We start from the raw sequence: 288358 nt of genomic DNA on the forward strand, positions 1-288358 counted from the left end.
TTGAAGGGCATCATCTTTGGACCACCTCCAAACTAAAGTAACATTGATTTCCCTTTTTGTTTTGACCCCGCACCTATCTAAACTGTGGTCAAGCATGCTCAGAGGAGCAACTGAGTCGGTCTGAAGATTTCAAAACACTGACCTTGAAATGTGATTAAGTTCTGAGTTTACAGGTTTCATGTTGGTTCGGCAGATGGTTTACAGAAGTGTATTTAAGCTGTTGGGGACGTAGAGAGAGAGAGAGAGAGCGAGAGCGAGAGCGAGAGAGAGAGAGAGAGAGAGAGAGAGAGCGAGAGAGAGAGAGAGAGAGAGAGAGAGAGAGAGAGAGAGAGAGAGAGACCTACATACTAGCTAATACAGATTTATAGAACACACATAGCATAACAAATAGCCAGGGTCACATGAAACTAGATTGGGTGTTTCTTTGCCCAGCAACATGCTGAATGCTCACTGAAAACAGTTGCAACTCAAACATTTTAGTCCAAGCTCAACGGTCGTTAGCGTGCTAGCATTAGTCTTAAGCAGAGCGAGTGTAGTGCTAACCTGCTCAAACCTTCACATGTTGGGGAGGAGAGAGAGAGACCAACATATGAAATGGGAAAAACAACCGAGGAGCAGAGGGCTGAAGAGCGAAAAACAATAAAACATCTCTCGTCTTCAAGTGCCTAATATGGCGCTGGCAAAGAAGTACGTATTACATCTTTGGGACATTTTGGACATTGTAAAATATATTCATAGGATGTTTAGCGCTCATGAAGAAACAATATACTTTCATTCTTATGTTATGCTATGCTCTATTGAGGAATGACTTAGGACTTCTCTAATATTTGTCCCAGCAGGCCTCAGAAGCTTCTTGCAATATGACCTTAGACTAAGAGAATGTGCCCATTGAGCACTCAGGATTAGTGCCAACAGTCCTCAACACAACACACACACACACACACACACACACACACACACACACACACACACACACACACACACACACACACACACACACACACACACACACACACACACACACACACCACACCACACCACACCACACACACACACACACACACACACACACACACACACACACACACACACACACACACAGTCTTAAAGAGGCTTAGGGATTATAGTCTGGCCTGTACAGTACAGAGAGTCATGTGACACACACATTCAAAACAAACACACACACACACACAACATGGACTACAGGGTGAACAGTGTACACCAGAGTTTAGTTGTGCCAACAGGTATGTGTGTGTGTACATGGTATTGTAAAAACACACACATAAGGTATCGTGCCTGTGAGTCTGTACAGTAGTAGTTTATTGTTGCATTTGTGTGTATGTGTTGGCAATTGTGGGTTTATCTGTAAAAGTGCACATACAGTACATGTTTGAGTGTAAGTGAGCATGTGTGTTACGAGTAGTGCTCAGAAGTGTGTGTGTGTGTGTGTGTGTGTGTGTGTGTGTGTGTGTGTGTGTGTGTGTGTGTGTGTGTGTGTGTGTGTGTGTGTGTGTGTGTGTGTGTGTGTGTGTGTGTGTGTGTGTGTGTGTGTGTGTGAGCATGTGTGTCAGGACAGGCTTATTTCTGCACTGTAGGGGGCAGCCCATTAGGGCCTGGATTTCAGTAAGCAGATAAGGAAAGGTGAGTGAGGTTGTGAGTGAGTAATGAGTGTGTGTGTGTGTGTGTGTGTGTGTGTGTGTGTGTGTGTGTGTGTGTGTGTGTGTGTGTGTGTGTGTGTGTGTGTGTGTGTGTGTGTGTGTGTGTGTGTGTGTGTGTGTGTGTGTGTGTGTGTGTGCGCGTGTGTGTGTGTGTGTGTGTGTGTGCGCACGTGTGTGTGTGTGTGTTTGTGTGTGTGTGTGTTTGTGTGTGTGTGTGCACTGAGGCCAGGTCTTCAGACAGCACAACTTTACCCTCATTTCCATGGATCAGAGATGAGTGAGGAGGTGGATCCTTTTAAAAGGACAGGTTGACCCTTACCGTGACACATATAGAGAAAACAATAGAGAAAACACAGCGTCCAAGAATGACCTCGTGGGACCAACAACTTCTCCCTCAACGTGAGCAAGACAAAGGGGCTGATCGTAGACTACAGGAAAAGGAGGGCCCAACACACACCCATTAACATCGACGGGGCTGTAGTGGAGCGGGTCGAGAGTTTCCACATCACCAACATGGTCCAAACACACCAAGACAGTTGTGAAGAGGGCACGACAAAACCTATTCCCACTCAGGAGACTGAAAAGATTTGGCATGGGTCCCCAGATCCTCAAAAGTTATACAGCTGCACCATCGAGAGCATCCTGGCCGGCTGCATCACCGCCTGGTATGGCAACTGCTCAGCATCCGACCGTAAGGTACTACAGAGGGTAGTGCGTACGACCAGTACATCACAGGGGCCAAGCTTCCTGCCATTCAGGACCTCTATACCAGGCGGTGTCAGAGGAAGGCCCAAATAATTGTCAAGGACTCCAGTCACCCAAGTCATAGACTGTTCTCTCTGCTACCGCACGGCAAGCGGTACCGGAGCACCAAGTCTAGGTCCAAAAGGCTCCTTAACAGTTTCTACCCCCAAGCTGAACAATTAATCAAATGGCCACCCGGACTAGTTACATTGACAACCGCTCCCCCCAACCCACTCCCTTGTTTTACACTGCTGCTACTCGCTGTTTATTATCCATGCATAGTCACTTTACTCCTACCTACATGTACCTCGACTAACCTGTACCCCCTCACATTGACTCGGTACCGGTACCCCATGTATATAGCCTTGTTATTGTTATTGTATTGTGTTACTTTTTATTACATTTTTTACCTCAGTATATTTAGTAAATATTTTCTTAACTCTATTTCTTGAACTGCATTGTTGGTTAAGGGCTTGTAAGTAAGAATTTCATGGTAAGGCGCATGTGACAAATAACATTTGATTTGATTTGATCCTCCATCCTGCTACACTCACTAATGAATGTGGGGGTGGTTTGTTAATTGAGTCATAGTGTGTGTGTGTGTGTGTGTGTGTGTGTGTGTGTGTGTGTGTGTGTGTGTGTGTGTGTGTGTGTGTGTGTGTGTGTGTGTGTGTGTGTGTGTGTGTGTGTGTGTGTGTGTGTGTGTGTGTGTGTGTGTGTGTGTGTGTGTGTGTGTGTGTGTGTGTGCATGGAGGATGAAAATGACTAAAACCTAGGACTCTAGGTTGCCAGGGCAACAGCACAACAAAGTAAAGGGCTGTCATGCCTCCATGGTGACCACTCTGAGGGGGTCACCTTAATGAACAAAGAGCTGACCCCCTCCATCTTCAGTCCACTCCCCCTCCTTTACCCTCCTTCTGTCCTTCTGTCTCTATGTTCCAGGGTTACATAACAGCCTAGCAAACAGAGCAGTGGCAGTACTGCCTCACAGTTCACACCATCATCCCCCATCGCTATCTAACTCCTGGGTGGGAGAATACACACCATCATCCCCCATCACTATCTAACTCCTGGGTGGGAGAATACACACCATCATCCCCCATCACTATCTAACTCCTGGGTGCTAGAATTAACACCATCGTCCCCCTTCACTATCTAACTCATCATGGTCACCTAATAATCCCCAGTTTACAATTGGCTCATTCATCCCCCTCCTCTCCCCTGTAACTATTCCCCAGGTCGTTGCTGCAAATGAGAACGTGTTCTCAGTCAACTTACCTGGTAAAATAACGGTAAAATAAAATTAAAAAAATAAACTCCTGGGTGGTAGAATTCACACCATCATCCCCCATCACTATCTAACTCCTGGGTGGGAGAATACACACCATCATCCCCCATCACTATCTAACTCCTGGGTGCTAGAATTCACACCATCATCCCCCATCACTATCTAACTCCTGGGTGCTAGAATACACACCGAACCACTATAACAGTGAAATCTAATACACTCTCATATATAGCTAGAGTAAGGAATAGATGGTATTCAGCAATAAGGGTTGATCATGACAATATGACCTTAGACTAAGAGAATGTTCCCATTGAGCACTCAGGATTAGGCACACACACACCTCAGCCTGCAGGGATTCACTAGCTCATCTTGAGGCAGCAAATCACGTCTACACAACGTCGGCCACGTCACGTCTAGCATTCCAAGGACAAGTGTCACCCAGACCTTGCCAAAACCACCCTCAAGGGAACCAAATGTTGTCTGGGAAGAACCAAGGGAGGTTTCAGCTCCTGTGTCTTTGTGTAGCCTTGAGGCAGACAACTGGACCATTACAGGGAGAAACCTGTCAATATTCCCAATACAACATGATAAATAAATCATGAAGGACTATGGAAAAAGCAAGGCAAACTAGCTGCCGTTCGACTCTGTTGTTTATTAACAGCCTTCGCCTGTTTATCTATGCTCCGGGTCACCGTAAGATAAAAAGACAAAGACTGACTTATGAATTTATACCACGGCGTGACTGAATACACCTTTCTGATTAATGTGTTCTAAGAGTGCATTTACTTCACATAACCGGACAGTTGGGGAAATGATTGTAGTTCCAACAGAAGTCACCATTCTAAATCACCATTCTAAATCACCATTCTAAATCACCATTCTAAATCACCATTCTAAATCACCATTCTAAATCACCATTCTAAATCACCATTCTAAATCACCATTCTAAATCTCCATTCTAAATCACCATTCTAAATCACCATTCTAAATCACCATTCTAAATCACCATTCTAAATCACCATTCTAAATCACCATTCTAAATCACCATTCTAAATCACCATTCTAAATCACCATTCTAAATCTCCATTCTAAATCACCATTCTAAATCACCATTCTAAATCACCATTCTAAATCACCATTCTAAATCTCCATTCTAAATCTCCATTCTAAATCACCATTCTAAATCACCATTCTAAATCACCATTCTAAATCACCATTCTAAATCTCCATTCTAAATCTCCATTCTAAATCTCCATTCTAAATCACCATTCTAAATCACCATTCTAAATCACCATTCTAAATCACCATTCTAAATCACCATTCTAAATCACTGCACCAAACAAACAAAAGTTACAGAAAGACTAAAGCAATAACTGGACAAGACAACAGTGGATACATTATAGATGGTCCGACGAGGGAGAAACTTAGCTAGCATGGATTTGTTTTTGCAGAGCTCTTTTTTTGTTTGTTGCAGAATCTGATGACTTACTGTTTTAAATGATGAACATGAATTTCTCCAGGAATCTGTTTGTCGCAGTCAACATAAGTAGAGAAAACTACAAGTGCTGTCAAATACTCCCACATCTTCCTCGTTTGACCAGCGGTTGGAAGATGGATCATTTTGATACAGCTATTGCTAGCTATTTTAGCAGGTTGAAAGAATATGACCAAAACAAGATGACAATACAAGCCTTACAAAAATATCAAGTGTTTCACGCTGCAAACGAATTGCCCTTCAGGAACAATACAGATTTATTGAATTTAAACTAGGGATCAAATCTCCATTAGGTCAGGTACGGCTAACACCCAAATGCTACCCCAATCTGTCTTGGGTAGTAGAGGGTAGCTCAGTAATGGAAAAATGGAGAGAATAAACACTGAAGCTGCCCCTCTTCTCCCAGAGCTAAGTAGGCCATCATTTAACTTCCGCTCCCCATTGTGAGAGCTGGTTTTTTAATCGTGCTGTGCTCTCCATGCTAATGAGCAGAAATCCAATCACAACAAACAAAATTGGGTTGTAGAGCATGGAATGCTAATGCTTAGTGGTTGCCAGCACCAACAACAGCACATTGCATTTATAGAGGATTGTCTTGTGAGGTAATATACCCCAGAATGCCAGCTTGAGACCTGATAGGGGTTGTTGTTTGTGTGGAGGCTAGGGGTTGTTGTCTGTGTAGAGACTAGGGATTGTTGTCTGTATAGAGACTTGAGGTTGTTGTCTGTATAGAGGCTATGGGTTGTTGTCTGTAGAGATGCTAGGGGTTGTTGTCTGTGTAGAGACTAGGGGATGTTATCTGTATAGAGGCTAGGGGTTGTTGTCTGTGTAGAGACTAGGGGTTGTTGTCTGTGTAGAGGCGAGGGGTTGTTGTCTGTGTAGAGACTAGGGGTTGTTGTCTGTGTAGAGACTAGGGGTTGTTGTCTGTATAGAGGCTAGGGGTTATTGTCTATGTAGAGGCTTGGGGTTGTTGTCTGTGTAGAGACTAGGGATTGTTGTCTATGTAGAGTTTAGGAATTGTTGTCTGTATAGAGGCTAGGAGTTGTTGTCTGTATAGATGCTCGGAGTTGTTGTCTGTATAGAGGCTCGGAGTTGTTGTCTGTATAGAGGCTAGGGATTGTTGTCTGTGTAGAGACTAGGGGTTGTTGTCTGTATAGAGGCTAGAGGTTGTTGTCTGTGTAGAGGCGAGGGGTTGTTGTCTGTGTAGAGACTAGGGGTTGTTGTCTGTGTAGAGGCTAGGAGTTGTTGTCTGTGTAGAGACTAGGAGTTGTTGTCTGTATAGAGACTAGGGGTTGTTGTCTGTATAGAGGCTAGGGATTGTTGTCTGTGTAGAGACTAGAGGTTGTTGTCTGTGTAGAGACTAGGGGTTGTTGTCTGTGTAGAGACTAGGGGTTGTTGTCTGTGTAGAGACTAGGGGTTGTTGTCTGTGTAGAGTCTAGGGGTTGTTGTCTGTGTAGAGGCGAGGGGTTGTTGTCTGTGTAGAGGCTAGGGGTTGTTGTCTGTATAGAGACTAGGGATTGTTGTCTGTGTAGAGACTAGAGGTTGTTGTCTGTGTAGAGACTAGGGGTTGTTGTCTGTGTAGAGACTAGGGGTTGTTGTCTGTGTAGAGGCTAGGGGTTGTTGTCTGTGTAGAGGCTAGGGGTTGTTGTCTGTATAGAGACTAGGGATTGTTGTCTGTGTAGAGACTAGAGGTTGTTGTCTGTGTAGAGACTAGGGGTTGTTGTCTGTGTAGAGGCTAGGGGTTGTTGTCTGTATAGAGGCTAGGGGTTGTTGTCTGTGTAGATACAAGGGGTTGTTGTCTGTATAGAGACTAGGGGTTGTTGTCTGTGTAGAGGGTAGGGGCTGTTGTCTATGTAGAGGCTTGACATATCGTACCAGTCAAAAGTTTGGACACACCTACTCATTCAAGGGTTTTTCTTTTCTACATTGTAGAATAATAGTGAGGACATCAAAACTGCGAAATAACACATATGGAATCATCTTTTAACTAAAAAAGTGTTAAAAAAATCAAAATATATTCTATATTTGAGATTCTTCAAAGTAGCCACCCTTTGCCCTGATAACAGCTTTGCAGGCACTTGGCATTCTCTCAACCATCTTCATGATGTGCCTTGTTAAAAGTTCATTTGTGGAATTTCTTTCCTTCTTAATGCGTTTGAGCCAATCAGTTGTCTTGTGACAAGGTAGGGGTGGTATACAGAAGATAGCCTATTTGGTAAAAGACCAATTCCATATTATGGCAAGAACAGCTCAAATAAGTATAGAGAAATGACAGTCCATCATCACTTTAAGACATGAAGGGCTGTCAATGCGGAAAATTTCAAGAACTTGAAAGTTTCTTCAAGTGCAGTCGCAAAAACCATCAAGAGCTATGATGAAACTGGCTCTCATGAGGACCGCCACAGAAAAGGAAGACCCAGAGTTACCTCTGCTGCAGAGGATAAGTTCATTCGAGTTAACTGCACCTCAGATTGTAGCCCAAATAAATGCTTCACAGAGTTCAAGTAACAGACACATGTCAACATCAACTGTTCAGAGGAGACTGCATGAATCACGCCTTCATGGTCAAAGTGCTGCAAAGAAACCACTACTAAGGGACACCAATAATAAGAAGAGAATTGGTTGAGCCAAGAAACACAAGCAATGGATATTAGACCGGTGGAAATTTGTCGTTTGGTCTGATTAGTCCAAATTTCAGATTTTTGGTTCCTACTGCCATGTCTTTGTGAGACGCAGAGTAGGTGAACGGATGATCTCCGCATGTGTGGTTCCCACCGTGAAGCATGGAGGAGGAGGTGTGAGGGTGTGAGGGTGCTTTGCTGGTGACACTGTCAGTGAATTATTTAGAATTCAAGGCACACTTAACCAGCATGGCTACCACAGCATTCGACAGCGATTTGTTTAACACTTTTTTTGGTTACTACATGATTCCATATGTGTTATTTCATTGTTTTGATTTCTTCACTATTATTCTACAATGTAGAAAATAGTAAAAAATAAAGCAAAACCCTTGAAGTAGTAGGTGTGTCCAAACTTTTGACTGGTGCTGTATTTGGATGGCTGAATCAACGTTGTTTCCAGCAGTGTAAATAACTTAAGGAAAAATACTTTAAAGTACCACTTAATTGTTGTGGAATCTGTACTTTACTATTAACATTTTTGACTACTTTTACCTTTACTACCCTACATTCTTACAGAAAATAATGTACTTTTTACTCCCTGACACCCAAAAGTGCATTTTGAATAGTTAGTAGGCCAGGAAAACAGTCCAATTCAAGCACTTATCAAGAGAACATCCCTGGTCATCCCTACTGCCTCTGATCAGGTGGATTCACTAAACACACACTGAGTGTTGGAGTGTGCCCCTGGCTATCCATAAATAAATAAATAAACAAGAAATTGGTACCGGCAGGTTTGGTTAATATAAGGAATTTTAAACGATTTACACTTTTACTTTTGATACTTAAGTATACTGAACAAAAATATAAACACAATGTGCAACAATTTCAAAGATTTGACTGAGTTACAGTTCACAGAAAGAAATCAGTCAATCGAAATAAGTGATATAGGCCCTAATCTATGGATTTCACATGATGGGTAGGAGGGCACCCATAGTTGGGCATGGGAGGGCATAGGCCCACCCACTTGGGAGCCAGGCCCAGCCAATCAGAATGAGTTTTTCCCCACAAAAGAGCTTTATTACAGACAGAAATACTCCCCAGCACCCCCACTCCCCTCAGACAATACGGCAGATGAAGAAGCCAGATGCGGAGGTCCTGGCCTGGCGTGGTTACACGTAGTCTGCAGTTGTGAGGCCGGTTGGACATACTTCCAAATTCTCTAAAACTACATTGGAGACGGCTTATGATAGAGAAATTAACGTTACATTCTCTGGCAACAGCTCTGGTGAATATTCCTGCAGTCAGCATGCCAATTGCAAGCTCCCTCTGTGGCATTGTGTTGTGTGACATAACTGCACATTTTATAGTGGCCTTTTAATGTCCCTTGCACAAGTTGCACGTGTGTAATGATCATGCTGTTTAATCAGCTTCTCGATATGCCACACCTGTCAGATGGATGGATTATCTTGGCAAAGGACAAATGCTCCCTAACAGGGATGTAAACAAATTTGTGTACAACGTTTTAGAGAAATAATATTTTTGTGCGTATGGAACATTTCTGGGATCTTTTATTTCAGCTCATGAAACATGGGACCAATACTTTACATGATGCATTTATATTTTTAGTTCAGTGTATATTTATTAAAACCAAATACCTTTAGACTTTTACTCAAGTTGTACTTTACTGGGTGACTTTCACTTGAATGAATATGCAGGGATATGCTAGCTATGTGTAACAGGAGCCCAGGGATAATACGAAGGGCAACGTCAGGCCCACAGAGATGTCCAGAGCTCCAATGCTGAGGAATGCAGAGCAAGGGGAAAAAATGCTGAATTATAAAGAAACAAAAGCTTCTCTGAAATGTAGGGAATAAAATATTGATAATGAAGTGTTTACCATTTTGTACCATCCTGACTAGTGGCATGATGGGATATGTGTCTCCTGCTATGCTAGTGGCTCAATAATCAATCATATCAATTTACCCAGTTCACCTCCATTATTCCATAATGGCTCTATTTCAATCCCACTAAAAGCAAGCCTAGAGGCACAATGACATGGGCAGACAGCAGAGTGGACAAGGGGAAAGCCTCCATTGCATTGTGGTAGTAGTATCATTGTGTGCAGCAAAGTCTATAGGCACATACTGTAGAAACATACTGTAGAAACATACTGTAGAAACATACTGTAGAGACATACTGTACAAACATACTGTAGAGACATACTGTAGAGACATACTGTAGAGACATACTGTACAAACATACTGTAGAAACATACTGTAGAAACATACTGTAGAGACATACTGTACAAACATACTGTAGAAACATACTGTAGAGACATACTGTAGAGACATACTGTAGAGACATACTGTAGAGACATACTGTAGAGACATACTGTAGAAACATACTGTAGAAACATACTGTAGAGACATACTGTAGAGACATACTGTAGAGACATACTGTAGAGACATACTGTACAAACATACTGTAGAGACATACTGTACAAACATACTGTAGAGACATACTGTACAAACATACTGTAGAGACATACTGTACAAACATACTGTACAAACATACTGTAGAAACATACTGTAGAAACATACTGTAGAAACATACTGTAGAGACATACTGTAGAGACATACTGTAGAAACATACTGTAGAAACATACTGTAGAAACATACTGTAGAGACATACTGTACAAACATACTGTAGGGGACATTTTAATATAAACTGGTAAAACAATTTAATGTCTTTTTGATTAAATCTATCTTTTTGATCGGTGTTTGTAATTTTTTATTTTCTGACATCTTCAGGACACTTCCTCAACTATACATCTATAGCTACACACACACACACACACACACACACACACACACACACACACACACACACACACACACACACACACACACACACACAAACACACACACACAAACGCACAAACACACACACACACACACACACACACACACACACACACACACACAGACACACACACACACATAGACACACACACACAAACACACACACAAACACACACAAACACACACACACACACACACACACACAAACAAACACACACACACACAAACACACACACACACACACAAACACACACACGCACCACACGCTCCACTTCAGCTTCACAACTGAAATAATAAGGACACTGTCTGTTATCCCGTCACCCCCTCCTTAATCTTTCCCTTCCACGACGGCGGCGTAAGATCGTCGCAGGTGAAACCTGTCATGGTGACTTACACAGCGGGAGCACGGGGCAAAGACGATGGTGACCGACACGCTCCTTCGAGGCCCCGACAGCCGGGAGGAAGTAGAACGTTTATATTTAATCCGTCTCCTGGCATCCTGTCGCCGGCTTGTTCGTCTTAACGCCTAATCTCATTTGGACTCACTGATGAGGGAGAGATGTCTCAAAGGCAGTAGAGCTGCCCTAAGTATGTTAGCTAGCTAGCTTGCTCTGATGGGAATAGTAATGTCATTAGCCTTGATGTTGAAACTTTGGGGAAAGTTGCCCCTTATATGCACACACCTAGGATCAGCCTCCCCATCCCAAATAGAAACCATAACCATTCAGGAGAAAAATAAAAAAGTGACTTTAGATCAGTATTCAATGCAACTTTAACCCACTCCATCTCTGTGGAAGTGGTATAGCTGTCACGTCCTGACCATAGTGCTTATGTGTTTTGCTTGTTTTAGTGTTGGTCAGGACGTGAGCTGGGTGGACATTCTATGTTGTGTGTCTAGTTTGTCTGTTTCTGTGTTCAGCCTAATATGGTTCTCAATCAGAGGCAGCTGTCAATCGTTGTCCCTGATTGAGAATCATATATAGGTGGCTTGTTTTGTGTTGGGATTTGGTGGGTGGTTGTTTCCTGTGTCTGTGTTTGTGCCACACGGGACTGTTTCGGTTAGTACGTTTGTTGTTTGTATTTTGTCTAGTTTTCATGTTCATTAAATCATGGAAACTTACCACGCTGCACATTGGTCCTCTGATCCTTCTCGCCTGGAGTGGAGGAAGAGCTAGACTGCCGTTACAATAGCCTCTTCTAAGGTATGTGTCTTGATGGTACATGAGGTAGTGTACTTCGTGGCAAAAACTTAGCAAGGCATTGGTGGGGTAACTGTACCTCAATGTGTTCCTCCAGGGTTTCCGGTCAATGGTTATGAAACCTTGACTGGTAGTGACAACTGAGCAGTAATGATAGTGGTTCGTCGTTGCCTTATTAACAGGCCCGTCCATTGACAAATAAGACGTCTGGTTAGCGTGGTGAATGCAGGCATGACCACCGGCAGTCGGTCGCCTGGCAATAAAGCCTGGGAGAAGACTGGCAATGCCAGGACCCTCTGGCCGGCCAAACTCTGCCTCTCAAAACTCTAAGAACTAGATACACGCTAGGAAAAAACACACCAAAAAAGTTGGTTACCTACGAATAGAGAATAGAGAATAGAGAAAATGGCACCGTTCACAACAAAACACTCTCCTACAAGTACGCCTGTGCTGTGCACACATAGAACTATTTATAAACGCACGCAAAGTCAATCAGAGACAGTGTCCTTCACTCCAAAGTAGTGTTTTTTCCTAATTCCTTGCCTTTCCCCTCAGCAAAGTGCTCCGACCACAAGTCCACGTTTAAAAATGCAACATCTTTCCTTACTCTCAGTATAGTTGTCAGCATGACGTGGTGTTGTGAGCAAGTACAACACACGATCACCCATACAGTGTATAGTTGTCAGTACGTGGTGTTGTGAGCAAGTACAACACACGATCACCCATACAGTGTATAGTTGTCAGTACGTGGTGTTGTGAGCAAATACAACACATGATCACACATACAGTGTATAGTTGTCAGTACGTGGTGTTGTGAGCAAATACAACACATGAGGATACATGCAGTATCCGTATATGAGGTGATGATGACGAAGACCCCAGTCTGTGAACATGGACATGCAGCCTATCGGAAGAGGGGAGAGGTAGAGGCTGAGAGGCAGCTGATTGGAGGGTTGAGATAGCATGCGAGTGTGCATCTCACTCCCCTCCCTCCATTTCGCCCCTGCACTTCATGAATAAATTAGAGTTGCTGTGCTGTGTGAAGCAGACCTGGTTTGAGGTCTATCTGCACTGCAACAACGTAGCGTTAGTTTAATCCCCTGTGCTGAAAGGATGTGGCTTCAGATAGCAATGTAGCTTTAGCCACTGTGCTAAATTAATGTCTTGCGCTACAGGAATGTAGCATTAGTCATTGTGCTAAATGAATGTGTTGCGCTACAGGAATGTAGCATTAGCCATTGTGCTAAATGAATGTGTTGCGCTACAGGGATGTAGCATTAGCCATTGTGCTAAATGAATGTGTTGCGCTACAGGAATGTAGCATTAGCCATTGTGCTAAATGAATGTGTTGCGCTACAGGAATGTAGCATTAGCCATTGTGCTAAATGAATGTGTTGCGCTACAGGAATGTAGCATTAGCCATTGTGCTAAATGAATGTGTTGCGCTACAGGAATGTAGCATTAGCCATTGTGCTAAATGAATGTGTTGCGCTACAGGAATGTAGCATTAGCCATTGTGCTAAATGAATGTGTTGCGCTACAGGAATGTAGCATTAGCCATTGTGTTGAATTGGATTGTGTTTGTAGCCTTGAATCTGCAATGTTCATTATAGTTTTGGTCATAGGGAATGTGGAGGCATCGGGGGGCTCAATGTAGCGTTGAACAGATAATACTGTGCTATACTGTGGTAAAATGGTTCACTAGGGCCAAGCAACAGTATTGTAAAAGAAGAGATGGAATGAAGGGGAATGCATGTGTCATGGTGACAAACATGATAGAGCAGGAGGAAAGCGAGAGAAAACGAGAGAGCAAACAGAGAGGTTGGAAGAGGAAATGCAGGAGAGGAGGATGAGAGGAGGCAGGAACACAGTAGATGAGAGGAGGATGAGAGGAGGCAGGAACACAGTGGATGAGAGGAGGATGAGAGGAAGCAGGAACACAGTGGATGAGAGGAGGATGAGAGGAGGCAGGAACACAGTAGATGAGAGGAGGATGAGAGGAGGATGAGAGGAAGCAGGAACACAGTGGATGAGAGGAGGATGAGAGGAGGCAGGCACACAGTAGATGAGAGGAGGATGAGAGGAGGCAGGAACACAGTGGATGAGAGGAGGATGAGAGGAGGCAGGAACACAGTAGATGAGAGGAGGATGAGGGGAGGCAGGAACACAGTGGATGAGAGGAGGATGAGAGGAAGCAGGAACACAGTGGATGAGAGGAGGCAGGAACACAGTGGATGAGTGGAGCGTAACGGGGGCAAAGAGAGCGAGTGGGATGGGCTGAGGAAGAAAAATGCAGAGGGAAGAAGAGAGAGTGCAGGAGAGAGCAAGAGAGAGAGGGAGAGAGCAAAAGAGAGACAGAGACAGAGACAGAGACAGAGAGAGAGAGAGAGAGAGAGAGAGAGAGAGAGAGAGAGAGAGAGAGAGAGAGAGAGAGAGAGAGAGAGAGAGAGAGAGAGAGAGAGAGAGAGAGAGAGAGAGAGAGAGAGAGAGATTAAAGGGGAATAACGGCAAATGTAGAAAATGTGTCTATGTTCCTAAACCCCTCTGACTTGTCGGACTGTCTGTCAGTGAGCACCTCTCTCACTCATGAAGAGCGAGCCAGAGCCTGAGCGAGAGCTCCTTCACAGGCCACAAGACACATTTCTGTTGAATGCATTCAGTTGTGCAACTGACTAGGTATCCCCCTTTCCCTTCCCTTTCCGATTGGACTTCACAAATGTAGTATTTTGGGCGTGACAAAACGTTTATATTCTATCTAGCGCTACAGTGAGACTGTATAACCCTGTGACGTAGCTTTCACCCTATTCCCCTTTAAATTCTTAAAAGTCTAAGCCGTTTGAGGGGGGGGGGGGTTCTATGCTGACATGGAATTGTTTTAAGAAGTTCATACCATGGATCATTTATCTATTTCATTTCTAATTTTAGTAACATATGTCAAGGTCTCTTACTTTTTTCAACCTTTACTAACGCCATGCCACTGGCTTTGAGTAAAGTCTATGTAATGTATGCGGATGACTCAACACTGTACACGTCAGTTACCACAGCGACTGAAATGACTGCAGCACTTAACAAAGAGCTGCAGTTAGTTTCAGAAAGGGTGGCAATGAATATGTTTGTCCTAAATATTTCAAACACTAAAAGCATTGTATTTGGGATAAATCATTCACTAAACCCTAAACCTCATCTAAATCTTGTAAAGAATAATGAGGTAATCGAGCAAGTTGAGGAGACTAAACTGCTTGGAGTAACCCTGGATTATTTTGACCAACTGTCATGGTCAAAATATATATATGAACAGTAGCGCGGATGGGGAGAAGTCTGTCCATAATAAAGCCCTGCTCTGCCTTCTTCACTTTATTTCAATTTTAGCCTAAAATGACATACCCAAATCTAACTGCCTGTAGCTCAGGCCCTGAAGCAAAGATATGCATTTTCTTGGTACCATTTGAAAGGAAACACGTTGAAGTTTGAGGAACTGTGAAAGGAATGTAGGAGAATATAACACATTAGATTTTTTTGTACCATCATCTTTGAAATGGAAGAGAAAAGCCATAATGTATTAGTCCAGCCCTGGAATTTAGATTCTGGCCACTAGTTAGCAGCAGTGTTTTAGACTGATGCAATGAACCATTGCATTTCTGTTCAAAATGTTGTATCAAGACTGCCCAAATGTGCCTAATTTATTAAATAATAACTTTTCATGTCACTGTGCACTCTCCTCAAACAATAGCATGGTATTATTTCACTGTAACAGCTACTGTAAATTGGACAGTGCAGTTAGATTAGCAAGAATTTAAGCTTTCTGACAATATCAGATATGTCTATGTCCTGGTAAATTTTCTTGTTACTTACAACCTCATGTTAAGGTTGAGGTTAAGGGAAGGGTTAGCTAAAACAGTTAGGGTTAGAGGAAGGGTTGGCTAACAGGCTAAGTATTTGCAAAGTAGCTAAAAAGTAGTTGAAAGATTGATAATTAGCTTAAATGCTAAAGTTGTCCGTGATGAGATTCAAACTCGGAACCTTTGGATCGCTAGACATTCACATTATACGCCTATCCATCCACCCTGACGAACTACCCTACTTTCATTTTTTCCTCACGTAACCTTCTGTCTTATGTAACCATACCAAAAGTCCCAGATTTACATCTACTATGTTACGTCTAGTCTATGAGTCCAGGCTGGGTTGTAAAGAGGACAGTAAACTGCAACACTGTCTGTCAAAGAGCACAAGCACAAATGGGCCAGGCAACGTGTCTGGGTGACGGGCAAGTAAGAGAAAGATAACCCCGTCGGCTTGCACATTGTCTACTCATAACGTGTGTTCTGTGTTCCGTTTAATGCGGACGCTCAAGGTAAGCCTGGCATCCGTCTTGGAGTACTGTCCGATTCAAGGGTTCTGTGACGAGCTTATGTTTTCATATCGATTTCACAGGCGTAGTGAGGTTATCAGATTTCACGTGGAAGTTACCCACTTGCCACCCTGGTTGCTGGGTTAGTTTAAAATGTTGTGTATGTGTTTAGTATGTGCTTATATTGGTCATTGTGCTGTCTCCAGGAGATCGTTCCCTGTAAAACTGTCCTTGATAGGAGCATCTGGTAATCAATAACTCAAAACTACAGTAAGTAGAGGTTAGAGCCGTTATGGCTGACCTGTTCAGTAATTCAAATATGTAAAGACATTGTTGGCAATGCCCACCAGCCACCACCCCTCTCCGCCAATACTACCACTGGCTAGTACCCAGGCTGCTGATCCACTCACATGCTGACACTGCCCACTAGACTCGCCCGCTAGACTGCCCTTGGAGGGAAATGTCCATTCAATGTGTATGGTGCTGACATTTAATCAGTGCAACCCAGGTTGTGTCAGTCTGTGTGTGTGTCTGTGTGTGTGTGTGTCTGTGTGTGTGTGTGTGTGTGTGTGTGTGTGTGTGTGTGTGTGTGTGTGTGTGTGTGTGTGTGTGTGTGTGTGTGTGTGTGTGTGTGTGTGTGTGTGTGTGTGTGTGTGTGTGTGTGTGTGTGTGTGTGCACGTATGTTTCTGAAGGGAAGACTGTTATCGTACGTTCCGTGCATAGAGGAGAGGACAGGGGAAGGATGAGAGCGTCAGGGAGAGAGGAGAGGACAGAGGAAGGATGAGAGCGTCAGGGAGAGAGGAGAGGACAGATGAAGGATGAGAGCGTCAGGGAGAGAGGAGAGGACAGAGGAAGGATGAGAGCGTCAGGGAGAGAGGAGAGGAGGGAGGAAGGATGAGAGCGTCAGGGAGAGAGGAGCGGACAGAGGAAGGATGAGAGTGTCAGGGAGAGAGGAGAGGACAGAGGAAGGATGAGAGCGTCAGGGAGAGAGGAGAGGACAGAGGAAGGATGAGAGCGTCAGGGAGATAGGAGAGGACAGAGGAAGGATGAGAGTGTCAAGGAGAGAGGAGAGGACAGAGGAAGGATGAGAGCGTCAGGGAGAGAGGAGAGGACAGAGGAAGGATGAGAGCGTCAGGGAGAGAGGAGAGGAGGGAGGAAGGATGAGAGCGTCAGGGAGAGAGGAGCGGACAGAGGAAGGATGAGAGTGTCAGGGAGAGAGGAGAGGACAGAGGAAGGATGAGAGCGTCAGGGAGAGAGGAGAGGACAGAGGAAGGATGAGAGCGTCAGGGAGAGAGGAGAGGACAGAGGAAGGATGAGAGCGTCAGGGAGATAGGAGAGGACAGAGGAAGGATGAGAGTGTCAAGGAGAGAGGAGAGGACAGAGGAAGGATGAGAGCGTCAGGGAGAGAGGAGAGGACAGAGGAAGGATGAGAGCGTCAGGGAGAGAGGAGAGGAGGGAGGAAGGATGAGAGCGTCATGGAGAGAGGAGCGGACAGAGGAAGGATGAGAGTGTCAGGGAGAGAGGAGAGGACAGAGGAAGGATGAGAGCGTCAGGGAGAGAGGAGAGGAGGGAGGAAGGATGAGAGCGTCAGGGAGAGAGGAGAGGACAGAGGAAGGATGAGAGTGTCAGGGAGAGAGGAGAGGACAGAGGAAGGATGAGAGCGTCAGGGAGAGAGGAGAGGACAGAGGAACGATGAGAGCTTCAGGGAGAGAGGAGAGGACAGAGGAAGGATGAGAGTGTCAGGGAGAGAAAAGAGGACAGAGGAAGGATGAGAGCGTCAGGGAGAGAGGAGAGGACAGAGGAAGGATGAGAGCGTCAGGGAGAGAGAAGAGGACAGAGGAAGGATGAGAGCGTCAGGGAGAGAGAAGAGGACAGAGGAAGGATGAGAGCGTCAGGGAGAGAGGAGAGGACAGACGAAGGATAAGAGCGTCAGGGAGAGAGGAGAGGACAGAGGAAGGATGAGAGCGTCAGGGAGAGAGAAGAGGACAGAGGAAGGATAAGAGCATCAGGGAGAGAGAAGAGGACAGAGGAAGGATGAGCGCGTCAGGGAGAGAGAAGAGGACAGAGGAAGGATGAGCGCGTCAGGGAGAGAGGAGAGGACAGAGGAAGGATGAGAGTGTCAGGGAGAGAGGAGAGGACAGAGGAAGGATAAGAGCGTCAGGGAGAGAGGAGAGGACAGAGGAAGGATGAGAGCGTCAGGGAGAGAGAAGAGGACAGAGGAAGGATGAGCGCGTCAGGGAGAGAGGAGAGGACAGAGGAAGGATGAGAGTGTCAGGGAGAGAGGAGAGGACAGAGGAAGGATAAGAGCGTCAGGGAGAGAGGAGAGGACAGAGAAAGGATGAGAGCGTCAGGGAGAGAGGAGAGGACAGAGGAAGGATGAGCGCGTCAAGGAGAGAGGAGAGGACAGAGGAAGGATGAGAGCGTCAGGGAGAGAGGAGAGGACAGAGGAAGGATGAGAGCATCAGGGAGAGAGGAGAGGACAGAGGAAGGATGAGAGCGTCAGGGAGAGAGGAGAGGACAGAGGAAGGATGAGAGCATCAGGTAGAGAGGAGAGGACAGAGGAAGGATGAGAGCGTCAGGGAGAGAGGAGAAAAAAAGCTGGGCACAGTCCCAAACACACACACACATACAGGCCTGACCAGGTGCACTCTGGGAGATTGCAGCACTGCAGCAGTAACTGCAGTGGTTGACCCCTCCTCCTTCTCCTCAATCCATCCAATAGCTCCTCCCCCTATCCTCTCGCCTCCATTCTCCTCTCAGTTCCTCCCTCCTCTATCCACCCGACTCGAGTACTATCCCGACTAGATTTATAAAGATGTTGCACGGGTCAGAGAGTGCAAGGCTGGGCGTAAAATGAGCCGAGCTGGGGGGGTGGGGTGTGGGAGGTGGACATATTGTTCCCAGAGCACAGCCTTATCTGTGCACTAATAATCATTCATACAGTACGGCTAGGCCTGGGAGCTCACAGGGTCTGTGGCGAAGCTGCCTAATCTGATCCAATACTGTAGAAGACATCTGTGTCCTCTAGCACTACAAGAGAATTATATAACAGGCAAGGCCACAGAATGAGACAGAAAGAGAGAGGGAGAAAGAGAGGGAAATGTAAAGGGATAGAGAGAGAAAGTGGGAAAAGAGGGAGAGAGATGGAACTACAGAGGGAGAGAGATGGAACTACAGAGGGAGAGAGATGGAACTACAGAGGGAAGGAGATGGAACTACAGAGGGAGGGAGATGGAACTACAGAGGGAGGGAGATGGAACTACAGAGGGAGGGAGATGGAACTACAGAGGGAGAAAGATGGAACTACAGAGGGAGGGAGATGGAACTACAGAGGGAGAAAGATGGAACTACAGAGGGAGGGAGATGGAACTACAGAGGGAGGGAGATGGAACTACAGAGGGAGAAAGATGGAACTACAGAGGGAGGGAGATGGAACTACAGAGGGAGAGAGATGGAACTACAGAGGGAGGGAGATGGAACTACAGAGGGAGGGAGATGGAACTACAGAGGGAGGGAGATGGGGTAACGAGACGGGGTAACGAGACGGGGTAACGAGACAGGGTAACGAGACAGGGTAACGAGAGGGGGTAACGAGACAGGGTAACGAGACAGGGTAACGAGAGGGGGTAACGAGACGGGGTAATGAGACGGGGTAACGAGACGGGGTAACGAGACGGGGTAACGAGACGGGGTACTGAGACAGGGTATTTTGAAATAGAGACAGGCGATCTGTGAATACTAAGAGATGTACAGATTGAAGGGGAGAGAGGGAGAAGTAGCCTTCATCGAGGGGTGGCTTGAAATAAGAAAGAGACCGAAATAGTGAGAGGAAGAGAGATGGAGAGAGAATCTGTTCACACTGACCCACTCAACCCTTCTCCATCCTAACAACCTTACATAAGAAAAAGTGATCAATAACTTGTGACAGCCCTTGACCAGGCCCCCCTCCCCCCCTCCCTCCCACCGTCTCCCATTCGATCTCTCCTCCCCTCTTCCTTTGCTAGTGTTCTCCAGCCTCGCAGTGTGTGTGTGTATGTGTGTGTATGCAACCTCCTGCACTGGCACGGGACTCCTGTCATTCAATAGTAATGAAGAGAGCCGAGTCAAGGAGAGTCATAAATTATACAACGCCCATTACTCAGGCACTACAACATTTTAGAGTGCATGCACTGCGATTCCCCATAAAACAGCTAGCTAGCTGCTAGCCTCCCTGAGCAAGGCAGTTAACCCACTGTTCCCCGGGTGCCGAAGACGTGGATGCCGATTAAGGCAGCCCCCTGCACCTCTCTGATTCAGAGGGCACAAGACACATTTCAGTTGAATACATTCAGTTGGAATAACTGACTAGGTATCCCCGTTTCCCTTCCCTTTTCCCTAGCTGCAGCATTTGTTCATTGACATCAATGGACCTTTGAAATCCTTCTAGGAGTTTTCTCTGCCGCTGCTGCTTTGTTACGTAGACAGAGCGGAGAGGATAGGGGGAGGAGGGGGAGGGTGGGTGGGAGACTGTGGCAGCGGGGGGGGGGAGGTTTTTTACTGTGTTCTGTCTTCGCTTTGAAGAGTGAACAAAATGGCATTGAGAGAAGTGCTGACGCTCCCGGTTCCCATAGCGAGGGGCCAACGGGGATGCCAGGATTCGTTTGGGGGCTCATCTGGCACGTCTGATGTTGTTGATGTTCTGAGGTTGGAAATGAGAACTTTGAGGCCATGAAGGACAGAGAGGCTATGGAGGACAGAGAGACCATGGAGGACAGAGAGGCTATGGAGGACAGAGAGGCCATGGAGGACAGAGAGGCTATGGAGGACAGAGAGGCTATGGAGGACAGAGAGGCTATGGAGGACAGAGAGGCTATGGAGGACAGAGAGGCTATGGAGGACAGAGAGGCTATGAAGGACAGAGAGGCCATGGAGGACAGAGAGGCTATGGAGGACAGAGAGGCTATGGAGGACAGAGAGGCTATGAAGGACAGAGAGGCCATGGAGGACAGAGAGGCTATGGAGGACAGAGAGGCTATGGAGGACAGAGAGGCTATGGGAAGTGAGTGATGTAACAGTGCGTAAACGTAAATGTAAATGTAACAGTGCAAAATGTAGCAACGCTCCAATCAATGAGGTGCAAAGCGTTGTCCTTGATTCAATAGCAGTTGTTCTGGGACTCCATAACCACACGACTAGGGATCCAGGTACAGAGTCCCATTGTATATTGAAGCCCCAGCAAGGCTGCAAGACCGCTTTGCATCTCTTTTAAGCACTCTGCCCAGTTTACCCTCAACCCTCTCTGAATGCTTGGGCTTACAGCACAGTGACTCAGCATAATACAAGACGCCCACTTCGGCAAGGGAGGGAGCCAGTGCTCAGTGTGGATGATTGACATGCAGCAGGAGAAAATAGGGGGTGCTGGGAGATGTACAGTGGAGGTGTTGGTGAGGCTGACATTTTGAAGAAGGAAAACAAACGTGAATAATAGCACTTTCGAAATGATAGACCTTAAAGATTTGTTTGACATGCACAGATGAAATCCATTGGCATGCTTTCTTCACACTGCAATAGAATTCCATAATCTCAATGAAATTATATTCTTTAGTATTACAAGCCAGTACATAAATGCAACAGCAAGTCCCCAGGCTGTACACGAGATGCCGAGGGACCACGAGACGGTGCTGCCCGTCGGCGGTGACGGATGTTGTGATAAGTGGGCGGAGAGTCGGGTTGACCTGAGGCCACAACGATCCCCAGTCACCACGGTGGATCTTTCAAACACCTCCACATCAGCAATCAACTGCACATTTCACATCCGCTAGGATGCAGCCTCTGCTCCTGCTCATACAAGACAGATGATACTGCCTTTAGAGATGGCCATTGCAAAATGTACATTTTGTGCTCAATTGACCGTTTCTTTGTGGGTTTTGATTTGTACTTGAGGTGTACGAGTGGCGCAGTGGTCTAAGACACTGCATCTCAGTGCAAGAGGCGTCACTGCAGTACCTGGTTTGAATTCAGGCTGCATCACATCTGGCCGTGATTGTGAGTCCTGTAGGGTGGCGCACGTTTGGCTGGGGACGGCTGTCATTGTAAATAAGAATTTGTTCTTATTAACTGACTTGCCGAGTTAAAGAAAGCAAATGGTCTTACTGGAAGATCCACTTGAGGCCAAGTTTCAGCCTCTTAGCAGAGGCAACCAGGTTTTGGGCTAACATGTCCTGGTATTGGGTGAATTTCATGATGCCATTGACCTTAACAAGGGCCTCAGGACCAGTGGATAGTACAAAATAGCCCCATAACATCAAAGATCCACCACCATATTTTACAGTAGGTACGGATTAGTTTAGACGCAAAACTCACCACTGGTGTTCATGGCCATTGAGCTCTATTTTCATGTCATCTGACTATAGCATCGGTGACGATCCAAGATGAATGTTAACTGCATAACCAAAATGGATGACTACTTAAAGAGAAATCAAGGCCTAGAGACACAACGAGTGATGCTGTTCTACTGCACACATGCATTTGTTGATGGTTTTGTCATAGAAACTCTAGTTCATGAAGGGTTTTGACATACTGTACATGCCGTCCATTTGTTTATACTTACATTTTAGTCATTTAGCAGATGCTCTTATCCAGAGCCACTTACAGTAGCGAGTACATACATTTTCATTCGTATTGGTCCCCCGTGGGAATCGAACCCACAACCCTAGCGTTGCAAGTGCCATGCTCTACCAACTGAGTCACGTGACCATATCAAGGGCTTCACTATGAATATGCATCTCATGCTTCTACACAATTTGAATTAGGAGATCCTCCCATTTGCTATGAGACAGACACAAGTAAGGCCCAGATTTCATCATCCCATGCCATTAATCTTCCAATCTACTTCCCCTCTGAAAGCGATTACATTTGAATCATGGCACCATACATTCGAAGGGAATGGAAGGTGAAATGCAGAGTGAAACGATGAATGACTCCACTCAGCAATGTTGCCCTTTCCCAAAAGCACTCATGGCTAGCCCACATAACACACTGTGTGGGCACATGCTCTTCAGAGTACTCGCCTGGTAGACAACCTTTCAGCTCCAACCTCTCTCACATCCAAAGGACCCCAACACAGCCATTCGATCTCTGTGGGATTTACATTTTTTATAGTTATGGTTAATAAAATCTGAAAGGTTTTTTAAAAAGTTTTTAGGAAAGGAAGAATAATAGAACTAGGGACCATGGCAACAGATATCGCTATCAACCATATATCACTAGGGACCATGGCAACAGATATCACTAGCAGTCATGGCAACATATATCACTAGAGACCATGGCAACAGATATCACTAGGGACTATGGTAACAGATATCACTAGGGACCATGGCAACAGGTATCACTTGGGACCATAGCAACAGATATCACTAGGGACCACGGCAACAGATATCACTAGGGACCATGGCAACATATATCACTGGGGACCATGGCAACATATATCACTAGGGACCATGACAACAGATATCACTAGGCACCATCAAATCAAATCAAATGTATTTATATAGCCCTTCTTACATCAGCTGATATATCAAAGTGTTGTACAGAAACCCAGCCTAAAACCCCAAACAGCAGGCAATGCAGGTGTAGAAGCACGGTGGTTAGGAAAAACTCCCTAAAAAGGCCAAAACCTAGGAAGAAACCCAGAGAGGAACCAGGCTAGAGGGGTGGCCGGTCCTCTTCTGGCTGTGCCGGGTGGAGATTATAACAGAACATGGCCAAGATGTTCAAATGTTCATAAATGACCAGCATGGCAACATTTTTCACAAATGGTCATGGAAACAGATATCACTAGGGACCATGGCAACAGATATCACTAGGGACCATGACAACAGATATCACTCGGGACCATTGCAACAGATATCACTAGGGACCATGACAACCGATATCACAAAGCACCATGGCAACAGATATCACTAGGGGCATGGCAATAGATACCACTAGGGATCATGGCAACAGATATCACTATGGACCATGGCACAGACATCAATGTTGGTTCAGGAATTTGGATGCTAGGGAAAGTCTGATTGTGGCACCAAATCCTGTTTGTAACTCTGGGAGAACACAAACCCTTCAAATGACGTCAAATAGGGTTATTTATTCCTGAGATACGCTCACAGCTCTTGCTGCCTACCTGTCATGCCAAGAAACTGAGTGATGTGTGTGTGCTCCTTAAGACACGACCACAGAGAAGATAACATTTGAATACCCAAAAGTGTCTGGATGTGACTAGCAAACCCTCTTGGCAGCATTTTCCCAAAGCAGGCAGGCAGGGGAGGGGGTTAGAGGCAAAGAGGGAACGCCAAGAGAGAAGGCATTACGTCACCGCTGTTTTTTATTGTTCTCATAGCAACAATGGAGCCAATGTTTCATTTAATACAGTGGCTAGAAGTTTATATTATGCAAATGATGGAGTGATGAATGGGAGTGGAGAGAGAGAGAAATAAATAGAAAAAAGAAAGAGAAAGAGAGAGAGAGATAGAGAGAGAGGAGGGGAGGGGAGGGGAGGAGGGGGTGATGATGAAGCAGGGAAGGACAGCTGGAGCTTGAGCTGTCCATCTAGTCTGTAGTGAGTCTGTCTGGGGTATACTCAAACAGACATACATTGTTGTCCATAATGATTGACACCCTTGATAAAGATGAGTAATAATGACTATATCAACAACAACAATTAAATACTGAGCTATTTTGTACGCTCCCCAAAAAATGTGGGAACTTATATTATTTTATACTAATACAATTGCTCAAGGAATGAGATATTGTTGAATGTATTATGTCATTTTGGAGTCCCTTTTATGGTAAATAAGAATGGAATATGTTTCTAAACATTTCTGCATTAATGTGGATGCTACCATCTTTACGGATAATCCTGAATGAATTGTAAATAATGATGAGTGAGAAAGTTACAGAGGGTCAAAGATCATACCCTCACTCTACATAGGCTCTGAAAATAGACTGTCATAACTGACAGACAGCCATATTAGACATCCATGAATTCAGACAGACAGAAAGCGACAGACAGACATACATACATACACGGAGTCAGAAAGTCAGACAGACAGACAGTCAGACAAACAGACAGACTAGTGCCATGCTGACATGTATGATGGACAAGAGCTCCATTTACCTCCACTGAGCTTTTTCAACCTCGGAGTACCGCAAGGCTTGTAGGAACTGAGTAGCAGACTTTGAAGGTGACCGAAGGAGGAAGTGAATGCTGCTCTGTGGAGAGGAGGAGGGGAGGAGGAAAGGAGAGGAAAGGAGAGGAGGGGAGGAGGAGAGTGGAGGCAGAGATGAAGATGAAAGAATAGGCTCCTGCATGGCTGCAGGAAGATGTTTTTTGGGGTGGGGTGCTATCTTTTTTATATTTATAATCTTTTCTTTGTGATTTATCAGGGGGTGCTGCAGCACCCTCAGCATCCCTACCTCCTGTGGCTGTGTGCTCCTGCGTTTAAATACTTGAGCATTTTAGCTCGCTTTTCTGCCCATATCAAGTCACATGATGCTTTATTATCCCATGCGATGTCTTTGGTTGCTGAAACACGTCACAAAAGCACATCAACAAAACAAACGTAGCATGTCGAGCCAGCCCATGAAGCAAATGAGAATGAGACTGAGGCCAATTGTACACCATCGGTCAAAAAACGCAGTTGAAGGTTCCTATGCTCATGACCTGACAATGGATCAAACTACTATCCACTTTCTACACCACCAGTGTGTCATGCATTGTATTCAGCTGCTAAATACATAATGGAACCTCACTGCTTTTTTAGAATAATGAGCATCCCGAAAAGTGTCCCAGTGTGCAGCTGAAGGAACACTTTGGCCAAATGATCACCATCATGGGAACACAAATGTGTCCTTGACTAATTGCGTACTGTATAAAGTGCAATTGCTAGCAGTTATAACAGGTGATATGGGGGCTGAAAGTAGGAGGATATCTTTTGATAATGCCTTCTATATTAGTCAAAACGTGTACTGTACTTGGCATGGATAGCTTCTGAATGTGCTTTGGACAAGAATGGGCAATTAGCCGGCACACTTTCACTACAGGAGACCTATCAGAGAGGACACCCTCACTGCAGGACACCTACAGTATCAGAGAGGACACCCTCACTGCAGGGCACCTACAGTGTCAGAGAGGACACCCTCACTGCAGGGCACCTACAGTGTCAGAGAGGACACCCTCACTGCAGGACACCTACAGTATCAGAGAGGACACCCTCACTGCAGGACACCTACAGTATCAGAGAGGACACCCTCACTGCAGGACACCTACAGTGTCAGAGAGGACACCCTCACTGCAGGACACCTACAGTGTCAGAGAGGACACCCTCACTGCAGGACACCTACAGTGTCAGAGAGGACACCCTCACTGCAGGACACCTACAGTATCAGAGAGGACACCCTCACTGCAGGACACCTACAGTGTCAGAGAGGACACCCTCACTGCAGGACACCTACAGTGTCAGAGAGGACACTCTCACTGCAGGACACCTACGGTATCAGAGAGGACACCCTCACTGCAGGACACCTACAGTGTCAGAGAGGACACCCTCACTGCAGGACACCTACAGTGTCAGAGAGGACACCCTCACTGCAGGACACCTACAGTATCAGAGAGGACACCCTCACTGCAGGACACCTATCAGAGAGCCACATCATTCTCCGTCACAGAGAATCTAGTCTACATGTACATGTTTTCCATGTTAGTCATTTAGCAGATGCACTTTTCCAGCGCGACTTACAGTAGTGATTGCAGACATTTTCATACTTTTCCCCCCCCAGTCTATATTGTCTGTCTGCAATCTCTCCTCCACTGTTAAACAGTTCCACCGTTGAATTGTCTGCTGACATAGTCCACTCGCTGTTAAACGGTAGAGGGAAAAGTCACAGTGCAGATAGAGGCTCTTGTGTCAAACTCAAGGTTAAGGCCATTGCTTTCCATTGTAACAGAAGCAGGAAAAGGACGTAATTATACAATCTCTCTGAAATGAGTACCGGAATTGGCTAAATAAAACGTCCAACTTTTCGTGGATGGCCGGGAGGCCAGTGGGTTCTGTGAAGCAGCTAAAAAGGTTGACTTAGATGTGCTCTAGCACATCTGCTGGCCCGTGATAAGAGCACCATCTGTGTGTAAGGTCATGTGATGGGTGGGAGACACCAGCCAAGGGTGGAGGTAGAGAAGGAGGAGGCTGAATCAGAGTAGAGACCAAACAGAATCTCTCCACAGGATGGAACGTGTTCAATGGTATCACTCGTACATTCCACACACACACACACACACACACACACACACACACACACACACACACACACACACACACACACACACACACACACACACACACACACACACACACACACACACACACACACACACACACACAAACTAAGGCTGATGGGTGGGTGGCATGGCGTGGGCCAGGATGCTGGATGGTGTAAGGATTAGAGTGAATCCCTTACCTCACTGTGAATCCCTTTTCTCACAGCGAATCCTTTACCTCACAGTGAATGCCTTACCTCACAGTGACTCTTTTACCTCACAGTGAATCCATTAACTCACAGTGAATCTCTTACCTCACAGTGAATCCCTTACCCCACAGTGAATCTCTTACCTCACAGTGAATCCCTTATCTCACAGTGAATCCCTTACCTCACAGTGAATCCCTTACCTCACAGTGAATCCTTTACCTCACAGTGCGGGATCGCGATGGAACTACTGACTGGAATTACCTCAGGTCATTTCCCTATTATAGCACACCAATCAAATGTCCTCTACCAACACGCCCCACCCCCATCGAGCTCTGCAGTGGGCCATAGCGTGTGTGTTTATTGTGTGTGTGTGTGTGTGTGTGAGAGAGAGAGAGAGATGGAGTATTATGCAATAGGAAATCTGTTCATCCGCCGACTTTCATTTCTGCCTCTGAGGATCCTGTTATCGACGCGATGAGCTGAACACACCATTTTAGCGTTGTGTAAAAATGGGGATGTTTTAATGCAAAGCTAGAGTAGTACATAATACGTAGCCCAACAGATAAAGGAGCACACCATTTAGCTTATGAGAGGCACTCTAACCTGGGGGCAAAAATACTGTTTTAATTACAACGTACGGAGAGAGAGGCGTTACGTAATCCCATGCATAGCGCTTCTATCAGATATACTGTAGCCTACACGGAGGCAGCTTCAATTAAGGTTTCAGTTCGGCCTTCCTTCATAAGAAGGACCCTTCACCTCATGTTTATCATGGGTCACATGAACAACTAACACCAATCACTGTAATTGGAGCCACCTTAAACCCCTCCCTGCTAATAAAGCCCCCGCGGCAGCAGATTGTGTGGGGGATGGGAAGTGAATGAAAAAGGGAAATGGAGGGTGAGAAGCTTCGGCCTCTTCCAATCGCTGTGTTGTTTAACAGGAAACACTGTTTTGCATCGCTGCCTCATAACTTCTTCCTCCTCCCTCTCTCCTCATTGCTTTACATCACTCAATGTCATGCAGTCGAGGCCCCACACAAATACACAAGCACACCTATTGAAAGCATCTCTGCTAGCCCTCACAAATCCATCGCCAGACATAGTTTATTTGGATAGTGATAGGTCACAAACACATTGACACATTTAATAAACTCATCTCATATGTATACACTGTTTTCTATATTATTCTACGGTATCTTAGTCACTTAATAATCTTTACATATCTTGCATTACTCATCTCACCTGTAAACTCTCAGCAAACTTAACATGTGTAAATATGTGTATGAACATAACAAGATTCAACAACTGAGACATAAACTGAACAAGTTCCACAGACATGTGACTAACAGAAATGGAAAAATGTGTCCCTGAACAAAGGGGGGGTCAAAATCAAAAGTAACTGTCAGTATCTGGTGTGGCCACCAGCTGCATAAAGTACTACAGTGCATTTCCTCCTCATGGACTCCACCAGATTTGCCAATTATTGCTGTGAGATGTTACCCCACTCTTCCACCAAGGTACCTGCAAGTTCCCAGACATTTCTGGGGGGAATGGCCCTAGCCCTCACCCTCCGATCCAACAGGAGCCCAGACGTGCTCAATGGGATTGAGATCCGAGCTCTTCGCTGGCCATGGCAGAACACTGACATTCCTGTCTTGCGGGAAATCACGCACAGAACAAGCAGTATGGCTGGTGGCATTGTCATGCTGGAGGGTCATGTCAGGATGAGCCTGCATGAAGGGTACCACATGAGGGAGGAGGATGTCGTCCCTGTAACGCACAGCGTTGAGATTGACTGCAATGACAACAAGCTCAGTCCGATGATGCTGTGAAACACCGCCCCAGACCTTGACGGACCCTCCACCTCCAAATCGATCCCACTCCAGAATTTAGGCCTTGGTGTAACGCTCATTCCTTCGACGATAAATGCGAATCCGACCATCAACCCTGGTGAGACAAAACCGCGACTCGTCAGTGAAGAGCACTTTTTGCCAGTCCTGTCTGGTCCAGCGACGGAGGGTTTGTTCCCATAGGCGACGTTGTTGCCGGTGATGTCTGGTGAGGACCTGCCTTACAACAGGCCTACAAGCCCTCAGTCCAGGCTCTCTCAGCCTATTGCGGACAGTCTGAGCACTGATGGAGGGATTGTGCGTTGCTGGTGTAACTGACAGTTGTTGTTGCCATCCTGTACCTGTCCCGCAGGTGTGATGTTTGGATTTATCGATCCTGTGCAGATGTTGTTACACGTGGTTTACCACTGCGAGGACGATCAGCTGTCCATTCTGTCTCCCTGTAGCGCTGTCTTAGGCGTCTCACAGTACGGCCATTGCAATGTATTGCCCTGGCCACATCTCCAGTCCTCATGCCTCCTTGCAGCATGCCTAAGGCACGTTCACGCAGATGAGCAGGGATCCTGGGCATCTTTATTTTGGTGTTTTTCAGAGTCAGTAGAAAGGCCTCTGTAGTGTCCAAAGTTTTCATAACTGTGACCTTAATTACCTATCGTCTGTAAGCTGTTAGTGTCTTAATGACCACTCCACAGGTGCATGTTCATTAACTGTTTATGGTTCATTGAACAAGCATGGGAAACAGTGTTTAAAACCTTTTCTCAATAGGGGGGCGCTGTTTTCACTTTGTAAAAATTTGTTCCCAAATTAAACTGCCTCGTACTCAATTCTTGCTCGTACAATATGCATATTATTATTACTATTGGATAGAAAACACTCTCTAGTTTCTAAAACCGTTTGAATTATATCTGTGAGTAAAACAGAACTCAAGTTGCAGCAAACTTTCTGTCAGGAAGTGAGAAATCTGAAATCGGGCACTCTGTTCCAGGGTCAGTTTATTAATTTGCATGTAGTCTATGAGTCGACATGCACTGCATACGATTTCCCCTAGATGTCAGTAAGCAGTGAGAATTGGAATGGGGTTGCTAGGTAGATCTGAGGCCGTATAAAGGCTCTTGGAACCGGGGGTGCACTCTTTTCAACGTTCGTCATGACGCAAGACAGACCTCAGGAATGCATTCTGAAAAGCTCTCGTTATAGGAGTTAGATTTATCCGGCTCTGATTTTATTCGATATAGGTGTTAAAAACATCATAACGTAGTTAATTTAAACCAAGTTATATCAGTTTATATTTGTATATTGCGATTTTCTGTATTTTGTTTGTGCTGCGTTATGGTGAGTTGGACACGTTTTCGCCACATGGCTAATGTTATGCTGCTAATTCCAAAGTTGAAGACGACAATCTACAACCGAGCAACGATTATTTTGGACAAAGGACAACTTGCACAAGATTGTGATGGAAGCTCATCAAACAGTAAGAACTATTTATGATGTTAATTCGTTGTTCTGTTGAAAAATGTCAAACTATTATTCCGCCATTAATTTCGGTGCGGTCTCGCTTTAACGCACCTGTATGTCGTAGTAACGTTAATTTTAAAAATCTAACACAGCGGTTGCATTAAGAACTAATGTATCTTTCATTTGCTGTCCAACCTGTATTTTTTAGTCAAGTTTATGATTAGTTATTGATTAGATTAGGTGCCTCTCCCAAGATTTTTCCCGACATTTTGTTTGCATTTTGGCTACTATTCATATTGTATAACCACGATTTGTGCCGCTAAATATGCAAATTTTTGAACAAACCATATATGTATTGTGTAATTTGATGTTATAGGACTGTCATCTGAAGAAGTTTGAGAAGGCTAGTGAAAAAATGTATATCTTTTGCTGGTTTATTTGCTATCGCTACTGTTGGCTTGAATCAATGCTGTTGTGTGGTTGGCTATTGTAGTAAGCTAATATAATGCTATATTGTGTTTTCGCTGTAAAACACTTAAAAAATATGAAAAATTGGCTGGATTCACAAGATCTTTGTCTTTCATTTGCTGTACACTGTGTATTTTTCATAAATGTTTTATGATGAGTATTTAGGTAATTCACGTTGCTCTCTGTAGTTATTCTAGTTGCTTTGGTGAGAGTTGTGATGGTGGCTGCTATGTAAATCTATGATTTATACCTGAAATATGCACATTTTTCGAACAAAACATATGCTATACAATAAATATGTTATCAGACTGTCATCTGATGAAGTTGTTTCTTGGTTAGTGACTATTTATATCTTTATTTGGTCGAATTTGTGATAGCTACCTATGCAGTAAAAAAATGGTGGGAAAAAAAGTGGTGTCTTTTGCTATCGTGGTTAGCTAATATAAATACAGATTGTGTCTTCCCTGTAAAACATTTTAAAAATCAGAAATGATGGCTGGATTCACAAGATGTGTATCTTTCATCTGGTGTCTTGGACTTGTGATTTCATGATATTTAGATGCTAGTATTTACTTGTGGCGCTATGCTAGGCTATGCTAGGCTATGCTAGCCAGCTTTTTTACTGATGAGGGTGCTCCCGGATCCGGGATTGGGACCAATTAGAAGTTAAACCCTTTACAATGAAGATCTGTGAAGTTATTTGGATTTTTACGAATTATCTTTGAAAGACGGGAGTTTACATACACCTTAGCCAAATACATTTAAACTCAGTTTTTCACAATTCCTGACATTTAATCTGAGTAAAATTCCCTGTCTTTGGTCAGTTAGGATCAACACATATCACATAAGAATATGAAATGTCAGAAAAATAGTAGAGAGATTGATTTTTTCAGCTTTTATTTCTTTCATCGCATTCCCAGTGGGTCAGAAGTTTACATACACTCAATTAGTATTTGGTAGCATTGCCTTAAAATTGTTTAACTTGGGCCAAATGTTTTGGTTAGCCTTCCACAAGCTTCCCACAATAAGTTGGGTGAATTTTGACCCATTCCTCCTGACAGAGCTGCTGTAACTGAGTCAGGTTTGTAGGCCTCCTTGCTCGCACACACTTTTTCATTTCTGCCCACAAATTTTCTAGAGTATTGAGGTATGAGCTTTGTGGTGGTCACTCCAATACCTTGACTTTGCTGTCCTTAAGCCATTTTGCCACAACTTTGGAAGTATGCTTGGGGTCATTGTTCATTTGGAAGACCCATTTGCGACCAAGCTTTAATTTCGTGACTGCTGTCTTGAGATGCTGCTACAATACATCCACATAATTTTCCATCCTCATGATGCCATCTATTTTGTGAAGTGCACCAGTCCCTCTTGCAGCAAAGCACCCTCACAACATGATGCTTCCACCCCCATGTGTCATGGTTGGGATGGTATTCTTCAGCTTGCAATCATCTCCCTTTTTCCTCCAAACATAACGATGGTCATTATGGCCAAACAGTTCTATTTTTGTTTCATCAGACCAGAGGACATTTCTTCAAATAGTACGATCTTCGTCCATGTGCAGTTGCAAATCGTAGTCTGGCTTTTTTATGGCGGTTTTGGAGCAGTAGCTTCTTCCTTACTGCGCGGCCTTTCAGGTTATGTCGATATAGAACTCGTTTTACAGTTGATATAGATACTTTTGTACCTGTTTCCTCCAGCATCTTCACAAGGTCTTTTGCTGTTGTTCTGTGATTGATTTGCACTTTCGCCCAAAGTATGTTCATCTCTAGGAGACAGAATGTGTCTCCTTCCTGAGCGTTATGACGGCTGCGTGGTCCCATGGTGTTTATACTTGTGTACTATAGTTTGTACAGATGAACGTGGTACCTTCAGGAGTTTGGAAATTGGTCCCAAAGATGAACCAGATTTGTAGAGGTCTACAATTTTTTTCGGAGGTCTTGGCTGATCTCTTTGGATTTTGATGTCAAGCAACGATGTCAAGCAAAGAGGCACTGAGTTTGAAGGTAGGCCTTGAACTACATCCACAGGTACACCTCCAATTGACTCCAATTATGTCAATTAGCCTATCAGAAGCTTCTAAAGCCATGACATCATTTTCTGGAATTTTCCAAGCTGTTTAAAGGCACAGTCAACTTAGTGTATGTAAACTTCTGACCCACTGGAAATGTGATACAGTGAATTATAAGTGAAATAATCTGTCTGTAAACAATTGTTGGAAAAATGACTTGTGTCATGCACAAAGTAGATGTCCTAACCGACTTGCCTCAAACTATAGTTTGTTAACAAGAAATTTGTGGAGTGGTTGAAAAACGAGTTTTAATGACTCCAACCTATGTGTATGTAAACTTCCGACTTCAACTGTATATAGTATTAATTCATTCCTACTATTTGTGTGTATTTGGAATACGTTGTGTAATTTGTTTGATATTGCTTGTTATATTAACGGACTGTTGGAGCTAGAAGCACAAGCATTTCGCTACACCAGCAATAACATCTGCTAATCACGTGTATGTGACCAATACAATGTTATTTGATAAACAATCAGCCCTTGTACCATAATATGTACAGTGCCTTCGGAAAGTATTCATACCACTAGACTTTTTCCACATTGTTACGCTACAGCCTTATTTTAAAATGTATTAAATCATTTTATTCCTCATCAATCTACACGCAATACCCCATAATGACAAATCAAAATGCAGTTTTTAGAAAATTGTACATATTTAATGCAAATAAAAAACTGTAATATTACATTTACGTAAGTATTCAAACCCTTTACTCAGTACTTTGTTGAAGCACCTTTGGTAGCGATTATATCATCGAGTCTTCTTGGGTATGACGCTACAAGCTTGGCACACCTGTATTTGGGGAGTTTCTCCCATTCTTCTCTGCATATCTTCTCAAGCTCTTTCAGGTTGGATGGGGAGCGTTGCTGCACAGCTATTTTCAGGTCTCGCCAGAGATGTTCGATCGGGTTCAAATCCGGGCTCTGGCTCAAGGACATTCAGAGACTTGTCCCGAAGTCCCTCCTGCGTTGTCTTGGCTGTGTGCTTAGGGTCTTTGTCCTGATGGAATGTGAACCTTCGTCCCAGTCTGAGGTCCTGGGCACTATGAAGTAGGTTTCAATCAAGGAACTCTCTGTACTTTGCTCCATTCATCTTTGCCTCGATCCTGACTAGTCTCCCATTCACTGCCACTGAAAAACATCACCACAGCATAATGCTGCCACCACCAAGCTTCACCGTAGGGATGGTGCCAGATTTCATCCAGACGTGACACTTTGCATTCAGGCCAAAGAGTTCAATCTTGGTTTCATCAGACCAGAGAATCTTGTTCCTCATGGTCTGAGAGTCCTTTAGGTGCCTTTTGACAAACTTCAAGCACACTGTCAATGTGCCTTTTACTGAGGAGTGGGTTCCATCTGGCCACTCCACCGTGAAGGCCTGATTGGTGGAGTGCTGCAGAGATGATTGTCCTTCCGAAAGTTTCTCCCATCTCCACAGAGGAACTTTAGAGCTCTGTCAGAGTGACCATTGGGATCTTGGTTGTCTCCCTGACCAAGGCCCTTCTCTCCCGATTTCTCAGTTTGGCCGGGCTGCCAGCTCTAGGAAGAGCCTTGGTGGTTCCAGACTTCTTCCATTTAAGATTGATGGAGGCCACTGTGTTCTTGGGGACCTTCAATGCTGCAGACATTTTTTGGTACCATTCCCCAGATCTGTGCCTCGACACAATCCTGTCTCCGAGCACTACAGACAATTCCTTCAACCTCATGGATTGGTTTTTGCTCTGACATGCACTGTCAACTGTGGGACCTTATATAGACAGGTGTGTGCCTTTCCAAATCATGTCCAATCAATTGAATTGACCACAGGTGGACTCCAACCAAGTTGTAGAAACATCTCAAGGATGATCAGGATGCACCTGACCTCAATGTTGGGGCTCATAGCAAAGGGTCTGAATACTTATGTAAATAAGGTATTTCTGTTTATTATTTTTAATACATTTGCTAAAAAACTGTTTTGACTTTGTCATTATGAGGTATTATGTGTAGATTGCTGAGGATTTTTTTTGTTGAATCCATTTTAGAGTAAGTCTATAACATAACAAAATATGGAAAAGGTCAAGCGGTCTGAATACTTTCCGAAGGCACTGTATAGCTCATGCTAAAGTTCAACACCGGTTCCTAGACGGGACAGACTCAGATAGGCTACATAGACTCAGACAGGTTCATAGATACAGACAGGCTACATAGACACAGACAAGCAATATAGACACAGACAGGCTACATAGACACAGAAAGGCTACATTGACACAGACAGGCTACATAGACTCAGACAGGCAATATAGACACAGACAGGCTACATAGACACAGAAAGGCTACATTGACACAGACAGGCTACATACCTCAAAGACAGGCTGCATAGATTCAGACAGGCTACATAGACACAGACAGGCTACATAGACACAGGCAGGCTAGAATAGACTTAGACAGGCTACATAGACTTAGACAGGCTACATAGACACAGACAGGCTACATAGACACAGACAGGCTAGAATAGACTCAGACAGGCTACATAGACACAGACAGGCTACATAGACTCAGACAGGCTACATAGACACAGACAGGCTACATAGACTCAGACAGGTTACATAGACTTAGACAGGTTACATAGACTTAGACAGGCTACATCAACACAGACAGGTTACATAGACTTAGACAGGCTACATAGACACAGACAGGCTACATAGACTCAGACAGGCTACATAGACTCAGACAGGCTAAATAGACACAGACAGGCTACATAGACACAGACAGGCTACATAGACTCAGACAGGCTACATAGACACAGACAGGCTACATAGACTCAGACAGGCTACATAGACTCAGACAGGCTAAATATAAACAGACAGGCTAAATATACACAGACAGGCTACATAGACACAGACAGGCTACATAGACACAGACAGGCTAAATCTACACAGACAGGCTACATAGACACAGACAGGCTACATAGACACAGAAAGGCTAAATCTACACAGACAGGCTACATAGACTCAGACAGGCTACATAGACTCAGACAGGCTACATAGACTCAGACAGGCTACATAGACACAGACAGGCAACATAGACTCAGACAGGCTACATAGACTCAGACAGGCTACATAGACTCAGACAGGCTACATAGACTCAGGCAGGCTACATAGACTCAGACAGGCTACATAGACTACAGGCTACATAGACACAGACAGGCTACACATAAGTAAACACACTGACAGTGAGCATGGTGTACCATACTTCACTGAAACCTCCCCCCACCATGAAACAGAACCGTCCCAGCTTTATCCTGCCAATAGAAGAATAGGAACACTTTCTATGCACTACAGGGAACACTACTGGCCCCTCTCACTTGCAGAGGGAGGGGGGGGGGAAGATTCATTATTCAAGATAATTGCGGTCTTATAAAACAGTGCCGGTGACCTAAATTCACATGGCTGGTTAAAAATGCAAGAGATGCCAATATTGACTGCCATGCGGGCTACTTTGATGGACGGGGACAAATCGAGGCTGGTATTGGAGTTGGGGCTTTATACGTCAATTCTACAATAGCCATACAGTAGCTGATGGTGTTTTGTTTGGTATTTTGTCCCAACATTTTATGGTAGCAAGCATTGTTGAAGGACATTGTTGCTCAGAACTAGGTGATGATTTCCTGTACCCAGATTAAACTCCTGGACTAAAAAGAGTGCTCAACAGAGAATCTCCATTAAGAGCGCCTTAAGTCCAGGACTTTACCTGTGTCTGGGAAACCAGCCCGAGAGGTTGTAAATGGTTATGCGACGGGAACTGTCTTAAATTATATGAATTCTCTTGTGACCCAACTGTCACACAATGTACCTACCCAGACTAGTTTTAAACCGGGGCCCAATCGAAATAGGCTGTGACCTACTATAATTTTGTTAAAAACTTCTCTGAATTTACAGTAGATTACCAGCTCTGGGTATCCCTTGCCAGAAATGTCAAGTCATTGTCCGGTGCCTTTCTTCAGCCTTCTGCTCCTACTTGCCAAATCTCTGTCTAATTAAAAACCCAGTCAGGCAGCCCTGCCAGGAGCAGATCGGCATCAATAATAAAGCAATTTTGGTCTGCTGACTGGCCCAGAGCCCGCCTCCTTCAAGCTGTTAACCAACGCATGGGGCTGCCCACTCTAGCACGGATCATTACCATTGGCTCAAAACGCGGTTTGGCCTCTTGACCGATCCAATGTGATTCAGCTGTTGAATGGTTGTTGTGCTTTTCCTCGCAAATCTTGACCGCGTTGAAAGGAGAGGTTGGAGACAATAAGACCTTTTTAGTCAACTGGTGGACTGCTCAGTTAAAAACGTAGGGAAAAAGACAATCTGTCCTTTTTTTCAACAAGGTTTACGACCTTCAGCACAAGTCGTCAGCACAAGGTATACCATGACAAGCTAATGAAACAGACAAGTACTGCCCACCTGCATTGACCTGTCCTCCTCAGAATATTGTTTGATTCCAATCATATCTTCTTAATGATTCATATCTCTTTAAACACTACAGACTGCAGGAAGGTAACGCGTAGAACATAAATTCAGAGATAAGGCAATCCGGACAACTCTATACATTACATTTGCTATCGGCAACATTCAAAGCATTTCACTGTTCTGAACACACCCCTGAGAACATCCCTGGTCATCCCTACTGCCTCTGATCTGGAGGACTCACTAACAGAGAACATCCCTGGTCGTCCCTACTGCCTCTGATCTGGAGGACTCACTAAACAGAGAACATCCCTGGTCATCCCTACTGCCTCTGATCTGGAGGACTCACTAAACAGAGAACATCCCTGGTCATCCCTACTGCCTCTGATCTGGAGGACTCACTAAACACGACATGCTTTGTTTGTAAATTATGTCTGAGTTGGAGTGTCCCTGGCATTCCGGGGGGGGAAAAACTGAAAATGGTGCCCTCTGGTTATCTTATTATAAGGAATTTGAAATAATTGATATGTTTACTTTTGATACTTAAGTATGTTTTAAACCAAATATTTTTAGACTTTTACTTAAGTAGTATTTTACTGGGTGACTTTCACTTTTACTTGAGTAATTTTCTTTTAAGGTGTCTACTTTTACTCAAGTATGACAGTTGGATACTTTTTCCACCTGTCACGTTCTGACCATAGTTCGTGTGTTTTGCTTGTTTTAGTGTTGGTCAGGACGTGAGCTGGGTGGGCATTCTATGTTGTGTGTCTAGTTTGTCTGTTTGTTTGGCCTAATATGGTTCTCAATCAGAGGCATGTGTTTTGTGTTGTCTCTGATTGGGAATCATATATAGGTGGCTTGTTTTGTGTTGGGTTTTGTGGGTGGTTGTTTCCTGTCTCTGTGTTTTCTCTGCACCAGCTAGGACTGTATCATTTTGTAATTGTTAAGTGTTCACTGTTTATCATTATTAAATATGTTGAGCACCAACTACGCTGCGTCTTGGTCCGATCCCTGTTACACCCTCTCTTCTCGTGAAGAGAGGGAAGGATGCAGTTACACCACCACTGCTTGTTGCAAACATGATGCATGTTTTGGAATATTTTTATTCTGTACGGGCTTTCTTCTTTTTCCTCTGTCAATTAGGTTAGTATTGTGGAGTAACTACAATGTCGTTGATTGATAATGTTGTTGACCATCGTCAGTTTTCCCCTATCACAGCCATTAAACTGTTTTTAAGTCACCAATGGCCTCGAGGTGAATTCCCGGAGTGGTTTCCTTCCTCTCCTGCAACTGACTTAGGGCGCCTGTATCTTTGTAATGACTGCGCGTAATTAATAACTTCACCATGCTCAAAGGGATATTCAATGTCAATTTTATTTTTTATGTTTAACCATCAACCAATAGACCAATTCTTTGTGAGGCATTGGAAAACCTCCCTGGCCTTTGAAGCTGAATCTGTGTTTAAAATTCCCTGATCGACTGAGTGACCATACAGATAACTATGTGTGGGGTACAGAGATAAGGCAGTCATTCAAAAACCATGTTAAACACTATTCTTGCAACTTATTATGTGACTTGTGAAACACATTTTTATTCCTGAACTTATTTAAGCTTGCCATAACACAGGGGTTGAACACTTGACTCAAGCCATTTCAACTTTTCACTTTTTATTCATTTGTAAAATTTTAAAAAACATAATTCCACTTTGACATTATGGGGTATTGTGGGTAGGCCAGTGAAGAAAAATCTAAATGTTACCAATTTTAAATTCAGGCAGTAAAAACAACAAAATGTGAAAAAGTCAAGAGGTGTAAATACTTACTGAAGACACAGTATCCTAACCATTGCAAAAATAAATTCCTTACCTTTTCTGGCAATGAGTTCATATTCCCGAAGCAGTCATACAACAAATTACCATGCGCATCTCTTTATTGTGCCTATTAGATATTATAATTTGTAGTTTGTGCATTCGAAAGAGAGAGATTTACATACAGTAGAATTTAACAGGTGAACAGACAGTTGATATTTTGTATTGAAGTGTGTAGGCTACCACTGGTAAGTGTAGCCTACTGAGGTTGTCACGGCTTTCTTCCTGGGATGAAGGAGAGGACCAAAACGCAGAGCGGCTAGTGTTCAACATGATTTAATAAAGAATAAAACGTGAACACTACAAGCAACCAAACAATAAATGTGAAAACCGAAAACAGTCCTATCTGGTGCAGAACACAAAGACAGGAAACAATCACCCACGCAAACAGGCTACCTTAATATGGTTCCCAATCAGAGACAATGACAAACACCTGCCTCTGATTGAGAACCATATTAGGCCAAACAACAAACGCAACATAGAAACACAAAACATAGAATGCCCACCCAACTCACGTCCTGACCAACTAAACAAAGACTAAACAAAGGAAATAAGGTCAGGAACGTGACAGATGTAAAATGTTTTTATCAGAGTAGATAATGTTTCAGAATTTGCGGGCAGTGCAGCATATTTAGGTTTGGGAAAAAGTTAATGCAAAACATGATTGAATTCAAACAATCTGGTCCACAACAATGTACAATTGTTTTTGTCTTTAAGATATGGTCAGATGCAGCGAATGCCACTGCAAAAGAAAACCTTCTGCCAAACTCTCAAGTTTGCCCTGCATTGCTATTTCCTTAGATACTGTCTTGGCCTAATTTTAATACTTCCAAAGTATTCAGCAAATAAAGGCATAATTGTCACCATAAAAGGTGAATGATGGGAATTGTTCTAATGCTCGTTAACGTGCGCACAGTTTCATGACAGGTCTGACTTATAACGGAAAACGTGTATTTATGGCGTGCGCCAAAGTTAATACATCTCTATTGTTGAGTGGGCTCAGTCTTTTCAGAACTGGCACACGCAGATATTTAGTGTTAAATTTACACAACAGTTAGAAATGAGGCCCCAGGTGTGCATGGTCAATGGAGAGTGTGACATTGCGCCAGATGTAAGGTCCCATGGGATGGCGTGACAGGAAGTAGCATGGTGCAACATGGTCATGCTTTTTTTTGTGGCGTGAGCCTGAGGTACTGTGACATTGGTGACAGGCAATGACAGCTTCCTGCTCTGTGTCCTACACCACTTGGTGTTAGATTACACAGAGAATCCTGGGATAGGCTTTATACTGTACAGGCCAATCCTTTCCTTTCTGTATCCATGTAGACTAAGTGGAGGAGATGAGATAACTTACCTTGAAAGGTGTCACGCCCTGACCGTAGAGATCTTTTTATTCTCTATGTTTGGTTGGTCAGGGTGTGACTCGGGTGGGAAACTCTATGTTCTTTATTTCTATGTTTTGGCTGGGTAGGGTTCTCAATCAGGGACAGCTGTCTATCGTTGTCTCTGATTGGGAATCATACTTAGGCAGCCTGTTTTGCCACCTTAGTTTTGTGGGATGTTGTTTTTTGTTAGCTCTGTTAGTTTGTTATTATATTTGTTGTTTTGTTTGGTGTTCTGAGTAAATAAAGAATCGTGAACACGTACCACACTGCACCTTGGTCCACTTCTTCTGACGGGCGATACAAAAGGATAGTAGTCATTAGTGAAAAGAAGCCCTTGAGTTTTTTAATACCTCTTTGCTGGGACACTCTTAATGCAACCTTTCACTGTATTGCAGGCTGAGAAAGTGTATTCCTCTCTTAGCGTTAGAGTGGCAGCAATTCCACTAAGGTTGCTCTGGCACATTGTTTAGACGACAAACATGACTGGGGGCAGGGAATGTAGGCAGTGATCATTTTGGTAGAGGTGAATATGGGGTTATAAGAGTGCATCTAAAATAAATGCACCTGGGTCAGACACACATTTGTTTCTGGAAATATGCACAGTCTTTCACAGATGATCAGATGGGAGTGAGGTACTGCAAGGTAGTACAGGGTCACCCAGATCAGTACGGAAAATAATACCTCACACCACCCCACATTGAGGTAAGCACAATGACACACCTCAATTTGGGAACATCGCATCCCCCTTTCTGCAAAGTAATTCCCATTTGAACAACCAAAGGGAACTCCTGCAATCACAGTCTTCTGGGATTGTGCAAAATCAAATACTGACAGCCATCTCTTAATCTCCTAAGAAACATAATTTCCTTCCCTTCTTCAGCTGTTTGAAGAGAGCACTCCTCCGTTCCAGACCAAACTGGAGTGATACTTAAGGGAGTTTGGTATCTCTTTACATTACAGCATGTCGGCTGAGCTTCCGCCACCTTTCTTCTCGCCTCCGCTCGCTCCCGCTGTGCCGTTGTCCAATGTCCGTCCTTCTCATGAATATTCAGAACTACACGTCCGTCTGTAAGAGACAGGGAGCCAAGGGCAACTCTGGGCCTGCGAAGTAGCAAAATGCCCGCGCTGCTGACGTTTTCCCATGTCACCTCTGACAGAACTGCAACAAAATGGTGTTTAGTGAGTCTTCCTTTTTATTTAACCTGGCAGGTCAGTTAAGAACAAATCCTTAATTACAATGACGGCCTACCCCAGCCAAACCTGGACGACACTGGGCCAATTGTGCACTGCCCTATGGGACTCCCAAACATCGCCAGATGTGATACAGCCTGGATTCGAACCAGGAACTGTAGTGACGCCTCTTGCACTGAGATGCAGTGCCTTAGACCGCCATGCCACTCGGGAGTCTTTCTTCTCATATGTCTGATGAGAAAGCTGGACAAGTAAATGACAGGGATTTATGTGCAGTGACAGGGTAGTACTACGAAAATGCTCCAGCAATAACCAAGCTTAGGTTTCCAGAATATTCCTTGGTTGGTTAAGATTAGCATTTTTAGAATGTTCCTTCTAGAGACAGAAAAGTGACGTCTTCACAACAGCACTGAAACATTTCTGGAACACTGACATAATGCCACGAGGAAAACGTTTTGCCTTTTGAACCTGTCTGAATGTTTTCACAACGCCATGCTTGACTGTACACGTTCTAATAACGTTCAGGAAACACTGTCTTGTAATGTCATCTCACAACCAAATGGAAATGTTAATACAACCCCCCTATGCTAATTTCTCCTTAACCGGACACACACCCCCCCCCCCAACCCTAGCCTTCTATGTATGCACCAAAGCATTCAGGGTTTGACCCAGGGTTCAATTGGGGTGATCGATGCATACTTTGAACTAGAGGCCAGTTCTGTTCCATCCTCTGCTGCAGCAGTGTGATCTGATGTCCTCTGTCTGCAGTTTCCTGGTCTAGCAGCATTGCGAGACGTGAAGCCACGTTGGTCCTGAGATCATATCCATCCCACTGTTATTGCAGACACAGGCAGCGCAACACTGCAGTGTGTAAAACAGGACTGTGGTGTTAGGGACTGAATAGAGGAGGCCTGTGTGCTGCTTAGGACAGTCAGGCTAGGGAGGTGTACACAGCACTGATTAGCAGACGCAACACTATAGTAGCCTGTAGAATTTGGGAATAGAGTGTGTATTGTCAAGGACACAGGAATAGGAGAGTGGGTGTGTGTATGTACCCCCCCCCCCCCCCCCTTCACACACACATACGCGCTTCCATCTCCAATGAATAATTCAGAGGCCTGCAGCGGGAAAGTGCACAGTCACCGGTGGGGGCCACTCGCCTCACACAACCCCTCCCCCACCGCTCCCCATAATAACCTAGCACTAATTCTGTACTGAGAAACACACAACATCTCATCTGAGTTGAGAAACATGCAAACAATCATATACAGTCGTCCAGAAATACACATATACAGTCACCCAAAAATACACATATACAGTCACCCAAAAATACACATATACAGTCGCCCAGAAATACACATATACAGTCACATACACTGAAATGCAGAAACACAAGCAAAGACACAACACAACATACCCCTCCCCCTCCCCCCAAAATAAAACTGGGTAGTTGATATGTGGAAAGCTCTGTCAGCTCTCTGATGGCTGCAGCCGTGCTCTGTCATCAAACTGCTTCCTGTGAAGCGCCAGAGCGAGGACGATAACGCTACATCTAGTTAACACTTTCACTCAGGATCTTTGACGCAAAAACAAAAGCTGTTCAGTGAGCATCTTAGCATCTGCCACAAACAGTAGTGGCAACCCGCTGGGCACAGACGTCGTTTCAACGTCTAGTTTTGATTAACATTTGGTTAATCAATGTGAATTCAATCTGAAATCAACATGCACCATGTAATTGGATTTATTAAAAAAAATAAGAAATCAGTTTCTTACATTGATTCAACATTGTCACATTGATTTCTTTATTTTGTATTACAACATAAACTCAACATTGATTTAACCAGTTTGTGCCCAGTGGGTTATATATGTACGGGCTACAACACCAATCAAGAGATTAGCTTTGGTTAAAGGGAAACTTCACCGCTAGATAGTATTTGGGGTGATTTTTCAGTCTCCCTACATGAAAATGAATGGGTGTTTCAGAGATAATTCTGAGGAACGAGAGGGTGTTTCAGAGATAATTCTGAGGGATGAGAGGGTGTTTCAGAGATAATTCTGAGGGACGAGAGGGTGTTTCAGAGATAATTCTGAGGGACAAGAGGGTGTTTCAGAGATAATTCTGAGGGACGAGAGGGTGTTTCAGAGATAATTCTGAGGGACGAGAGTGTGTTTCAGAGATAATTCTGAGGGACGAGAGGGTGTTTCAGAGATAATTCTGAGGGACGAGAGGGTGTTTCAGAGATAATTCTGAGGGACGAGAGGGTGTTTCAGAGATAATTCTGAGGGACGAGAAGGTGTTTCAGAGATAATTCTGAGGGACGAGAGTGTATTTCAGAGATAATTCTGAGGGACGAGAGTGTGTTTCAGAGATAATTCTGAGGGACGAGAGGGTGTTTCAGAGATAATTCTGAGGGACGAGAGGGTGTTTCAGAGATAATTCTGAGGGATGAGAGGGTGTTTCAGAGATAATTATGCAATATAGCTGTATTTTTTATTTTGGCACTGGGAGAGTTCAACCAATGACATCATCGGTTGATTGAGCCTGTTGTCTGATCTAAAAATGAATGGAGTCATGTTTTGTAGTAATTATTGTGGCCTTTGTGTTTCGCTGATTGCATGATCATGTCCTTGTTCAATAGAGGCGTTAGTAGTATATTTTTATTCTACTGAATATATGTCATACATTGTCATAACTCTTCCTGCATAATACTGTGTAAAGTCAGAGCCAATACACTTTGCCTTGAATACAAGTCATGTCTACTTATTTGCTATATTGACAGACTAATATACTGTTTAATTGAAACATGTTTACTTGCCAACATATGAAAGTTGAAATGATACATCAACTCCCTGCATAATTTTGTATTAGCAGTAAGATTGTAGCTAGTTTAGGAAAATACATTTAATGAATATCACAATCATTTCAAGTTGAAGTCAACAGTTTATTGGTTTCTGATGCAGCTGGAATCATTTAGTCACTTGTCAGTACACTTGTAAAAATGATATAAAACATTTTTATTAAACACCATTATATACTGTACATACTTTATGTACAACAGCTAGCAATATCTAGACCACAATGCAGTTGTGAGCATACTATGTATTATACAACATCAGTCTAACTGAATAAGGATTTTGTGTTGGTTGAATGTTCCAGGCAGGTTCCAGAATGTTCTTCAGCTGGTGAACCTCTTCTTGTGTTGGGTAATGGCAGCTGGTTTAGCAGGCTTTGGCGCTGTAGCGATGTTGGGTTAGATTACTTGTTGTTATTACTGCATTGTCGGAACTAGAAGCACAAGCATTTCGCTACACTCGCATTAACATCTGCTAACCATGTGTATGTGACTAATAAATTTGATTTGATTTGATTTGTTGGGTTAGGGGAGCTGTGACTCCGGCCGCTTGTAGACCACCGTCTGGTCCTTTCTGTGCTCTTCAGTCAGGTGGACAAGCCTCTTCCTGAAATGGTGAGTTCTGGACTTGTACACTTTCTTCACCACCCACTGCTTCGACCTCTTGCAGAATATTTGTTTCTACTGCTAGTCTCCTAGAAAGACAAAAAGACTAATCATGAGGATGTGTAAAACGTGAAGACTGTTCATGAGGATGTGTAATTATACAAGAAACCATGTTAATCTGTAAACAAAAAAGGGTACAGTAGACTGGTATGTCTTGTTATACTCAGAGTCAATGATGGGGCATTGAGATGGGCTGTTAGCAAAGATGTGAAAAGTTTGAGGGGGGCTTGACTTGTAGACAGTCTAGTGTATTGTCTTGAGTAGACAAGCACTGCCAACTATTGAGTGAATAGGCTAGAGGAGTATACTAACAGCCTCTCTTGTCCATGCCGAAGAACTGACTGCAAGGGCGTGAAACATTTGAGGAGCGCTTGGTTTGTAGACAGTTTAGAATATTGGTGATTTTGTTTTCTCAAGAGGGTTTTGTGCTTTCATAAATACCTTAGGCTCTCCTGGCTTGTTTCCGAGTCAGATGATGTTGAGCTTGAGCTTGTTCCAGGCGGAAAGCTTTCATCCAATGGGTCTACAGGCTCTGTACTACTAAAGCTGGTGTCAAGGTCATCGTCCTCAGCAGCAGCAGAAGGATTAATCGGCAGGACACACAGTAGCGGTGTCCAAATACCTATATTGGCGTACTACACACTTAAACGGCATACTTTGTATTCATCGTCACGTACTATTGAGCATGTACTGTTTAGTAAAAGTATGCAGCAGGCCACGGCCGCAACGCAGAGGCTCCTGACTGGCTGAGTAGGTGGGGCGGGGCTGAGTGCGGGTGGATTTTTACAAATTCAACAGACATGCATCACATTAACCAGCCTGATAATAGCTCATTTACCATTTGATGCATTTCTCTAAACTGAATAGAATAGGAATGGAGTTATTGGCCTATTCAGGCTGGTTATAGTCAGACTATCACATTCAACCTAATGGAGTTATAGGCCTACCCAGGCTGGTTATAGGCAGACCATCATATTCAACCTAATGGAGTTATAGGCCTACTCAGGCTGGTTATAGGCAGACCATCATATTCAACCTAATGGAGTTATAGGTCTACTCAGGCTGGTTATAGGCAGACCATCATATTCAACCTAATGGAGTTATAGGCCTACTCAGGCTGGTTGTAGGCAGACTCTCACATTCAACCTAATGGAGTTATAGACCTACTCAGGCTGGTTATAGTCAGACTATCACATTCAACCTAATGGAGTTATAGGCCTACCCAGGCTGGTTATAGTCAGACTATCACATTCAACCTAATGGAGTTATAGACCTACTCAGGCTGGTTATAGGCAAACTATCACATTCAACCTATACTGTAGCCCATATAGCCCATCGATCCTATTTAAAAAGGACCTTCACATAGAAACAGATCATTTGGTTCCATTTCAACATATGTATTAGTGAAACCAAAGTGCTGTAACATATATAAAATCAATCAAATAGGCTAGTACACACACTAAAACTTTTTCAAATCAAATCAGACGGCTATTGCTCCACAAAAATGTGGACAGTTGTGCGCATGGCAAATTCAGAAACGCAGGACAGCAACATAAACTAAAGCACTGATCATTGGGAACGAGATCAGAATGACTGCTAAGGCTTGATCCGTAAATTCAATAATTAAATAGGTAGCCTACAAAACTAAAACAATCCACATGTTAAAATCAAAAGGCTAGAGTTACCACGACATTAATAATGCAGCACCATCCTGAATCCCAGGTGCTGACACATTCATAAATCAAAAGATGGTTTAGTATTTAGTTTAAAAGCTCAGACGAACGCCAGGAGAACTACAAACACGTTTCAATGAGAAAACAGAAATCAACTTTGGGTAAAAAAAAAATCTGTTTTCAAACACGTAGTCTACCATGCTATATTCATGATAATTTTAACACCAGCTGAGAAGCTTTGCTATTCGATTCGAAATCTTCCCAATTAAGTAGCCTCATTGTGTTGTTTGGCTACTTACAGAGAACTAGGGCCTATCACTCACAGCCCACCTCTTCCAATGCATTGTGGAAACGTGTGCATTTAATTCTACTAGATGAAGAGCTGAGATGAGTACAACATCCTGGCATTTAAACCACTCTCGATTTGAGAAAATGCACATACTATAAAACATATTTTCGCATACTGAGTATGCGTCCTGCGCGATTGCGTTGTTTCCCGCTATTTATTGATTTTGGCAGCACATCCCCATACCTAATTGAACAGCTGTTGTCAAAGCTGAAATGAGTGTGACATGCGGGCATTTAAAGTATACTCGATTTTCCAAATGTTGCATGCTATTTTTTTTTTTTTTTTGCATACGCAAAAGGCCTACTCTTTAGGACGCAAGTATACGTATTCGGACACAACCAGTATTCAGTGATTAGCCAACATTTTACTACTTTGTCTCCATCAATACACACTCAAACAAGATACTATATCCACCCATCCTCTCATGCCAATACATCATGCATACTAACCTTCACACACAATAGCCACTCCCAACAGACAACAGTCAATCACCTATACCATCCCCGCCTTACTCATTTTTTATTTAACCTTCATTTAACTAGGCAAGTCAGCTAAGAACAAATTCCTATTTACAATGACAGCCTACCAAAAGGTCTCCTGCAGGGATGGGGGCTGGGATGAAAATAAAAATATAGTACAAAACACACATCATGACAAGAGAGACAACACATTACATAAAGAGAGACTTAAGACAACAACACAGCATGGCAGGAACACATGACAACACAGCATGGTAGCAGCCCAACATGACAACAACATGGTAGCAGCCCAACAGCACAAAACATGGTACAAACATTATTGGGCACCGGCAACAGCACAAAGGGCAAGAAGGTAGAGACAAAAACACATCACGCGAAGCAGCTACAACTGTCAGTAAGAGTGCCCATAATACCTCTGCTTTCTCCAATTTATACTTCAAGCCATGCATGAACAATCAACTAAGCCTCCATAATACAGAGAAAACTACAGCAGAAGTTGTAGCCTACTTGTAAACACACCAACAAAACACTGACTATGTATATGCCTAGCTCCAGTATAATTATTTGCTCCTCATGGAAAGATTGAGTAGATTTTAGAAGGTGACATACACTAGTTCCTGGTGCTGAGCTTGATGTTGATGGGATCAGACTCTAAATAGAACACATAGTCAGTATCAGACTACATAGAACACATAGGATCTGCGGTAGGTAGTTAGCTAGCTAACGGTTAACTAACGTAACCTAACGAAGCAAAGGTTATCTTGCAAAGTTCCAAATCACATCGCCAGATAGCAGCTGGCTAATTACATTGATTAGCTTTGGAATGTCGAGCCAGCGTATTATTAAAGCTAGCTAGCTAGATTTTGGTGTGGATAAAAAAAATGTAGTTAGCTAGCTAGCTCTTTGAAGCAAAGGGGAAAATTGATAGAATAGCATCACTTTTCAACGACCTGGCAACCCAACCAGTTGAGACTTCAAGTCCGTTTCAAAATCCCCTGGCTGAAAGTGCGGGTTACAAGCGCAGACATTTAGATATTTCTCCATCAACTGGATCCACCTTCACCGGGGCGGTGCTACGTCCTGAAATCGCTATGAATTCTGGATATTTGGGTTTGCTTACGACCAGCAAATGTAGATGGCCCGTTTCTACCGGTGAGATGCCGAAACTCTCGTATTTGTGTGTAGTGAAGAAATTCTAAATTTGTCTGACACATATGATATGTTAATAACATATTGATGGACATATACAGTAAAATAGAGCCGTGGTGAAATGTCCCTTTAAGCTGACAGGTAAACAGGTGTGGTCACATGAGTATTGTAGCACTGCAGTCAGTTGAATGATTGATAACAACTTCATTAACCATTATGGAACTACTGATGTTACTTATGGAACTACTGATGTTAAGGTAGGATCACATTCAGTCAGATGCGTCGTTCATCTGTTTGGCCATTTAGTTGGACAAAAGGCCAGCAGAAATGGCGGCACGACACTCCAGCGATGATGTCATAAAACAATCACTACTCATTTGGAGATCCAAACACGACGACAACAACAACAAAAAACACAATTGAACAGGATAATGAATATAGAGGGCTCTAGGGATTCTTGTTGAATTACTTCAGTGATGCTGAGTCTTCTTGGAATGTCGCTGTCTCAGATAAAGGGAGAGAACAATACACCAGTAGGCTAGTTGTTCAGAGAGTCATCTTAATGAAAATCTCCATGTAGACATCAACAAGATGTTATATTTAGGCCTCATAGAAATGCTCCCTACAGGGAAGGCAACTGTGCAGCATCAACTCTAATGTGTTACCTCAGTTGAGCACTTTTATCATAGGCCTACCCACACATGTTGTTCGAGGGAGACTTCGGGATTTTGGCAATGAGGCCCTTTATCTACTTCCCCAGAGTCAGATGAAATTGTGGATACCATTTTTATGTCTCCGCGTGCAGTTTGAAGGAAGTTGCTAACAAGCTCTAGTGCAATTGCTAACTAGTAATGACTGGAAGTCCATGGGTTTTTGCTAGCATGCTAAAAATGTAATCTCAAACGAGTCACACAAAAGCACAAACTGGAATATGAAAATCTCTAATAATTAATATCTATCAATAACCTACTAAATATCATCATCATCAAGAACAACAACACCCCACCCCCCTGAAATAGCCTGACATGTTTTCCTAGGTATCTATAGGCCAGGGTTTCCCAAACTCTGTCATGGGGCCCGCCCTGGGCACGTTTTGGTTTTTGCCCTTTTATTTTTTATTTTTTTTATTTCACCTTTATTTAACCAGGTAGGCAAATTGAGAACACGTTCTCATTTACAATTGCGACCTGGCCAAGATAAACACTAACACTACCAATGCTCTTGTGGCTGAATGGAAGCAAGTCCATGCAGCAATGTTCCAACATCTAGTGGAAAGCCTTCTCAAAAGAGTGGAGACTGTTAATGGCAGCAAAGGGGGGACCAACTCCATATTCATGCTCATGATTTTGGAATAAGATGGTCGACAAGCAAGTGTCCACATACTTTTGGTCATGTAGTGTTTATGGCATTGCTACATGAGAAAGGCAGTGCTCCTTGTTCTGTGTGTGGAGACATTCAGGCTTACTAGGAGCATATCAATATCCTTTCCAGTGCGGATACATTTTATGTAGACACTGCTACCATACAAGTCTCTCCAACTGCTGTCAATCAAGAGAGCTGTCAAGGAAATTACCACGTGATCTGAGAGGTCTTCGGATGTTAAATTGCAGCACTGTCGCTATATGCAATTGCGTTATTCCTTCTCCAATAGAATGAATGGGACTCTAAATAGTAACCAATCAGAAGAGAGCTCCTGTGGCATATAAAACCTAGCAAAGCGGCTTAGTTCTGGACACAAGTATTAGCGTTGGTGTGTCGTTCCTTGTCGAAAGGGATTTTGTGTCTTTCCCAAAGAAAAACGTCCTAAGGTAGGATATATATTTTTTGGGGGGATGTGTAGAAATACAGAAATGCATAAGAATGTCATGTGTGGCGTTGTTATAGTGCGTCGAATGTGCTTTGTATTTAATACATGTATTTAAATGTATGGTGACAATGGCACAAAAATAATAATTTTGGTTGAACAAAGACTTGTGTATTGTAGACAACATATCGGTAAAGCGCGTTCACCCTTGAGATTTGGAGACGTCAGTGATTTGGTTTCACTTTTTTTTATTTTTTTTTAACGAATGCTTTTTATATCGAACTGTAAAATATTATATCCTGGATAAAATGGCCTTGTATACAAGGGTTGTATTTTCCGTTTGCCGTTGTAGTTTACATCGACAACGAACGACCTTGCAGCATCTCTTATCTGCAAGGTCTTATTATCTGGTGCTGCGCATTACGCATTCGGTCGAGGGCTTCCATCAAAGGTGCGCTGTAGCCTACATATTTGGATTAAAACATGGATGACTACATGCATTTTAATCCATCCATTATATGTTGTAGATTTGACATTCTAGTGAAATTAAGTTGCTAGATGTGGGCACGGAGGGTAGATTGCGTGTATACCATCTCGGATGATGAGGAAAGGGGACGCAAATGTTTGGATTTTTTTGTTACCTTTTGAACCGGGTGTTTACGACTGCATCAATCCATCAGTATTGGGGAAGCTACTTTGAAAATAGTTTACCAAACGACCAATTACGTCACACTGGAAGAAGTTACGCTACACTAAACCCACTGGACATCTATTCCACGTTGGTGAAACGTAATGTAACTGAAATGAAGTGGGACGTCTATTTAAACAGTGGAAAGCTACCCTTAAACTATTTTTTCTTAACTAAAGTTACTTTAAAAAAAAAAGTAATACATTATTTAAATCTGAAATGTCAGACTACAAATTGCAAGAATAGTTCATTCTGTTAATAGAATGTGTATTTTAGCCTATTAAACAAATTAGAATTAAGCAGGTGTGATGCTGAAAAAGGAAATGCTTGCTTACTTCACCCATTTTATTTTTTCAAGAAGAGTAGTTCACGCAGTTAACTACATCAGTACATGTAAAAAAGAGAACTACTGAAAACACTACCAAGATTTGCATTTAGTTCAACTACCACCAAGCTACTGCAAAATGTCAAATTACTAGCTGAACTAAAATTCATGCAGTATAGTCTTCCAACGTTTTTACAATTAAAGGTACACTATGCAGAAATCGCTCTGCAATTACCTGGTTGCTAAAACTCACAGTCCAACTAATTTCAGTTTGACAAAACAAGCAATGTGTAGGGAATCATTGCACCTATCAAAACCGCTGTGAAATCTATTTTCATGAAACCTTTTTTTGAAACTGGTGTTCAAAAGTAAAATATGCAAAAATGAAACCTAAGAACGGGAAGCATATAAATAGAACAGACATACGGTTTAGACTAGCATTCAATGAGAATGACAAGTCCAACTCGGGTCGCCCAAAAAAGGTTATATATTGCAGCGTTAAACAGTGTAAGTGATTTAAATTTTCCGGGTAGGCTATTTCGTCCACTAACATTACATTGTTTCATCCTTGCTCACAGGTGAAAGAAATCATGCCTTTCGGTAACACCCACAACAAGCTGAAGATGAACTACTCTGCGGAGCAGGAGTACCCCGACCTGAGCCAGCATAACAACCACATGGCCAAGGTGCTCACTCCAGAGATGTACGCCAACTTGCGGGACAAGGAAACTCCAAGTGGATTTACAGTGGATGATGTCATTCAAACTGGGATTGATAACCCAGGTAAATAGCAGTAGGGTTTTTTTGTATCGACTTTTGTCTCAAGACGTCTGTCGTGCAGTAGAAAATGGGAGGGCTGTATTTATAGCCCACCCACTCATCCGGGGCTTGGATGCTGCAATCTCAATCATGTACTTTATGAAAAACCTCTGCTGTTGAAAAGGTAACTTGTTGCCAAGGCCCCGTTCTGTGGCCACTAATGCAATGTGCCGTAAAATAAAAGGAATGCGTAATTCTTTTGCCCTGTCCAGCAGTAGCAGTTGAAACAATAAAGCGTTTTTCTTGTCCCAGTTTTGGTAAACTTAAAAAAAAAAAAAAAAAACTTTTTTTTGTTTTAACATGTAAACACAGTATGTGTAAAACAAGCTTATTTTTTGGGTACAGCGGTTGAACTATGCTCATGAGGCATTAAGTTATATTCAATAATGAAAGAGTTACATAAAATGGATGTAGCCACTACAGATTGCCCTTTTAAGCATACTTCCTAATGAAATTATACCTGCATTAGGCCTATTTATTGTAACAATTTATTACTGCAGCATCACCAACAACCTTCGCTGAGCAAGGTCAAAGCCATTATTTGTCTACATAAAACCATTGCTGAGCAAGTGACCTTACAGACAAGGTTGAGTCCTTGCATTTTCTTCCCCTCGGTTCCACGGTTGTAGTCATGTCTCTTTAAGCCCTGAATTATCATGTAGTCCAGGAACCAATTACATTCAGCCGCGGGCTGATCATATTTTTTTGCGACTGAACAGGGAGGCTTGACAATAACTAATTAGTACACTGCAAATTAACTGCAAGAAACCCAACTGGATAGTATTTAGAGAAACATAATTTCAGACCTTTGTTTATATTGGGATACGATATGTCTTATGTGGGATTACTTCAGTCTTCCTGGCAACACTTTATATTAAGTTCCCTTAAGCCATTTACAGTTTAAAGAGTTTACTTATCACTTAATCATTGCTCTTACATTTGTAACTGTCTAGTCATTTCTGCATTTTAGAAACTATTTTAATTAAACTGCCTTTTTTGTAAGCATGCTAAGCTAGCTGATGCTAAAGCAGCCCATTGAATTCCATGAAAATGAGACTCCTGCTGTTGAGTTGCTGCCTTAAGTTTAGCATTAGCTAGACTAGCATGCTGACGAAAAAGGCAGTTAATTAAAATAGTGTTATGAAAAGGACAACTTGGTGGGCCAAGAACCCTGACGTAGGCCTTGCATTTGATAAGCTCTCTGATCCCCTAGTACAGCATCCAGTGTAACTAAGCATTAAACAGCTGAAGAAGAGTACCGTTATGCAACGTTACGGTCTTCTTTACCCTAGACATGTACAACATTATGAATATCAACACTGTAGTAATGGCTTCAATGTAGATTGTTATTCTGACAGGAGGGTGGCTAAAGTTATTTTTGGAACTAAGAACAATGCGACTTCAATCACAACTGACCATTTTATATAAACACTTTCAAAACTAATGCAACTGTATTTTTGTCAGTGACATCGTCACTTGGGGTCGATGCAACTGATTGCATCGTAGTTTTGTGTCCAAAGGCCCAGTTTCACCCTTTTTCTATTCTATTTCAGGCCACCCTTTCATCATGACAGTGGGCTGTGTGGCCGGAGACGAGGAGACGTACGAGGTGTTCAAGGAGCTGCTGGACCCCATCATTGAAGATCGCCACGGTGGATACAAGGCCTCAGACAAACACAAGACCGACCTGAACCCAGACAACCTTGTGGTAAGGATACACACCACGCTGAATCATCGCTCACGGTGAATCCCAAAACACCCCCTAACCCCTACCAACTTGCTCAGAGGGCCCTCTGTTGTCATGTGTTGCTGACTAAACTCAGAGGGTGACTTCCAGAGTGGCGAGGGGATCAATAAACCCATCAACTTCGGGATGTGACTTGAATGATGCAATTCATGTTCCACTCTTCAATAATAAATGTGCCTGAAATTCAAATGTACAAATCCCTCCTGTTATTTTACAATATATAAACAAACCTCAGGAACAGTTAAATATTTAATTTAGGAGGTCTTTCATTTACAAATTCCAAACATATCGCAGCTCTGTCGAGGTAGCACTTCGCTCAGCAGCCTCGTTGGCTCAGTCGTAGTGGCTATCTGACGGTCTAATTAGCCTCTACACCATTGATCATTTTCCCTCCCTCAGCTTTTGGGGCAGGCACACGTGAATGTGCAACTGGAGAGCTGAGGTGAAGGGGGTGAGTTTGGATTCCACCTCCGCCTCAATCTCCACACCTTGAATCACCACATAGGCCCCTGCAAACTCCCAAGGGAAGGCCTCGATGAGTCCATGTCGTAGACTGTAGTCAGCGCTATTCAGGAAACCAATATGAAATGGAATTCAAAATCCATATTGGTCAAACTGGCCACATGACCCATTATTTTCAAAACTCCCTGTACCCCAATCCTGGTTTATACAGTCAATACCAAATGTGCATACCTGTTAGCTTTCATGCTAATGCGGCTCTTGCCATTGTTTTGTTAGGGTGGGGATGACCTGGACCCCAACTACGTCCTGAGCTCTAGAGTGAGAACTGGTAGGAGCGTCCGCGGCTTCTGCCTCCCCCCACACTGCAGCCGTGGGGAGCGACGCGCCATTGAGAACATGGCCATCGAAAGTACGTAACCGAGCCCCTCCAATTCCTTGAGTCACGCTGCAGGACCTTGTTTGTGTGCTACGGCTGCCCCCTGGCAGCACCAAGTGGAACTCTAGCTTAATCCTCCTATTGAAATTATACCACACTTTAATTGGCTTGCTGCTTCTGACTGTCATTGGTTAAGACTTACTTATTCTGTATGTTTTATATAATGGAATCATTGACAAGTGCACAAATGACCACTTGATTTGTGTATTTCATTTCAATATACAGTTTGCTTTAGTTGGTGACAAGGATGACTACTTTCATGTAGGCTAAGTAGTTTTACTGATATAACCATGTTTTTTCAGGTTTAGCCTCACTGGATGGGGACCTCAATGGCCAGTATTACGCCCTGAAGAACATGACAGACGACGAGCAGCAACAGCTGATCGATGACCACTTCCTGTTCGACAAACCCGTTTCCCCTCTGCTGTTGGCGTCCGGGATGGGCCGAGACTGGCCCGACGGCAGGGGCATCTGGTGTGTTCCCCCCCCCCCCGCTCCAGCCCTAGGGGCACCACGAGAGTTTTCTCCATGTAGTTTCCCCCCCCCTGTCCAAAATGGCTTCCCTTCTCTTTCATGGTGGTAGATAAAATGGAGGGCAGTTAGCTGACTGCTTCAATGGTGTTATTCTCACAGTAGGCTTCATTTTGGAACATTTCAATCCACATTCCGTACTCGAAAAAGACTGAGGAATTTTCCCAAATAGTGATACGAAGTTTATGTGCTCTGATGTTGCGGTGAATTAAAGGAGGCTCTGGTGTAAAGCTTCCCCTAGGTACAGATCTATGATCAGCTCCACTCCTCCATCCTAACCGTTAGTGGGAGAAAATGTATATATCTTTCCCACGATCAGTCTATGGACAACTTCACCCTACACCGGTGTACCAACTGGAGGGTACCTTCATTGAGAATAAACCTGATCGTAATGATTAATGGTGTCTCCTTCCAACCAATGTTGTCTTTGTTGACAGGCACAACGACGGCAAGACCTTCCTGGTGTGGGTGAACGAGGAAGACCATCTACGGGTCATCTCTATGCAGAAGGGCGGCAACATGAAGGAGGTGTTCCACCGCTTCTGCACAGGCCTCACAAAGGTGTGTGTGGTGTGCGACTCAAGGATTTAAAAGTCCAGTCAGAAAGGCACACAATTATATAACATTGAACAACACCTAACATTCAAGAAATGTGCATGTCACCGTTTTGGTGTTTATTCCATTTAGGAGTCGACTTAAAATGTAGTGCAAAATTAAAACTGTCCCAAAAAGAATGGAACCTTTTTAAATTCCCAACTAGAAAGTCCCCTACACTGCAGTTGCTTTCTCAACACAATGGTGCCACATAAGTCACAGCCTTCGCCCTGACCCCTACAGATCGAGAGCCTGTTCAAGGACAAGGGTCATGAGTTCATGTGGAACGAGCACCTGGGTTACGTGCTCACCTGCCCCTCCAACCTGGGCACAGGGCTGCGCGCCGGCGTGCACGTCAAGCTGCCCAACGTCAGCAAGCACGAGAAGTTTGGTGAGGTCCTCAAGAGGTTGAGGCTGCAGAAGCGTGGCACAGGTACGTACATTTAACACCCCTAACTCGTTTAGGGAATGTAGAGGGGGGGGGGGGGGGAAATGCCGTCTCGCAGTTATTGGATTTAAGCGAGCATCCACCGGATCCGGAGTGTTGTCTAGTCTCACTAAGCTCCTGGGGAGCTACCCTCTCTTACCTTCCAGCCCTAGTCGGGTTTTGGCTAAGTAGCTGCTCCTCAGTCCCTTAAACCTGCATGCCCAGTGGGACTCCAGGAGCAGGTTTGGCCTGGCACTTCTCGTCTTATCCACCACCATCATTGTCTTTGGTACTGAACATGTACATTTTGGTTCTTCCTCAGGCGGTGTGGACACTGCAGCAGTAGGCGGCGTCTTCGACATCTCCAACGCCGATCGTCTGGGCTTCTCCGAGGTGGAGCTGGTGCAGATGGTTGTCGACGGCGTCAAGACCCTCGTCGAGATGGAGAAGCGTCTGGAGGGCGGCCAGTCCTTCGATGACCTGATGCCCGACCAGAAGTGAACGTGCTCACTCTAGAACCCTATGACCTCATCTCTCCCTCTCCCCCCTCACCAATATCTCCCCCCTTGTCTCAAAAAAACAATAATCTTAACTACATCAAGGAAATACACTCCGCCCGATGCGTTTAGTGGCACTAAAAAGTTAGACGAGTCTTCCATCTGTGTGATGAAGGATTTTGTATCTCAAATGCTGTCTTGTTGCAAAATATTGGATGGATCTTAACTTGAAATAAAAGTATCTTTGTCCCATGGAATGTGTTTGTGGTGGTTGTCATTACTTTTTTTTTTTGAGCAAGATATTTGTTTGGAGGCTCACATCAAGAAATTATTTCAAATACTCTGCTTGATTGAGCTTGCCTGTCTCAATTTACCAATAGAATAGTCAAACTGTAAATCCTACCCATATGGCACTCCAGGCAGTCTCCAAATGCTTGAACCCAGGTCTTGATTCAATAGACTTATGCAGTAGAGCACAATGGTATGATTTCTTTTACAGGATAACTTTTCTCATTCTTAAATTGGGCAATATGATTGGGTAATTTGAATATATGAATTATTGAATGTAATGTAATGCCTCATGAGTAGTTCAACTGTCATACCCCATCAGAACCCAAATATAAACAAACACTGTCTAGCCTCAAAACGGTTAACTATCATTTTGATATGAATGTTCAGTCATCTTCAGCCCCATCCGTCAGCTTTTCAAACTGCAGATTGTTCCTTTAAGGCTCGTTATTCATCCCAGACGCCAGCGCTCGAGTCTTAAGATTTCGCTAGGATATCATCGAGCTACAACGCTGGTATCCATTGAGATTAGATGCACATGAACCTCATGGTCTGTACTCTGCCAGTGTAAAGTAATCAAATTGGTCCTCAGATGAGTTCAAAGATCTTGGCTTCATCTTTTATAGCCTATAAATTGTTTCTCACAACTAATTGCCTTCAGCCAGTCTGGACCACACGGCCAGGATCCCAAGGGATGCACATTTAGTTTCTGCCCTACAACTACTCGGCTGTGTAGTTTTCGGGGGGAAAAATGTAACTTTTGGCCAAGATTCAATCAGATCTAATGTTAACCAGTGATAGAGGACACCCGTATAGCTGATTTGGCAGTGTCGAAGGTATAACCTTGTTGGAGCTGTCAAATTGATGAGCAGGAAGCCACACCTGTCTCATTACGAGCTTCTAATAAGTATGCTTTATAGAAATGATTTCTAATCGAGGAGTAGATTAGGCTATATCTCACATTCCAGTGTTCAAACTTGTACGCAAGGCTGCATGGGATTTCTCAATGTGACTCTGTGCAGCCAATGGCAATGTCCACTTCAGGTATAATGCCAGGAGCCACTTGTGGATTTGACAGCTCCGCTTTGCGGATGTGATTGAATAGAGCTTAGGTCCAGTTGGAGACCCCTGTCATATAGTGACATCTAGTGGTCCCATATAGGGGAGCCTGCCTGTATGGGGAAGTCAACTCCTTCCCACTAGCTGTAGCCAAAGTTAAGACACCTGTTTCGTACAAACCGGTTCATTAACAGTGTGAGCACATTTCACTCAGCAATGGAAGGAATCCTTATTTTTTTATTCCTTTTTTACCTTTAACTAGGCAAGTCAGTTAATAACGAATTACAATGACAGCCTACCGGGGAACAGTGGGTTCAGGTTAACTGCCTTGTTCAGGGGCAGAACGACAGATTTTTACCTTGTCAGCTCGGGGATTCGATCCAGCAACCTTTCGGTTACTGGCCCAACACTCTAACCACTAGGCTACCTGCCGCCACAGAAAAAAGTAGTGAACTATAAAGGGGACACATTCCAAGAGTACTCCACTAGAGCCATGCTAGAACACAGACAACTATGTTTTTCCCCAACTAATTGGTCTTTTGACCAATCAGATCAGATCTTTTTCCAATAATTGGGCAAAATATCAGAATTATGATTCCTGTGTCAGACAGGGCCAGAGACCTACCATTAGTCAGACAGGGACAGAGACCTACCATTCAGAGTTACGCCCTTGAATACTGATCTAAATAAATAGAGTGACATATACTGAACAAAAAATATGGTCCCATGTTTCATGAGATGAAATAATAGATGCCTGAAATTTTCCATACGCACAAAAAAGCTTATTTCAATCAAATTGTGTGCACAAATGTGTTTACATCCCAGTTAGTGAGCATTTCCCCCTTTGCCAAGATAATCCATCTACCTGACAGATGTGGCATATCAAGAAGCCGATTTAACAGCATGAGCATTACACAGGTGCACCTTGTGCTGGGGACAAAAAGGTCACATTAACATGTGCAGTTGTCACAACACAATGTCACAGATGTCTCAAGTTTTGAGGAAGCGTGCAATTGGCATGATGACTGCAGGAATGTCCACCAGAGCTGTTGCCAGATAATTCAATTTTAATTTCTCTACCATAAGCCACCTCCAACGTCGTTTAGAGAATTTGGCAGTATGTCCAACCGGCCTCACAACCACAGACCACGTGTAACCATTCCAGCACAGGACCTCCACATCTGGCTTCTTCCCCTGCGAGATCGTCTGAGACCAGCCACCCGGACAGCTGATGAAACTGAGGGGTATTTCTGTCTGTCTGTAATAATGCCCTTTTGTGGGGAAAAACTCATTCTGATTGGCTGGGCCTGGCTCCCCAGTGGGTTGGCCTATGCCCTCCCAGGACCACCCAGGGCTGTGCACAGTCATGTGAAATCCATAGATTAGGGCCTAATGAATGTATTTCAATTGACTGATTTCCTTATATGAACTGTAACTCAGTAAAATTGTTTAAATTGTTAGATGTTGCGTTTATATATTTTTGTGCAGTATAGATCTACAGTACAGTAGATTGAGACATGATTATCCAGATCACTGAGAACTGAGAGCAGTAGGCATTCTATTTCGAGTCCCATGTAGCTTTAATGCCTTTTCCGTGTCAGTGATGTCTAGTGAGTAATGTAACAACAAAGGTACTTTCTGCAATAGATACAAATATGGATATAATGTATATATAAAAAGGTTTGTTTTATTGTCATACCATCTATTTTGCACGAGAGAATACTTCAGACGGTTATATTTAGACAGTGACTTGTAAAGTCAACACGCATTCACATTAGGTGTCCCACGCGGGAATAGAATCCACAACAGTTGAAGTTGAAAATAAACTCAGGCAGACAGAGGCTGGTCATTTTGAAGGTGTTTTAATGGAGACACTGGTTAACCTTACCCAGGGACGAATGAGTTAACGTTAATTCCACAGCTCCCATCTCATAGCCCAGACAAAAACACAACAGAAAAGGGGAAGTATATCATTATACAGCTGTTGCCAAACTGAGGTACATTATTTACATTCCAGAACAAAAATTCAAATAGTGCCAATGTTTATATGAGGATGGGAGTGAATACTGGAGGCCTGAAAACAGCCATGGTTGAACTTTGAACTTTTGTGTCCCAGGAATGGCCGACCGCATCTGACTCGGCCCGTGGGCCCGGTTGGGCGGGACCAGATAGCGGGGGACATTTCAGTAACATCTGAGAAGAGAACCGTAAAAAAAATGGAACAGCATCAAAGGAAAAAACACTAAATATTCATATACGCCAGGAAGGAAAACCTTCCCTATTTCTCTGTGAATACTTTTTTTTGTAGCGAATGAATCAAAGTCCCATGATACTTGGCAACATTCCCCTGTTTTGAAGCAGGGGTCTGCCAAAGTGTGTTGTCGCGTCGCCGGCCTCCTCCAGACCCTGCTCTCTGGGATGGGTGACCCCATACAGCAGGGACTTGACCAGCTGAGTCCATACATTGCATTTATACTGTAACCACACAGATGAACACTGATGATCAACGGCTTCAAATCATAGAATGAAAGTCTGTGTGTATGTGTAGAGGTTGGTTAAGTAAATGGGAGAGAGCACAATTGACTGTCAAAATCAGTTTGACAGTGCTAACAATAATACAGTCACTTGTTGTGCAATTAGCTAGGCTATCCAACCAGTCATATCTGGCAGCCCTATTAGCAAGCCTGTCTATTCCAACCAGTCATATCTGGCAACCATATTCTCCTAGCAAGAGGAATTCTGGGTACTTGTAACAGCGGGAGGGGGTCAGTTTTTGTGTTCCTCCTCCACTTCTCTCCCTCCCTTGTATGAGTTTAAACTCCCATTTGAGAGGTATTTTCCAGAGCCACAAAAGGAGACAATGCAATAGTGCATTCATCAATTAAAACAAGACCCAAACTACATATCAATGTCAGACCAACGTTCCCGACAGCTCAAGACCACCTGTTACATCATCAGTAATAATAATAATAATAATAATAATAATATTAATAATAAGGATAATGCTCCAAAGACACAGGAAATTATTGCCTAAAGCTATACATCGTTTTCAATACATACTTTGTAAGTGTCTCGGAGGAAATCCGTAGATCTGCTACTTAATAACGACTGTACAGCTCGTTCAGATTCGACTTGACTCAAGTCCATGTCAAAATGCTTTCTTTCCCCACATTACTTTGCTTTAGTCAATTTTGAACCGCAATATTTTACGTGCGTGGTAAACACTTCCCCTCCCTCCATATCTCTAGGAGGACCTACAATTTGAGTTCGTTGGCAATTTTGGACGCTATGTTCTTGAAGGCGATGGATGTGCCCGAGATCCGCTTGAAGCGCACGCCGTTGAGCGAGAGGCGCGGTAGCTTGCACACCTCCATCTCCCACTGGACCAGGCTCTCAGCGTGGCCGTCTCCGTGCACGCACAGCAGCAGGAAACGCTCGCGCTGCTCGTAGTCGCAGTTGTTGGCGTCCAGCACCTTGCGGATCTCGCGCATCATGTCGTGGGGCTCCATGGACGATGTAGTCTTCATGCTCCAGGTGAAGCGGAGGGAGCGCGGCTTGGTGTCCTTGGGGTGTTGGCCGTGAGGGGGCTGAGGATGCTGCTGGAGCTGCTGCTGGTCCTCCTTCTGATCACCTGACATGTTGCGACTGCCGGGGGGGAAGAGGAGAGGAGAAGGGAAGAGGAGGGGATAGAGAGGAGGTGAGAGAGGAGAGAAGGGGAGCATGGAGGACAGGGGAGAGGAGGAGCGAGGAGTTAGTTAGATATGTGGTAAATATGAGATGGAGGGTGAGGGTGAGTGGGGGATGGAGGGTGAGTGGGGGATGTATGGTGAGTGTGAGATGGAGGGTGAGTGTGGGTGGGGGATGGAGGGTGAGTGGGGGATGTATGGTGAGTGTGAGATGGAGGGTGAGTGTGGGTGGGGGATGGAGGGTGAGTGTGGGTGGGGGATGGAGGGTGAGTGTGGGTGGGGGATGGAGGGTGAGTGTGGGTGGGGGATGGAGGGTGAGTGTGGGTGGGGGATGAGGGTGAGTGTGGGTGGGGGATGAGGGTGAGTGGGGGATGGAAGGTGAGTGTGGGTGGGGGATGAGGGTGAGTGTGAGATGGAAGGTGAGTGTGGGTGGGGGATGAGGGTGAGTGGGGGATGGATGGTGAGTGTGAGATGGAGGGTGAGTGTGGGTGGGGGATGAGGGTGAGTGTGAGATGGAGGGTGAGTGTGGGTGGGGGATGAGGGTGAGTGTGAGATGGAGGGTGAGTGTGGGTGGGGGATGGAGGGTGAGTGTGGGTGGGGGATGGAGGGTGAGTGTGGGTGGGGGATGGAGGGTGAGTGTGGGTGGGGGATGAGGGTGAGTGTGGGTGGGGGATGAGGGTGAGTGGGGGATGGAAGGTGTGTGTGGGTGGGGGATGAGGGTGAGTGTGAGATGGAAGGTGAGTGGGGGATGGATGGTGAGTGTGAGATGGAGGGTGAGTGTGAGATGGAGGGTGAGTGTGGGTGGGGGATGAGGGTGAGTGGGGGATGAGGGTGAGTGTGAGATGGAGGGTGAGTGTGGGTGGGCGATGGAGGGTGAGTGTGGGTGGGGGATGAGGGTGAGTGGGGGATGGATGGTGAGTGGGGGATGGAGGGTGAGTGTGAGATGGAGGGTGAGTGTGAGATGGAGGGTGAGTGTGAGATGGAGGGTGAGTGTGGGTGGGGGATGAGGGTGAGTGGGGGATGGAGGGTGAGTGTGGGTGGGGGATGAGGGTGAGTGGGGGATGGATGGTGAGTGGGGGATGGATGGTGAGTGGGGGATGGATGGTGAGTGGGGGATGGAAGGTGAGTGGGGGATGGAAGGTGAGTGGGGGATGGAAGGTGAGTGGGGGACGGAGGGTGAGTGGGGGATGGAGGGTGAGGGTGGGATGAGGGTGAGTGTGGGATGAGGGTGAGTGTGGGATGGAGGGTGAGGGTGGGATGAGGGTGAGTGGGGGATGGAGGGTGAGTGGGGGATGGAGGGTGAGGGTGGGATGGAGGGTGAGTGGGGGATGGAGGGTGAGGGTGGGATGAGGGTGAGTGGGGGATGGAAGATGAGTGTGGATGGAGGGTGAGGGTGAGATGAGGGTGAGTGTGGGATGAGGGTGAGATGAGGGTGAGTGTGGGATGAGGGTGAGTGGGGGTATGTGTAGTTAGAGGAGTGTGTCTTGGCAGAAGTGAGTTTTACATGAACGCATCAATGTGACTGAATATGTAACAAGATCAAATGTGTGTACTGGGTCACCCTGTACAGACATGTCTGCCTGTGAAGATCTTACAGGGTACAACATCCTAGAGACAACACAAGGAGTCAGTGCTCACAGATTCTCAAGTCATTTTAACATTATTCATGCATTTACACCCCACCTCCATGCAGGGGCGCTCTTGTGTTTTTTCAACAGGCAGTCATGCAGCAAACACACAAAATAATACAATTTGACATTACATCTAGCGACAGGCACAAGACAATGCAGACTTCAGTTCTGCATGCAGGCAAGGCAGACGATATTTACATTCGCAACTACTCAAAACAATTACAACACATTGGGAAGAGCATTATCTTCAACCAGAACAGTTCAAAATGGACAGGGTAATGCAATGGACTAAAATTCTAATCTGTTGCCATTACCGCGAGTTTCATCACAAGATGTCAGCGAGAAAAAAAGGAGTGAAAAATGTAGGGAGAGTCAGAGTTGTCCTCTGCTGGACTCCTATCCACACTGCAGGTGAGAAAGTCTACTTTGAGTAATACAGGTCCCATGGAAGCTTGTATGACTGTATGTCTACACAAATAAAACAGTGTACACCTTCAGCACCATGTGTAGCTGAAGAGATAAGAGTAATCTATCTGCTCCAGATAGGCCCCAAATCCCTACGCTCGCCTGGAGTGGAGACCCAGCGTGTCTAAGCAGAGGGCTGGGTTGACTGTACAGATAAATAAAGGTTAAATAAAAACATTTAATAAAAAATACATGGGGTTGTGGGTGAGATGGAAGTAAACACAGAGGACTTTAGGTATCTCATCTCACCTTGAGCTCTCCAACCTCCCGTTTCTCTCAAACTCTGCCGGGCCTCTTGGATATGGGGGGGGGGGGGGGGGGGGGCATGATAGAACAGATAGAAAGAGAGAAGAAAGGAAATCAGATCTTGCATTCCAGTTAAAAAGGGAGCGGATCAAAAGTACTGATACAGCAGGTGGGGGAAAAAGGGAGCGGATCAAAAGTACTGATACAGCAGGTGGGGAAAAAGGGAGCGGATCAAAAGTACTGATACAGCAGGTGGGGGAAAAAGGGAGCGCATCAAAAGTATTGATATAGCAGGTAGGGGAAAAAGGGAGCGGATCAAAAGTACTGATACAGCAGGTGGGGAAAAAGGGAGCGGATCAAAAGTACTGATACAGCAGGTGGGGAAAAAGGGAGCGCATCAAAAGTACTGATACAGCAGGTGGGGAAAAAGGGAGCGGATCAAAAGTACTGATACAGCAGGTGGGGGAAAAAGGGAGCGCATCAAAAGTACTGATACAGCAGGTGGGGAAAAAAGGGAGCGGATCAAAAGTACTGATACAGCAGGTGGGGAAAAAAGGGAGTGGAACAAAAGTACTGTTATAGCAGGTGGGGAAAAAAGGGAGCGGATCAAAAGTACTGATATAGCAGATGGGGAAAAAAGGAGCGGATCAAAAGTACTGATATAGCAGGTGGGGAAAAAAGGAGCGGATCAAAAGTACTGATATAGCAGATGGGGAAAAAAGCTTTTTAATTTGAGATATTAAGAAAGGAGAGCGAGAGAGATAAAAACAGACCAGAAAATATTCTGTGTTGGCAGTGTTGACCTCTATTTACACCAGGACCATTCCTATTGGCAGGTAGACAGTGTTAACCTCTATCTACACCAGGACCATTCCTATTGGCAGGTAAACAGTGTTAACCTCTATCTACACCAGGACCATTCCTATTGGCAGGTAGACAGTGTTAACCTCTATCTACACCAGGACCATTCCTATTGGCAGGTAGACAGTGTTAACCTCTATCGACACTAGGACCATTCCTATTGGCAGGTCTGGTAGCAGGACATGTCACACCACCAGTAGAACTATAAGACTAACAGCAGAGAAGTTCTGTAAGGTGTGATGAAACAAAAGCACCCCGTCAGATACTGTGGGTCAGTGTTGAACTTCCTGTTGACATGCAGCTCTATTACCATGTACATTCTCGGTCCTTTTATAGAGGAGTTTGGTCGAGGCTTGCAGGCAGCAGTGTGTGTATTCAGATGCAAAAGATGCAAGACATATTAAAGTTACATAGAAACGACTTTAGGGAATATTCACACAAACAAGTGCAGATCGACGTAAACCCACACACACACCAAACCCTCTCACACAGACAGACACACACACACACTCTCGTACACAGAAGAAACAAACACATCTAAGAGGATTCAGTTGGAGTCATGCAGATGGAGTGCTGGACCTAGTTGGCTGTGTGAGAAAAGACAAGGAGATAGAAAGTGAGAGAGAGGAGGGTTTGTTTGATGCTTAGACAGAAGGAGCTCTATTTCTGTGTAAAGATGATGTCACGCTGCTTGCTTAGTGAGTACCACTTCCTCACGATTTGGCCAACGGCACAAACTCGTGACCTCTGCCTTGCTAGCACACGTGACCACTCTCCTGAAGAGTCTTACCAGTCGGCACCACATGAAAAGCTAGCTATTTGCTCAGGTAAGTGGGTACATTTCTGGCTGAGGAGTACATTTCACACATCCCACATATGCTCCATATGGGATGGATGGACTGGAGTCCCCCTGAAAAGAGGCAGGACACTAGACCTGGTGGAGTCCCCCTGAAGAGAGGCAGGACACTAGAACTGGTGGAGGCCCCTGAAGAGAGGCAGGACACTAGAACTGGTGGAGGCCCCTGAAAAGAGGCAGGACACTAGACCTGGTGGAGTACCTCTGAAGAGAGGCAGGACACTAGAACTGGTGGAGTACCTCTGAAGAGAGGCAGGACACTAGAACTGGTGGAGTACCTCTGAAGAGAGGCAGGACACTAGAACTGGTGGAGTACCTCTGAAGAGAGGCAGGACACTAGAAATGGTTGTTAATAGAGCTAGGCTGGGCTATCATCTACCAGTTCTAGGATTGGGGCTGGGCTATCATCTACCAGTTCTAGGATAGGGGCTGGGCTATCATCTACCAGTTCTAGGATAGGGGCTGGGCTATCATCTACCAGTTCTAGGATTGGGGCTGGGCTATCATCTACCAGTTCTAGGATAGGGGCTGGGCTATCATCTACCAGTTCTAGGATAGGGGCTGGGCTATCATCTACCAGTTCTAGGATAGGGGCTGGGCTATCATCTACCAGTTCTAGGATAGGGGCTGGGCTATCATCTACCAGTTCTAGGATAGGGGCTGGGCTATCATCTACCAGTTCTAGGATAGGGGCTATCATCTACCATTTCTAGGATAGGGGCTATCATCTACCATTTCTAGGATAGGGGCTGGGCTATCATCTACCAGTTCTAGGATAGGGGCTGGGCTATCATCTACCAGTTCTAGGATTGGGGCTGGGCTATCATCTACCAGTTCTAGGATAGGGGCTATCATCTACCATTTCTAGGATAGGGGCTGGGCTATCATCTACCATTTCTAGGATAGGGGCTGGGCTATCATATACCAGTTCTAGGATTGGGGCTGGGCTATCATCTACCAGTTCTAGGATAGGGGCTGGGCTATCATCTACCATTTCTAGGATAGGGGCTGGGCTATCATCTACCATTTCTAGGATAGGGGCTGGGCTATCATCTACCAGTTCTAGGATAGGGGCTGGGCTATCATCTACCAGTTCTAGGATAGGGGCTGGGCTATTATCTACCAGTTCTAGGATAGGGGCTGGGCTATCATCTACCAGTTCTAGGATTGGGGCTGGGCTATCATCTACCAGTTCTAGGATTGGGGCTGGGCTATCATCTACCAGTTCTAGGATAGGGGCTGGGCTATCATCTACCAGTTCTAGGATAGGGGCTGGGCTATCATCTACCAGTTCTAGGATAGGGGCTGGGCTATCATCTACCATTTCTAGGATAGGGGCTGGGCTATCATCTACCATTTCTAGGATAGGGGCTGGGCTATCATCTACCAGTTCTAGGATAGGGGCTGGGCTATCATCTACCAGTTCTAGGATAGGGGCTGGGCTATTATCTACCAGTTCTAGGATAGGGGCTGGGCTATCATCTACCAGTTCTAGGATTGGGGCTGGGCTATCATCTACCAGTTCTAGGATTGGGGCTGGGCTATCATCTACCAGTTCTAGGATTGGGGCTGGGCTATCATCTACCAGTTCTAGGATTGGGGCTGGGCTATCATCTACCAGTTCTAGGATAGGGGCTGGGCTATCATCTACCAGTTCTAGGATAGGGGCTGGGCTATCATCTACCAGTTCTAGGATAGGGGCTGGGCTATCATCTACCAGTTCTAGGATAGGGGCTGGGCTATCATCTACCAGTTCTAGGATTGGGACTGGGCTATCATCTACCAGTTCTAGGATAGGGGCTGGGCTATCATCTACCAGTTCTAGGATAGGGGCTGGGCTATCATCTACCAGTTCTAGGATAGGGGCTGGGCTATCATCTACCAGTTCTAGGATAGGGGCGGGGCTATCATCTACCAGTTCTAGGATAGGGGCTGGGCTATCATCTACCAGTTCTAGGATAGGGGCTGGGCTATCATCTACCAGTTCTAGGATAGGGGCTATCATCTACCAGTTCTAGGATAGGGGCTATCATCTACCAGTTCTAGGATAGGGGCTATCATCTACCAGTTCTAGGATAGGGGCTGGGCTATCATCTACCAGTTCTAGGATAGGGGCTGGGCTATCATCTACCAGTTCTAGGATAGGGGCTGGGCTATCATCTACCAGTTCTAGGATAGGGGCTGGGCTATCATCTACCAGTTCTAGGATAGGGGCTATCATCTATCAGTTCTAGGATAGGGGCTATCATCTACCAGTTCTAGGATAGGGGCTGGGCTATTATCTACCAGTTCTAGGATAGGGGCTGGGCTATCATCTACCAGTTCTAGGATAGGGGCTGGGCTATCATCTACCAGTTCTAGGATAGGGGCTGGGCTATCATCTACCAGTTCTAGGATAGGGGCTGGGCTATCATCTACCAGTTCTAGGATAGTGGCTATCATCTACCAGTTCTAGGATTGGGGCTGGGCTATCATCTACCAGTTCTAGGATAGGGGCTGGGCTATCATCTACCAGTTCTAGGATAGGGGCTATCATCTACCAGTTCTAGGATAGGGGCCGGGCTATCATCTACCAGTTCTAGGATTGGGGCCGGGCTATCATCTACCAGTTCTAGGATTGGGGCTGGGCTATCATCTACCAGTTCTAGGATAGGGGCTGGGCTATCATCTACCAGTTCTAGGATAGGGGCTGGGCTATCATCTACCAGTTCTAGGATAGGGGCTATCATCTACCAGTTCTAGGATAGGGGCTGGGCTATCTACCAGTTCTAGGATAGGGGCTATCATCTACCAGTTCTAGGATAGGGGCTGGGCTATCATCTACCAGTTCTAGGATAGGGGCTGGGCTATCATCTACCAGTTCTAGGATAGGGGCTGGGCTATCATCTACCAGTTCTAGGATAGGGGCTGGGCTATCATCTACCAGTTCTAGGATAGGGGCTGGGCTATCATCTACCAGTTCTAGGATAGGGGCTGGGCTATCATCTACCAGTTCTAGGATAGGGGCTGGGCTATCATCTACCAGTTCTAGGATAGGGGCTGGGCTATTATCTACCAGTTCTAGGATAGGGGCTGGGCTATCATCTACCAGTTCTAGGATAGGGGCTGGGCTATCATCTACCAGTTCTAGGATAGGGGCTGGGCTATCATCTACCAGTTCTAGGATAGGGGCTGGGCTATCATCTACCAGTTCTAGGATTGGGGCTGGGCTATCATCTACCAGTTCTAGGATTGGGGCTGGGCTATCATCTACCAGTTCTAGGATAGGGGCTGGGCTATCATCTACCAGTTCTAGGATAGGGGCTATCATCTACCAGTTCTAGGATAGGGGCTGGGCTATCATCTACCAGTTCTAGGATAGGGGCTATCATCTACCAGTTCTAGGATAGGGGCTGTGCTATCATCTACCAGTTCTAGGATAGGGGCTGGGCTATCATCTACCAGTTCTAGGATAGGGGCTGGGCTATCATCTACCAGTTCTAGGATAGGGGCTGGGCTATCATCTACCAGTTCTAGGATAGGGGCTGGGCTATCATCTACCAGTTCTAGGATAGGGGCTGGGCTATCATCTACCAGTTCTAGGATTGGGGCTGGGCTATCATCTACCAGTTCTAGGATTGGGGCTATCATCTACCAGTTCTAGGATAGGGGCTGGGCTATCATCTACCAGTTCTAGGATAGGGGCTGGGCTATCATCTACCAGTTCTAGGATAGGGGCTGGGCTATCATCTACCAGTTCTAGGATAGGGGCTGGGCTATCATCTACCAGTTCTAGGATAGGGGCTGGGCTATCATCTACCAGTTCTAGGATAGGGGCTGGGCTATCATCTACCAGTTCTAGGATAGGGGCTATCTACCAGTTCTAGGATAGGAGCTGGGCTATCATCTACCAGTTCTAGGATAGGGGCTGGGCTATCATCTACCAGTTCTAGGATAGGGGCTGGGCTATCATCTACCAGTTCTAGGATAGGGGCTATCATCTATCAGTTCTAGGATAGGGGCTATCATCTATCAGTTCTAGGATAGGGGCTATCATCTACCAGTTCTAGGATAGGGGCTGGGCTATTATCTACCAGTTCTAGGATAGGGGCTGGGCTATCATCTACCAGTTCTAGGATAGGGGCTGGGCTATCATCTACCAGTTCTAGGATAGGGGCTATCATCTACCAGTTCTAGGATAGGGGCTATCATCTACCAGTTCTAGGATAGGGGCTGGGCTATTATCTACCAGTTCTAGGATAGGGGCTGGGCAATCATCTACCAGTTCTAGGATAGGGGCTGGGCTATCATCTACCAGTTCTAGGATAGGGGCTGGGCTATCATCTACCAGTTCTAGGATTGGGGCTATCATCTACCAGTTCTAGGATAGGGGCTGGGCTATCATCTACCAGTTCTAGGATAGGGGCTGGGCTATCATCTACCAGTTCTAGGATAGGGGCTGGGCTATCATCTACCAGTTCTAGGATAGGGGCTATCATCTACCAGTTCTAGGATAGGGGCTGGGCTATCATCTACCAGTTCTAGGATAGGGGCTGGGCTATCATCTACCAGTTCTAGGATAGGGGCTGGGCTATCATCTACCAGTTCTAGGATAGGGGCTATCATCTATCAGTTCTAGGATAGGGGCTATCATCTACCAGTTCTAGGATAGGGGCTGGGCTATCATCTACCAGTTCTAGGATAGGGGCTGGGCTATCATCTACCAGTTCTAGGATAGGGGCTGGGCTATCATCTACCAGTTCTAGGATAGAGGCTGGGCTATCATCTACCAGTTCTAGGATAGGGGCTGGGCTATCATCTACCAGTTCTAGGATAGGGGCTGGGCTATCATCTACCAGTTCTAGGATAGGGGCTGGGCTATCATCTACCAGTTCTAGGATAGTGGCTATCATCTACCAGTTCTAGGATTGGGGCTGGGCTATCATCTACCAGTTCTAGGATAGGGGCTGGGCTATCATCTACCAGTTCTAGGATAGGGGCTATCATCTACCAGTTCTAGGATAGGGGCCGGGCTATCATCTACCAGTTCTAGGATAGGGGCTGGGCTATCATCTACCAGTTCTAGGATAGGGGCTGGGCTATCATCTACCAGTTCTAGGATTGGGGCTGGGCTATCATCTACCAGTTCTAGGATTGGGGCTGGGCTATCATCTACCAGTTCTAGGATTGGGGCTGGGCTATCATCTACCAGTTCTAGGATAGGGGCTGGGCTATCATCTACCAGTTCTAGGATAGGGGCTGGGCTATCATCTACCAGTTCTAGGATAGGGGCTATCATCTACCAGTTCTAGGATAGGGGCTGGGCTATCATCTACCAGTTCTAGGATAGGGGCTATCATCTACCAGTTCTAGGATAGGGGCTGGGCTATCATCTACCAGTTCTAGGATAGGGGCTATCATCTACCAGTTCTAGGATAGGGGCTGGGCTATCATCTACCAGTTCTAGGATAGGGGCTGGGCTATCATCTACCAGTTCTAGGATAGGGGCTGGGCTATCATCTACCAGTTCTAGGATAGGGGCTGGGCTATCATCTACCAGTTCTAGGATAGGGGCTGGGCTATCATCTACCAGTTCTAGGATAGGGGCTGGGCTATCATCTACCAGTTCTAGGATAGGGGCTGGGCTATTATCTACCAGTTCTAGGATAGGGGCTGGGCTATCATCTACCAGTTCTAGGATAGGGGCTGGGCTATCATCTACCAGTTCTAGGATAGGGGCTGGGCTATCTACCAGTTCTAGGATTGGGGCTGGGCTATCATCTACCAGTTCTAGGATTGGGGCTGGGCTATCATCTACCAGTTCTAGGATAGGGGCTGGGCTATTATCTACCAGTTCTAGGATAGGGGCTATCATCTACCAGTTCTAGGATAGGGGCTGGGCTATCATCTACCAGTTCTAGGATAGGGGCTATCATCTACCAGTTCTAGGATAGGGGCTGGGCTATCATCTACCAGTTCTAGGATAGAGGCTGGGCTATTATCTACCAGTTCTAGGATAGGGGCTATCATCTACCAGTTCTAGGATAGGGGCTGGGCTATCATCTACCAGTTCTAGGATAGGGGCTATCATCTACCAGTTCTAGGATAGGGGCTGGGCTATCATCTACCAGTTCTAGGATAGGGGCTGGGCTATTATCTACCAGTTCTAGGATAGGGGCTATCATCTACCAGTTATAGGATAGGGACTGGGCTATCATCTACCAGTTCTAGGATAGGGGCTATCATCTACCAGTTCTAGGATTGGGGCTGGGCTATCATCTACCAGTTCTAGGATAGGGGCTGGGCTATCATCTACCAGTTCTAGGATTGGGGCCGGGCTATCATCTACCAGTTCTAGGATAGGGGCTATCATCTATCAGTTCTACGATTGGGGCTGGGCTATCATCTATCAATACAGGATTGGGGCTGGGCTATCATCTAGCAAGTCAGGGAGAAATTGAGGGACAAGTTGCTTAGCCAGGTGGATAAGGGATGGGCCTCTAGCTAGCAAATCAAGGAAAAATTGAAGGACAAGTTGCTTAGCCAGGTGGATAAGGGATGGGCCTCTAGCTAGCAAATCAAGGAAAAATTGAAGGACAAGTTCCACAGCTTGGCAAGGATAGCTTTCAGGGACACCAATGCGAGAAGAGAGAGAGGACGACGGGGAGGAATTCTCTACAGTCTGGGGGATTTGGTACCTGAACTTCGTCTTGCAACGAAACACCTCTCAATCATCATCTCGAACGGCAGCCACATTTAGAGCCCAGTACGGTACCCTAAATTACACAACCAAGAAGTTTGTTACCTTGTCCAAGAAGAAAAATGAAGAGCTTTCTGAAATAAAAAATACAGTGTGTCCCTTGCGTCCGAGATGAAAGGTAAAAAAGTACAGGCTAGTCCATAAAATGCTTCTACTAAAGAATGTTGTTTTCAGTAGGATTTTATTTGTTGTTGTAAAAATGTATTTCCATAAGGCTTAGAACTAAACTAATTGATTCATAAAGTGTTGTAACATCTTCATAAAAATAATAAAAGCCTTGTCACCAAAAGTGAGGGTTCCTGCCTGAATACCATCATGCTAGCTGCTGCCAAATTAGAAAATGGCTACCACCAACCTTTCACCAACGTGTATGTAATTGATGTACAGTCGTGAAGGCATTGTATGGTACAGTAGTTGTGCAGACATAGGCATATGTAAAACCAACACAAGACTTACCTTAGACAATAAATAAACATTTGTCAAGCATTCCCATTAGTGATTGTGCACAGACCAGCTCAGTAGAGAGCCATGCATTGGTGATTAGTAGAGTCTGTAGACTAGTTAAACTCAAAGACCGATAAGAATACATAAAAGGTCTTAGACATGCTCAATTGTACTGTGATTAGGGCTCATGGAGCCAAGAGGTCAGTCAGTTTCAGGCATTTTAATAAAGCTCTTTGTCCACACGGGGTTAAAAAGTTCATTACACAGTTTACCAATTAGTTAAGTGTTTCTGATCAATTGCACACCAAGCCAATTGGTGGGGTCGTCCTACCTTTTGGTAAACCTGAATGACTTGTTTCTATTAAAAAAAAATAAAGAAGAAAGAAATGTACCAAGTCAAAAGTTGTACTAAGAATTCTTTATATTTTTAAAGAATCAAATTAGAAAATCGTTTGACATTTCAATTTTTTTTGGGGGGGGGGGGCAGCATAATAAAGATCAGTAGCTGAGACATCTCTTGTCTGAGCTTGGCTGCTAGCATCTGTTACTGGCAGATTGCAGACAGCTTGGATAATGGGTAATAGTAGCTTCCCTAGAATAGAGTATTATGATAGAGCTAAGGTGTTCAAATCTGGTCCGAGAAAAACCTGAACAGCAGCTATGGAAAGGATAAAGTTGTGAGAAGAAAAAAAAACATTCAATAATGCATTAAAGATACTTGAATGCTAAATTACTTTTCAGATTAAATTTGGTCTTTATTAGTCTAATGAATAAAAAGCCCCAAAAAGTAATGAAGCCATTTTGCATATGACAGAGCGTTGTGACATAATCCAAATATAATTCTGGCTGAAATGTAGATCAACCTGGACCTAATATTGATTCTGAGATAGAAGACTATTCTTACTAATCAAAATCATTTCAATTTATGACTATATCTATTTGTTTTACAGAATTATATCCCCCCCCCCTCCCAAAAAAACCCCGGATGCTGCCTTTATTAATTCTAATTCTGGTAGAAATGAAAATCAGCATTGTTAGGTTTTGTCCGAGGAGGGGGGTGAAAATGTAGAAACAAATGTGCAGGACTTCAAAGAGAAGTGAGAGATATCAAACATATTGACATTTAGAGTTAAAGCAGTGTCCAGTTAGTTCCCCTGAATCCAAGGGTAGACCTTTGAGGGAATGGTGTGACTGCACTGAACTCAGACTGTACGGTAATGTAAAGGTGTTTCTGAGGTGAGAGAAATTTAACTTTAAATTATTGTCTATATCGCCCAGTCATAATTTATCACATTTTATCATGACTAATTATTACGATAATGATGTGAAGGAGGATATTATATCCACATAAATAGAGCTTGCGAGCTTGTAGTCCTAAAAAGGCTTAGGAGATCTTATACATTTTGTTCTATGAGATAATATCAGTCAGTTAACATGACCTTTATGAATTAAGAAGACATTACGTGCATTTTATAGGGCTCCCGAGTGGCGCAGCAGTATAAGGCACTGCATCTCAGTGCTAGAGGCACTACAGAACCTGGTTCGATTTCTAGGCTGTACCACAACCGGCCGTGATTGAGAGTCCCATAGGGAAGCGCACAATTGGCCCAGTGTCGTCCGAGTTAGGCCGTCATTGTAAATAAGAATGTATACTTAACTGACTTGCCTAGCTGGGGCGGCAGGTAGCCTAGTGGTTAGAGCGTTGGACTAGTAACCGAAAGGTTGCAAGATCGAATCCCAGAGCTGAAAAGGTAAAAATCTGTTGTTCTGCCCCTGAACAAGGCACTGTTCCTAGGTCGTCATTGAAAATAAGAATTTGTTCTTAACTGACTTGCCTAGTTAAAAAAAAGGTAATAAAAAAATGACACAAATGCTTAAAAATTTACAAAACAATATGTTAGCTGATGAAGATTATCTCATAGAACAAAACGTACAAGATCTCCTAAGCCTGTGTCTACCACAGTCCAAATGTCCTGTGTATCCAAAAATCCTACAAAAAAGCCTTTGATGAACAAACCATGGCAGAGTTAACACCATTACTATTGCTCCTTATTAAATGACGAGTGAAATAGGGAATGGATAAATTCACATCATACAGGCTAGTGAACAAACCAAACTACAGATCTCAAACCCCAGTGCTGAAATCTGCATACCGTGGTTAGTTCCGATTATTCCGGGGTTACCGTGTGCGGCTTTGGCTTACCTGCGCGTGAGCTTGGAGGTGAGCTTGGTGAAGAGGTTGGTGGTGCCTCGGCTGCGGGACTGCGAGAGGGGCGTGGCGTCATGCGACAGCGTGGGTGAGGCCGGCGGGCCGTTGTAGGTGGCCGTGCGACGCTCCCGCAGCTGGCCGCCGTGGAAGGTGCTGCGGCTGGCCGTGCCGCGGGGGAAACGCAGCCGGTCGGGGGGCGTGGCGCTGCTGCTGATGCTGTGGGTGGAGGAGCCACCGGGGTTCCGCTGGCCAGACGTCGTCGACGTGCTGGGGAGGAAACGTGGGTGGAGGAAAGGGAAATTAAGAGTCAAGACCACACATTTTAGCCTGGGTCACGGCCTGTTTTCTGCGCAAGCCAAAGAGTTGGCTAAAGCAGACAAGGTTCCAGGTTATTCACATTCAAAAGAGGGGACACCATTACCCTGTTCTGTGAACGAGTACTGAAACAATACCATTTCACATCTCTTACCTGAAAGAGCAGCGGATGTCAACTCGGATGGTTTTGGTTAGCTACAACTTTATCAACCACATCATGATGAAACACTTGTTTTTATTGTTTAGTTAACTAAAGAGTTAAAGGGAATCTAAACAGAGTTTTTAGGACATTCGGGAGAATTACCTTAATGCGGCTACTCATTTTTGCTACATTAGGGATTTTGTTTGTCAGGTGAGATTTGGCTAGCACTACTTTGGACCAAAGACACTGGGGTAAGTTAGTGGGAAGAGAGAGGACACAATCCTTCTCTGTGTTAAGACACACACTTTTACCAGAGGTAACAGCCATTGGTGGAGATGCTTTGGGGGTGGAGCTAACGGAATGAGAAGAGGGCAGATACACGGGATGAGTGTTGGGGAGGGAAATGTTCAGATTGGTCAGAGGGCGTTAGAGAGAAAAAGTGGGGACAGAGAGGGGGATGGAAAATCGAGGTTAGAGAGACGAGCAGACAGACATAACGTGGCCCCTGGGAAGAGGAGGCCCCATGGTTGAACCCCTGGGAGGCAGGGTGGGAAGCCCCTTACTTAGGCCTGAAGAAGTCGCCATCGGTAGGTGGCAGCGTTTGGCGGCAGGTGTGGCCCGAAGCCGACAGGGACGCGGCCTTCTGGTGGCGCAGGCGGACCGAGGCTGAGGAGACGGTGAGCGCCTGGGCGTAGGCAGAGGGGCTAGTGGCACAGGCCGCCGACATTTCACTCATGCTGCCCCCCGGAGGACAGGAGGTGAAGTGCGGCAAAAAAGGCCACAGGGCCAGAGCAAAAAAAGTGGTTTTAATAAAGCATTGAGGGCATAAAAAGAGTCAAACTTCATAAGATAAAGAAAGAGGACAGAAGAGGAAGCATTGCTTTCTGTCCAGGCTCTCTTGAATGAATGTACTGTAGCAGCAGTGTGGTATAGATAGTTAGACAAGCAGAAGTTGAAGGGAGCCTTCTTGACAGTGGTGACTGTCTCTGTATTGGGTTGCACTGGATGGTCAAAGGGTGTGGATTGTGGACTGCATATGAGTGTCTATCAATCTGCTGTGTCCCCCCTCAGTCCTCGATACATATTGTTTTCATTTATAATTGAGGGGAACTGGATCAGTGTATCGCAATGTTGCATTGCACTACTTTCCTTTGTGAATGTCGTGACTGAATCATTCAAAAAGTAATCTTGGTGACAAATCTGAGCACTCAAATTGAATTGCCATAGTAACACAAGTCACCTTGTAAAACAAAATGAGCGCTTCTTAGTGTACAAGTGTAACTACCTCCCTGTTCAACTACATTTTCTTATGTTTGGTGCCTAATGAACAACTCCGACAGAAAGAGAAAAAAGGCTTTGACCGCTGCAGACCTACCGAGGTCAAAGAACGTTTTAAACCCTCTTGTAACCATGTGTATAAATTCAAACCCCATACTGAACACCAACCTTCCAAGCACTTTTCGTCCTCAAGATTCTCTTGGCAAAGTCTATTTTAATCTCAACAAATTTCTTAGATTTGTTATCAGAACACTTCAACAAGTAACCCGCCTCTACTCTCCGTTCAATTGGCAAACGTGCAATCACTGGAGAGTAAACTCGACAAGCTTCATTCGAGACTTTCCTATCAACGTGATCTGAAGAACTGTAATATCCTATTTTTCTCAGAGTCGTGGCTGAACAAGGACATGGATAATATAAATCTAGCTGTTTTTTGTAATACATCGGCAGGACAGAACGGCAACGTCGGGCAAACTCAGAGGGAAAGTGGTGTGTGTCTCTTCGTTAACAACAGCTGATGCGCAATCTCTAATATAAAGGTCTTTGAGGTTCTGCTAGCCTGAGTTTGAATACCTTGTAATAAGCTATAGACCATACTACACTGAACGGAAATATAAACGCAACATGTAAAGTGTTGGTTCCATGTTTCATGAGCTGAAATAAAATATCTCCAAAATGTTCCATATACAGAAAAAGCTTATTTCTCTCAAATTCTGTGAACAAATTTGTTTGCATCCCTGTTTGTGAGCATTTCTCCTTTGTCATGATAATCCATCCACCTGACAGGTGTGGCATATCAATAAACTGATTAAACAGCATGATGATTATTACAAAGCTGCACCTTGTGCTGGTGACAAAAGGCCCCTAAAATGTTCAGTTTTGTCACACAACACAATGCCACAGTTTTGATGGAGCATGCAATTGGCATGCTGAGTGCAGGAATATACACCAGAGCTGTTGCCAGAAAATTGAATGTTCATTTCTCTACCATAAGCCACATCCAACATAATTTTAGAGAATTTGTCAGTACGTCCAACCAGCCTCACAACAAATACACATGTGTATGGCGTTGTGTGGGCGAGCGGTTTGCTGATGTCAACGTTGTGAACAGAGTGCCCCATGGTGGCGGTGGGGTTATGGTATGGGCAGGCATAAGCTACGGACAACAAACACAAATGCATTTTATTGATAATAATTTCAATGCTCAGAGATACCGTGACTAGATCCTAAGGCCCATTGTTGTGCCATTCATCCGCCTCCATCATCTCATGTTTCAGCATGATAATGCACGGCCTCATGTTGCAAGGATCAGTACACCAGTCCTGGAAGCTGAAATCCTAGTTCTTCCATGGCCTGCATACTCACCAGATATGTCACCTATTGAGCATGTTTGGGATGCTCAGGATCGACGTGTACGACAGCGTGTTCCAATTCTCGACAATATCCAGCAACTTCGCACAGCCATTGAAGAGGAGCGGGACAACATTTCACAGCCCACAATCAACAGCCTGATCAAATATATGCGAAAGAGATGTGTCGCGTGTGACCAAATGGTATCTGGTGTGACCAAATGGTGGTCACACCAGATACTGACTGGTTTCTGATCCACGTCCCTATCTTAAAAAAAAAAAAAGTATCTGTGACCAACAGAGGCATATCTGTATTCCCAGTTATGTGAAATACATAGATTAGGGCCTAATGAATTTAATTCAATTGACTGATTTCCTGACATGAACTGTAAATCAGTAAAATCTTTGAAATTGTTGCATGTTGCGTTCAACTTTTTGTTCAAAATATTTACCAACAGAGTTTATCTATATTTTTCGTAGCTGCCTACTTACCACCACAAACCGATGCTGGCACTAAGACCGCACTCAACGAGCTGTATAAGGCCAAAAGCAAACAAGAAAATGTTCATCCAGAAGCGGCACTCCTAGTGGCCGGAGACTTTAATGCAGGGAAACGTAAATTTGTTTTAACTCATTTCTACCAGTATGTCACCTGTGCATCTAGAGGCGAAAAAACTCCCGATAACTGCCATTATTATTACTATTGGGTAGAAAACACTCGAGTTTCTAAAACTGTTTGAATTATATCTGTGAGTGAAACGGAACTCATTTGGCAGCAAACTTCCAGACAGGAAGTGAAAAATCTGAAAACGATGCTCTGTTCCAGGGCCTGCCTATTGAATTGCCTTATATTTATGGATATGCATGCACTGCATACGCCTTCCACTAGATGTCAACAGGCAGTGGAAGGTGGAATGGGGTGTCTAGCTTGATCTGAGGTCGAACAAGAGCTCTTGGAATGACGTGTCCAGAATTTCCTTTCTCTACCTAGGCGCGGGAAGCACCTATATTGTCTCATGATAAGCGTTCGGTATACACGGCTAATATCTCTGGCTTTGTTTTTATTTTATACATATTAGAAAAACATCATAAAGTAGGTTTATTCAACCGAGTTTCATCAGTTTATTCAACATTTAATGGGACTTTTGGAGTTTTCCGTTCTTTGCGTCAAGAGAAGATGGGCATGTTCGCGCCACATGGCTAGCCTTGTGGAGCGAATTTGACAGGAGAGAAGGACATTCTAAAACCAAACAACGATTGATTCTGGACAAAGGACTCCTTGTACAAGATTTTGATGGAAGCTCAGCAAAGTAAGAACAATTTATGATGTTATTTCGTATTTCTGTGGAAAATGTTTAGTCCTATTATGAAGTTGGTCAAGGTTAGTGATTGATTTTATATCTTTTGCTGGTTTTTGCGATCGCTACCTTTTGCTGCTAATAAATGCATTTGTGTGTTTGGCTATTGTGGTAAGCTAATATAATGCTATATTGTGTTTTCGCTGTAAAACACTTGGCTGGATTCACAAGATGTTTATCTTTCATTTGCTGTACACCATGTATTTTTCATAAATGTTTTATGATGAGTATTTAGGTATTTCACGTTGCTCTCTGTAATTATTCTGGCTGCTTTGGTGATATTTTTGATGGTAGCTGCAATGTAAAACTATGATTTATACCTCAAATATGCACATTTTCGAACAAAACATACATTTATTGTATAACATGTTATAAGACTGTCTGTCATTTGATGAAGTTGTTTCTTGGTTAGTGACTAATTATATCTCTATTTGGTCGGTTTTGTGATAGCTACCTATGCGGTAGAAAAATTGTGAAAATATGCGGTTGAGTCTTTTGCTATTGTGGTTAGCTAATAGAAATACATAGTGTTTTTGCTGTAAAACATTTAAAAAATTGGAAATGATGGCTGGATTCACAAGATGTTTATCTTTCATTTGCTGTATTGGACTTGTGATTTCATGGAAATTATATTATATGATATCCCTGTCGCGTTAGGCTATGCTATGCTAGTCAGCTTTTTTGATGAGGAGGATCCTGGATCCGGGAGAGAGAAGCGGTAGAGGTTTGCAGACGACACAACGGTGCTAGGCCTGATCACTGACGACGATGAGACAGCATATAGGGAGGAGGTTAGAGACCTGGCAGTGTAGTACCAGGACAACAACCGCTCCCTCAATGTCAGCAAGAAAAGCAAGCTAATTATGGACTACAGGAAACGGCGGGGGGGGGGGGGGGGGGGGCAAAGCAGGCCGCCATTCACATCAACGGGGCTGTAGTGGAGCGGGTCCAGAGCTTCAAGTTCCTCAGTGTGCACATCACTAAAAATTGCCTCCAGATCAGTCATAGACTGTTCTCTCTGCTACTGCATGGCAAGCGGTAAAGGAGCGCCAAGTCTGGAACCAAAAGGCTCCTGAACAGCTTCTACCCCCGAGCCATAAGACTGCTGAACAGTTAATCAAGTGGCCACGCTGACTATTTGTACTGACTCTCTTGCACCGGCTCTATGCACACTCACCCACACTCATACATACTATACTGACACTGCAACACACACGCACTACATACTGTATGCTCACACACACGCATAAAACACACACACACACGCATATTGACGCCACACACACACACTTTAACACTCTTCACATACCCTGCTGCTACTCAGTTTCTTATCTACCCTGATTACCTAGTAACTTTTACCCCTACCTACATGAACATATATCAATTGCCTCAACTGCCTTGTACCCCTGCATATTGACTCGGTACCGGTACCCCTTGTATTTAGCCTCGTTATTGTTATTTCATTGTGTTAGTATTTCCATTAAAATGTTTCAGCTAATTTGTCTTACATTTTAACTCTGCATTGTTGGGAAAGGACTCGTAAGCATTTCACAGTAAAGTCTACACTTGTATTCGGCGCATGTGATAAATACCATTTTATTTATACATTTTATCTCTTGTATTTTCGAACAGAGTTAGGTTGTGCCGTTCACATGTGTTTTATTTAAACTGACACAACTACTCTGTTCCAATTATGATAGAGTCCTTTCAAATCGGCAAATGATTAAAGGTAAATATACAGTGTCGTTTCTATTGAGCTGAACATTAATAGACCCCAATGTAGCATCTCTGTGATTCCAAACCAATGGGTTTTTTGAGGAACACGGCTATTTCACAGAGAAAACACTGATGATATATAATGATGATGATGAAGAATGGGGCCTTCCTCTAGTAGAACAACAACCTTAACTAGAACAATCTTCAAGGCCTGAATTTTGTACAGGGTGGTCAGGGTGGTGTACGTAGCTGCTGCAGGCTACAGTGTTTCTGTGAAAGTGTGAAAAGATGGGGGGGGGGGGCATTTTTAAGAGAGAGTGTGTGAGACAAAGACAACATGCTGTGTGTTTCTGTGTATGTGCCTGTGTGTGTGTGTGTGCGCGCGCGAGTATAAGTGCATGTGCATCTAGCAGAGGGAAATCTACTTTAGCAGTTGGAAGAGGTGTGTAGGTGTGTGTGTGTGTGTGTGTGTGTGTGTGTGTGTGTGTGTGTGTGTGTGTGTTTAGAAAACCAGGAGGGACAACGGGACAGACAGAGCCTCACCTGTTTTCTTTTCCGTTCTGGATGACAGAGTGGCGGTCCGAGGCGTTCCTCTCGCTACACACATACGTGTTCCTCCTTCTCATGCCCCCTGATGTGGAGTTAGTCTGGAGGGAGAGAGAAACGGTGATGAAAGGAGGGAGAGAGCGAAAGAGAGAGGGTGATGAAAGCAGGGAGAGAGTAAAATAGAGTGAGAGTGAAAGGAGGGAGAGAGGGTGATGAAAGGAGGGAGAGAGTAAAAGAGAGGAATTCATAACTAAAACCGTGTTGCTGTTTTTATTTTTATAGAACACAAGCTCGTTGTCACCGTTGTGCTTTGGCATGTCAATAGTTTATTCAATTTAATTGCGAGAGAGAGAGGGTGAGGACGGAAGGTGAGACGTATAGTGACAGACAGACAGAAATTAAAAATTAAAAAATAAACCAAAGAAAGAAATGTCAAGAGAAGATACTGCCCTAAACACTACGTTTCTTGTGAGGCCCAGTACAAATGCTGTAAACACTATCTCGATCCCTCTTTGACATGGATCATCAAGCACAAAAAGCTACCCTGAGTGAGTGAGTGTGTGGCCAAATATCCATACTTGTGTTCAAAATAGATTGAGTATGCGAAATTATTGTATTTGAAAATATTGTATTCTTTAAATGCCAGGATGTCATACTCATTTAGCTTTTCATCTAGTAGAATTCACTGCACACTATCGAGAATGAGAAGGGTATTTTCAGATCTACGTGTGTTAGATAACTGATAAATCAGCTGATAATTAGATGCCAACGAATGGCGGGTAACAACGCAATTGCGCATTAGATGTCGTATTCTCAGTGTGGGTGAGCCTATTACGTGGATATTTGTTGCTTACTGCATACATTTGTACTAAACAGTACAGTATTTAGACTCCACATTTTGTTACGTTACAGCCTTAAACTAAAATTGACTAAATTGTTTTTCCCCCTCATCAATCTACACACTATACCCCATAATGACATCACAATGCCCCATAATGACATCACAATACCCCATAATGACATCACAATACCCCATAATGACAAAGCAAAAACAGGTTTTTATACATTTTAGCACATTTTTATATAAAAAAACAACTGAAATATCACATTTGCGTAAGTATTCAGACCCTTTACTCAGTACTTTGTTGAAGTAACTTGGCAGCGATTACAACCTCGAGTCTTGGGTATGACGCTACAAGCTTGGCACACCTTTATTTGGGGAGTTTCTCCCATTCTTCTCTGCAGAACCTCTCTAGCTCTGTCAGCTTGGATGGGGAGCGTTGTGGCACAGCTATTTTCAGGTCTCTCCAGAGATGTTCGATTGGGTTCAAGTCCGGGGTCTGGCTGGGCCACTCAAGGACATTCAGAGACATGTCCCAAAGCCACTCCTGCATTGTCTTGGCTGTGTGCTTACGGTCATTGTGCTGTTGGAAGGTGAACCTTCGCCCAGTCTGAGGCCCTGAGTGCTCTGGAGCAGATTTTCATCAAGGATCTCTCTGTACTTTGCTCCATTCATCTTTGCCTCGATCCTGACTAGTCTCTCAGTCCCTGCCGCTGAAAAACATCCCCACAACATGACGCTGCCACCACCATGCTTTACCGTAGGGATGGTGCCAGGTTTCCTCCAGAGGTGACGCTTGGCATTGAAGCCAAAGCGTTCAATATTGGTTTAATCAGACCAGAGCATCTTGTTTCTCATGGTCTGAGAGTCCTTTAGGTGTCTTTTGACAAACTCCAAGCGGGCTGTCATGTGCCTTTTACTCTACCATAAAGGCCTGATTGGTGGAATGCTGCAGTTCCTCAGAGGAATTCTAGAGCTCTGTCAGTGACCATCGGGTTCTTGAATGTCTCCCTGACCAAGGCCCTTCTCCCCTGATTGCTCAGTTTGGCCGGTCGGCCAGCTCTAGGAAGAGTCTTGGTGGTTCCAAACTTCTTCCATTTTAGAATGATGGAGGCCACTGTGTTCTTGGGGACCTTTAATGCTGCAGACATTTTTTTTGTACCCTTCCCCAGATCTGTGACTCGACACAATCCTGTCTCGGAGCTCTACGGACAATTTCCTCGACCTCATGGCTTGATTATTGCTCTGACATGCGCTGTCAACTCAATTGAATTTGAGCTCAATTTCGAGTCTCATAGTGTAGGAGTAAGTGACATATGTAGGTAGATATCACACTATTAAACAATAGATAGGTAAATAGTATAAGAAGGCAGATGTGAGTGTGTTTGCCATTCTGGTAAATACAGGAAACCAAAGATTAGCAGATGATGTAGTAGTAACATAAAATACATGGATAACATATAAATATTAAAGATAGCTGAACATTAAAGTAACAAACCACATGGTAACATAGATCATGAGACCGTGGTAATGGAAATCTACTAAGGGACGTTCTGACCCTCTGACCCTTGTAGATTCTCCATTATGCTGTCAGACAGATAGGCGCTTAAAGAAATTGGACACTAGACACACAGTCTGCTGATTCTTTAAAGAGATACACATGTCAGAGAAATATGTGTTTAGGGCACTTAGACCCACTAGAAATATAGTCTACTCATTCCACTAGAAAAGCATACATACCAGAGAAATATGCCTGAGATGGCTGGACACTAATGAACAAGAAACACATAGTCTGCTGATTCCATTTGAGTGAAACTGACCAGACACATAGACGCCTATAAGCAATTGGATGCCCTAGAGAGGGGGGGGGGGCACAAAGAGTGCATTGATTTAGTGGTAAAGGGAGGGTCCGGCCACCATTATAAACTGATTGAAGGCAGATGGTGGGGAATGACGTCATAGGGGACGGACAATACTATGTGGGTATAAATATAAAGGACTGGACTTCTGAGGGGTGGGTTCCGCGGTGTGGGTTCCGCGGACATTCCAGATGGCTGTACAATTGTAATAAAGAGCATGATTGAATTTACAAGTTCTGATAAAGCGTTATATTTCTGAGATGATTTTCCACGACATATTTTGGCGAGCCAGCCAGGAGCTGATAGGGACTGGGACGTTCTTGGCTGATGATGGGTTCTTTGGACAATCTAACAAACAAGGGTGGCCGCCCAACTAGACGGTAAGCAAGTTCTTACAATGGTTGAAATGTTTGTGTAAGATTGCTTCAGAGATACTGTCTCAGCGAGAGGAGCGCCACGTAAGTCTCTCTTTCAAATTTCCTAAAATGAAACCAGTAAATACAAAAGAACTTTTAAATTCAATGAATTTGCATGTATGTGTAATTTGGGGAATTGTATTAAATATAAATGCATGTGCATGTATAGAGAATGAGTGAATAGGCGATGTGAACTTTGCTTGTGTTGGGTGTTTAGTGGAGCATGCGCTCGTTCTGATTAGACCGTTCGAATGTGTAGCTTAAATGATGTGCTTGTTTGTGCCATCTGGCTGAGATGGCTGGCTATAATGTGGGACAGCCCATACGGTAAAAACAGATAATGTAGGTATAAAATCCTGTGATACCTCTTCAATAAAATTAGTAGAAGGAATGCTTGGACAGGTTACTTATGAATAACGGCTCTAAAGATAACAGAGAACTGCATGAATAAGTAGTTAGAAAGCCACGATACCGCTCGTTAAAAAAGGAACATTTTTAAAGAGGTCTGATTGGGTGGATATTTAGTAAATAAATACTTCATGGATACCGCCCCAGAACGGGGGACTGAACGGATGAATATTTAGAAGGCAGGAAAAACGTTAGCCCGATTGTGCGGCGTTCAACTGCAAAAGTAGCTTATAAATATTAGGTTGTAGGAAAACGTTAGCCCGATTGTGCGGCGTTCAACTGCAAAAGTAGCTTATAAATATTAGGTTGTAGGAAAAACGTTTGCCCGATTGTGCGGCGTTCAACTGCAAAAGTAGTTTATACGGTCGAAACATAAATCAGTAGTTAAATAAATATTTCATGGTTAACGCTCTGAAAGGAGGACTGTACGGATGAATATTTAGGACGTTTGCCCGATTGTGCGGCGTTCAAATGCAAAAGAAATCCTGCGAATAAAAAACCGCTCTGTCTAGCTAACAGGGTTTTGTAATTCAGTAGGTCACGCCATAATACTACTCTAATAAAAGAAGAAAAGATCAGTATTGGGGGTTGGGTAGGATATGAAGACAAGCTGATCCGATTAGACAGTAGTCTCTCGTCATATCGTAGAAATCCTATTAGCCTAGGCTTATGTTGAACAAAGGGATTAAGTCAATAAAGAAAGAACTGAGTTGTTTTGAGGTAAAAACAAAGGATGAATGATAATGTTGTAAGAAATGAGTAGATCTGTGTAGAGATAGAACATTAGGAAGAAAGAAAGGACAGGTTGGGTTGTGTGTGTGTGTGTGTGTCTGTGACCAACTGCTGGTAGGAAGAGGCATGCGCAAGCCTCTCTGATAGTTAACTGAGTGTAATTTGAGAAGGAGAGTGCAGTTAACTGCTATTAGGCAGATGGAATGAAATTAAGGAACATCGAAGTAAAATAAGTTATAATCAAGGATAAAAACACTGATGTGATAAAGTAATAAGCGACCATAGTAGAATACTAAAAAAGGTGTTAAAATAAATAACCATAAAGATAATAAAAGAGGATTAAACCAAATAGTGTGTAACAAGACAGAAAGTAGAATCGTCGATAAATTGAAATTGTACTATAAAGTTAAAAACGAATTTAGGTTAGTTAAGATAAATAGTGATAAATAGTGAAATTCAGGACAGATTAAGGATTCACGAACGGTGTAACAAAGGAAGAGGAAAAAAGAGGCCGTCGATCACTCTGTACCCACAGAGACTGCGGTCTAAAAATAGCCTGAAGGACAGAGACCAGAATATGAGAGGTTTGTTTCACTAAAACCGTGAATCGGGAATTAAACAGTAAAATGGGATAAAAGACAATGAAATAATAAGAATATAGATAAGAGGTAAGAAAGTATAGACAAAATAAATTAATAAAGGTAAACGTAAGACGTTAGATAGAGATCGTAAAGGAGCGGGCAGTGGACTGGTGTGACTCAGTTGGTAGAGCATGGTGCTTGCAACACCAGGGTTGAGGGTTAAATTCCCATGGGGGACCAGGATGAATATGTATGAACTTTCCAATTTGTAAGTCGCTCTGGATAAGAGCATTTGCTAAATGACTTAAATGTAATGTAAATGTAATCATAAAATTGATTAGAATTATAAAATGAATAAATAATAATATCTGTAATGGGAAAAACACAGTGATATTTGAAGTATTGTACTAGAATAAGACATTAAGTCATCTGTAGTATTCAGAAATAATGTCTGTACTATATAGAGCGTGGTTTGGGAAGAGAAATTAAGTGATGTGACAAATGCATTTTTAATTGGAAAGGGGATTCGCTCTACCTTGGAAAAATAGTAAATAAAAGGTGTATAATACATGGGAGTATTTAGGAAAAATACAATAATTAGTGGCATGACAACAAAATGACTGTTTCCATAGAATAGGGAGAGAAGGACACTATTACCTGATGAACAGGATAAATAGGACAAGGGAATTAAACAGTCACATGGGACCAAAATGTGAAGCTCGATTTGCAGGCGTTCTGATGTCAACATTCTATCATCAGAAAATACATTGCGATGGGGTTGTGTGTGTGGTTCCTCTAGTCCTCGCAGACGTGCGGGTGATTGGCAGAACTATTGACAAGATCTAAGAACCAATAAGAAAATAGCTCTCTGTTCTGGATATAGGTATATCGGTTATGGGAAAATTAGTGTAATGTGACATTAGAACTTAGTGCGGTAGCAGGAAATGCCGCTATACAAGAGTTTATATCCTTGTCAAAATAACAGACAACTAATTGGTTTGAGGTTAGTGAGAATGGAATTTTTACTTGGCGGTGTGTAGTCTCTGAGGGAACAATGAGTGTTTCATAGAGATTGCAGTTTATATGTGGTCAAGAAGAAGTATTAGATCACGTTTGACTTGACATCTAGTAAAGTAACGATGGAATATTAATTGTTAGACATTATATACCACAATTCTCTGGAACTGTTAAAGACGCTTTAGAATAAAATCTATGGATAAGTAAAATTATTGGTTTGCTGACTAAAAGGTAACATTGTGAATATTAACGATATGTACACTTTCTTTTCCAGAAAGAATAAGGGAAAAAAAGGGTTTTCAATCTTCTCTGGTCAACAATGTCATTGGAGACTAATTAACTGCTTTCCACAGTAATTAAAGTCAGCCGCTTTAAAAATAAAAATATCTGGATAAGGCTAAAACATGGAGTTCTGGATGAGTGAGTCCAGTTCGTTTGCTATTATTAGCTTATGGTTCACTAGTGAGTACACCATGTACTGGGAATGAATATGCATTAGTAGATATATTGGAAGGGTTTTTTCCAATTCAGTTTCAAATTGGGTATGCAAAAGGATGAACATGTTTTTGAAAAATGTATTTAAGTTGCTCCTAAAGAAAGGGGGAGTGGAAACATATTAATGGTGTCAAAATGCCCTGAATCCTAGGAATTTCCTGTGAAAGACTGATCACCTTTTACTAGAAATTGTTGGAACAGGTGGGATTTACTTATAAAATGTTTAAGACACCAGACTCTATTCAAACTGTATAATTACTTTGAAAATCTATTATGTCTCTGGGAAAATTATGAAGAGTTGTACCCTTAAATTGAATAAGTTATTCGAATAGGTTTATTTTAATTTTTATTTTTGATATAACATGGGTTCATGGGTAAAACTATCAGTTCCTTGGGGTTATGGTCTTTGGGGAAATACACAAATGTGTTTTGTTCATTATGCATATAAAAAGTGTTGAAAGTTATTCCAACGGGTTTATTGGAGTGTGGGTTTGTGAGGGTTTTTGTTGATAAATACATCATCTGTAATTCATCTGAGAGAACACTGGTGGAATAAGGGAGTTATCATAAGAAGGTGACGTCAGAATGCTTTAAGGCATGGGAGAGAATATTACCACAAGTGGGTGTGGAGATCAAACCCACCCTAACCGACTGAACAGTGAGGGACAACTGTGTCTGATGACCTGTGAACTGTATCTAAAAAAGACATGCTGAAATGACATTATATTTGTTGGGAGAATAATGACTTAAAGTTATTGGGGTACTGATTTTTTATTATCAGGCCATTCATGAGAGAAACTGAGACAAAAGGGCTATTGGAAAATAGATAATACTGGTATTTAAAGTGTTTAGTATAAATGTTCATTATTAAAGGGATGTTGTGTATTGAATAGATAAGGTCAAATTTGAGTTAAAGTAAACACTAAGGACTGTTATCCTGAATATTGGGTTGGAAAATGTATTTAAGAAATAACTGTTTAGTTATTTAGATATAGAACTGTTTAAATTTAATAGGCCTAGGGAAGCTCTGGAAACTAATCCTGAGACAAGGTGGTTGACAAAACTTACAGAATATTAGATTAAAGGTTTTTTATTTTTTGTTTTATAATGTCATTGGAATTGGAATGATAAAATCTAATGTTTAATTGAATAAAAATATAGTATGTTGTGCGATGATACCCAAGAATGAAGAAGAAAGAGACCAATAATAACAGGGGCATAGAATGAAACAGATGGACGTTTTTCTCCAGGTTTAATTACATTACGAATAGTGGAAATTTATTGCAAATGTGTAATTATTATAAAAAAATTATTATTATTATTATTTTTTTTTTTTTTTTTCTCTTTTTCTCGTTTGGTCAATTTCTTTTTGTTTTGAGGAACATAAGGTTGTGTATATGTTCCTGAGGAGGGACTGATTGATATAAATGATATATAAATTGACTTAAGGATGTATTAAACAATGGCTGCTATGGGTTAGGGGACTCATAAATGAAGGTAATGGTAGTGAAGGGGTGTTATTTGTAGAAACTATGTATAATAATAGAGATAATTCACAGAAAAGGAAAGACAGCTGACTGTGTAAAATATAGGGAAAATTCTAAAGTAAATAGAACAATTCACATATCTAAAGATATGGTAAAAAGAATAAGTGGTGGCATTTTGAACACTAGAGCAAAAGTTTAAGAAACTTATGACTTAGTTTTGTGAGGATTGGATATTCTTCCAACTGGAAGACACTTGACTGAGTACATGTTATTTTACAGCAGTTGCCGTAGGGACCATCATTTAACTATCATTATGAATATTTCTGTGGCAGGAGGCCAGGTATTTGAGGCAGAATGGTTACATAGGGCTGTTATTAAAAATTAAGATTTAGTGATCTTGCTAATGTTGTCAGGAAATAACCCATGTGTAAGTGTGTATGTCCTCAGGAAAAAACAGCCAGAAATGGAAGGGCTTGGGCTGCATTCTGGAGACTGAGTGTACATCAAGATACACCAGGCTGGTGGTATACTTCTTACAACACTGCAGTGGTAAAGTTCTTCTTGTCTCTCTTTGGTGGGTGCATAAGTCTCACGAGAAGTAAGGTCCAGCTGAATAATGGGTGAGCTTGAAAACACCATGACAGAGGATGTGGAATCAGAGAGAGAAAGAGAGAGAGACTAGATTCCACTATAGACATACTGGGTTGAGTTTGGAGGCTACTTGTTTTATTTTTAATACATCATGTGAAAGAGAATGGATGATAGGATATTATACTCTAAACAAACATGTTAAAGGGATTGATATGAAAGCATATACAGTGTTGAATTAATTCAAGAAGAGAGAATGTTAATTGTAGGTTATGCACATGATTATCAGTTGAAATGGAGTAGATGGGAAACTAAGTAAAAATGACATGATTTGGGAACACCTCTCAGAACCTGGGGCCGAAAGGGGAAGACTGGGTGGAAGCATGAGGAAGCTTTTTAGGGCTTTTATTTTTGTGGAGTCCAGCAGAAAAGTATCCTGGAGGCATAGAGTCAGGTAAAGAGAGAGTGGGAATTGTCATGGTCTCAGATTTCAGTTTGCATGAATATATTTATGCATAACACATAACATTGTCAATGCTGTTATGTTTTGTCTGTTGTTTTCCAAGTCTTATGTTTAGGAAACCAGAAGGAGAGGGGTTCGCCAGCTTCAGCTGGAATGTCTGTTTGTTGTGTGATGAGTGATGGAAGTAAGAGGATGTATGGTGCAATCATAGAACAGAGGCCATAAGTCTCTAAGTATGAATGCTTCACAGAAAGTAGGCAGAAACCTGAACCAGGATGAGAGATTCTGCGTCTGATGATCCAAGGGGACCAGAAGGACCTCTCCCAGTGATACCAGGAGATCTAGTCCACGTTGGAGGGATCCGGAGGAAGTGGGATCAACCGAGGAGAGATGGACCCTATGAGGTGGCCAAAGCAACAAGAACGGCCGTCCAAGTGAAAAGAAGCCAGACGTGGTACCATCTGAACCACTGCACATGAGTCCCAACAGAGAGAAGGATACAACCACATAGAGATGAGGACACAGAGGATGCTGATTCACCAGGAGGGAGCCTGGAGGGAGCAGGAGCAGCGGAAACGATTGAGACGCAAGGGAGGAGCCAAGAAAACAGTAAATCAAGTGAAAGCCAAAATATGACACGTGCACCGACTAATGCACCCAGAAGAGGAGAAGAGGCCTCACAAGGAACAGAATAAGAACGTTTCTTTCCTAAAATTGAAAGCCTTCCAGATGGAAGCTAAGTCCGGCCTGAGGAGGGAGCCTCAGGTGAAGAAAGAGGAGGAAAAGTCCGGCAAGCTGAAGAAAATGGGGATTACCCACAATTGACTTTTAAACTTTTGAATGGCCTCCTTTACAGACAATTGATGTTAGAACAACAAAAGAATAATGACATTGACATAACAGAAGTAACAGTGAATGCTAGTATAGAAACAACAGACTAATGCACAATCAAGATGTATTGTGGGAGCAGGAAGAGAAGAATGGAATCAGCCGAACAATCCAAAAAGACTGACAAGGTTTGAATCTCTGTTCCACCTCAATTTATAACAGAAGTAGGAGAACTGAAGTTTCTCAATCATAAGGATCAAACCCTTATCGGAGATTGCACTCTGTGGATGGACATATCACCAAACAAAGGGACAAGTCATTTGGGATCCGAAAGGATGTGACCTGACATTAATCAAAGAAAAAGACGAGAGGGTGCTCATCATGAATCAGATTGAACCAGTTGAAGGTGAAGAATTAATAGTTGAAATAACAAGAACAACAGTGACCGAAGGGAGTAGCACCACTGTCATTAAGGTTGATTCTACCCCTGCACATGAACAGGAAGAACCTGTGACAACAACAAGGGTGGCGGCTGCTGTGACGACCACAGTAGCTATCACTAGATGACATCGACTGCCCTTACCAAGCAGACCACCGTGCCACAAAGCAACCTGAGACATCTGAGTCAGGAGAGTTTTTTACTGACAATTGGAACTTTCTGATAAACTCTAATGATCTACTTCAAGATAAGAACATTGAAAAAGCAACAGAATTAGATATATCAGAATCAGAACCACTCAAGGACACCACATGAGAAGAAGTAGTGAAGAAGGAGTGATACGAATGGGCTAAGTATATGGCAAACAGACACAGAATGGATAATTGTATTTTGTGAAGAAAATCACCTTTGTCTGATCTTTTAATAGTCTCTGAACCAGCATCATGTAAAAACTGTGTAAGTTGGGAAAAATGACTATTGTACCAATAGAAAGTATTCTATTCCCTTGTGTGACATAAAATGTAGGATTGCTCTGGGTAAGGACTAGGGGAAAAATTATGTTGAATGAGACCATGCTGGGAGACAATGATTGTGCTGCCTATAACATTAGAACTGAATTAAATGTACCTTAATTAGATAGAGGTACCGTGGTTAAATTAAAATATGAATGTTTTTACAGACATCACACCGAAGGAATTGATGTAGGAAACACCACTGTAGAAGTGATACTATTTGGGTGTTGGAGAATGTGGGAGTTTGTAAAAGTAATGATAAAGGGTTGATTATGAATAGAAAAGGGTTGTGTAGTTACATAACTCAGGTTACGCCATCTCTTACTATGTTGAAAAATCAAGACAGAGTTATTGCTGATAGTTTATGGATGTGTGGAAAACACTAACTGTTGAATGTATTGTCTGATGGATGGATTGGTCCTTGTGCCTTAGTTAGAGCAATTAAATAGGTTACTATTATTGAATCACTCCATGATGACTATGTTAAACCTAGAGTTAAAGTGGTTTATGATAAGGATCCTGAGGTATACCTTAATGCAATTGGACTGCTTAGAGGTCTACCTAGGGATTTCAAGGCCAGAGATGAGGTTAAATCAGGATTTGAATCTATATTTTTGTGGATAACACCAAATAAGAACTTAGAGTGGATTAATTATATATGCTATAACCAACAGGGATTCATTAACTATACTTAATTGGCTCTTAGTGGAGAAGGGTGGAGTTTGTGTCATGTTTGGGGATGACTGTTGCACCTTTATTCCCAATAATGCTATGGCCAAACTCAAAGGATTATGAGCAGAAGTAAAGGCTAATTCTGGTTTGGACTCTCATGTTTGGGATTGGTTGGACCTAGTGTTAGGAAAGTGGGGAGCCATGTTTGCTAGGATGGCCATCATTTTGGGAGGAGGGTTATTGGCTCTGGGTATTGTATTTTGTTGTGTTATACCCCTGCTAAAGTCAATTGTGGTTTAGACAACAGTTAAACAGATGTCTGTAAGGAGAGAGGGGTGGTCATGCGTGTCATGGTTTCCATGTATATGTTAAATTACCCAGTTCAGATTAATATTTACTCATACATGTCCACAAAAAGTGTAATTTGCGTCACAATTTCAAGTGGTGTACAAAAATTCATGAGGATGGTCATTATCATCACCTAGAACCTTTTTTCTGTCAAAGTGTCAAAGAAGAGATTGTCTTATATGTAAGGATGAGGACTGTGGTCTTATGTAAAGGGGTTTTAGCATATCTATTTTGCCTAATGCTTTGTGTTCTTTGTAACCTCAGGCAGGGATTCATACTACATGCTCATTGCTTCATCAAAATATAATGGTTGATTATTAGTATTTTTTATTTTAACTAGATCTTTCATTCCTATTTTATGTTATTAATTGGAGATGTTTGGTCTAGTTGGGTTTTGTAAGAATATTATGTTTCAATTGGATCTTTTCTTCCTGTCTGTGTTTATGTATTGGAGATGTTTGGTACAAGTGATTTGTAAGCTTTATTTTGATAATGTTTTAGTCAATTGTTGGTATTGATATCTACTCTCTATATGTCATTTTTAATATGGTTTTTGAGGTTATTTACCCTCAAGAGGAGGGATTATGTAGGAGTAAGTGACATATGTAGGTAGATATCACACTATTAAACAATAGATAGGTAAATAGTATAAGAAGGCAGATGTGAGTGTGTTTGCCATTCTGGTAAATACAGGAAACCAAAGATTAGCAGATGATGTAGTAGTAACATAAAATACATGGATAACATATAAATATTAAAGATAGCTGAACATTAAAGTAACAAACCACATGGTAACATAGATCATGAGACCGTGGTAATGGAAATCTACTAAGGGACGTTCTGACCCTCTGACCCTTGTAGATTCTCCATTATGCTGTCAGACAGATAGGCGCTTAAAGAAATTGGACACTAGACACACAGTCTGCTGATTCTTTAAAGAGATACACATGTCAGAGAAATATGTGTTTAGGGCACTTAGACCCACTAGAAATATAGTCTACTCATTCCACTAGAAAAGCATACATACCAGAGAAATATGCCTGAGATGGCTGGACACTAATGAACAAGAAACACATAGTCTGCTGATTCCATTTGAGTGAAACTGACCAGACACATAGACGCCTATAAGCAATTGGATGCCCTAGAGAGGGGGGGGGGGCACAAAGAGTGCATTGATTTAGTGGTAAAGGGAGGGTCCGGCCACCATTATAAACTGATTGAAGGCAGATGGTGGGGAATGACGTCATAGGGGACGGACAATACTATGTGGGTATAAATATAAAGGACTGGACTTCTGAGGGGTGGGTTCCGCGGTGTGGGTTCCGCGGACATTCCAGATGGCTGTACAATTGTAATAAAGAGCATGATTGAATTTACAAGTTCTGATAAAGCGTTATATTTCTGAGATGATTTTCCACGACAATAGCAAAGGGTCTGAATACTTATGTAAATAGGGTATTTTTGTTTTATTATAAATTTGCAAAAATGTCTAAAAACCTGTTTTTGCTTTGTCATTACAGGGTATTGTATTTAGATTGCATATTTTCTGTATTTATTTAATCCAATAAGGCTGTAACTTAGCAAAATGTGGAAAAAGTCAAGGGGTCTGAATACTTTAACAAGGCACTGTATGCAGTATGATTAGTACACAGTGTATAGTTTTAGTAGAAGTCAAGACAGCTTTTAGACACAGACATCGACATCAAGCCCAAAAACCCTGTGAGTGACTGAGTTTGTCTGTGTGTGTGTGAGTGGTTGATGTGCGTATGTATACATATCCTGTGTACTCTCTGTGTACTCACGCTGGGTGTGGTGGAGCCCTTCTTGTGGTCGGGGATGTCGGCCTTGTTGGGGTTGTTGGCGTTACCCAATAGGGGACTGGCAGGGGCACCGCTGCCACCACGCCCGCCTGATGAAACAGACTTCCGTGGCTGGGCACCCCCGTCCTCTTTGTGGTCGCCGTTGTCATCCGAGGTGGTCTGGCTCCTCTTGGGGTAGCCCACCGAGGGAATGGACGGACCGGCTGGATGGAGGGAGAGACACACATGGATGAGTATGGAGTTACAATGGGAACTGTGGTGCATTGGATGTTCACATCGCTCTTCCTATATTAACACTTATACCCCTTTCCCTCCTTCATGACCCCCTTACTCCTCCTCCTCCTCTCAATGTCTCCCCTCCTCCTTCTCCCCTCAATGTCTCCCCTCCTCCTTCTCCTCTCAATGTCTCCCCTCCTTCTCTCAGTGTCCTCCTCCTCCCCTGCGTCTCCTCTCCTTCTCTCAGTGTCCTCCTCCTCCCCTGCGCCTCCTCTCCTTCTCCTGTGTCTCTTATCTCCCCTTTCATGCGTTCTTCCTCGCTCTCCCTCCTTCATCCTGTCCCACTTACATCCCCCTTCCTCCCTATCTTCCCCGCTCCATCTCCTCCCCCCTCTCACCCTGGTCGCTGTAGCGTCTCTGTTTCTGGGTGCCGGAGATGGACCGCTGGGCCTTGAGGTGGGCCGGAGACTGGCCATTGTTGTTGTGCTCGCTGGCGGGCCTCGCCTTGGCCAGAGACAGGTTACTGCTAGAGCTGGAGTCACTGGCCTCCAACTAGGAAAGAGGGGGAGAGAAGAAATGTTTACAATTAAATCACACTGCAGATTATGAGTTCTACTGTATTTTATGCGCAGATCTGTGCCATTTTGTGACAAAAAGTCACTCAGTGTGTGTTTCTCAATATGCATACAACTGTCCATCAATCTCTCATGCGCCTTCATTCTCCGAGGATGTTCTTGTGTGGACGAGAGTGTGGAGAATGCATACGAATTTACATAAGAGAAGCAAGCTACTTTTACATGTACAAAACGACCTAAAACTAATGTTGTAATGCAATGTAGATAGGCCAAAGGTTAGCTATGAATTCTTTATGGCTAGCTAGCTAGCTACCAATTCTTTGTCAGTTAGCCTGCGCTCTACGCACACTACAGTGGGTATTATAGGCAGGTAGATGTGCCAAAATGAACATAGTATGTATTTATTACTATATAAAGATGAAATATTCGAGTCAGGCAACATATGAGATGTGAATGGGCAACAGTTCATTCCAAAGTCAGAGTTTATTTTCTCTTGCTTCAGCACTAAACCCGTCCGCCATCGTTAAAGAGATTTCTCATCATGTTTTACATGGTTGTGTCATATTACATCAACAATCCTGGGAATTTAGTTGAAGCTTGCATCGATGCTTCGAAATGTGTACAGAGTACGTGTTCCATACTCCGACCATTGTGTGCTCCAGTTTGCGTGCTCAAAGTGTGGTAGTATGCATATTGAGAAACATCCATTTTGGGTTGGATGGAAAATTTAGAAAAATGCACTACATTTTTCTTGAATCTTGAAGCTACCAAAAATAATTTACAGAAACTAGTTCCGAATGGAGTCATCCATGATTCACCAAATCATATTTTAAGCATATGTTTTATTTTCAGTCTCCATCTCCACTGAATGTGGTTAACTGTAAGGATTTCTTTCCTAATAATAATAATAATAATAATGTAAAATTAACAAATGTACTGAAAGACCTGTGTGAAGGCCAACTTACAGAGGAGGAACTTCTTGAGGCAATTAAATCCTTTCAGTGTGTAAAAACACCAGGGCTTGATGATATACCAGTAGAGGTATATCAGACCTTTTGTACTCAAAGATACATTTTTAGCATGTTTAAACTACTCCTATGAAAATGGTAGACTTTTAGGTACTCAAGAGGGTCTATATAGGAGGGTATATATATATATATAATTTTTTCTACTTTTTTAAAACTTTTTTTTTTAAATTGACCTTAAAAGAAAGAGACATTTTGAAAGTGCAAAAAAGGTGACGGCATCACCCAAACAGACACTCACTTCAGGTACAGTATTTTGCATTTAATTGCACTTGTGCACTTGCCAGACAGAAACCAATGTCAGACAGAAACCAAGACCAAGACCTAATACATGCTAGAGCCAGCACTTTCGAACATGGTAATCTATGGCCAGGTCTGTCCTTACCTCTGTGGACTTCCTGCCCAGTAGCAGGTAGGTGGCGGTGATCTCATCGTACTTCATCCTGGTTAGAGACTCAGTCACCTCCTCCCGAGTGTAGCCCATCCCCACCATGATGTCTGCAGGAGAACAGGAGTGGGATAGGACAGCTGTTAGCATTAGACACCCAATAGGCTGCAGCCTGGGGTGGTCTAGCGGTTAGGGATGCTGCCTTCGAATCCAGCCCATACCCTTTTCACACAAACCATCTTTCAACTTTCATGTCTCTCTCTTGTGGTTTATAACCAATAATAAAAAATAAAAAACATGCAAGAAAAAAACACCATTGGCTGGGACTGTGTGAACATATAACCCCATTTCCTATTGGCTGGGACTGTGTGAACATATATCCCCATTTCCTATTGGCTGGGACTGTGTGAACATATATCCCCATTTCCTATTGGCTGGGACTGTGTGAACATATATCCCCATTTCCTATTGGCTGGGACTGTGTGAACATATATCCCCATTTCCTATTGGCTGGGACTGTGTGAACATATATCCCCATTTCCTATTGGCTGGGACTGTGTGAACATATATCCCCATTTCCTATTGGCTGGGACTGTGTGAACATATATCCCCATTTCCTATTGGCTGGGACTGTGTGAACATATATCCCCATTTCCTATTGGCTGGGACTGTGTGAACATATATCCCCATTTCCTATTGGCTGGGACTGTGTGAACATATATCCCCATTTCCTATTGGCTGGGACTGTGTGAACATATATCCCCATTTCCTATTGGCTGGGACTGTGTGAACATATATCCCCATTTCCTATTGGCTGGGACTGTGTGAACATATATCCCCATTTCCTATTGGCTGGGACTGTGTGAACATATATCCCCATTTCCTATTGGCTGGGACTGTGTGAACATATATCCCCATTTCCTATTGGCTGGGACTGTGTGAACATATATCCCCATTTCCTATTGGCTGGGACTGTGTGAACATATATCCCCATTTCCTATTGGCTGGGACTGTGTGAACATATATCCCCATTTCCTATTGGCTGGGACTGTGTGAACATATATCCCCATTTCCTATTGGCTGGGACTGTGTGAACATATATCCCCATTTCCTATTGGCTGGGACTGTGTGAACATATATCCCCATTTCCTATTGGCTGGGACTGTGTGAACATATATCCCCATTTCCTATTGGCTGGGACTGTGTGAACATATATCCCCATTTCCTATTGGCTGGGACTGTGTGAACATATATCCCCATTTCCTATTGGCTGGGACTGTGTGAACATATATCCCCATTTCCTATTGGCTGGGACTGTGTGAACATATATCCCCATTTCCTATTGGCTGGGACTGTGTGAACATATATCCCCATTTCCTATTGGCTGGGACTGTGTGAACATATATCCCCATTTCCTATTGGCTGGGACTGTGTGAACATATATCCCCATTTCCTATTGGCTGGGACTGTGTGAACATATATCCCCATTTCCTATTGGCTGGGACTGTGTGAACATATATCCCCATTTCCTATTGGCTGGGACTGTGTGAACATATATCCCCATTTCCTATTGGCTGGGACTGTGTGAACATATATCCCCATTTCCTATTGGCTGGGACTGTGTGAACATATATCCCCATTTCCTATTGGCTGGGACTGTGTGAACATATATCCCCATTTCCTATTGGCTGGGACTGTGTGAACATATATCCCCATTTCCTATTGGCTGGGACTGTGTGAACATATATCCCCATTTCCTATTGGCTGGGACTGTGTGAACATATATCCCCATTTCCTATTGGCTGGGACTGTGTGAACATATATCCCCATTTCCTATTGGCTGGGACTGTGTGAACATATATCCCCATTTCCTATTGGCTGGGACTGTGTGAACATATATCCCCATTTCCTATTGGCTGGGACTGTGTGAACATATATCCCCATTTCCTATTGGCTGGGACTGTGTGAACATATATCCCCATTTCCTATTGGCTGGGACTGTGTGAACATATATCCCCATTTCCTATTGGCTGGGACTGTGTGAACATATATCCCCATTTCCTATTGGCTGGGACTGTGTGAACATATATCCCCATTTCCTATTGGCTGGGACTGTGTGAACATATATCCCCATTTCCTATTGGCTGGGACTGTGTGAACATATATCCCCATTTCCTATTGGCTGGGACTGTGTGAACATATAACCCCATTTCCTATTGGCTGGGACTGTGTGAACATATATCCCCATTTCCTATTGGCTGGGACTGTGTGAACATATAACCCCATTTCCTATTGGCTGGGACTGTGTGAACATATATCCCCATTTCCTATTGGCTGGGACTGTGTGAACATATATCCCCATTTCCTATTGGCTGGGACTGTGTGAACATATATCCCCATTTCCTATTGGCTGGGACTGTGTGAACATATATCCCCATTTCCTATTGGCTGGGACTGTGTGAACATATATCCCCATTTCCTATTGGCTGGGACTGTGTGAACATATATCCCCATTTCCTATTGGCTGGGACTGTGTGAACATATATCCCCATTTCCTATTGGCTGGGACTGTGTGAACATATATCCCCATTTCCTATTGGCTGGGACTGTGTGAACATATGTCCCCATTTCCTATTGGCTGGGACTGTGTGAACATATATCCCCATTTCCTATTGGCTGGGACTGTGTGAACATATGTCCCCATTTCCTATTGGCTGGGACTGTGTGAACATATATCCCCATTTCCTATTGGCTGGGACTGTGTGAACATACACTTCTCAAAAAAATAAAGGGAACACTTAAACAACACAATGTAACTCCAAGTCAATCACACTTCTGTGAAATCAAACTGTCCACTTAGGAAGCAACACTGATTGACAATAAATTTCACATGCTGTTGTGCAAATGGAATAGACAAAAGGTGGAAATTATAGGCAATTAGCAAGACACCCCCAATAAAGGACTGATTCTGCAGGTGGTGACCACAGACCACTTCTCAGTTCCTATGCTTCCTGGCTGATGTTTTGGTCACTTTTGAATGCTGGCGGTGCTCTCACTCTAGTGGTAGCATGAGACGGAGTCTACAACCACCACAAGTGGCTCAGGTAGTGCAGTTCAACCAGGATGGCACATCAATGCGAGCTGTGGCAAGAAGGTTTGCTGTGTCTGTCAGCGTAGTGTCCAGAGCATGGAGGCGCTACCAGGAGACAGGCCAGTACATCAGGAGACGTGGAGGAGGCCGTAGGAGGGCAACAACCCAGCAGCAGGACCGCTAACTCCACCTTTGAGCAGGAGGAGCAATGCCAGAGCCCTGCAAAATGACCTCCAGCAGGCCACAAATGTGCATGTGTCTGCTCAAACGGTCAGAAACAGGCTCCATGAGGGTGGTATGAGGGCCCGACGTCCACAGGTGGGGGTTGTGCTTACAGCCCAACACCGTGCAGGACGTTTGGCATTTGCCAAAGAACACCAAGATTGGCAAATTCGCCACTGGCGCCCTATGCTCTTCACAGATGAAAGCAGGTTCACACTGAGCACATGAGCACATGTGACAGACGTGACAGAGTCTGGAGACGCCATGGAGAACGTTCTGCTGCCTGCAACATCCTCCAGCATGACCGGTTTGGCGGTGGGTCAGTCATGGTGTGGGGTGGCATTTCTTTGTGGGGCCGCACAGCCCTCCATGTGCTCGCCAGAGGTAGCCTGACTGCCATTAGGTACCGAGATGAGATCCTCAGAGCCCTTGTGAGACCATATGCTGACACATGCACATTTGTGGCCTGCTGGAGGTCATTTTGCAGGGCTCAGGCAGTGCTCCACCTTGCACAAAGGCAGAGGTAGCGGTCCTGCTGCTGGGTTGTTGCCCTCCTACGGCCTCCTCCACTTCTCCTGATGTACTGGCCTGTCTCCTGGTAGCGCCTCCATGCTCTGGACACTACGCTGACAGACACAGCAAACCTTCTTGCCACAGCTCGCATTGATGTGCCATCCTGGATGAGCTGCACTACCTGAGCCACTTGTGTGGGTTGTAGACTCCGTCTCGTGCTACCACTAGAGTGAGAGCACCGCCAGCATTCAAAAGTGACCAAAACATCAGCCAGGAAGCATAGGAACTGAGAAGTGGTCTGTGGTCACCACCTGCAGAATCAGTCCTTTATTGGGGGTGTCTTGCTAATTGCCTATAATTTCCACCTTTTGTCTATTCCGTTTGCACAACAGCATGTGAAATTTATTGTCAATCAGTGTTGCTTCCTAAGTGGACAGTTTGATTTCACAGAAGTATGATTGACTTGGAGTTACATTGTGTTGTTTAAGTGTTCCCTTTATTTTTTTGAGCAGTGTATATCCCCATGTCCTATTGGCTGGGACTGTGTGAACATATATCCCTATTTCCTATTGGCTGGGACTGTGTGAACATATATCCCCATTTCCTATTTGGAACCAAAATACTAGGCCGTGAGGGCAATGTGTTTGAATTTAATTGAATGAACTTTATTAATCCCACACGGGATTAATAACATACTCCTGCATACCAATTTGTAAGTCGCTCTGGATAAGAGCGTCTGCTAAATGACTTAAATGTAAATGTACTTCAGAGACAGAGAGAGAGAGATAGAGCACTGACAGCTGGTGAAACAACAACTCATTCTCTCTATCATCAGTGCTGAGTGAGGGCATGGTAGGAGCAGATCAATGCTCGCATCAACAGATAGAGGGCATGGTAGGAGCAGATCAATGCTGGCATCAACAGGTATGGGGTGAGGGGGAGCGGGGTGCGAGTGGAAAGAACAAAGCCTGCCAAACTGTATCGACTCCTGGATCTGTGAGTGAGTGAGTGAGTGAGTGAGTGAGTGAGTGAGTGAGTGAGTGAGTGAGTGAGTGAGTGAGTGAGAGAGAGAGAGAGTGTGTGTATGCACACGTACATTTTAATGACCGTGTGTTACGGAGTGTGGTTGTGTTAATGCGTGGCCAAGTGTGCTTTTTAATGACTGTGTTCGTGTCTGAGTGGAGTGCTAGGCCGTGTGTGTCTGAAAACAACCCAGCTCTGCCACGTTGGGCACAGCATGCCAGGCTAGCCCGCAACACTGGGGGGCTCCCCCTAATACATGTGCCATCATATCTACTCCCTCCTACAACCAACCAACAAATAAGAGTTCCTAGTAGCTGATGATACAGCTGCAGTAGGCAGTTCGTCATCTGATAGTTACGCATTGAGAATACTACCTATGGAACCACATCTGTTCTAAGTGAAGTAAATCCGCTAACTACGTGTACGTGACCAATAACATTTGATTTGCTTTGATTCATGTACCTTTTGAGGTCAAAGTGTAACTATTCCATCTAGTATGTCTCAGTTCTGATTTTCAGTTTTTTTATTATTATTATTTTAGCATTAACCAACCTTCCTCCTGAAGAGTTAGTGGACGTGAAGGCTTTTGCGCCTGCCCACCTTTAACACACCACATTCTACTAATCAGCGTCTCCTCAGGACCTTGATTAGTAGAATCAGTTGAGTTAGAGCAGGGCTGGGACAAAAGCTTGTATACTCAGCAACTCTCCATGAGGAGGCTGCCCGTTCCGGGTTTGAATAAAGTCATTATCTATATTCAAAAGTATGGATACACTGTGCATATGTAAAGATGGTCCCTGATTCGCTCCCTAACGCTTCCTGTTGATGTTTGCAAACCTATAAAGGTGGAAGCTCCACCACCACACTGTTTATTTACACCTATCCAAACCGTTCAGATCATTGAAGGGTTAGGGAGACAAATGGGAGTGGCTGGTACACAGAGGAGTGCGTGAGTCAGTGTACCTATTCTCTTCTGGTCCGTGATGTCCGTTTCTGGTTCCACGAAGGGCTTCATCTCCTCCTCCTCACAGCCGGCGTTTATCCACCGGTCCTTCATGATTTGCTAGGAGGGAGAAGGACAAACACACGTTATAATTTCCACTCTACAGGCCCGATTTGATAACAGGGATGCAAAAATGACAAATGAACCCCTTGCCCCTGTGCCTATGAACTTAGATCTGTATAGGATTAAAGGATTGGATAGGAACCATATAAGCAATATGTCAACGTAGGCAATATATTTTATATGTCAATCTAGGCTATAGATTTATATAATATATGTCAACCTAGGCTATACAGTATTAAGACCCCTTAACTTTTTCCACATTTTGTTACGTTAATGGATTAAATCTCTTTTCCCCTCATCAATCTACACACAATACCCCATAATGACATCACAATACCCCATAATGACATCACAATACCCCATAATGACGAGGCAAAAACAGTGTTTTCGAACATTTTGCAAATGTATTAAAAATAATTTAAAAAAAAATTACAATGAAATATCACATTTACATAAGTATTCAGACACTTTCCTCAGGACTTTGTTGAAGCACCTTTGGCAGCGACTACACCCCAGAGTCTTCTTGGGTATGATGCTACAAGCTTGGCACATCTGTATTTGGGGAGTTTCTCCCAATCCTCACTGCAGTTCCTCTCAAGCTCTGTCAGGTTGGATGGGGAGCATCGCTGTTAAGCTATTTTCAGGTCTCTCCAGAGATCTTCGATCGGGTTCAATTCCGGGGTCTGGCTGGGCCACTCAAGGACATTCAGAGACTTGTCCAAAAGCCATTCCTGCATTGTCTTGGCTGTGTGCTTTGGGTTGTTGTCCTGTTGGAAGGTGAACCTTCGCCCCAGTCTGAGGTCCTGAGCGCTCTGGAGCAGGTTTCATCAAGGATCTCTCTGTACTTTGCTCCGTCCATCTTTCTCTTGATCCTTACTAGTCTCCCAGTCCCTGCCAATGAAAAAGATCCCCACAGCATGATGCTGCCACTGCCATATTTCACCGTAGGGATGGTGCCAGGTTTCCTCCAGAGGTGACGTTTGGCATTCAGGCCAAAGAGTTTAATCTTGGTTTCATCAGAATAGAGAATCTTGTGGTGCTTTCGGCAAACTCCAAGCTAGCTGTCATGTGCCTTTTACTGAGGAGTGGCTTCCATCAGGCCATTCTACCATAAAGGCTGATTGGTGGAGTGCTGCAGATATGGTTCTTCTTCTTAAAGGTTCTCCCATCACCACAGAGGAACTCTGGAGCTCTGTCAGAGTGACCATCGGGTTCTTGGTTACCTCCCTGACCAAGGCCCTCCCCTGATTGCTCAGTTTGGCCGGGCAGCCAGCTCTAGGAAGAGTCTTGGTGGTTCCAAACTTCTTCCATTTATGAATGATGGAGGCCACTGTGTTCTTGGGGACCTTCAATGCTGCAGACATTTTTTTGGTACCCTTCCCTAGGTCTGTGCACAATCCTGTCTTGGAGCTCTACGGACAATTCCTTCGACCTCATGGATTGTTTTTTTCTCTGACATGCACTGTCAACTGTGGGACCTTATATAGACAGGTGTGTGCCTTTCCAAATCATGTCCAACCAATTGAATTTACCACAGATGGACTCCAATCAAGTTGTAGAAACATTTCAAGGATGATCAATGTTAACAGGATGCACCTGAACTCAATTTCGAGTCTCATAGCAAAAAGTCTGAATACTTATGCAAATAAGTTTCGTTTTTTATTTTTAATACGAAAACCTGTTTTCGCTTTGTCATTATGGGGTATAGTGTGTAGATTGATGAGGGAAATCCATTTTAAGGCTGTAGTAACAAAATGTAAGGGATCTGAATACTTTCCGAAGGCACTGTAAGTCGACTGACTTGAAATGGCATTGAGCCCAAACCTGGAGGGCAGTGACGGTGCAGAGATGGACTGGAAAGTGGAGGGTACGAGGTGGTTGGATAAGTGGAGGGTACGAGGTGGTTGGATAAGTGGAGGGTACGAGGTGGTTGGATAAGTGGAGGGTACGAGGTGGTTGGATAAGTGGAGGGTACGAGGTGGTTGGATATGTGGAGGGTACGAGGTGGTTAGATAAGTGGAGGGTAAGAGATGGTTTGATAAGTGGAGGGTACAATGTGGTTAGATAAGTGGAGGGTACAATGTGGTTAGATAAGTGGAGGGTACAATGTGGTTAGATAAGTGGAGGGTACGAGGTGGTTTGATAAGTGGAGGGTACGAGGTGGTTTGATAAGTGGAGGGTACGAGGTGGTTGGATATGTGGAGGGTTCTAGGTGGTTGGATAAGTGGAGGGTACGAGATGGTTAGATAAGTGGAGGGTACGAGATGGTTTGATAAGTGGAGGGTACGAGGTGGTTTGATAAGTGGAGGGTACGAGGTGGTTGGATATGTGGAGGGTTCTAGGTGGTTGGATAAGTGCAGGAGCATGTGTGTTCGTGTTCCCATGATGCTTAGCCACTGTAGCCCTTGGTATCCAAACACCTTGCCAGTTGGGTGAAGTGCTTAGGGGAGAAAGACACACACTGGCTTTAGCTGTGCTTAGCCGTGGTGTTTCTTATGAGTCTTTGTGTATCACAGATACTAGAAAAGGAACAGGGCTCCCATTTGGGACACAAACAATTCTCTTTTTCTCTCTGTTCTGGATGATGTGGTACAAAACGGACTAGTCACTGATCTCCCTCAACGTGAGCAAGACAAAGGAGCTGATCGTGGACTACAGGAAACTAAGGGCAGAGCACGCCCCCATCCGCAGGGCTGTAGTGGAGTGGGTCGAGAGCTTCAAGTTCCTCTGTGTCCACATCACTAAGGAATTAACATGGTCTACACACACACACCAAAACAGATGTAAAGAAGGCACGACTACGTCTCTTCCCCCTCAGGAGGCTGAACAGATTTGGCATGGGGCCTCAGATCCTCAAAACCTTCTACAGCTGCACCATTGAGAGCATCTTGACTGGCTGCATTACCACTTGATATGGCAACTGCTCGGCATCCAACCACAAGGCGCTACAGAGGATAGTGTGTACGGCCCAGTACATCACTGGGGCCGAGCTCCCTGCCGTCCTGGACCTCTATACCAGGTGGTGTCAGAGGAAGGCCCTAAAAATGGTCAAATACTCCAGCCACTCAAGTCATAGACTATTGTCTCTGCTACAGCACAGCAAGCAGTAATGATGGAACCAACAGGAACCTGAACAGCTTCTACCATGCCATAAGACTGCTAAATAGTTAGTTAAATAGTTAGTCTGCGTAGCTGTTTGGTTATCTGCATTGACCCCTTTTTGCACTAACTCTTTTGACTCATCACATACAGTACGCTGCTGCTACTGTTTATTATCTATCCTGTTGCCTAGTAACTTTGTCCCTACATATATGTACATATCTACCTCAATCACCTCGTACCCCTGCACATGGACTCAGTACTGGTACCCTGTGTATATAGACAAGCTATCGTTCGTTATTCATTGTGTATTTATTCCTCTACATTGTTGAGAAGGGCTCGTCAGTAAGCATTTCACTGTTAGTCTATACCTGTTGTTTACCAAGCATGTGACATTTTTGGGGGGATTTGATTAGATCAATGTACACAAAAGCACACAAAGAATGCTGTGTGTTTCTGTGTATGTGCCTGTGTGTGGGGGGGGGGGGGGGGGGGTTCTGTGTGTATGGGCCTGTGTGTGGGGGGGGGGGGGTTCTGTGTGTATGGGCCTGTGTGTGTGTGTGTGTGTGTGTGTGTGTGTGTGTGTGTGTGTGTGTGTGTGTGTGTGTGTGTGTGTGTGTGTGTGTGTGTGTGTGTGTGTGTGTGTGTGTGTGTGTGTGTGTGTGCCTGTGTGTGTGTGTGGGGGGTTCTGTGTGTGTGGGGTTCAGTGTGTATGGGCCTGTGTGTGTGTGTGGGGGGTTCTGTGTGTATGGGCCTGTGTGTGTGAGGGGGGGGGTTCTGTGTGTATGTGCCTGTGTGTGTGTGTGTGTGTGTGTGTGTGTGTGTGTGTGTGTGTGTGTGTGTGTGAGTATAAGTGAATGTGCATCTAGCAGAGGGAAATCTACTTTAGCAGTTGGAAAAGGTGTGTGTGTGTGTGTGTGTGTGCGCATAAGTGTGTGCATGTTTGCATGCGCGTTTGTGACCACATTCAGGTGCGGTTTTCAAACCCTGCATGCCATGCATCTCCACACAGGTAGAATCCAGGCAGGAGTGACGTAAAGGAGGAAGGAGTCTGTGTGAGAGGGGTGGACGTAAAGGAGGAAGATGTCTGTGTGAGAGGGGTGGACGTAAAGGAGGAAGGAGTCTGTGTTAGAGGGGTGGATGGCGAGTAGGGGAAAAAAAGTAATAAGCGTAAGACATATTTACATTTTGGCCTTCCTCCCTCACCTCAAGTGTACCGCGCTTGGCTGGGTTGAGCACCAGGAAACGCTTGAGGAGGTTTTCACAGTCAGTGGACATGTAGAAAGGGATACGGTATTTACCCCTTAAAACACGCTCTCTCAGCTCCTATAGGGGGAGATAGAGAGGAGAGGTTAAAGGTAGGGTCAGGGGTTAAGGGTCAGGGGTTAGGGTCAGTTGCTGGACATGCAAAAGGGAATAAGGTATCCAACCCAATTAATCAGCTACCCCAAAACACGCTCTCACACCCTCAGATGCAGGAAAGACTGTGCAATGAGGTATTGAATGTTTCACCAGATATTGAATGTCTGTCAGATATTGAATGTCAGATATTCAATATCTGATATTGAATATCTGTCACCTTGATTTCTACAATTTGTCTCTCGACCTGTGTGCACCTACATTGTAAACTTTCATTCATAGGCTATGTTGTAGGAACCTCATGATGGGTATAGAGAAACTTTGAGTATCATGTAGTAACCTAAACCTATTGAAGTTACATTGAACTGGATTAATGGAATATGAATTACAGTCATCCAATATCCCAGGGATCATCAACTAAGATTCAGCAGCGGGACCATTTTTTCTTGAGCGGATGGTCGGGGAGCCAGATCATCATTACAAATAATTTGTAGACTGCAAATTGACCGCAAAGAGCCCAAACAGATATGTTTGACTAAAACACAATCGTTCCAAACCTTGCTTATATTTCTATACAATCACGTGCCTCTCTATCATGCATGGGAACACTTGAGAACAGATTTCTTCAATTAAAATCACTTGGAGCTGATTTTTGTCTTATGTCCAACAACGCCGCAAGTTGGGAGCCCTGCAATATACAGTTGGGGAGCCATGCAATATACAGTTGGGAGCCCTACAATATACAGTTGGGGAGCCATGCAATATACAGTTGGGGAGCCATGCAATATACAGTTGGGGAGCCCTACAATATACAGTTGGGGAGCTCTGCAATATACAGTGGGGAGCCCTGCAATATACAGTTGGGGAGCCCTGCAATATACAGTTGGGGAGCCCTGCAATATACAGTGGGGAGCCCTGCAATATACAGTTGGGGAGCCCTGCAATATACAGTTGGGAGCCCTGCAATATACAGTTGGGAGCCCTGCAATATACAGTTGGGAGCCCTGCAATATACAGTTGGGGAGCCCTGCAATATACAGTTGGTGAGCCCTGCAACATACAGTGGGGAGCCCTGCAATATACAGTTGGGGAGCCCTGCAATATACAGTTGGGGAGCCCTGCAATATACAGTTGGGGAGCCCTGCAATATACAGTTGGGGAGCCCTGCAATATACAGTGGGGAGCTCTGCAATATACAGTTGGGGAGCCCTGCAATATACAGTTTGGGAGCTCTGCAATATACAGTTGGGAGCCCTGCAATATACAGTTGGGAGCCCTGCAATATACAGTGGGGAGCCCTGCAATATACAGTTTGGGAGCTCTGCAATATACAGTTTGGGAGCTCTGCAATATGCTGCAACAGAAGTAAAGGAAATGGATCAACTGACAGCATCCAATCAAAATAGATATCCCTCTAGTGGTGTGGGGGCTGTGCTTTGGCAAAGTGGCTGGGGTTATATCCTTCCTGTTTATCCCTGTCCGGGGGTATCATCGGATGGGGCCACAGTGTCTCCTGACCCCTCCTGTCTCAGCCTCCAGTATTTATGCTGCAGTAGTTTATGTGTCGGGGGGCTAGGGTCAGTTGGTTATATCTGGAGTACTTCTGTCTTATCCGGTGTCCTGTGTGAATTTAAGTATGCTCTCTCTAATTCTCTCCTTCTCTCTTTCTTTCTCTCTCTCGGAGGACCTGAGCCCTAGGACCATGCGTCAGGACTACCGGGCATGGTGATTCCTTGCTGTCCCCAGTCCACCTGACCTTGCTGCTGTTCCAGTTTCAACTGTTCTGCCTGCGGCTATGGAACTCTGACCTGTCCACCGGACGTGCTACCTGTCCCAGACCTGCTGTTTTCAACTCTCTAGAGACCGCAGGAGCGGTAGAGATACTCTTAATGATCGGCTATGAAAAGCCAACTGACATTTACTCCTGATTATTATTTGACCATGCTGGTCATTTATGAATATTTGAACATCTTGGCCATGTTCTGTTATAATCTCCACCCGGCACAGCCAGAAGAGGACTGGCCACCCCTCATAGCCTGGTTCCTCTAGGTTTCTTCCTAGGTTTTGGCCTTTCTAGGGAGTTTTTCCTAGCCACAGTGCTTCTACACCTGCATTGCTTGATGTTTGGGGTTTTAGACTGGGTTTCTGTACAGAACTTCGAGATATTAGCTGATGTACGAAGGGCTATATAAAATAAACTTGATTTGATTTGAAAACATGTCTTCGGCATTTAAGCCCATAAGGCCAAGCTCATAAAAACATGTGTCCTCCCTAATCTTGAATGGCACAAACCGCCACTGACAAAGACAGACCCTGCGTCCCAATTATCTACCTTTCTCCCAAAGTGTGTAAGCATGCCCACTTCCCCGTGCAGTAAGCATGCCCTCTTCCCCGTGCAGTAAGCATGCCCTCTTCCCCGTGCAGTAAGCATGCCCTCTTCCCCGTGCAGTAAGCATGCCCTCTTCCCCGTGCAGTAAGCATGCCCTCTTCCCCGTGCAGTAAGCATGCCCTCTTCCCCGTGCAGTAAGCATGCCCTCTTCCCCGTGCAGTAAGCATGCCCTCTTCCCCGTGCAGTAAGCATGCCCTCTTCCCCGTGCAGTAAGCATGCCCTCTTCCCCGTGCAGTAAGCATGCCCTCTTCCCCGTGCAGTAAGCATGCCCTCTTCCCCGTGCAGTAAGCATGCCCTCTTCCCCGTGCAGTAAGCATGCCCTCTTCCCCGTGCAGTAAGCATGCCCTCTTCCCCGTGCAGTAAGCATGGTAAAGCAGTGGCTAGATGGAGTTAGTCCCATTCTTACAACACTGCTTTCCTTTTAAAGCAATTGCACATTTATGACAGAAGGGTAGAAAGAAGTGGGACATAGAGTGGAGGTCATGGTTAAAAGTTAATACACTCACACATATACACACACCTTGAGGTTCTGACCGTCGAAGGGCAGCGACCCTGACACCAGCGTGTACAGGATGACCCCCAGGCTCCAGACGTCCACCTCGGGTCCGTCGTACTTCTTCCCCTGGAACAGCTCTGGGGCGGCGTAGGGAGGAGAGCCGCAGAACGTGTCCAGCTTACTGCCCATTACGAACTCATTACTAAAGCCAAAGTCTGCTATCTTGATGTTCATGTCGGCGTCCAGGAGTAAGTTCTCAGCCTGGTTGGGGGGGGGGGGGGGGGGGGGGGGGGTGAGTAGGGGTGGAAGTGGGTGTGTTTGTGTGTGGCATGTATTCAGTGATGTGAAACATTGTTGTCATTTTCAAATTAAAGAACGGGGATGTAGATGGGTGGATGTTACACTGGAACTAGTGAACTATAAGTGGGGTGTGTGTGGGGACATCATTCATTGTGACACAAGATGTACTATGTATGAGATTGCTAATAGTGAAGTAAACATTGAACATTTACACCGGCAGTAACGTTGTCAAACTCCCTTATTAAATAACGTTACAGTCCTGAATACTGCAGATAGAACTAGAATGAATAGAGCTATCAGGGGAAAGAGAGAGATACGAAGAGAGGAGAGAGATGGGGAAGAGCGGAGGAAGACAAAGAAGCGAATGAGGTGCAGAGGATGAGAATGAGAGCAAGATGCCAACTCCGTGCCCCACACGTAGCATCAGACATCTTTCTTTCTTCCTTCCTGTATCCACCACTCTCTCCATCTCCCTGTTTCTCTATCCATCTCTTTCTGTTCCTCCCTCCCACTTTCTCTCCCTCTCTATAACTCACCCTCTCTCTCTCTTGTGCATAATGTAGGATGTCTCATGGTGGAAACAGAGCATGTAATGCCCTGTAGACTACTACACTGTGTCACAAAGCACACATCTCTGGGGGATGGTAACACAACATCCCATGAGACCCCTGCTAGAGGAGTAGGAGGTGATTATGAACAGTGTTTCTCCCAGGGCTGTGGAGGAGAGTGTGTGTGTGTGTCATGGTACGTGTGTGTGTGCAGGTGTAGGATCTTAATTTGATCACCCTGTTGCAGGACAACTTTCCTGCCTGCAATGCAGGATATGTAAAACTTGCAGTGTATTTGACACTGGAACCACTGGGCCTCAAAGGCCCCCCCCTCATTCTGACTGCAAAAAAAAAATCTACTTAAAAAAATAAATATATAAACAGTTGAAGTCGTAAGTTTACTACATACACCTTAGCCAAATACATTGAAACATAGTTTATCACAATTCCAGACATTTAAGCCTCGTAAAAATGCCCCGTCTTAGGTCAGTTAGGATCACCACTTCATTTTAAGAATGTGAAATGTCAGAATAATAGTAGAGAGAATGATTTATTTCAGCTTTTATTTCTTTCATCACATTCCCAGTGGGTCAGAAGTTCACACACACTCAATTAGTATTTCGTAGCATTGCCTTAACATTGTTTAACTTGGGTCAAACGTTTCAGGTAGCCTTCCACAAGCTTCCCACAATAAGTTGGGTGAATTTTGGCCCATTCCCCCTGACAGAGCTGGTGCAACTGAGTCAGGTTTGTAGGCCTTCTTGCTTGCACACGCTTCTTCAGTTCTGCCCACAAATGTTCTATAGGACTGAGGTCAGGGCTTTGTGATGGCCACTCCAATACCTTGACTTTGTTGTCCTTAAGTCATTTTGCCACAACTTTGGTAGTATGCTTGGGGTCATTGTCCATTTGGAAGACCCATTTGCGACCAAGCTTTAACTTCCTGACTGATGTCTGGAGATGTTGATTCAATATATTCACATAATTTTCCATCTATTTTGTGAAGTGCACCAGTCCCTCCTGCAGCAAAGCACCCCCACAACATGATGCTGCCACCCCCGTGCCTCACGGTTGGGATGGTGTTCTTCGGCTTGCAAGCCTCCCCCTTTTTACTCCAAACATAACGATGGTCATTATGGCCAAACGGTTCTATTTTTGTTTCATCAGACCAGAGGACATTTCTCCAGAAAGTACGATCTTTGTCCACATGTGCAGTTGCAAACCGTAGTCTGGCTTTTTTATGGCGGTTTTGGAGCAGTGGCTTCTTCCTTGCTGAGCGGCTTTTCAGGTTATGTCAATATAGGACTCTTTTTACAGTGGATATAGATACTGCTGTACCGGTTTCCTCCAGCATCTTCACAAGGTTCTTTGCTGTTGTTCTGGGATTGATTTGCACTTTTCGCACCAAAGTACGTTCATCTCTAGGAGACAACGCGTCTCCTTCCTGAGCAGTATGACGGCTGCATGGTCCCATGGTGTTTATACTTGCGTACTACCGTTTGTACAGATGAACGTGGTACCTTCAGGAGTTTGGAAATTGCTCCCAAGGATGAACCAGACTTGTGGAGGTCTACAATTTATTTTCTGAGGTCTTGGTTGATATCTTTTGATTTTCCCATGATGTCAAGCAGAGGTACTGAGTGTGAAGGTAGGCCTTGAAATACATCCACAGGTACACCTTCAATTGACTCAAATTATGTCAATTAGCCTACCAGAAGCTTCTAACGCCATGACATCATTTTCTGGACTTTTCCAAACTGTTTAAAGGACACAGTCAACACAGTGTATGTAAACTTCTGACCCACTGGAATTGTGATACAGTGAATTATAAGTGAAATAATCTGTCTGTAAACAATTGTTGGAAAAATTACGTGTGTCATGCATAAAGTAGATGTCCTAACCTACTTGCCAAAATTATAGTTTGTTAACAAGAAATTTGTGTAGTGGTTTAAAAACGAGTTTTAATGACTCCAATCTAAGTGTATGTAAACTTCAGACTTCAAACAGCTTCTGTTCACAATGATGAAATAAAACAGTCAGCCAGACGCACGGTCAGTCAGTCAGCCAGCCAGACGCACGGTCAGTCAGTCAGCCAGCCAGACGCACGGTCAGTCAGTCAGCCAGCCAGACGCACGGTCAGTCAGTCAGCCAGCCAGACGCACGGTCAGTCAGTCAGCCAGCCAGACGCACGGTCAGTCAGTCAGCCAGCCAGACGCACGGTCAGTCAGTCAGCCAGCCAGACGCACGGTCAGTCAGTCAGCCAGCCAGACGCACGGTCAGTCAGTCAGCCAGCCAGACGCACGGTCAGTCAGCCAGCCAAACACACGGTCAGCCAGCCAGACGCACGGTCAGCCAGCCAGCCAGACGCACGGTCAGTCAGCCAGCCAGACGCACGGTCAGTCAGCCAGCCAGACGCACGGTCAGTCAGCCAGCCAGACGCACGGTCAGGAGGCCTCCCGAGTGGTGCAGTGGTCTAAGGCACTGCATCACAGTGCTAGCTGTGCCCCTAGAGATCCTGGTTCGAATCCAGGCTCTGTCGCAGCCAGCCGCGACCGGGAGACCCATGGGGCCCAGCGTCGTCAGGTTTAGGGGAGGGTTTGACAGGCAGGGATGTTCTTGTCCCATCGCACTATAGTAACTCCTGTGGGGGGCCGGGCGCATGCACGCTGACACGGTCGCCAGGTATACAGTGTTTCCTCCGACACATTTGCGTGGCTGGCTTCTGGGTTAAGTGGGCATTGTGTCAAGAAACAGTGCAGCTTGGTTGGGTCGTGTTTCGGAGGACACACGGCTCTCGACCTTCGCATCTCCCGAGTCCGTACAGGAGTTGCAGCGATGAGACAAGACTGTAACTACCAATTGAATAATAGGAAATTGGGGAGAAAAAGGAGGTACATTTTCTTTTTCTTTTTAAATAAGAAAAAGTTGCACGGTCAGTTGATGAAAACATCAGAGCTTCAAGTGTGCTTCATAAATAGTGAAAATCAGCACAAAAGCAATAATGCATTAATGATGAATATTAAATGCCGATATGACTACATTAAACAATAATAAATGACTGTCAGCTCGTGCTTACATGGTGTGCATCTAAACGCAGTGGCATCAGTTGGAGCATGTCCATGTCACATAAACAACGAAAGCTGGTGAGAGCGTTACTCATGTTGTTTTCTGCTTGAGATGTGGGGCCTGCTGTCTCAGTGATGACATTCTGTGCTGATAATCGGTGTAGCATTGTTCACAAGCTTGTTCTTCCCAAATGTTGTCGTCCCTACCGCTCTCCTGTCTCACCGTTTCATTTGGTGGTGGCGCGGGCACCTGCTCAGTGCACACCGTTATGGCTTTTTAGGTGTAGTTTCAGGCTGAGAGCTCAGAATCAGAAGAATAAACGGGATCCATTTCTTCCTCCGCAATCTGAGTGGTTTTCATTCAGATCTTGTCGCAGCGCTAACGCAGAGTGTGCATCCCGTTCGTCTTGGTTTTAATACCATTGTACATGACGTATGCTCTGCTCTCACTGTGTTCTCCAAGTAGGCCAAAGTAGACTGATAAGACTGCTTGGAATCGGTGGACTGATATAGGGTACTTACCATTAGGAGATTAGAATTAGAAAAGATCACAATATACCGTATTAATTTATTTAATCTATTGTTGTATCTGTGAAATTAGTTTCAGTTACAGTTTAGGTTCAGTTTCGAGGCAGTTTTCGGGGTGATTCTAAACTGGGAACCGCACCTTCAACTGTGAGGAGAAGGAAGGGAAACCCTATTTTATCAGGGCATGTAATTTCCCCCCCCTGGAAAACCATTTTAAAAAATGACATGCCCTGCTAGAACTCGCTATGACACCAGGTCTGTATGTGATATTATGATTGTAACAACAACAACAACAACAGTGTGGTAAATAGACTTATTTAGGATAAGTCTGGAGTGAGAGGGGCATGACTTTCACAATGTAATTAATGAGCCGTCCAAAAGACGACTGATTTAATGGTTCTAGTGTGAAGAAGTCTTCTGAAGTTTGTAATTTCTTGATTTTCCCTTAAGAAAATGTTATCAGTCCTTACAAAACATGTCCATTAATTATAATCCACATAATAACTCAAATTTCCTGTTGCTGCTGGATCATTGTCCTGCTGATGACATTTTAGAAGGTCTTCTTCAAGGGACAACTACAGTCTGGCTCAAATTAAGATCCTACATCTGTATGTGTGTGTGTGTGTGTGTGTGTGTGTGTGTGTGTGTGTGTGTGTGTGTGTGTGTGTGTGTGTGTGTGTGTGTGTGTGTGTGTGTGTGTGTGTGTGTACATAAAGCCTTAATTACCTTCAGGTCTCTGTGTACGATGTGTTTCTGATGGCAGTACTGTACAGCTGACACAATCTGGAAAGGAAAAACCATACAATTACAAGTTAGAAGTTAGAACATATTATTAGACAGTTGTACGATGACGTTTTAGAAGGTCTTCAAGGGACAACTACAGACACGGCAGCCCTTGACATTTCAGAGTTTGACACATGGCAGAGGAGCTTGGGAATCAGAAAGGGTGTGTGTGTGTGTGTGTGTGTGTGTGTGTGTGTGTGTGTGTGTGTGTCAGATCTGGTGGATTTCCCATCTAGGTAAGCAGGGGCTGATTGGAACAGAATTAGCTATTCACTGATTACAGTCAATAACATACATGGATTGTTATGGTTGTAGTTATAAAGTAACTATCTAATGGGGTAATACATTTTGCAGTCTCCTAATGGGGTAATACATTTTGCAGTCTCCTAATGGGGTAATACATTTTTGCAGTCTCCTAATGGGGTAATACATTTTTGCAGTCTCCTAATGGGGTAATACATTTTTGCAGTCTCCTAATGGGGTAATACATTTTTGCAGTCTCCTAATGGGGTAATACATTTTTGCAGTCTCCTAATGGGGTAATACATTTTTGCAGTCTCCTAATGGGGTAATACATTTTTGCAGTCTCCTAATGGGGTAATACATTTTTGCAGTCTCCTAATGGGGTAATACATTTTTGCAGTCTCCTAATGGGGTAATACATTTTTGCAGTCTCCTAATGGGGTAATACATTTTTGCAGTCTCCTAATGGGGTAATACATTTTTGCAGTCTCCTAATGGGGTAATACATTTTTGCAGTCTCCTAATGGGGTAATACATTTTTGCAGTCTCCTAATGGGGTAATACATTTTTGCAGTCTCCTAATGGGGTAATACATTTTTGCAGTCTCCTAATGGGGTAATACATTTTTGCAGTCTCCTAATGGGGTAATACATTTTTGCAGTCTCCTAATGGGGTAATACATTTTTGCAGTCTCCTAATGGGGTAATACATTTTTGCAGTCTCCTAATGGGGTAATACATTTTTGCAGTCTCCTAATGGGGTAATACATTTTTGCAGTCTCCTAATGGGGTAATACATTTTTGCAGTCTCCTAATGGGGTAATACATTTTTGCAGTCTCCTAATGGGGTAATACATTTTTGCAGTCTCCTAATGGGGTAATACATTTTTGCAGTCTCCTAATGGGGTAATACATTTTTGCAGTCTCCTAATGGGGTAATACATTTTTGCAGTCTCCTAATGGGGTAATACATTTTTGCAGTCTCCTAATGGGGTAATACATTTTTGCAGTCTCCTAATGGGGTAATACATTTTTGCAGTCTCCTAATGGGGTAATACATTTTTGCAGTCTCCTAATGGGGTAATACATTTTTGCAGTCTCCTAATGGGGTAATACATTTTTGCAGTCTCCTAATGGGGTAATACATTTTTGCAGTCTCCTAATGGGGTAATACATTTTTGCAGTCTCCTAATGGGGTAATACATTTTTGCAGTCTCCTAATGGGGTAATACATTTTTGCAGTCTCCTAATGGGGTAATACATTTTTGCAGTCTCCTAATGGGGTAATACATTTTTGCAGTCTCCTAATGGGGTAATACATTTTTGCAGTCTCCTAATGGGGTAATACATTTTTGCAGTCTCCTAATGGGGTAATACATTTTTGCAGTCTCCTAATGGGGTAATACATTTTTGCAGTCTCCTAATGGGGTAATACATTTTTGCAGTCTCCTAATGGGGTAATACATTTTTGCAGTCTCCTAATGGGGTAATACATTTTTGCAGTCTCCTAATGGGGTAATACATTTTTGCAGTCTCCTAATGGGGTAATACATTTTTGCAGTCTCCTAATGGGGTAATACATTTTTGCAGTCTCCTAATGGGGTAATACATTTTTGCAGTCTCCTAATGGGGTAATACATTTTTGCAGTCTCCTAATGGGGTAATACATTTTTGCAGTCTCCTAATGGGGTAATACATTTTTGCAGTCTCCTAATGGGGTAATACATTTTTGCAGTCTCCTAATGGGGTAATACATTTTTGCAGTCTCCTAATGGGGTAATACATTTTTGCAGTCTCCTAATGGGGTAATACATTTTTGCAGTCTCCTAATGGGGTAATACATTTTTGCAGTCTCCTAATGGGGTAATACATTTTTGCAGTCTCCTAATGGGGTAATACATTTTTGCAGTCTCCTAATTCTTTGTTTTGGTGACAGTCATTTTTGCCTCATTCTCAATTAATAATAGGCCTAGTGGTCAATGCGAAGTTATAACCTCATCTTCCTTATGCAAATAACCTCTATCTAGTATCATAGTTAGTTGGAAACACTGACCAATGAGCTCTACGTTTCAGTGTTAGTTGGAAACACTGACCAATGAGCTCTACTTTTGACAGTGTTAGTTGGAAACACTGGTCAATGAGCTCTACTTTTGACAGTGTTAGTTGGAAACACTGACCAATGAGCTCTACTTTTGACAGTTAGTTGGAAACACTGACCAATGAGCTCTACTTTTGACAGTGTTAGTTGGAAACACTGACCAATGAGCTCTACTTTTGACAGTGTTAGTTGGAAACACTGACCAATGAGCTCTACTTTTGACAGTGTTAGTTGGAAACACTGACCAATGAGCTCTACGTTTGACAGTGTTAGTTGGAAACACTGACCAATGAGCTCTACGTTTCAGTGTTAGTTGGAAACACTGACCAATGAGCTCTACGTTTGACAGTGTTAGTTGGAAACACTGACCAATGAGCTCTACGTTTGACAGTGTTAGTTGGAAACACTGACCAATGAGCTCTACGTTTGACAGTGTTAGTTGGAAACACTGACCAATGAGCTCTACGTTTGACAGTGTTAGTTGGAAACACTGACCAATGAGCTCTACGTTTGACAGTGTTAGTTGGAAACACTGACCAATGAGCTCTACGTTTGACAGTGTTAGTTGGAAACACTGACCAATGAGCTCTACGTTTGACAGTGTTAGTTGGAAACACTGACCAATGAGCTCTACTTTTGACAGTGTTAGTTGGAAACACTGACCAATGAGCTCTACTTTTGACAGTGTTAGTTGGAAACACTGACCAATGAGCTCTACTTTTGACAGTGTTAGTTGGAAACACTGACCAATGAGCTCTACTTTTGACAGTGTTAGTTGGAAACACTGACCAATGAGCTCTACTTTTGACAGTTAGTTGGAAACACTGACCAATGAGCTCTACTTTTGACAGTGTTAGTTGGAAACACTGACCAATGAGCTCTACTTTTGACAGTGTTAGTTGGAAACACTGACCAATGAGCTCTACTTTTGACAGTGTTAGTTGGAAACACTGACCAATGAGCTCTACGTTTGACAGTGTTAGTTGGAAACACTGACCAATGAGCTCTACGTTTCAGTGTTAGTTGGAAACACTGACCAATGAGCTCTACGTTTGACAGTGTTAGTTGGAAACACTGACCAATGAGCTCTACGTTTCAGTGTTAGTTGGAAACACTGACCAATGAGCTCTACGTTTGACAGTGTTAGTTGGAAACACTGACCAATGAGCTCTACTTTTGACAGTGTTAGTTGGAAACACTGACCAATGAGCTCTACTTTTGACAGTGTTAGTTGGAAACACTGACCAATGAGCTCTACTTTTGACAGTGTTAGTTGGAAACACTGACCAATGAGCTCTACTTTTGACAGTGTTAGTTGGAAACACTGACCAATGAGCTCTACTTTTGACAGTGTTAGTTGGAAACACTGACCAATGAGCTCTACATTTGACAGTGTTAGTTGGAAACACTGACCAATGAGCTCTACGTTTCAGTGTTAGTTGGAAACACTGACCAATGAGCTCTACGTTTGACAGTGTTAGTTGGAAACACTGACCAATGAGCTCTACGTTTGACAGTGTTAGTTGGAAACACTGACCAATGAGCTCTACGTTTGACAGTGTTAGTTGGAAACACTGACCAATGAGCTCTACGTTTGACAGTGTTAGTTGGAAACACTGACCAATGAGCTCTACGTTTGTTGCCTTCTCTGTTGTTGATAATGCAGCTCTCGTCCACTGGCAGAACTTATGTAGGCTATATAGGTCTTAGGGTAGTGTTGGCCAAGCGAATTGGTTTTTCCTCGCAGGGCTCAGTCCTGCCAAGTTGGTTGGCTTGAAAGTCTGTATGTGTGTGTGTGTGTGTGTGTGTGTGTGTGTGTGTGTGTGTGTGTGTGTGTGTGTGTGTGTGTGTGTGTGTGTGTGTGTGTGTGTGTGTTTCTGTGACACCCAGCCAGGGTGTCTTTGAACATGGTGTGTCTTAGTGTGTGTGTGCGTGCGTGGGGCTGAATCCAGTCCACTGCGGTACCTGTCTAAATTTAGCCCTGGCCTCCTTCTCCTTCATCCTCCCATGTGCTACGAGGTAGTCAAAGACCTCCCCTGGAAGGGAAAAGGGGGAAGGGGGGTGAGAGGGAGGAGAGATAGAGATGGATAGGGAGAGAGAGGAGAGAGGAGAGAGAGCGAGAGAGAGAAAGAGGGAGAAAGAGAGGGAGAGAGGGGGGAGAGAGGAAGGATGGAGGGAGACAGAGAGAAAGAGGGGGAGAGAGAGGGAGAGAGAGGGAGAGATAGAGTTTAAGTTAAACTTTGACTGAATGGAGCCAAAACTTCCTCTCAGTCCTCCAAATTAAATGTAAAGTCATAAGTCTGAAAGCATAAATTGCTAGTTAGGCAGCCTCATTTGTCCTAGGTAAGGCAATATTATGCATTATTATAAAGTACTATATAAATAGCAGGAGGCAGACCAAACCTCCTCCTGGAGAGCTACTGGTTATGCTGGCTTTTGCTCCAGCCCTGCCCTCTGATTCTACTAAACAGGCTACTCATCAGGACCTTGAGTGCCTGAAGCAGGTGCGTTAGCACAAGATAGCACCGGGTAGCTCTTCAAGAGGAGGGTGGCATACTACAGCGGTAGAATCAGGATGATAATACTTGCATTTAATATTCATGGGCTTTTCATGCATTATGCTCAAAGCATATTATAAATATTATAGTGTACTATGTTCTACACTATTTACCCTGCCTCATATTACTAAGTAACTTACCTCCACTGACATATTACTAAGTAACTTACCTCCACTGACATATTACTAAGTAACTTACCTCCACTGACAAATTACTAAGTAACTTACCTCCACTGGCATATTACTAAGTAACTTACCTCCACTTGCAAATTACTAAGTAACTTACCTCCACTAGCATATTACTAAGGAACTTACCTCCACTGGCATATTACTAAGTAACTTACCTCCACTGACATATTACTAAGTAACTTACCTCCACTGGCATATTACTAAGTAACTTACCTCCACTGGCATTTTACTAAGTAACTTACCTCCACTGGCATTTTACTAAGTAACTTACCTCCACTGGCATATTACTAAGTAACTTACCTCCACTGCCATATTACTAAGTAACTTACCTCCACTGCCATATTACTAAGTAACTTACCTCCACTGGCATATTACTAAGGAACTTACCTCCACTGGCATATTACTAAGTAACTTACCTCCACTGCCATATTACTAAGTAGCTTACCTCCACTGGCATATTACTAAGTAACTTACCCCCACTAGCATATTACTAAGTAACTTACCCCCACTAGCATATTACTAAGTAACTTACCTCCACTGGCATATTACTAAGTAACTTACCTCCACTGGCATATTACTAAGTAACTTACCTCCACTGGCATATTACTAAGTAACTTACCTCCACTGACAAATTACTAAGTAACTTACCTCCACTGCCATATTACTAAGGAACTTACCTCCACTGGCATATTACTAAGGAACTTACCTCCACTGGCATATTACTAAGTAACTTACCTCCACTGCCATATTACTAAGTAGCTTACCTCCACTGGCATATTACTAAGTAACTTACCCCCACTGGCATATTACTAAGTAACTTACCTCCACTGGCATATTACTAAGTAACTTACCTCCACTGGCATATTACTAAGTAACTTACCTCCACTGCCATATTACTAAGTAACTTACCTCCACTGCCATATTACTAAGTAACTTACCTCCACTGGCATATTACTAAGTAACTTACCTCCACTGACATATTACTAAGTAACTTACCTCCACTGACAAATTACTAAGTAACTTACCTCCACTGGCATATTACTAAGTAACTTACCTCCACTTGCAAATTACTAAGTAACTTACCTCCACTGGCATATTACTAAGGAACTTACCTCCACTGGCATATTACTAAGTAACTTACCTCCACTGACATATTACTAAGTAACTTACCTCCACTGGCATATTACTAAGTAACTTACCTCCACTGGCATATTACTAAGTAACTTACCTCCACTGCCATATTACTAAGTAACTTACCTCCACTGGCATATTACTAAGTAACTTACCTCCACTGGCATATTACTAAGTAACTTACCTCCACTGGCATATTACTAAGTAACTTACCTCCTCTGCCATATTACTAAGTAGCTTACCTCCACTGCCATATTACTAAGTAACTTACCCCCACTAGCATATTACTAAGTAACTTACCTCCACTGGCATATTACTAAGTAACTTACCTCCACTGGCATATTACTAAGTAACTTACCTCCACTGGCATATTACTAAGTAACTTACCTCCACTGCCATATTACTAAGTAACTTACCTCCACTGGCATATTACTAAGTAACTTACCTCCACTGGCATATTACTAAGTAACTTACCTCCACTGGCATATTACTAAGTAACTTACCTCCACTGGCATATTACTAAGTAACTTACCACCACTGGCATATTCCATCACTAGGTAGAGAGTCTTCTCAGTCTCTATCACCTCAAACAGTTTCACTGTGGAAGGAGCGAGAGAGAGGAAGAGAGAGAGGGAGAGAGCGGGAGAGAGAGCGAGAGAGAGAGAGAGGCGGAGAAAGGGAGAGAGGCAAAGAGTAAGAGAGAGGTTATTTAACTTTGGTTTATTATCTATTTCACTTGCTTTGGCAATGTAAATATACAGTATGTTTTCTATGCCAATGAATTGAATTGATATTAGCCAGGTTGCCTCAGGACAGTATAGATGCAGTAACGCTGGCTGTTCTGTTCCCAGGATGCAGTCACATGAGACAGACGGACAGGCCTGAGGGCCATAGACAGACAGACAGGCCTGAGGGCCATAGACAGACAGACAGGCCTGAGGGCCAGAGACAGACAGACAGGCCTGAGGGCCAGAGACAGACAGACAGGCCTGAGGGCCAGAGACAGACAGACAGGCCTGAGGGCCAGAGACAGACAGACAGGCCTGAGGGCCAGAGACAGACAGACAGGCCTGAGGGCCAGAGACAGACAGACAGGCCTGAGGGCCAGAGACAGACAGACAGGCCTGAGGGCCAGAGACAGACAGACAGGCCTGAGGGCCAGAGACAGACAGACAGGCCTGAGGGCCATAGACAGACAGGCCTGAGGGCCATAGACAGACAGGCCTGAGGGCCATAGACAGACAGACAGGCCTGAGGGCCATAGACAGACAGACAGGCCTGAGGGCCATAGACAGACAGACAGGCCTGAGGGCCAGAGACAGACAGACAGACAGGCCTGAGGGCCAGAGACAGACAGACAGGCCTGAGGGCCAGAGACAGACAGACAAGCAGGCAGACAGAGACAGACATACAGATAGACAGAGACAGACAGACATATAGACAGAGACAGACAGACAGAGACAGACAGTCTACCATAGCAGCTCACTGCAACTGCTGCTGCAGCCTCGAGCCCACAATCACCACCTGAGCAGATAACTCAGCTTGTGTGTATGCGTGTGTGTGTGTGTGTGTGTGTGTATGCGTGTGTGTGTATGCGTGTGTGTGTGTGTGTGTATGAGTGTGTGTGCGTGTGTGACTAGACACAAAGCACTAGGCTGAAGGAATGTAACTGTGAAATCAAAGCCTACAGTTAGGTGGAAAAGCCCCGTATTAGCAGGCTAAATCTCGCTTTCTGAATCACTGTCTGTTTCACTGTCTGTCTGTGGGTGTGTTCCAGAACACACTCATTTAGCAGGATAAGGATAGCTGAGGATAGCTGGTACCTGAGACAATAAAAACTTCTGTGGACATTGTTAAGATCTGTACAGATTTGATGTACAGTGTCTGTTTACACTCATTCCGACTCTTTCCTAACTGATCAGTAAGCCCTTGATTGGGCAAAACAGTGTTAGAGCTGGGACACAAAACAACAACACTGCACTCCCTGAGTTTCCACACCAAGGATAGAAACCTTGCTATATTACACTATTGAAAATTCAATTTGGCCTGATATTCACCTTGCTACTCTTAGCAAATGTTGGCATCATCTGAACGTTGGATCCATCTGCCTGCTTAAAATGTTGCTTTGGGCTACTTTGCATCCCACCGAAAGAAATTGTCTAGGGGAGAAACGCTGCAGATTTTTTTCAAACATATGTTGTAGGGCCCTATAAAATCCGTATTGCGAAGAACGCGGACGGAATCAAGGAATCCAAACATTAAAACGGAACTCAACAATACTCAAAAATGTATAGAAATTAATAGGAAATCAACGAAATCTATTGAACTTAGTTGAAAACGCATTCATTTGCCCAAGTGAGACATGAACATGAAGTGAGACATGCATTTTGTTCTTGCCATAAGACATGAACACAATGTATCAGTGATCTGTATTTTTATGCAACTGACAGGAATTCCCCTGTCTGTGTGCATGTCTATACTTTGTGTAGCCGTTAGCGATGATGCTAACGATATCATTTTTTTCACACTATTAACCTTCTCAATTAAAATGTTAACTTCAAAGTAGCCTGACAGAATGATTTCATCCTTATTTGAATCAATCCAGTGGCCATTTCTTTTGCAAACTCCGCCTTAACTAAACAACGGTCTCTTCCTAGTGAGCGCTTGCATTAAAAGGGTAACTGCACCCAAAAATCTAATTTTCTTACATTTTCCCGGACATCATAAATGGTCTGCTGATGTGGTTTAAACATTGTTGTGGACTTAAAACATCGAATTTTGTTGTTTTGTTTCCCCCCCCATTTTTTCCAAATGTGATTTTGAGAGGGAAAACCTGAAACCTTGAAAAACAAAATGGAGGAAACAGAATTTTGGGAAAAAAATGGAATCAGGGAAAAATTTTAGAGGTTTCATGTTGATGCAGCCACGTGCTGTTCTAAAATGAGACCGTAGCCAACTAATCCCACAGTCTCTCTCCCCCTCAGTCTTCTTCAGTCTGACTCCCTCTATTCTCTCGCTCTTTCCCTGTCTCCCTCCATCTTGCACTCCTTCAGTCGGTCTCCATCAGTCTCTCTCTTCATCACCCTCCCTATCTCCCTCCTCTGCACTGACCTACCTGGGTTTTGGGAGCGAGGGAGTGAGAAAGTGGGTCAGCAGAAGAGAGGAAGTTGGGCGTGAAAAGCACCAAAAAAAAAAGGGAAACAGTCTCTTCCCCCAGGCCTAACCAGACAATCGCCAACCATGTGCCGTAAAAGTTAGACCACCCAAAAGCTACACTTCGGAATTAAGGAAGCCAAACAGCAGTACAAAGTCAGGCTGGAGCAACAGTTCTCCAGCAATGACTGCTGCTCGTCTGTCTGACGATTACTAAAAACAAATGACTGCTCGTCTGTCTGAAAAGGACTAAAACAAATAACGAACTACAAACCAAAAGCTCCCTCGATGTCAGACGACCCCTCACTGCTGAATAAAGTAAACCAGTTTTACTGCAGCTTTGACTCACAAACTCCCCTCCATCACCAGGACAATACCCCACACCCCTCCCTTCCTCTCTAGGCACCTCTCTCCTCTATCCATCTGCCATCCCAGGAAGCCCCCACCTCTGGTCATCACAGAGCAAGAGGTCAACAGACTCTTTAGGGAACAGAACAGCAGGAAGGCTGCTGCCTCGGACAAGGTCTCTCCAGCCACACTTAAACACTGCACTGACCAACTCTCTTATGTTTCCATGAAAATATTCAACCAATCACTAGAGCAATGCACTGTTCAAATCAAATCAAATTGTATTTGTCACATGCGGCCAAATTCACCTTACAGTGAAATGCTTACTGACAAGCCCTTAACCAACAATGCAGTTAAGAAACGGTCCCTGCCTCTTTAAAATCCTACATCATTGTTCTAGTCCGGAAAAATAGGTGTCCTGCTTGAACGACTACCTCAACCCACTGTAGTTCGCCTACAGAGTTGACGCTGTCAACGTGGTCCTACACTGTATCCTCAAACACCTTGATAACTCAACTAATGTGTAAAGACATTATTCTTCACGTCTGTGCGCATGAGTGTACCATTTTAAGTCCTTAGTGATGTGGACACAGAGGAAATTTAAGCTCTAGACCGACTCCACTGCAGCCCCATCGATGTGGATGGTAGCGTGCTTGCCACCCGTTTCTTGTATTCCACGATCAGCTCCTTGGTCTTGCTGACATTGAGGGAGGTTGTTGTTCCGGCACCACACTGCAAGGTCACTGACCTCCTCCCTGTAGGCTGTCTCCTCGATGCTGGTGATCAGGCCCATCACCGTTGTGTCTTCAACAAACTTGATGATGGTGTTGGAATAATGCGTGGCCACGCAGTCATGGGTGAACAGGAAGTACAGGAGGGAAATAAATCACATACCCCTGTCGGGCCCCCATGTTGAGGGTGGGCATGGCAGAGGTGATGTTGCCTACCCTCACCACCTGGGGTCGGCCCGTCAGAAAGTCCAGCATACAGTTGCAGAGGGAGGTGTTCAGTCCCAGGGTGCTAAGTTTGGTGACGAGCTTGGAGGGGATAATGGTGTTGAACGCTGAGCTGTAGTCAACGAACAGCATTCTCACATAGGTATTGCTCTTATCTAGGTGGGTGAGGGCCACATGAAGTGCAATTTAGATTGCGTCGGATGCGGTATGCAAATTGGTGTGGGTCTAGGGTTTCTGGGATGATAGAGTTAATCTGTGCCATAACCAGCCTCTCAAAGCACTTTATAATTACAGATGTGTGTGCTACAGGGTGGTATTCATTGTGGCCTGAAGCCTTGGGAACAGGAATGATGGTGGTCATCTTAAAACAGGGGGATTACAGACCGGGACAAGGAGAGGTTGAAAATGACTGTGAATATGCCTGCCAGCTGTTCTGCGCATGCTCTAAAAATGCGCCCTGGAATACAGTCGGTCCCCGCGGTCTTGCGGGTGTTGACATGATTAAAGACCTTACGTCGGCCCCCAGACTGTTCTCACACCCGGAATTCACACCCGACCTTCACACCCATTCCATGTTGTTGTTGTCGAAGCGTGCATAAAAGTTTGTCTGGTAGAGAGGCATCATTGGGCAGATCACTGGGTCTTCCTTTGTAATCTGTAATGGACTGTAGCCCCTGTCACATGCGGTGTGCATCTGAGGCTGTGTAATATGATTCCACCTTATTCCTATATTGTCCTTTTGCTAGTTTCTTGACTGCATGTTCGTAAAAGGACTTCTTGTATTTGTTCCTGTCCTTAGCCGTAGCCTCAGGGTTGCCTGCGATAGCCTCGTGAGAGGTAGTCCTGTCCTTCAGTTTAGCGACAAACTCTGTGTTAATCCATGGCTTTTTGATTTGGGAAGCTTATCGACTCACGCAGACACAGTCGCCAGTTGTTTCCTCTGACACATTGGTGCGGATGGCTTCCGGGTTAAGCGAGCAGTGTGTCACGACCCTGCGGCTTGGCAGCGTCGTGTTTCATGGGACGCATGGCCCTCGACCTTCGCCTCTCCCGAGTCCGTACGGGAGTTGCAGCGATGGGACAAGACTAACTACCAATGGGATATCACGAAATTGGGGAGAAAAAGGGGTAAAAGTAATTTCAAAAATAAAAGTGAAATAAAAAATAATAGCGAATGCATTGTGAAATTCAAGTAAAAACGCCATCTTTTGTCGAGTGGTGACATTCTCATTCCCAACTTTTTTAATCCATTGGTAGGAATTCCCCCCTTATTGTCCCAGACTGTTCTCATTCTCTCGCTTCCTCTCTCTTACACTCTCACACACACACACACACACACACACACACACAAACACACACACACACACACACACACACACACACACACACACTCTGTGTCTGTTGTGTGCGTTGTGGTGTCTGTGCATGTTGTGTGTGTATTGTGTGGTGTTGTTGTGGTGGTGGGGCACATGAGAAGGGGAGCATAGGGGACCTGCTAGTTGATCGCCAGGGCTTAATGACACACAAAGAGTGACACAAACAGGCTTTTGTACCCCCAGGAAGAAGGTCGCTGTGTGTGTGTCTGTGTGAGAGAGAGAGAGAGACAGGAAATGGGAACGCTGGAAAAATAAAAGGGGGATTTCCGACCCATGGATTAGAATAAAGTTGGGGGATGGGGGTGTCACCACTCAGGAGAGGAATTCCCAAACATGGGACAAGGGAGAAGGGGAAGAGCACTTAGGAAAGGACGGCAGCTGCCATTTCTACTGGTAATGAGTCCATTCATTCAAGAGATGAAAGAAATTCCTAATTGAAAGTGAAGGGACCATTTCCACGTTGTTAAAATATGCTAGAAAAGTGTAAAACTGGAGACATAAACAATCTGGAAGCACCTCGTGAACATTGGGAGGCATGAAACCGTTATATGTTCATGTACGTTGTTTTTCCTATCTGCACTCCTGCCTACATAATTGCCCATTGACCTTATGGGATACTTATATATATATTTTTTCTTATATTTTTACATTTTAAGATGTTTAAAATGTTAATTGTTTTGCCCTATTGTAAACTAAGTAGTTGGTTAGCTACTGTAGCTACATTTATTTACATTTCACTAAGTTAGTTTGCTAGCTAGCTGGAGTAATTCAACTAAGTTAGCTTGCCAGCTAACTAGCTAGAGTTATTTGCATGTATTCACATACTTAAATGTGAATAACTCGAACTAACTAGATGACCAAGCTAATATAAATATGAATAACTCTGGCTAGTTAATCCTGCAAGCTAACTAAGTGCAAATTAATAGCTAGAATAATTCAACTAAGTTAGCTAGCTAGAGTTATTCACATTTATATTAGCTTGCTAAGCTAGTTAGCTAAAGTTATTCACATTTAAGTAAGCTTCCTAATATGCTTGGATGGTATCCAGATTGTCAATCCTTCATACTGACCTTGTGCCATACCGGGATATTCGGTAATACCAGCATTAAACACACAGGGCACTCTTCAAATCCCACTGATAGCATTGCTAACCTTTGGATGACATAGTAAAAAGTACAGGTAACATCCCATAGAGAATTCTAACTAAATGCTAACGAGCACATTTAACATTTTATACAGACTCCGACCTAAACTATACGTGTAACTAAAAAACGCTACTCACAGTTTGCTGCATGCGCAAAACAAATATTAAACACCAAGGGTCTTGATCCAGGAGCGAATTCTCTGCTGTTACGAAGCGAATGTTTAATTTTGGATGAAGCTAACCACTTAACTACCTACTAAATTAGCAAACCAAAATTCACAACTGCATAGCAATTAGCACATTTTAGACAGTTAACTTAATAGTTATAAGATATCTAGCTGGCAAACATTTAGTTGTGAATTCCGTACTGTAACTAGATCACCTGGCGCATGCTGCACAACAGCGAGTGACTCACAAGGCTCCTGTCTCTCGTGCTTGTAAACAAACACCACGTGACTGGGGACCATCGGTAAATTGCATAATTAAAAATTATGTAACAGGTAAAATGCAGAATGCAATCTTTATCTCATAACGTATTGCACAAGTTTACTGCAGGTATTTACTTAAGAAGTAGCTACAAATAAATAAAAAAACTTGTTTCAACGGTATTGAAAAACTATCCTGTGGTTTTTCCAAATACCCCGGTATACTCTATTCAGCCCAAGCCTACTTGATTGCTAGTTAACTTGCATAATGTTGTTCGTGCCTCCAAAAATTATGAAGTGCCTGCTTTGTGTTTACATTTTCAGTTTGTGCCAATATTTGATTGAATTCATATCCCAAATATGACCAAATTGAAATCAACTCTCTCAGTCCCTCTTTTGGCGGCTTCCCAATCCCACACACACCAAGCCCTGCCCCCTGTCACTCAAACAGGCAGTTCCTTGTGCCCGAGATTCACTCTGCATGCATTGACCAAACACAGCATGCAGTCAACAGATTTTTCCAAACAAGGACACAGCTTTCCACTTTGATTCTTAATATAAATCCAAGTTTTCTATATTATACTATTTGTTTGTGTAACTTTCTCTCTGCAAACGCTAGTTAATGTTTATTTGCTTAAATCACTTAAATATTAGAGCCAGGCCTGTATTTGAGCCAGGCCTCTATTTCCTTTACGATCACAGCTTTTGCTCATTTGCTTGGTAATTGTTTAATTCCAGCATTTTAATCAATTTCTTCATTCCCTGCACTAATTTGTTACCATTTACACACGGCGTCACGTTTCCTGTCTTAGTATGCCTCTATAAATGTAAAAAAAAATGTTTTAAATAATTGACAGAATAATTATTCTCCTCTTTGACTGTGCATTTACAGCAGATCTTACTTTCGCCACTAGAGAGAGACCATCTGATTTCTAAGGTTCTGTAGAGGGGTGTGAGAAAACGAGTATTTTAACGGATATGGACAATTTTCTGAATATGATTATGACAAGTATTTTTTGTCATTATCTGTGATAAGAAAAAAAGCAATTTTCAGCTGCCAGCAGTCATCTCTCTTTCACTCGAGCAGAGTGAAGCACTGTGTGCGCCAAACAACTATTGGCTAGTTCTTCTGTCTGTTAAGAAATGGGGCGGGGTAAATTGGGTGAACCTGCTACATTGATTGTAATGGAAAAAGCCGCTCTCCGTCTGCTCTCATTTCCCCAGACAGACACACGGCTCTGTTTCTTTCACTCATCTCAGGGCACACCTTTCCCCTTTTCCAAACATTGTGTATGAATCAGAAATGAATGTTGTCCCAGCCATTTAATTCATGTCTACTTTCCTGAGGCCATATGGTTGTTTTAGTCTGTCTACTTTGCTGAGGCCATATGGTGTTTTAGTCTGTCTACTTTGCTGAGGCCATATGGTGTTTTAGTCTGTCTACTTTGCTGAGGCCATATTGTGTTTTAGTCTGTCTACTTTGCTGAGGCCATATGGTGTTTTAGTCTGTCTACTTTGCTGAGGCCATATGGTTGTTTCAGTCTGTTTACTTGGCGTTGTTTAGTAGCCCTACTTTGTCTGTCCGTATAATTATTCCATTGCTGACGTCTGTCGTTATGTTGTGATCCATGCCCATGCATTTCTCTCTGCCAGGCATGTTTACTGAGTGACAGATCATTAAAAAATAAAATGACAAATGTAAATAGTTTACTTTGATTGTACAAACACTGTGGCATAACTGTCGTGCGAGAAAAGCTTTGCTCCTCTCGAAAGTGAAACAATAGATGGGACAAGTGAATTAGTCTACCTTTATCTAAATCTGTCTGGAGTAAAGGCAGGCAGTAGTAGCCAGCCATGCATTAGGCTATTTATTAGACTATTTTGTTCATTATTGAATAGGACTAAGTAAGTAAATCATGTGCATTTTCATCTGCCAGGGTCATTTAACAATGTGTGTGAATGAGTGAAGCAACATAATGATGCACTCTGAGTGACAGCTCATTAATGAAGGAACATAACGATGAGCTCTGAGTGACAGCTCAGTAATGAAGGAACATAACGATGAGCTCTGAGTGACAGCTCATTAATGAAGGAACATAACGATGTGTTCTGAGTGACAGCTCAGTAATGAAGGAACATAACGATGAGCTCTGAGTGACAGCTCATTAATGAAGGAACATAACGATGAGCTCTGAGTGACAGCTCAGTAATGAAGGAACATAACGATGAGCTCTGAGTGACAGGTCAGTAATGAAGGAACATAACGATGCGCTCTGAGTGACAGCTCATTAATAAAGGAACATAACGATGTGTTCTGAGTGACAGCTCAGTAATGAAGGAACATAACGATGAGCTCTGAGTGACAGCTCATTAATGAAGGAACATAACGATGTGTTATGAGAGACAGCTCAGTAATGAAGGAACATAACGATGAGCTCTGAGATGAGCTCTGAGTGACAGCTCAGTAATGAAGGAACATAACGATGAGCTCTGAGTGACAGCTCAGTAATGTGCACTTGAGGTAAAGGCTTTACCGGCATTTAAAGCACACTTCCGGGTTTTCCAATCGCGAGTAAATCCGATTACGAGTATGAATTGTGATAAAACGGAAACAATTACAAATATGACGAGATTGGCACAACCCTAGTTCTGTACTCCCGAAGTTGTTGACTGTTTTTGTGCTTGCCAGTTAGCTAGCAGTTCTCAGCTGATAGCAGCCAATGGCTAGCAGTTTCTTACTGGCGATAAAAAAACGGATGATTGCCATAATTTTCTCTGAGTCATTACTGAATTATTTAATGTAACAAATCAAACATTAAACCTTGTAAACAATTAATAGTAAATCATGGTAACCTCGTAAATAATTAATTTAGACCGGGCGCTTATTTGAAACAGGTGTTTATGTGCTGACAGGTATGTATGTCTGATCAAATCAAATTGTATTTGTCACATGCGCTGAATACGACAGCCCTAAGTAAGCATTTCACTGTAAGGTCTACCTGTTGTATTCGGCGCATGTGATTGTGTGTCGTTACCCGGCTATTAAAAAGAGACAGGTGGCTATTCGAGACTCAGGAAATAATTTAAGTTTTATGGAAGTTGGTCTTAGCAAGCTGCTAATGTGACAAAATGTTTTGTTTTAACCCCTAATGCTAATCGCTACTTAGCTAACTGGCTAGCTAAATCCACTGAGATAGGGAAAATGCTGCTAGCAAACTTTTGCTCTAATACAGGCTTGTACCAGTGGTAGATTATAAATCAGCATTGTTTGTGCAACAGCTTGTTCATAAATCAGAGATGAAATGGCGAAAAATATTCTAAAATCTTTGTCTGAATGTACAGGTAACAAAAAAAAAAGGCATTGGGCCACCACAAGCCAGAACAGCTTCGATGCACCTTGGCATAGATTCTACAAGTGTTTGGAACTAAACTGAAAGTACGCAACACCATTCTTCCATGAGAAATGACATAATCTGGTGTTTTACTGATGCTGGAAACCGCCGTCTCAGGCGCCGCTCCAGAATCTCCCATAAGAGTTCAATTGGGTTGAGATCTAGTGACAGACAGCCGTGACATATGGTTTATATCATTTTCATGCCCACCAAACAATTCAGTGACCGGAAATTGCATTCCCCCCCCCCCCCCCCCCACAGTTTTATGTGAACCACAACAAGTCAACGGTGTGCTTTAGGACCATGAGTGACGCCTCAGAGAGGTCAGACAGGCTGTTTGGAGTGTTTATCCGACATGATAAAAAATAACAATACATTTTTAAAAATGATGTCCCCCCCACTTCTAAAACCAAAGTTGCACCCCTGCCAGTACCCATCTATTTAAAGCCAATTAGGGTCCCAAGGGAAACACTGACCAACACTTTGGTTCTTACTCTGTCACAACCATCTCTTTCCTTACTTTTTCATTCGTTGTCATGCCAAACAAAAACGCATTCCAAGTGCCCACTGTATTACAACCATAAAATTCCAACAGTTTACCCAAGCCACTGTATTCCAACCATAAAATTCCAACAGATTACCCAAGTGTTTTGATCTATAAATCTCAAGTAAAATCACAATATTTGGTACAGAAATCATATTGTGCAGCCCTAACTTTCCCCCAACAAGATGTAAGTCAGTATGAATCACTTACCAATGTTTGGATGGTTTAGAATCTTCATTATTCGGACTTCCCTGAAGAGCTGAAGACAGAGAAAAGAAAGGACATTTAGAAGAAGTAAACCATTCTCTCTCATCCAGACATTTCAATTATTTTACTAACCTTCATTTAACTAGGCAAGTCAGTTAAGAACAAATTCTTATTTACAATGACGGCCTACCAAAAGGCAAAAGGCCTCCTGCGGGGACGGGGGCTGGGAATAAAAATAAAAACAAAATAAAAATACAGGACAACACATCACGACAAGAGAGACACCACAACACTACATAAAGAGAGACTTAAGACAACAACACAGCATGGCAGCAACACATGATAACACAGCATGGTAGCAACACAACATGGCAGCAGCACAACATGGTAGCAGCACAAAACATGATACAAACATTATTTGGCACAGCGCAAAGGGCAAGAAGGTAGAGACAATAATACATCACGCGAAGCAGTAACAACTGTCAGTAGAATAACAGACACAAAGCTGGTTACATTCTGTGGTTGTGAGAGGGACAGTATACAGGCCAATACTGGACAGTAAAACTAAAGTATGTACTTTAATACAGGTTTCCACACATAGTCTCACAACATAAACACATATTACTTTTCTTATTGTTATTGGTAACTTCAAGTCTCTCTAGCCCTCGTACCGCCCCAAAAACAATCACACAAGTTACTTCCACATGAACGAGAGAGAGAGCCTCCCAACTCTCCCAGACTATGACTTTCTGGGAAGTTTGCTAAACACTTCCTCTGCCTTTCTTTCCCTCTCCCTATTTTCATTTCCTCCCTCCCTCTTTCCCTCCTCCGTGAAGGAGCAGGACAGTCGCTCACTCCTGTCTCTGGCCACTTGTATGCGATTGGCCTATGGGGTGTGCCCTGGGTAGTACGTCCCTGTTCCTTCCTCCCTCCATCTACAGGGCCTTCAGAAAGTATTTACACTCCTTGACGTTTTCCAAATGTTGTTACAGCCTGAACTTAAAATTGATTAAATAGAGATTATGTGTCACTGACCTACTACACACAATACCCCATAATGTACTTTTTTTATTAATGTACTTTTAATTTTTTTTTACAAATTAATAAACACTGAAAAGCTGAAATGTCTTGAGTGAATAAGTAGTAAACCCCTTTGATATGGCAAGCCTAAATAAATTCAGGAGTAGAATATTTGCTTAACAAGTCACATATGTTGCATGGACTCACTCTTTGTGCAATGATAGTGTTTAACATAATTTGTTTATGACTACCTCATCTCTGTACCCCACACATAAGGTCCCTCAGTCGGGTAGTGAACTTCAAACACAGATTCAACCACAAAGACCAGGGAGGTTTTCCAATGCCTCGAAAAGAAGGGCAGCTATTGATAGATTGGGTGTATTGATACACCATCCTGACACTACAAAGATACAGGCGTCCTTCTTAACACTAAAACAGCCTGGCCTTTCAGCCTATAAGTCCCCGCAAGAAAACGTTGCCGGGAAACCCCTTCAGCAGATGCATCAGATACATATCAACCCACAAGGTATGCAAACATAAACACTCTTGATAAATGGTGCAGAAACTATTGTAAAGGATAAATTGCATGAATAAATATTTGTGGAAATATATCAATTGTTTAGATAGAGTCAAGGATATGTTTTGTATAATTCTACAAATTCCTAGAAAAAACGTAGGCCTATAGAGTATTTTAGCTTCCGTTACAATAAAAACATTAGTATACTGTATTTGATCAACTTTAATTGTAGATTTGATTAGTCATAGAGTTATATTAATTAATAAGTCCAGTTACAGCTTCTTCTGACAAAGTAGAAAGGAAAAACATAATAATAATATTAATAATATAACCAGCCAGGTCACAGGTGAAATTTGCCATATTCCTAAACAAAAGTACCAGTGCATGAACAATTGTAAAGGATTAATCACATAAATAAATGTTTGTGGAAAAATATTAATGACAAGATACAATCAACAAATTACTGCATTGTGTCCTTATACCTGTGTCTTTACGCATGAATCAATCAATATGGGCCTTGTTTTGTGTGCACCTGCCGCAGGTTTGGCAACGGCTTCTGAGAGACCATGCGTGGCAGGGTCTCTCAGAAGCCGTTGCGTGGCAGGGTCTCTCAGAAGCCGTTGCGTGGCAGGGTCTCTCAGAAGCCGTTGCGTGGCAGGGTCTCTCAGAAGCCGTTGCGTGGCAGGGTCTCTCAGAAGCCGTTGCGTGGCAGGGTCTCTCAGAAGCCGTTGCGTGGCAGGGTCTCTCTGAAACCGTTGCGTGGCAGGGTCTCTCTGAAAAGGTCCACCCCAGACCTATCAGACCAAAATGACTCCACATCCATGCTCTTTCCGCCGTATGCTCCATGGACATACAAGAGGAGCAATAAATGCTTTGAGTTCATCCAGACATGTCTCAAGTACTGTTTCCTTTTCTGTGCGCATGAGCAACAGTACAATCTCTGATGTGCTGCAACTTCTGCAAGTCACAAACTCGTCACTCTTTTCTACCCAAACCGTGCCATCCCTCCCAGACTCCTGTCTCACCATGGCATCCCTCCCAGACTCCTGTCTCACCATGGCATCCCTCCCAGACTCCTGTCTCACCGTGCCATCCCTCCCAGACTCCTGTCTCACCGTGGCAGTTGGGATCACTGTCTCAATTGGCTTGGTTCTGGTTTTTCTGTGGCGAGGCTCAGGCATCGGAGGCAGAGGCTCGAAGTCAACATCAAAATCCAATTAAGACTCTTCATCAGCAACGTCGATTTCAAGCTCAATATCCGATCCTCCATCATCTAAATTCTGCAGCATTTGCAATGCTGTCAATGCATCCATTAGTTTGGTTGGGCTTGACATTGTGAACTACACTTGTATGTTGTACTCGGTCTGATTTGATTCTCCCGGGGGAAATTATACACAATTTCCAACCTTTCATAATAAAATAAGTCGACGCGCCCACAATTCATCATTACACTATTGTTCTAAATTCAATCAGCCTCTTAACCTTTCTCCCTACCCTCATCATTCAGTTCATTGAAGTCACAAGCACAATTATCCGTTTCTATCTGATTTCTATCATTCATCTATTGACAACAGAACAGCATATTTTAATTTCAATTGTATTATGTTAGTAGTTTTTGCCTAGTAACCAGATCAATGCTGCCACGCGATGTGCTGAATGCAGGGACAGCTTCGAGATTCTTGGAAAAAGAGCTGCAACGCTTGAATTTATTTGACAAAGATAAATGTCATAGAAACTGCAGAATATGCTCTTTTTGATACTATATAGAAATAAAATGTTTTACCTGCATGTGATTCTGAAGGAGAATTTGATTTAATGCTCCTTTCCCTGCATCTGTCAATTACAACATGCCTCTTCATGTACAATATGACAACTGATAGGTCTAATAATGTCACTCATAAGATTATTGTCATTTTAATCTTGTCTGTAGGCCAACTCTTATGTGTGAAATTAGTTTCGGTATAGTTAAGGTGTAGTTTTGATGGGCCGGCTGGCATCGTTTGGTTCCCGCTCATCAACTTGGAGTCAAGGATATCTTCTACATTATTCTAAAGGTCTAGTGCAACATGTAGCATGTTTTGGTTTCCTTTACAATACGTGTAATTAGTAATGGAGTTATAGTAAATAAAACAGTCCAGCTTATTTTTACAAAGTAAAACATAAAGAGAGTAGTATCAACCCACAAGTCATGTGGTAAAATAATTTGCTGCTGATAAATAGGCATAGGGCCTCCTTCCATTCCTTCCCATCAGTACAGGGAAGGAATGGAAGGAGCAGAACACAGCTGATTTTTGGCAGATTTTTTCAATTGACAAATTCAAACGTCAATGGCCGTTGGCCTATGGCGGTTCTAGTGTTTACTCAGTTGACGGAGAGGAAGGAAGCCGCTCGGGGATTTCACCATCAGGCCAATGGTGACTTTAAAACAGTTAGAGTTTAATGACTGTGATAGGGGGAGAAAACATGGATGGATCAACAACATTATAGTTACTCCACAATAGAAGGAAGCCTGTACAGATTAAAAATATTCCAAAACATGCATCCTGTTTGCAATAAGGCACTTAAGTAAAATTGCAAAAAATGTGGCAAAGAAATAAACTTTATGCTGAATACAAAGCGTTATGTTTGGGGACAAATCCAACAACACATCACTGAGTCCCACTCTTCATATTGTCAAGCATGGTGGTGGCTGCATCATGTTATGGGTATGCTTGTCATCGGCAAGGACTAGGGAGTATATGATAAAAAGTAAACTGAATAGAGCTAAGCACAGGCAAAATCCTAGAGGAAGACTTAGGTTCAGTCTGTGTTCCAATAGACACTGGGAGACAAATTCACCTTTCAGCAGGACAATAACCTAAAACACAAGGCCAAATATACACTGCAGTTGCTTACCAAGACGACATTGAATGTTCCTGAGTGGCCTAGTTACAATATTGACTTAAGATCTACTTGAACATCTATAGCAAGACTTGAAAATGGCTGTCAAGTATTGATCAACAACCAACTTGGCCGACCTTGAAGAATTAAAACAATTATAAATGTGAAAATATTGTACAGTCCAGGTGTGCAAAGCTCTTAGAGACTTACCCAAAAAGACCCACAGCTGTAAGCGCTGCCAAAGGTGATTCTAACATGTATTGACTCAGGGGGTTGAATATTTATCTAATCAAGACGGGGTTTTTAAAAAAAAAAATTTTTTATTTTTTTTACAGATGTTAAAATGTTTCTTCCACTTTGAAATCCATTTTAATCCCACAATTGTAACAAAACAACATGTGGAAAAAGAAAAGTGGTGTGAATACTTTCTGAAGTATTTCTATCTGCCTCTCTCCCTTGCCCTCTCCTTCGGTCTGTCCATTTCTACGTCAGTAGACACCAGCTTTAAACAATACATTAGCCTAATGAACCTGGGAAAGGACTTAAGAACAAGTACAGAGAGAAAACACTCAGTCCGTCTATTTGTGCATTTCACATGGGAGTACATTCCATGTTATTTGAACTCAATTGAATTCTAACTTAAATTCGCTTTAGTGTACATTACATTGTAAGACCTAACATGACTCGAGAGGACCCACAGTAAGTATGGGCTTTGAACACAGTCTACCAACAACCCTGGTGTTGTTAGCTGCTTTCAAAATTCACACTTAACTGACTCACTTGATCAATGACTCCTTCCTCTTCCTTCCTCCTCTGCACTCTTTGTCTACCGCTGCATGTGACTTTGCTCATCTTCCATGTGACTCTCTCTATATCCAACCATCTCCCTCTATATCCAACCATCTCCCTCTATATCCAACCATCTCCCTCTATATCCAACCATCTCCCTCTATATCCAACCATCTCCCTCTATATCCAACCATCTCCCTCTATATCCAACCATCTCCCTCTATATCCAACCATCTCCCTCTATATCCAACCATCTCCCTCTATATCCAACCATCTCCCTCTATATCCAACCATCTCCCTCTATATCCAACCATCTCCCTCTATATCCAACCATCTCCCTCTATATCCAACCATCTCCCTCTATATCCAACCATCTCTCTCTATATCCAACCATCTCTCTCTAACCATCTCTCTATAGCTAAACATATTTCTAAATCCAACCATCTCTCTATAGCTAAACATATCTCTCTACCTTCAACCATCTCTCTCTACCTTCAACCATCTCTCTCTACCTTCAACCATCTCTCTCTACCTTCAACCATCTCTCTCTACCTTCAACCATCTCTCTCTACCTTCAACCATCTCTCTCTACCTTCAACCATCTCTCTCTACCTTCAACCATCTCTCTCTACCTTCAACCATCTCTCTCTACCTTCAACCATCTCTCTCTACCTTCAACCATCTCTCTCTACCTTCAACCATCTCTCTCTACCTCCAACCATCTCTCTCTACATCCAACCATCTCTCTCTACCTTCAACCATCTCTCTCTACCTTCAACCATCTCTCTCTACCTTCAACCATCTCTCTCTACCTTCAACCATCTCTCTCTACCTTCAACCATCTCTCTCTACCTTCAACCATCTCTCTCTACCTTCAACCATCTCTCTCTACCTTCAACCATCTCTCTCTACCTTCAACCATCTCTCGCTACCTTCAACCATCTCTCGCTACCTTCAACCATCTCTCGCTACATCCAACCATCTCTCGCTACATCCAACCATCTCTCTCTACATCCAACCATCTCTTTCTACATCCAACCATCTCTCTCTACATCCAACCATCTCTCTCTACATCCAACCATCTCTCTCTACATCCAACCATCTCTCTCTACATCCAACCATCTCTCTCTACTTTCAACCATCTCTCTCTAACCATCTCTCTATAGCTAAACATTTCTTTCTACATCCAACCATCTCTCTCTATATCCAACCATCTCTCTCTACTTTCAACCATCTCTCTCTACTTTCAACCATCTCTCTCTACTTTCAACCATCTCTCTCTACTTTCAACCATCTCTCTACTTTCAACCATCTCTCTCTAACCATCTCTCTATAGCTAAACATATCTTTCTACATCCAACCATCTCTCTCTATATCCAACCATCTCTCTCTATATCCAACCATCTTTCTCTATATCCAACCATCTTTCTCTATATCCAACCATCTCTTTCGCCCCATCCTTTTCTAGGCTCTCCACTCCCTCCCTTACACCATCTTCAGGCAGGTGGCATCAATAGGGGCAGAGCATAAAGTAGTGACAGTAATCAGTATGTGAGTGTAAGGCTACTGTAGGTCTATGTTCTGGTGTGTTATAAAAGTATGTTATATGTATCAAGTGTGTGTGTGTGTGTGTGTGTGTGTGTGTGTGTGTGTGTGTGTGTGTGTGTGTGTGTGTGTGTGTGTGTGTGTGTGTGTGTGTGACTCCTGAGTGCTCTGACTCCTGGCTAGGAGCACTGACACAAATGGGCCATTATCTCCTGTGGTACGTACACACTAACACCCACACACAGCATCACTGACCCACACACGTAGCATCACTGACCCACACACGCAGCATCACTGACCCACACACACAGCATCACTGACCCACACACACAGCATCACTGACCCACACACGCAGCATCACTGACCCACACACGCAGCATCACTGACCCACACACGCAGCATCACTGACCCACACACGCAGCATCACTGACCCACACACGCAGCATCACTGACCCACACACGCAGCATCACTGACCCACACTAAAGTGTGTGTGCACACCATTGTGCAAACAAAACACGCAGCTTCACTGACACAAGTACAAAGAATGGGTTCACATAGTTCATATACACCACCATCTCTTACTCACTAGGGTGTGTTTCAATGCTCCAGGGCCACGTGCATATATTTTCACCTTAGATGTGGCCGTATGGACCAACAATGATCACTGGTAAGTCGAAGCTATAAAAAACAATGGATGAACTTTACCAAATAGCGGGAGTGTTTACTAATGATTCTAATTTGATGTTTTGCTAACTTACTCTGGCTCTTCTTTCCAACTGTGGTTTGATGCTCCAGCAGGTAATCTGATAGATGTGACGGGGTTGTAGAAGCGCCAGACATTAGGCTATGGCACCTCAGTACAACAACAAAATAAGATTTGATGTGTGGACTTTCTTTTAAAACATGCACATTTCTTTTGCTTGCTAGTAAATAAATAAATAAAAATAGGTCTTCTTTTAAAAACAGGTTGGATGTGTCTGACTATTCATTCATTATTCAACAGCAGTCGACAAGGTTGTTCCGACTGAGGCATATAATGCACTAATGTGTCAAATGGACAATGCACCAATTCTATCCAACATGGCATGGTATATTTGATATGGAATCTTTTCTTAATTTATTGAGTAATGAACGCTGATAAATAGGGAATGGACATGTTGTGTGTATTTGTTTCTTTAATGTAGTGAAACGCCTTACTCACAAAGTCCGTCATTTTCATCCGAAAGATTTTAAGAAAAAGAAAATGCATTCAAGCACGTCTTGTTTACGAAAATGAGCTCCATTCAAACTTCCCCGCCAGTTCATTGCCAACGCTGCAGCCTATTTTTTAGCCAATCAGCATGCAAGAGGATCGATGCTTCTCTTCTCCAATAGGCCAAGGCCTAATAGTTTTAAAAATAGCTCGAAATAAGTTTCAAACTATACTGCTGCTCATTGGATATATATAGGCTACTTGTTCCAGCGCTAGAGAGAGGGGGAAGAGATATGCCAGTGGAGTTGCCAGCGGAGAGTGAATTGAGCAAGACGGGAACAGTGAAGACAGAGATGTGTTAGAAGTTAATTAATATATTAACGCATCGTATAGCCTATATTAAGCCTGGCAGATCACTTGTACAATAGGCAACCGGATAAGACAGAGAAAAACTATGCCTTATCAATAAGTGGTTGCACAGACTTTGATGCTGCCCGGGGTGGCAGGTAGCCTAGTGGTTAGCGCGTTGGGCCAGTAACCGAAAGGTTGCTGGATCGAATCCCTGAGCTGACAAGGTAAAAAATCTGTGGTTCTGCCCCTGAACAAGGCAGTTACTCCACTGTTCATTGGTAGGCCGTCATTGTAAATAAGAATTTGTTCTTAACTGACTAGTTAAATAAAGGTTCAATTAAAACATTTTTTGACAGGTTGTTCCCATTTTCTAATGGTTGTTAATTTCATCTTCAAGCCCATCACAGCTGTCTCAATATATATCCCCCTTAAAACTTTCCTCATCAATGTATACGATAGGCTAGCATTATCCTATAGTATTATCGTATAATGTAGCATTTTGATACATCAGAAGTACATTCATTTCCAATGGAACCCTGTGTTTTCCTTGCAGCATTGCATTACTGAGGCAGTGGCAGTGCCTTCGGTGTGGTGCATACATTGGATTTATAGAACGTTGGATTTATAGAACGTTGGATTTATAGAACCTATGCATCAAACTGTATGCGTAGACGGCTTGACAGAAATGGTAGCAGAAGGTGAATGTTGAACTTTTGTTACATACATATCCAGATGATGCTGCGTATTATTTTGAGCAACGATGCTGTCGGAGTGATTGAGGCGTTAGGCAAGGTTTTTAAATCTGTTTTTGGGAAAGGACAAATGTGATTGGCTTACGTGTCTGACTGAGGCGGAGTTTCCACTCTTATTAAATGGATGAAACGTAGCCAAGCTCCTTTCGTGATTTATCCAATAGGATGCGTAGCCTAAAGTATACTGTACCCTAACACTTTCAGTAGCACATTAGTTTTTACAGAAGTATATGATTTTTTCCCCTCATTACTGCGTTCTCTATAGCCACTTTGAATAACATATTGCCACAGAGAATGACCGCAGCAGCGCTGGTGACGTTATGCCAATTGTTCAGGAAAGGGGAGGAAAAAACCCATCGGACTTGGTGTGAATTTATTAGGGAGTCAAAATCGGAGTCTGGATTTTTTCATAATTATTTCTTACATTTTGTATACTTGACTAATATTTTCGAGGTAATGACTTGAATAATAATGAAATGCTACTGACAATAAAGAAGCGTAAAGGTAATAGTAAAGATGCAGAGAAAAGCCACTTGTTTGTTTTGAGTCCGATATGCGCCAAAAGACTGTACATTGGCCTGGTCAATTACTGTAACCTCACATTCCAAGACCGTCACAGCCCTAATCATGTCATTTCAGATCAATGCAGATGTAGGAGAGGAGACGAGGACAGGAACCCAGTTTAGACTGTTGGGATGAGGGAGAGGAGACGAGGACAGGATGCCAGTTTAGACTTTTGCGATGAGGGAGAGGAGACAACGGCAGTTTAAACTGTTGGGATGAGGGAGAGGACACGAGGACAGGAAGCCAGTTTAGACTGTTGGTATGAGGGAGAGGAGACGAGGACAGGATGCCAGTTTAGACTGTTGGGATGAGGGAGAGGAGACGAGGACAGGATACCAGTTTAGACTGTTGGGATGAGGGAGAGGAGACGAGGACAGGAACCCGGTTTAGACTGTTGGGATGAGGGAGAGGAGACGAGGACAGGATGCCAGTTTAGACTGTTGGGATGAGGGAGAGGAGACGAGGACAGGAAGCCAGTTTAGACTGTTGGGATGAGGGAGAGGAGACGAGCACAGGATGCCAGTTTAGACTGTTGGGATGAGGGAGAGGAGACGAGGACAGGAAGCCAGTTTAGACTTGGGATGAGAGAGAGGAGAGGAGAGGAGGAGAGGGCCGCTCAGGGCAGCCTTCCCACAGTCAGCAGTAATCATTAAGTTTTAATCACTCTCACACACACAAACCCCCACAGAAAGCAGCCAGACGTGAACGCACACACACACACTTTGGGTTCCAGACAAAGACACACACCCTTTGGGTTTTCAGACGACAGTGTGTTTTAACTTGTCTCCTTTGGATGTTGAGGGGAATTTCAGTTAGTCATGCAAACATTTTTGAGAAAAGCGACACACAAATACACCCACACACGGTCTTAGAAGTTAGATTGGGAGTAGGGACTAAGGTCTGAAGTTCGAATGGGAGTAACGACTAACATCCTGTGAATAAAGAGTGTAAGTCCTGTGTTCACTGTTCCCTACCTGCCTGTGAGTCCAGCTGTGAAGTGCCCACACCATCATCATCATTTTTATACAACACACAGACACAACCCCCCCACCAGAAACACACCCCCACGCAAGCATAAACACGCACTGCTCCGAGGCTGTACTTTTCAATGTATTAACCAGCGGCTTATCTGTGTGAGCGAGGTTAGATGATTCGTGGCAGCTCTCTTTTCCTGGAAAAGAGAGGAGGATGACGATTCCTGGGAAATAGGGAGGGAGAAAGAGGGATGGAGTCAGGGAGGGAGAAAGAGGGATGGAGTCAGGGAGGGATGGGGCGAGTATGTTCCTCTCTCAAACTCCCACACAGAGTATTTTTTGTCACACACGGACAGACACACAGACGAGGAATGCTCTCCATTTCCTTGAAACACACCTACACACATATACTGTCCCCGACCACACAGCCAGCTGGGTTCTCAGTTCATCGCGCAAACAGGAATAAAGAACTCGCCAGGAAGAAGAAAGGCTGTGGTGTATGTTTCATGATTAACTACTCATGGTGTGATTGTGATAACATATAGAAACTCAAGTCCTTTTGTTCACACAAAGTAGAATAGCTCACAATCAAATGCAGACAGTATTACCTCCCAAGAGAATTCTCTTCGGTTATAGTCACAGCCGTGTATATTCCCCCTCAAGCAGATACCACAACAGCCCTCAAGGAACTACACTGGACTTTATGCAAACTGGAAACCACATATCCTGAGGCCGCATTTATTATAGCTGGGGATTTTACCAAAGCAAATTTGAGGAAAACGCTACCGAAGTTCTACCAACACATTGACTGTAGTACTCTCGCTGGGAAACCACTCTACCACTGCCAATATCTCTTCCGGGATGCCTACTAGGCCCTACCTCGCTCTCCCTTCGGCAAATTAGATCACAAATCCATTTTGCTCCTCCCTTCCAATAGGCAGAACCCGTGCGCTAAGGTCTATTCAACGCTAGTCTGACTAATCAGAATCCATGCTTGAAGATTGTTTTGATCACGCGGACTGGGATATGTTCCAGGTAGCCTCAGATAATAACATTGACGTATACACGGACATGGTGACAGAGTTTATCAGGAATTGTATGGAGGACGTTGTTCCCACTGTGACTATTAAAACCTACCCAAACCAAAAAACGTGGATAGATGGCAGCATGCACGCTAAACTGAAAGAGCAAGCCACTGCACTTAACCATTAGTTATACCGTAGCTGTACCCTAGTTGTAGCTGTACTGTACCTGTACTGTAGCTGTACCTGTAACGTAGCTGTACCTGTAACGTAGCTGTACCTGTAACGTAGCTGTACCTGTAACGTAGCTGTACCTGTACTGAACCTGTAACGTAGCTGTAGCTATACCGTAGCTGTAACTGTACTTGTAACGTAGCTGTAGCTGTACTGTACCTGTAACGTAGCTGTAGCTGTACCTGTAACGTAGCTGTAGCTGTACTGAACCTGTAACGTAGCTGTAGCTGTACTGAACCTGTAACGTAGCTGTAGCTGTACTGAACCTGTAACGTAGCTGTACCGTACTTGTAACGTAACTGTAGCTGTACCTGTAACGTAGCTGTACCTGTACTGTACTTGTAACGTAACTGTAGCTGTACCTGTAACGTAGCTGTACCTGTAACGTAGCTGTACCTGTAACGTAGCTGTACCTGTAACGTAGCTGTAGCTATACCGTAGCTGTAGCTGTACCTGTAACGTAGCTGTAGCTGTACTGAACCTGTAACGTAGCTGTACCTGTAACGTAGCTGTACCTGTACTGTACTTGTAACGTAACTGTAGCTGTACCGTAGCTGTACCTGTACTGTACCTGTAGCTATACCGTAGCTGTAACGTAGCTGTACTTGTAACGTAACTGTACCTGTAACGTAGCTGTACTGTACTTGTAACATAGCTGTAGCTATACCGTAGCTGTAACGTAGCTGTAACGTAGCTGTACCTGTACTTGTACCGTAGCTGCACCTGTACCGTAGCTGCACCTGTACCGTAGCTGCACCTGTACCGTAGCTGCACCTGTACCGTAGCTGCACCTGTACCGTAGCTGCACCTGTACCGTAGCTGCACCTGTAACGTAGCTGCACCTGTAACGTAGCTGTACTGCAACTGAACTGTAGCTGTACTGTAACGTAGCTGTACTGTAACGTAGCTGTACTGAAAAGTAGCTGTACTGTAACTGAACTGTAGCTGTACTGTAACGTAGCTGTACTGTAACTGTACCGTAATTTTACTGTATCTGTACAGTAGCGGAGAGCCGGGGGGAAACAGGAAGACACTACTGTAATAAACATTTTATAGATCATCTGAACAGTCCGCCCACACAGGTCTCTCTTGCATGGAGAGGTATACATCCCTATCTACGCCTGTGTGTGTGTGTGTGTGTGTGTGTGTGTGTGTGTGTGTGTGTGTGTGTGTGTGTGTGTGTGTGTGTGTGTGTGTGTGTGTGTGTGTGTGTGTGTGTGTGTGTGTGTGTGTGTGTGTGTGTGTGTGTGTGTGTGTGTGGTGCCTGCGAGGCAGTGGCAGCAGCAGCCTGTTTCACCATGACTAAACACAGAGCTGTGCAATGGGAGAGGGAGAGAGATGTGAGTAGTGAATAATTCACTCTAGTCCTGTGGAATAATTCACTCTAGTCCTGTGGACACAAACCCATATGGCAGGCCGTGGAGTCACACACGGTCAGTGTCATTATGTTTTATATTATGTGTCCTCATACAAAGACCATTTACATACAAATGTATGGTGCCAGCTAACAGTTGATAAATAAGGCGTGGGTACGTCTCTCTCTCCCCCCGTCTGGCTCTCTCTCTCCCCCGTCCGTCCATCTCTCTCCCTCTCCCCCCATCCGTCCGTCCGTCTCTCCCTCCCCCCGTCCGTCCGTCTCTCCCTCCCCCCGTCCGTCCGTCTCTCCCTCCCCCCGTCCGTCCGTCTCTCCCTCCCCCCGTCTCCCTGGAGAAGACAGGATAAGGGGCTCAGCCTGCAAGTAACGGGGAGCTGTGCTGAGCAGACAAGCATCTCTGTTCCTGGATAGGACACACTCGGCAAGAAATTCCTTCATAACACACACATACACACACACACACACACACACACACACACACATACACACACACACACATACACACACACACACACACAGCAGAAGAAGTTAATTAACAGTTGAGGTTAAATAGACGTGTCTGAAATGTGTCTACTCTACTAAGAAGCATGTTAATCCTGGGAGAGAACAATTACCTGCAACGGCTGAGGAGAATCTCAAACATAAAATACATTTAGATTTGTTTAACACTTTTTTGGTTACTACATGATTCCATATGTGTTATTTCATAGTGTTGATGTCTTCACTATTATTCTACAATGTGGAAAACAGTAAAAAATTAAGAAAAACCCTTCAATGAGTAGGTGTGTCCAAACTTTTGACTGGTACTGTAAGAGGTATTCAGACCCTTTTCTCAGTACTTTGTTGAAGAACATTTGGCAGCGATTACAGCCTCGAGTCTTCTTGGGTATGACGCTACAAGCTTGGCACACCTGTATTTGGGGCAATGCACAGCTATTTTTAGGTCTCTCCAGAGATGTTTGATCGGGTTCAAGTCCGGGCTCTGGCTTGGCCACTCAAGACATTCAGAGACTTGACCCAAAGGCCATTCCTGTGTTGTCTTGGCTGTATTCTTAAGGGCGTTGTCCTGTTGGAAGGTGAACCTTCACCCCAGTCTGAGGTTGTGAGCACTCTGGAGAAGGTTTTCATCAAAGATCTCTCTGTACTTAGCTCCATCCATCTTTCCCTCAAGCTTGACTAGACTCCCAGTCCCAGCTGCTGAAAAAAATTCACACAGCATGATGTTGCCACCACCACCATGCTTCACCATAAAGATGGTGCCAGGTATCCTCCAGACTGAATCTTGGTCATCTCCCTGACCAAGGCCCTTCTCTTCTCCCCCGATTGCTCAGTTTGGCCAAGCGGCAAGCTCTAGGAAGAGTCTTGGTGGTTCCAAACTTCTTCCATTTAAGAATGATGTTCTTGGGGACCTTCAATGCTGCAGACATTTTTTGCTACCCTTCCCCAGATCTGTGCCTCGACACAATCCTGTCTTGGAATTCTACGGACAATTCCTTTGACCTTGTGGCTTGGTTTTTGCTCTGACATGCACTGTCAACTGTAGGACCTTATATAGACATGTGTGTGCCTTTCCAAATCACATCCAATCAATAGAATTGACCAAAGGTGGACTCCAATGCAGAAACATCTCAAGAATGATCAATGGAAACAGGATACACCTTTTCTCCATTTCAAGTCTCATAGCAAAGGGTCTGCATACCCATGTAAATAAGGTATTTCTGTTAAAACATTTGAATACATTTGCAAACATTTCTAAAAACCTGTTTTCGCTTTGTCATTATGGGGAATTGTATGTAGATTGAAGAGGGACATTTTTTAAAATATCCATTTTACAATAAGGCTTTAACTTATCAAAATGTGGAAAAAGGGAAGGCGTCTGAATACTTTCAGTTCAAAAGTTTGTGGTCACTTAGAAATGTCCTTGCTTCTGAAAGGAAAGCAAATATTTGGGCCATTAAAATAACATAAAATTTATCAGAAATACAGTGTAGACATTGTTAATGTTGTAAATGACTATTGTGACTGGAAACGTCTCATTATCAGCAACCATCACTACTGTGTTCCAATGGCACGTTGTGTTGGCTAATCCAAGTTTATAATTTTAAAAAGGCTAATTGATCATTAGAAAAACCTTTTGCAATTATTTAGCACAGCTGAAAACTGTTGTACTGATTAAAGAAGCAATAAAACTGGCCTTCTTTACATGCTGGCTGACCAGACACGTCGCGTGCATAGCAAAATAAATTTAGAAATCCATGTTATTCAATTATTGCGCCAACGAGCGTCTGCGTTGCCAAGGGCTAAAATATAACCTCTTTCTATTTCTGACAGATCACGCTGAAAGTCCTGCCTCTCCCATCTCCTCATTGGTTTATAGACGCAGGTACCCACGTGCCATCTCCTCATTGGTTATACCCACGTGGGTGATTGAAAGACGAACTGTTTTGCCGGTAGACGTGGTAATACAATGAAAGTTTAGATGCGATCACCATATAAGTTCAACGATGAAAAGGCCTGGAAAGAGGAGAGATGACTAGAAACGATTTGGTTGGCCGTTTTGTGTGTGGATTAATTTGTCGGAGTAGAGGACCTTGTGCAGTTCAGGTAAAATAACAACTCAATGTTTATATCCCAGGACAAATTAGCTAGCAACAGCAAGCAAGATAAATAGGACAAATTAGCTAGCAAGTGCAAGCTAACTAGCTAAATTGCCATACATGTTTAATGCTTTTCGACCTGTCCCCAAATTAACGTCATTGGTTCAGAGTTTGTTTTGACATTTTAACCTGCGTATCGGGATCGCGTTTGGTGTGGGGGGACAAAATGAATTTATGCACGATGGCGCACGCGCGCAGCCGGTTTGGGTTCCGTGTTAGACTAGTTGAGTATCTGAAGCATCAGCATTTGTGGGCGGCAGGTAGTCTAGTGGTTAGAGTGTTGGGCCAAAAACCGAAAGGTTGCTAGACCGAATCCCCGAGCTGCTATGGTAAAAATATACCGTTCTGCCCCTGAACAAGACAGTTAACCCACTGTTCCTAGGCTGTCATTGTAAATAAGAATTTGTTCTTAACTGACTTGCCTAGTTACATAAAACAAAACAAAAACATGTGTGGGTTCAATTACAGGCTGAAAATGGCCAGAAACAAAGAACTTTCTTCTGAAACTTGTCAGTCTTGTACTGAGAAATTAAGGCTATTCCATGCGAGAAATAGCCAAGAAACTGAAGATCTTGTACAATGCTGTGTACTACTCCCTTCACAGAACAGCGCAAACTGGCTCTAACCAGAATAGAAAGAAGAGTGGGAGGCCCCGATGCACAACTGAGCAAGAGGACAAGTACATTAGAGTGTCTAGTTTGAGAAACAGACGCCTCAAGTCCTCAACTGGCAGCTTCATTAAATAGTACCCGCAAAACATCCGTCTCAATGTCAACAATGAAGAGGCGACTCCGGGATGCTGGCCTTCTAGACAGAGTTGCAAAGAAAAACCCATATCTCAGACTGGGCAATACAAATTAAATATGAAGATGGGCAAAAGAACAGCCACTGGATAGAGGAACTCTGCCTAGAAGGACAGCATCCCAGAGTCGCCTCTTCACTGTTGACATGATGAACACGATGCACGTTTTGGAATATTTTTATTCTGTACAGGGTTCCTTTTTTCACTCTGCCATTTAGGTTAGTATTGTGGAGTAACTACAATTTTGTTGATCCATCCTCAGTTCTCTTCTCGTATCACAGCCATTTAAATCTGTAACTGGTTTAAAATCACCACTGGCCTCATGGTGAAATCCAGAGCGGTTTCCTTCCTCTCCGTCAACTGAGTTAGGAAGGACGCCTGTATCTTTGAGGTGACTGGGGTGTATTGATACACCATCCAAAGTGTAATTAATAACTTCACCATGCTCAAAGTGAAATTCAATGTCTACCAACAGGTGCCCTTCTTTACGAGGCATTAGAAAACCTCCCTGGGTCTTTGTCATTGAATCTGTTCTTGAAATTCACTGCTCGGCTGAGGGACCTTAAAGATAATTGTATGTGTGGGTTACAGAGATTGGGTAGTCATTCAAACATCATTTTAAACACCATTATTGTACACAGAGTTAGTCCATGGAACTTATCTGACTTGTTAAGGACATTTTTACTCCTGAACTTAATTATGCTTGCCATAACAAAGGGGTTGAATAGTTATTGACTCAAGACATTTCAGCTTTACATTTTTTATATTAAATTTGAAAAAAATCTAAAATCAAATCTAAAAACATAATTTCAGTTTGACATTGTGGGGTGTAGTTCAAGCAGTAACAACAAATGTGAAAAAATTCAATGGGGGTGTGAATACATTCTGAAGACACTATGTGTTCCAGAGACAGTGGCTTAGACCACTGGACCAACCCATGCCACATTCTGTTGGTATTCTTATCAGTTGGTGTTGTGTTAGGCAGGCAGGTTGCTTGTGCAGGTTGTTTGTGCACAGTAGCTAGGCCTTCATTTCACTCCTAGCTGGCCCTCAGGCCACAGGCAGATTAACACATACTCCTAGCTGGCCCTCAGGCCACAGGCAGATTAACACATACTCCTAGCTGGCCCTCAGGCCACAGGCAGATTAACACATACTCCTAGCTGGCCCTCAGGCCACAGGCAGATTAACACATACTCCGCTGGCCCTCAGGCCACAGGCAGATTAACACATAGTCCGCTGGCCCTCAGGCCACAGGCAGATTAACACATAGTCCGCTGGCCCTCAGGCCACAGGCAGATTAACACATACTCCTAGCTGGCCCTCAGGCCACAGGCAGATTAACACATACTCCTAGCTGGCCCTCAGGCCACAGGCAGATTAACACATAGTCCGCTGGCCCTCAGGCCACAGGCAGATTAACACATACTCCTAGCTGGCCCTCAGGCCACAGGCAGATTAACACATACTCCTAGCTGGCCCTCAGGCCACAGGCAGATTAACACATACTCCTAGCTGGCCCTCAGGCCACAGGCAGATTAACACATACTCCTAGCTGGCCCTCAGGCCACAGGCAGATTAACACATACTCCGCTGGCCCTCAGGCCACAGGCAGATTAACACATAGTCCGCTGGCCCTCAGGCCACAGGCAGATTAACACATAGTCCGCTGGCCCTCAGGCCACAGGCAGATTAACACATACTCCGCTGGCCCTCAGGCCACAGGCAGATTAACACATAGTCCGCTGGCCCTCAGGCCACAGGCAGATTAACACATACTCCGCTGGCCCTCAGGCCACAGGCAGATTAACACATACTCCGCTGGCCCTCAGGCCACAGGCAGATTAACACATAGTCCGCTGGCCCTCAGGCCACAGGCAGATTAACACATACTCCGCTGGCCCTCAGGCCACAGGCAGATTAACACATACTCCTAGCTAGCCCTCAGGCAGATTAACACATACTCCTAGCTAGCCCTCAGGCAGATTAACACATAGTCCGCTGGCCCTCAGGCCACAGGCAGATTAACACATACTCCGCTGTCCCTCAGGCCACAGGCAGATTAACACATACTCCGCTGGCCCTCAGGCCACAGGCAGATTAACACATACTCCGCTGTCCCTCAGGCCACAGGCAGATTAACACATACTCCGCTGGCCCTCAGGCCACAGGCAGATTAACACATACTCCGCTGGCCCTCAGGCCACAGGCAGATTAACACATACTCCGCTGGCCCTCAGGCCACAGGCAGATTAACACATACTCCGCTGGCCCTCAGGCCACAGGCAGATTAACACATACTCCTAGCTGGCCCTCAGGCCACAGGCAGATTAACACATACTCCGCTGGCCCTCAGGCCACAGGCAGATTAACACATACTCCGCTGGCCCTCAGGCCACAGGCAGATTAACACATACTCCGCTGTCCCTCAGGCCACAGGCAGATTAACACATACTCCGCTGGCCCTCAGGCCACAGGCAGATTAACACATACTCCGCTGTCCCTCAGGCCACAGGCAGATTAACACATACTCCGCTGTCCCTCAGGCCACAGGCAGATTAACACATACTCCGCTGTCCCTCAGGCCACAGGCAGATTAACACATACTCCGCTGTCCCTCAGGCCACAGGCAGATTAACACATACTCCGCTGTCCCTCAGGCCACAGGCAGATTAACACATACTCCGCTGTCCCTGGAGCAATAATGCCGTCGGTCACCACCTGCGGACTGACCTCACTCACCCACACATGTGCACATACACTTGCAGACACAGTTGTCAGATCGAAAATAATCCTGCAGCATGAGGATCTGAATTAATATTTAGAATCGCCACCAGGGTGCAGTTGGAAGCAGTGTTTGTAGGCTATATTAGACTGCAGGTCCACTGGGCATCAGTTTAAGTAGCCTATGTAGCGCGTCTTGTGTGAATTCTTATGTGGATTATAATAAATGAACAGGGGGTAGATCAATTGTTTTACTACATGTTCAAAGCAAGCAATTGTCAGAGTAAATGCATGGCTACCTCAGTGCCTGTGTAGTCCAGTGGATACAGCCGAGGACCCCAGCACATGCATCCCAGAGTCGTCATTGGTTGGAATCCGGCCCACTATTGCCCTTTGAATTTTTAGGAGGAATTAGTACTTTTCTAGTTCCTCCATGTTGGTAATTTCTGAAGGAATTAACTTAAGTTTTACTCTGTTACATTTTACATGAATCAATACTATTGGTTCCCTTTAAAACGCCTGTATGAACATTTCACAACACCTTGCCCAATTAAACGTATTCAGAATAGCTTGTCATCAACACTTAAGTCCATTGGCTCTCAAAGTTGTCCCTCAAATCCTGTGTCTCCATCACAGCTCATGAAGTGAAGCTCATGTCTTCACTCCTGAGGATATTTTTGTTTGTTGGTTCTTAGCTAGACGCAAGAGGTAAGGAGCACTAATTACCTTCTGCCTTTGTAATATTATATATTTCTGGAGTCAGAAAGTGCAAAGCAAAGCAAATGGCTAGGTAGCTAATTAGATGGCTATTTAGCCAGCTTTGGCTAACCCAGAATCAGACAAAGTATAATCCCGTTTTTAGCTCCCAATATGATTTCTGCTTGTTTGTCCCATAGGAGTGGTGCACAATTGGCCCAGTGTTGTCCGAGTTAGGGGAGGGCCTGGCCGGAGTAGGCCATCATTGTAAATAATAATTAGTTCTTAACTGACTTGCCTAGTTAAATAAAAGAATATGAAAAAAAGCTATTAGGTTGCCCCTAGATAAGCTAGCTAGTGTCAACCATGTGTGTGTGTGTGTGTGTGTGTGTGTGTGTGTGTGTGTGTGTGTGTGTGTGTGTGTGTGTGTGTGTGTGTGTGTGTTCAGAAGAGGAAGGTAAATCCGGTTGTCTTCAAGGGATACAGCTTTTGTCAAAAATGTACTTTTCATAGCAGGTTATAAAAACTTAAAAATCAGCAGGTTAGTGGGGAGTGGCTCAAGGTTAGGAAAATGGTTAGCTAAAATACCCCCCAAAAATCTACTTAACAAAAGCTGCATCCCATCTAGACATGACTGGTAAATCCTACTTTAGCAGGAAAAAGATGATTGAGTTGACTATGGCAATTGATATCTGCACTGTTTGAATATTTATTACTTATATGATTCTTACCTGAATACCTACCTTGATGTTTAATTCCATGCTGAAATGTATCTGATTTGCATATTAGATAGTGAAATTTCACTGTGACAGTGAAATTTCGATATTGATTGTTGTTTGACTGTTGTAACACTTACAGTGGCTTGCGAAAGTATTCACCCCTCTTGGCATTTTTCCTATTTTGTTGCCTTACAACCTAGAATTAAAATAGTATTTGGGGGGGCTTGTATCATTTGATTTACACAACATGCCTACCACTTTGAAGATGCAAAATATTTTTTGTGAAACAAACAAGAAAGACAAAAAAAGCATCACTTGAGCGTGCATAACTATTCACCCCCCAAAGTCAATACTTTGTAGAGCGACCTTTTGCAGCAATTACAGCCACAAGTCTCTTGGGGTATGTCTCTATAAGCTTGGCATATCTAGCCACTGGGATTTTCGCCCATTCTTCAAGGCAAAACTGCTCCAGCTCCTTCAAGATGGATGGGCTCCGCTGATGTACAGCAATCTTTAAGTCATACCACAGATTCTCAATTGGATTGAGGTCTGGACTTTGACTAGGCCATTCAAAGACATTTAAATGTTTCCCCTTAAACCACTCGAGTGTTGCTTTAGCAGTATGCTCAGTATGCTCATTATCCTGCTGGCAGGTGAAGCTCCGTACCCAGTCTCAAATCTCTGGAAGACAAACAGGTTTCCCTCACGGATTTTCCTGTATTTAGCACCATCCATCATTCCTTCAATTCTGACCAGTTTCCCAGTCCCTGTCGATGAAAAACATCGCCACAGCATGATGCTGCCACCACCATGCTTCACTGTGGGATTCGTGTTCTCGGGGTGATGAGAGGTGTTGGATTTGCGCCAGACATAGTGTTTTCCTTGATGGCCAAAAAGCTACATTTTAGACTCATCTGACCAGAGTACCTTCTTCCATATGTTTAGGGAGTCTCCCACATGCCTTTTGGCAAACACGTTTGCTTATTTTTTTCTGGCCACTCTTCCGTAAAGCCCAGCTCTGTGGAGTGTACGGCTTAAAGTGGTCCTATGGACAGATACTCCAATCTCCGCTGTGGAGCTTTGCAGCTCCTTCAGGGTTATCTTTGGTCTCTTTGTTACCTCTCTGATTAGTGCCCTCCTTTCCTGGTCTGTGAGTTTTGGTGTGCAGTCCTCTCTTGGCAGGTTTGTTGTGGTGAAATATTCTTTCCATTTTTTAGTAATGGATATAAATGGTGCTCTGTGGGATGTATATCTTTTGATAACCCAACCCTGATCTGTAATTCTCCACAACGTTTGTCCTTGACCTGTTTGGAGAGCTCCTTGGTCTTCATAGTGCCGCTTGCTTGGTGGTTCCCCTTGCTTAGTGGTGTTGCAGACCCTGGAGCCTTTCAGAACAGGTGTATATATACTGAGATCATGTGACACTTAAATAAAGTCTACCTGTGTGCAATCTAACGAATTATGTAACTTCTGAAGGTAATTGGATGCACCAAGTCTTAATTAGAGGCTTCATAGCAAAGGGGGTAAATACATATGCACGCACCACTTTTCAGTTTTATATTTTGGGGAATTTTTTGAAACAAGTTATTTTTTTCATTTCACTTCACCAATTTTGACTTTTGTTTATGTTCATTACATGAAATCCAAATAAAAACCCATTTAAAAACTACAGGTTGTAATGCAACAAAATAGGAAAAACGCCAAGGGGGTGAATACTGTTGCAAGGCACTGTACCTGATCCTCCTTGATATTTCAATCTGAGTAAAAAAAATGAAACATCACACTTGGTGTAAATCTTTTTAGTACGCATTCTCAATCACATGTACTTGAAATGATATAGTGAAATTAAAATGTTCTTTAACGCTATTGAAATTGTTAAATTATTCCAATGTCTCGATTACCATTTTTTCCATCTACGTAACATTGAAAAAATCTGAAACTTTGCCCAAAAATGCAGAAAAATTCATCCATGCTTTTGTCACTTCTAGGTTAGATTACTGCAATGCTCTACTTTCCGGCTAAAGCACTAAAAAAAACTTCAGTTACTGCTACATATGGCTGCTAGAATCTTGACTAGAACCCAACATTTTTATCATATTACTCCAGTGCTAGCCTCTCTACACTGGCTTCGCGTTAAGGCAAAGGCTGATTTCAAGGTTTAACTGCTAACTTACAAAGCATGGGCTTACATGGGCTTGCTCCTACCTATCTTTCCGATTTGGTCCTGCCGTACATACCTACACATACGCTACGCAGGCCTCCTTACTGTCCCTAGAATTTCTAAGCAAACAGCTGGAGGCAGGGCTTTCCCCTATAGAGCTACATTTTTATGGAAAGGTCTGCCTACCCATGTGAGAGACGCAGACTCGGTCTCAACCTTTAAGTCTTTACTGAAGACTCATCTCTTCAGTAGGTCCTATGATAGAGTGTAGTCTGGCCCAGGAGTGTGAAGGTGAACGGAAAGGCACTGGAGCAACGAACCGCCCTTGCTGTCTCTGCCTGGCCGGTTCCCCTCTCCACTGGGATTCTCTGCCTCTAACCCTATTACAGGGGATGAGTCACTGGCTTACTGGTGCTCTTCCATGCCGTCCCTAGGAGGGGTGCGTCACTTGAGTGGGTTGAGTCACTGACGTGTTCTTCCTGTCCGGGTTGGCGCCCCCCCTTGGGTTGTGCCGTGGCGGAGATCTTTGTGGGCTATACTCGGCCTTGTCTCAGGATGGTAATTTGGTGGTTGAAGAAATCCCTCTAGTGGTGTGGGGGCTGTGCTTTGGCCCACAGCAAAGTGGGTGGGGTTACACCCTGCCTGTTTGGCCTTGTCCGGGTGTATCGTCGGACGGGGCCACAGTGTCTCCCGACCCCTCCTGTCTCAGCCTCCAGTATTTATGCTGCAGTAGTTAGTGCCGGGGGGCTAGGGTCAGTCTGTTATATCTGGAGTATTTCTCCTGTCTTATATGGTGTCCTGTGTGAATTTAAGTATGCTCTCTCTCTCTCTCAGGATCAGGGTTCCATATCCACAGGCAGAACAGTTGAAACTGGAGCCGCACCATGCCTCAGGACTACCTGGCCTGATGACTCCTTGCTCTCCCCAGTCCACCTGGCCATGCTGCGGCTCCAGTTTCAACTGTTCTGCCTGTGGATATGGAACCCTGACCTGTTCACCGGACGTGCTACCTGTCCCAGACCTGCTGTTTTCAACTCTCTAGAGACAGCAGGAGCAGTAGAGATACTCTCAATGATCAGCTATGAAAAGCCAACTGACATTTACTCCTGAGGTGCTGACCTGTTGCACCCTCGACAACCACTGTGATTATTATTATTTGACCCTGCTGGTCATTTATGAACATTTGAACATCTTGGTCATGTTCTGTTATAATCTCCACCCGGCACAGCGAGAAGAGGACTGGCCATCCCTCATAGCCTGGTTCCTCCCTAGGTTCTGGCCTTTCTAGGGAGTTTTTCCTAGCCACCGTGCTTCTACACCTGCATTGCTTGCTGTTTGGGGGTTTTAGGCTGGGTTTCTGTACAGCACTTTGTGACATCAGCTGATGTAAGAAGGGCTTTATAAATAAATTTGATTGATAGATATTAAGTAGACTTTGAATAAGACCGTAATTGAAAATGTACAGCCTACAGACTTTGTTTGATGCCAGTCTTCATTGGAGAATACCTTTGCAAGATGGTGCAGACAGGCTTAAATAATAAATGAATGTCAAATCAATTGCACAAGTAATTTTTTGTATTTTTTTGCCATCACAGTTTACCATAAGGTGTAAAACAAATTAACTAAATTTGTAACTTGTACTTAAGTAGTTTTCTAAACTCTGATACTTTTTTTACTCCTACTTTAGTAGTTTCTTAAGAGGGCTACTTCTACTCGAGTAAATTATAATCTAAATAACAGTATTTGTACCTAAAGTACTGATTTTCAGTACACTACCCACCTCTGCAAACTACACATTGCCTAACTATAAAACAACTAATGAAAACATATGGAAATGTCTGCTCTACCCAAAAGTATAACCAACTAATTGGGGCATTACAGCAAAAATGGAAAAGGAAATAATTATTTTCCATCATAATTTGCAAATAAATTCATTAAAAATCCTACAATGTGATTTTCTGGATTTGTTTTTCTAATTTTGTCTGTCATAGTTGAAGTGTACCTATGATGAAAATTACAGGCCTCTCTCATCTTTTTAAGTGGGAGAACTTGCACAATTAGTGGCTGACTAAATACTTTTTTGCCCCACTGTAATAATCAGTGTAGCAAGACTGCGAAGACGACAACCTGGAACAGGTGAGAAGTTGAAAACGGCCCCTTCTAATGAACCAATATGGTGACTGTGTCACGAACGATAAAGGTGGACAAGATGTCGCCACAGCGGTTTGGCCTTGCACTTTCACTGCTTACCGTCTTGAGGGTTTGGCTTGAAACAAACCACACAGTTCATGACGGTTCAGTTTGGCTTTCTCTTATTGGATTGACACTGGCAATAGCTGGCTGGGGTTTCAGTTGTTGAAACTAGTGATGCACCGATATTATTATTTTTTGTCCGATACCGATATTCAATATTTTCCTTGCCAAAAAAAACGTAATAAATTGTGGCCTTAAGCATTCTAGTACAAGTTAAATAGCTAACACACACACACACAAAGCGGTCTAAGGCACTGCATCTCAGTACAAGAGGTGTCACTACAGTCCCTGGTTCGAATCTAGGCTGTATCACATCCGGCCGTGATTGGGAGTCCCAATAGGGCGACGCACGTTTGGCCCAGTATCTTCCGGGTTTGCCAGTAAAAGCCTTCACTGTAAATAAGAATTTGTTCTCAACTGACTTGCCTAGTTAAATAAAGGTTACATACATTTTTTAAATTATAAAACACATAAGTGCAGTCTGTGGTCCAACAGTAACACTCCCAGTTCTAGACACAGAACACGCTATGAGGCTTCAAGCCTTGTTCACCCTTACTTGCCCGTCTCATTTCATATCCGTCTAAATAAAGTGTTAAAAAATCCTAAGGGAAACTAGCATTTGTTCCACCACGGTATATTACCAGCACCATACATAAAATATAAAGTTCAGCTGAACTCATTTACCTAGTTTATTTGGGCTACTACCAGCTTTATTTTGGTCTGAATTGGGCGTCTGTTGGTCGAGATGCTGGTGTTTTCTAGTGTCACCCCTCTGGTTTTAAGTGGCCTAGCTTCAGGGGGAAATAACAAGATCCTAGGGAAATATGACTACCGTCGAGCACATCACAAATATCTCCACATGCCAGGGAGGAGGCCCTAAGGACAATGTAATAAAAGGAAAAATAAAAACATTTTGGTATTGTTTTAGTCAGATTGCTCATATGAACCCTAGCAGGCAATTCATTTCAGTGAGGCGGGTATAGTCACACAACCCCCTGAAATGAGCTTGTTCAAGGCCATCCTCGGGTATGGATGATAAACGCCCTTAGCGCCGGGTGGTGACTCATCGCTTCACAAACAGGGTCCGGGAGGAAGGAAGCAGGCTGGCTCGGTGGTGTGGGTGTGGGAGCGAGGATTGCCTGGGTCTGCCTGGGGTCATGAAGGGACAGGTTGTTGGAGAGATTTAACACAGCCACAGCCCCGCCCTCAGCCTCTGACCATTGCCTGGCCCCTCAAATACGACCTAGACATGAGCATCTGAGGTCAAATGTATGACAGAGAATTATGAGGAAAGAAGATAATATGTGCAGTGCGACAGCCACTCTGCCGTGCCAACCATAAAACAAAAGGACTCCCATTACAGTACGGAGTATTGCCTGGAAAGCTGTGGTGATGACGGGACGGCATGTCCAGTATTTCGGGATTGCGTAAACAGTGCAAAAGGTTCCGCGAGGTGGTTTGAGAGGAAGGACCAGGGTTCGTATTCTAACGCTGCACTATGGAGTGGAAATGGGGAGAATAAATATATAAATATATATAAATATTGCACAGGCAAAACAAATCTCACTCTCCTGGAGAAAGAAAAGCAGAAATAAATGTTCCAGAAACATTTGATGGCAGTGTGCCTCTAGAGTACCAGAGAGGGAGAGTCCAGGCCGAGAGGAATCACTTACGGTTCCCCCATGGAGGGCGTGTCCCCCTGTATCCTCTACAACAACAACGTCTGGGGGAGTAGACATCAGCTGAGGCAGACTAATGCCCTGCAGCGACGTTTACATCCATAGGGGTTGAAGTCTTAGTGTCTCATGACTCTAACCAGGACTGAACTCCACATCAGCCAACTTATTTAGGACTAGTTATTTCCTTTCACAGTCATTCAAAGCTATTAAAACAGAATTGGTTAATTTTGTGTCTGGGGGGAAAATATATATATATTTTTTTGGAGTGCCCCAAAATCCATTCCCTCTCCACCTCTACTCCTCTAGCACGTGCCCTCCCGATAGAAGAACACTCCAGCCCACACCGTGATACATAACGCCTGGTGACTCAGTCTTCAGAAGACATCGGCAAGGAACACAGAGGAAATGTACTAATGGTGGGGATACAAAGAGTCAGACAATCAATCTTCCCAGAGCCCTTCGATGATGGGCGTTTGTGATCTCTTAAAGATAAAGGGTGTGAGGGATGTCATACGACACATCACTGTAGACACTTGTTTCTTTAGAAAATGGTAGCAGAGGTGTATAGTTCATTTGGTTGGCTCCTCATCCTAACATCCTATGAAAGCATCCCTTATTTTGAATCTGAATGACCACCCCAACCCACAAAATAGAGTGTGCCATGCAAAAGCCAGACAGCCCCCTCAGTCGTTATGGAAAATCAGGTCGAGCCCAGACACAATAGCTCAACAGATGAGTAAACAAATGGAGCGGCACAGACATAACAGCAACAGTCCCTTTCTGCTACTGATGTCAACGCCAATGAATGAGGTCACTGCTTTGCCAGAAGCAAAAAAAGGAGACTGGCCAACATAGCTAAGGGCCACCAGACAACCCTGATTGCTCCGGCGCACACATTCCTGAGGCGTCGCTAACTGTAGTCCCTGTCCCAAAACTGTGAGTTACACCTACAAAAACACATTGTACCTGCTCACCCTTCTGCTTCCACAATACGGTAATTGCAATATGTGGAGGTGTTAGAAACTCAATGTTGTTATTCAATCAAAAGCGGTAACTGGAAGTTTCCCCGAGTCTTCCCCTACTGTGAGAAAGATGAATGACCACCATAATTGGGGATCTTTTTTTCCCCCTCACACATGAATCATTCTCTTCCTGATTATATTCATCCAAACATGCAGCACAATACAGGCAGACCATTGTTTCGTCTTTCCCCAGAAATTCACTGCGCCCAGCTTGGATTGAATATGGCCTCAGACTAGTGGAATAATAGAGATTATTGTGTAGACACTCATTTCAATCCATAAACACAAAAGTGTGAAAACATTTCAAATGTGAAACCGCTATGTTGAGACAGAGCCGACAAAATACACCGATAGCCATGAGAATACAAAAGTGTGTATGGCACTAACATTTAGAGGTAAAAATCAACTGATGTCATCTACCAAAGCTGAAAACTATTCTCCTGCTCTACATCTCACCTCCTCCTTCCAACCCCACACATCCTATGGCTGACTAGCATGGCTCACGACGCCCAGGTAAAGGTGACGTCACCTCTAGCAGAGCCATTGATGTGTTTGAAGGGTTTTAATAGTGTACTTCAGACTCATCCTCCGCTACTTGTATTCACATCCCGGTGCCCTGACCTCGGGTCTTAATAAATCCACTCGCTTCTAAAAGCAGGAAGATAGACTGACTCGACAGTGGGGCTCTCCTCCCACTCCCACCAATTACATAAGAGGTCACACGTCACACCACAGCAAATAAAAATAGCTGCAGCGAACGAGTCTGTGAAAACAAACCGATGAGCGCAAGAGGGGATGTAAAGAAGGCTGGAGGGATGAAAAATGTTTTAGCTGTACAAAAGGTGCCCATTGTCTGAATGAGGTCCTGAGATGTGTTGGTTGGCCAGTGTATTTTAAATCTAAGATGCCTTGATGGGCTTTAAAAAATAAAAATAAAAAAAAATAAAACAAAATGTAAAACTAAAAAAGTCCGGTGGTCATACTCTTCAACTGTGATGTTCTGAGACGTCATGTGTTGTTTTGCTCACCACTTCTGAGCATAATCCATCTCATCATTGGGTGGCTTTAAAAAAAAATCCGCACATCCAAAGTAAAAACTTTCCACCTAAATTAGGTCATGTTTAAAGATGACATGAGAGTGAATGACAGATACATTTAACAGCAGGGAAGATAGACCACTTGAATATAGTTCCCATTAGGGGTATTCCGATGAGTTTAACATTCAAAACGATTTACCACTACAGCATTTCCTGTCTGTGTTACCATTCATATCCTTCAAGTCAAGATCAACTAACTTCATCCCAAAGCTGCCATAGTAATTCAGTTGAACAGACTGAGCAGACCTTTCAACATGGACCCAGAGGTCTACAGATAAAAATTCCTCAGTGACCAGTAATGGGTTGAAGGGTCAGACCATAGAGACTATGACTTATCAAACAATAAAGCGCTGTGAGGAGGTAAAGCGCTGTGAGGAGGTAAAGCGCTGTGAGGAGGTAAAGCGCTGTGAGGAGGTAAAGCGCTGTGAGGAGGTAAAGCGCTGTGAGGAGGTAAAGCGCTGTGAGGAGGTAAAGCGCTGTGAGGAGGTAAAGCGCTGTGAGGAGGTAAAGCGCTGTGAGGAGGTAAAGCGCTGTGTGGAGGTAAAGCGCTGTGAGGAGGTAAAGCGCTGTGAGGAGGTAAAGCGCTGTGAGGAGGTAAAGCGCTGTGAGGACACATCAAGCTTGTTCAAGCTATCCGGCTCTGTTGGACGCCCACTGGAGGCTCAGTTACGCAATGGCGCAGAACCAGGAGTTGTTTTAGACCACTTCATCATGCAGATGCCTGTTGGCTTTGCCTGCCGACCCAGAAAGCAGTGGGCTCCTGGTGAAGAGCTAAGCACCTGGGTGGAGAGTGAGACGCGAGAGAGAGAGCAAATAGAGAGAGCAGCATGACGCTCGCCCGCTCTCCTCTCCTTCATCGTCCTTGTGTCCATCCCCTCCTCTCCTCCCTCCCTCTCTCTCTCTCTCCCTACCTACCTACCACCAACCATCCTGTATATCCACAGTTCAAGCCACGGGCTGTCGATTGGCCAGCGAATGGAAAGCAAACCGAATCGATGGCCTGGAAAAACAAGTGCTGGCTAATTATAGGAGTTGGTGGGGTGGAGGGGGGGGGGTGAACATCATCAGTCTCCACCGACCCCAATGTGACAGTCTGGTCTATATAGCTAAAGGAAGGGGGGCAGACAGGACAGGGCAGTAGCCGCAGTCTGGTAAATTGCCACCCTGGTAAATTGCACCGTAGCAACGTCTACTACAGTTTCAAGTGGGTCTCAGAAAATATTGGGGGGGGTTGGTGAAATATAAATATATGATATTACTAGTTGGCACGTGTCCTAATTTTAGGTTAGGGTTACTCTGCCACAAAACATTATTGGTGGAAAAGGTCCTAATGTCCAAGTTACGGCACTCAAATTGGTATTTCAAATAAAAAGTCCAGAAAGACATCACCTCATTTGTTACCTTTATGCCAGCTGGCATGTTTAAGCGTCGGATCATTTCAGCTTTCATCAGAGCATAATAATAAACAGGCCTTGAAGAAGACAGTCTAGATCCTCTGTACTTCAACCCTCCAACGGGTCAATGGCCCCCTCTCCCCGTACTTTTCCCCACTACAGCCCAAACCCCAGTTGCTGCATCTCTTTCCTTGTTGGCAGGGCCAGCGCTGTTCTTTCACCAGCCTCCCATTCTGATATCTCCTCCGAGGGTATTATTAGCAGCCTCTGAAATCCAAGTCCGCTGAGGTTTCCTCTACCAGCCGCCACTTTACCCCCTGCCTCCCGCCATGCAGTGCAGTAAAATTACTTAGACCTTTAAGGGGGTCTGGACTCTGCTCAAACTAATGCTGAGTCTGCTGTGAAGTTAGTGAGTTACACACACTGAAATTAAGCTAGTTGTGCTTCCAAGACACGTACTGAAGCACCCAGAATCACAGCATGTCAAAATCCCATGGGGGAATAGTATTAGTTAGCTATAATTGTGCAATTCGGTACAAAACTAGTTTCAAGGGCTACTTGATGAAAGGAAGTCCCATACACTCACAGGCCACCTCCAACAAAATAAAAAAAGACAGATTTTATAATACATCATGGAAATAGGGCATGAAGTGTTACTAATGTACTAACACTTTTCACCGCATACAGCTTTCAAAGTAGGAATATTATATACAATGGAAGTCGGAAGTTTACATACACTTAGGTTGGAGTCATTAAAACTCGTTTTTAAACCACTCTACAAATTTCTTGTTAACAAACTATAGTTTTGGCAAGTCGGTTAGGACATCTACTTTGTGCATGACACAAGTAATTTTTCCAACAATTGTTTACAGACAGATTATTTCACTTATGATTCACTGTATCACAATTCCAGTGGGTCAGAAGTTTCCATACACTAAGTTGACTGTGCCTTTAAACAGCTTGGAAAAATCCAGAAAATGATGTCATGGCTTTAGAAGCTTCTGATAGGCTAATTGACATAATTTGAGTCAATTGGAGGTGTACCTGTGGATGTATTTCAAGGCCTACCTTCAAACTCAGTGCTTTTTTGCTTGACATCATGGGGAAATCAAAAGAAATCCACCAAGACTTCAGAAAATAAATGAAGACCTCCACAAGTCTGGTTCATCCTTGGGAGCAATTTTCAAACTCCTGAAGGTACCACGTTCATCTGTACAAACGGTAGTACGCGAGTATAAACACCATGGGACCACGCAGCCATCATACTGCTCAGGAAGGAGACGTGTTCTGTCTCCTAGAGATGCACGTACTTTGTTGCGAAAAGTGAAAATCAAACAGCAAAGGACCTTGTGATGATGCTGGAGGAAACAGGTACAAAAGTATCTATATCCACAGTAAAACGAGTCCTATATCAACATAACCTGAATGGCCGCTCAGCAAGGAAGAAGTAACTGCTCCAAAACCGCCATAAAAAAGCCAGACTACGGTTTGCAACTGCACATGGGGACAAAGATCGTACATTTCGCAGAAACTGTTTGGCCATAATGACCATCGTTATGTTTGGAGGAAAAAGGGGGATGCTTGAAAGCCGAAAAACACCATCCCAACCGTGAAGCACGTGGGTGGCAGCATCATGTTGTGGGGGTGCTTTGCTGCAGGAGGGACTGGTGCACTTCACAAAATAGATGGCATCATGAGGGAGGAAAATGATGTGGATATATTGAAGCGACATCTCAAGACATCAGTCAGGAAGTTAAAGCTTGGTCGCAAATGGGTCTTCCAAATGGACAACGACCCCAAGCATACTTCCAAAGTTGTGGCAAAATGGCTTAAGGACAACAAAGTCAAGGTATTGGAATGGCCATCACAAAGCCCTGACCTTAAAACTATTGAAAATGTGTGGGCAGAACAGAAAAAGCGTGCGCGAGCAAGGAGGCCTACAAACCGGACTCAGTTACACCAGCTGTCAGGAGGAATGGGCCAAAATTCCCCCAACTTATTGTGGGAAGCTTGTGGAAGGCTACCCAAAACATTTGACCAAAGTTAAACAATTCAAAGGCAATGCTACCAAATACTAATTGAGTGTATGTAAACTTATTTTCCACTGGGAATGTGATGAAAGAAATAAATCATTCTCTCCAATATTACTCTGACATTTCACATTCTTAAAATAAAGTGGTGATCCTAACTGACCTAAGACAGGGAATTTTTACTAGGATTAAATGTCAGGAATTGTGAAAAACTGAGTTTAAATCTATTTGGCTAAGGTGTATGTAAACCTCTGACTTCAACTGTACACTGCAGTGCAGGCCTAATGATATCCCAGTCCTCTACAACCAGAGAATGCACATGGAAAAGGATGTGCAGTGTCCAATAGGGAGACAAGACAGGTTTTTATTTTACCTTTTGAAGACTGGTAGGATTCAGCTGTGTCTTGTCAATGATTTTGATGGCAACCTGTCAAGAGAGTAAAGGGGGGAAGAAAAATCACTTCCTGCTGAAACTACTCCTAACAACTCAACATAGGAATTGGCATGCCTATCGGCTGGCCACTCAATAATAACAAACTTGTTTCTCAGATTGCCAAGGTGCCATTTTAGAGTGTGTAAAGCACTGCTGCCTCTCGGGGAACTGAGGGCTGGAGGGGGTCTCAATACAATTAGCCTCTAGTTTGTTGCTTCAGTAAGTTTAGTACATTTAATACAATTTCCACAAATTGCATTTTGTTTGTTTCGACAACAAACAAAATGCAATTACAGTGACTATTGTTACAATTGGTGCAGCGCGTTGCCCCTTGACTTGTCAAGTACAGCAAGGGTGAGTTGGCTGGCATCAGCTAAATCTACTAACAAACATTTGTTAAAAAATATATATATATTTTGAGTACAAAAAATTATTGTAATCTTTTCTACTTTAGTCTATTCTACTCTAGCCAAACAAATGAGAAAATGTTCCTGCTGTGTCTCACCTCTCGGCCCGTGAGGATGTGGCGCGCCAGCTTGACCTTGGCGAAGTTGCCCTTTCCGATGGTCTTGAGCAGCCGGTAGTTGCCGATGTGCGGCTGCTCGTCGGCGCACGAGGCAATGGAGTTCCGGCAGCGGGCGCCTGAGCGGACGGGCCGCGTGGTGACCTCGTTGCGCCCATCGGTGTGCGAGGTGTGCTGTGGGGAGGAAATTAGAAGAATGTCAAAAGTCATTTGAAGTTGCATGTCAGAGAATATCGACTAAAAAGGACATTGATCTTGTGTAGACACGCAGCAGCATGGTACCTAAGAGTTTGACAATCAAAAGCCAAAGCTAGAAAAGGTACATTTCCTGAAGAATATTTGTGAGCTTGCTTCAGCAGTCTAAAAGTATGTTTTATGGTAGTGGAAGAAGCACACCAGCACAATAACTCGATTCTTGGGACATATAAATTTTGTCTCACAACACGTGAAAAGCAAAGACTAGACAAATAATGAGGTAAATCATTGATTTGAGTTTAATCCTGATATAATGGAACCGGTTGAAACAAATGACAGGTTTATAAAAGGTAAATGGAGCTATGGCCTTTCCTAAACTCTTTCCAAGAAGGAACAAGACTGTCTCTCATACTGGGATAACCAATGTTCCTGGCCTGGAGGGCATCGATCAGAGCTCAACTTGTCAATAGACATTAAAACAATCACCGGGGACTGGGGTTCAATCCCCGTGACCAACCTCGCAAATTTCTCCCCCACTTGCCTGTCTTGCCATCTCATTTCCTAACTGTTTGAATAAAGTGTCAAAACAATTAATTTGATTTTTTATCGATTGTTCATCGAGCTGATGTTTTGGGGAAAAATGTCCTGGTGGCATTATATCACCATTGGTAAAGATGGGAAAGGATACAAACGATTGGTGAATGTTTGACAAATGTTGTACAGCCATTAGCATGAGTTGCCGTTCTGAGGGGAATAAAGTGCTGGTCATGAATAATGATATCAGCACTGCCTGGTAATAAGAGGGTATAGTAGAGATTGCTAAATGTTTGAACAACGCTGTAAAGTCATTAGCATTATGTGAAAAGATTGAGCAAAGCACTTGAGTGAGCGTGCGGCTACACTCAGACAAACCTTCCAACGGTGTAATAACTCAACTGGAACAGACACTTCTTTTAGAATGCAGACCTTGAACAGACTCAAAATAGCTTAAGAGCCAATGTCTTTAAAAATGGGACACTTGTTTCAACCGGTTTGTTTCAACCGGTCCCAATTGACTGTATAAATATATTTCAGTAAAACATACAGTTGAAGTCGGAAGTTTACATACACTTAGGTTGGAGTCATTAAAACTCGTTTTTTAACCGCTCCACAAATTTCTTGTTAACAAACTATAGTTTTGGAAAGTCGGTTAGGACATCTACTTTGTGGATGACAAGTCATTTTTCCAAAATTTGTTTACAGACAGATTATTTCACTGTATCCCAGTTCCAGTGTGTCAGAAGTTTACATACACTAAGTTGACTGTGCCTTTAAACAGCTTGGAAAATTCCAAAAAATGATGTAATGGCTTTAGAAGCTTCTGATAGGCTAATTGACATCATTTGAGTAAATTGGAGGTGTACCTGTGGATGTATTTCAAGGCCTACCTTCAAACTCAGTGCCTCTTTGCTTGACATCATGGGAAAATCAAAAGAAATCAGCCAAGACCTCAGAAAAATAATTGTAGACCTCCACAAGTCTGGTTCATCCTTGGGAGCAATTTCCAAACACCTGAAGGTACCACGTTCATCTGTACAAACAATAGTACGCAAGTATAAACACCATGGGACCGCACAGCCATCCTACCGCTCAGGAAGGAGATGCGTTCTGTCTCCTAGAGAAGAACGTACTTTGTTGCGAATAGTGCAAATCAATCCCAGAACAACAGCAAAGGATCTTGTGAAGATGCTGGAGGAAACAGGTACAAAAGTATATATATCAACTGTAAAACGAGTCCTATATCAACATAACCTGAAAGGCTGCTCAGCAAGGAAGAAGCCACTGCTCCAAAACCGCCATAAAAAAGCCAGACTACGGTTTGCAACTACACATGGGGACAAAGATCGTACTTTTTGGAGAAATGTCTGATGAAACAAAAATAGAACTGTTTGGCCATAACGACCATCGTTATGTTTGGAGGAAAAAGGGCGATGCTTGAAAGCCGAAGAACACCATCCCAACCGTGAAGCACGGGGTAGCAGCATCATGTTGTGGGGGTGCTTTGCTGCAGGAGGGACTGGTGCACTTCACAAACTAGATGGCATCATGAAGAGAGAAAATTATGTGGATATATTGAAGCAACATCTCAAGGCATCAGCCAGGAAGTTAAAGCTTGGTCGCAAATGGGTCTTCCAAATGGACAACGACCCCAAGCATACTTCCAAAGTTGTTGCAAAATGGCTTAAGGTCAACAAAGTCAAGGTATTGGAGTGGCCATCACAAAGCCCTGACCTCAATCCTACAGAAAATGTGTGGGCAGAACTGAAAAAGCATGAGCAAGCAAGGAGACCTACAATCCTGACTCAGTTACACCAGCTCTATCAGGAGGAATGGGCCAAAATTCCCCCAACTTATTGTGGGAAGCTTGCGGAAGGCTACCGAAACAATTGACCCAAATTAAACAATTCAAAGGCAATGCTACCAAATCCTAATTGAGTGTATGTAAACTTCTGACCCACTGGGAATGTGATGAAAGAAATAAAAGCTGAAGTAAATCCTTCTCTACTATTATTCTGACATTTCACATTCTTAAAATAAAGTGGTGATCCTAACTGACCTAATACAGGGATTTTACTAGGATTAAATGTCAGGAATTGTGAAAAACTGAGTTTAAATGTATTTGGCTAAGGTGTATGTAAACTTCCGACTTCAACTTATATATATATATTTTTTTAAGACCAGGTTAAAATACTGTATCATGAAGTAAGGAATGTATAGATGTGGATACCCATACCATCACCCAACAACAGTCTCAGAATCAATTCCATTTTCACAGCAATCAATCCAGGTATACATTGTCTTTCAAATGAGTTGTATCTTCGCATATGCTCGAAATCAAGCCATTTATAGACTGACTGACTAACTACTGTGCTGTTTTGCACTGCTATCAACGATAAGGTCCTGATACAAAGATAAGCTTCAAAACACAATGAATGTAAGATTGAGCCTCACTGTGATGTTAAATTTCTTAGAAAGTCATACTCACAGTTGAATCAACTAGTGCACTGTGAATAACTTTGGAATGGCTTAGAGTAAAAATAAGTTTAAAAAAATACATATAACTAAATAAATGTAATAATGAAATTTGCCCCCAAAAAATGTAATACGTACTATGGAAAACCATACGTGTTGTATTAATGACAAGCGATTAGGGCTGTACCAACAAACAAACAAATCCTGGTCGATCGACAGTTCTGTTCTTTAAACCAAATCGATTGGTAGAAATGCTTAAATGTGTATTTTTCCATATATAGACATATCCTATGTATTTGAATCAAATCAACTACATGCAATGAGCTTGTTCGATGCGTTAAGCGCTCTGTTTGATGAAATAGTTAATACACACTAATTATTAGAGGGAGTCCAAGCGCAATTGATTTGATTGTGCCGGGCAGGACTTAAACTTGCTGCGCTTTGTTAAAATGTTTTAATAAATGACAGCGAGTGACTGACTAGCACACACCATCTCTCTTCTTCCTGCTGCAGCGACCACCACAAAACAGCAGTGTTTATTGCGCTGTCCATGTTGCTGAAGCTGCAACATAATTACAGCCATTTCTAACTGAAAAGTAGTTACAGAAATCCCTCACTTGTTTAAGAAAAACATTCCCTATTCCCTCAACCCTTGCTCTCTTTACAAGACACATGTATGCATCGCATGCACGTGACCAATAGGGCCTGACCTATAGCATATCATAATCATATCAATAAATTGATTATAACATACTCCAAATGCCTTAACACATGTGAAAGCAAAATGGATGCAGAGGATGTGACAAATTAACTTGAAACGGGGGAATGTTTTCTGGTTGCTCAGGAGGTAAGGGGGAGTCAGATGTGTGGAATAAATTTGACTAGTTGTGGAAAATACAGGGAGATCAAGAAAAAGACAGTAAGTAGTAAGCGCTGTGTGGATATTGTGTTTGTCAAACAGGTGCTGTTAAATTACAATTTCTGACCATTTGGAACAATGTAAACAACACTCACTAAATAAATTAAAAGCGTACCAGAGTCAATTGTATTGTTATTTTTTTTTACATTTTTGTAAAGCCTTCATCACAGCAAAGACTAAAAACAGTCACATTTATTTGTGAATGCAATTGCCGAAATGGAACGATTTATTTATTGTTTAAGCTAATTATTTAAGGCTTGCTGTGTTATTTTAAAACTAAAATGCTTGATTGTATTTCAAATGATGAAGGACTCGTATGCTGTGTGATGACATGAACAAATGAATGATACAGTAGCCTATATAAATATTGAAAAATAGGCTAAAGTAAGTTATGGTATTAAGACTAAACAGCATAAGCTCTTAGGCCTACAGCTCAATGGTAGGTATACAAGGCTGCTATAGGCTACTAAGTTTACTAATGATAATGACATTACTTATTATAATGATAGTAATAATAACAATAAGAAGGAGATCAAGAATAAGGAGGGTTATTTTTATTACAAATATTATTTGATCATTTGGAACAGCATAAATAACACTAAATAAATAAGGAATACCAGAGGCTGTTCTAATAAAAAGATAAAGTGTAAAGCTTTTATTACAGCATAGAAAAGAGTAAAAACATGTTTATCCGACATGAGTTGCGCGAGGCTTGCTGCTCACGGAATCAGTACGCTATTTAACAAACACTCAAGCAAGCAGGATCCGTCTAATTTATGTAGATATACAGTCCATTCGGAAAGTTTTCAAACCCCTTGACTTAACCACAATTTGTTACGTTACAGGCTTATTCTAAAATTGATTAAAAGTTTTTTCCCCCCTCATCAATCTACACACTATAACACATAATGACAAAGGAAAAACGTTTTTTATTTTTTTGCATATGTTAAAATAATAATAATAATATCACATTTACATAAGTATTCAGACACTACTCAGTACTTTGTTGAAGCCCCCTTGGCAGCGATTACAGCCTCGAGTCTTCCTGGGTATGACGCTAAAAGCTTGGCACACCTGTATTTGGGGAGTTATTCCTATTCTTCTCTGTAGAGCCTCACTGCACAGCTATTTTCAGGTCTCTCCAGAGATGTTCGATCGGGTTCAAGTCCGGGCTCTGGCTGGGCCACTCAAGGACATTCAGAGACTTGGCTGTGTGCTTAGGGTCGTTGTCCTGTTGGAAGGTGAACCTTTGCGCCAGTCTGAGGCCCTGAGCACTCTGGAGCAGGTTATCATCAAGGATCTATCTTTCCCTCGATCCTGACTAGTCTCCCAGTCCCTGCCACCAAAAAACAACCCCAAAGCATGATGCTGCCACCACCATGCTTCACCGTAGGGATGGTGCCAGGTTTCCTCCAGAAGGTGACGCTTGGCATTCAGGCTAAAGAGTTTTATCTTGGTTTCATCAGAACAGAGAATCTTGTTTCTCATGGTCTGAGAGTCTTTAGGTGCCTTTTGGCAAACTCATAGTGGCTACCGTCTGGCCACTCTACCATAATAGCCTGATTGGTGGAGTGCTGCAGAGATGGTTGTCCTTCTGGAAGGTTCTCCCATCTTCACAGAGGAACTGTAGAGCTCTGTCAGAGTGACCATCGGGTTTCTTGGTCACCTCCCTGACCAAGGCCCTTCTCCCACGATTGTCTTGGTGGTTACAAACTTCTTCTATTTAAGAATGATGGAGGCTACTGTGTTCTTGGGGACCTTGAATGCTGCAGACATTTTTTGGTACCCTTCCCCAGATCTGTGCCTCGACACCATTCTGTCTGAGCTCTAGGGACAATTCCTTCGACCTCATGGCTTGGTTTTACTCTGACATGCACTGTCAACTGTCGGACCATATTTAGACAGGTGTGTGCCTTTCCAAATCATGCCATTCAATTGAATTTACCACAGGTGGACTCCAATCAAGTTGTAGAAACATGATCATGATGGAAACAGGATGCACCTGAGCTCAATTGTGTCTCATAGCAAAGGGTCTGAATACTTATTTAAATAAGTTATTTCTGGGGGTTTTATACGTTTGCAAAAATTTCTGAAAACCTGTTTTTGCTTCATTTTTATAGGGTATGGTGTGTAAATTGATTCAAAAAATGTATTTTCATTTTTTTAATTAATTTTAGAATGAGGCTGTAACATAACAAAATGTATAAAACGTGAAGGTGTCTGAAAACTTTCCGAAGGCGCTGTATATGGATGATTTATGAAGACGGGCACATTTAACAGTTACAGACATAATTAAGTTTGGGTTTCCTCTCTCCTCTTAGACAATTAAGGCAAGGGCTGTTTTCTCATCTCTTAACTCTGCTGCTGCCTCCGCCACATTGTTCTCAACACCAATACGCTGGTTAACTTGGCTATTATTCACATAGCTACATGGTCTAGGAAGAGGCGTCAATTCAACAGAGCACTGATGTTTCAGAACCGTGAACACTATCAAATGCGGGAGAAAGAGCATTTTGATATAAAATATTTTTTATTAGTGTTGCACAATTGTCCTTAACCTTATACAATTTCAGCAGCACATGCTTTTGAGTGATGGACTGTCCCCACAGCCTTCATAATGGATTAGTCCACTCAGACAGGCGCGAATCAGACAGGTGTCTTGTACACCATGAATAATATTTACATTTTTTGCTACTGGTCAACTAAAGAAATCTCAGTCGACCAACAGCCTATCGACCAAACAATCGACCATTTTACTAAATGAGGTCAGCCCTACAAACAATAAAAGGGAAGAGGTTAATGACCTGAATAGCAATAGTGGGTGTATGGTGAGAGGAGGTTGGTAGTGGAGTGGTATCTATCCAACATCGATGTCCTAGCCTGGCAAAGTATCCATCAGCCCAAAGGGCTGTGACGCAGGTCCAGTTAGTCAAATGGGGCACAGCTGTACTATCCTGACAAGCACTTGAGCTGGGTCAACCAAAACCAAGCACCTTTCTCAACCTCAACTTCCGTCAACAGTTAATGAATTCTTGCAGGGTAGCTCTATATACCCATATACGTATGTACCTAAACAGTATTAACTATAGTAACAACATTGACATTTCCCATGTAACCACATGTTAATACAATGTGTTTAGTTCAGAGATACCGACCTACAATTGGTTTCCAAGTAGTCGTTGGTTTCAGTGAGTGAGATTAGCACGATCATTGGAACAAAATAAGATAATGCAACAACAAAAAACGTCACTTCAGTGACGGTCTACAAACACGTCTAGAAACCATCGCAATTGTCTAAAGGGCATTACTGTAACATTGTGCCAACGTTTTAGACACATTGCTGGGATGTTACCACAACGCTGTGAAAACACCCCCTCAGTTTGTGGTGTCTTTTTTACAGTGAGCACTTTCTATTTGTCTATAGCCAAGAGTTTCATAAGACACAGTGACTGTTCAAAACAAAAATAATCTAACAAAACACTTTGTTCATGGAGGAGCATTTTTTGCTACTAGCGTGCACAGCAAGTTCTGTTTCTACAACTAGTATTGAACAATTTGCTTGTTTTTACTCCTCCACCCTTCACAGACTAGCTTAAAAGCAAATGACACCAACAAACTGGTCTACCTTTTATAGATGCTAGTTCCAAAAGCCTTGAAGCTCAAACTGACAGCAAACTTGATTATTCAAACCTATCAAAAGATCATCCAAAAGGCAACTATGAAATATAATCCTACAATGTGCAGTACAATGAGACCATAACAATTGACCTCTATGGAATAAGACCCTAAGAAGCGAGGCGTACTAATTTCTAGGACCATTATAGCGATGTAAACCCAGTATTGAGATGGATACAGTAGCAAACTTGATAAATATGCTGATCCCTCTTTGATAGTGTCAGAAGGCCCATCTGTGGGTGTACCATCCTGTCTAACCACGCACAGTTCCAAGCCTTTAACGGTAAAGCACACAGACAATGACACTTACTGTATTTCATCAGCATGCTGCCTACAGCTGTTACTGTATTTCATCAGCGTGCTGTCTATCGCTGTTACTGTATTTCATCAGCATGCTGCCTACAGCTGTTACTGTATTTCATCAGCGTGCTGTCTATCGCTGTTACTGTATTTCATCAGCGTGCTGTCTATCGCTGAATCAACAATGTGTCCCAAAATAACAGACCAAGGTTGCAATCGTAGAGTGTCAAAGACTTGGTCAGGGATGGAAATGGATTGTGTTACGTAATGTCTCCATTGTGAAAGGTGCTTCAATTCATGTCGTCATGGGTCAGATGTAGCCTAATTATGTGCCGTGTGATCAAGGGGACTAATTTAAAATCACCACAGCACCAGTTTATCAACCCAAACTTGAAAGTGACAACAGTTTGAGTAGCAGAATACAGGTTGTCTCTGTTAGTTGCTTACTCTCTAAAAGTGAGAGAGTAGGACCATTGACCATAAACGTGTCATCAAGGTCGGCATACAGTGGCCACTACGGGAAAAACATTCCTAAGCCTTGTGACCCCTCGACACAAATTACTGATAAGGCACAATGGAGGTCTTTATAAAATAGGACGCACAGAAATTCACAAAAATAGCCAATTTGCACACATAATTCGTATGTCTCCAAACACCAAAACCTTACAGCAAAACTAGTACAAACTCGGAGACACTTAAATAACCCTATTGATACTTTTGCAATTGAGTTCAATTGAATAACTTTGTTATCTTCGCCTTAACTAGAAAAAGTCTCTCTCGCGTACTGTGGCACATATTGAAAACTTCAAAATACAATCAAATGGGTCACTTCAGGAAGAAAACTAATACTTACTATGGTGATGCGGTGTCTTTTTACAGAGTGTGAGCCCTTCATCCTAGCATTGGCGATCTGAATGGCATCGGAACAGACTGCCTGTCTGGTTTTGTGCTGGTGACAGTTCATTGATCCAAATTGCGCTCACTGATGCTCAGAGGCGTGTGAGCACATTTTGGGCACCTGTCGCTCAACTCCAAGGGGGTGGGCGCACAGAGCTTGTCCTAATTATAGTGTGTGCTGGTTGACCTATATACCCCAGAATGCCATGCCAACCAGTAACAAAGCAGGCATCTTTGTAATGTAAAGTTTCCACCTTGCGCTAGCAGGTAAGCTCACCTGTAGTTTCCATGCTTAAAAGTTATGATGTATATAAATGATGACAGGTGTGTCTTTCCAAATCATGTCCAATCAATTGAATTTACCACAGGTGGACTCCCAACAAGTTGTAGAAACACCTCAAGGATAATCAATGCAAACAGGATGCACCTGAGTTCAATTACGAGTCTCATAGCAAAGGGTCTGAATACTTATGTTTGTTTTTTATGAATTTGCTCCAATTTATAAAAACCTGTTTTTGCTTTGTCATTCTGGGGTATTGTGATGTCATTATTGGGTATTGTGAGTAGATTGCTGATGATTTTTTATTTTATTTAATCAATTTTAGAATAAGGCTGTAACGTAACAACATTTGGAAAAAGTCAAGGGGTCTGAATACTTTCCGAGCGCACTGTATATTAGAGCTTTCTGGCCTGACTGGTGTCGCGTTCAAAACAACGGGGAACTTGAAAATCTCGGACTTCCGAGGGTTCAAAACAACTGGGAACTCAGAGCTCAGAAATCTGACTTCAGTGTGTTCAAGAAACCTGGAAACTCTAGAGAAAATTCAAACGAGTTTCTACTGGGAAAAATCATTTTTTACAGTCAACCAACCTGGAATTCCAAGATGGAAACTGAGGCATCTTTCTAGAGCTCCAACGATGAGACAGCCTACAGGGATGTGGTCAGAGACCTGGCAGTGTGGTGCTAGGACAGCAACCTCTCCCTCAATGTCAGCAAGACAAGGATCTGATCATGGACTACAGGAAACAGAGGGCAGAGCACAGGGCTGTTGTGGAGCAGGTCGAGAGCTTCAAGTTCCTCCGTGTCCACATTACTAAGGAACTATCATGGTCCACACACACCAACAGTCGTAAAGAGGGCACGACAATGCCTCTTCAGGAGGCTGAAAAGACTTGGCATGGGCCTTCAGATCTTCAAAACGTTCTACAGCGGCACCATTGAGAGCATCTTGACTGGCTGCATCATCTTGGTATAGCAACTGCTTGGCATCCGACCACAAGGCACTGCAGAGGGTAGTGCGTATGGCCCAGCACATCACTTGGCCGAGCTCCCTGCCTTCCAGGACCTCTATACCAGGATGTGTAAGAGGAAGGTTCTAAATATTTTTTGAAAGACTCCAGCCTCCCAAGTCATTGACTGTTCTCTCTGCTATCACTCGGCAAGCAATTCCGATGCACCAAGTCAGGAACCAACAGGACCCTAAACAGCTTCTACCCCCAAGCTATATGACTGCTAAATAGTGAAATAAATAGTTAACCAATAGCTACCCAGAATATGACCCTTTTTGCACTAACTCTTGACTCATCACATACACTGCTGTTACTGTTTATTATCTATCCTGTTGCATAGTCATTTTATCCCTACCTATATGTACATACTCGATCTACCTCGTACCCCTCCCTGCTCATCGACTAGGTACTGGTACCCCGTGTATATAGACAAGTTATCATTAATGAATTGTGTTATTATTTCTGGTGTTATTATTTTTCTACCATTTCACTTGTTTTCCCCTTTCTGCATTGTTTGGGTGGGCCGGTAAGCAAGCATTTCGCTGTTGTTTACGAAGCATATGACAAATAATAATTTATTTGACTTTCCGACCTGAAGTTCACTGACGTCATGTTTTGACCTCTTTTTTTTTCCAATTCCCAGTTGTCTTGAAAGTACAATAATATGTAGACTATGACACCAAAATTGGCACAAACATAATTCTTAAAAAGTTGGTCAATACCAATTTTAGAGCTGAAAGGAGTAACGTTACAACGTAACGTTTCAAGTAAGCCTAACTTACTTGAACAAATTACTTACATTTTCAGTATCACGCTCATTGACAGTAGGTAGTGGCGTTCTGGTTGACATTTTAATGTCTTGTTCCCCGAAGTGGTTCGGCGTTCTGGGTCTCCTTTTTTATTTTGTTGCACCTTAGCCCAACAGGAGGAAAGCAGGTCTACAAATGCTATTGAAGAACATGGATTTAACGCAACGCCGAAATTCCAGCAAACACGCGCTGGAAGATGTCTAGACCACAGATGAATTAGGTAAATTGTCGAACCGCATTACTGTACAGAGGTGGGACAGATAGCGAGAAACACAACAACCCACAAAAGGTTGTCCAACAACAAACCATAACCCCGAGCTCCAAAATGTTCCAATACGTTTTTAGGGAACTAAAACTCAATAAACTGTATTCCAATAGTTCACGGGCTCTCTACAAATGCACAGAATGTCTAGTCAAGGAAAAAGGGGAGGGGAAGGGGAGTTAACGTAAAACCGGTCTCAGAATTTGCAGCCAGTTTTGGCGGCTTGGGTTACTATTGATTTTCAGCTTCCGACGCGCGCTGCCCCGCTTTCCGATGGTGCTGGTACCCCGAAAGACCCAAGTTCGGTTAAAGTCCACCCCATCCCAAAAGTAAGGGTAGTTTGCTTGATTGCTATATCCAAGATGGCCGCCTGCTAACTGGAGAGTGCCAAACCAAACCCAATGCGTTGAGAGGAAGTGAGGAAAGACATGGCTTTAAAGCTTATTGGAGCTTCGGTTGGGGCAGAGCTGTTTGTTGTTGCTAGGGTGATTACTGGAGAGAAAAATCTACCTGCTGCACAATACATTAAATACCCTGCCTACCGTGCCTAAAGGCATTTAGGTTGCCCCTACTGTCCCGTGCATGCATTGTCAGTGAAACAACTGAAAGCACAGATTGATTTGACTTTTTATTTTTAGCGCCACTCCATCTCTCTGATTCTGAACTCCCAAATCTATTCTCTTAAACAAAAAAACTTTTAAAAAACCAACTAAAAAACACATTTTCAGTTAATTGCTTGCTGGATGGAGATTGGGGGTCTAATCTGAGACAAGTTCCATCTATATTGTAACAACAGTCATTCGGTCTCACATGCTTACACACACACACTGCATCCTGTCTTGTGTTTCTCACATGAGCCGCACCTCTAGCAGTGCACTTCCTGTGTGGCCAGCACACACCATCAAAGGGTCTATTCACAGAGAGACACAGAGAAAATTAAGAAACACAGAGAGAGAGAGAAAACAGTCTGCGTGACAAAGTGGTGGAGGCGGAGCAAACAAGAAAGACAGGAAAAGATATTGGGAAAAAAACAATTCTAAAGGAAGACTGATTTATTTCTAAAACACAGTTGGATATTGGCTTGAAATCCAAGTCTCTCTCTCTCTCTCTCTCTCTCTCTCTCTCACGTGAGAAAAACAGCTGTCTTCTTCTCTCACCATGAGATGGTCTCCAGGGCAACAACGTGCAGTTTCACCCTGGCTGTCACAGGGAGGGTACGCGACCAGCAGAGAGGAGCCTGGGAGTTCACTCACATGTCACACTGACCCTACCTCATTAGCACAAAGGTATCTTTGTATGTTCCCGGGGTGATCACACAGACACTTGCACACACAATGTCATATTGTCTCTCTGTCTCACACACACAGAGAGAGAGAGACACACACACACACACACACACACACACATAAAAAGCCTATCGAAAAGTTTAAGGAACATTTGACAGCAAAACACATTTATCACTCACCATGTTGCGTCATTGTGAATCAATCAATCACACTGACTCTGGTCCTGCATCTCATGTGAGTAGATTATAACATTCAAGGCCCTGTCAACCTGAATAGGATTTAAAAAGCCTAAGATTAGTATGATCCAAGTTACATTTCATTCAAGTTAGATTTCTATAAATCTACAAGTGTAAAGTGGTTTCTATCCACCAGTGTTGAAGGACTCCAACCTACTGTATAGTACAACAATTTCTCTTGACAAAGTGTATTCTAGACAATGAAAAGCATTCCTTTTGGTAAGTATTTATTGTTGATGTCCACAATCTCTGTACATTGCATGGGTAAGACATATCTACCGATACTGGTATTAAATACATATCTACTGATTTGAAGTATGCAAAACCCCTTATATATGTCGAGGGCATAACCTTCAGGTGTTTAACAACTTCTTTCATATCAAATGACAGCTACAGTATTATTATTATTAAAAAAAAATATTTAACATTTATTTAACTAGGCAAGCAAATTAAGAACACATTCTTATTTACAAAAATGGCCTACACCGGCCAAACCCGGACGACGCTGGGCCAATTGTGCGCCGCACTATGGGACTCCCAATCACGTCCGGTTGTGATACAGTCTGGATTGTTCCATTTAGTCTGACGGTAATGTTGCCATACCTCCAAAATCACGTCATTGTGCCTGGTTCGCGACGAGGCTAGTCTGGCGGTAACATCAATTTTGACATTCAATTCTCTATTTGCACTCAGGCATTGATTAATACATTATTTTGAGCTGTCATTCTTATTGTCATAGGATAGTAGAATGTCTAACTATGTTGAGTATAATGACTTACTTGAGTCGAGTACTGACCTACTATGTATTTACATCTGTGCTTGATAAAAATCTTAAAATGTCTAATTTGTAGTCTATTTGTTGTTGTTGCTGGATTAAAGTTGAAATTGTAGGTAATCTCGCCCTCTAGTGGTTTACGTGGGAACATGACAACTGGTATGCACTTATTAGCCTTGTTGTACGAACCATCGTGTTTCGCTACACGGATAGAAAATACTTTTCAATAACTACAAACAAGGAGGTGGGCAGAGCCACGAGCTAGTGAGAGCCTATTGGCGCATTCTAACACGCCTACTCTGTGAGGTGCGCGTGTGCAATAACTAAATTGCACTACACATTTTAATATCTATGCACTACACTTTTTTTTTTTTTACTTTGGCAAAGGATAAAGTCTACAAAACTTTGTCCACTCTGTTCGTAACAGATTCTAGTTTTGGAAAGATAAAACTGTATTAAGAACAAATGTTTAATCGACGAGAAACTTAGCAATGTCGCCCAAAGTCGATCTCCCTCTATTTTCTCCCACTCCCATATTTGGTAGTGAGTGGAAACGCCAACCGGATGCTTCACATTTATACATCCGGTGAAATAAGAGATCAATATTTATAGATCATGGTTCGTAGGCTATGCACCTTTAGTACAGATAGAACAATGAGACAGATATTTCCCCGGATAAATGTCATGCATCCGGTTGGTGTTGCCACTCAATACCAAATATGGCGATGAGAGGAAGCTCAGTGGCCGGCAGTGGGAGAAGTTGGAGCGAGATGGATTTTGGCAGACATTCTGTACATTTTCTCATCGATGAAACATTTGATCTCCAAACAGTTTTCAATTTCCAAAGCTACAATCTCTAACAAACAGAGTGGACTGCGTTTTTGTAGACTTTACCCTTTGCCAAAGTTTCTTTAAAAAAAAATGTCTGGAAGGAGTGCAAGGGCGAATTGAGTTATTGCACAGCGCACTTTACAGAGTAGGCGTCCCCTAAGTGAAATATGCAAATTATTGCCCACTATGATTCATTTTCTATCAATGGAAACGACAGGCTCTGGTCTATCTTGGGTTAGTTATACAAATCTTTGCTTTTAGCAGGTCATGAAATCTTCCTTTCAATAGCAGTCAATGGCGCCATCTTGTGGATATAGTTGAAACCTGTTTATTCCATAGTCCATGGCATCAAACCTTGTCCTACAATTGCAATTGTCAGCCTGCTGAATTAGCGTGGTCATTTACTCATAATCCCTTTGTTCTCATAAACGAAAACACATACTCAAACCCACATGATTTAGGAACCAAGCACTGTACCGAAAGCTAAACATGTTTTTGATCTGATAAGAGCATGAGAAAATACTTTGATTTTATCTTCAGGAAATATCATCTATACTTCCTGATGGAATCATGTGATCACAGATGAGCAGTTCTGTGAAATCACTGCTGTTTTGTAGATTTAGGGGCGGTTTCCCAGACAGATTTTAATTTAAATCGGGACTAGGTTTATTATACTTAAATTAATCCAGATTTAAAACATTTATTTCTGAGACGTTGCTTAACTTCAGATGAATTAGTTCTAGACTAGGGAGTTCCATGCTAAAGTAAGTAAGTGTAACCGATGTGAAATGGCTATCTAGTTAGCGGTGGTGCTCGCTAATAGCCTTTCAATCGGTGACGTCACTTGCTCTGAGACCTTGAAGTAGTGGTTTCCTCTTGCTCTGCAAGGGCAGAGGCTTTTGTGGAGCGATGGGTAACGATGCTTCGTGGGTGACTGTTGTTGTGTGCAGAGGGTCCCTGGTTCGCGCCCGGGGCGAGCGACGGACTAAAGTTAAACTGTTACATAAACTGTTACACCAGTTCATCTTTGTGTAGCCTAATTAGATTAATGATGTGCACTTGGTGCTGACCTGAGGATGCTCCCAAAACCAGTGATGGGACACCAATACATAAGCAATGTGTGGAATTGGAGCAAGTTAATTAAACCAAACAATGTAAACATTTTCTCGAGGCAGATGATCACCATAGCTTGGAGGGGATAAGACAGGATGAAGGTCAGCCCACTAGATCTGCAGCAGCCAGGAGCGAAGCCGGCCTGGAGGGGGCTGGAGGACAAAGACAAAGCATTTTCCCATCCTGGAGTCAGAGACCATTTTCAGCAGTTATAAATGTTGGTAACTCATTTGTTAATGGTTAGTGGATTGCCACTAAAATAATGTATAATTTTAGCAGTTATAAATGTGGGTAAATCATTTTATAGATGATTTGGGAGTTCACTCAAAGCTTAGACATACTTATAGGCAGGGGTGGAAAAAGTACCCAATTGTCATACTTGACTAAAAGTAAAGATACCTGAATAGAAATTGGCTAAAGTAAAAGTGAAAGTAATACAGTAAAATCCTACTTGAGTAAAAGTCTAAAAGTATTTAGTTTTAAATATACGTAAGTATCAAAGTAAATGTAATTGCTCAAATATACTTAAGTTTCAAAAGTATACAGAATTTAAAATTCCTTATATTAAGTAAAACAGACGGCACCATTTTCTTGTTTTTTTATTTACTGATTGCAAGGGCACGCTCCAACACTCAGACATCATTTACAAACAGCCAGGGGCACGCTCCAACACTCAGACATCATTTACAAGCAAAGCAAGTGTTTAGTGAGTCCACTAGATCAGAGGAAGTAGAGATGACCAGGGATGTTCTCTTGATAAGTGTGTGAATTCGACCATTTTCCTGTCATGCATTCAAAATGTAATGAGTACTTTTGGGTGTCAAGGAAAATGTATGGAATAAAAAGTACATAATTTTCTTTAGGAATGGAGTGAAGTAAAAGTACTCAAAAATATAAATAGTAAAGTACAGATACCCCCCCAAAATACTTTCTAATATTTTTACTTAATTACTTTACACCCCTGCTTATAGGTGGTACTAGGTACTCATCACTACATACATGAGAAGATTCAACACTTTGTTAAACATGTTCAGTCAATGAATGGTGTGTATGAAGACCAAAACATTCAACATTGTGAGAGGATACCTCCTCTACTGCTTCACCAACCAAAGATTTTACAGTTACCGTTTCACACCAGAGCATTTTACCGTACTTGTACTATCACAGAGAAGTGGTAAGTGTGTTGATATAATCTGGTAAGGGGTCAAATGTTAGGAATGATGATTGAATAATATCCTGCATGGAAATTTGTCCTGGGCATCAGGGTTAGAAAGGTGGGTGAAGACACGTCATGGAAACCAACCTCTACTGTTCCTGGGACAGGGCACCAACGCATCACACCCAAAAGTCAGGAGATAACTATTGCTCAACTGTGCAACTATTTGACAATAAGGTTGCATGATTATACATAAAGGGTCATCTTATAAGCATTTGTAAGTGCATTTATAAATGGTTAATAACCGGAGGTAAATATTGGCTCACTATTTGGCAAACACTGACAAGTTATTGCACTATTTTGACCAATGCGATATAACCATTTATAAATGGTTTACAATGCATTTACAAATGATTAAATAATCATTATTATTGTAATTATAACCCCTTTATAAACACTTTACAAAAGGAACCTTATTGCAAAGTGTTATATCTTTTTGTTATCAATCCATGGCTATTGTTCGCTTCAATCACTTGAGCTACAGTATCTTTGTAAGAAGTGCTGCAGATCAAAATAATCTCTTCAGGCTAGTCCATTTCTGTCATTGTCTGCCTCAACCATGGGAACATCCGGGTACTCATCTTCAAATCTTCAATGTGAGGATCTGTGCAGCCATGCTGTTTGAGGTCATTGATCTGGGCAGCCATGCTGTTTGAGGTCATTGATCTGGGCAGCCATGCTGTTTGAGGTCATTGATCTGGGCAGCCATGCTGTTTGAGGTCATTGATCTGGGCAGCCATGCTGTTTGAGGTCATTGATCTGGGCAGCCATGCTGTTTGAGGTCATTGATCTGGGCAGCCATGCTGTTTGAGGTCATTGATCTGGGCAGCCATGCTGTTTGTTTGAGGTCATTGATCTGGGCAGCCATGCTGTTTGTTTGAGGTCTTTGATCTGGGCAGCCATGCTGTTTGAGGTCCTTGATCTGGGCAGCCATGCTGTTTGTTTGAGGTCATTGATCTGGGCAGCCATGCTGTTTGAGGTCATTGATCTGGGCAGCCATGCTGTTTGAGGTCATTGATCTGGGCAGCCATGCTGTTTGAGGTCATTGATCTGGGCAGCCATGCTGTTTGAGGTCATTGATGTGGGCAGCCATGTTGTTTGAGGTCATTGATCTGGGCAGCCATGTTGTTTGAGGTCATTGATGTGGGCAGCCATGCTGTTTGAGGTCATTGATCTGGGCAGCCATGCTGTTTGAGGTCATTGATGTGGGCAGCCATGCTGTTTGAGGTCATTGATCTGGGCAGCCATGCTGTTTGAGGTCATTGATCTGGGCAGCCATGCTGTTTGAGGTCATTGATGTGGGCAGCCATGCTGTTTGAGGTCATTGATCTGGGCAGCCATGCTGTTTGAGGTCATTGATCTGGGCAGCCATGCTGTTTGTTTGAGGTCATTGATCTGGGCAGCCATGCTGTTTGAGGTCATTGATCTGGGCAGCCATGCTGTTTGAGGTCATTGATCTGGGCAGCCATGCTGTTTGAGGTCATTGATGTGGGCAGCCATGCTGTTTGAGGTCATTGATCTGGGCAGCCATGCTGTTTGAGGTCATTGATGTGGGCAGCCATGCTGTTTGAGGTCATTGATCTGGGCAGCCATGCTGTTTGAGGTCATTGATGTGGGCAGCCATGCTGTTTGAGGTCATTGATCTGGGCAGCCATGCTGTTTGAGGTCATTGATGTGGGCAGCCATGCTGTTTGAGGTCATTGATGTGGGCAGCCATGCTGTTTGAGGTCATTGATCTGGGCAGCCATGCTGTTTGAGGTCATTGATCTGGGCAGCCATGCTGTTTGAGGTCATTGATCTGGGCAGCCATGCTGTTTGAGGTCATTGTGAAGCACTACTGTTACAATTATTGCAATGCAGCATCTTCTTGGTTGAAAGCGCAATGTGTTTCTGAGACACTGGAAGCAGCTCTTCCATAAACCAAACATGCACTACACTACACCTCTGGTGCGGATAAGAGCTTGGCTGTACAGTTGTTGCTCACGTCCTATTGCATGAAGATGGGGGGTGAACAAGAAGTTGGTCTGTGCATACCCACTGTCACCAGGTATGATTCTACTAAGTTGTCCTCCTTGAAGCTGAGCAGGCAAAGAAGAGTTTTGGAAAAATCCTTGAGTTTTGAGATGCATCTTTCCAACCTACAACAATGTTGGAGTCTTGGAGAACTGAAAATTGGGAGTGCACTCACTTTGTACATTTATTGAAAGCCATTTTTTCAAGATTCCTGTACTCCTTAGCATCTGCTGTACAGGGAGACTCAATGGGAATATGACATCCATCTATACAGCCAATGACTCCAGGAAAGCTCCCTTATTCATAGAACTCAACCTTGTAGTTGGCTTGAACACAAACATAAAACGCAACATGTAAAGCGTTAAAAGATCCCAAAAATATTCCATATGCACAAAAAGCTTATTTCTCTCAATTTGTTTGCAAAAATTTGTTTAAATCCCTGTAAGTGAGAATTTCTCCTTTGCCAAGATAATCCACACACAGGTGTGGAATATCAAGAAGCTAATTAAACAGCATGATCATTACACAGGTCCACCTGGTGCTAAGGACAATAAAAGGCCACTAAAATGTGCAGATTTATCACACAACACAATGCCGCAGATGTCTCAAGTTGAGCGTACAATTGGCATGAGCGTACAATTGGCATGTCGACTGCAGGAATGTCCACCAGAGCTGTTGCCAGAGAATTGAAAGTTAATTTCTCTACCTTAAGCCACCTCCAAAATTGTTTTAGAGAATTTGGCCGTACTTTCAACTGGCCACACAACAGCAGACCAGGTACAGTGCAGTCGGAAACTATTCAGACCCCTTGACTTTTTCTACATTGTTACATTACAGCCATATTCTAAAATTGATTAAATAATTTTTTCCCCCTTATCAATCTACACACAATACTCCATAATGACAAAGCAAAAACTGGTTTTTATACATAAAAATATATATATATTAAACAAAAACTGAAATAATACATTTACATAAGTATTCAGACCCTTTTGTTGAAGCAACTTTGGCAGCGATTACAGCCTCGAGTCTTTTTGGGTATGACGCTATAAGCTTGGCACACGTGTATTTGGGGAGTTTCTCCCAATCCTCACTGCAGATCCTCTCAAGCTCTGTCAGGTTGGATGGGGAGCATTGCTGCACAGCTATTTTCAGGTCTCGCCAGAGATGTTGGATCGGGTTCAAGTCCGTGCTCTGGCTGGGCCACTCAAGGACATTCAAAGACCTGTCCCGAAGCCACTCCTGCGTTGTCTTGGCTGTGTGCTTATGCTTTGATCACACCGACAGCGTCGTTGTGCAAACTAATACGCAGCATCATCTGCATATGTATGCAACAAAAGTTCAACATTCACCTTCTGCTACCATTTCTGTCAAGCCGTCTACGCATACAGTTTGATGCATAGGTTCTATAAATCCAACGTTCTATAACTCCAACGTTCTATAAATCCAACGTTCTATAAATCCAACGTTCTATAGATCCAACGTTCTATAAATCCAACGTATGCACCACACCGAAGGCACTGCCACTACCTCAGTAATGCAATGCTGCAAGGAAAACACAGGGTTCCATTGGAAATGAATGTAATTCTGGTGTACCAAAATGCAATGACGCTGTCGGTGTAGCGTCAGGGTTGTTGTCCTGTTGGAAGGTGAAACTTCTCCACAGTCTGAGGTCCACAGCGCTTCTCAGCCAGGGGAGTGGGCTCACTCACAATTCTTCCTAAGAACACAGCCATGATTAAAGAATGGTACCAACACATCCTCCGAGAGCAACTTCTCCCAACCATCCAGGAACAGTTTGATGACGAACAATACCTTTTCCAGCATGATGGAGAACCTTGGCACAAGGCAAAAGTAAAAGCTAAATGGCTCAGGGAACAAAACATCAATATTTTGGGTCCATGGCCAGGAAACTCCCCAGACCTTAATCCCATTGAGAACTTGTGGTCAATCCTCAAGAGGCGGTGGACAAACAAAAACCCACAAATTCTGACAAACTCCAAGCATTGATTATGTTAGAATGGGCTGTCATCAGTCAGGATGTGCCCAGAAGTTAATTGACAGCATGCCAGGGCAGATTGCAGAGGTCTTGAAAAAGAAGGGTCAACACTGCAAATATTGACTCTTTGCATCAACTTCATGTAATTGTCAATTAAAGCCTGACACTTATGAAATGCTTGTAATTATACTTCAGTATTCCATAGTAACATCTGACAAAAATATCTAAAGACACTGAGGCAGCAGACTTTGTGAAAACTAATATTTGTGTCATTCTCAAAACTTTTGTCCACGACTGTAGAGTCTTGGTGGTTCCAAACTTCTTCCATTTAAGAATGATGGAGGCCACTGTGTTCTTGGGGACCTTCAACGCTGCAGAAATGTTTTGCTTTCCTTCCCCAGATCTGTGCCTCGACACAATCCTGTCTTGGAGCTCTACGGACAATTCCTTCGACCTCATGGCTTGGTTTATTTTTCTCTGATATGCACTGTCAACTGTGGGACCTTATATAGACAGGTGTGTGCCTTTCCAAATCATGTCCCATCAATTGAATTTACCACAGGTGGACTGCAATCAAGTTGTAGCAACATCTCAAGGATGATCAATGGAAACAGGATGCACCTGAGCAAAATTTCAAGTCTCATAGCAAAGGGTCTGAATACTTATGTAAATAAGGTTTTCGTTTTTAAATTTACAAGCATTTCCAAAAACCTGTTTTCATTTTGTTATGGGGTATTGTGTGTAGATTGCTGAAGTTGTTTAATTTCATCAATTTTGGAATAAGGATTTAACATATGTGGAAAATGTCAAGGGGTCTGAATATTTTCTGAAGTCACTGTCTGCAGACATCACGTTCCTGCATGAAAATGCACTGCCCCATGTCACAACGATCTGTACACAATTCCTGAAAGCTGAAAACGTCAGTTTTTTTTCATGGCCTGCATACTCACCAGACATGTCACCCGTTGCGCATGTTTGGGATGCTCTGGATCTACATGTACGGCAGCATGTTCCAGTTCCTGCCAATACCCAGCAACTTCGTGTGGGACAACATTTCACAGCCTGATCTACTCTATGCGAAGGAGAGGTTGCGCTGCATGAGGCAAACCGTAGACGCACCAGAAGATCAGAAAACCAGTGAGTCACGCCCCTACCTTAAGGTATCTGTGACCAACAGATGCATATCTGTATTACCAGTCAATTGACTGATTTCCTTACATGAACTGTAACTCCGTAAAATCCTTGAAATTGTTGCACACATTCTTTTTGTTCAGTATAACTCTCAGTACACATACAGCATTGCAGACTTTGTGGACTATTATGCACAGTTGGCTCACTTATACAAATATCCTGTTTCACAAAGGTTCCAGATGCCAAAAACTTCAAGGTGATCAGTACATGTAGGGAAGGAGGAATGGGCCATCCGCTAAGAGTCAGATGAAAGCCTTTGCTCGAGCAAAACAATTGTCAGCTCCATTTTCTTTGTAGTCACAGAAATTAATGTACTAAAAAAAATCTGTGGGTTGCTCCTGTCTGGTCTTGGTGGTTGTCTTTGGTCATCATTGAAATAGTCCAGGTTATCAATAAGTCCATCGTCAAGGTCAACATCCATTAAATCTAGTTAAACCTGCCTTTGGCCAGGTTTTATTTAAACCGTCACTTCTTAAAATCAAGATTAAGGCAAATCCAAGACTATTTTAAACCATGTCTGAGAAATGCCATTTCAGTTAAAAATGTAAAAAGTGCAATTTAGTCTAGGATTAATCTGTGTCCATGAAACCTCCCCTTAGAGCCTAGTTCCATTGTCATTTATGTTCCATTTTCATTCTCACATTGACTAAGAACATCCAAGACGGTTTAGAGACTTTACAGCTCAAGATCATAACCTGAACTGTAAGCTAAAGTAGCAGCCATTTTATGCCACTATGCCCATACTCATCATATTGGTGTGATAACTACAGGCTTTGAAGAGGAAATGGCACCAGTCAAATTCATGGTCAGCTTTGGTCCTAAATTCAGTACACCAACACCAAACTGTTTAACTTCAGAAACAACAATCTATATGCGGCAAACATTCTTTAATTGATTGGAGAGGCAAATTACACAGAAAACAAATGCAGTGCATTTAGTGCTCTAGTATAAACCACAAAATACTCTCCACCCATATAGAAACATCACTCCATCTAGCGATCTTGATAAAACAGGTGCAAAGTAAATAGATTCATCTGGTAAAGCTGGAAAGTAGTGGGAGGAGGGGGGGGGGGGGGGGGGCATGCAAAATTGATGCTCCAAAACTGGTTGGAGGCTTGTCTTGTTTCTAGATGGCGTCGATGTCAAGGTCGTCCTCTTCCTCAGCGGGCTTCTCTGGTGTCACAGTCTCCACTTTCAGCTCGCGGGCTGAGGGCGAGTAGACCACCTGGGAAAGCGAAGTGGGGGGGAGGGGTCGGGGGAAATGTTAATTGGGTGAAATCAAAAAACTCCAGCACCACTCATTTCTCACCAGGATGCACAATAAACAGAACGGTTAGATGGAAATGTATTGAGTAGAAAAGACAAGTGCTCTGCCATGCAGAGTAGGGCATCGTGTCAGCGCTACACCTTTCTATCTGAATAGATCCATGGAGAGCTGAACGCTTGTGACAGGGACCATTTGCATTTCAAACCTATGTCTTTGTGTATGACGGGAATGACTGTCTTCAGGTAAATCAGCTGTAGCAATAAGTCATTACCTCCACGTTATCATCTTCCTCCTCCTCTGCGCCGCTGCCCTCGCTCTCCTCTTCCGCCTCCTTAAGCCACTTGACGAAGGGCGCAGCCTTGGCGTGGATCTCTTTGGCCAGCTCTTTGGACACGTACTTCTTGGACACCTGATACACAGAGTTGATGTGTTAGAGGTAGCATGTGAGATTACTTGTAAGTCTCAGGTTCTAGTGTAGATTACCGGCTTTAAAATATTGGTTTAATATGTAAAATATCTTGGATGAGGCTTGTCAAACAAAATACATTCTCTCAAATGACACTGACCTAAATGAATAACAAAATGTTTCATCCTATTATCTCATTTACCCCCTTTAACCCGGATGGTCATCCGTTACCTTCTCAGCCCAAGCCAGGATGACGTCCTCCTCCAGCAGGTCGGCGTCGTACAGGTCTTTGAGGACGATGGGCACGCGGGGCAGAAGCTGGGCCTGGTGCAGTTTCACCAGACACTCAAAGCCCCCCAGGAGGTACTTCTGGGCCTTCTTATTGTTGTGGGTAAACTGGACACCAGAGAGGAGAAATACTGGAGATTGAGCAAAAATCTATTGCCACAATCATTTTTGTTGAGGTTATGCCAAACAATAAGTGTGACAGCACTGACCGTCATGACCAGTTTGGGTTACGGCACAGAGCTAAGAGAATAAGGAGCCAGAACGGACACAGTAAAGCGAAGTGGGACTCACTCTGAGGAAGTGGCGTTTGTACTTCTTGATCTGGTCACGGATGTTCTCGTCCATCAGCAGCTCTGTCAGGATCAGCGGGGCCGTGTCCTTCACGTCCAGACGCTCAGCCTCCGCAAGGATCTCTTTATCCGAGGAGTCGACGGCACCGTCCTCCTTCTTTTGCTGCGGAGGGAGTGATAGAGGTGAGAGCCACCCAGAGACATCTCACACAAACAGTTACGTGGACCTCTTCATTTCCCCCTCATTTTCTTCATTCATTCTTATACAACTGATGAATCAAATCTATTTTAAAAATCAACAGAGACGTGTCCAAAGGCAGTAACAGTGCATTTGCACTCTACTTAGTGCATGTGTATTTCCTTGTGGAGTCTACCAAACCCATTTGGATACATCAATAAATGATTTTCACTCATGTAAGCGAGCAATAAGCAAAGCAGTGCGTTGTGTAGTTGACATGGCCCAGGCAAAACAAAATGGCCATAATACCTGGACATAGGAAAAAAGTATTTGGGATGAGAATAGTCTCGAGTTTATAGGTGGAACACAAGACTTGGGTGAGCAAGGCATCCGTCACCTTCGTAACACTCCTAAGGTCACTACTGTGACCGCAGTCAGTAGAATTGGTATGACGCGAGCAGAGGAAAATCTGAACTACGGCAGTGGGGGTTGTTTCCATTGCAAGGCCCAGGGTCCTCAAATACGCAAGCGAGCAATAAGCAAGGCAGAGCGTGTTGACAGGGCCCAGGTAAAACAGAAAAGGGGTTGTTTCTGTACAGGGTCCTCCTGAGTCTGACCTTGACAAAGTTGTAGAAGAGGTTGACCCTCTCCTCCAGGGGTTTCTCCAGGTCCTCGCTGAGGGTGAGGTTCTTAGCATGCGCACTGATCTCCTCCATCCGACGCTGCTGGGCCTCCTCTGTCGTCTCCTCCCCCCAGTCCTGGTCATCATCGTCACCGTCCTACAGCAAATCCAGCACATTTCATTTATACAAGTGCTTTTGAAAATAAGACAGTCAGTGCTACACAGTGGAAACTATTCCCATGAGACTGTACGCTACAGAGAAACAAGAACAAAGAGATAGAATGGAGACTGGTTGCGTTTCATTCCAGAAAGCTGTCCCTTCAATACCCTTCATGGATCAAAGTCAACTGGGTAAGAAAGAAATAGCTCTACCTAGACATAGCTCTACCTAGACATAGCTCTACCTAGACATAGCTCTACCTAGACATAGCTCTACCTAGACATAGCTCTACCTAGACATAGCTCTACCTAGACATAGCTCTACCTAGACATAGCTCTACCTAGACCCTGCTTTCACCTATCCAGTTCATTCAGAAGTGTGAAGGATGATACTGAAACTTCTCCAGGTCAAGGTAACCGTCACGTCGGTCAAGGTAAATAAAGCACCCCTCAGGTTCCTGCCGATGCTTTTGACCGAGGTCTGGCTGGCCACTGGGGCGATGAAGTGCTGGTACTCACCACAGCATCGGGGGCGTCTATGTCGTTGTGGTTGGAGGCTTCTCCATCACTGGAGCCGTTCTCCTTGTCCTTCTTCTTGCTTTTCTTCTCCTTCTTCTTGACAGACCCAGTGTCCTCTATGTGCAGAGAGAGAAAGAGGTGGAAAGTTATGACAGACAACTTCACATTACACTCGCAATCATTTCTTGATGCCTTGTGTTTCTGACATTTACCCGACTGGAGAAGAATGGTTCTTTAGTGTAATAAATTCAACAAAAATCGACAGCCTTGGATGACTTGACAGTGCCAAGAACTGCTGTGAGAACAGGTGCCACAGCAGACATTGCCCTCTGAGGATACCGCAATGATCACTGCTGCTCATCTTTGACTCAAGACGATGACTCATGTTTAAAAAGGTGCATTGCGTAAGATTTCAGCAGCAAAATACCACCCAACATGACTCATCTAGTGCTCTAAGTTACTTGTGACCCACCAGACAAACAAATCCTGTGTCTAGTAGCAAAATAATGGCTGTGTTCACATGGGTTTTAAAAATGAAGGACATAGCATGTCTGGCATTGTTTTTAAACCAAGCCCACATTGAACAAGCCTCAGCCTGAACAACCCTGTACAGTACATTCTGAAATTCCCAGATTTTCAAAGAACAAATTAAATGAATGGAATTTCCAGAATGGCAATGCTGGGAAAGTATGCATGACAGACAAAGCAGTGTTCCTGAAAGCGCTAAATAAGAGTGAAGAGTCGTAGCTTCCGTCAGGATGCATTGGAACACGTCTGGCTCACCTGGTGGGTTCCTGAGGATGAACGTGCAGAGCTTGTGTCGCGTGTCCAGCATACCCCTGTAGCCGCAGGCCTTGCAGGAGTTCCCGATGGTTTGTTTCTTGGCGTTGATGTGCTGAGGGACAGAGAGAGAAAGAATTCAATCTTCAGTATGGCCTTATTAGTGTTCAACTCTCATATCCTAAGCGGTAGCCAAAGCAACAATTACCTACGAAAAAAAATGGCAGTCTTGTGAAGTTGGGTAGCAAAACATATGCAGATGTGTGCATAACGTACGCAGGATGGCCAGTTTGAGAAGCTAATTGTGTTCTTGCTGTTAACACCTTTATGACCCAATATTCTGTTTAATATCATCCCTGAAAAATAATGGTGCTCAAGTACCCTTGCTCTATGGGCCAGCTGCACAGACCTAGATCAAGCATGGCCTGGAACAAAAAAAAAAAAAAAAAAGAAAAGAGGAAGCTCAATGGAGTCTTGTCTTAATCTAGGTCTATGCAACCACCCCAAAATATACCAAGATCTTTTCCCGGACTTGATAATTGAGCAGACAGTTAAAGACATTGTTCTAGACAGTGTAATACAGTATGATGTCTTGTTCGGCAAACACAGTCCTCTACTATAGTGCTTGAGGGCAAGGCCTACTGTAGAAAACCAATGAATAATGCAAGCGGTTCGTTCCTGTTCTTAGAATAGACTGCATTCACTCCATTCCAAAGGGACACGGCCAGTCTGCGACAGACGTATGAATAAGCCCAGTGTGGCCAGGACAGATGTGCACGGATCCTGTGTCAGTTCATGATTGGTTTAGTGGGATGGAGACTTTACTCACGTTATTCTCAACATCTGAACCTAATCCAGCATCTGACGCAAGATTTTACTTCTAGGTTTGAGGTGAATCAAAGTTCAACTGACCTATTCAATACATTGGGATTGTTTCAGACCCTGATGAACAAGCGCCTTGCCGCCTCCACAGATACGTAAGGTGTCAGCAGGCACCAGACTGACTGCAGCATCCTGAGCCCCACGGAGAGATCACGTGACACCTCCAGGAAGTGCCTGGATCGCTGCAGTGCAGGGGAATAGGGGACGGGGAAAAAAGCACGGCCGCTTTGAAGGACAAACACTGATTTCCTATCAAATTAGGGCCATCTAGACAAGCTATACTAGTTAATCTAATTCTGTGCTAATCCTCTATGCGGACAATTTAAACATATTATAGGAGATATGGATCTATCAAACAGCAATACCCCTCATTGCAAGGTTTAAAACCTGACAATTCGATATCAATACATTGGATTTCTATTCAGTTCCGACATAAGAACCCCTGCCAACTAAACAGTGTCAGCCAGCCACAGTTAACCGCTGAAAGCTGTGGAATGAGTCACTGTGTACATTCCATCCGGTCATCTGCAACAGCACTGGAGTTCTCTCGGAAAGCAGCCGTGCATCGACACGTGATGCAGGCCCTGCCTAGACATGCTTCGCTGCAGAACAGAACCCCCATGGATGCGCAGACTGGTGACTGTGCGCGACCTAATTACAATAGAAACCTGTCCTGTCAGCAAAAACACAGCACAGAGGCGTGTGTTGGGACCATCGAGTTCACCCCTCCCTCCTTGTTGGGACAACACAGCACAGAAGATACCAAGTCTAGCAGACAAGGCTGTTTGGATAAAAAAAAAAACAATGCAAATACCAAAAAGGAAGCTCCAGCATGTCACACTCCACCTGCAAAACCGCAGATTTGGTATCAAAAAGGAAGCGAGCCCGTTCGGTCCTGGTTGGATCTAGGAAAAGAGTACTGTCAAAAGCTAAAATGGAGTGATAGTGAAGTGGCGGGTGTGCCACCCCCCCCCCCCCCCCTTCTTTCAATCGATAGCATAGGGCCGGTCAGTTTCAATGAGTTCTTTTCCAGGATCTGACAAATGCGAGGAAATGGAAAAGCTTTCTGGACTATTTACCAGGTCGGTTTCAGGATTGTCACATTCGGGACACAGCACAAACTTGCGGATGAATCCGTCCAGCATGTCCTGCAGCTTGTTCGCTTCGTGCGACCCGTTAACGATGAAGCGGTCATTTTTGGCGTCAAACTGGGTCTGGGCACCCAACTCACAACCAAAGAACTTGGTGGGATCTGGACAGGGAGAACAAGAAATAAATGTCAGTTTACTTTGTCCAAATATTATCAGATTAAAGCTTTACCTTCCCTCCTCATAGGTTGGAGAGCTTGGCTTATTGTGTTTTGTGCTGACGTTCATAGCCTCACTCTTTCCTACAGATGAAAGGGGTTCCACCATATTGCCATGTCAAAATGAGTCCACATTCCACAACAGTAGTGTAGATCCGGACACATTCCACAATCCAAAATTAATAGAAAAGATAAGCAGCATATAACTTCCAGATTTGCTGTGCTCATCTTTCCCCATTCATTTTGTGTTGATGCATAGGCCTATAGCCCAATCTATCGAACACCATATTGTGGGACGTGGAGTCATCTTGATGTCAAGACTACATCCAAAAAACATCCAACAAACTTTAAAATGTGGAGTGCGATGTCCCCTTTTAACCTATCGTTACAAATGACTGGGCACAATGGAGGGAACAGAGAGAGGTATTTACAACAACTATTCCAAACTGTTCACAACCTTGTGAAATAGATGTCAATCTAGTGGGTCAGACCAGTGCCCAAAAGGCTGGGGTGTGTTCAGCAGGACAATGTTATGGAACATTCAGATAGAACATGGCCTGTTATAAATAAACATGCCTCTACACATGGCATTTCTACCTGCAAAGTTGGACAACATTTGGCTACTGAAGGTGTCCCTGGGAACGAAGGTGGTGGGGATTATACTTACAGGTGGGAGGCCTATTCAGAGACTTGGCAACGTCAGTCATGTTGACTATAACAGTCTTTATACCATTCCCCTTGCCTTCCACCTGGAGGATGAGACATGAGAAACAACATTTGTTGAAGACATTTGTTTATTTTACCTTTAACTAGGCAAGTCAGTTAAGAACAAATTCTTATTTTCAATGGCCTAGGAACAGTGGGTTAACTGCCTTGTTCAGAGGCAGAACGACAGATTTTTACCTTGTCAGCTCAGGGATTCGATCTTGCAACTTTCCGGTTACTAGATCAACGCTCTAACCACTAGGCTACCTGCCGCCCTTTCCAACTGGATCACATTCTAACAGCGTAAAATACCTTTGAACTTGCACCACCAATCAAGATGCTCCTAACGTGCGAGGAGACATTTAAGAAAACATTTTGTAAATGTAACCGTTTTACTTAACTAGGCAAGTCAGTTAAGAACAAATTCTTATTAACAATGACGGCCTACACTGGCCAAACCCAGACGACGCTGGGCCAATTAAGTGTCACCCTACGGGACTCCCAATCATGGCCGAATGTGATGCAGCCTGAAATGCTGTCTTTCAGAGGAAACATCTTCTGTGTCTTAAGAACAAGTTAACCCACAGTTAAGCTATGTGTGGCCTTATGCTCTTGCCTCGAGCACTAAACTGGATTGGTTAGGTTTCCACCATATTGATTTCCTTTATTTCCTTGCGGGAAACAAGGGAATGAAGCTTTGACTATTGGGAACATCCCTAGGTCACTGGACTAGTTGTGCTCTGGTCACTGACCAAACCGTCATGGGAACAACTAAACTGTTCAAGGTAGACATTTCCCCTAACCACAGGTCTAGAATCAGATCCTGACCTCCAAACCATTAGGGATGACAGTGACTTCAGTCAACTATGACCCCGTACTCACCTTGGCGATTATACGGGGCATCTTGTATCGGTAGAACTGATCCAATACGCTGCGGTTGACGTTGACGGACATGATGGCTGGCCGCAGGCTTTATCAGTATGATAGAAAGATCTTGGACTGCAAATTTTTGGTATCCTCTGTCTGGCGAAGATGGGATGACATAAACAACTGGAAGAGGGTTCGGGCTCGGACATGAAAAAGGTCTTGCCAATGAGGCTGCAAGCTCCGCGCTTGTAGGTTAAGTTCACCCCACACAGGTTCCAACAGCTGCGCAACAGCTCTGAGAAGAAAGGGGGAAGACTGTTGATCAATGGAAGACATCACAGCAAAGAATGATTGTTAGTATAAAGTATGAATGTACCCTGCTATCTTGTGTGAGACTGGTACAAGACATGATCCCCTATTGGCTTCCCACCCTTGCCCAAGTTCACTTATCTGTGGTGAACACCTGCCAAAAGGCGTACCCAACGCATTTGCTCATATTAGGGCTGGGTGATATCAAATTAATTCAACTATGTTTCTGCGCGATATTCCAAATGTCTGTATCGCAAGAATAATTTTTATATTTGAGTGCTCAGGTCCGCTTGTTTCCCTGTCTTTTTGGTCTCGTCTCCTTTACTCCTTCCCATTTACACCAGAGATCTGTATATAATGACGAGATGCTCATGTCTCCGACCTAACAATTGGAGTCATTGTCCCAAAGGCAAGCGACAATAGAAACACATTGGGGCTTATTTAGGATAGACTTCAAACGAGTGAAACCTCTTGCGTCGCATCTTCTTCCACACACTAAGACAACAAAAATATATCACTTCCACCTCACCATTTGCATTTGAGGTTTGGTCCAACAGAGACAAAAACAGAAATAAAGATTTGTCAAAATGGACACATTTTACTGTAAAAGAGAAGTTAACCTTCCTTCTAACAATACTCTTATTGTGTCTCAACTCTTCAATTAGCGCACAGAGCAGACAATACAAAAAATTAACATTGATTCTGGAAAATGCCGTTTGTCACACCTGGCATTGTGGTACCACATACTACTAAGCAGCATTTTAACCCAAAACCATTGTTCTAGCGGTCTAGTCAGTGATTTATAAAAGATGTCCAATAAGCATTAAAAAAAACAAGGAACTTTCAACTTCTTATTCTGAGAAATGTAGGCCACTTGATTTCAACATCTGAACAAAGTGGAGAGGCTGTTCAAACAGTTGGAGACAGAAGGGAGCGTTGACAACAATTCCACAGTTCTTCCTTGTTAGCTAGCTAATAGATCCAACTTGGTTAATCTTGAAATATAAAAGATTAGCTGGCTACTCACTAGCATGTAGGCTTGTGCTGAGTGTTTATGAGACCAGTGCTCATGTTATATAAGTGCACAGTACAAAAATGTATTCATTAGTTCTAGTTAAATTAACAAAATAAGCATTTTAATAGACAGACTTGAATGCCAGATCTGTTTTTTTGCCATCCCTGGTTACACTTTGGATAAAATAGTTAAATTAGTGAGTCTTGTTGTGGAAGGCTTATATTTATCCATGGTATAATTTCACAAGCCCTGAATTCATTAGACTATTGCTGACTGTTTGTAATTAAGTTTAATAGTACAACGCTTATTTAGAGAAATAAATACATTGTGAATCACCCTGAAGTTTGAAAAAAAACCGAGTAGATTTTTAGGCCATATCGCCCGCCGTAGGTTATATCCCGTCATTTTGGATAGTACTGAAGTAGCCATTCTTTTTTTACATGAAAAGTACGAATATTGCTTATTTTTCTTATCTTCTTGGAAAGGAAAAACTGGCCTACAAACAGTAGTATCATATGGTTAGCTATGCCATTGTAGCTTGCTAACTATAACACTAATCATAGGAAACTGCACACAACTATTACTCAAACATATGGCATATGAATCATATAACGTATAGCTCGTGCACTACAGTGGGTTTCAATATAAACCTAACATGTCAATTCCACTATTGGTACGAAAAGATCAAATTGCCAATATAGCTAACGTTATCACTACTAATCATGGCACATGTAACAGGCTACATGGGGTTTGAGAAGCACGCCAGGCCTCGATTGAGCAATGTGCTGCAGAGTGCGTCATTCAGAGGAACAGTACGCGAGGGAAGGAAGGCGCCATCTTGGTCCACCTAGGAGGCGCATTCACCATACGAACATGCTGTAAATAAATGCAATACGAAATGCCACACAGTAATTAAAGTATAATTGAGTTAAAAATACCTTTCCCATCCGTCGCTCCTGTCGTCCGGGTACTCACCGTTTTCGCAAAACAAAGACATAAACACACCGCTGGTCGCCCAGAGACGCAATAAAGTGTTGTGTGGATGAGCAGTAACGTTAGGGTTGTGGAGACCAAGCGGCACTGCAACAGTGCCGAAAGAGCAGTCCGACCTTACGGTGGAGGGTACTAGAGCCCGCAGAGAAAACTCGAGACGCCCAAAAATGGGGTATCTGGAATAAACCAAAAGGGACACTCAAATCAGTACAGGTGTCAGTTTATAGTAATAACTAGTTAACATTAGCCAATGACTATGATGACATATGGAAGCCACAGAAACGCTAGCTAACCTAGTTATAGTGTTGGCCTAATTTTTTTTTTTTATACAAGTTGATCTGCTCTGTTACCCTTGAATATTTGCTGAATAATTAACACGAATAATAAAAATAAAACGATCATTTAGCTTAGTCACCATTGCTCGTCAAACTTGCTTCGACTCACCTCCAGAACGTTCTCACTAGGTTCTTGCAACGCCACTGTAATGTAGCTGTCAACGTGCTGTCAATCTACACCAGCTCCGTCACTACTTACGCCCATTTGAATGACGTCACGCAAATGGCAACTTCTTACTCGTTTATTTTGGTGCCAATCATTGTTGGCTGAGAAGCAATCTCACGAGCTCGTGACTGTAAAATTTATGGGGAAAAAATATGAATGAAAAATGAGGACACTGTTCAATTCGATGAGATCCCTACATTTTGAGGCCAGGTTATTTATATTATGCGGTGGCTTTTCTGTCTCCAGGAAATATCAGTTCTTATTAAGTGTAAAATGTGGATTCCAACAGGCTTTACATATAATGTCAGGTGTCCTTTACCTTAAAAACATCAAAATATGGATACTGAAAAGGAATTTTAGGCATTTTAAACACTTTTTGTCACTGGATGTAGGCGTTTTTGCCATGTCCCCAGGTGTTATTTATCAACTTCCACAAGAAATATACAATCAAATAATCGTTTTTTTCTCATCATTATTGTGTTTTTTATTTTTATTTAAGATGTTCTGTGTGTCCCTGATATCCCTTTCCACCCTGTTAGCTTGTTGTAATTCTCCATTTAATAAGAAAACAACCTCTTGCTGCAATGACAGCACATTCAGGAAGTGTCATAATGTCTTTGGTGGGAAAGCTATGGTGCTAAGCTAAATACATATAAACACTCAGTTGTATCTATTTGTCATGTTGTTAGTCTGTATGTCCCACTCATAAATGTCCATCCTGTTAGGCTAAATTATATATAGAATAAAACATCTAGATGTTAAAATATGATTTGATAGAGAAGTTAAAATCCTGTTCAAGTGTTCACCGTTTTACTAGGTCAGTCTTTCTCACTCACAGAGCTATGGCTAATTTATGCTCAAAATGTCCACCCTGTTAGGTTCCACCCTCTTAGGGTTCTGCACCTAACAAATTGGAAAATGCACCCAAAATGTGTTTATAGTGCCTGAGCTTGACCAATATGTTTTTCTGAAAATCAAGCATGTCCTTTTTCTGATAGAATACTAAAAAAAGACATTACCATTCATTCCTACAGAAATACTTTGGTAGAGAACTAGCTTCGATGCACCTAAGTGCACCTTGTGCTGAACTCTGTAAAAAATAAAACACTGTAAAAACTCTCTTGGTTGCTTTGAAGCTAGGAGAGAGCATGCACATGTTAAAGTATAACATATGAGAGAGTGCTTACGCGGTGGCTCAGTTACTTCTTTTAAACTGTATGTAAACTGCAATACATCTCTTTGTGGTGGCACGTATAATGCTCAGTTGGCCTGGGTAGAGAGGGCTGCATACAGGCCGAAGTCTCTGGACGTGTTTTCAGTCACTGTAGTAAAAATACAAATACAGCTCTGGCAGGGTGTGAGGCCAGGGGACAGATTGCTAAAGCATGTGGAATGCTGGTCTGAATAGAGTGGGCCACGGGCAACCTTCCTGGATTACCTGTGGAATTATTGTTGGGGGTGGAGAGTGGAGGCTGAGGGGGAGTTGTTGTTGACCACTGAAATCTGGGGCAACCTAGTTAAGCATTTAACTCTTACTGACCACCAAATTAAGATTATAGCCAGCCTCAAGTGTAGTGTATATAAGACTAATATGCTATGCTTCATAGTTACAATTCATCTTACTTCCTTTTCAGGGTACAGTATACACACAGGCACAGTCCACACCACAGCTTTGTTGACAGGACCTGGTTCACTTTGAAAATATGAATTTACTGAGTGTGGTGCTCAGTTATGGCATTGTGCACTTTAACAAAAATATTGTCTGTTCAACAACATGTTGACGGAATTGTCCGGCGGACACTCCACCATGTCAAGCATTCACACTGTGCCATCATGTGAGCTTCATTGAAATTTCAAACTGTTCCACAATCCACAGTGGTTGGGTTCAGCAACTTCACTAAAAAGCAAACTGGGGTCATTCATTTGATTGCATGCTGCTACTGGCTCTATGAAAAAAGCTGACTTGACTACTTTTAAAACCTGCCAGATGTACAGTTCATCTACTCTATGCCAATCAGATCCTCCCTTCAGGGTTGGAATTGGTGTGACCTCAGTTTAACCTTTCACATCATGTCAGAAATAGACTTGCAACCCAAAATGGAAACTCAAGAGTGTGAAGGCAAAGCTACACTCAAAAGATGAACAGCTGGGACAATCAAATGAGATTTCAATTAACATGACAAAATCAAACTGTGAATAGTAATAAACACATTTTATTTGGCTAATGGATTGAAAACAATGAAGAAAGTCAGTCTTTCCAACTGATAGCTATATAGTTGCATGTCAAATCTGTCTGATTTACAAGAATACATTTGTCAGGCCACACCTCTATGCACATTAATTGGTTTGTAGTGGCCACGTTCGAGCTTAAAATCTTATCATATTTATCTACTCCTTGGACCATAGATGCTATTGTCTACCAGCTACAACAACAACATCTTCTTTCACTAAAATGAAAAATACTTTTACTAACAAAGCTTACATACATTTGACTTATATAGTCTACTAAAGAAATCATACCTATCCATACTAGGCTATTATTACACTGCTTCAGTTTCTGTTAATCTTAAATTCTACATCTAAACACATCTCCCACTTCCATAAAAACATATTTTTAGACGGCTGAAGCAAGCGCACACATTTTCTTTAGGACATTTAACCTTTCTAGCTGTAAAGTATATATTTTTTCAGGTCATTACATATGTAGGATCTTAATTTGATCCCTCTGTTGCAGGATAACTATCCTGCAATGGCGGCAATTTAACTTGCATTGTATTTAAGGTTTAAAAAAGGCTTCTGAAGTTTGAAATTTCCACTTAGAAATTTCAGACTTGATTTTCCCTTAACGAAAAATTGATCAACCCGAACAAAAATCTCCATTATTTAATCCACATAAAAATTCTAATTTCCTGTTGCTGCAGGTTTTTCCTGGTGTAGCAAACTGGGCTCAAATTAAGATCTTACATCTGTATGCAATTACTGTAATCATGTCTACATATATTCATATCAAAGTTCCTTTCTGTGTCATTGAAAGTATCTTAACAGATGGTCCAAAACCAAAATTTATCCCATGCTGAAGTCCAAGCCCAGGATAGAGTGGCCTAGTGAATTTGGTCTGGACTCTGTGGAGGAGGATCATTGTATCAGAGACGTTGTAAAAGGACAGAGTCCCTGCCTTGTGGTCTAGGTATACTCCTACTCTGGAGGAGTAGGGGACACGTATGGCAGTCTTTTTACCATTGTGGTAGAAAGAACAGCCCGAGTGAGAGCAGATTAAACACCAGGATTGATCATTCTGTCCAAACAAACACTCCTCTCTGCATTTCCTGCTGATGCCTTTATATGAGACAGCTATATAAACCCCAAACCCTCTCCACTCAACCTCCCAGTAGCAGGCTCCAGACAGACCCTTGCTACATAGCACCTGTGGGTGTGAGGTAAACCTGTCTGGATGGTCAGGATAGGACTGGATCCTAGAGCTCCATGTCACCTTTCTATTCCCCTCAGATAGACACAGACGGTTATGTACTGTGTTGGGATCCAATGTAAGCTGATCCAGTCCAGTTACCTTGGTCATTTCCTTCTTAAATAGATCTTCTAGTTGCTTTTTCAGCCCAGAGAGTAATTTATTTACACCCTCAAAGGAGATGCATTGGTTGACGGTGATGACGGTCTCAGATCGAGGAGGGACAGAGAGAGACTGGAAACACTGGAGGAAATGGATATGATCCTCTGTGTTTGAGAGCTGCTCAAATTCAGCGTCTCTCCTCCTCAACTCAGCGACGTCCTGCTTCAATTGCTCCATGAGTTCTTCAGCCAGAATCACTTCAATCTTCTCCTGGGCTCTGATCAGCTCCTTCACCTCAGAGCAACTTCGTTCAATGGAGCGAATCAGCTCAGTAAAGATCCTCTCAGTGTCCTCCATCGCTGCCTGAACAGAGAGCTTGAGTGACTTCATAGACTGTCTTACCTCCTGCATCTCCTTCTCTCTCTTCTGGATTCTCTGCTGAGATTTCTGCCTTTTGTTCTCCAACTGCCTTTGTTTCTCAGTCCTTTCTGCTGCAACTGAGACTGTATCATGGCCTTTATGTTCATCTAATAAACACTGATAACAGATCAACTGCTGATCGGTGCGGCAGTAAACCTCTAACAGTTTGTCATGACGATAGCAGATCTTCTCTTGTAGTTGTGTGGAGGCTTTGATCAGCTTGTGCTTCTTGAAAGCAGGAGATTCATGGTGAGGCTGGAGGTGAGTCTCACAGTAAGAGGCCAGACAACCCAGACAGGACATGACGGCTTTGAGTTTTCTCCCAGTGCAGAAGTCACACTCCACATCTCCAGATCCAGCATAATAGTGAGCTGGAGAAGAAACTGCAAGTCCTTCCTTAAGTTTTTCCATTAATTCAGCCAGCAGAGTGTTTTTCTTCAGAACTGGCCGAGGAATAAAGCTTTCCTTGCACAGTGGGCAGCTGTAGACACCCTTCTGATTATCCTGATCCCAGTAACCCTTCATACAGGCCATACAGTAGCTGTGCCCACAGGGAATAGTCACTGGATCCTTCAGTGTATCCAGACAAATCGAACAACTCATCGAGTCCATAGCTTCTACCATTTTGCCACACTCACTTCCTGGTTCTGTGTGTGAGCATGTGCACTCTGAACCTCTAGAGGGTGTGGTGTTGGATAGAGGCCAAGAAGAGATTAGCTCTGATTGGAGAGACAAAATTCCACACCCCTTATAATACATTCAAAATGGCTTCTTCTTATCTATGGTAACAGAATATTTTTTTTAATTATTTTAAGCAAATACGGTACATCTTAGTTAGGGTACTGAGTCAAGGCCTCAGGCCTAAGTCAATTAATGTCCCTGGAATGTTAGCTACTTTTCAGCTGACTTGGGGATTCAGCTGAGGTCTAGAACTTAGGGAATGATTTGTATCAAATACAGAGATGTTTATGACCAGTTTATTACTGGCCACCCATTCCAAAGAAGACAGCAACTCTTAAGGGATTCAGCGACTTCATTAGCTGTGGTTGCTGACACGTATATGGTTGAATCATCAGCATACATGGACACACAGGCTTTGTTTAATGCCAGTGACAGGTCATAGGTAAAAATAGAAAAGAGTATGTATCTGTATACATAAAAGCCCCGCAAACAATTTGATGACATTCGGATGTTATAACATTATAATCAATAGACATTTTATCATAGTTCCAATAAATTCCAAAAGAACAACAAAAAATACCATACTATAACAGCCCAAATAACATTATGCAAATAGATTCAGTTATTGGTCAACATGGCATGTTCACAATAGAATTGAATGCTATTTGAGAATTATTTTACAAGAAATCAAAATGATTACACTCAAAATATAAGCCTACTCCTTTTCAAATTATAACCACTAGGGGGGAGCAGAGTTTAAAATATGAAATTTATGAATGTGTCTCGGAATGATCTGTTCACTAAGAACACCTTTGAACAAAGCAATGTAAATGAAATTATAATTTGACATTTCTTTTTCATATAGTCATTTTCTATACATATCTGTCACAATCCATCCTCTGCTGTTGCTAAATCCATCTATCAAGAAGAAAGCCTTTAATGAACATTTAGCGAAATACTAATTTGACATGTTGTTATTCATTAGGGTTAGTCTGGAAACGCTTGAGCTGAGGTAACGGAAATGTCAGCATTGCTGTACAAAAATCACGTAAATAATTCTGCCAGTCCTTTCTCCTCTATCAGCAATCATCACAGTCATAAGAACGTATTTCCCTCAACATCAACAACACATTTCCTTTTTCACTATATGTTAATTTCCCCCCTCAGAGTCTAGTCTGAGAAACCATTCTGTTGAGTGAGTTCTCTTTAGAGGGCTATTGTCATTTTCATTTCCTAGTTTTGATTAAATCAAATAAGTAGACGAATATGTTTTATCCCCAGAATTTACCAACAACTTCACAGAGGAAGGAGATTGCTTCTGTTGGCCTGTACTATGTTTCCCATTATTGTAATGATATGTATTGTATTGAAATGTTGTGATAGAAAGTCACTATGGCATTTTGGCTTGACCATTATCAAGGTTTCCCAAACTCGGTCCTGGGGCTCCACCTGGGTCCACATTTTTGTTAATGCCCTAGCACTACACAGCTGATTCAAATAATCAAAGCTTGATGAAGAGTTTGTTATTTTGAATCAGCTGTGTAGTGCTAGGGCAAAAACCAAAATGTGAGCCACAGGTCAGAGTTTTGGAAACCCCACCCTCTTCTTGAGGTGTGGAATGGTGAGAACAGATCATTGGCACCTGTTTGTAAATGTTGGTCCCACGTTAATCTAATGTTGGATTATGATCTAATGGTAATCAGTCACTTTGGAGGGAGAAATGTATATGATTGCAAAGGTCTGGGGGGGGGGGGGGGGTTAAGCCAGACTGTGATTCTCAACCCTAGCGAAATGTAGTTTCAATTTGATCACAGCTTAGCCCGATTTTTTTCTAGAACACTCATGACATGTTATGACATTGGCTCCATAACCAAGGAGCATCCTTCATTGATTTTGATGGGTTTCATCATTCTACAGTAGTTGACCCCAACCCATAAAAAAATTATAAGAATACAAGCGTTTTAAGTAAGAATACAAAATAAAATACTTTAGGCCGGTTTCCCACACAGATTAATTCTAGTCCTGGACTAAACATTATTCTAAAAGGAGAATCTCCTTTAAACATGTTTTTAGTGCACGACTAGGCCTAATCTGTGTCTGAGGAAAATGGCACTTTTTTTGTCTGATCTGATAATACAAGCTAGTTATCTCAAAGCAAAACTTCTCTCCGCACTTCTCTCCGCACCCCTGTGCCATAATCAAATATAATAAAATAAAATGTTATTAGTCACATGCGTCGAATACAACAGGTGTAGACCTTACAGTAAAATGCTTACTTACAAACCACTAATGCAGTTAAAAAAAATATGGATAATAAGAAATAAAAGTAACACGTAATTAAAGAGCAGCAGTCAAAATGCATTGCTTCTGACGTGCCACGATCCTGCTTGCTTTACATCTGACAGATATTTACCTACCGTAGCTAGCTAGATAATAATGGTTTATGACAATTGCAGTTTAGTTCATTATCTAGCTAGCTAGGTAAGTGTAAAACTGAGAGTTTGACTGTAAAACGCAGCTAGCTGGCCAACTTTATCAGGTGTAGCCAAGCTAGCTAGTTTGACACTCAGAAACATTAGCTTACAATGATTTTCTGGCAAATGACTTGAAACAAACCTTCACTGAGCTTCTTCTGACTGGAATTATTCTTAGAATTCAATTTTCCCTAAATGGCAGCAATAAATGTAGTTGGTTGTGGTAATGCACCTTATAGTTGGTCGCCAACTGTCAAATAAAAGTTTTATCTGTGGATTAATTGTCGGGGTAGAGGACCTTGTGCATTTCCGGTAAAATAACAACCCAATTTTTATATCCCAGGACAAATTAGCTAACAACAGCAAGCTAGATAGCTAAATAGCCAATACATATTTAATGATTTTTGACCTGTCCCCAAATGAATATAATTAGTTCAGAGTTTGTTTTGATATTTCAACCTGCGTGTCCTGATCGCGTCTGGTGTGGGTGGACAAAATCAACATTCACGCAATAGCGCAAGCGGTGCGGTCTGGTCAACATGTGAGCCAGTAAGCTGGACAATAGAACTAGTCAAAATTCACCGAAGGCTGAAAAACGACCAAAGAACGTTGGTTGAGCTGGAACACTAGCGCGGGGCCATTGCAAATGACTTGAAACAAACCTTCACTGAGCTTCTTCTGACTGGAATTATCCTTAGAATTCAATATCCCTAAATGGCAGCAAAAAATGTAAACCTTTTTTTATTTTACCAATACAATCTGTTCTTAGGACGAAACTGAAAAATAACTTGTGTAGAAAGTAAACATTTGCACTTCGATGGTGCCAAGTGTGCTTATGTCTGCATAATGAGGAAGTAAGAAAAAAATGACTATTTCTGGTCTAGCGACCGATGACAGCGGAGTACGCTGCCCAATCTTATGTCATTAGAAAGTTGACATTATCCTGATTAAAATGGTGTCCGACTTGAAAAAATATATATACATATATACACATTGCGAAATATTTGACAAAATATACCAGCATGCCTTTCCATAGGAAATCAAATGGGAGGGAGCTCAGCGTTCCAAGGGCAAAAAGTATTTTGGGGCTATCGTTTGATGACAACAGAGTACGCTGCCCAGCTTTACATAATTAGAAAGCGGAGATTATCCTGATTAAAATGGTGTCTGACTTGAAAAAAATCCAAATATACACATTGCGAGATATTTTGTGAAATTAACAGACATACCTATATTTCCCCTATAGGAAACAATGGGACGAACTCAGAGTTCCATGAGTATTATTATAATTTTTTTTACATTTTAACTACCAGCAATTGGTAACAGCATTGTAAGCTGCCCAAATTTACATAATTATAAATAATAGATTATCCCGATTAAAATCATGTAGAACTTCAAACCATTAAAATAATACATTTTGAGATATTTGTCGAAATAGACAGACATATCCCCATTTTCCCAAAACAATGGCAGTCTGAAAGTTATAACAGCAGTCTTTCATTTAACCAGTTTACCATTTATAAACTACCATTTTGTGTAGAACTTTTTGTGGTTTGTAATCTAGCGGTTAAGAGCGTTGGGCAATAACTGAAAGGTGATTTATATATTTTTTTAAAGCTACTTTTCAGTGTGCATGTTATGTTAAGTGGGTGTTACTTTGGCAGACAATATCACCCATCTAAATAAATATTTGTTTATTTTGAACTAACTAACTGTATGTCAGATTCATTGTTATTCTATAAATTGTTATTTTAGTGATAAAATGAACTAGACAATTTTAAATGGTGCAATTCTGAGTAATTACTACTTTAGTAAGGATATACACTTTATTCAGTACTGCTGCAGTTGCTAAACAATTCCAATATATGGCAGCATATGACCACGAATGGCATTTCAGAAGATTAGTTTTCTCCCTGGATACACCACTCCCCCTCAAAGGAAAACTCCTGCGCGATTTCTGTCCTTTTCCACACTGTAAATGCAAGAGGAAGGACTGAAAAGGCATCTAACATATTACTGTGAAGGATTCATGTTTATTACCTGTTTTTATGCTCATGTTTTGAAATTATACTTCGTTACTATAACGATTATTGTAAGAAATTGTAATAGATACTGGAAACTAGTAATAACAACTTCTCAACATAAGCCATCTTTTATACAAAATACACACACTCCTCTTTTCCCTTGGACATATGCTGGTCTCATTAAGACACCAACCACAGACACACACAACTCCCCTCCCCCATGACAACCACAGACACACACAACTCAAAGTTGGAACTCAAGACAAAGAACTATGTTAAAAGCCAATGGAGCGTCGACACCAGGTCCGCACAGGACTACCCAAGACCCAGATCGACCAATCAGAAGGCCAGACTACCAGATCAACCTACTTCATTCAATGCATATATAAAGCTGTACAACTGTTTAGAGCGGTCTCTCTTCCGACGATTCTATACAAGTCAGACAGAAGGAGCCGTGCTGCACGATTTGCCAGATATCTTCACACTGAATAAAACTGTCTTACTAAATACTGTTCCACCCTGTCCAGCCTATTGACTTGGTCTCATTTCTCTAGTAACGAATCATCAACATTATCAAAAAGTCTGAATATTAATTCAGTCACCTCTGGTCGACAAAAACATAATTTCCTAGTACATTCATTGTCAAAATCATCAACCAGTCACAACTCTCTGCCTTCTTGCAAAAGTAGCCAACTCAACAAGCCCGCCAAAATCTTGTGTAGTCAGCAGCGAGCACTCTGTCTTCTCACGAGGTAAATTTGCTAACCTCGAAGGTTGCATGATGTAACTTATTGGCGGGCTGGAAGATGTGCTCTTTGTCTTTTCTATTTCGAGGCTGTTTACTCCCAATTTGATATGCTTTTTTTAAATTATGCATGTCTACTAGGGTTGAGGTTGAGTGCATCTGATTAGTGATTATTTTTGCCGGGGTTCAATACCTACTCACTATTTTTTTGCTCTCCCAAAAGCAACACAGGCCTAAAAAGAGATAACCCTAAAGTAATGAGTGACCATTTTAGAAAATCGTTGGACATATACTCTTTGGTTGCATGCTATTTTATGTCAATCATATTGCTTCTATAGCCTATAACTGATACTCCGTGGGATTATGCTGCCGTCTATTGGAAATATTAATTAATATTGGAAATATGAATGAATGAATTCACATTAAAACATCGGTGAGGCAGCTGAGAAATAAAGTGTATTTTTCTTACTAATTCTTGAGATCAGTCTCAAACACACCTATCGCAGCCAATTGCTGGACTTTCACAGAGGTTATTAGGGATGCGTTGGTAAATTCCCTCTGGCTATCTACTCCGATTTCAGAGCACTCTAGTCTGAGTGTGCCAGAGTGCAGAATAACTCAATAATGTTTTACGCTCAAACACCCGTTGAATATGGCCGGTGTCAGTAAACGTCAGCAAAAAAAAGTGTAATTCAATTGTTGCCAGCAGCACAGTTAGTCACCAATGCTCTGGATAACATGAATACATCCTAACCAGCTCTGCTAGGGCGAGTAAAATGGTCAGAGTGAGGTGTTCTCTCATTTGTGTCTGGAAGTAGCTAGCAAGCTAGCCAATGTTAGCCAGTTAGCTTGGGTGCTTGACTGCCGTTGTGACGTCAGAACGCTCTGGTCAACCCTACTCCTCTGCCAGAGCATCCAGTGTGCGCTCTGAACCTGACCTGTTCACCGGACGTGCTACCTGTCCCAAACCTGCTGTTTTCAACTCTCTAGAGACAGCAGGAGGGGCTATGAAAAGCCAACTGACATTTACTCCTGAAGTGCTGACCTGTTGCACCCTCTACAACCACTGTGATTATTATTATTTGACCCTGCTGGTCATCTATGAACATTTGAACCTCTTGGCCATGTTCTGTTATCTCCACCCAGCACAGCAAAAACAGGACTGGCCACCCCTCATAGCCTGGTTCCTCTCTAGGTTTCTTCCTAGGTTCTGGCCTTTCTAGGGAGTTTTTCCTAGCCACCGTGCTTCTACACCTGCATTGCTTGCTGTTTGGGTTTTTAGGCTGGGTTTCTGTACAGCACTTTGATCTATCAGCTGATGTAAGAAGGGCTTTATAAATACATTTGATTGATTGAACACTCCAAGAGCAAAACGCTCTGAATTTAAGAACGGACAATCTGACAAAGCTCTGAGTTTACGAACGCCCAGAGCAAACTCTGAGCGCTCTCTGGCACTCCAGAGTGAATTTAGGTCACACCCAATTCAAACCACATGTGGCTTGTTTAGAAAGTGTTCTGCCTTGCAATAATAAATATGATATTAGATAAAATAACTAATAATTACAACAACAAAAAAACAGCAAAATGCTTACATAGCATTTAGGGGGAAAAAATCAAAAGCTATTTAGTACTATAATGGTATTTACTAACATAATATTATTACTAAAATAGTTTCTAAAAGTGTTCTAGGCTACCCTACCCAAGAATTAGGACTAGGGTTAGGGCTAAAATAGGTTATACCTATTGTTAGGGGTTAGGGCTAAAATAGGTTATACCTATTGTTAGGGGTTAGGGCTAAAATAGGTTATACCTATTGTTAGGGGTTAGGGCTAAAATAGGTTATACCTATTGTTAGGGGTTAGGGCTAAAATAGGTTATACCTATTGTTAGGGGTTAGGGCTAAAATAGGTTATACCTATTGTTAGGGGTTAGGGCTAAAATAGGTTATACCTATTGTTAGGGGTTAGGGCTAAAATAGGTTATACCTATTGTTAGGGGTTAGGGCTAAAATAGGTTATACCTATTGTTAGGGGTTAGGGCTAAAATAGGTTATACCTATTGTTAGGGGTTAGGGCTAAAATAGGTTATACCTATTGTTAGGGGTTAGGGCTAAAATAGGTTATACCTATTGTTAGGGGTTAGGGCTAAAATAGGTTATACCTATTGTTAGGGGTTAGGGCTAAAATAGGTTATACCTATTGTTAGGGGTTAAGGCTAAAATAGGTTATATGTCGGTTTAGGGTTTTTAAGGCAAAAAGCAGTATGGGTTTATAGCTCTCTTGCCCCATCCTGTGGGTATGACATAACTCATTCGTGACACTATTGGCCTTCCTAGTGTTTAAATATACATTTTTTTTATCTAATCATTTGTTCATGGTGCGGACCAAACCGAGGTCTCCGAACCGTTCTGTACGAATATGTGTACCGTTACACCCCTACACAGTACAGTATGGCACAGTAAAGTAACATACGGTACATACAGGACAGCAGAGTTTTATTCAGTAGAGTACAGTAGACTACAGTATGGCATGCTACAGTATAGTAGAGTTTAATACAGTAGAGTGCAGTACAGAACAGTCAAGTTTAATTCAGCAGTGTAGAGTATAGTTTAATTAATATGAACACTGACATTGAGTCACCAACCACTCCTGGACATGATTCCAAAACCAAGCCACCGAAGGAGAGTACCAAAAGAGATGATCTATTGATTCTGTTTCTTTGTTGCAGTCCGCACATGCAGGGCTGACTGTTCAACACCCCATATATTGAGGATAATTTTTTATTGGCAAGAATTTTATATAATAGTTCAAACTGAAAATAACAGAATGATGTGTCTTGTTCATTTGCATATCAGTTCCTAATCCCGATGCCATGGTATTGGGACATCAAAAATCAGCGGTATAGTTCTCAAAGCTCTCAACCTTTTATACAAGTTATTTTAAGCTATGCATGCTTCTGGATTGGCTGCAGACAAACTCATTAATTCCTTTCTCTTTTGAGTATTTGCCTCTTCCATTTTTGTGGCAGAGTTGTGATTGAGTTGGTTATATTTTTGTATTGAGCATACATCTCCATACACCTTTGTCAATTGCTTGGGTGACACCATTTTGGAGTCCTTGTTTACAATGTCATTCATAAACATGATACCGTCCTTATATATTTGAAATGTTATCAATTTTCATTTAACCTTTATTTAACTAGAAAAGTCAGTTAAGAACAGGTTCTTGTTTACAATGAGGGCCTAGATGCACCACATCAATTCATCATCAAGTAGTATATTCAAGGCAATCCAGCTTCCTAGAGGATCTATTTTAACAGATTGTACCTAAAGATCTAGATTGTTTTTTAGTAGGATCATAACACCTTTTGACTTCCTTAGCCTATGACAGAAATAGATCTTTACCATCCTAGACATCATTTCCCCAGGCTACTTTATCAGAAGATATTGAAAGTGTTTCCTGTAAACAATAAATATGGTAATCCTTTTCCTTTAGCCATGTAAACACTGCACTTATTTAGCCTATTATCAGCCTAACCACTGCTATTATAGTCAGCTATATTCAATTCACCAATTACCATGATAAGGTTGAAGTCGGAAGTTTACATACCCTTAGGTTGGAGTCATTAAAACTCGTTTTTCAAACACTCCACAAATTTCTTGTTAACAAACTATAGTTTTGGCTAGTCGGTTAGGACATCTACTTTGTGGACGACACAAGTAATTTTCCCAACAATTGTTTACAGACAGATTATTTCACTGTATCACAATCCCAGTGAGTCAGAAGTTTACATACACTAAGTTGACTGTGCCTTTAAACAGCTTGGAAAATTCCAGAAAAATATGTCATGTCTTTAGAAGATTCTGATAGGCTAATTGACATCATTTGAGGTGTACCTGTGGATGTATTTCAAGGCCTACCTTCAAAATCAGTGCCTCTTTGCTTGACATCATGGGAAAATCGAAAGAAATCAGCCAAGACCTCAGAAAAAGAATTGTAGAGCTCCACAAGTCTGGTTCATCCTTGGGAGCAATTTCCAAATGCCTGAAGGTACCACGTTCATCTGTACAAACAATAGTACTCAAGTATAAACACCATTGGACCACGCAGCCATCATACTGTTCAGGAAGGAGTCGCGTTGTCTCCTAGAGATTAACGTACTTTGGTGCGAAAAGTGCAAATCAATCTCAGAACAGCAGCAAAAGGACCTTGTGAAGATGCTAGAGGAAACAGGTACAAAAGTAGATCACAGTAAAACGAGTCCTATATCGACATAACCTGAAAGGCCGCTCAGCACGGAAAAAGCCACTGCTCCAAAACCGCCATAAAAAGCCAGACTACGGTTTGCAACTGCACATGGGGACAAAGATCGTACTTTTTGGAGAAATGTCTTCTGGTCTGATGAAACAAAAATAGAATTGTTTTGCCATAATGACCATCGTTATGTTTGGAGGAAAAAGGGGGAATGCTTGCAAGCGGAAGAACACCATCCCAACTGTGAAGCAAGGGGGTGGCAGCATCATGTTGTGGGGGTGCTTTGCTGCAGGAGGGACTGGTGCACTTCACAAAATAGATGGCATCATGAGGGAGGAAAATTAGGTGGATATATTGAAGTGGCATCTCAAGACATCAGTCAGGAAGTTAAAGCTTGGTCGCAAATGGGTCTTCCAAATGGACAATGACCCCAAGCATACTTCCAAAGTTGTGGCAAAATGGCTTAAGAACAACAAAGTCAAGGTATTGGAGTGGCCATCACAAAGCCCTGACCTCAAGCCTATAGAAAATTTGTGGGCAGAACTGAAAAAGCGTGTGCGAGCAAGGAGGCCTACAAACCTGACTCAGTTACACCAGCTCTGTCAGAAGGAATGGGCCAAAATTCACCCAACTTATTGTGGGAAGCTTGTGGAAGGCTACCTGAAACCTTTGACTGAAGTTAAACAATTTAAATGGTACCAAATACTAATTGAGTGTATGTAAAATTCTGACCCACTGGGAACGTGATGAAAGAAATAAAAGCTGAAATAAATCATTCTCTCTACTATTATTCTGACATTTCACATTCTTAAAATAAAGTGGTGATCCTAACAGACCTAAGACAGGGAATTTTCTCCTCTGATAAAATGTCAGGAATTGTGAAAAACTGAGTTTAAATGTATTTGGCTAAGATGTACATAAACTTCCGACTTCAACTGTAGGTTATATTTTGAGATACCACTATCCTTACCACCATTTTGACATACTTACCAGTACCACCATAATCAATGCCTGTCCATTATCCACGTAGATGTACCATGATAGTTACCCTACTAGACATACTGCTCCATCTCCCTCTAAGTAGACCTCCAGTTGTCTTCCATTTTCCCTCCCGGGAAAAAAACGTCCCCATCCCAGGTAGGGAAATTTTCTCTGTAACTAGAAGACCACCCCCGTACACATGGATCCATACGAAGTTGGGACCTGTCCATTGAGGAGCATAAAGTGTCAATTGCAGCAGGAAATTATTTCCACGTTACCTTCCAGCCTTATTCTAAAATTGATTCAATAGTTTTTTCCCCTCTCATCAGTCTACACACAATACCCCATAATGACAAAGGAAAAACAGGTTATAATCAATTTTAGCAAATGTATAAAAAACTAAAACGGAAATATCACATTTACATAAGTATTAAGACCCTTAACTAAGTACTTTGTTGAAGCACCTTTGGCAGTGATTACAACCTCAGGTCTTTTTTGGTTATTGAGTTCAATCTTGTTTCTCATGGTCTGAGAGTCTTTAGGTGCCTTTTGGCAAACTCCAAGCAGGCTGTCATGTGTCTTTTACTGAGGATTGAATTCTGTCTGGCCACTCTACCATAAAGGCCTGATTGGTGGAGTGCTGCAGAGATGGTTGTCCTTCTGGAAGGTTCTCCCATCTCCACAGAGGAACTCTAGAGCTCTGACAGAATGACCATTGGGTTCTTGGTCACCTCCCAGACCAAGCCCCTTCTCCCCTGATTGCTCAGTTTGGCCGGGTGGCCAGCTCTAGGAAGAGTCTTGGTGGTTCCAAACTTCTTCCATTTAAGAATCATGGTCACTGTGTTGTTGGGAGCCTTCAACGCTGCAGAATGTTTTTGGTACCCTTCCCCAGATCTGTGCCTCGACACAATCCTGTCTCGGAGCGCTACCAACAATTGCTTCGACCTCATGGCTTGGTTTTTGCTCTGACATGCCCTGTCAACTGTGGCACCTTATATGGACAGGTGTGTGCCTTTCCAAATCATGTCCAATCAATTGGATTTACCACAGGTGGACTCCAATCAAGTTGTAGAAACATCTCGAGGATGATCAATGGAAACAGGATGCACCTGAGCTCAATTTTGAGTCTCATAGCAAAGGGTCTACGTAAATAAGCTATTTCTGTTTTTTATTTTTAATACATTTGCTAAAATGTCTGAACCTGTTTTCGTTTTGTCATTATAGGATATTGTGTGTGATGAGGAAAAAATGTAATTTAATCAATTTTAGAGTAAGGCCGTAACGTAACAAAATTTAGAAAAAGTCAAGGGGTCTGAATACTTTCCGAAGGCACTGTATATATATTTGATCTAATGCCTTAATTCCTTTCACATTAGATCGATAGAACTTCCTCCAAAAGAATAGCGACCATGACAAAGGAACCGCTAATAGAGAATCAACATTTAGGCAAGCAGATATTATTTAATCACAATTGTGGGATGCACATGTCCCCACCCACACATAGACATCTATCCCCTTCCACTTGTACACTCACCTACACAAGAGTAGACTTGCTAAGTGAATGTGCATACAGTACCATTGTAGCCATTCGAGAGGAGCGCCAAAATGGGTAGATTGTCTAATCCTGGCTTGAAAACCCACTTCCCCCATAACAGATGCACGCTGGTCTGCACATGTACCAAGTTTTGCCCGCTGGGACCTTGGAGAAGAATGGTGGGATGGTATTGAAGGTGGTGACCGTGGGCCGGTTCTCTACCAGGCTCTCTTTGATACCTCGGACATCAGCCGTGGATAGGTTGGCTTTGAGGGAAAGCAGAGCCGAAATATGTCTCCAACTGAGAAAGGTGGAAGAGCAAAAGAAACACAGTCATCAACAGAGTTCAAAACACTCAATTTTAGTCCATTATAGTTCATCAACATACAGTCATGTGAAAAAGTAAGCACAACTCCTAAGTAGTATTTTTTTGTAAATATTTGGACAGATGGATATGTAATCTTCACTTCAACACTGACAGATGAAGGTAGCCTAGTTTTTAACAAATTAAACTTTAAGATTATACTTTGTAATAATTTATTCATCAAAAAGAAACAAAAATGCAATTATATAGTGCACCCCTAGCTTCAATAGCTGGTGTTGCCCCCTTTGGCTGAAATAACTTAATGCAGTCGTTTCTTGTAACCGTCTATCAGTCTCTTAAATCGACTGGGAGGAATTTTTCCCACTCTTCTTTATGGTACTGCTTCAACTGTGTCATGTTCGAGGGATTTCTTGCATGCACGACCCGCTTCAAGTCCCCCCACAGCATTTCGACAGGATTGAGATCTTGGCTTTGACTCGGCCATTCCATAACCCTCCATTTCTTCTTATTGAGCCATTCTGTTATAGCTTTGCGTGTGTGTTTTGGATCATTGTCCTGTTGCAAGATCCATGTTCGGTTTAGCTTCAGCTTTTTGACAGATAGCCTCACATTCTCCTCAAGAATTCTCTGGTACCATATGGAATTCATTGCTGACTAAATGATGGCAAGTTGGCCCTCAGGCAGCCCCAAACAATGCTTTACGGATGGTATGAGGTTCTTCTGTTCAACAGCAGTATTTTGTTTTTGCCAAAGAATGGCATCTGGCATTGCGGCCAAATAACTCCACCTTTGACTCATCTGTCCAGAGAACATTGTTCCAGTAGTTTTGGTCTTTACCCAGGTGTTGTCTGGCAAACGCCAGTCTTGTTTTGATATTCATTTTTGAGTGCAGAGACTTCTTCCTTCTTGACCTCCTATGTGGGCTAAGTTTGTGCAGTCTCTTTCTGACAGTTGACTGTCATTGATTGTGGCAAGAGAGGCCTGTAGATCCCTTGATGTTACCTTGGGGTTCTTAGAGACTTCTATGAGCATCTTTCGGTCAGCTCTTGGGCTGAATTTGGTGGGATGACCTGTCCTAGGTAGATTGCCATTGGTCTGAAATGATCCATCGGACACTGGAATAATGTACTTCGAATTGGATTTGTTACACCTCCCAGACATCAATTATCTTTCTTCTGAGGGCCTCGGAGGTCTTTTGATCTTTGCATGATTTTTTTTTTTTTTTTTTTTTTTTTATTTCACCTTTATTTAACCAGGTAAGCAAATTGAGAACACGTTCTCATTTACAATTGCGACCTGGCCAAGATAAAGCAAAGCAGTTCGACACATACAACAACACATAGTTACACATGGAGTAAAACAAACATACAGTCAATAATACAGTGAAAAATAAGTCTATATACAATATGAGCAAGTGAGGTGAGATAAGGGAGGTGAAGGCAAACAAAATACATATATAAATAAATAAAAATATAAAAGGCCATGGTGGCGAAGTAAATACAATATAGCAAGTAAAAAAAAGTAAAAAAAGTAGAGATAGTAGAGATAGAAAAAAGTAGAGATAGAAATAATGGGGTGCAAAGGAGCAAAATAAATAAATAAATAAATACAGTAGGTAAGGAGGTAGTTGTTTGGGCTAAATTATAGATGGGCTATGTACAGGTGCAGTAATCTATGAGCTGCTCTGACAGCTGGTGCTTAAAGCTAGTGAGGGAGATAAGTGTTTCCAGTTTCAGAGATTTTTGTAGTTCGTTCCAGTCATTGGCAGCAGAGAACTGGAAGGAGAGGCGGCCAAAGGAAGAATTGGTTTTGGGGGTGACCAGAGAGATATACCTGCTGGAGCGCGTGCTACAGGTAGGTGCTGCTATGGTGACCAGCGAGCTGAGATAAGGGGGGACTTTACCTAGCAGGGTCTTGTAGATGACCTGGAGCCAGTGGGTTTGACGACGAGTATGAAGCGAGGGCCAGCCAACGAGAGTGTACAGGTCGCAGTGGTGGGTAGTATATGGGGCTTTGGTGACAAAACGGATGGCACTGTGATAGACTGCATCCAATTTATTGAGTAGGGTTTTGGAGGCTATTTTGTAAATGACATCACCGAAGTCGAGGATTGGTAGGATGGTCAGTTTTACAAGGGTATGTTTGGCAGCATGAGTGAAGGATGCTTTGTTGTGGAATAGGAAGCCAATTCTAGATTTAACTTTGGATTGGAGATGTTTGATGTGAGTCTGGAGAGTTTACAGTCTAACCAGACACCTAGGTATTTGTAGTTGTCCACATATTCTAAGTCAGAGCCGTCCAGAGTAGTGATGTTGGACAGGCGGGCAGGTGCAGGCAGCGATCGGTTGAAGAGCATGCATTTAGTTTTACTTGTATTTAAGAGCAAATGGAGGCCACGGAAGGAGAGTTGTATGGCATTGAAACTCGCCTGGAGGGTTGTTAACACAGTGTCAAAAGAAGGGCCAGAAGTATACAGAATAGTGTCGTCTGCGTAGAGATGGATCAGAGAATCACCAGCAGCAAGAGCGACATCATTGATGTATACAGAGAAGAGAGTCGGTCCAAGAATTGAACCCTGTGGCACCCCCATAGAGACTGCCAGAGGCCCGGACAACAGACCCTCCGATTTGACACACTGAACTCGATCAGAGAAGTAGTTGGTGAACCAGGCGAGGCAATCATTAGAGAATCCAAGGCTGTCGAGTCTGCCGATGAGGATGTGGTGATTGACAGAGTCAAAAGCCTTGGCCAGGTCAATGAATACGGCTGCACAGTATTGTTTCCTATCGATGGCGGTTAAGATATCGTTTATGACCTTGAGCGTGGCTGAGGTGCACCCATGGCCAGCTCTGAAACCAGATTGCATAGTGGAGAAGCTATGGTGGGATTCGAAATGGTCGGTAATCTGTTTGTTGACTTGGCTTTCGAAGACCTTAGAAAGGCAGGGTAGGATAGATATAGGTCTGTAGCTGTTAGGGTCAAGAGTGTCCCCCCCTTTGAAGAGGGGGATAACCGCAGCTGCTTTCCAATCTTTGGGAATCTCAGACGACACGAAAGAGAGGTTGAAAAGGCTAGTAATAGGGGTGGCAACAATTTCAGCAGATAGTTTTAGAAAGAAAGGGTCCAGATTATCTAGCCCGGCTGATTTGTAAGGGTCCAGATTTTGCAGCTCTTTCAGAACATCAGCTGACTGTATTTGGGAGAAAGAGAAATGGGGAAGGCTTGGGCGAGTAGCAGAGGGGAGGGCAGTGCTGTTGACCGGGGTAGGGGCAGCCAGGTGGAAAGCATGGCCAGCCGTAGAAAAATGCTTATTGAAATTCTCAATTATAGTGGATTTGTCGGTGGTGACAGTGTTTCCTATCTTCAGTGCAGTTGGAAGCTGGGAGGAGGTGTTCTTATTCTCCATGGACTTTACAGTGTCCCAGAACTTTTTTGAATTTGTGTTGCAGGAAGCAAATTTCTGCTTGAAAAAGCTAGCCTTGGCTTTTCTAACTGCCTGTGTATATTGGTTTCTAGCTTCCCTGAAAAGTTGCATATCACGGGGGCTGTTCGATGCTAATGCAGAACGCCATAGGATGTTTTTCTGTTGGTTAAGGGCAGTCAGGTCAGGAGAGAACCAAGGGCTATATCTGTTCCTGGTTCTAAATTTCTTGAATGGGGCATGCTTATTCAAGATGGTGAGGAAGGCATTTAAAAAATAAAAATAAATAAATAAATAAATAAATATCCAGGCATCCTCTACTGACGGGATGAGATCAATATCCTTCCAGGATACATCGGCCAGGTCGATCAGAAAGGCCTGCTCGCTGAAGTGTTTCAGGGAGCGTTTGATAGTGATGAGTGGAGGTCGTTTGACCGCTGACCCATTACGGATGCAGGCAATGAGGCAGTGATCGCTGAGATCTTGGTTGAAAACAGCAGAGGTGTATTTGGAGGGCAAGTTGGTTAGGATGATATCTATGAGGGTGCCCGTGTTTACGGAATTGGGGTGGTACCTGGTAGGTTCATTGATAATTTGTGTGAGATTGAGGGCATCAAGCTTAGATTGTAGGATGGCTGGGGTGTTAAGCATGTTCCAATTTAGGTCGCCTAGCAGCACGACCTCTGAAGATAGATGGGGGGCAATCAGTTCACATATGGTGTCCAGAGCACAGCTGGGGGCAGAGGGTGGTCTATAGCAGGCGGCAACGGTGAGAGACTTGTTTTTAGAGAGGATTTTTAAAAGTAGAAGTTCAAATTGTTTGGGAACAGACCTGGATAGTAAAACAGAACTCTGCAGGCAATCTTTGCAGTAGATTGCAACACCGCCCCCTTTGGCCGTTCTATCTTGTCTGAAAATCTTGTAGTTGGGGATGAAAATGTCAGAATTTTTGGTGGTCTTTCTAAGCCAGGATTCAGACACGGCTAAAACATCCGGGTTGGCAGAGTGAGCTAAAGCAGTGAACAAAACAAACTTAGGGAGGAGGCTTCTAATGTTAACATGCATGAAACCAAGGCTATTACGGTTACAGAAGTCATCAAAAGAGAGCGCCTGGGGAATAGGAGTGGAGCTAGGTACTGCAGGGCCTGGATTCACCTCTACATCACCAGAGGAACAGAGGAGGAGTAGGATAAGGGTACGGCTAAAAGCTATGAGAATTGGTCGTCTAGAGCATCTAGAACAGAGAGTAAAAGGACGTTTCTGGGGGCGATAAAATAGCTTCAAGGAATAATGTACAGACAAAGGTAAGGTAGGATGTGAATACAGTGGAGGTAAACCTAGGTATTGAGGGATGATGAGAGAGATATTGTCTCTAGAAACATCATTGAAACCAGGTGATGTCATCGTATATGTGGGTGGTGGAAATGAAAGGTTGGATATGGTATAGTGAGCAGGGCTAGAGGCCCTACAGTGAAATAAGCCAATAAACACTAACCAGAACAGCAGTGGACAAGGCATATTTACATTAAGGAGAGGCATTCTTAAACGAGTGATCAATAAGGGTCCAGTGAGTAGAGGTTGGTTGGGGTCACGGCGATCCAGACAGCTGGCCGGGTAGATGGCTATCGGTAGCAAGATAGCATAGGATGGAGGTCTATTTTTAGACACCTCGTGCGTTTCCGTCGGTAGATTAGTGGGGTTTCGTGTCTTGTAGAGGGGATCAATCCAATTGGCAAAATAGATATAGTGACCCAAGAAATGATGTGTTACCACACACCCATATGGTTACGACCAAACCAGACCAAGTTTCTAATCTTTATGGAAGGCTGGGCCCTCCAAGGTACTCTTTGATGATTCCTTAATCATTTGCACCTGATCCTAATTTTAGCTGATGGTAAAGTTAGGAGTGTACACATGTTGTCTACATAAGGACATTTCTGTTTATTTGAATTGCATTTTCAAATATTTTTCTGTTTGTGTGTGATTTGTTAAATTGGGTTACTTTTATCAATGAATGTGGTTGGAATATAGCTCAAATATTAATTTGTTCAAATATGTATACATTTGGTTTTACTTACTTTCACATGCCTGTGGTTCAAAACAGTCCGTTGTAGTTCATTATGGTTCATCAACATAGTTCAAAACAGTCCATTATGGTTCATCAACATAGTTCAAAACAGTCCATTATGGTTCATCAACATAGTTCAAAACAGTCCATTATGGTTCATCAACATAGTTCAAAACAGTCCATTATGGTTCATCAACATAGTTCAAAACAGTCCATTATGGTTCATCAACATAATTCAAAACAGTCCATTATGGTTCATCAACATAGTTCAAAACAGTCCATTGTAGTTCATTATGGTTCATCAAAATAGTTCAAAACAGTCCATTGTAGTTCATTATGGTTCATCAACATAGTTCAAAACAGTCCATTATGGTTCATCAACATAGTTCAAAACAGTCCATTGTAGTTCATTATGGTTCATCAACATAGTTCAAAACAGTCCATTATGGTTCATCAACATAGTTCCAAATGTCTAAGTCATGCTAAACTTGAGTGAAGTTGCTGTACAGAGTGCAGGTCTTGACATTAATTTTTTTTAGCCAGTTGTCCTTCACTCAAAAGCTCTATTCACTTGTCCCAAAATGTATTGCTAAACATACATATCCGAGACTGAAAATTCTGTACTACTAATTTAATTGTAAAAAAAATAATAATAATAATAAATATATATATATATAGTCAGATGCGATTTGATTATTAATGTTATTTTAGTAACAGTGCACAACCCCTTGCTCTCCAACATTATGGAAAGATAACTAACTGAATCTGCATATGATACAATAAATGGCATCAGTGAATTCATTGCCATTTTCCCATGTGGGGCAGAATTGATTGAATACTGAATATAATAACCTGTCAACCTATGCCAGGCTAATTAAAGCTACTTAACGTCTGTTGACCTCACAATAGCAACATGCATGTATAATCTCGAAAACGCAGAGATCAAAATGTCACAGGACCCAATGACTCACACAATGAAGTTCAAGTCCACATGTTGGTGAATAACACACAATTACCCACAAATATACATTTTATAAAAGATACTTTACTGGTGAATTATGTATGACTATATGCATGTGCAGTACTTATAGGACTAAGGAAGTCAGACATGGTGTATACCTACTTACTACTTTAAATGAGGCTCACATTCCTGTATATCATTTTAGCAGGCAGGCAGACATAGACAGAGACACGTGTGGGTCTGTGTGATGAGTCGTCCTCAAACTCCTCCGGCTCATCTCCGTCTTAACTCTCCCCCTTACCAATCGTCTCACCTCTGTCGCTGTTGTCTAGACAACCAGGAGTTGATCCCTGGTCTATGTTCTCAGACTTGAAGACCACTGTCAGCATCAAAGTCTTCCAAGAGAGGAACCTCCACCAACAGAAACATGAGCGTCTGCAGTTGTAATTTTGACGTCACGGTTTGGTTTTTGCTCTGACATGGACTGTCAACGGTGGGACCGTATATAGACAGGTGTGTGCCTTTCCAAATCATGCCCAATCATTTTAATTTACCGCAGGGGGACTCCAATCAAGTTGTAGAAATCTCAAGGATGATCAATGGAAACGGGATGCACCGGAGCTCAATTTTGACTCTCATAGCAAAGGGTCTGAATACCGATGTAAATAAGGTATTTCTGTTTTTTATTTTTTAATACATTTGCAAACATTTCTGAACCTGTTTTAATTTTGTCATTATGAAGTATTGTGTGTAGATTGATTACATTTTTTAAAATTTTATCTATTTTAGAGTAAGGCTGTAACGTAACAAAAATTGGAAAACTCAAGGGGTATGAATACTTTCCGAATGCACTGTATATACAAAAGCATGTGGGACACCCCTTCAAATGAGTGGATTCGGATATTTCAGCCATACTCATTGCTGACAGGTGTATAGAATCGAGCACACAGCCATGCATTCTCCATAGACAAACATTGGCAGTAGAATGGCCTTACTGAATAGCTCAGTGACTTTTAACGTGGCACCGTCATAGGATGCCACCTTTCCAACATGTCAGTTGGTAAAATTTCTGCCCTACTAGAGCTGCCACGGTCAAGTGCTGTTATTGTGAAGTGGAAATGTCTAGGAGCAACAAAAGCTGAGCCGTGAAGTGGTAGGTCACACAAGCTCAGACCTGGACCGCCGAGTGCGTAGCACATACAAATCATCTCTCCTCAGCTGTAAAACTCCCTACCGAGTTCCAAACTACATCTGGAAGCAACGCCAGCACAATAACTGTTTGTTTGGAGCTTCATAAAACGGGTTTCCATGGCCGAGCACACAAGCCTAAGATCTCCATGTGCAATGCCAAGCGTCGGCTAGAGTGATGTAAAGCTCTCTGGAGTGATGAATCACTATTCATCATCTGCCAGTCCGATGGAAGAATCTGGGTTTGATGGATGCCAGGAGAACGCTACCTGCCCTAATGCATAGTGCCAACTATAAAGTTTAGTGGAGGAGGAAGAATAATCTGGGGCTACAGCATTCAATGACATTCTAGATGATTCTGTGCTTCCAACGGTGTGGTAACAGTTTGGGGAAAGCTCTTTCCTGTTTCAGCATGACAATGCCCCTTTGCACAAAGCAAGGTCCATACAGAAATGGTTTGTCGAGATCGGTGTGGAAGAACTTGACTGGCCTGCACAGAACCCTGACCTCTGACCCATCAAACAACTTTAGAATGAATTGGAATGCCAACTGCAAGCCAGACTTAAATCACCCCCCAAAATCTGTGCCTGACCTCATTAATGCTCTTGTGGCTGAATGGAAGCAAGTCACCGCAGCATTGTTCCAACGTCTAGTAGAAAGCCTTCCCAGAAGAGTGCAGGCTGTTATAGCAGCAAAGGGGGAACCAACTCCATATTAATGCCCATGATTTTGGGATGAGATGTTCGACGAGCAGTGACCAAATGTATGTGGACATGTAGTGTATCAAAGGGATGCAAAAGGCACTCTTTTCATGGATCTACCCTCTGCTTATATGAGGCACACGCAGATTTTGCTTTTACACTTGGCAAACTCCACATTTAATCTGAGGGACCCATTTTGTTAGTCTTGCGTCTTGTGATTGGGGTACTGTGAAAGCAGTACCTGGTCTTGTGATAGGGGTACTGTGAAAGTAGTACTAGGCAGTGTTGTAGTACTCGAGTCCAGGATTTTCATGACTCCTGATTCGACTTGGACTCGACCATTGGTGACTCGGACTCGTCTTCTTGACCATTGGTTACTCGGACTCACCTTCTCGACCATTGGTTACTCGGACTCACCTTCTCCCGACTTGTATTTGCACTGGATAGGCGACGATGATAAGCAGAATATTAGTAGCACTGCGTGCGCAGAGCAGCGAGGGTTCTGTTCTCTAGCAGTGGGAACAATGCGCCACACACAGCCTACATCAGCTGGTGATCTGTGGGGGAGCATGCGATGAGTGTGGGCAGGCAGGCTCTGCCTCCAATCATAGGCTACACATCGCTCAAGCGACTCTCTTTCTTCCCTGTAACCACCAGTCACCAGCCTACTTTTTAGCTTTGGCTGGTTAAGAAACACAAACTGCTTTACGAAATTGAAAACAATAGTTATTAATAGTAAAACTATAGTCTAGCTATTTGTCTCTCTAGCCCCTTCAGTATAGAAAAGTAGGCTGTCTTTGAGTTTGTCGTCTCACTCTACCCTTCCAATTTCCACCCTGCATCCCATAGCCAGGTTCTGACAAGTCTCCCTTTAATATCAGTGGGCAATTACAAAAATGATTGCAAATAATAATGAGTGCCCGGTTTCCCAAAAGCATCTTAAGACAACGTCCATTTTCTTTTAAACCTTTGTAGGAGCATCGTTAGATCTCTGAGCTGTTACCCAAAACCATTGTTACTAAAGTTGCTCTTGAAAATGCTCGTTATTTATCATCGACTGCCACTCGTAGAACAGCTAAGTATGTCGTTAGTAGCTTTTTTGGCCCTTCGTACACAGTAGATCTGTCTTTCTGTGACCGGCCGATAACTTCAGAACTAATGTGACAGTGACTACAAATATAGAAAGTTGCCCATTTCTTTGCATAACAAGCGAAGGATAAAAATACACTTCAAATGAAATGACTGTATTAAAAGATACTGTACATTATAGGCTACATAGACCTTTATAGTGTAATTTGAATGATTTCGAAATCAAGGTCATGTTAATTCAAGTGAGTTCTATTTAGCTATTTGTATGCTACAGTCTGTAATTTTTACCTCCAATATATATGTAATTATGTGTATTGTGTAACGTGCACAATGATGTGCCAAATCTTGATCAGATTCCGTACATCATTACAGGGTAAACACTAGAACAAGCCGCATCAATATTTGTAGCCATAGGTGATAATATTTCTCGAGGAGCTGATCCGTGGTCAGTATTGTGCAATAATGATAATGTTAAGGGTAGGATTAGAAAGAGAGCACTGATCCGAGAACAGTTAGCTAACGTTCTCTCTGCGTGGTGTTTTGGGAAACGCATGTTACACCTTTAGGCTGTTGTAGGTAAGCCTAAATTCCATTGCTCTCAGGAAACCGGGTCCTGGTCAATCTGATAGGAGCTAATTTCATCTCGAGACCATTCATCCTGACTTGCCTTGTTAAATAAAGGTTAAATCCCCTGAAAACATCATGATTGATTTGACATAACTATTGAACATTATATAAAAAAAAAAAATGTGTGTGAGCCTGTGTATGAATTACCTTGTTTCATAGGCTACTGTATATTGCAGGCAATTATGACCATTGGGCAACAGGAGGAAAATCTTTGACGCTCACATGAAAATCTTTCCGCCAGCCCTCCACTAGTTGTAGCTGGGCAGATTTAATCTACCATATCCGAGCCAAATCAAGAGGCGCGAATCTAGCAATAGACAAGCACAGAGCCAGTAAGCCGGCAGTACGAGCAAGCAAAAAACTTCAGTAACCAAAATACCAAATATGTCTAAACAACCCTGAATCATTTGTTTTGCTTTCAAACGTTTTTTCAGCAGATGGTGCAAAGAGCGTAGTGCCATGTCAAATATGTATCAGAAATATAGAGGAGAAGACCAGAACCGTGTCGAACTTCAAAACTCCGACCCAGTGACTCAGAATTCAGCACTGGGAGTCGGATTTCAGCCATAGACCATTGGTGACTCGGACTTAGACTCGACTCGGATTTAGCCATAGGTACTCGAGCACAGGGGACTCAGTGATTTAGTGACTCGACTACAACACTGGTACCAGGTCATGTGACTGGGGTTCTGTGATTATGTGAATGTAAACTCTCCATCTGTCTTCAGCCTGTGGATGATCTGTCTGTCTGTCTCACCTAAGGTCTGGGAAGTCCCTAGCCAGGGTGACGATCTCCAGCTGGATGCTTCCTGGGTCCTGCAGTCTGACCACCTCCGCCATTTTAGGGAGGACCTCACTCAGCCAGCTTATTTTGGACCCCTGTGGACAGTGGATAGGTAAGATTATGCATACTTTCATATATTTAATGTCTTCCATTTACTGTATTATGGCATTAAAATGTATAATTTACTGTATTGAGATGTTTACATTCACTTTAAATAAAGTTGCATTTGATACTACACTGAACAAAAATATAAAGGCAACATGTAAAGTGTTGGTCCCATGTTTCATGAGCTGAAGTGAAAGATCCCTGAAATTTTCCAAACATACAATAAAAGCTTATTTCTCTAAAATGTGGACAGACCTCTCCCCATCTTTACAACCATTGAATCTATATGTTTTGACCATGACAGTTTACAATCTAAGGTAACGCCAAGTAATTGAGTCTACTCAACTTGTTCAACAGCCACACCATTCATTACCAGATTCAGCTGAGGTCTATAACTTAGGGAATGATTTGTACCAAATACAATGCTCTTAGTTATAGAGATGTTCAGGACCAGTTTATTACTGGCCACCTATTTCCAAAAAAGACTGCAACTCTTTGTTAAGGGTTTCAGTGACTTCATTAGCTGTGGTTGCTGATGCGTGTATGGTTGAATCATCAGCATCAGCATTAAAATAATTACAGTTGCAACATCAAATGGTTTTGTGATGAATAAGCCATCTGATTCAATGAAAGATGGAATTGAATGTCTTTCTGCCCATAATTTCATTTAAAGTACTCTAAAGTTTTTATGAAAGAAGTTGAATACATTTGTTATCATCTTGTGTTAGAAAAACATAGGCTTGCTAACACTCATATTCTTTATTTTATAGATAGCCTATATCTTACAGAACATTCATTATGGAGGGGTGGAGTGATGAGGTTGGCCTGCTATAGAGCAGCGAGAGAGAAAGCTGGAGGAAGGTTCTGACAGACAGGTTGTAACGGTTTTGACTTGAGGTTATTTATAGGGGTGCCACTTAGGTTGTGCCTACCAGAGAAAACATTGGTTTCTCCTTTTGGTTTGGGAGGTTATGAGTCCCATCTGGTCCGTCAAGTCACACCAATACAAAGGACTTATGTAAAAGTCAGGATGGAAATATACTTTTCAAAAACCCCTTAAAACATTGGAAAGAACTTCAAACAAGTGTATTCTTTTGCGTGGTTGTATTAACAACATAAATGATCACACACACACAACAATATAACAATTAATGCGCTTATGTTCATTTAGAAATGTCCTGTACCTCGGGCATAAAAAGAGTCCAGCCCGGTAAATAAGTTCAGGGACTCCAGTGAAATTAGTCACGCAACGTTGGTCCGTAGCGTAAACCCAGTATATTCATACACTCAAAATAACACTTATTTTACAACACAACTATAAAGCGTATCAAAGACTAATACGTCCTCACGACTACATAAATCACAGTATACATCACCAAAAACAAATGAAATACTGTGTACAAAAAGTTGTAGTCAGTCGGTCAGTCAAACAATCCAATCCGCCAACATATCTCCAGCGGAGAAAAGGCCACTTTAAACAACGGAGAGGTGTAGTCCACAGACGCACAGAGTGGATCCAATCCTGGGTAAACTCGCTTTAAGGCTACCAAACACACGTTAAGGCAACAAAACAAACGGAATAGCGAAGCTTCATGAACTGAGGGTTGCACACATCCTCATTCATGTCTCAATCAAAACTTCACCTTTGCGCAGCTGATGCTGGCTATTTAATGGGGAATTAAAGGGGAAGCGCCCTATTAGAAGGAGAAGCACTGAGACGGTTTAGAAAAATTCAGGGCCGTCACAAGGTGATGAGGGAAGTGTAGCTCAAGATGAAGCTCCTCATGAAAGGCATGAAGAGGGATGGAGAGAAAGTTGGTTGAGAAAAGGGGAATGAGAGACTGGAGAAAGAAAGAAAACAGAAACATGAGCAAGCAGAGAGATGGAGACCGAATGAGAGGAGAAAAAGAAGGCTGGAGGACATAGCGGAAAAAAAGAGACGGAATGAAAAAGAACGGGAGGGCGAGAGAGCAAGTGCATTTTTCCGGAGGAGAGAAAAAGAGAGATGGAAAGACATGAGAAGAGAATGGAAGAGGACAGAGAATGAGGAGAGAAATAAAAAGAAGAAACAGGCTGAGGACATGCAAATTAGAAAGGAGGAGAAGAAATAGAGCAAACACACTGCAGAGCAAGAGGAAGACCTAGAAAGGAATGCAGAATGGTCAGAGACTAAAGAAAGTGAAAGTGATGATGAAGAACAATACAGTACATAGAAAGTCAAAGCTTTGAAGTGTTTGTGTAGTTTATGGGTCAAAGCAAGAACAACGCTGTTACTTTCATGTGTTTGTGAACACACACGCTCAAGCTATATTAACTGCAATATGAGGTGTGTGTGTGTGTGTGTGCGTCTTCAGTGCTTACCGCTTCAGTAAAGTAGGTGCTCAGTTTGCTGCTGTCTTCAGCCAGTAAATTGGCTGCTGCCTCCTGCTGCTCCTTGTTCTTCAGCCTCATCTTCCTCTTCATCATCCTCTTCACATACTCCACCATCATCTCCACGTGGAGCCGGCCCAGCAGCTCCTACACACACACAAATGTCCCTATGTGTGTAATGTTACTATGTGTGTAAGGTCAATGTGTGTGTGAGTGTAATCTTACCTCCATACAGATGGGTTTGAGGTCTGTGAATTGCTGCATGTGTCTGTCCAGTGTCCCCAGAACTTCATCCAGTACCATCTGACCCCCAGTAAACCAGGCCTGCGTCCACAGCCTATGGTACTGCACCTGAGGAAACAGGAAGTCATGGAGAGGTCAATATCTGACCTTGAAGCAGTTGACACCAGTGGTCAGAACATGCTGCAGAGGCACAGACTCATTAGCAATTTTTTTTTTAAATGTATGTTATTTCATAAAATCATAGAAATGAGCGCCACTTGGTTTCTGCCTAGAAATGACCCAGAGGATTTTTGACCCAGTTTGATAGAAATTTAGGGGAGACCGTTGATAGGATATTGGACCGGTTTGAATGGCGATGTCCACTGCTCTCAGGGAGTGACTCGACACAGGGCAAGACCCCCACCCAGCTGCCCGCTCCGAGGTCTCCACCCTTAACACCGGGCAGAGTCGACACCCCTCTGCTGTTACACGGGGCCTCGATGAAAGAACCACCAGACCTGTTCCGGGTGCAGAGAAGAATCAGCCCTCACTGAACCTCCTGTGTGCCTACTGTAGACATCCTGACATCTCAGGCAGTGGAGCCCATTGTGGCAGAAAAGTGCAGACCAGCTACGAGCCGTCTGCTGACAGTATTTTTTTTATTCCACTTGTAGTTAGTGAAGTTAGCTAGCTAGCTAGTTCGTGCTAACAAATCAAATCAAGTTTATTTTATATAGCCCTTCGTACATCAGCTAATATCTCGAAGTGCTGTACAGAAACCCAGCCTAAAACCCCAAACAGCAGATTGCTAGCAGGATAGCTAGCCATCGTTAGGCTAACAAAATGTTATAATTGCAACATCAACTATCTAGCTTCTCAGTACGTGATTAACTTCTTGAGAATACAGGGGGTGCTGTTTCGCATTAGCATAATTGCCTCTACAGACTAAACTGCCTCTTATTCAATTATTGCTGTTACTACATGCATATAACCATATAGCATTGGATAGAAAACAAGCTATGGTTTCTAAAACCGTTCCAATTGAGTCTCTGAGTCAAACACAGGTCATTTCACAGCACTTTCCCTGAGCCAGAAAAAGATTGCAAGATGTGTATGCTCGCTTCAAAGCTCTGCCTATATATGGTCACGCGACCTATGACCCGAATGACACTTCCTTCTTCTTCCTCTGGGTGTCTGGAAGACGTCAGAGGAGAAATTTTTTGTTTATCTTGTACTGACGTGAAATAAGATCTATTTCTTTAGCGTGACCGACAACTTCCGGTTTCTGAGATGCGCGTTTTCAGAGGTGGCATTGTCTTTTGTTATGCTGACGTTACGGATGAAAACTATCTCCGTGTCGAAGTTTGTTTGATACATGTGACCATATCACCGTAATGTATGTTTTTTCAATATAGTTTAATCAGATTATTAGAATTTTTTCGGGAGTTTTGCCGTGTTCCGTTCTTTGAGTTTTTTAACTTTGGACATGGACCGTGCCAGTCGACCAGTACCCAGGCTAAATGAAGAGGGGAAGTTGCCATTGTGAATGGATTGAACGACTCATCAGGACTAAGGACACCTTGATCAACATTCTGATGAAAGACCAGCAATAGTAAGACCCAATTTACGATGTTATTTCATATATCTGTCGTGCATGTGAACTGGTCGCGCGCGTCCAGCTGGTTTTGGCTGGCCTGGTTATGCTAATTAGCTAGTTATGCTAATTTCGCTATAAAACATTTAAAAAATCTGAAATATTGTTTGGATTCACCAGATGTTGGGCTTTCAATGTCTGTACGCTGTGTATTTTTTCTGAAATGTTTTAAGACAAGTAATTAGTTATATAACGTTGGTCTCTGTAATTGTTCTAGCTGCATCAGCACTATATCAGATTGCAGCTGCAATGTAGAACTGTGATTTATACCTGAAAAATGCACATTTAAAAAAAAAAAACTATGCTATACCATAAATATGTTATCAGACTGTCATCTTAAGAATTTTTTTGTTGGTTAGTGGCTATCAATATCTTAGTTTAGCCGAATTGGTGATAGCACCTGATGGAGTAAGAAACTGTTGGAGTAAGAAAATGGTGTCATTTTGCTAACGTGTTTAGCTAATAGATTTACATATTGTGTCTTCCCTGTAAAACATTTAAAAAATCTGAAATGGTGGTTTTATTCACAAGATCTGTGTCTTTCATTGGGTGTCTTGGACTTGTGATTTAATGATATTTAGATGCTACTATTTAATTGTGACGCTATGCTAGCGATGCTAATCAGTGTGGGGGGTGTGGGGGGTGCTCCCGGATCCGGGTTAGGTACTCTGTAGAGGTTAACTAGCCATTTGTAAATACTATAGCTGTCATTGTTACTGTAGCCTGCACATCTTGCTTTTTTCACAGCCTTCACAAATCCTGTTGTGCCCCAGCAGTGTTGATTTTGTTGTCAAATTCTATTTGCTTCCATTTCGCTTCAATGTTGTTGTTTTTTTGGCAAGTTGTTGGTGGGTCCTTTTTTGGGTCCTTTTTTTAAATAAATAAAAAAGTACATCTGTGCTCCCATTTGACCATGTTTCTTGGAGATCCTTTGAATGGTAAAGTTTTGTGATACTCTCAACTCATCCTGTGGTATAAGCACATTCATAACTGACACTTCAAATTAAGGTCACTTTATTTAAGGTATCTATGCACAGTCTATGAGGGCTATTAGGTTCTAATTCTCAGAGAAAATAACTCAACGAACACTATGAAAGCTTAACCAAGTTAAATTCCTCCCAGAGGATCAATACAGCTGTATTAGACAAAACATGTTTCCACCACCACAAGTGTATATATACTCCAATTTAGGCACAACTCCTTCTCTCCAATCCTTACATCTATTATGGTTCGACAGGGAGACGAAGTGATTGGGTAATAAACCATTGTTTCTCCCTTAAGGGGATCTGACCCCAACCCCCTTGATGCCTAATCCAAAGACCGCCACTTGTATCCCCTATAGCAATCCTGTGACTTCCTCCCGTCCACCTAACACATTCCAAAGCCATCGGGCTCCTACAGATAACCATTAACTTCTGATGTAAAAAAAACAGTCTCTATCACTCCTCAGATACTATACTTCTGAGTATAACAATGTTCCAAGTTTAACCCAGAATCTAACAGGGCATATGACATTTTATATACACAGAGGTTGGTAAATTACACAACATCCTGTTACTACATTTGGTATGTAGAATCTAATGTAGCATGTAATAACACATGACATTAGATGTCAAGAAGACTATAATAGTAGTTATTAACAGTTGACATTAGAGCGTGACAACAGGATGAACAGTCATTTATAACACCCCTTATAATCAGTTTCAAAACATCTCATGCCGTCTTGAACATTACTTACGACAGCTTATGACAAATGTTATAATGTGTTATATAGCTGTTATAAGGGCATATGAATGCATGCATAAGGACAGTAAACTGTTACCTAGATTTTAACTTTGGTCCTATCCAGAGGCCATTTAATTCGTTGGTAAGGCAAAATCATCTAATTTGAGAAAGGTTGTCTGGGATTTTGAACTAGATGCCAAAAGTGAACCAAATTAACGGAGCAGATGTGACGTTGTACATTGGAGTATTGCTAGACTATTATGTTTGGTGTCTCTGCTGTCACGTGTAGCCTACCCTGAGCTCCTCATGTATGGGGCCGGTGAAGTATCCGTAGCCACAGTCTCTCAGGTCTGCCAAAGTGGACATACAGCTTGTCTTGGTCTCTTCTGGGATTGACTCATCTCTTCTCACTATGAAGTCTCTGTAAAGGAGGATCCAATGTCATGACATCAATGTTGGATTTATGAAGTCAAATAAGAGGTTGGGAGGATTGGAGGGACAGAATGACAATGGCAGTTCAAAGGTACTTCAATCATCAAGCTGACAAGGTCAAAATCTGTTGTTCTGCCCCTGAGCAAGGCAGTTAACCCACTATTCCCCCGGGCGCCGATGACATGGATGTCGATTAAGGCAGCCCGCAGGGGTTGGGTTAAATGCAGTGGTGTAAAGTACTTAACTTCTTATGGCTGCAGGGGCAGTATTGAGTAGCTTGGTTGAAAAGGTGCCCAGAGGTGCCCAGAGTAAACTGCCTGCTCATCAGTCCCAGTTGCTAATATATGCATATTATTATTAGTATTGGATAGAAAACACTCCGAAGTTTCTAAAACTGTTTGAATGACGTCTGTGAGTACAACAGAACTCATATGACAGGCAGAAACCTGAGAAAAAAATCCAACCAGGAAGTGGGAAATCTGAGGTTTGTAGGTTTTCAACTCAACGGTCGAAGGCCTACCTGAATTGTTCGATGCTAACCAGATTAGCTTTCACGACTGCCTGAGTGTTCTCCCCTGTTCTCTTCACAAATTCTTCAAGAGAGCTCTTATAGCTGCAAATATACATTGTACAAAATGTCAACAGGCATCTCCAGGTTCTTCTGGTAAAATGTTGAATAGTAACAATGCCGTGCATATTACTCATTTGTAGCATGCATATCCATTATAAACTAAACGTCTGTGTGAGCATTTGAAATAAGATCAGGATCAAACTGATCAGGATCAAACTGATTTTGCTTATATCTTTGATACAGATGTTATTAGCAACTTCTGCGGTAGCTAGCTTGACTGGTTTGATATGTCAAATATTGTTATTTGACGTGTATATTTTTTGACATGCAAAGACCCAAAACGGCATTCTATATTCTCTGACATTATCACTTAATTGTAACATACATATCCATTATAAACTAAACAAGGTCAAAGACAGTCTGCAACAAGACAGTGTAGATAGAACACCAAGGTTGAATTACCAACTTTTCCCAGGAAAAAGGTCATGTAGAATTATGCTATTTGTCTGTGTGGCTTTGAAACCAGAACACAGTAAGCTAATTGAATGGCTTTGAGCATGATGCTGGATATCAACGTGCATGTTCATCAGTAAAATATTAGATTGGACAGGCCTAAGCCAAACCATTCAAACTTAATGGAAAAAGTGATTTGTTTTTCAATAGAAACTTGGTGATTAAGTTCAGAAAAACAATGGAAAAGCAAACGTTCAACTACGACAGGATGTGTTCATTAAGGCACATAACCAAAATGTTTTGCAATGGAAAAGGAAAATCAGTGTTACTTATTGGACAAGTCCAGGTAGTCTCTCTCTGTTTCAGTCTGTTTCAGTCCATTTGGTGCGTAAGGAACACGACCCAGTGGCCAGAGCAATGAGAAATGGATACACTACCTTATCAAGAAGCTGTCCAGCTGACATAGGATTCTCTGGGCTTTAGCCTCACTGCCCAGAATAGTCCTGGCCTCTCTCATGGCCCCATCAACAGCCTAGTAAACAGAACAACATACAGTATTAGCACATACAACCTGACCCTGTACAGTCAACATAGCTTAGAGCAGGGATGGGATTAATTCCATGTCAACTCAATTCAGTGTAGAAACGTATGAAATTCAGTGAATTTATTAAATACTTCTGATTTGTGGTGCTCATTGTTTTGAAAATATCAGACAAACTTTGGTTTTGGAGGGTAATGTCAGTTTAAATAGATTTTGTCAAGGTTGACATGTTAATATGAAGCTTGTATAAAACCATGCGGGAGAAAAAGCTACTTCATATCTGTAGTATGAAAACAAAGAAGAACATGTTCAGGTCAAAGACAGAGTAGGGCTGAACGCAGAAAAGTACTAGAAGAAGTAGTAGTAATCCAATAGGTTTCAACCTGTATGATGTCAATGGCCAGAGGAGAGAAGCAGTACCCGTCAATGAGTTCTGGACTCTTTCCACTGAGCCAACCCTCCTCCTCCTTACTGAGAGCATTGGAGAACCAGGTCCTGAGTTTACTCTGAAAACAACATAGCACAGGTCCTCACGAGTCTGTAAGCTTGACACTACGGTTCTGAAAGACAGTCCATGCAACATTATAAAATAGTACATTATTTCCAATTCTAAAGCACTCTGAAAGTAGACTGGTCCCAGATCTTTTTCTTAGAAAAAAGGGTTCCGAAAGGGTTCTTTGGCTGTTCCCATAGGAGAACCCTTTTGGGTTCCATGTAGAACCCTCTGTGGAAAGGGTTCTACATGGAACTCAAAAGGGTTCTACCTGGAGTCAAAAAGGGTTATCCTATGGGAACAGCCAAAGAACCCTTTCGGAACCCTTTTTTCTAAGAGTGTAGGGTTTGGCAAGATAGCACAAACATCTTGGACCAGGCTACTTTCAGAGTGCTTTAGAATTGGAAATAATGTTTTTCTTTTCTAAGAGTGTATGGTCAAATCAAATCAAATTTTATTTGTCACATACACATGGTTAGCAGACGTTAATGCGAGTGTAGCGAAATGCTTGTGCTTCTAGTTCCGACAATGCAGTAATAACCAACAAGTAATCTAACCTAACAATTCCACAACTACTACCTTATACACACAAGTGTAAAGGGATAAAGAATATGTACATAAAGATATATGAATGAGTGATGGTACAGAACGGCATAGGCAAGATGCAGTAGATGGTATAGAGTACAGTATATACATATGAGATGAGTAATGTAGGGTATGTAAACATAAAGTGGCATAGTTTAAAGTGGCTAGTGATACATGTATTACATAGAGATGGCAATATGCAGTAGATGATATAGAGTACAGTATATACATATACATATGAGATGAGTAATGTAGGGTATGTAAACATTATATTAAGTGGCATTGTTTAAAGTGGCTAGTGGTACATTTTTACATAATTTCCATCAATTCCCATTATTAAAGTGGCTGGAGTTGAGTCAGTATGTTGGCAGCGGCCGCTAAATGTTAGTGGTGGCTGTTTAACAGTCTGATGGCCTTGAGATAGAAGCTGTTTTTCAGTCTCTCGGTCCCTGCTTTGATGCACCTGTACTGACCTCGCCTTCTGGATGATAGCGGGGTGAACAGGCAGTGGCTTGGGTGGTTGTTGTCCTTGATGATCTTTATGGCCTTCCTGTGACATCGGGTGGTGTAGGTGTCCTGGAGGGCAGGTAGTTTGCCCCCGGTGATGCGTTGTGCAGACCTCACTACCCTCTGGAGAGCCTTGCGGTTGTGGGCGGAGCAGTTGCTGTACCAGGCGGTGATACAGCCCGACAGGATGCTCTCGATTGTGCATCTGTAGAAGTTTGTGAGTGCTTTTGGTGACAAGCCGAATTTCTTCAGCCTCCTGAGGTTGAAGAGGCGCTGCTGCGCCTTCGTCACAACGCTGTCTGTGTGGGTGGACCAATTCAGTTTGTCCGTGATGTGTACACCGAGGAACTTAAAACTTTCCACCTTCTCCACTACTGACCCGTCGATGTGGATAGGGGGGTGCTCCCTCTGCTGTTTCCTGAAGTCCACAATCATCTCCTTTGTTTTATTGACGTTGAGTGTGAGGTTATTTTCCTGACACCACACTTCGAGGGCCCTCACCTCCTCCCTGTAGGCCATCTCGTCGTTGTTGTTAATCAAGCCTACCACTGTAGTGTCATCCGCAAACTTGATGATTGAGTTGGAGGAGTGCATGGCCACGCAGTCGTGGGTGAACAGGGAGTACAGGAGAGGGCTCAGAACGCACCCTTGTGGGGCCCCAGTGTTGAGGATCAGCGGGGTGGAGATGTTACCTACCCTCACCACCTGGGGGCGGCCCGTCAGGAAGTCCAGGACCCAGGTGCAAAGGGCGGGGTCGAGACCCAGGGTCTCGAGCTTGATGACGAGTTTGGAGGGTACTATGGTGTTAAATGCAGAGCTGTAGTCGATGAACAGCATTCTCACATAGGTATTCCTCTTGTCCAGATGGGTTAGGGCAGTGTGCAGTGTGGTTGCGATTGCGTCGTCTGTGGACCTATTGGGTCGGTAAGCAAATTGGAGTGGGTCTAGGGTGTCCGGTAGGGTGGAGGTGATATGGTCCTTGACTAGTCTCTCAAAGCACTTCATGATGACGGAAGTGAGTGCTACGGGGCGGTAGTCGTTTAGCTGTTACCTTAGCTTTCTTGGGAACAGGAACAATGGTTGCCCTCTTGAAGCATGTGGGAACAGCAGACTGGGATAAGGATTGATTGAATATGTCCGTAAACACACCAGCCAGCTGGTCTGCGCATGCTCTGAGGACATGGCTGGGAATGCCGTCTGGGCCTGCAGCCTTGCGAGGGTTAACACGTTTAAATGTTTTACTCACCTCGGCTGCAGTGAAGGAGCCCGCAGGTTTTGGTAGCGGGCCGTGTCAGTGGCACTGTATTGTCCTCAAAGCGAGCAAAAAAGTTATTAAGCCTGTCTGGGAGCAAGACATCCTGGTCCGCGACGGGGCTGGCTTTCTTTTTGTAATCCGTGATTGACTGTAGACCCTGCCACATACCTCTTGTGTCTGAGCTGTTGAATTGCGACTCAATTTTGTCTCTGTACTGGGAATTAGCTAGTTTGATTGCCTTGCGGAGAGAATAGCTACACTGTTTGTATTCGGTCATGTTTCCGGTCACCTTGCTCTGGTTAAAAGCAGTGGTTCGCGCTTTCAGTTTCACGCGAATGCTGCCGTCAATCCACGGTTTCTGGTTTGGGAATGTTTTAATCGTTGCTGTGGGTACGACATTGTCAATGCACTTTCTAATGAACTCGCTCACCGAATCAGCATATTCGTCAATGTTGTTGTTGGACGCAATGCGGAACATATTCCAATCCGCGTGATCGAAGCAGTCTTGAAGCGTGGAATCAGATTGGTCGGACCAGCGTTGAATAGACCTGAGCGAGGGAGCTTGTTGTTTTAGTTTCTGTTTGTAGGCTGGAAGCAACAAAATGGAGTCGTGGTCAGCTTTTCCGAAAGGAGGGCGGGGGAGGGCCTTATATGCGTCGCGGAAATTAGTGTAGCAGTGATCCAAGGTTTTACCAGCCCTGGTAGCACAATCGATATGCTGATAGAATTTAGGGAGTTTTGTTTTCAGATTGGCCTTGTTAAAATCCCCAGCTACGATGAATGCAGCCTCAGGGTGTGTGGTTTCCAGTTTACAAAGAGTCAGATAAAGTTCGTTCAGGGCCATCGTTGTGTCTGCTTGGGGGGGAATATATACGGCTGTGATTATAATCGAAGAGAATTCCCTTGGTAGATAATGCGGTCGACATTTGATTGTGAGGAGTTCTAGATCAGGTGAACAGAATGACTTGAGTTCCTGTATGTTGTTATGATCACACCACGTCTCGTTAATCATAAGGCATACCCCCCCGCCCCTCTTCTTACCAGAAAGATGTATGTTTCTGTCGGCGCGATGCGTGAAGAAACCAGCTGGCTGCACCGACTCCGTTAGCGTCTCTTGAGTTAGCCATGTTTCCGTGAAGCAGAGAACGTTACAATCTCTGATGTCCCTCTGGAATGTTACCCGTGCTCGGATTTCATCAACCTTATTGTCAAGAGACTGGACATTGGCGAGTAGTATGCTAGGGAGTGGAGCGCGATGTGCCCGTCTCCGAAGCCTGACCAGGAGACCGCTACGTTTGCCCCTTTTTCGGCGTCGCATAGGGTCGCCGGCTGGGATCAGATCCATTGTATTGGGTGGAAGGCAAAACACTGGATCCGTTTCGGGAAAGTCATATTCCTGGTTGGAACGATGGTGAGTTGACGTTGCTCTTATATTCAGTAGTTCCTCCCGACTGTATGTAATGAAACCTAAGATTACTTGGGGTACCAATGTAAGGAATAACACATAAAAAAAGAAAAATACTGCATATTTTCCAAGGAACGCGAAGCGAGGCGGCCATCTTGGTCGGCGCCGGAAGTGGTCATTGTCACACCATAGGAGTTGGCAAGACAGCACAAACAGATCTGGGACCAGGCTACTCTGAAAGGATGGTCTAGAAGTCTACAATTGGATTTAGCCTGTTCATTAGATTTAGCTGTTTCTGGCATCCTGTTTACCTCTTTTTGTAGTAGATACTGCTCCTCCAATGTTGTGAGATCCTTCTCAGATAAAAGAGTTCCCAAAGACTCCATGTTGATGTGCCCCTCAAGGTCTTTGTGTTTTAAGATGTCACTGAAACAGATATAAAAAGGGTATAACATGTTGTAAATGACATCATGTCATTGATAGAAACCATACGAGACATCTCAGAAGGGGCGGCCACATACAGGAACTCAAGTCATTCTGTTCACCTGATCTAGAACTCCTCACAATCAAATGTCGACCGCATTATCTACCAAAGACTGTACAAGGCAGGAGGATAATGTAGAAAAACTTCAGCTATCAGCTACGCAAAATATGCAGCATTTTAGTTTGCAGACAATTTAGAAAAAGGGGAACTAGCTTTTTTTTAAAGGGGAAGGTCAGGATTTTATAACTTTGTTAAATTATTCATCATCATGTAAATAGTCTATGGGCCAAGAGAAACTATAACCCATGGTTCAGTTCTTTAAACAGCCACTATATACTTCAGCTAATTTTATACACCGCTAGCTAACAATCAATGGAAGTGATAGGAGAAATTGTGCAATTTTCTAAATGTAATGGCCCAATCAACTCAAATCAACTACATATGACATCACTTAAATGTGATTTGTTTTTTTTAAAAGAAGATTGCACAATTGCCCCTATCACCACTGATTGTTAACAAGCCCTTCAAGAATCCAGGGCAACTGCCCTCCCATTTCCCACTTACTTTGGATAGTAATTATTCACCCAGCAGAGGAGGTAGTTACAGTCATCCACATCGAGCCCAGAGCGGGCCAGTTCCGTTAACCTTGCTGAGAACTTCTGATGGTAAAGTCTCACGTACAAGTTGCACACGTCAAAGTCTGGGGGGTAGCAGTCCCTTATGTCCCTGGCCACCCTGAGAATGTCCTCCTTCAGACACTTGCCCATCCTACATACCTCCCTTTTCATGGACGTTGACAGGCTGTCCACACTGCTAACGCTAATATTGTCCTCCTCCACTGCCGCATTCCTCATTCGAGATTCCACCATTTTTTCAAGCAGGGTGTCGTGGGTGTGCCGGGACTGGTGTGGCCGCCACACGGGGGCCTCGCTGCTGCCCTCGGGCCGCCCTTCCCATTGCTGGTCCTTCTCTTCCAGCAGCGTTATGGTTTCCACCGCACTCCGAAGTATCTCTAGGTGTTCTCCTGAGGGTGTGGAACTAAAGGTGGTGTGAACTGCCATCCATAAGTGGAGCAGCAGGGTTTCATAGTCTTTTTGGAGCATGTCTTTATCGTCCTCGTTGCAAACCTGAACCAACCCCTCTACCGTCATGGTTTCTTGGCCAAAGAGCTTGTCCTCTCGCAGGAGCAACTGCTGGCAAGCCTCCACCAAGAGATTTTCCTTCAGGTTCTCCATAAAGTCCAAAACCACATCTGAAAAAAAAACAAGTAGAATTCAGGTGAATGTGGATGACAATCACAGTCTGTACATGACAATGAACGGTGACACACACACACATATATATATATATATATAGTGGCAATAATTTCTCATGGTGAAAGAAAATATAATATGACTGATTTCTTTCATTTAGAGTTCCTCTTTAAGGATGATAAATATGACAAATCAATATATTGAGCTAGTAGGCTAGTACTTCATACAGGCTACTTCATAGTATATGCACATTGATTAACCTTAAAGTAGGCAGCTTAGTCTATATACTTCACACCCTTGTCTTTTTCCACATTTTGTTGTGTTACAGCCTGAATTTTAAATGGTTTAAATAGAGATGGTAGTCACTGGCCTACACACAATACCGCATAATGTCAAAGTGGAATTATGTTTTTAGACATCGACTATTTATGTTATGGGTATGCTTGTAATTGTTAAGGACTGGGGAGTTTTCAGTAAAAAAAACTAACGGAATTGTCACGTTCCTGACCTATTTCTGTTAGTTTGTTGTATGTGTTAGTTGGTCAGGACGTGAGTTTGGGTGGGCATTCTATGTTTTCTGTTTCTATGTTGGTTTAAGGGTTGCCTGGTATGGCTCTTAATTAGAGGCAGGTGTTTGGCGTTCCTCTAATTGAGAGTCCTATTTAGGTAGGTTGTTTCACAGTGTTCGTTGTGGGTGGGCATTCTTTGTTTTCTGTTTCTATGTTGGTTTAAGGGTTGCCTGGTATGGCTCTTAATTAGAGGCAGGTGTTTGGCGTTCCTCTAATTGAGAGTCATATTTAGGTAGGTTGTTTCACAGTGTTCGTTGTGGGTGGTTGTCTCCTGTGTCAGTGTTTGTCGCACCATACGGGACTGTTCGGTTTGTTTTTGTACATCGTCATTTTGTGTAGTCTATTTTTCCCTGTTCGTGAGTTCTTCGTGTTTATGTAAGTTCGTAGTCCAGGTCTGTTTACTCCGTTTGTTGTTTTGTTAGTTATAGTGAAGTTTGTGTTTTTTCGTCTTGTCTTCAAATAAATTATGTGTTCACAACCCGCTGCGCCTTGGTTCCATCACTACTCCTCCTTTTCGGTTGACGAGGAGGAGGACTACCTTTACAGGAATGGAGCTAAGCACAGGCAAAATCCTAGAGGAAAACCTGGTTCAGTCTGCTTTCCACCAGACTAGGAGATGAATTCCAGCAGGATAATCACCTAAAACACAAGGCCAAATCTACATTGGAGTTGCTTCAGTGAATGTTCCTGAGTGAATGTTCCTGAGTGGCCGAGTTACAGTTTTGACTTAAATCTACTTGAAAATCTATGGCAAGACCTGAAAATGGTTGTCTAGCAATGATCAGCAACCAATTTGACAGAGCTTGAAGAATTTTGAAAAAGATAAAATGGGGAAATGTTGCACAGTCCAGGAGTGGAAAGCTGTTGATGGAATTTATATGTTTAAATTAATGATTAGAATATTCCACCCCGAAACTATATAATTGATCATCAATGAAATACATTAGAATCATCAAGTTATTATTAATGATGTGTGTAGTCTTAGTCAGTAGAATTATAATAAATTATGTGTGTAGTTTTAGTCAGAATTAGGGTAAAAAATATATCTGTACAATATGTCTCTATAGTATCTTAAACACAGACTGTCTGAGCAAAATTCGGTGCCGACCTTGGCTAGGGGCCTCAGAGATTTGAGGGAGGACAGGGAGTGCTTCTCACGGTCCCTAATCTTTTTCGGCTGGGTATTGATACAGTATGTGCGTAGGATACCTACTGTTTGTGTGCAAATGTATGTGCGTATGAATTCTGTTTGTGCAAAAGTATGTGCGTAAGGAGCTAGTATAACATGAATGGTTTTGTACAACGAACTAGCGCTCTCGTAAATATACTTTCTGACTATCGTAGCTGGGCCTCCGTCTGTTTCATTCAACCAGTATCTCTACAGATTCTGGGTTGCAAACTGAGTAGTTTAATTGAATTGGGTTATGAACACTGAGAACATAATTCTCATGACACAAGCGCTTAGAGATTTACCCAGAAAGACTCACAGCTGTAATTGCTGCCAATGGTGCTTCTACAAACTGTTGACTCAGGGGTGTGAATACTTATGTAAATTAGATATTTCTGTATTTAATTTTCAATAAATGTGAGAAAAAAAAATCTAAAAACATGATTCCATTTTGTGATTATGGGGTAATGTGTGAGAAATAAATACATATTTAGGCAATTTTGAATTCAGGCAGGAACACAACAAAATGTGGAATAAGTCAAGGAGTATGAATAGTTTCTGAAACGCTGTAAATTATACACACATCAGATAGAATGCTGGAGACAAATTAATACTGTAGCTAAATGTACCTGTTTGAGGACGATTGCTCTCCACTATGGGTTTGGGGCTCCGTTTACGTCGCACAAAGCCTGGTATTTTTGGTAATTTCAGTTTATGCCTAAACCTCTCATGTACTGTTTTGGGACTGCCCTCCATTGCAGGTGATAGATTAACCATTGTTGCCACCAGGTCGGGTCCAAGCGCACCCACTTCCTCTGTAAAAAATAATCATATTTTGTACAGTCGTCAATATTTTCTCTTTATAAAACCTATCATGGCATTGCACAATTCTTTTCTATCGCCTATTATCAATCCGCAACCTCTTACCATTACAATACCATCTTACCATTCATTGTTGCACGGGTAAAGGTCGGTATACAAACTGGATATGAAGTTATAGGCTACAATAGTGGGTTAAACATAATAACAAAAGGCAACACTATTAACACACAGCGTGGGAACGATATCACCGCAGGTGCGCATTTTGCGCAAGAGAGCCAGCGTTATGTCATGTTATGTCATGTTATGTCAGCGTTATGTCATGATTTTAGTTAGTCACTCCCACTCAGATATCAGCCTTATGCGTATAAGGCTGATATCTGAGTGGGAGTGACTAACTAAAATCAATGGGGGCCCCCTGGAGGTCAGGGTTCCTGGGAACATACCCTGCATGGCCGATCGCTATTCGGCCGTGATTACTACAAGTTTAGATTGCTGGCTAGATTCATTTACCAATTAAAAAAATTGAGGCAACATGCTAATCAAATAAAATAATATTGTATTTGTCACATGCTCCGAATACAACAGGTGTAAACCTTACCGTGAAATGCTTACTTACAAGCCCTTAATAACCAACAATACAGTTCAAGAAAGAGTGAAAAAAATATCTACTAAATAAACTAAAGTACAAATAGTCAAATAACAATAACGAGGCTATATAAAGGGGTTACCGGTACCGAGTCAATGTGCGGGGGTACAGGTTAGTCTAGTTATTTTGTGCATGTAGGTAGGGGTAAAGTGACTATGCATAGATAATAAATAGTGAGTAGCAGCAGTGTAAAAACAAAGGGAGGGGAGGCGTGTCAACGTAAATAGTCCAGGTGGTCATTTGATTAACTGTTCAGCAGTCTTATGGCTTGGGGGTAGAAGCTGTTAAGGAGCCCTTTGGTCCTAGACTTGGCACTCTGGTACCGCTTGCCGTGCGGTAGCAGAGAGAACAGTCTATGACTTGGGTGACTGGAGTCTTTGACATTTTTTGGGGCCTTCATCTGACACCGCCTAGTATATACAGTTGAAGTTGGAAGTTTACATACACCTTAGCCAAATATATTTAAACTCAGTTTTTCACAATTCCTGATATGTAATCCAAGTAAAATCCCTGTATTAGGTCAGTTAGGATCACCACTTTATTTTAAGAATATGAAATGTCAGAATAATAGTAGAGAATTATTTATTTCAGCTTTTATTTCTTTCATCACATTCCCAGTGGGTCAGAAGTTTACATACACTCAATTAGGATTTGGTAGCATTGCCTTTGAATTGTTTAACTTGGGTCAAACATTTCGGGTAGCCTCAAGCATCCCATAATAAATTGGGTGAATTTTGGCACATTCCCCCTGACAGAGCTGGTGTAACTGAGTGGAACTGAGTCAGGCCTCCTTGCTCGTACACGCTTTTTCAGTTCTGCCCACAAATTTTCTATGGGATTGAGGTCAGGGCTTTGTGATGGCCACTCCAATACCTTGACTTTGATGTCCTTAAGCCATTTAGCCACAACTTTGGAAGTATGCTTGGGGTCATTGACCATTTGGAAGATCCATTTGCAACCAAGCTTTAACTTCCTGACTGATGTCTTGAGATGTTGCTTCAATATACAGTGGGGAGAACAAGTATTTGATACACTGCCGATTTTGCAGGTTTACCTACTTACAAAGCATGTAGAGGTCTGTAATTTTTATCATAGGTACACTTCAACTGTGAGAGACGGAATCTAAAACCAAAATCCAGAATATCACATTGTATGATTTTTAAGTAATTAATTTGCATTTTATTGCATGACATAAGTATTTGATAACCTACCAACCAGTAAGAATTCAGGGTCTCACAGACCTGTTAGTTCTTCTTTAAGAAGCCCTCATGTTCTCCACTCATTACCTGTATTAACTGCACTTGTTTGAACTCGTTACCTGTATAAAAGACACCTGTCCACACACTCAATCCAACAGACTCCAACCTCTCCACAATGGCCAAGACCAGATTTGTATCAAATACTTGTTCTCCCTACCGTATCCACATCATTTTCCTCCCTCTTGATGCCATCTATTTTGTGAAGTGCACCAGTCCCTCCTGCAGCAAATCACCCCCACAACATGATGCTGCCACCCCTGTGCTTCACGGTTGGGATGGTGTTCTACGGCTTTCAAGGCTCCCCCTTTATCCTCCAAACATAATGATGGTCATTATGACCAAACAGTTCTATTTTTGTTTCATCAGACCAGAAGACATTTCTCCAAAAAGTACGATCTTTGTCCCCATGTGCAGTTGCAAACCGTAGACTGGCTTTTTTTATGGTGGTTTTGGAACAGTAGCTTCTTCCTTGCTGAGCGGCCTTTCAGATTATGTCGATATAGGACTCATTTTACTGTGGATATAGATCATTTTGTACCTGTTTCCTCCACCATCTTCACAAGGTCCTTTGCTGTTGTTCTGGGATTGATTTGAACTTTTCGCACGAAAGTACGTTCATCTCTAGGAGACAGAACGCGTCTCCTTCCTGAGCGGTATGACGGCTGCATGGTCCCATGGTGTTTATACTTGCGTACTTGTGGAGGTCTACATTTTATTTCGGAGGTCTTGGCTGATTTCTTTTGATTTTCGCATGATGTCAAGCAAAGAGGTACTGAGTTTGAAGGTAGGCCTTGAAATACATCCACAGGTACACCTCCAATTGACTCAAATGATGTCAATTAGCCTATCAGAAGCTTCTATAGCCAAAACATCATTTTTTGAAATTTTCCAAGCTGTTTAAAGGCACAGTCAACTTAGTGTACGTAAACTTCTGACCCACTGGAATTGTGATACAGTGAATTTTAAGTGAAATAATCTGTCTGTAAACAATTGTTGGAAAAATTACTTGTGTCATGCACAAAGTAGATGTCCTAACCAACTTGCCAAAACTATAGTTTGTTAACAAGAAATTTGTGGAGTGGTTGAAAAATGTCTTTTAATTACTTCAACTGTAGGTCCTGGATGTAAGGAAGCTTGGCCCCAATGATGTACTGGGCCGTACATACCACCCTCTGTAGCGCCTTATGGTTAGATGCCGAGCAGTTGCCATACCAGGCATTGATGCAACCGGTCAGGATGCTCTTGATGGTGCAGTTGCAGAACTTTTTGAGGATCTGGGGACCCATGCCAAATTTTCAGTCTCCTGAGGGGGAAAGGGTGTTGTCGTGCCCTCTTTGCGACTGTCTTGGTGTGTTTGGACCATGATAGTTCATTGGTGATGTGTACACCAAGGAACTTGAAACTCTTTACCCGCTCCACTACAGCCCTCTCGATGTGAATGGGACTTCTTCAGGATAGGTGTCCCGTCCGTGGGATGGTTGAGCTAACGTAGGCTAATGTGATTAGCCTGAGGTTGTAAGAAACAAAAGAAAATCCCAGAACATAGATATGTCTGATATGGGCAGAAATCTTAAATTCTTGTCATCTAACTGCACTGTTCAATTTACAGTAGCTATTACAGTGAAAGAATAACATGCTATTGTTTGAGGAGAGTGCACAGTTATGAACCTGAAATGTATGAATAAACCAATTAGGCACATTTGGGCAGTCTTGATACAACATTTTGAATAGATATGCAATGGTTCATTGGATCACCAAAACTTTGCACATACAGTGCTGCCATCTAGTGGCCAAAGTCTAAATTGCGCATGGGCTAGAATAAATAATTTTGGCTTTTCTCTTGCATTTCAAAGATGACTGTTCAAAAAATAAAAAATAAACACTTTTTTCCCCCTTTGTATTATCTTTTATCAGCTCTAATGTGTTATAATCTCCTACATTCCTTTCACATTTCCACAAACTTCAAATGTGTTTACTTTCAAATGGTGTCAAGAATATGCAAATCCTTGCTTCAGGTCCTGAGCTACAGGCAGTTAGATTTGGGTATGTCATTTTAGGCTAAAATTGACCCGCCTTTTCCTGTAGTCCACAATCAGCTCCTTTGTCTTGCTCACATTGAGGAAGAGGTTGTTGCCCTGGCAGTCTTTGAGTGACTGTCAGTGACTGACATAACAGGAGAGAAACTGTTGATGAACAACCAAATTTCGAAATTGCACCTTGTGTATTCTACTATTCTAATGCCCCATACACATCGATGTATTTTGGGAGATTACAAAAAAAACTTCCATTCATTATAGGAAAAACATTTTGTTCAGGTTACAATAAAACATGATTTGTTTAGTATCTTTTTCCTCAACTTGTTTCTCTAACTTTCTAACAAGTCAAACTAGCTTACAGAGCATTACCATCACAATAAACTAAAACAGGAGGAAACATTCATATAATTGGCTTAAATCACCCATGCAGTCTATTTAATTTAATCTTTACATCATCACTGTGTCTAATAAATCACTGTGTGTGTATATTTCATGAATATACACTACCGTTCAAAAGTTTAGGGTCACTTAGAAATGTGCTTGTTTTTTAAAGAAAAGCACATTTTTTGTCCTTTAAAATAATATCAAATTGATCAGAAATACAGTGTAGACATTGTTAATATTGTAAATGACTACTGTAGATGGAAATAGAAGATTATTAATGGAATACCTGCATAGGAGTACAGAGGCCCAATATCAGCAACCATCACTCCTGTGTTCCAATGGCACGTTGTGTTAGCTAATCCAAGTTTCTCATTTTAAAAGGCTAATTGATCATTAGAAAACCCCTTTGCAATTATTTAGCACAGCTGAAAACTGTTGTACTGATTAAAGAAGCAATAAAACTGGCCTTTAGTCTAGTTGAGAATCTGGAGCATCAGCATTTGTGGGTTCGATTAGTCTATTCTTGTTCTGAGAAATGAAGGCTATTCCATGAGAGAAATTGCCAAGAAACTGAAGATCTCGTACAACGCTGTGTACTACTCCCTTCACAGAACAGAGCAAACTGGCTCTAACCAGAATAGAAAGACTTCAATCGCAAGGAGCGCTGCGATACCACTCCGTTGCGGAGGGTCCCCGTTGAAATGAATGACATCCGGTGAAATGCAACAGACTGCTCAGATGTCATGTGAATAAGGCATAATGTGAATGAGGTATAAGGCTATTTACCTGGGTTATCAACCCCAGTTTGAATGACATCACCCACTGTAAATCCACTTGGAGTTTCCTTGTCCCGCAAGTTGGCGTACATCTCTGGAGTGAGCACCTTGGCCATGTGGTTGTTATGCTGGCTCAGGTCGGGGTACTCCTGCTCCGCAGAGTAGTTCATCTTCAGCTTGTTGTGGGTGTTACCGAAAGGCATGATTTCTTTCACCTGTGAGCAAGGATGAAACAATGTAATGTTAGTGGACGAAATACAGCAAATCAAATACCTTACATAGTTTAATGGGAAAAGGTAGAAATACTTTTTTATACTGCATGAATTGTGACGCAGTGGTAGGCTATTTAGGTGTCACAGTATTTCTTCCGCCCCTCTCCTCGCCCCTACCTGGGCTCGAACCAGGGACCCTCTGCACACATCAACAACAGCCACCCACGAAGCATCGTTACCCATCGCACCACAAAAGCAGCGGCCCTTGCAGAGCAAGGGGAACAACTACTTCAAGGTCTCAGAGCGAGTGACGTCACCAATTGAAACGCTATTAGCGCGCACCACCGCTAACTAGCTAGCCATTTCACATCGGTTTCATAGGCACCCCCAGTTTTAAAGAAATAGCAAAAATTACAGCATTTGCATCCCCATTCCTCAAGCCTCATGTCCACCAGATGCATCAAACTCAGTCATTCATTGTCATTGGAGCAGTCTGCAATGGTACGTTGGGGATGCTGCGTTCTGTGTACCGCATGCACATGTTCAACTTGTGCGTTGCTTTACCTTGTGGTGATACAAACAGTAGTACACACAGAGAATCCAACTAGCTAGATTTGAGCTGGTTGAAAGCGAAGCAAATGTGCGTTAGGTACGGAAAATGCGGGCTAGACAACCCTTCCGGCTAAAACAAAACTCATATGCATCTGGTGGACATCAGCGTCAGGTCCCCAAAACAGACATGCTACTTTCCCTTATGGTATTATTTACAAAGTGTGCAACCAATGTGCCACAGATCAATCAAAACCTATGGGTTTGATGCTTTGTGTGTCAGAGTATACAGCAATTCTTGACACCTCTGCAGACTGCTGCCTGGAGAAAGGTTGGTGTAATGGTTTCCTAGGTTTGTTTGCTTTTTTCTCTCTGTGTGTGTGTGTGTGTGTGTGTGTGTGTGTGTGTGTGTGTGTGTGTGTGTGTGTGTGTGTGTGTGTGTGTGTGTGTGTGTGTGTGTGTGTGTGTGTGTGTGTGTGTGTGTGTGTGTGTGTGTGTTTTTAATACTAGTTAATCATTTGAATATTTATTTCACAGTTTGCAGAGGATGATTGTAGAGGAAGTGGCACAAACTGAGAGACAACCACATCAAGGGGCAGAGAAGGAGAGTAAGAGTGAGGCAGCAGCTACAAACCATAGGCTATAGCGGTTTAGCCATATCATTTATTTTAATAAGCCATTCGTTAAGGTGATGGCAAGAAGCTTTCTCAGTTTCGGTCTCATTGTAGAATGAAAGATAACTTGTCATCCACCAGCAGAGTTGGGTAGGTTACTTTCTAAATGTAATCCGTTAGTTACTAGTTAACGGTCCAACATTGTAATTGTTACTTTTAGATTACTTTCCCCTTAAGAGGCATTAGAAGAATACTAAAACGTATGTTACCAATTGAAGGACATCTATTGCAGGATAAATCAATGTTAAAGTTTACATAGCTGGCCATATATGGATGTTAAATTTTACTTTATGGGTTGGTTATGTAGGCTTCTTCTAACTCATCGCTTTCTACTACATATTATAAATACGATTAAATTAGATCTTTACATTAAAAAAAACAAAGTCTATCAGAATACCAGACATTCCAATAAATGTTATACCCCTTGATCTTCAAGAATAGGACTTGGAGATATGGAAGTATAGATTAGCCAAATTGTTTTACCTGAGCATGACCCCACAACTAAGGACTTATTAGCCAGCCCTACTCTGTTGTTTATGATTTTGTTGTCATTGAGGACTGATTGGGCTCATTGATTCGATTTGAAAAATAAATTATGTGCTCATGGTATGGCATGCTTTGAGCACTACTAAAAAGTGCTATTTACATGTGAAAAATGAATGCCACATGCTGCATTTTCTATAGGCCTATTGTCACGTGTGCACCCTCTCCAGCCTCTAGGTCACCAGGCTGCTCGTTATGGCACACACCTGTCACCATCGTTACGCGCACCTGCGCGTCATCAGACTCATTTGGATTCCATCACCTCCCTTATATATGTCACTCCCTTTGGTTCCTTATACAGACCTTATTATTGCTTGTCTGTGTGCTGTTAGTGTTTCTTGCATTGTATTATGTTCCGTTTATGTTATTAAAACACTCACTTGCTGACTGACTCTCAGCGCACTCGTTACAGAATAACGCGTCACCTAGGAGAAGCATCAGGGAGTATTTATTTTTTCGGTGGGAATGAGGGGTGTCAAACTCATTCCACGGAGGGCCTAGTGTCTGCAGGTTTTTGGTTTTTCCTTTCAATAAAGCCCTAGACAACCAGGTGTGGGGAGTTCCTAACTAATTAGTGATGTTAATTCATCAATCAAGTATAAGGGAGGAGCGAAAACCTGCAGACACTAGGCCCCCCGTGGAATGAGTTTGACACCTGTGCTCTACAGCAGGGGTGTCAAACTCATTCCACGGAGGGCCTAGTGTCTGCAGGTTTTTGGTTTTTCCTTTCATTAAAGCCCTAGACAACCAGGTGTGGGGAGTTCCTAACTAATTAGTGATGTTAATTCATCAATCAAGTACAAGGGAGGAGCGAAAACCCGCAGACACTCGGCCCCCCGTGGAATGAGTTTGACACCTGTGCTCTACAGGCTCTCATGCCTTCGCCGGATCGCCAGGCTCCCGTGCCTCAATCGGTCTGTCAGGTTCCTGAGCATCAGCAGGGGTGACCGATCCGCTCCTGATCCCCGGGATCGTCCCTTTGGTTGGACTACATCACCTCCCTGATTACCTTCCTTATACATGTCCCTCCCATTGGTTCCTTCCCCAGGCATTATTGTTTCTGTTTCATGTCTGTGTGCTGTTAGTGTTTCTTGTGTTGTATTATGTTCCGTTTAGCTTATTAAAACACTCACTCCCTGAACTTGCTTCCCCACTCTCCGTGCACTCGTTAAACCTATTGTTTATGTTTTTGTTGGTGACACTTTGATATCTTGATAATATGCAGCTGTTTAAAGTGCAAATCTACATACGAAACATTAACAAAACGACGCCCCGCCTCTTTTGGTAAAAAGCTGAGGGTTGGGGCTGGAGAAATGTAAACGCTATCATATTAATAGATAAAGCTATGGATGCAAGGACTGACCATCCATGATATCAACATTTTTGTTTTAACCATGTTATGACGCTATACAGCGTTTGTTTACAAACATTGGACAAAAACAAGCTTATATTTTGCATTCTCGTGTAGTGTGACAGTTGAAGTACATCAGGCATTTCTAAGGTATATTCAATGGATATGTATATATACAGAACCAGTCAAATGTTAGGACACACCTGCTCCTTCAAGGTTTAAAAATATATATTTTTTTCTACATTGGTGAATAATAGTGAAGACAAAACTATCAAATAACACATGGAATCATGTAGTAACCAAAAAAGTGTTAAGAAATCTAAATATATTTTAGATTATTTAAAGCCTTGACAGCTTTGCACACGCTTGTTATTCTCTCAACCAGCTTCACCTGGAAGGCTTTTCCAACAATCTTGAAGGAGTTCCAACATAAGCTGAGCACCTGTTGGCTGCTTTTCCTTCACACTGTGATCCAACTCATCCCAAACCATCTCAATTGGGTTGAGGCCAGGTAATCTGATGCAGCACTCCATCACTCTCCTTCTTGGTCAAATAGCCCTTACACAGCCTGGAGGTGTGTTGAGTCATTGTCCTGTTAAAAAACAAATGATACTCCCATTAAGCGCAAACCAGAAGAGATGGTGTATCGCTGCAGAATGCTGTGGTAGGCATGCTGGTTAAGTGTTCCTTGAATTCTAAATAAATCACTGACAGTGACACCAGCAAAGCACACCCACACCATTACACCTCATCCTCCATGCTTCACAATGGGAACCATACGTACAGATATCATCCATTCACCTACTCTGCGTCTCACAAAGACACGGCGGATGGAACCAAAAATCTCAAATTTGGATTCATCAGACCAAAGGACAGATTTTCACCGGTCTAAAGTCCATTGCTCGTCTTCCTTGCCTTCCTTGCAAGTCTCTTATTATTATTGGTGTCCTTTAGTAGTGGTTTCTTTGCAGCAATTCAACAATGAAGGCCTGATTCACGCTGTCTCCTCTGAACAATTGATGAGATGTGTCTGTTACATGAACTCTGCGAAGCATTTATTTGGGCTGCAATCTGAGGTGCAGTTAACTCGAACTTATCCTCTGCAGCAGAGGTAAATCTTGGTTTTCCTTTCCTGTGGCGGTCCTCAGGAGGGCCAGTTTCATCACAGCGCTTGATAGTTTTTGTGACTGCACTTGAAGAAACTTTTAAAGTTCTTGAAAATTTCCACATTGACTGACCTTCATGTCTTAAAGTATTGATGGACTGTCATTTCTCTTTGCTTATTTGACCTGCTTTTGCTATAATAGGGATTTAGCCCTATTTGGCAAAAGACCATCTTCTGTATACCACCCCTGCCTTGTCACAGCACAACTGATTGGCTCAAACACATTGAGGAAATAAATTCCAAAAATTGACATTTAACAAGGTGCACCGTTTAATTTAAATGCATTCCAGGTGACTACCCCATGAAGCTGGTTGAGAGAATGCCAAGAGTGTGCAAAGCTGTCATCAAGGCAAAGGGTGGCTACTTTGAATAATCTAAAATATATTTTGACTACTACATTTGGTTACTACATGATTCCATATGTGTTATTTCATAGTTTTGCTTCACTATTATTCTACAACGTAGAAAATAGAAAAAATAAAGAAAAACCCTGGAATGAGTAGGGGTGTCCAAACTTTTGACTGGTACTGTATATATATACTTTATACGTGCTAAAATGGATGCAGCAACTACAGGTTGCCCCTTTAAAGTCTATCAAAAGAGTGTGAGTTTGAGCATGTGTCCATTAGGCCTATGGATTTATATTTTTTATCAGCATGTATTAGATTGAGCAATAAAAGCCTCACTTTTATTCCATAGGCTGGGATCTGTACTTTGCAGCTATTGCAAGAGCCCATTTTTCAATTGCTGTCCATTGGTTAAAAAAAACAATGATTGACAGGCAGTTTACACTTCTTGAATTCAACCATTATTGTGTTCAAATACACATTAATTTGTGAGCAGCCATCCACAACCAAACAGTAAGGCACAAATAGCTAAATGAGAGAGCAGCAGTGTGATTCACACCAATGCGCTATGTAGATATCAATAATAAGTGATATCCGTATCACTGTAGACTACACCACTGCTGTCATCCTTACCTCCTGGGACCAGGCTGGTTTGCGTTGCATGCGTTGAACGAATCCAACTCGTGAGCTAGTTTTCTGTGCAGTCACAGAAACTGAAGTTGATGAACCATCAAAGATGATGAATATGTGTAGCATTCGACATATGTTCATGGGATGGCAACAATATAACTTTTTGACAGCACAATACATACATTTAAAGTACTATTTGAAAAGTTATATTGTTCAATGTTTTCTACCATTGTATGGCTTTTTCATCTTTCACTACTACTAGACCTACACTTTTAATTCTAAATTGAAGTTAATATTAGGCTGAACGTGATAATTATCATTATGCTTATTACTCTTATTATTATATCAATGTTATATAGTCTATATATTGTAATCTAAAAATTAGTCATTGCAATGGTTCTTCACAAAGAAAATTGTGCGGTTTCTATAAATACTGTTGGATCAGCTGGTGGACAGGGTTTTGTAGTAACGGATTACATGTAATATTAAGAACGGATTACATATAATCCGTTACAAAAAAATGTAATTGAAATCCGTTAAATTACCAAAATTGTTTTTGTAATCAGATTACATATACTTTTGAAAACTAGATGAATACTTTGAAGATTACTTTTCAATTCAGAAACGATGTTTGCGAAAAAAATATTGGACACTTCTCTGTTTTCGCAATGACATTCAAATCAGCATTGAAAAAAATCGCAAATTTAAATTTGTTCCACCTGAGGGAGTCTGACAACAAGTCAGAGACCACTATGATGACACACCAAATGTGTTTGATGGATAGCGGGAAAAGAGCAGAAATAGGCTTTTGTAGACGAAAGTCCAAGCTATGTCTTCCAATGGTGCGACTACTGTCGGCATCCAAAGATTATCCAACTTTAGTAAACGCTTGGAGGTTGTTGCAGCCGCGCTGATTGCGTCACATTAATGGACTTCCGCCGGTTCGGAAACAATTGGTGGGTGTCTGTCTGTACGAGGCTTCATCACCGAGATGGGATACAGCCACACCCATCCGAGATAGGATACAGCCAACCTACCCTCGGTGTCCAAATCTAGCAACTGTTGTTTTCTCTTGAATATCAACAATCTACAACATATAAACAGAATGCTTTATTTAAAATGCATGCATTCAAATGTAGGCTGTGGTTGAAACCCTCGACTGCGTAGTCCTCACCTCCATACAATACCTTGCAAATTGGACAGGCTGCATGGTCATTGTCGATGTAAACTGCTATGGCAAACGTTAAATTACAACCCTTGTTCACACTAGATTGAGTCTGTTTTAACCAGGATAAAATATTTGACATGTCAGTTCGATTTAATCATCCAACATTTTGAAACCAAATCACTGACATCTACAACTCTCTAGGGTAGATGCGCTTTCTCGAGATATTGTCTAAAGTACTTATTTCAACCTCAATTCCAAATGTCTAGCCATTGTCATCATATATGTACTAAATACAAAGCACATTCGATGCATTAAAACAATGACACAAATTATGCATTTACGTATTTCAACAAGTAAAATATATATATATATCCTACCTATGACGTTTTTCTTTGGGGAAAACACAAACAGTTTTTTTTCGACCAGGAACGAACACACCGAAGCTAATTCTGGTGTTCAGAATTAAGCGGCTTTGCTACTTTTTTCTATTCTATCCGAGAGGGAATATGCAATTGCATATAGCGACAGCGCAATTTAACAGCCGAGAACTCTGATCACGCACTTCTTCTTGACAGTGCGTCATGGCCTCTCCCAAGTCCGTACGAGAGTTGTAGCGATGGTACAAGACTAACTACCAATTAGATACCACGAAATTGGGGAGAAACAAAGGTACAAAAAAATTAAACCTGGTGCTTTTCTTGAACGCTCTCACGATTGACAGTAGTTGGAGATAATTGTATGGTATCAGTGACTACAGTACATGTATCCGCCCTGGAATGCATAGTGATATGCTCCTAGTAAACCTGAATGTCTCCACACACAGAACAACAAAAACCGTGGTAAAGACAGATTCAGGTTGGATATTCGGCTGTAGTTTTCCTTACGACCATCAACACAGTGACAAATCACATTTTTCAAATTTAAATTTTTTCAAATGTCAGCTCTTTAACCATTACTCCTAAAACTTTCAAAACTGTCGATTTACATCTCACACTATTTTTAAATGATTTATTGAAATGTTTGAAATTCAATAGCACCTTGGTCATGTCACCCACACACCTCAAACAAGGTTCAGAATGTACACTCAGTGGGCCTACACGTTAAACACTCTTTAGTTTGTCCATTTGCATCTCATGAGAATTTACATGAATTTGTAAAAGTTTCAAATGTCAATAGCTCCTTAGTCTTATGACCTACAACCCTCAACCTACTTTCAGAATATCCACTGAGTAGCCTTATATGTAGCACAACCTTTTGTTTGGCCATTTTCATCTCACACGATTTTACATAAATTTTCAATGTTTTTCAGTGATTCTAATTTCAATAGCTCCTTGGTCATGTGTCCTACAACCCTCAAACTACTTACAGAACATCCACTCACGAGCACTATATATTGCACACCCTTTAGTTAGTCCATTTCATCTCAGGTGATTTCACATAAATGTTTCTGTTTTTCATTGTTTTGATTTTCAAGAGCTCTCTGTTCATGTGACCTAAAACCCTTAAACTGCTGTCAGAATATCCACTGACAAGTCTTATATATTGCACACCCTTTAGTTTGTCAATTTTCATCTCACACGATTTTACATACATTTTGTCAACTTTATAATTTCAATAGCTCCCTCAAACAAGGTTCAGAATGTACACTGACTACGCTGCTATATTGCCACCACCTAGGCCCCTACCTATCAAGAGCCCAATGTCAATGTCTTATGCCTTCCCGCCTGCCTGGGCTCTCTCACACTCTGTGTCTGGCCTCTGGCCCATTCTGCGTGCACCTGGTAACCCGTAAGTAAAGAAGGAGGATGGTGGAGGAAGACGCCTTCCGTCCCCGATAAAAGTTTGGATCGAGGGCTGACTTTCAATAGATCGCAGCGAGTGAGCTGCTCTGCTACGTACGAAACCTTGACTCATAATCAGGTCGTCTATGAGTGATTTAGCACCAGGTTCCCCACAAACATGCGGTGCGCATCAGGAGAGGGGCGGCAACTCATCTGGCCGCACCCCAAACCCCGTCACGAACTGCTCTACTCACCTGCCAAAAGAGGCAGGCTATCCCGGGCCAACCGAAGATCTGCTGCACTATGGTATTGTTACGTTTAGGGGGGATTCTGACTTAGAGGCGTTCAGTCATAATCCCACAGATGGTAGCTTCGCACCATTGGCTCTTCAACCAAGCACATACACCAAATGTCTGAACCTGCGGTTCCTCTCGTACTGAGCAGGATTACTACAGGTGGGTACGCTCCTTTGAATTTCATCAAGTTGACATTCAGTGATCCGTGCCCAGTGGGAACCTAGGCTTCTTCCATCCATTTTATGGGTCCGCAGCAAATCAATAGGCGTGAATGGTACTACCCACATCAGATGTAGGCCTCCCTCCCCAGACAAGCTGGAGATACCTCTCCCCACTTCGTAGGGCATGATCCAGATTCATGCAATGCCCTATCACTGCAGGGCCAATGGGTTTAGTCTCCGCCTCGAGTCTAGTGAGCGTGGAGGATTCCATCACCACCTACAATGTGTGGTGTCCCGCACTCAGGCAAGCCTGAGGCCTGGTAGTGTCAGCTAATGGTAAGGCACATGCCATCTCCACCACATGCTCCAAGGAGCGTGGAGGAGAGCTCCCACATAGAATGTGTAGAGTCCCGCACCCAGGCGGACCTGAGACCTGGCAGTATCCATAACCGCTAACCACATTCCATCTCCATTTAGTGCTCCACTGTTAGCGGGTCGAGCCGAAGCCAGCATTCGATTAAAACCTTTGCGGTTTAGAGTTAGTTAAGTATACGGGGGACGCGGGTTTATACGTTTCACCACAGCCGCTCTGTGATCAGACTGATGCCATTAGTACACCTTCATCAGCTGTCTCCCAGGACTTTGAGCCATCATTCTCAGATTGGCTTCCTGTTAAGGTCAGGTTTACAAGAGCCCCGCAGCAAATCATTGAGTCTGGTGGAACCGCCCTCACATTTTCATGCTTGACTGAAAGCTCCATATTCCAGAACCGACTACCACCTTCCGTAAACGATCAACAGCCATCACCATCTGCAGGTAACTCCCGTTTGGTTTGTATCATTAGCGACACCTGAAAACAGGTGACATACAGGGAGGGATTGGAAGAGCCCTGCAAGAGGGCTACCTCGTTGTCTCCCTTCCCCCCCCCCAACGGCTAGGAGACAGTTTGTCTCCTAGCCGTTGGAGAGACTCCCTCAAACAGGTAACACACAGAGTAAGGGTTGGAAGAGCCCTCCAAGGGCTATGGTACTATTTATCCTGAAGTTATGGATCTGACTTTGCCGTCTTCCCATACCTCCCCTGTAGTCACTCTCAGCCAGACCAGGGTTTCATTCGACCTTCGACGAGATGTAAATGGACAAACTAGAGGGTGTGCAATGTGTAGGCCCACCGATTGTACATTCTGAACCTTGTTTGAGGTCAGTAGATCACATGACCAAGGAGCTATTGAAATTATAAAGTTTACAAAATGTATGTAAAATCATGTGAGATGAAAATGGACACACTAAAGGCTGAGATGAAAATGGACAAACTAAAGGGTGTGCAATATAGAAGGGTAGTCAGTGGACATTCTGAATCTTGTTTGAGTCCAGTAGGTCACATGACCAAGAATTTGTTAGGGTCTGTTTGAATAGACTAAAATGAACGGCTTTATGAGTTAAAAAAAAACATGGCATTGTAACGCCAATCTGGTGGCCCATTGGACTAATTCCATGGTTAGAGATCAGATGATCATAGGTTTGAATCTCATTGACGCTATGCCGCAATTAAAAAATAAATGTGTTTGCATGATTAATGCATAATCACATGAATTTACATGTCATCCCAATTGTGATATTTTTTTACTAATTGGTCTTTTGACCAATCAAATCAGCTCTGAAAAAGATCTGACGTGAAAAGATCTGCTTTCCATGTGTTTGATGCCATTCCATTTACTCCGTTCCTGACATTCTTATGAGTCGTCCACCCCTCAGAAGCCTCCACTGGGAAACGTATAGCTTAGAACTTACAACTTCCAAGGAACCAAATGTACTAGCCTGGAATAGCATGTCCAACTAAATGGCCAAACAGATGAACTATGCATATGACTGAATGCAATCCTACCTTAACATCAAATCAAATTGTATTGGTCACATACACATATTTAGCACATTTGTTATTGCGGGTGTAGCAAAATGCTTGTGTTCCTAGCTACAACAGTGCAGTAGTATCTAACAATTCACAACAATAAACACACATTTACATTTAAAGGAATTAAAAAATATATTAATGTTAGGACAAGCAATGTAGGAGTGATATTGACTAAAATACAGTAGAATACAGTGTATACACATCAGTAGTTCCATAATGGTTGATGTTGTTTGCATCATTCAACTGACTATAATACTGACGTGAGCACATCTGTGTTTACCTGTCAGCTTAAACAAAGCTAACGGAACGGAGGATGCCCTATTGATGTATAATGAACAACAATATAAACACAGCATGTAAAGTGGTGGTCCCAGGAATCATGAGGTGAAATAAAAGATCCTATACGTAGAGAAAGCTTATTTCTCTAAAATGTTGTGCACACATTTGTTTACATCCCTGTTAGTGAGCATTTCTCCTTTGACAAGATAATCCATCCACCTGACAGGTGTGGCATATCAAGAAGCTGATTAAACACCATGATCATTACACAGGTGCACCTTGTGCTGGGGGGAAATAAAAGGCCACTCTAAAATGTGCAGTTTTGTCACACGACACAATGCCACAGGTGTCTGAAGTTTTGAGGGAGCGTCCATTTGGCATGTTGACTGCAGGAATGTCCACCAGAGCTGTGGCCAGAGAATTGATGTTGATTTCTCTACCATAAACTGCCTCCAACGTCATTTTAGAGAATTTGGCAGTCACAACCACTGGCCACGAGTAACCATGCCATCCCAGGACCACTTCACCTGCAGATGAAATTGAGGAGTATTTCTGTCTGTAATATAGCCCTTTTGTGAGGAAAAACAAATTCTGATTGGCGGGGCCTGGCTCCCCAGTGGGTGGACCTTGCTCCCAGCTGGGTGGGCCTATACCCCTCTCAGGCCCACCAATGGCTGCGCCACTTCCCAGTCATGTGAAATCCATAGATTAGGGCCTAATGAATTTATTTCAATTGACAGATTTCCTTATATGAACTGTAACTCAGTAAAATCGTTGAAATTGTTGCATGTTGCATTTATACATTTGTTCAGTATAATTAGAAAAGGCCTTCTTTGATCTCTCCTAATCTCTTGGTTGGTGGTGCTGTTGTTGTAGCCTGTACACAGAAGCCACTACTGTTTGTGTCAGATTCTAAGAGGCTCACTGATCGGGTCTTGTTTTTGCAGCCGCAGCCATCAGAGAGCTGAGAGAGCTTTCCATATATCAACTACCCAGTATTCTTTTTTGTATGTCTTTGTGTTTCTGTATTTAAGTGTGTGTGACTGTATATGTGTATTTCTGGGCGACTGTATATGATTGTTTGCACGTTTCTCAATTCAGATTAGATGTGTGTTTCTCAGTACAGAATAAGTGCTGGGTTATTATAGGGAGGGTTGTGTGAGGCGTGTGGCCCCCACCGGTGACTGTGCACTTTCTGCTGCAAGCCTCTGAATTATTCATTGGAGGTGGAAGCGCGTATGTGTGTGTGAAGGGGGGGTACATACACACACCCACTCTCCTATTCCTGTGTCCTTGACAATACACACTCTATTCCTATTCTATTCCCAAATTCTACAGGCTACTATAGTGTTGCGTCTGCTAATCAGTGCTGTGTACACCTCCCTAGCCTGACTGTCCCGTGCAGCACACACGCCTCCTCTATTCAGTCCCTAACACCACAGTCCTGTTTTACACACCGCAGGCAGCGTAATGTGCTGCCTGTTACCGCTCTAACTGGCCATGTCTAGACTTGACAGTTCATGCAGCTTTAGTATTCTGATCATAGAGTTCTGTTCATGGTATTCCGAACACATCATGCATCTACGCCGACATTTAGATGTGTCTACCGGGTCCACAGTGTGTCTGGATTCTCTTTCCCCGCTCTATATTCAAATGCCAGAATGCATTCTACAAATGGTGGAATTTGCCAAAATATGATAGTAACACGACAACTGATGGCAGTAGCTAACTACTGTAGCTAACTAGCCAGCTAACCTCTGTAGCTCGCCAGCAAGCTAGCAAGCAATGCTAAAGGAATTGCAAATGGATTAGCATACCTCTAGCCAAACCAAAAATATTTTTTCTAAATATTAGCTAGCTTGCATTTATGAAGCCAGCAAACAAGTTCCTCACATGCTAGGAACATATTTCCTTCAACATTATAATGAAAATGTGCCTCCAGGTCTCGAAACACAGGTTTTCTGGAGACTTGTGGGATTCCGCATACAATGCATCCCTGACTACCTTCTGAGGTGGTCAGCCAGATCTGAACACAATCAGACCACGATGTGACTTTGTGCATCTCCCGTCTTTTCAATGCCATCTTCGTATTCTGATAGCAGAAGTCGCATGTAACATATTCAGAATTTCCCCAAAACTGGACAAAATAAACGTTCGGAAAATGCTATCTTAGCCAATACAAGGAATATTCTGGAAACCTAGGCTTGGTTATAGCTGGAGCCTTTCATAGTACTACCTTGTCACAGCAGATAAATCATTGCCATTTCCTGGTCCAGCTTTCTCTTCAGACTCGAGGAGAAGGAATCCAGCTAGCACATAACGTTCTGAGAACCATGGCCATGTCTGAATACCAATACTAGCGTACTAAAACAGCATACTATATACTCATCGTCATATACTATTAAGCACGTAACGTTTAGTAAAAAGTATGCAGTATGCCACGGCTACAAAACAGTAGCAGCTTCTGTCAGGCTGAGTAGGTGGGGCGGGGCCGAGCGAGCGTGGGTGGATTTTCCCAAATTCAACATGCATCACATTAACCAGCCTGATAGTAGCTCATTTCCAATTCGATTAATTTCTCTGAATATAATAGGAATGGAGTGATAGGCCTACTCAGGCTGGTTATAGACAGACTATTACATTCAACCCATATAGCCCATCTATCCTATTTAAAAAGTAATGAAGACCGAAACAGATAAGTTGGTTCCATCTCAACATATTAGTGAAACCAAAGTGCTAGTACATACATGTGGACACTTACTCGTCGAATATCTCATTCCAAAATCATGGGCATTAATGTGGAGTTGGTCCCCCCCTTTGCTGCTATAACGGCAAGGCTTTCTTCTGGGCACTCCAATTCATCCCAAAGGTGATCGATGGGGTTGAGGTCAGGGCTCTGTGCAGGCCAGTCAAGTTCTTCCACACCGATCTCAACAAACCATTTCTGTACGGACCTCACTTTGTGCACGCTGAAACAGGAAACGGCCTTCCCCAAACTGTTGCCACAAAGTTGGACACAGAATCATCTAGAATGTCATTGTATGCTGAAGTGCCACCACCAACAATGGCTGAGATACTACAACTTCGAGGAGACGTGGCCACGCAACACAGGGTGCAGTAAGCACACCTTTGAGCTGGGAAGGACTGGAGCTTTCCTTGTTGTCAGACTGGTGGTTCCTGGGAATTGTGAGCCTACAGAGTACTCAGAATTGTTGTTGAAAGAGGTGGTCATACAGCCAAACATGTAAATCATATAGATAAGGGAAGTTTGTGTGGGTGTAAGGGACTTAATACAGTGGTATTCTAGCCATAGGGGGCACTCGGGTGAAGTCCATGGGAAATAAGTCTGTTAGAGGAACAAAACGAACAAAAATACTGTAAACTGCTGTTACATCATATTGACATGATTAAAAAGTCAAGTAAACAGTACCTTTCGCTTTGGAGTTTATATTATAAGCTCATAGAAACGTTTAAAAGAAATGTGGTGGCTCCGCTGAGATTTATTTCGATGTGAGCACCGGCCCATATTCCTTGAACAGACAACGAGTAAGAGACACTGGGAGAGTAGCTAGCTAGCTAATGTTAACGGGCAAACCAGCAGACAGATTTGAGTTTTTTTCTCCATTGCCTGCTTTGTCGTTGTTGCCACGTGAGAAGGACAATATGAGTTGAGAGGGAAACGTTGTTGGATGAAATCGAACAGAGTTTATGGACTTTAACTGAGGACAATTTACGGCACCTGTGTGTACATGGTGGAATAGGTGTACAGTCGTAGCCAAAAGTTTTGAGAATGACACAAATATAAATTTTCACAAAGTCTGCTGCCTCAGTTTGTATGATGGCAATTTGCATATACTCCAGAATGTTATGAAGAGTGATCAGATGAGCTGCAAATAATTGCAAAGTCCCTCTTTGCCTTGCAAATGAACTGAATCCCCCCCCCAAACATTTCTACTGCATTTCAGCCCTGCCACAAAAGGACCAGCTGACACCATGTCAGTGATTCTCTCGTTAACACAGGTGTGAGTGTTGACGAGGACAAGGCTGGAGATCACTCTGTCATGCTGATTGAGTTCGAATAACCGACTGGAAGCTTCAAAAGGAGGGTGGTGCTTGGAATCGTTGTTCTTCCTCTGTCAATCATGGATTAAATAGGTTAACTGCAAGGAGACACGTGCCGTCATCATTGCTTTGCACAAAAAGGGCTTCACAGGCAAGGATATTGCTGCCAGTAAGATTGCACCTAAATCAACCATTTATCGGATCATCGAGAACTTCAAGGAGAGTGGTTCAATTGTTGTGAAGAAGGCTTCAGGGCGCCCAAGAAAGTCCAGCAAGCGCCAGGACCATCTCCTAAAGTTGATTCAGCTGCGGGATTGGGGCACCACCAGTAGCTTGCTCCGGAAAGGCAGCAGACAGGTGTGAGTGCATCTGCATGCACAGTGAGGCGAAGACTTTTGGAGGATGGCCTGGTGGCAAGAAGGGCAGCAAAGAATCCACTTCTCTCCAGGAAAAACATCAGGGATAGACTGATATTCTGCAAAAGGTACAGGGATTGGACTGCTGAGGACTGGGGTAAATTCATTTTCTCTGATGAATCCCCTTTCCAATTGTTTGGGGCATCCGTAAAAAAGCTTGTCCGTAGAAGACAAGGTGAGCGCTACCATCAGTCCTGTGTCATGCCAACAGTAAAACATCCTGAGACCATTCATGTGTTCGGTTGCTTCTCAGCCAGGGGAGTGGGCTCACTCACAGATTTCCCTAAGAACACAGCCATGAATAAAGAATGGTACCAACCCATCCTCCGAGAGCAACTTCTCCCAACCATCCAGGAACAGTTTGGTGATGAACAATGCATTTCCCAGCATTATGGAGCACCTTGACATAAGGCAAAAGTGATAACTAAGTTGCTCGGGGAACAAAACATAAATATTTTGGTTCCATGGCAAGGAAACTCCCCAGACCTTAATCCCATCGAGAACTTGTGGTCAATCCTCAAGAGACGGGTGGACAAACAAAACCCGACAAATTCTGACAAACTCCAAGCATTGATTATGCAAGAATGGGCTGCCATCAGTCAGGATGTGGCCCAGGGGTTAATTGACAGCATGGCAGGGAAGATTGCAGAGGTCTTGAAAAAGAAGGGTCAACACTGCAAATATTGACTCTGCATCAACTTCATGTAATTGTCAATAAAAGCCTTTGACATTTATGAAATGCTTGTAATTTTACTTCAGTGTTCCATAGTAACATCTGACAAAAATATCTAAAGACACTGAAGCAGCAAACATTGTGGAAATTAATATTTGTGTCATTCTCAAAACTTTTGTCCACGACTGTAGATTACTCTGAAGTACAAGACAGGAGCCATCGTGCATTGTGGCGCAAACTGATTGAGAATTACTCTGAGTGTCACGCCCTGACCTTAGTTCCTTGTTTATATCTCTATTTTGGTTTGGTCAGGGCGTGAGTTGGGGTGGGCATTCTATGTTTTGTTCTATGTTTTGTATTTCTATGTGTTTGGCCTGGTATGGTTCCCAATCAGAGGCAGCTTTCAAACGTTGTCTCTGATTGAGAACCATACTTAGGTAGCCTGTTCCCACCTGTGTTTGTGGGTAGTTGTTTTCTGTCTCTGTGTCTGCACCAAACAGAACTGTTTCGTGTTGGTCTATTTTTGTTATTTTGTTTTAGTGTTCTGAGTTAATATTTATTTAAACATGGACACTTACCACGCTGCGTTTTGGTCCACTCCTTCTTCCACCAACAGCCGTTACACTGAGAATAAAGATTTAATGGAATCAGAGGACGAGGGATGGCTGCTTCAACTGAAATCAAAGGAGGTTGCTGTGAAAAGTCTACCTACGTGTCCCAGCCACTCGGCGCCATTGTCGCAAGTGGACAGGGAACCCAGAGGAGAGGCAGGAGCGGCGGCAGGACAAAAAAGAGGAGGGAGGGTCTCCTCAACCCAGCAGAGAGGTGGGCCCAGCTCCAGAAAGGCACACACCACAGAGAGAGAGTGGAGTGAGTATGCCCAGCATGGACAGATCAAAATCAGAAAGATAAGCTCAGCTTCAGAACACCAAATTGAAAATGGACAGAGAAAAGAATACAGTGAATTAGACATCATAGAAGCAGTAAGCAGCGCTGTGAGCCCAGTAGTCCTGTGAAGTCATACAGTTACTGCATGAGTGGAACAGGTTCCATGTCTCACCAGAGGGATTACCACAAAGGAAACATTAAAAAAAGGACACAAGTTGTGGTACTAGGTCAGTACAGAACACTGATTTACAAGTACTGTACTTACACACAGAAGTGGCCCATCTACTGTGTGTACAGAATGAGTGATAAACTTGGCACGAGAAAGATTTTATTGGCAGCGCCTGAATCATTACATTGAACAAATTAAGTGTGTCAAACAAAAGAAACCCAGTGTAGTGACTAGGGCTACACCTCCTTTCCAGATGATTTCAAATGACTGTGCATTTAGAGAAAAGCAGAGGGGGCTATTGAGTACATTTGAGTTATTTTAAGTAACTTTACAACATTTGTGCAAGCCTACCCCACCAGAAATAAGTCAGGGGAAACTACAACAAAAAAGCTGTGACTTTTCCCCAAAGTTTGGCTTTGTGTAAATCCATCAACACGACCAGAACTTATGTCCTCATTATGACACTAGTGAAACATTTGGGACAATATGTATTTCTTGTGGGAGGAGTGTAATGGGCGTAGTACAGTGATATTCCTGCCACTAAGGAAAACTTGGGTGAAGCTCATTGGAAATAACACAAAAAAGTTTGAGTGGAGTGTGTTTTTAAGGATGAAAACTAACAGAAATGCTGTAAACCACTACACCACTGTAAACCGTTACATCGTTCTGACATGATTAAAAAGTAAAGTAAACAGTTTCTTTCCTGTTGGAGTTTATATTATAAGCTCATAGGAAGGATACCATGAAAAACAATACTTTTATCTAGCATATAGTCATCATGATTGTACTTTTGGAATGGTTTTAGAATGATTTACTAAACTTCTTTTTTCCTGGATATCCATGCTCTTGACGGTTTACATGTCACGTTAGCATAGTTGGGTATATATCCAGAAAGACCAATGGACTACCCTGGTGTAAAATACAGTAGAAAACAAGTCGGTCCGTATTACAAAGATCAGGTCAAATAGTTTTTATTAGGGCGATAAACAAGAATGGAAGGTAGTCTCTGTAACTTTCCTCAAAATAACAAAAGCACAGTGTAAGGGAAACAATTTGATAAAGTACTGAACTGACATCACCTAGACCAAGGACAAATTCACAAAACAAAATGACTTAGAAAGATATCACCAAATGAAGTATTTTTCCTAATTGGGATCCAAAATGAAGAATAAAGTACAGTGTTGTCATGGAGAGTCTTAACCTGTTATGTAAACATACTCGGTAATAAATAAATAGAATATTGCAGTGGTGAAATGGCAGCAGTTGGGTTGTAAGGTGCTGGAGTCTCCCTACAATGTAGGTGCACCAGAGCTGTTGAATGTTCTGCAGTCAGCATGCCAATTGCACGCTCCCTCAAAACGTCAGACATCTGTGGCATTGTGGTGTGTCACACAACTGCACATTTGAGTGCCCTTTTATTTTCCCCAGCACAAGGTGCACCTGTGTAATGATCATGCTGCTCAATCTTTTTGATATGCTACTCCTGTCTGGTGGATGGACTATCTTGGCAAAGGAGAAATGCTCACTAACAGGGATGTAAACAAATTTGTGCCAAAAATTTGAGATAAATGATTTAACCTTTATTTAACATTTTTGGGATCTTTTATTTCAGCTCATGTAACATGCGACTAACACTTTACATGTTGCATTCATATTTTTGTTCAGTGTATCTTCAATCTTGTCTGTAACTGTTATCGCATCAGCATCCACAGTCTCAAATTTCCTGACAATATCAGGTTGTTACTAGTTACCACAACCACAAAGTCAACATTTGCTACACTGGGTTTACAGTAGATAACACAGCCACAAAGTCTCAGAGCGGATGTTGATGCTAAGTCATCACAGTGGCGACCATCAATGAGAGCTGGGGTTTCTGGGATATCGTGTTCAAATCTAGAAAAAAATATTGCATACTTGCCAGAGGGGACACCTGTACACACATAGTTAACGCAGGGATCTGTCACGTTCCTGACCTTATTTCCTTTGTTTGGTCTTTGTTTAGTTGTTCATGACGTGAGCTGAGTGGGCATTCTATGTTTTGGGTTTCTATGTTGGGTTTGTTGTTTGGCCTAATATGGTTCTCAATCAGAGGCAGGTGTTTGTCATTGTCTCTGATTGGGAACCATATTAAGGTAGCCTGTTTTCACTGTTTGTTTGTGGGTGATTGTTCCTGTTTCAGTGTACCAGTGTTTAGTGTTCACGTTACGGGACTGTATCGTCTTCGTTCCTTTTTGTCGGTTTGTTGTTTTGTTCGGTGTTTAAGTATTTCCCATTAAATATGGATTATATTCACGCTGCATCTTGGTCCTCCTCTCTTTCACCCGAAGACAGTCGTTACAGAATCACCCACCACAAAAGGACCAAGCAGCGTGGTAACGGACAGCAGCAGCGGCCGAAATATCAGGACTCCTGGACATGGGAGGAGATTTTAAACAGAGAAGGACCCTGGGCACAGGCTGGGGAATATCGCCGCCCCAAAGCTGAGCTGGAGGGAGCGAAAGCTGAGCGGCGGCGATATGAGGAGGCAGCACGGCAGCGCGACAGGTACGAGAGGCAGCCCCAGAAATTATTGGGGGAGGGCACACGGGGGGTGTGGCTAAGCCAGGTAGCAGACCTGAGCTCACTCCTCGTGCTTATTATAAGCAGCGTGTTACTGGTCAGGCACCGTGTTATGCGGTTAAGCGCACGGTGTCGCCAGTACGTGCCCATAGCCCGGTGCACTATAGGGCAGCCCCCCGAAAGTGTCATGTGAGTGTGGGCATCCAGCCAGGGCATATTGTGCCTGCTCAGCGTGTCTGGTCTCCGGTACGCCGTTTCGGTCCAGGGTATCCTGCGCCGGCTCTGCGTGCTGTGTCTCCGGGGCGCTGGGAGGGTGCAGTGCGTACTATGCCTGCGCTCCGCTCGTACCAGGCAAATGTTGTAGTGGAGCCTAAGGGAGAGGTGCGCATAGTAGGCACTAGATCTCCAGTGCTCACCCACAGCCCGGTTCAACCTGTGCCTGCACTCTGGAGGGTCCAGGCTAGAGTAGTTATCCAGCCTGGGGGAGTGGTGCCAAGACTGCGCACCAGAGCTCCAGTGCTCCCGCACAGACTGGTCCATCAGGTGCCTCCTGTAGATCTCCCCAGCCTGGAGGGTCCTGTGGCAGCCCCACGCACCAGGCTGTCTCTCCGTCTCCTCCCTACAGGTGTGCCTGTCTGCCCAGCACTGCCTGCGCTGCCCGTCTGCCCAGCGCCGCCTGCACTGCCCGTCTGCCCAGCGCCGCCTGCGCTGCCCGTCTGCCCAGCGCCGTCTGAGCTGTCCGTCTGCCCAGAGCCGCCCGCCTGTCCAGAGCCGCCCGCCTGTCCTGAGCCGCCAGAGCCGCCCGCCAGTCAGGAGCTGCCAGAGCCGCCCGCCAGTCAGGAGCCGCCAGAGCCGCCCGCCAGCCAGGACCGGCCAGAGCTGTCAGTCAGCCAGGACCGGCCAGAGCCGTCAGTCAGCCAGGACCGGCCATAGCCGTCAGTCAGCCAGGACCGGCCAGAGCCGTCAGCCAGCCATGACCTGCCAGAGCCCCTCAGTCCGGGGCTGCCCCTCAGTCCGGGGCTGCCCCTCAGTCCGGGGCTGCCCCTCCAAAAACACCTGTACACACAACTCCACAGAGTTGGGTAAAGTTGCTTTAAGTTTTTTTGAGCCCTTTGTGGAATAACTAACAGAGGAAGCTCTCTGAAATGAGATGTTCTGGTCACCCTTGGTCAGTTCAGAGTAATGACTGGAGACCTTTATGTTGATAAATGTGTCTGTTTTGTATATTGTGTATATTTGTTTGACTGTGTTGATACAGGGCTCATCTGTGAAAGAGACCCTAGTCTCAATAACAAATAGTTTGCTGATGACGGTGGTAGGCCTGATCACAGACGATAATGAGACCGCCTATAGGGAGGAGGTCAGAGACCTGGCAGTGTGGTGCCAGGACAAACAACCACTCCCTCAACGTCAGCTGACTGTGGACTACAGGAAACAGAGGGCCGAGCACGCCCCATTCACATCGACGGGGCTGTAGTGGAGCAGGTTGAGAGCTTCAAGTACCTCAGTGTCTACATCACTTAGGATCAATCATGGTCCACACACATGAATACAGTCATGAAGAAGTGTTAGGTTCTAATTCTCAGAGTAAAAAACTCTATGGACACTATGAAAGCTTAACCAAGTTTATTCTGCCCAGAGGATCAATAAGGCTGTATTAGACAAAACATGTTTCCACCACCACAAGTATATATACTCAAATTTAGGCACAACTCCTTCTCTCCAATCCTTACATATATTATGGTTTGACAGGAAGACGAAGTAATAGAGTAGTAAACCATAATTTCTCCCTTAAGATCTGACCTGAACCTCTCATTTGCCTAATCCACAGATGTCCATCCGTCTCTCGTGTAGCAATCCTGTGACTTCCTCCCATCCAACCAGCACATTCCAAAGCCATCTGGCTCCTACGGATAACCATTAACTTCTGATGTAAAAACAGTCTTTGTGACTCGTCAGATACTATACTTCTGAGTATAACAATGTTCCAAGTTTATCTCATGATCTAACAGCGGGCACGACATCACCTCTTCCCCCTCAGGAGGCTGAAAAGGTTTGGCATTTATTTATTTTTTATTTTATTTCACCTTTATTTAACCAGGTAGGCAAATTGAGAACACGTTCTCATTTACAACTGCGACCTGGCCAAGATAAAGCAAAGCAGTTCGACACATACAACAACACACAGTTACACATGGAGTAAAACAAACATACAGTCAATAATACAGTGAAAAATAAGTCTATATACAATATGAGCAAGTGAGGTGAGATAAGGGAGGTGAAGGCAAACAAAATATATAAATAAATAAAAATAGAAAAAGGCCATGGTGGCGAAGTAAATACAATATAGCAAGTAAAAATGAAAAAATAAAAAAAGTAGAGATAGTAGAGATAGAAAAAGTAGATAGAATAGAAATAATGGGGTGCAAAGGAGCAAAATAAATAAATAAATACAGTAGGTAAAGAGGTAGTTGTTTGGGCTAAATTATAGATGGGCTATGTACAGGTGCAGTAATCTATGAGCTGCTCTGACAGCTGGTGCTTAAAGCTAGTGAGGGAGATAAGTGTTTCCAGTTTCAGAGATTTTTGTAGTTCGTTCCAGTCATTGGCAGCAGAGAACTGGAAGGAGAGGCGGCCAAAGGAAGAATTTGTTTTGGGGGTGACCAGAGAGCGCGTGCTACAGGTAGGTGCTGCTATGGTGACCAGCGAGCTGAGATAAGGGGGGACTTTACCTAGCAGGGTCTTGTAGATGACCTGGAGCCAGTGGGTTTGGCGACGAGTATGAAGCGAGGGCCAGCCAACGAGAGTGTACAGGTCGCAGTGGTGGGTAGTATATGGGGCTTTGGTGACAAAACGGATGGCACTGTGATAGACTGCATCCAATTTATTGAGTAGGGTTTTGGAGGCTATTTTGTAAATGACATCACCGAAGTCGAGGATTGGTAGGATGGTCAGTTTTACAAGGGTATGTTTGGCAGCATGAGTGAAGGATGCTTTGTTGCGGAATAGGAAGCCAATTCTAGATTTAACTTTGGATTGGAGATGTTTGATGTGAGTCTGGAAGGAGAGTTTACAGTCTAACCAGACACCTAGGTATTTGTAGTTGTCCACATATTCTAAGTCAGAGCCGTCCAGAGTAGTGATGTTGGACCGGCGGGCAGGTGCAGGAAGCGATCGGTTGAAGAGCATGCATTTAGTTTTACTTGTATTTAAGAGCAAATGGAGGCCACGGAAGGAGAGTTGTATGGCATTGAAGCTCGCCTGGAGGGTTGTTAACATAGTGTCAAAAGAAGGGCCAGAAGTATACAGAATAGTGTCGTCTGCGTAGAGATGGATCAGAGAATCACCAGCAGCAAGAGCGACATCATTGATGTATACAGAGAAGAGAGTCGGTCCAAGAATTGAACCCTGTGGCACCCCCATAGAGACTGCCAGATGCCCGGACAACAGACCCTCCGATTTGACACACTGAACTCGATCAGAGAAGTAGTTGGTGAACCATGGGCATGGGCCCTCAGATCCTCAAAACGTTCTACAGCTGCATCATTGAGAGCATCTTGACTGGCTGCATCACCGCTTGGTATGACAACTGCTTGGCATCCGACCTCAAGGCCCATATAGAGGGTACTCCAGTACATCACTGGGGCCGTGCTCCCTGCCATCCAGGACCTCTATACCAGACGGTGTCAGAGGAAGGCCTTATAAATTGTCTAAAGTCACCTAAGTCATAGACTGTTCTCTCTGCTACCGCACGGCAAGCGGTACCAATGTACTATAAAAAAAAATCATTGCAAATTCTGCTGCAACTGTTTATCTATCCTGTTGCCAAGTTACTTTATTTCTAGTTATTTGTACATTCTTACCTCAATCGCCTCATACCCTGCATATCAACTCGGTACTGATACCCCGTCTATGTAGCCAAGTTATGGTTAATCATGTATCACTTTTATTATTCTGTGCTTTTATTCTTCTATTATCTTTGTCTCTGCATTGTGAGACCCAAAACAGTGTTCAGAATCCAGTGTGATTTAGCCAGTGTAAGTATCTGTGCTACATTGGGTTTTCAAGGGAGAGCATGCGTTTTTTGGCAACTTATTCCAATGGGCTGCAATACCTGAATGCAATACGCTTGATCTTCAAGTCTTCAGAGACACCCCAAACCCTGGTCCTCTGGAAGAGACAGACCCTATACACAATGAAGCTGTGGTAGAAGAATACAGAGAGGGGACGTAATCAAAGGAAGTGCTGTTCCAATCCGTGTTAAATTCTGGGTGTGAAAGCAGAGCCTTCACTCTGGTGAGCCACAGAGGACTGTATATAGTCCAGCTCTGTGACACCAGGAGTGTGAGCGTTTATTTGAGCTATTTCGTACTGTAGGTCTTAACAAAAATTGAGTGAACATCACAAGTTTGCTGATAACTGCTTTATTGAGGGAAAATGCACTTGATATGTGGTTGTCTCACCCAGCTATCTTAAGATGAATGCACTGTAAGTCACTCTGGATAAGACTTGTCTGCTAAAATGACTAAATCTAAACAACATGGTGACAACATACAGTGGCTTAGCTGCAGAGTGGAACACAAAGACCGATGACAATGCAACACTGTCTATATCTATTCATAAAAGCCCGCAAACAATTTGATGACGTTCGGATGTTATAATAACATAATCAATAGATATTTTATCATAGTTCCAATAAATTCCAAAAGAACAACAAAAAATACTGCACTATAACATCCCAAATAATATTATGCAAATATATTCAGTTATTGGTCAACATGGCATGTTCACAATAGAATTGAAGGCTATTTGGAGAATAATTCTACTAGAAATATAAAATGATTACATAAAAAAATATAATACTACTCCTTTTCAAGTAACATCCACTAGGGAGCAGCATAGTTTCAAATATGACATTTATGAATGTGTCTAGGAATGGTCTGCTCACAAAGGACACACTGGAACAAGGCAATGTAAATAAAATTTATAATTTGACATTTTGTTTTCATTTAGTCATTTTTTACACATTTGTGTTTATAAGTGTCACAATCCATCGTCTGCTGTTGCTAAATCCATCTATCAAGAGAAAGCCTTTAATGAACATTTAGAGGAATACTAATTTGACATGTTATTCATTAGGGTTAGTCTGGAAACGCTTGAGCTGAGGTAACGGAAATGTCAGCATTGCTGTACAAAAATCACGTAAATAATTCTGCCAGTCCTTTCTCCTCTATCAGTAATCATCACAGTCATAAGAACGTATTTCCCTCAACAACAACAACACATTTCCTTTTTCACTATATGTTAATTTCCCCCCTCAGAGTCTAGTCTGAGAAACCATTCTGTTGAGTGAGTTCTCTTTATAGGGCTATTGTCATTTTCATTTCCTAGTTTTGATTAAATCAAATAAGTAGACGAATACGTTTTATCCCCAGAATTTACCAACAACTTCACAGAGGAAGGAGATTGCTTCTGTTGGCCTGTACTATGTTTCCCATTATTCTAATGATATGTATTGTATTGAAATGTTGTGATACAAAGTCACTATGGCATTTTGGCTTGACCACAAAACACCACCACCCTCTTCCTGAGGTGTGACACAGTGAGAACAGATCATTGGCACCTATGTTTAGAGACCTATGGTCTCAATCTAATGTTAGTGTCACACCCTGATCAGTTTCACCTGTCCTTGTTATTGTCTCCAACTCCTCCAGGTGTTGCTTGTTATCCCTGGTGTATAAATCCCTGTGTTTCCTGTCGCTCTGTGCCAGTTTGTCTTGAATGGTCCAAGTCAACCAGCTTGGTTTTCCTGTGCGCCTGCATTTTCTATTATCTTTTACTAGTCCTCCCGGTTTCTGACCCTTGCCTGTTTTCTGGACCCTGTACCCGCCTGCCTGACCATTCTGCCTGCCCTGACCTCGAGCCTGCCTGACCATTCTGCCTGCCCTGACCTCTAGCCTGCCTGACCATTCTGCCTGCCCTGACCTCGAGCCTGCCTTACCATTCTGCCTGCCCTGACCTCGAGCCTGCCTTACCATTCTGCCTGCCCTGACCTCGAGCCTGCCTGACCATTCTGCCTGCCCTGACCTCTAGCCTGCCTGACCATTCTGCCTGCCCTGACCTCGAGCCTGCCTGACCATTCTGCCTGCCCTGACCTCGAGCCTGCCTGACCATTCTGCCTGCCCTGACCTCGAGCCTGCCTGCCACATTGTACCTCCTAGACTCTGAACTGGTTTTGACCTTTAGCCTGTCCATGACCATTCTCTTGCCTAACCCTTTTAGGATGTATTAAATATCAAAGACTCAAACCATCTGCCTCTCGTGTCTGCATCTGGGTCTCGCCTTGTGTCGTCATAGTTAGATGATTATATAATGGTAATCACTCACGCTGGAGGAGGGAGATATAAGTATGATGAGTATGAAAGGTTTATGGAATGTACTTTCAACACATTTTCTTTCCATTTCATCATAGCTTTGTCTGCTTGAAAACCTCTTTTGGCCATTTCTGGAACACTCATGACATGTTATGACATTGGCTCCATAACCAAGGAGCTTTTTTTGATGGGTTTCATCATTCTACAGTAGATGACCCCCCCCCCCCCCCCCAAACGTGTTAAGTAAGAATAGAGATGAAAATCTTTTGTGCCGGTTTCACACACAGATTCATTCTAGTCCTGAACTAAAAATCTTTCTAAAAGGAGATTCTCCATTAAACATGTTTTTAGTGCACGACTACATTGCCCTCCAATAATATTCACACCTTCGGTAAATATGAGCGAAACTGGATGTGAATTTTTTTAATTTGCTGTTTATCCTCTTGGTCCTTCATTCAAAAATATTCACATAAATCGAGCCTTTACTTGAAAAGTAAATGAAACATTTTTCTCCGAAACATGTGTGCCAATTATTGGCACCCCTGGAAATTCTTATGAGTAAAATCTAGCTGAAGTATATTCCCATTCATATTTAATGTTTTAAGTTCACCCGAGTGATTAGGAACACTTAAGTGGTAAGCCATGACTTCCTGTTTCACTGGGGTATAAATATGAGGAGACACACAGGCCAAGTTTCCTTAGTCATCCATCACTATGGGAAAGACCCGAGAATACAGTAATGGTGTACAACAGAAGGTTGTTGAGCTTCACAAATCAGGAAATGGCTATAAGAAAATATCTCAATGGTTGAAAATTCCCATTTCCACGATCAGGGCAATAATTAAGAAGTTTAAAGCAACTGGAGATGTTAACAATCGGCTTGGAAGAGGACTTGTGTCCTATATTGACCCCCCCCCCCCCCCCCCCCACGCACAGTGAGGAGGATGGTGGTCAAAAGATCTCCAAGGATCACAGCTGGAGAATTGCAGATGTTAGTTGTGTCAGATTCCCTTTGTCTGATAATACAGGCTAGTTCTCTCAAAGCAACACATGTCTCAGCACCCCTGTGCCATAGAGCGCTACTGTCATCGTATTTCCTGTGATACAAAATATCACAGGAGACAGTAGTGGCTGTAACCCCTTACACCAGCATGGTTGAGTTGTTTGTGGCAGGTAGGACTCATGCTCCCATAGTCACTGGAATATCAAAACGGTTGTTGTGAGAGCACGTGCTTCTCTTGTCCTTTGCATCCAGCCAGGGACAGGGTTCAAATCCACAGCTTAGCAGTTAAAGCCTGTACAATGGAATGTGGGTGATGACACATTTTCCACTCCGCACAATGGCTAGTAGTGACAATGAGGTGCATTTTCACTGAATTTGCACATAAACCAATACATGAAATAGGCTTGAGTTTAGCAGGCAGACATGATCAGGCTCTATACCAAATGACACAGTAATTTATGCGGAACAAAATCGCCTCGTTGGATTTTAAACATTAAAATGTGACTCAGAAAGACCAGCTGCTATTGCTCATAACAGATTAAATTCATATGAAAATATTTTAATCAGAGACAACATTCAGGAAAATAGACAATAATTCTACGATAGAAACTAAAATGTTGCGGCATGAATCTGTTAATCAATTTGAGGAATTCCAGTGGAAACATTTTTCCTGTGGCTCAATTGGTAGAGCATGACGTTTGTGGGGTTATGGGTTTGATTCCCACTGGGGACTAGTATGAAAATGTAACTACTCGCTACTGTAAGTCGATCTGGATAAGAGTGTCGATTACATGACGTAAATGTACATTTTCTCATTTCAGTTTGATGTTTCTCTGAATTTTCTTGTTTCAGCAAATTGTTGATCTGGATCTCAATGTTTTCAGGGGCAACGGGTGTAGTCTTGTTTGACAATCTTCTTCAGCAACCAAATAGCTCACTTGTACAATATATCCTGCACACACACACACACACACACACACACACACACACACACACACACACACACACACACACACACACACACACACACACACACACACACACACACACACACACACACACACACACACACACACACACACACACACACACACACACACACACATACACACATACACACACACACACACACTTCAGACATCTGCAAGATGCCAGTCCAGGAATCCACTCATTTCTGTACTACTCAGATACTTTTGCTACTCTTCCAGATAGATTTTTATAAGTTACTCAATCTTATCATTGCTATGTGGATGACACTCAACCACTCGCTGTTGGCTGAGCTCCTCACTCCTGCCATCAAACCAGTGCAACTTATCCAGAACACCGCAGCCCGCCTGGCGTTCTACCTTCCAAAGTTCTCCCATGTCACCCCTCTCCTCCGCACACTCCACTGGCTTCCAGTCAAAGCTCGCATCCACTACAAGACCATGGTACTTGTCTACAGAGCAGCAACAGGAACTGTCCCTCCCGATCTTCAGGCTCTGCTCAAACCCTACACACCAAGTACTCTGTTCTGCCACCTCAGGTCTCTTGGCTCTCCCACCCCTACGGGAGGACAGTTCCTCTCAGCTCAGTCAAAACTCGTCTCTGTCCTGGCACCACAATGGAGGAACCAGCTTCCCCCTGAAGCTAGGACAGTAGATTCCCTGTCTATCTTCTGAAAACATCTGAAACCCCCTACCTCTTAAAAATTCCACAGCCCCCCCCCCTCCCCGTACACCCCCATCACCCCTCTCACCACCCAACATGTGTTTTGCCCTTTCATAAATTCACACTTGAGGGATATTCACCACGTCACTTACAGAACTGAGGGGAGGACAGAGAGTGGTTGTGTAACATTGGAGTCCATTAACAAAGTGCCTTTTGTAAGGGAGTATGGGAGGAAATCATATGGGAGGAAATCATATGGGTTCTATCTCAAATGGCCCACTATTATCTATTTAGTGCACTACATTTGACCAGGGCTCAAAGGCTCACAAGTAGTGCACTATGTAGGGAATAGGATGCCATTTGGGACACAGATTTAGAGTAATAAAGAAGCATGGGGGAGTAGCTATTGTTAGTGCCCTGGTGACATTCACCAGTGATTGGCTGGGGCATCACTTCGCTGGGGTCAGTCATCGTTTAATGTGAGGGTTGTGTGAGGAGTTTACTTGTTGCTTCAGACAACAATGAGGTCATTTTGAGAAAGTGTCGTGGACGGGGTGCAACGCATTCACACATACATCATACATACTTTGACAATGGACCGTCTCATTTTACATGTCCAGGGGCTGGCAGTCTACATGAAGATGATGTCATCAGGGTTTTTGTTGTTTTGTTTTGCTAGAAAACATGTGAGTCATGAGTCAAACTGAGACAGACTGAGTCAAACTGAGACAGACTGAGTCAAACTGAGACAGACTGAGTCATCCATTGAAACAATTTAATTTATTTCACATCTGATATACAGTACCAGTCAAAAGTTTGCAAACACCTACTCCTTCCAGAGCTTGTATTTACAGTGGCTTGCGAAAGTATTCACCCCCTCTTGGCATTTTTCCTATTTTGTTGCCTTATAACCTGGAAGTAAAATAGATTTTTTGGGGGGGGGGTTGTATCATTTGATTTACACAATATGCCTACCACTCTGAAAATGTAAAATATGTTTTATTGTGAAACAAACAAGAAATAAGACAAAAAAACGGAAAACTTGAGCGTGCATAACTGTTCACCCCCCCCCCAAAGTCAATACTTTGTAGAGCTACCAGTCTCTTGGGGTATGTCTCTGTAAGCTTGGCACATTTAGCCACTGGGATTTTTGCCCATTCTTCAGGGCAAAACTGCTCCAGATCCTTCAAGTTGGATGGGCTCCGCTGGTGTACAGCAATCTTTAAGTCATTCCACAGATTTTCAATTGGATTGAGGTCTGGGCTTTGACTAGGCCATTCCAAGACATTTAAATGTTTCCCCTTAAACCACTCAAGTGTTGCTTTAGCAGTATGCTTGGGGTCATTGTCCTGCTGTTAGGTGAACCTCCGTCCCAGTCTCAAATCTCTGGAAGACTGAAACAGCATTCCCTCAAGAATTTCCTCATATTTAGAGCCATCCATCATTCCTTCAATTCTGACCAGTTTCCCAGTCCCTGCCGATGAAAAACATCCCCACAGGGATGAGGTCCTCGGGGTGATGAGAGGTGTTGGGTTTGCGCCAGACATAGCGTTTTCCTTGATGGCCAAAAATATAAATTTTTGTCTCATCTGACCAGAGTACCTTCTTCCATATGTTTGGGGAGTCTCCCAGCTGCCTTTCGGCGAACACCAAACGTGTTTGCTATTTTTTTCTTTAAGAAATGGCTTTTTTTCTGGCCACTCTTCCGTAAAGCCCAGCTCTGTAGAATGTTCGGCTTAAAGTGGTCTTATGGACAGATACTCCAATCTCTGCTGTGGAGCTTTGCAGCTCCTTCAGGGTTATCGTTGGTCTCTTTGTTGCCTCTGATTTATGCCTTCCTTGACTGGTCCGTGAGTTTTGGTGGGCGGCCCTCTCTTGACAGGTTTGTTGTGGTGCCATATTCTTTAAATTCTTTTATGATGGATTTAATGGTGCCCCGTGGGATGTTCAAAGTTTCTGATATTTTTTTATAATCCAACCCTGATCTGTACTTCTCCACAACTTTGTCCCTGACCTGTTTGGAGAGCTCCTTGGTCTTCATGGTGCCGCTTGCTTGGTGGTGCCCCTTGCTTAGTGGTGTTGCAGACTCTCGGGCCTTTCAGAACAGGTGTATATATACTGAGATCATGTGATAGATCATGTGACACTTAAATTGCACACAGGTGGACTTTAACTAATTATGTGACTTCTGAAGGTAATTGGTTGCACCAGATCTTAATTAGGGGCTTCATAGCAAAGGGGGTGAATATAAATGCATGCACCACTTTTCTTTTTTCTTTTTTTCAAACAAGTAATTTTTTTCATTTCACTTCACCAATTTGGACAATTTTGTGTATGTCCATTACATGAAATCCAAATAAAAATCTATTTAAATTACAGGTTGGAATGCAAAAAAATATCCAGGGGGATAAATACTTTTGCAAGGTACTGTATTTGTACTATTTTCTTCATTATCGAATAATAGTGAAGACATCAAAACTATGAAATAACACATATGGAATCATGTAGTAATCTTTTTTTTATTTTTTTTATTTTTACAAATCAACATATATTTTACATTTTAAATTCTTCAAAGTAGCCACCCGTTGCCTTGATGACAGCTTTGCACACTCTTGGCATTCCATCAACCAGATTCATGAGGAATGCTTTTCTAACAGTCTTGAAGGAGTTCCCACATGTACTGAGCACATACATTTATGAAGCATTGGAAAGCAGCATAATCTGTCACACCCTGGCCTTAGTATTCTTTGTTTTCTTTATTATTTTAGTTAGGTCAGGGTGTGACATGGGGAATGTTTGTGTTTTGTCTCGTTTTTGGTGGTTATATGGAAAAGGGGGTGTTGGGTTTAGTTTATGGGTTTGTGTTGAGTGAATGTTTCTAGGTATGTCTATGGTTGAGTGAATGTTCTAGGTATGTCTATGGTTGCCTGAGTGGTTCCCAATTAGAGACAGATGTCTTTCATTTGTCTCTGATTGGGAGCCATATTTTAGGCGGCCATGGGCATTATGTTTTTGTCAGGTCATTGTCTAGGTCTGTGTCTGTGTCTAGATTGCATGTTTGCATTTAGTTCTGTTCTAGCTTCACGGTCGTCTATTTGTTGTTTTGCTTCGTTCGTTTTCTCCTTAATAAAGATAAGATGTCTTTTTTACATGCTGCGCCTTGGTCCTCACTCTCTCCCATGGTCAATCGTGACATAATCACACAGAAAAAAAAGTATTGGACCTATTTATTTCAAATCAAACGTTATTTGTCACATGCTTTATAAATGCCATGACCCATTCCCTTTAAGGTGAATCACCATTTTCTTAAACCATTTCACTACCAGTGGGCAAAACTAGTTACAATGACATAAATATGACATCTTTTATGAAAAGCAAAGGACATCTTTATAATCTGGTTAGATGATAAGATAACAACCAACATAAACCAAAAAAGGACATCAGACTGTTAAATAGCCATCACTAGCCGGCTACCACCTGGCTACTTAACCATGGACCTAAGAGGCTACTGCCCTAAAGACTTCGAATCAATAGTCACTTTAATAATGTTAACATGCTTTACTCATCTCATATATATATACTGTATTCTATTCTACTGTATTTTAGTCTTCGCTACACCTGCAATAACATCTGCTAAATATGTGTGTGACCAATACATTTGATTTGATTTGATAACAGAGACCAGTTAGTTGCATTCTGGATATATGACATCTCAACCAGAAAAACAGTTTACAACAAGAAAATAACACAATTAAGATGGCATGTGCCAAAATGTGCCTGCTGGAATCTTGGAAAAGAATGGTGGGTTGGTATTGGAGGAGGTGACTGTAGGACGGTTCACTTCCAGGCTCTCTTTGATGCCGCGGACATCAGCAGTGGATAGGTTGGCTTTGAGGGAGAGCAGGGCCGAGATCTGCCTCCAACTGAGAAAGATGGAAGAGCAAAAAACCTAAGTTCATCAACAAAGTTCAAAACTGTCATTTTTTGTCCATTCTATTAATCAACTGGGCTCCGAAGTGGCGCAGCAGTCTAAGGCACTGGATCTCAATGCTAGAGGCGTCACTACAGACCCTGGTTCGTTTCCAGGCTGTATCATAACCGGCCGTGATTGGGAGTCCCATAGGGCGGCGCACAATTGGCCCAGCATCGTCCGGGTTTGGTCCAGGGTAGGCCATCATTGTAAATAAAAATGTGTTCTTAACTGAATTGCCTAGTTAAATAAAGGTTAAATATAATAAAAAATGTATTATGTTGCATCAACATGTTTTGACCATGCCAGTTGTCTACATTAAGTCATGCTAAGCTTGACAGGAAAGCCAGTATAAACAGAAGGACATTTTTGTAAAAAAAGGAGCAGAATAGTGGTAGAAAGAGTATCAAGACTACTGGACTAGCCCACTAGCAGAGGTGATATTACTGTTGACTGTAGTAGGACAGTACTACAGCAGTAGTATTAACGGTAGCAATAGTAACCATCAGTGGCAGTAGTTGTGTTAGTTCAGTAATAGTGATAGAGGAAGAAGTAATACAAATAGTAAAGCACTATAGCAGCTGTTGTAGCAACATTAGTAATAGTACTGCTCTGGTGTGTCTGGCATCTCTGCCTCTATACACTATAATGGGAATAGAGTGCCATTTGGGATGCTCTAGCCCTGGCCTGTATTTTTACACTGCACAGTGCTGGGGATAGCAGGGATTGCTGGCCGGTTCTAGACATCAGACAGGAGTCATATTACACCCCTTCTCTGTGTATCTCCCTCCCTCCCTCCATCCCTGTATTAGTACATGACATAAGAGATGCCTCATATTGTGTAGTCAGCCAGACACCTGAGATCCGCAGTGGAGGCCCTTGTTACCTAGGTTACCGCCCGGTGATACCTGACTTGCCCAGAGTTACCTCACTGCAACAACCCACCCCCCCCCCCCCCCCCCCCCACAGGGTTTCATTTTAAGATATTGTGAGAGAATTAGAGGGAAGATAAGGAGATAATTGGATTCACTAAGGATCAGCTATGGCTTGTATTTATAAATCAGCAAGGCATTCATTGTCAACTAGAAATCAAAAAGCCTTTATTTCAATTTGGCTTATATTCACAAATATAATTCAATATTTTTAAAGGTGTGGCTCAGGTACCAGTGAGTCATTCTCTGAGTTCTATTTCCATTCTCCGTGTTCTATTTTCATTCTCCGTGTTCTTAATTTCATTCTCTGTGTTCTATTGTCATTCTCCGTGTTCTATTTTCATTCTCTGTGTTCTATTTTTATTCTATGTGTTCTTCTTTCACCCTCTGTGTTCTATTTTCATTCTCTGTGTTCTATTTCCATTCTCTGTGTTCTTCTTTCACCCTCTGTGTTCTATTTTCATTCTCTGTGTTCTAGTTTCATTCTCTGTGTTATATTTTCATTCTCTGTGTTCTAGTTTCATTCTATGTGTTCTAGTTTCATTCTATATGTTCTATGTTCATTCTCTGTGTTCTATTTAAATCCTATGAGTGTGAACAACATCATGGAAGGAAGAGTTTAGACAAAGCAGATGGCAAAGAAAGTGCAAGCAGAGATGTTGAGATCAAATTTGGCCCAAACAGCTGTGTTCAGCAGGATTAAGGCCAAGTTGATCTTTGACCACACAACTTTTATAATGGCGTTGCTGCTTATGTGAAATATGAAAGATATACATGCAGACATGCCTTTTACACTTGGCCAACCCCACATTTAATCTGAGGGACTCATTTTATGTTAGTCCTGCGTCATGTGACTGAGGTACTGTGAAAGTTGTACCAGGTCATGTCATTGGGATACTGTAAATGTAGTACCAGGTTATGTGATTATGTGAATGTACTGTAGGTAAACTCTCCATCTATGTCTTTAGCCTTGTGTGGAGGATCTGTCTGTCTGTCTCACCTAAGGTCTGGGAAGTCCCTAGCCAGGGTGACGATCTCCAGCTGGATGCTTCCTGGGTCCTGCAGTCTGACCACCTCCGCCATTTTAGGGAGGACCTCACTCAGCCAGCTTATTTTGGACCCCTGTGGACAGTGGATAGGTAAGATTATGCATACTTTCATATATTTAATGTCTTCCATTTACTGTATTATTGCATTAAAATGTATAATTTACTGTATTGAGATGTGTACATTCACTTTAAATAAAGTTAGATTTGATACTAATATCTATTGAGTGCCTAAATAAATAGAAGTTTAGGGGAATCACACCACAGCTACAGTTTATGATACATGGGTGATTTTATTTAGAAACTCGGCCTGGAGTCTGCCAAGTCATAACATGACCCAGATGGTGGTAGTTTTGAACCGCTTTCCATGATGGGCTACAGAAAAGGCTCTCATGCATTCCAGTGGGCTTAGTCTAACTTGGGAGAACAACTTTACAACCAAAAGAACACTATATATAAAGTGCCAGTCAAAGGTTTGGACACACCTACTCATTCAAGGGTTTTTCTTTATTTTTTACTATTTTCTAATAGTGAAGACATCAAAACTATTACATAACACATATGGAATAATGTAGTAACCAAAAAAGTGTTAAACAAATCAAAATATATTTTATACTTGAGAATCTTCAAAGTAGCCACCCTTTATCTTGATGACAGCTTTGAAATACAGAAAAACCCTGGAATGAGTAGGTGTATCCAAACTCATGACTGGTACTGTACGTCTCTAGCTTAAATTTACCTTTTGATGGGGATTTTGTTATTATGTTACTAGGGGGTTAATTTGTTGTTTAAATTCTTTATTCCTTTGTTATTCTTTATGCATCATAATCATTTTAAATAAAACAATTCTTAGGATAAATGTTTTGAAGTGTGTGTTTGAGTTGGTTTTGTGTGTATAATGCTATTACTTTCATGTGTTTGTGAACACACACGCTCAAGCTATATTAACTGCAATATGAGGTGGGTGTGTGTGTGCGTCTTCAGTGCTTACCGCTTCAGTAAAGTAGGTGCTCAGTTTGCTGCTGTCTTCAGCCAGTAATTTGGCTGCTGCCTCCTGCTGCTCCTTGTTCTTCAGCCTCATCTTCCTCTTCATCATCCTCTTCACATACTCCACCATCATCTCCATGTGGAGTCGGCCCAGCAGCTCCTACACACACACACACACACACACACACACACACACACACACACACACACACACGTCACTGTGTGTGTAGTCACTGTGTGTGTACGTGTCTTTGTTTTCACACATCTGTTGGCGTGTGTGTGAGTGTAAACGTACCTCCATACAGATGGGTTTGAGGTCTGTGAATTGCTGCATGTGTCTGTCCAGTGTCCCCAGAACTTTATCCAGTACCATCTGACCCCCAGTAAACCAGGCCTGCGTCCACAGCCTATGGTACAGCACCTGAGGAGACAGGAAGTCATGGAGAGGTCAATATCTGACCTTGAAGCAGTTGACACCAGTGGTCAGAACATGGTCGGTGACACGGATGTGAAAACTTTGCAGGTGTACTGCCGTAACAACTTCATATTAGTTCAAGTTAAAATCAGTTCCCTCTCTATTCCACTAATTTGTAAAAAATTTGAATAAAACAAATTTGTTTTATTAATAATATGCATCAACTGTTTCATCACAACTGAAGAGCAAAGTAAAAACATTATGGAGAATAACATAGACAATCTGTAACCCACAAAGATGGTCCAGGCCATGTGATTTGAGTGGTCACTTGGATGACCACATTGTACCATTGTAACCTACAATCACACTTTGCACCTCAAATATTGTGGCCTTGATAATGATGGTCGGAAACCATTTAGGAGGGAATTCTCCTGAAGGCTTATATTTATTCTACTTCCTTAGTACCATTAGGTTAGATAAGAAGAACGAAGGTTCACAGAAAACAAATAAAGCACCTCCAGCTCAATGCCCATGTGTGACCTACTTGTTGTGTGTATGTACGGACACGTACAGTGCATTCCGAAAGTATTCAGAGCCCATTACTTTTTCCACATTTTGTTACGTTACAGCCTTATTGATTAAATAATGTATATGGTTGAAAGATAATGATTAAATAATTCCACACCGAAACCTTATAACTGTATGAAATTGATTAGAATCATAAAATTATAATCTGATGATGTGTGTAGTTTTAGTCAGAATTAGGTTAAACACTGTATATGTATAGTGGAAAAACACAGACTGTCTGAGCAAGGCGTAGCTCAGGATTTGAACTTGTATGGGGGGGAGGGGGGGGGGGGGGCGAAGAAAGATACCGAGAACAGTTAGACTGTGCTTGAACCAACCTGGCAGGAACTGAGAAAACTTATGAGGACAGGGAGGATTTCTCAAGGTTTCTCTAATCTCGGGGGGAATGGAATTGTCGGCAGGGTAGGCATACACAGTG

General features: G+C 43.0%; 7 protein-coding genes across 25 annotated transcripts in view; 1 reads left to right on the plus strand and 6 right to left on the minus strand.

Moving 5' to 3' along the window:
• The first annotated feature begins 51296 nt into the window (after positions 1 to 51296).
• LOC129817745 (creatine kinase B-type-like) lies at positions 51297 to 58185 on the plus strand. The gene is made up of 8 exons (XM_055873256.1): positions 51297 to 51406; positions 52994 to 53198; positions 54788 to 54942; positions 55720 to 55852; positions 56182 to 56353; positions 56848 to 56971; positions 57248 to 57437; positions 57754 to 58185. The coding sequence occupies exons 2-8, from the start codon at positions 53006 to 53008 to the stop codon at positions 57930 to 57932; spliced, it is 1146 nt and encodes a 381-aa protein (XP_055729231.1). The 5' UTR covers positions 51297 to 51406; positions 52994 to 53005; the 3' UTR covers positions 57933 to 58185.
• Positions 58186 to 61121: 2936 nt separating this feature from the next.
• On the minus strand, positions 61122 to 180305 carry LOC129817746 (MAP/microtubule affinity-regulating kinase 3-like). 14 transcript variants are annotated; one of them, XM_055873261.1, is made up of 19 exons: positions 179564 to 180305; positions 168459 to 168650; positions 167894 to 167947; positions 135074 to 135122; positions 124058 to 124123; positions 121614 to 121684; positions 117252 to 117308; positions 112109 to 112345; positions 109026 to 109166; positions 104639 to 104738; positions 98824 to 98936; positions 97237 to 97390; positions 96605 to 96825; positions 83114 to 83217; positions 77433 to 77606; positions 76407 to 76679; positions 74535 to 74561; positions 65307 to 65351; positions 61122 to 62920 (listed from the first exon to the last, which is right to left on the minus strand). In XM_055873261.1, the coding sequence occupies exons 1-19, from the start codon at positions 179612 to 179614 to the stop codon at positions 62530 to 62532; spliced, it is 2520 nt and encodes an 839-aa protein (XP_055729236.1). In that variant the 5' UTR covers positions 179615 to 180305; the 3' UTR covers positions 61122 to 62529. The 14 variants fall into 14 exon arrangements, with proteins under 14 accessions (XP_055729236.1, XP_055729233.1, XP_055729232.1 ...); XM_055873258.1 differs by lacking the exon at positions 179564 to 180305 and adding an exon at positions 177431 to 177557 and having other exon boundaries at positions 109047 to 109166; XM_055873257.1 differs by lacking the exon at positions 179564 to 180305 and adding an exon at positions 177431 to 177557.
• On the minus strand, positions 65374 to 74528 carry LOC129817748 (uncharacterized). The gene is made up of 2 exons (XM_055873272.1): positions 67211 to 74528; positions 65374 to 67136 (listed from the first exon to the last, which is right to left on the minus strand). Exon 1 carries the CDS (start codon positions 69023 to 69025, stop codon positions 67844 to 67846), a length of 1182 nt encoding a protein of 393 aa, XP_055729247.1. The 5' UTR covers positions 69026 to 74528; the 3' UTR covers positions 65374 to 67136; positions 67211 to 67843.
• Positions 180306 to 191547: 11242 nt separating the features above from the next.
• LOC129817751 (eukaryotic translation initiation factor 5-like) lies at positions 191548 to 201620 on the minus strand. Of its 3 annotated transcripts, none has more exons than XM_055873276.1 (12): positions 201526 to 201620; positions 201064 to 201257; positions 198780 to 199059; positions 197860 to 197941; positions 196966 to 197138; positions 195008 to 195119; positions 194225 to 194340; positions 193542 to 193703; positions 192748 to 192909; positions 192400 to 192564; positions 192034 to 192171; positions 191548 to 191720 (listed from the first exon to the last, which is right to left on the minus strand). In XM_055873276.1, the coding sequence occupies exons 3-12, from the start codon at positions 198849 to 198851 to the stop codon at positions 191622 to 191624; spliced, it is 1281 nt and encodes a 426-aa protein (XP_055729251.1). In that variant the 5' UTR covers positions 198852 to 199059; positions 201064 to 201257; positions 201526 to 201620; the 3' UTR covers positions 191548 to 191621. The 3 variants fall into 3 exon arrangements, with proteins under 3 accessions (XP_055729251.1, XP_055729249.1, XP_055729250.1); XM_055873274.1 differs by having other exon boundaries at positions 201027 to 201257; XM_055873275.1 differs by having other exon boundaries at positions 201027 to 201257; positions 201497 to 201590.
• Positions 201621 to 203779: 2159 nt separating this feature from the next.
• LOC129817749 (tripartite motif-containing protein 16-like) lies at positions 203780 to 206391 on the minus strand. Its single transcript, XM_055873273.1, has one exon. The coding sequence runs from the start codon at positions 206327 to 206329 to the stop codon at positions 204584 to 204586; it is 1746 nt and encodes a 581-aa protein (XP_055729248.1). The 5' UTR covers positions 206330 to 206391; the 3' UTR covers positions 203780 to 204583.
• A 7580-nt stretch (positions 206392 to 213971) lies between these two features.
• Positions 213972 to 251381, minus strand: LOC129817752 (tumor necrosis factor alpha-induced protein 2-like). 3 transcript variants are annotated; one of them, XM_055873277.1, is made up of 13 exons: positions 251152 to 251381; positions 245848 to 246033; positions 242793 to 243480; positions 242056 to 242170; positions 237883 to 238005; positions 237396 to 237490; positions 236455 to 236547; positions 235797 to 235923; positions 232127 to 232252; positions 231893 to 232048; positions 229400 to 229521; positions 218408 to 218563; positions 213972 to 216950 (listed from the first exon to the last, which is right to left on the minus strand). In XM_055873277.1, exons 1-13 carry the CDS (start codon positions 251342 to 251344, stop codon positions 216824 to 216826), a joined length of 2307 nt encoding a protein of 768 aa, XP_055729252.1. In that variant the 5' UTR covers positions 251345 to 251381; the 3' UTR covers positions 213972 to 216823. The 3 variants fall into 3 exon arrangements, 2 of the variants coding, with proteins under 2 accessions (XP_055729252.1, XP_055729254.1); XR_008753759.1 differs by having other exon boundaries at positions 216877 to 216950; positions 218263 to 218563; XM_055873279.1 differs by having other exon boundaries at positions 216859 to 218563.
• A 31830-nt stretch (positions 251382 to 283211) lies between these two features.
• LOC129817753 (tumor necrosis factor alpha-induced protein 2-like) overlaps positions 283212 to 288358 on the minus strand; it is an 18613-nt gene continuing 13466 nt past the window's right edge. For both annotated transcript variants that reach the window (XM_055873280.1, XM_055873281.1), the window contains 4 exons: positions 287233 to 287358; positions 286942 to 287097; positions 285905 to 286026; positions 283212 to 283925 (listed from right to left, as the gene is read on the minus strand). In XM_055873280.1, coding sequence (XP_055729255.1) covers positions 283754 to 283925; positions 285905 to 286026; positions 286942 to 287097; positions 287233 to 287358 — 576 coding nt within the window. In that variant the 3' untranslated portion in view covers positions 283212 to 283753. The remainder of the gene's footprint in view (positions 283926 to 285904; positions 286027 to 286941; positions 287098 to 287232; positions 287359 to 288358) is intronic.

This window comes from Salvelinus fontinalis, chromosome 20 (assembly GCF_029448725.1).
Source record: "Salvelinus fontinalis isolate EN_2023a chromosome 20, ASM2944872v1, whole genome shotgun sequence".
NCBI lineage: Eukaryota > Metazoa > Chordata > Actinopteri > Salmoniformes > Salmonidae > Salvelinus > Salvelinus fontinalis.

Coding starts and splice junctions, on each gene's coding strand:
- LOC129817745 (XM_055873256.1), top strand. CDS start 53,006: ATGCCTTTCGGTAACACCCACAACAAGCTGAAGATGAACTACTCTGCG. Junction 55,853..56,181: donor TGAGAACATGGCCATCGAAA/GTACGTAACCGA, acceptor ATGTTTTTTCAG/GTTTAGCCTCACTGGATGGG. Junction 57,438..57,753: donor GCTGCAGAAGCGTGGCACAG/GTACGTACATTT, acceptor GTTCTTCCTCAG/GCGGTGTGGACACTGCAGCA.
- LOC129817748 (XM_055873272.1), bottom strand. CDS start 69,025: ATGATAGCCCCTATCCTAGAACTGGTAGATGATAGCCCAGCCCCTATC.
- LOC129817746 (XM_055873257.1), bottom strand. CDS start 177,541: ATGAACTGTCACCAGCACAAAACCAGACAGGCAGTCTGTTCCGATGCC. Junction 96,826..97,236: donor GAGACGCTACAGCGACCAGG/GTGAGAGGGGGG, acceptor CCCTCCATCCAG/CCGGTCCGTCCATTCCCTCG. Junction 76,680..77,432: donor GGCGACTTCTTCAGGCCTAA/GTAAGGGGCTTC, acceptor TTTCCTCCCCAG/CACGTCGACGACGTCTGGCC.
- LOC129817751 (XM_055873276.1), bottom strand. CDS start 198,851: ATGTCCGTCAACGTCAACCGCAGCGTATTGGATCAGTTCTACCGATAC. Junction 197,942..198,779: donor TGCCCCGTATAATCGCCAAG/GTGAGTACGGGG, acceptor CTCATCCTCCAG/GTGGAAGGCAAGGGGAATGG. Junction 192,565..192,747: donor ACAAACGCCACTTCCTCAGA/GTGAGTCCCACT, acceptor TCTGGTGTCCAG/TTTACCCACAACAATAAGAA.
- LOC129817749 (XM_055873273.1), bottom strand. CDS start 206,329: ATGTATTATAAGGGGTGTGGAATTTTGTCTCTCCAATCAGAGCTAATC.
- LOC129817752 (XM_055873277.1), bottom strand. CDS start 251,344: ATGCCTTTCGGTAACACCCACAACAAGCTGAAGATGAACTACTCTGCG. Junction 232,049..232,126: donor TCAAACCCATCTGTATGGAG/GTAAGATTACAC, acceptor GTGTGTGTGTAG/GAGCTGCTGGGCCGGCTCCA. Junction 218,564..229,399: donor AGGGACTTCCCAGACCTTAG/GTGAGACAGACA, acceptor CACCTTTCTCAG/TTGGAGACATATTTCGGCTC.